The sequence below is a fragment of the Entelurus aequoreus genome, linkage group LG11, assembly GCF_033978785.1.
Source record: "Entelurus aequoreus isolate RoL-2023_Sb linkage group LG11, RoL_Eaeq_v1.1, whole genome shotgun sequence".
Lineage (NCBI taxonomy): Eukaryota > Metazoa > Chordata > Actinopteri > Syngnathiformes > Syngnathidae > Entelurus > Entelurus aequoreus.
The window spans coordinates 63,001,212-63,289,569 of record NC_084741.1 but is presented as its reverse complement, the minus strand read 5'-3'; the positions used below and the strand labels follow the sequence as shown (position 1 = coordinate 63,289,569).

Sequence of the window (288,358 nt, the reverse complement as noted above, 5' to 3'; positions counted from 1 at the left end):
AACATGTTTTTTGATACTTTTCAAAATAAAGGGGATCACAAAAAAAAAAAAAAAAAAAAAAGGCTTTATTTTAACAAAAAATCTTACGGTACATTAAACATATGGTTCTTATTGCACATTTTTAGAAGTTTAAAATAAAAATGAATAGATACATCAGGCTTTTCTTATTGCACTCAAAGAATAATTTCCAATTTTATACATCACATAAAGCCTGCCATAATATAAGATTAGGTTAGAATAAAATAGAAATTGTTACTGACATTATGCTTCATTATTTATGGTTGCCACTCTTGGTCTGTGCTTTCAGAAACATACAATAATTTGTAAATACTAAAAACAATACTATGGCTGAAAGTACACAGATAAGACGTGTCACATTGTTGAAGATAAAACACAAATTGTTACAAAAAAGACTGAGAAAGTTGAGGAATGCTCATCAAACACCTATTTGGAACATCCCACAGGTAAACAGGCTAATTGGGAACAGGTGGGTGCCATGATTGGGTATAAAAGCAGCTTCCATGAAATGCTCAGTCATTCACAAACAAGGATGGGGCGAGGGTCAACACTTTGTAAACAAATGCGGGAGCAAATTGTCCAACAGTTTAAGAACAACATTTCTCAACGAGCTATTGCAAGGAATTTAGGGATTTCACCATCTACGGTCCGTGATATCATCAAAACATTCAGAGAATCTGGAGAAATCACTGCACGTAAGCAGCAATGCCCATGACATTTGATCCCAAAGGCGGTACTGCATCAAAAAGCGACATCAGTGTGTAAAAGATATCACCAAATGGGCTCAGGAACACTTCAGAAAACCACTGTCAGTAACTACAGTTCGTCGCCACATCTGTAAGTACAAGTTAAAACTCTACTATGCAAAACGAAAGCCATTTATCAACAACACCCAGAAACGCCGCCGGCTTCGTTGGGCCCGAGCTCATCTAAGATGGACTGATGCAAAGTGGAAAAGTGTTCTGTGGTTTGACGAGTCCACATTTCAGATTGTTTTTTGGAAACTGTGGACGTCGTGTCCTCCGGACCAAAGAGGAAAATAACTATCCGGACTGTTATAGGCGCAAAGTTCAAAAGCCAGCATCTGTGATGGTATGGGGGTGTATTAGTGTCCAAGGCATGGGTAACTTACACATTTGTGAAGGCACCATTAATGATGAAAGGTACATACAGGTTTTGGAGCAACATATGTTGCCATCCAAGCAACGTCTTTTCATGGACGCCCCTGCTTATTTAAGTAAGACAATGCCAAGCCACATGCTGCACATGTTACAACAGCGTGGCTTCGTAGTAAAATAATGCGGGTACAGACCTACTTGTAGTCCAGACATGTCTACCATTGAAAATGTGTGGCGCATTATGAAGCCTAAAATATGACAACAGAGATTCCGGACTGTTGAACAATTTAAGCTTAAGCAAGAATGAGAAAAAATTCCACCTGGAAAGCTTCAAAAAACCGTCTGCGTAATCACCACGTTGTCGCTTCTGACACTGTTGTGAAACTTTTAAAGTTATATGTCGCGGTTGAATGGGCGCCATGCAATTTTTTTTACCAAACTCAGGATAGTGTTTTATAGTGAGTCAACTCAATCAACCCAGATGATCAAATAAAGACACAGTTGAAACCAGCATAGAGCGTGTTTGACTTTTGGGTCGGACTAACACAAATAGTAATCCATAAATGTAGCGTCATTTATTGGATTTTGGACGTGTAAGGTCAGTGTAGTTTTTTTTTGCATAGTTGTTGTATTACTTTCTTGCTCATGTCTGTTTACTCTCTGCTGTAACGCAGTTTCATCTAGACTTCTGCTGAAGTGTCCAAAGCACGTATTCCTCCTTTAATCTGTGTATCATTTGGTCAGTCATTCAAATATTTATTTTTTTATAAAATAGAAAACGAAATAACTCCTTTTTTCTTTTTTCTGACCCAAACAGAAAAACAGGATAACAAAACGTTTTTCCAATTTGGTGCACAATAGAGCTTGAAAGGGTGACGTAGTAAAAACATGCGTTGTGGGTTTTTATGGGCATCTTAATCGACTGAATGAAATATTATGTCCTTAAGATTTGTTCTTTTCTTTAAAAACTCAAAACATGACGTAGACGCGCTTCTTCATTACTTGCCACAAGCGATCACATGAGCGCTTCAGGAAAAAAACTACAAACTTTTTTTTTCTTTTCCAGGGTGGAAGCATAGCCAAGGAACTCGGATTAGCGACCTAATGTAACAAAGCGGACCAAACATCCGCCCGGCACATGTTGGTGTGTTCACTGCATTTTCAGATTGGTAAGTTTGAATGAAAGCAAGTATCTGTTAGCCAAGCTGGCTGCGGGCTACAACAAACGTACATTATTTTGGGAAAAAGCCTGTTGTCTGATTACTTTTAGTCTTGGGTAAACACAAACTTGATTGAATAATATTTTCAGAGAAGAAGCACCTTCATCAAAGTTGTTTTAAAAGTAATGAAGCGTGTTGTTTTTTCAAGGAAAACCTGCTAATGAAATTAATTAATTAATTAGCGTTGACTATGGTGACCGTAATGCTTCGCGTTCAATCAGGTTCGTAGCTTACCAAAGTCATACTAAAACCTTTTAACAGATTTTTGTGTGAAGTTCTATATTCTCAATGAAGCATAAGATTTTTGGTGTTCCTTGCTAGTGTCATTTATTGAACAGGCGTCAACTTGCAGTCCACAAGTAGCCCTTTTGTGTGACTGCCATCTATTGGTCACACCATGTACCAAATAAAATGACTCTGTGGTCTCTAAGCACAACTAGAATCAATACACACATTAGGCGCCTTGGGTTATAAGGCGCACTGTCGATTTTTGAGAAAATGAAAAGATCTTAAGTGCGTATTGTAGTCCGAAAAATACGGTACTTTAAATTTACAAAACGGTACCAGTTTTTGACGGTAAAAATCTGCAGACCGAGTTGCCAGTTTTTTGTTTTTTTTTAATCGACTGTCATTTTTCCCCGTGTACAATTGGACGGGAGCTGTGAAATCATAAGTCTGGCAGATATTTAATATTTATTTTTATTTTAACAAAACAATGCTTGAATTGTATGGTTGTATAATATTTTGGGATTATTAGAGAATGTTAATGTTTGAAAGATATGCAAGTGAATGCAGTGCATGCATTTTTTTCTGTCAAAATGGAAAGAACAAATACATTTTGTTCAAATACAAATACGACCGGCTCAGTGCCCCTGTGGTTAGAGTGTCCGCCCTGAGACTGGAAGGTCGTGAGTTCAAACCCCGGGCCGAGTCATACCAAAGACTATAAAAATGGGACCTATTGCCTCCCTGCTTGGCACTCAGCATCAAGGGTTGAAATTGGGGGTTAAATCTGCAGAATGATTCTCGAGCGTGGCCACCGCTGCTGCTCACTGCTCCCCTCACCTCCCAGGGGGTGGAACAAGGGAATGGGTCAAATGCAGAGGGTAATTTCACCACACCCAGTCGTTGGGACTTTTAACTTAATTGTGTAAGAAAAGATGAAATACTTTAGAGGCATACTATTTGAAGGCGTTTAAGGGCCACATAAACTCATGTGGCTGGCCAGATCTGGCCCTGGGCCTTGAGTTTGACACCTGTGGTTTAGACTCTGTAATAAAACAACTGGCAATTCCAAGCCAAAATCGATCATGTCATTTATACATTGTCTTGGTAAAGACAAATTTTATCATTGGCTGTTTGTTTATTTTACTCCTCTTATGTATTTTGTTGGTATTTAGTTTACATTTAAAAACATACTGACCTTGCTGTCATCAACACAAGTGTCCCATTCTAATCTTTTGTGACGGTGAAATAAAGTCTAAATTATCGTTGCATTTTCTTTTCCAGTGAATCAAGGAAATTATATAATTGCCAGTGTTAGGAAACACTTTAATGTTTCTCATCTGGCAGCCAGAGCAGGTCTTACTCACGGACATGAAATGAAGATAAACACACGGAGAAATTCGCAGACGGACGGACAGATCAACACTGGGAGAGAAAGCAGAGAATGCTGCGCATATGCGGCCAACATGTTGCTTCTATCATGACTGTGTGGTTTTAGCAGATGTTAATAGTGTGCGCGCTCTTGTTGTGGGGATGGAAATCTGCTTACACCACCAATTTTTGTGGATACTTTCTTTTCCAGGGTGCAGAAAGCATGGTCTCATGATGTGTAAATCATTAGATTTTTGAGTGAAGACATTTAATAAGGTCAGGACTCGTCAACGGGAAATCAAAATCTGAATAGGAATGTATTGTTTCTGTGTGTGTAGAGAGAAAGAGAGCGAGAGGACCACCAGAGTCCTTCCCTTAACCAAATGAAACATAAACACACAATAAAATGAACTATACTTTGTTTAATTCCGCACATGCACATTGATCTGACTGTATTTTCAATTTTAAGAACTAATATAAATTGCCCTTGTTGCCATTCCCCACTTTCTAAAAATAAGTTTTATCATAATTTAAATCTTTCATAAATATTTATTTTACATATTTTTGTAACACCCAATCACAGCTATTACATATTTTCCGGACTATAAGGCGCACTTAATTTTTATTTTTTTCTCAAAACTCGACAGTGCGCCTTATAACCCGGTGCGCCTAATGTAAGGAATAATTCTGGTTTTGCTTACCGACCTTGAAGCTATTTTATTTGGTACATGGTGTAATGATAAGTGTGACCAGTAGATGGCAGTCACACATAAGAGATACATGTAGACTGCAATATGACTCAAGTAAACAACACCAACATTTGGTAAGCTATGAAGCCGCACCGCTTGATGTGCTTCAACATACAAGTATTACTATGGTGTGTGTATAAGGTAAGACATATTATCTGGCATTTTGTTTCGCAACATTAAGCAAAATCAACTTTTCTTATCTTCTGGTACCTGCTGATCTGTATTTGGGATCTGCATAAATCTTGAAAAATTGTGCGCATCCACCTTTGTAGTTGGTGCCGACACCGTAGTCGATAAGCTTCTTCTTTTTCTCGATCTTCTTGTTATAGGACATTCATCCTCCGCTGTTGCCATTTCTAATATAAAGTAGTGTAAAGTTCTTACTTATATCTGTCAGTAAACTCGCCATGAAAATGCTAAAACATACCGGTGTGGTGAGTTTACATTATTCACCCAAGAAACTTTAGTTATAAAAGAGTTCCGGTCGGACGTTTTTTCACGGGACACATTTCCGGTGTCGTCGTTTCCGGATGAGGAGATGCTGCTCAGTTATTGATTTAAGTAAAGTCTGAATGTCATTAAAACAGTTAGCTCCATCTTTTGACACTTCTTCCACTCCCGTCCTTGCACGCTACACCGCTACAACAAAGATGACGCGGAGAAGACGCTGCCGAAAGGTGAGCCACGTAAATGAGACCGCCCACAAAACTGCGCAACCGGAAGCAACTGTCAGAAAGTGGCTTGAAGATGATCTGTAAAACATAATCCATGGAACATTCTGAAAATAATAACCACCATTACATGTTATGTAGACCACAAGGAAGTGCTTTCAATTCACAAAAAAATAAATATGAGAAAAAAGATTAAAAAAATAGACCATTCATCGGGAGTGCACTTTATAATCCGGTGCGCCCTGTAGTCCGGAAAATGCGCAGTATAGTTAACATTTATATTTCAAATCATGCCCCTGGGTTTTTACTCAGTCCTGTTACCCTAACACAGCGATTCTCAAACTGTGGTGAATGTACCACTAGTGGAACGTGGGCTCTATTTAGTGGCACACCGAAGAATCACTTGATTAAATATTCAAACAGTGTTACTGTTCAAACTGTGTGTGGCCAAAAATATTAAATATACGTGTAAAATAAAACCTCTGCCTTGTTTTTTATGAATACGTAGGCCTACGACGATACTGTATTTTAATGTTGGTCATTATGGTGGTACTTGGACAGCCAAGTGTTTTGCTGAGGTGGTACTTGGTGAAAAAAGTTTGAGAGCCACTGCCCTGACGCCTTATTTTGTTGTCAACATTTTATAATGCCATGCATGCTTAGGCCGATAAATGAAAATGAACTCAATAACTTTGCTAGCAATAATAAATTGCTACGTCCATGTGTGTTTGCACCAGGCAGTAAGTGGGCCTGTGCCACATTGGGTGAAAAGTGATGGCAACAAAAAAAAGGGACAAACCACAATACAAAACAAAACCATTCGACCCAGTTTTTGAAAATTGCACTTCAAGATGTTCAATACGCGTAAAAAACAAAAACAAACAAAAAAAACAGTTGTGTAAAATAAAACAAACACACACGCGCACACACACACACACATATACGAATGCCAAGCACAAATAATGGTAAGGGGTCAGGTCAAGTCGGAATCCCACTCAAGCAACTTACACGTCCCTTGGGAATTTCCACACATTTGTCAACTTTTCCACACACATACAAAATAAAAAAAGCCCCGATCTGGTTAAAAAATAAATAAATAAAATGTCCTATTCTACCATTTTTTCACCCTGCCGATGGCAGCAATTTTTGTTTACTTATTTAGGATATTTTAAAGTTCTTGACCTTCCAATTACAAAACTTGTAAAAATACTAATGACGAATCAACGTTTTAAAAGTTTACTTGTGTTAATAATACTAATAATGATGATAACAATGAATGATAGTATTATATATCAGGATTACATTAGTCCTCAATTTGGTCTTAAAATAATGTTGACCGTAATATTATTTATTGGCAAGAACCTGTGTGAATTAGCAAATACACGTAACCACATGGGCGGATAAGACATATTGTACCATATGTCTTATCCGCCCATGTGGTTACGTGTATTTGCTAATTCTATGCTAAAATCTCACACTTGTTACCTTTTTAGTCCTGTTATCAGGACAAACAAATACACTCACATACACACAATTATTCAAAGAAATACGCACACACATAGGTACCTAGGCTCCTACATACATACACAAATAAAGTACATACCTACATACTCAAAGTTCCTACATCCACATGCACATTCACTGTACAAACATACATATACACATACTGTACATATACATTCACTGTACAAACATACATATACACATACTGTACATATACATTCACTGTACAAACATACATACACTACCGTTCAAAAGTTTGGGGTCACATTGAAATGTCCCTATTTTTGAAGGAAAAGCACTGCACTTTTCAATGAAGATAACTTTAAACTAGTCTTAACTTTAAAGAAATACACTCTATACATTGCTAATGTGGTAAATGACTATTCTAGCTGCTAATGTCTGGTTTTTGGTGCAATATCTACATAGGTGTATAGAGGCCCATTTCCAGCAACTATCACTCCAGTGTTCTAATGGTACAATGTGTTTGCTCATTGGCTCAGAAGGCTAATTGATGATTAGAAAACTCTTGTGCAATCATGTTCACACATCTGAAAACAGTTGAGCTCGTTACAGAAGCTACAAAACTGACCTTCCTTTGAGCAGATTGAGTTTCTGGAGCATCACATTTGTGGGGTCAATTAAACGCTCAAAATGGCCAGAAAAAGAGAACTTTCATCTGAAACTCGACAGTCTATTCTTGTTCTTAGAAATGAAGGCTATTCCACAAAATTGTTTGGGTGACCCCAAACTTTTGAACGGTAGTGTATACACATACTGTACATATGCAAGCACATATGCATACATACACTTCTGCATATAATCATGTTTCATCAAACATATATTAACATTGTTGCCCTAGGGGAAACTGGGTAACACATGGCACACTGACAAAGCTTAACCTATTGTTACTATAACAATCTACAAGGTTAATACAGTTCGCTTCTCATTCTTCCCCTCCATTTTTCTGCTTTCTTTTGTATTTCAAGTTATCATTACATATATGTATTGTTGCATTTGAAACAATTGTATTGTTGATAATAGGAGGTAATTATTGTTATAATTAATTATCAATAGTGTTATTTCTATTGGTATTTGTATTGCTCCATTTGTTGTGTAATAATGCTCATTGTCATTTATGTGTTATCAATATTTATTTCACTAACTGCTTCTTTGCTATCACTTTTACCATCATATTTGTACATATCCTATTCGCTGATGCTATTCTGTTGTTGTTGTGTTGTTATTGTTGTGTTTGTTGTTGTTGTCTCTTTGTCTTATCCCCCTCTTGTCCCCGCAATTTCCCCCTCGTCCTTCCTTTTTTTTCTCTTTCTATCCCCTCCTGCTCCGGCCCGGCTGCACCAAATATTGATATAAATCTATTTAATAAAGTCAAATACAAATAAGGCAACAAGAGAAGTATCCCGCACTTCTCTTTTGTAAAGTAAATCTGTACAGCCGATATGGGCATCTACAAACGTACATCAACAATATGATTTGCCTGAAAATGCTGGAAAGGATAAAAAAAAAAAAAGGTGCGGGTAAATGAAGCTCTTGCTGCAAACCGACAGCCATGTTTTCGTCAGTCTACCCCAGGGCAGCTGTGGCTACAAATGTAGCTTACCACATTGTGTGAATGTGGAGTAAATACAAAAATGGGTATCACGCGTTTTGAGTCACTGGAAAAAAGTGCTATATAAATCTATTCCATTTTTATTATTATGATTAGCATCACTATTAGGCAGAACATGTGTAGAAGCACGTGAAAATGTCAAATACCGGTAATGAATGACGGGGCACTCTTACCACCGACATAATTCTTGCTGCTTCCTGCACCATCACTTTAATGATGTTAATAATGTTAATTTTAATTATGTAAAAATTTGATTTATTTTTTAGAATAGGTAGAAATAAATGCTTCAATGTCATCAAATATGAAGCATGATGAAAATATAGAAAGCTGTCCTGTTAAGATGCATTTAAAATAGAAAACAAACATTATAAAACAGATCAATATACACCAAGAAATATGAAATCAGTCCACTATATAGAGTAACTACTGTAGATGGAACCAATTATTGCACATTGGGTCTGATTATCCATCCATCCATCCATCCATTTTCTACTGCTTGTCCCTTTTGGGGTCGCGGGCGGTGCTGGAGCCTATCTCAGCTGCATTCGGGCGGAAGGCGGGGTGCACTTTGGACAAGTCGCCACCTCATCACAGGGCCAACACAGATAGACAGACAACATTCACACTCACATTCACACACATCATTGACCATTTAGTGTTGCCAATCAACCTATCCTCAGGTGCATGTCTTTGGAGGTGGGAGGAAGCCGGAGTACCCGGAGGGAACCCACGCAGTCACGGGGAGAACATGCAAACTCCACACAGCCCGGGATTGAACTCAGGACTACTCAGGACCTTTGTATTGTGAGGCACATGCACTAACCCCTGTCCCACCGTGCTGCCTGGGTCTGATTATGTTATGCTAAATAATTAAAGGTACCAGAAAAATAACAAGTTTTTCCAATGAGTTTGTGAAGTACAAAACAAATTTAGATCAAGTTTTATTTAAAAATTATGAAAAATAGTTTCCGAAGGGTAGAAAAGTTTGAAAAAAATTGTAATGGGCTTGGGGGCTCCAACTAAAGTTCTGCTGAGGGCCCCAATTTAGACCTGCCTGTTTTTTTAATGTGTGTGATCAGATTTTAAGATGGAAAAAAGGCAAACGTAATAATTTTGTGAAAGATACTGTCGGTGGTATGGCCCGTCATATTCCAATCATTTGTTTAATGCTATTGTGCAAGATGGCTAATATAATCAATGACTGTGTGGAGGAAAGATGCCGATAACTGACAACAAATGAGTTTGAATGGTAAGGAGCATCAACATGTTGTTGAGTGTTGGAGCTGTTTGTACAGTACATGCACCACGAGGTTGGAGTATGTGGACACACACCCTTCCCTTAGTGGGAAGACTGCCATGGTCTTAAAAAAAAGTGTTATTTTTTTATGAGCTAACTCATTTATCTTGTGAAAACACTTGCATAATACAATTTGAGCCCCTCTCTCACCCCTACAAGACACTTTGGCCCCCCGGGCGTACTCTCAACCACAAGAAAGGGCAAATTGGCTTTTTACAAACGGACGCGCTATCTGGGAAAGTTTCATAAGAGTTACAAATCCAAACACATAATATAATTAGTAAATCAACCCTTTGCATTTGGTTTGAAGTAAGCCTTCCAGCTTGGATTAGCCAACAATAAAAATTTAATTAGACGCCCAAAAACACATTGCTCTTGTCATCAGCCATGTTTTTGACCTCACTCTCGCACTTGCTGAGAGTCTGGTGTGCGTCATAATGTCACTGGTGACACTGATGAGGGACAGAGTGGGTAGTGTACAGGTCAGAGGTCATGGAAGTATCTGGAAAACTGTCTTTTTTTCAGATTAGGATTTACGCAACAGCATTGCAACAAGGACACACGGCGCTTACATAAAACAATCAGCACAATCAGGGCCACCCCGACACAAAATCGGAGACCTAACCAAAATTTTATTTGGAGCCTCATTACACTTTTTTTTCATATTTAAAAAAAATAATAATAATATTCTTAACCAAACCTAACGTATTTTCCGGACTATAAGGCGCACTTAAAATCATTTTTTTCCCTTAAACTCAACAGTGCGCCTAATGGACGGAATAATTCTGGTTTTGCTTACCGACCTCAAAGCTATTTTATTTGGTACATGGTGTAATGATAAGTGTGACCAGTAGATGGCAGTCAAACATAAGAGATATGTGTAGACTGCACCATAATGGCAGTCACACACAAGAGAAACGTGTAGACTGCAATATGACTCAAGTAAACAACACCAACACGTTATATGTTCCATTGAAAATATAGAAAATTACACACGGCGCTCAAAAATCTATCAACATGTTTTAGTACGACTTTGGTAAGCTATGAAGCCACACCGCTTGATGGATTGTACTGTGCTTCAACATACAAGTATCATTATCTGCTGTTTTATTTCGTAATATTATGCAAAAGCAACGTTTCTTACCTTCTGGTACCTGCTGATCTGTATTTGGGATCTGCATAAGTCCTGAAAAATTGCGCGCATCCGCCTTTGTAGTCCGTGCCGACACCGTAGTCGATAAGCTTCTTATTAATGGGACATTCATCCACCGCTGTTGCCATTTCTAATATAAAGTAGTGTAGTTCTTACTTATACCTGCCATGAAAGTGGTAAAACATACCGGTATAGTGAGTTTACATTTTTCACCCAAGAAACTTTAGTTATTATAGAGTTCCGGTCAGACGGTTTTTCTCGGGACACATTTCCGGCGGATGAGGAGATGCTGCTCCGTTATTGATTTAAGTAAAGTCTGAATGTCATTAAAATAGTTAGCTCCATCTTTTGACACTTCTTCCACTCCCGTCCTTGCACGCTACACCGCTACAACAAAGATGACGGGGAGAAGACGCTGCCGAAGGTGAGCCACGTAAATAAGACCGCCCACAAAACGGCGCATCCTGAAGTGACTGTCAGAAAGCGGCTTGAAGATGGTCTGTAAAACATAATCCATGCAACATTTTGACCAAAGAACTACCATTACATGTTATGTAGACCACAAGGAAGTGTTTTCAATCTAGAAAAAAAAAAAAGGACTCCTTTAATGGGCCCTATAATCCGGTGCGCCTTGAAAATGAAAAAAGATCAAAAATAGATCGTTCATCGGCAGTGCGCCTTATAATCCGGTGCGCCCTATGGTCCGGAAAAGACGGTCATTTTGATTTGATGCATGTTTTCTACTAACAAACAAATTCATGGGAAGCATTTGTTCAAAATACATATTTTTTGTTTGTAATATACAACTTTGACATAATTAAAACATCAATTTGCGACCCTTCCTGACACAGCTCCAACCCAGTACTACTGCCTTACAAGACCAGCACTAAGGTGACACTGGCAATGTTGAGGGAAATTTGCCATTATATTCTTAGCAGTAATGGAGCAGGAAGGGGGTAAGAATATATTTGTGGTAAAATCTCATATGAAGTGCCCAGTTTTTTATTAATTTACATTTTACATGCACTTCTTCACACAAAACCGGGACCCCCCACAGATAGCGGGGCCCTACGCACAGTGCGGCCCCATGACGGAAAAGAGCCTATAAACAAGAATTTGTAACGGCATATTTTAGTCGTGCCCTTCAGGAAAACATTGATTTGCACTTTTCTTTATTATTTTCCAATTTATCAGTCTCCCTGGCCTTACAAAAACTGCGAGTGGTGTTACTTTAGGAGTGCGTTATGTTTTTGGGTGGTGGACTGTTGCTTTGATCTCATTTTGACTCAAACTGTGACAATACATTCCAGATCCTCACCAACATTTAAAGGATTCTCGCTACATAATTTGATGGAAATGACGTTTGTACTTTTTGTGTATTCTTGTCCTTGAATTTACACCAGTGCATTAGCCCTAAACAGAATTGTATTTTGGGCACCCCCGTATTGCAAAAAACATTTTATGTGTGAAACAATGTTTAGACCATTTTTAATCAGGCTTGAATTTGTTTTACAATTGTATGTAAATTAAATTGTTCAGTATATTCTTGTGTGCAAAATAACAAATTTAAACAAAATTAAAAGTGTAATGATCTGCATGACAGTTTGGTGTTCCTTTCTAGCGCTCTTATTTTTGTTCCACTTCTTGTTTTGCAATGATTTCATTACAGTTTCTGACCGCTGTTCTCCACACCTGCTCTTAATTGGTGATTAGGGTACTCACCTGCCTCTGATATCTAATCAGAATGTATCTTCCTGTTTTGCCTTCCTTGCAACACAGGTATATTGGTTTATTGTAATATGACTAATGTTCATAGTGTGCCTTTTGGTCTTTTTGCTCAATAAATGTCCTTTTTTACCTGCATGTTGCTTCTTGTCTCTGCATCCTGGGGTCACGCTTACCACCATATAAGTTCCTGACACATTTCGGCCCTAGTACATCTGTTTACCAGGCCAGCACGAACACTGTGTGCCACGGGGGGTCAATCAAAAATAACTGTGGAAATGTGGCATTATATTCTGAACAATGAAGGGGCGGGAAGGGGCTAGGAATACGTTTGCCGTAAAATTCCATCTGAATGCACCCTGTCATTCATTGCCATTTCACATGTGAATATTTAACGGGGGGCCCCACAGATCCGGAGGCTCTATGCACAGCGTGTGATCTGAAAATAGGGACGGCCCTGGATCAGAATCAATGGAGGCCAAACACCTTTGCACGGTACAGCAGTAAACAATACTGATTAATAATGACAGTAACATCTTGAACAGGAAAAGGTATTAAGACTGAGGTTAATAATAGGGATTTATATCGTTAGGATTTTAGCGATACCAATATATTAACAACAATAATAATTCTTTTTATTTATAAAGCACTTACATTTTTTTTTTTTAAATCTCAAAGTTCTTTAATGGCAAGTTAAAAGCACATATAAAACATTCACTATCGGTTCATCATCGGTACTCTTATCAGTTCTATATGTAATTTGAGTAAATACAATTTTGGAAAAATGCATTTTTTTCTCACATTTTTATTAGCATAAGAGGTTGTATACCAACAACATCATAATATAACATCTCACAGCAGGGAAGTAATTTATCAACACCTGCTTTTAAGTTCTTAAACAAATCAACTATGCAAGGTGCAATGCAGTCGTTATGTAAACATCTTGTTAATACCCCACAGATCCATCACTGTGTTTCTATCCATTACAATTACACTCAGTACATCCATCAAGTGTGTATTGCTTATCCCTTAACATTTAAAATATTAATAATCACTTCTAACTCTTATTAGCGTGCGTGACTTTGGGGACTCGGAGGAAATATTGTTGTGTTACAAGCTTTTGTGTGGTGTTGCTTCCTTATTTGTGATTATTTTTAAGCGGACTATCATCTACCCGTGTGTAGTAGCGGCACTTGAACTGAATGTGACAGCGTGTCATAATTACGAAAAAAAAAACGATAGCAGTATCTTTAGTTCAGAATCATAACGGTCTTCCTGGACCGACTCAATTAGGAACCAGTACACTGTATACATCCCTATTTATGACAGCAGTGAAACATTAACGAGCTCTTCCTATTCCCAACATGTGCAGTACGTTTTACAGATTTTAAATTGTGAGCGGATGATTACATGTCTGTAATTATTGACCGTCTACAAAGTATCCTGTCTCACGTCCAAATTCAACTGAAGTGAGAAGATGGCTGGATATTTGTCTGCGAGAGCGCTCTAAACAGGTGCAGATGTTACGACCTCCCCCACAACCCGGTCGGCTTTTCCACCTGTTTACATATGTCACCATTGTCCCAGGTCATGAGGACACCTGAATCAACTTCAGCACAAAAAACAGTCACTTTTCACCAGTGGTGTGGAATGGAGTCAGACTCAAGTTGCAATTTTGAGGACTTTTGACTCGACAATCGAAAATATCAAAGGCCTGAGACTTGGACTTTGACATCAGTGACTCGGGACTTGACTCGGACTTTATCAAGATGATTTGAGATTTTTGGTGAAATGGGTCCTCGTCTGTGTTAGGCAAGTTTATTTTGATTAGAAGGTAAGAAAAGATACTTAATTCTTGCTTAAGAATTTGTAGTAATGTTGTTACGATAGAATATACATTCAAATGATAGCTAACGTTAGCTAACAACCGACTTCTGTGTTTGCCATGCAGTTTGCTATTAACTAAGCCTGTCAAAGTTAATGTGTTAACGAATGTGAATAATCACAAAATATTGCCGTAATTAATCGCACAATTTATTTTGCATGCCCATTACCTTAACCGCGAATGGCTACCTAAAAAAGAAAATCTGATTGTTATATGTAGTGGTCCGGTCAATGCATACGTCTGCGCAACAATGAGTGTGGAGACATTTTTTAAATGCAAAAGTGTGATTAATCTAACAAAAATGTAATTGTTTTGGTCACTACTTATGAATATATGAAATATACAAGTTTACTTTTATCAGTTCATCTCCAGTTGCAAGCCAAATATTTTGCTTTCATCTATAATTCGGCGTCTGCGTTTGTTTCAATGGTGTGGAGGTTAATATTTTGTCTCAATGTTGCGATGGAATAAGCAGCCATGAAGGGAATTAATATTATAGTTTTTATTATCGTTTGGCTATGTTTTCTTGATGCTAAACACCGCACACATCACAATGTTTAACAACTTGTTTCCCTTTATACTGGGGTCACCTTCTTGAAATAATTTCCACAGGCAAGAACAGCACATGCTTGTGTCCTTCTCCCTCTGCTTTCAATTGGCTTCTTGCTGCAAATAAGCTGTGTTTGCCCTCCATGTGCACATGGCCTAACGACTTGACGTCACGTGCAACCCATCAATAAAATTATAGTTTTCAGTGTGTTTTTAAATGTTCCTGTTAAAACATTCATTTAGCAATAAATCTGTTTTAGGTTTCTAAACAACAAATACATCTAATAATTAAAAATAAATATGCAATCGGTTCAAATCAAACTAAATGTATTGATTTTCACCAACTTTAGATGGACCATATCTTTTTTTCCAAATGTCATGTGTCCTGCCGAGCAGACACAAGACATTAATACAACGTTGTTTATACATATGTTTTTTAAAAGTGACTAGTGTTGTCCCGATACCAATATGTTGGTACCGGTACCAAAATGTATTTCGATACTTTTTCATACTTTTCTAAATAAAGGGGACCACAAAAAATTGCATTATTGACTTTATTTTAACAAAAAAAATCTTACGGTACATTAAACATATGTTTCTTATTACAAGTTTGTCCTTAAATAAAATAGTGAACATACAAGACAACTTGTCTGTTAGTAGTAAGTAAGCAAACAAAGGCTCCTAATTTAGCTGCTGACATATGCAGTAACTCTCTTTAAAAAGGGGAACCGGAGGGTGTGTTCTAACTATCGTGGGATCCACTCCTCAGCCTTCCCGGTAAGGTCTATTCAGGTGTACTGGAGAGGAGGCTACCCCGGATAGTCGAACCTCGGATTCAGGAGGAACAGTGTGGTTTTCGTCCTGGTCGTGGAACTGTGGACCAGCTCTATACTCTCGGCAGGGTCCTTGAGGGTGCATGGGAGTTTGCCCAACCAGTCTACATGTTCTTTGTGGACTTGGAGAAGGCATTCGACCGTGTCCTGTGGGGAGTGCTCAGAGAGTATGGGGCATCGGACTGTCTGATTGTGGCGGTCCGCTCCTTGTATGATCAGTGTCAGACCTTGGTCCGCATTGCCGGCAGTAAGTCGGACACGTTTCCAGTGAGGGTTGGACTCCGCCAAGGCTGCCCTTTGTCACCGATTCTGTTCATAACTTTTATGGACAGAATTTCTAGGCGCAATCAAGGCGTTGAGGGGATCCAGTTTGGTGGCTGCAGGATTAGGTCTCTGCTTTTTGCAGATGATGTGGTCCTGATGGCTTCATCTGGCCAGGATCTTCAGCTCTCACTGGATCGGTTCGCAGCTGAGTGTGAAGCGACTGGGATGAGAATCAGCACCTCCAAGTCCGAGTCCATGGTTCTCGCCCGGAAAAGGGTGGAGTGCCATCTCCGGGTTGCGGAGGAGACCCTGGCCCAAGTGGAGGAGTTCAAGTACCTCAGAGTCTTGTTCACGAGTGAGGGAAGAGTGGATCGTGAGATCGACAGGCGGATCGGTGCGGCGTCTTCAGTAATGCAGACGCTATATCGATCCGTTGTAGTGAAGAAGGAGCTGAGCCGGAAGGCAAAGCTCTCAATTTACCGGTTGATCTACGTTCCCATCCTCACCTATGGTCATGAGCTTTGGGTTATGACGGAAAGGACAAGATCACGGGTACAAGCGGCCGAAATGAGCTTCCTCCGCTGGGTGGCAGGGCTCTCCCTTAGAGATAGGGTGAGAAGCTCTGCCATCCGGGGGGAGCTCAAAGTAAAGCCGTTGCTCCTCCACATCGAGAGGAGCCAGATGAGGTGGTTTGGGCATCTGGTCAGGATGCCACCCGAACGCCTCCCTAGGTAGGTGTTTAGGGCACGTCCGACCGGTAGGAGGCCACGGGGAAGACGCAGGACACGTTGGGAAGACTATGTCTCCCGGCTGGCCTGGGAACGCCTCGGGATCCCCCGGGAAGAGCTGGACGAAGTGACTGGGGAGAGGGAAGTCTGGGCTTCCCTGCTTAGGCTGCTTCCCCCGCGACCCGACCTCGGATAAGCGGAAGAAGATGGATGGATGGATATGCAGTAACATATTGTGTCATTTTCCATTCTATTATTTTGTCAAAATTATAAAGGACAAGCTATAAAAATGGATTATTAATCTACTTGTTAATTTACTGTTAATATCTGCTTACTTTCTCTTTTAACTTTCTATCTACACTTCTGTTAAAATGTAATAATCACTTATTCTTCTGTTGTTTGGATGATTTATATTACTTTTGGATGATACCACAAATGTAGGTATCAATCCGATACCAAGTCGTTATAGGATCATACATTGGTCATATTCAAAGTCCACATGTGTCTAGGGACATATTTCATGAGTTTATAAACATAATATCCATCCATCCATCCATTTTCTACCGCTTGTCCCTTTCAGGGTCGCGGGGGGTGCTGGAGCCTCTCATAATATAATTTTTATTTTAGAAGAAAAAAAATTGTGATGCTAAAAAAAAAATCGATGTAATCATAGTAGTATTGAGTAGATACGCTCCTGCACTTGGTATCATTACAGTAGATGTTAGGTGTAGATCCACCAATGACGTTTGTTTACATTGTGACACCGGTGAGCTATGGTGTGTAGTGAAGCATGTTTAGCTATTCCTCGTCCTGCAGGGATGATACTTCTAAGAAACTTACTTTATTTGTCACCATGGAGGCGAGGATTAGTGATTTAGAAGTAACTAAAACACTGCCGACTGCGGCTGGACTTTAGCTGCTAGATGTTGTAGAATATTGGTTGGAAAATGACCAAAATTCAATGGTCAAATCAACTTCAGAACCCAACATTGATTAAACGTCGTCAAAAAGCATGTTGTTCCAACGTTAAGTTTGAGTTGCTCAACGTCAAGACCTAATTCAACAAGTTTTCAACGTTGTTTTAATGTCTTGTGCTTGCTGGGTTTGAGTCTTAATCCTAGCACCGCCCTCATGTATGACAGATGAAACATGATAGACTGCAAAAAAAAAACAATAAGCAAATCAATTAGGTAAAGGAGGAATTTGAAAAAAAAAGCAGCTTGGAAGTTTGTTTGCAGTTGACTTTGGGCTCAATGTGTGTTTAGTTCTCAGCTGCATTAGCTTCCTGCTCAGCTTTGTCCCTTAAGCCACTTTAAACCCAGCCATCATCAAGTCCCAGAACAGACTATCTGGATTATTTTATTTTGTTAACGTGATCTGTTTTTTTTTTCTGTGCGGTGCTGAAAGCTAAAGGGGCCTTTTTACATTTCAAGTGCAATACTTGAAGGGATGGCACAAGAAAACATGCTGAAACATGGATGATTGCAGATCCGTGTGATCAGGTGACATCTTTTATTGTATTTCATGTGTTTGTCAGCATAAATTACATTTTTGTTTTGAATTATTATTTATGCTGACATTAAATTACAACGGTCTTTCCACTTAATGCTTTCCTAATTGTATTTAAGGTCTTAGGCAAGGATGTTCAGTCAGGTGAGACAGGAATTGTGTCAGTAACTGACTGAGTTGCTTGCAGCGTGAACCCAAGATGCAGAAATGGCCGGCGGAATGCAAATTAAATGAAAAATAGTTCAGCTACAGAGTGCACAAATAAATCTACACTTGTGGTAGAGGAAATGTGATCTACACCAATAACAGCTAAACGAGTGGAAATGTTGTTCACAGGAGTGAGCAAAGCATCAACACAAAACACAACACAATGATCCAGCCCTATTTAAAGAACTCTGATTTGCAACCAGGGACAGGTGTGTCCTGATTGCCAAATAGGGACAGGCGTGTAATCCAGCGCTCAGTGGCAGACAATGGAAACACACAGGAATTGGAAACTAAAAATAAGTGTGCTGGAACAGAAATAACACCAAAACAGGAAAATAATAAACCTCATTCCTAGGAGTCATGACAAACTGAATAATAAAAACTTAAATTTTATAAAACTATTATGCATGGATTTATTGTATGATTACAATAGTTTACATTTACTTGAGTAAAAATCCCTAAATGTACACACAAACCAAACAGGAGGATTCTGTGTCTCGAGCCGCCCCTTGTTATTGCCTGTGCCACATCTGAAGAGGTTGACGATGTGGCTTACTGGCTGGTCTGCTTGTCACAATGTCGTCAAAATATTGTTTGCAGAAACATTTTTCATCATGAATTTCTAGTTTGCACGCTGGAGAATTTGTTTGATGTTTTTTAAGTGTGACAAAACTAAGCTTACCGCTAAGCTATCATTAAGCAACACCAATAAATAAGTGCTAAGTAACATTTAAGAAGTACAAATATAAAAGCGTTGGAGCAGTTATTAACAGGAAATTAACAAGAAGATTAGTAAGAGTATAAAGAGAGGATAATATAACAACAACTGTTGGTGTGTCAGCATTGTCACAGTCAGTAAGAAGAGGGCTGATCAATCCGTAAATGGGTGTTGTCGATACAAAGGGTAGTATCGGTATGTGATCTATACTGGAGTGATTAGGCCGATATTTTTATTTTCTCTATCCATCCATCCCTTTTCTACCGCTTTTCCCTTTCCAGTTGGCGGGGGCCCTGGAGCCTATCCCAGCTGCACTCGGACTTAGGGTAGTGTACACCCTAGAAAGGGGCCACCTCATTTTTCGTTTTTGGCAACGTTTACAAATTTAGGGAATAATTCTCTGGACACAGGAGGACTGTGAGGGCAGAAACATCGATTTAAATGAATAGTTAAGTAGTTTTTTTCTTTGTTTAGCTATGATATACTATTGACTTTGTTTTGCTTAAACAATTGTATGTAATTTAAAAGAATAAGGAACTAGTCTAGACATTGCATTGATATTGTTAAATTGCCAATAGCAGTCACCATAGATAAGTTGATCCATGTGATTGGTATTGGTATCGGCCGATCTCACTCATGTATGATTGGTATAGGAATCAGCAGCATAAAACCTTGATCGGAATATACTTAGATTTTTATGTTTTCAAATAACTTCATAAACATGAACACCAAATTGCTCCTAGCAAATACAGTACACAACATTCAAATTGCCACATACATTTACACACACACACACACACACACACATACACACACACACACACACACACACACACACACACACACACACACACAAACACACGCACACACACAGTCTTGTTTCCTCCAGGGTACCTCACAAGATGTGCCTATGTGTAATTGGGTTGTTAACTGATCTGGTGAGTTGTGTGTGCTCAAGCCTGATGAGGTGAATAGGATGTGGTTTTAGAACTTGGTCCTTTTAAACTCAAAACATACCGAGACTTTATTCAGGGGGACTTTATGTGAGAACAACAATACAGGAATCAGTTGGATCGGACATCAAACAGATGTAACGTTGCCAGCTCCCAATTGTCTCTGCGAGTCTCTGTACTGCTTAATTGAGGCCATATGTGAGAAAGCCCGGATATTATGAATGAGTCTGCTGTGGATGTTTTGAGTATGGGACTGGCTCAAGAAACGGACACGAGCAGAACTGGAATTCCTACAACAAAGGGTACTCAAAGACGTGTTATTGTACAGCCGCTTGTCACTCCCACAATTAAAGTTGTTGTGAGAAGTTTACATACGCTCATCATTGGAATGAATGACATATTCATTTTGGGCCCTTGGGGATTAAGCTGCACCATATTTTTTTCATTATTTGTTGTCAAATTATGGCATAATTCTGGCTGGATGTTTGACCAAGCTTCTTTAGTTTCCAAGCATTGACCCTGTTTTGCTCTCTGTATTGTGCATGCTAGAGTGATATTATTAATTACATGACTCTATATGACTTTATTACGTACATGAAGGAATGACTCAGCTGCGGGGTTTCACTTGGAGGATTATGTATTTTTACTGGGTTCTATTATGCAATCACATTACCGTCATCTCCTCTCTGAGCTGCCACCTTACCGTGGTAGAGGAGTTTGCGTGTCCCAATGATCCTAGGAGCTATGTTGTCCGGGGGCTTTATGCCCCCTGGTAGGGTCTCCCAAGACAAACTGGTCCTAGGTGAGGGATCAGACAAAGAGCAGCTCGAAGACCTCCATGAAAAATAAAAACAAAGGACCCAGATTTCCCTCGCCCGGACGCGGGTCACCGGGGCCCACCTCTGGAGCCAGGCCCGGAGGTGGGGCACGATGGCAAGCGCCTGGTGGCCGGGCCTGTCCCCATGGGGCCCGGCCGGGCACAGCCCGAAGAGGCAACGTGGGTCCCCCCTCCAATGGGCTCACCACCCATAGCAGGGGTCATAGAGTTCGGGTGCGATGTGAGCTGGGCGGCAACCGAAGGCAGGGCACTTGGCGGTCCGATCCTCGGCTACAGAAGCTAGTTCTTGGGATGTGGAACGTCACCTCGCTGGGGGGGAAGGAGCCTGAGCTAGTGCGCGAGGTGGAGAAGTTCCGGCTAGATATAGTCGGACTCACTTCGACGCACAGCAAGGGCTCTGGAACCAGTTCTCTCGAGAGGGGCTGGACTCTCTTCCACTCTGGCGTTGCCGGCAGTGAGAGGCGACGGGCTGGGGTGGCAATTCTTTTTGCCCCCCGGCTCAGAGCCTGCACGTTGGAGTTCAACCCAGTGGACGAGAGGGTAGCTTCCCTCCGCCTTCGGGTGGGGGAACGGGTCCTGACTGCGGTTTGCGCTTACGCGCCAAACCGCAGGTCAGAGTACCCACCCTTTTTGGATTCACTCGAGGGAGTACTTGAGAGTGCTCCCCCGGGTGATTCCCTCGTTCAACTGGGAGACTTCAATGCTCATGTTAGCAGCGACAGTGAAACCTGGAGAGGCGTGATTGGGAAGAATGGCCTCCCGGATCTGAACCCGAGCGGTGTTTTGTTATTGGACTTTTGTGCCCATCACGGATTGTCCATAACAAACACCATGTTCAAACATAAGGGTGTCCATATGTGCGCTTGGCACCAGGACACCCTAGGCCGCAGTTCCATGATCGACTTTGTATTTGTGTCATCGGATTTGCGGCCTCATGTTTTGGACACTCGGGTGAAGAGAGGGGCGGAGCTTTCTACCGATCACCACCTGGTGGTGAGTTGGCTGCGATGGTGGGGGAGGATGCCGGACAGACCTGGCAGGCCCAAACGCATTGTGAGGGTTTAGTGGGAACGTCTGGCAGAGTCTCCTGTCAGAGAGAGTTTCAATTCCCACCTCCGGAAGAACTTTGAACATGTCACGAGGGAGGTGTTGGGCATTGAGTCCGAATGGACCATGTTCCGCGCCTCTATTGTCGAGGCGGCTGATTGGAGCTGTGGCCGCAAGGTAGTTGGTGCCTGTCGTGGCGGTAATCCTAGAACCCGTTGGTGGACACCGGTGGTGAGGGATGCCGTCAAGCTGAAGAAGGAGTCCTACCGGGTTCTTTTGGCTCATAGGACTCCGGAGGCAGCGGACAGGTACCGACAGGCCAAGCGGTGTGCGGCTTCAGCAGTCGCGGAGGCAAAAACTCGGACATGGGAGGAGTTCGGGGAGTTCATGGAAAACGACTTCCGGAAGGCTTCGAAGCGATTCTGGACCACCATCCGCCGCCTCAGGAGGGGGAAGCAGTGCACTATCAACACCGTGTATGGTGAGGATGGTGTTCTGCTGACCTCGACTGCGGATGTTGTGGATCGGTGGAGGGAATACTTTGAGGACCTCCTCAATCCCACCAACACATCTTCCTATGAGGAAGCAGTGCCTAGGGAATCTGTGGTGGGCTCTCCTATTTCTGGGGCTGAGGTTGCTGAGGTAGTTTAAAAGCTCCTCGGTGGCAAGGCCCCGGGGGTAGATGAGATCTACCCCCGAGGCCTTTAGGCTCTGGATGCTGTGGGGCTGTCTTGGTTGTCAAGACTCTGCAGCATCGCGTGGACATCGGGGGCGGTACCTCTGGATTGGCAGACCGGGGTGGTGGTTCCTCTCTTTAAGAAGGGGAACCGGAGGGTGTGTTCTAACTATCGTGGGATCCACTCCTCAGCCTTCCCGGTAAGGTCTATTCAGGTGTACTGGAGAGGAGGCTACGCCGGATAGTCGAACCTCTGATTCAGGAGGAACAGTGTGGTTTTCGTCCTGGTCGTGGAACTGTGGACCAGCTCTATACTCTCGGCAGGGTCCTTGAGGGTGCATGGGAGTTTGCCCAACCAGTCTACATGTGTTTTGTGGACTTGGAGAAGGCATTCGACCGTGTCCCTCGGGAAGTCCTGTGGGGAGTGCTCAGAGAGTATGGGGTATCGGACTGTCTGATTGTGGCGGTCCGCTCCCTGTATGATCAGTGCCAGAGCTTGGTCCGCATTGCCGGCAGTAAGTCGGACACGTTTCCAGTGAGGGTTGGACTCCGCCAAGGCTGCCCTTTGTCACAGATTCTGTTTATAACTTTTATGGACAGAATTTCTCGGCGCAGTCAGGGCGTTGAGGGCATCTGGTTTGGTGGCTGCAGGATTAGGTCTCTGCTTTTTGCAGATGATGTGGTCCTGATGGCTTCATCTGGCCAGGATCTTCAGCTCTCACTGGATCGGTTCGCAGCTGAGTGTGAAGCGACTGGGATGAGAATCAGCACCTCCAAGTCCGAGTCCATGGTTCTCGCCCGGAAAAGGGTGGAGTGCCATCTCCGGGTTGCGGAGGAGACCCTGCCCCAGGTGGAGGAGTTCAAGTACCTCGGGAGTCTTGTTCACGAGTGAGGGAAGAGTGGATCCTGAGATCGACAGTTGGATCGGTGCGGCGTCTTCAGTAATGCGGACGCTGTATCGATCCGTTGTGGTGAAGAAGGAGCTGAGCCGGAAGGCAAAGCTCTCAATTTACCGGTCGATCTACGTTCCCATCCTCACCTATGGTCATGAGCTTTGGGTTATGACCGAAAGGACAAGATCACGGGTACAAGCGGCCGAAATTAGTTTCCTCCGCCGGGTGGCGGGGCTCTCCCTTAGGGATAGGGTGAGAAGCTCTGCCGTCCGGGAGGAGCTCAAAGTAAAGCCGCTGCTCCTCCACATGGAGAGGAGCCAGATGAGGTGGTTCGGGCATCTGGTCAGGATGCCACCCGAACGCCTCCCTAGGGAGGTGTTTAGGGCACATCCAACCGGTAGGAGGCCACGGGGTAGACCCAGGACACATTGGGAAGACTATGTCTCCCGGCTGGCCTGGGAACGCTTCGGGATCCCCCGGGAACAGCTGGACGCAGTGACTGGAGAGAGGGAACTCTGGGCTTCCCTGCTTAGGCTGCTGCCTCCGCGACCCGACCTCGGATAAGCGGAAGAAAATGGATGGATGGCATTACCGTCATTTTATGACTAGAGGGACTACGTCTCACAGCTGTCCTCTGTATCTTTCCGGGGTAACTTGAGCAAGGTGGCTGGAGACAAGTAAAACTGTGCAGAAGAAAGTGAATGGCTCGTTGGATAAACCACCTATAGATAATGTAGGGATGTATACCGTGTACCGGTTCCTAAAGAAGACTGTTAAATGATACGGCTATCAGTATTTTTTAAATCCAGCTGATTGTCATAATAATGACACACTGTCACATTTAGTTCAAGTGCCGCTACTACGCATTAAAGAATACACGGGTAGATTTTAATCAGCTTGGCAAAAATCACAAATAATGAGGCAATACAACACAAAACTTTGTAACACAACAATATTTCTTCCTCGTCCCTCAAAGTCACGCACGCCAATAAGACTTAGTTAGTGACAAGTGAACATGCAACTCACAACTGCCGCTACCGTCCGTCAACCATCGTCTAAGCCAGGGGTGTCAAACTCATTTTAGATCAGGGGCCACCTGGAGAAAAATCTACTCCCAAGTGGGCCGGAATGGTAAAATCACGGCACGATAACTTAAAAATAAAGACAACTTCAGATTGTTTTCTTTGTTTAAAAAAAAAAACAAGCACATTCTGAAATTGTACAAATCATAATGTTGTTGGGTTGTTTTTTTTTACACTTACATGTTGCGGTTAGCAGTATTCTATCTTTATTTGTCGTTATTTATATTTTCTGAAGAAATGATGTGATAATGTTCATCAGTCAACTCATAGGTGTTAATTTTCAATCTATCAAGATAAAAAAACAATATCAAAATCAAATTACAGGATGTTATTTATGTAGTTTGCTCATATTCCTCGACTGGTGCACTAACATCATGTGGTTTATTTTGAACATATGTAGCATAATCTACAAAGATACAAATAATTGCTATTGCGACATCTAGTGGACACATTTAGAACAACAGTTTCTTTCATTTAAAAATTCCGGCTCATTTTTATACTTAGCAAACTCACCCCGCGGGCCGGATAAAACCTGTTCGCGGGCCTGATCCGGCCCCCGGGCCGTATGTTTGACACCACTGGTCTAAGCATTTCCAGTAATCCACAAGCCTATATTAATTCACTCAAAACAGTGAAACATTGATATATCCACTGGATATTTATATTTAGGTAAAAAGATACACGACACAGATATATTCATCGGTGGCTGTCAACATTCAATACAGTTTCCTGTACGTCATACAAATATGCCTGTGTGCAACATTAACATGAATAACAATTCCTATAGTTACTGTACACACACCCACCTAACATGCTAACTGATTGTATTGATTTATATATTTGATATGATATAGTATGTAAAAGGTCTGTTCTCTGCACATGAAAGCCACAAATTCATATTATTTTACTTTATTACTATTATTTTAAATATTATTATAGGGACAAGCAGTAGAAAATGGATGCATGTATATACTAAGTGTAATTGTAATGAATAGAAACAGTGATAAAGCTGCTTGGTCTTTAACAAATGACTATTACATTCTTCATAAGGTTCTTTTTATTTGTTCCTTTAATTAGGTTTTAATTCTTAAAGCAATGTGGTTTGTAGATTATCTCTACATATACAGTAAACTATCACAAGCTTTTATATTACTATTTATTCTAATCTCCATGTGGTTGTCTGATGTGTCTTGTATTGACTATTTATTTATTGTGGGCCATGTAGGCTATATGAACCACAACAACCTGCTTCTCGAAATGAATTGCCCATTGAGGGATTAATAAAATTGTTTGAATTTAATTGAATTTGAATCGCATGATAACATAACAACTGAATTGCACCTTGCACTGCACACATATTTGAATTCTAAGACTTAAAATACAGGTGTTATGCTTGCCTTATGTGAGATGGTACATGATTTTGCTGGGGTACAACCTCTTGTGCTAATAGTAATGCAAATACAAATACATTTTTTCACATCTTTATTCATAAAAATGACATATAGTACAGATAAAATCCTAACGATATACATCCCTAGCAATTAGTGTCTGATTTTAAAAACACAGGTCAAGGTGTTAATATATTTTGTGCAAGCACTTACAAAAGTTCATTGGTGAATGGTTGACAAAAAGATTTCTGGGAAGGTTGATTTGGGAACTGACTCATTGTCAGTAGTGTTTCCCCGGCTCATTGGGTGTTTCGGCCTTATACATCCTCACCGGAGGCTGCATCGTGATCAGTCCTGAGCCTGCGTCCTACACCCAGTTGTTCATGACTTGCATTTACATTAAGTAGTGTCTCTCATGAACTGCATGATGGGGGCATCCTGTTCCCTAAGTCAAGCCTAAGCTTACCGCAGAGTAATTTTACAATTATCAGAGACTAGTAACATGGGAAAATGCATGCAACGTATGCGTAAAATATTCCGTAGGAGGATTAAACATTTTAAGTTCCTGTCACTGGGCATGTTACAAAATACAGAAAAGAAGTTTTGACATAATTCACTGTTTCGTATATTAATTCAGTGATAAAGTTTTCAGTTTTACTTTTACATTGAAGATCAAAAATTCCCATGACATGGTGTGCGTGCTAAAATGTAAACAGATAAAAATGTTTCAAAGGAGTCAGCGTGAGCACTGTAATTACCTGTGACTCAGTTGTTCATCACGTGTTTGTCTCTGCGCTTGGAGTTTTCCATCACCTCCCTGTATGTGGTACGACTGTAAAGAAAAAGAATGTGTCGATATTTATTTCATTGCTTCAGCTCTTAGCTAAATCCTAAAATTGCTTCTCAACAGTAATAATGTGCTGTTTAGTCGACCTAGGGTATATTTTAATTTAATGCGTTTAAGACAAATAAACCATTGTATCCACACACTGGCTGTGTTCACGCCGACATTAGGATTAGTACTAACCACATGACAGAACAGGGCTAGGTTTAAATAAACTATGTTTCTTTCTGCTCCTTCTCAGACAGTTTAAATTGTGTGTAAAAATATATATCTTCTTGTTGAGCACGTTTAAAACAAACAGAACCATTACCAAACCCAAAAACCTGTGATAGGGAGTTTCTTATAAACTGTACTTCCCAGCAGGCAGAAGACATTAAAACAGCTTTGAGAACTTGTAGAATTAGGTCCTGACATTGAGCAACTCAAATCTAATGTTGGAACAACATGCTTTTGACGACGTCTAATCAATGTTGGGTTCTGACGTTAATTTGACCATTGAATTTTGGTCATTTCCCAACCAATATTCCACAACACAAACACAACGTTGAAACAACATGCTTTTTGACAACGTTCATTCAAATGCCGGGTTGTGAACTTGGTTTGATTTTAATTTTTCCAACCAACATTGTGGTTGGACATCAACTTTTCAATTTACAAATAAAACAATTTTACAATGTAGTTTCAAAGTCAGTTTTAAAGGATATGTGTGTATAATCAACATTGTATCAATGTCTTGTGCCTACTGGGATTTCATTTCATGGAAAGTCATGTGTGACTTGGGTGCTGTTGTGTTAAAAGTTATAAAAACAAATTCAGCATTATGATAGTATAGTATAGGGCCAACATTTACACTTGTAATTGTAATTGCCCATAAGTGTGAATGTGACTTTGAATGGTTGTTTCAGTTCCTCCAATTGTGTGTGGTCTCGCATCTTTGTCTAATGCCCGCAACCTCCTTGCATAATTTGGCTAATATGCGTCATTTTGGTCAATCGAATTCGTCTCTAGACAGCGCTTAAATGCGCACGTGAACTGTCTAATGATAACGTAAGTTTGTTTCTTGTGTAGACTTAGACCTACTTCCACTTCGTGTCAATAGCTCAAAGCTTTCTGGGGAATGTAGTATATAAACATGTATCAACACACTGGCGTCCTCACTTGCTAGTGTACATTTACTGTATTTATAAATGTATTTAACCTTTATTTATCCAGATAAGGAAATTAAAAACATTCTCATTTTCAATGCTGACCTAGCAAAGACGAAGCATTTATGTTGAAGATATTGAAGTGTGATGATGATCTCTCATCTCTCATTTACCAACCAAAAATCGATCTCAACAGTTCGCAAATGTTAAAGATGGTCAAACACGTTTCAAGCGTAAAAAAACATTTCAAGGATTCAGTGAACTTTGTTGTCATACCATCACACATGAGACATGTGAGATAGCATGAAATTTAGTACCCGAGGTTGCAGATTTAGTCCAATGAGCACCACAACAACAATAGTATGTGCATAATAATTTAAATAGAATAGGAGAATGTCTTGTGGAGGACATAGCTGCCTGCATCGAGTGATCACTTTTAATTATGTGTGGTATAAAATGAGTAAAACATCAGTATAGTATTATTGTCCAATGTTTGTGCTTTTTAATGTTAAGGAACACCTAAAACACTGATAACAAATTTATAAAATCACAAGTTGATTTAATGTTTAATGTGTATTTTTTTAAACGCCTGAAAACATTGCTACTTTTTCCGCAACTTTTTTAAAAAAACTGCCGCCGATTGAGGCCAGCAAAATCCTGGAGGGACTGTTGTGAAGTGAAGTGAAGTGAAGTGAATTACATTTATATAGCGCTTTTTCTCAAGTGACTCAAAGCGCTTTACATAGTGAAACCCAATATCTAAGTTACATTCAAACCAGTGTGGGTGGCACTGGGAGCAGGTGGGTAAAGTGTCTTGCCCAAGGACACAACGGCAGTGACTAGGATGGCGGAAGCGGGGATCGAACCTGCAACCCTCAAGTTGCTGGCACGGCCGCTCTACCAACCGAGCTATACCGCCCCAATGTCTGTCAATGTGTGTTTGGTTCAAGTCTTTGGCAAAACAAGAAAATAAGTTCTTGGGAAATGCTAGTTGAGTTACATTTGATTTTAAGGTACCCTTGAGCAAGGTACTGAATGATACAGTGCCTTCTTGACTTTCCTTAATTTTTTCACATAGGTAATACAACTCAAATCAAACCTATTAATTACATAGATCAGTAGATTTGAAAAAAATATGTTTTTCTTTATTTTTCTCAAACTGCTTTGCGTCACCTGAAATCTTCGAATGCCCGCCTTACACTTTAATCAGACATTTTTACTCTTTTGGTCTATAATCCCCAAGTCTGTTAACCAATGTTTGCAACCAAATGAATTCACAGAAGTTGTATGTAAAAATGGCATTCAGGAGTGTCAGGGCCTAAGGACTTTTTCTAAGTGAACCTTTATTTAGAATATTCAACAATTTGGGTGCAGCCAACGATGAGATTACAGGTGTGGAGAAAAGAAATGCCTTGTCAGTCAAAGCAGTACAAGTGTGTGTATGCGTGTGTGTGATTGACCAAGAGACAGAGGTCTAGGGGTGGAAGGTTGGGGTGGGGGTTGCCCATGGACAGTCCCTGCATTCCCCTGGGTAGACCCATGGAGCCGGACACCAGGAAGCTAACATCCCTGTCTGTCTGGGCCTTGGTGGGACACTGGACCACCCAGATGGATCCCACCAAACAAATTGCCTCCAAGCAGATACAGAAGATTCACAAATAAGAATCATGGGAAAAATGTCATTTGGGAATGCAATATTTTTAGCTACAAATATCCGTGATAGTTTGAATTTAGTGGAGAATTATTCAATACATCAAGGAATGTATTGGTCAGAGTTCATGCAACCACAATATCAGCAGAAGAGCTGATGCTCCTTTTGCACCGATAATACAATTCACGTTCATTCGTTGACGGCAAAGTAAGACTGTTTGTCAGTTATAGCACTGACTGTATACAGTGACACCTCATAATGTGATAATCCTCATAATTCCTATCTTGACTTACAAGCATCTGAAATGATATTTGACCTCAGCCCACAGCCAGAGATCGACACAATCGTGCCCTCCAACCACTAGAAATGACAAATTTAGTGCAAAGAACAAAAAGCGGACGGCCGAATAGAGAAACAAACCATTAAAAAGATGTCACACCATTTAGCAGTTGACCCAGCAGGTCGGTCTGCATCAATCAAGCTTAAGCCAGCGTCCGACATGCAGCCACAAACATCCAAACGACGAACGTTTATCCATGAAAATATTGAGAACGTGAAGGTGATGTGTGAGACGTTTTTCAGTGTGTTCTATGTGCTGACTCAGCAAACTGAACAGTCAAGCATTACCTTTGGTATACAAACAAAGCTTGCTGTCAACTCTGACCTCTCAGGTCCGTCACTCTAGTAGGTCTGTGTGCAACATGAAAAACTATTTCCTAGTTCCTATTGCTACACCACGGAGAAGCAGGCCACAGGATATATCTACACAAGTCTGCTCCTCAGTGCTGAACATTTTTATTACATTATTTCATAGTATTATTGTAATTGTTTGTAACACATCATATACTTATTTTTTGATATATCTTTACATGTTGTTATCCAAAATGTGTGGTTTCTTTATAAAAAAAAATGTTAAATGTTAAAATGTTGTTGTTTTTGGAAGGGACAAGAACATATTAAATTGATTTCAAATACTTCAATGGACAGGGCTGATTTGAGATATGAGTGTTATGAGTTTAGAGCTTGGTCGTGAAATTAAATGTACTCGTAAGTTGAGGTACCGATGTATTTATTTTTTTTAATACAGTATTTATACTGTATAAACTGGTTATTACACTCGCTTGTGGGATCTCTGTTTTACTGCAACAATGATGCTTCTATTTTGAGTATGATTGATATCAATCCTACTTGCATTTTTTCATGCTAAAGAACATAAAAATAAAAAGGAATACCAATTTGGGATTTGTCCAGTAGCATCACCACCTATGCTGGTAATGAGTATTGCTCTCAGATAAAAACCATGTGGGTTGAGAAATGTGAAAGTTGTAAGAATTTTCATGATCAAAAGTAATCTGTGTTTTGGAAAATGTGAAATTTTGGGAAAAACTGGGAATTTTGTGGCCTAGTGGTTAGAGTGTCCGCTCTGAGATCGGTAGGTTGTGAGTTCAACCGAGTCATACCAAAGACTATAAAAATGGGACCCATTACCTCCCTGCTTGACACTCAGCATCAAGGGTTGGAATTGTGGGTTAAATCACCGAAAAAATGATTCCTGGGGGAGGCCACCACTGCTGCTCACTGCTCCCTTCACCTCCCAGGGGGTGATCAAGGGTGATGGGTCAAATGCAGAGAATAATTTCGCCACACCTAGTGTGTGTGTGACAATTATTGGTACTTTAATATGCAAAATATATGTTCTTAATATCCTGAAAGGTTTGAATCAGATTTAAGAGAAATGTGTACTACATGTAACACTTATCAATAGTTCCATGTTAAACTCTGTTTATGGACAGATTAATGTTCCATTATTGACTGTGGGAAACTTAAAACCTATCAAATAAATAAAGGTCAACCAGGCTACTGTAGATATAATTGAGTATTTCACAATCTTACAACTCATGCTGCTTGGAAAATGAATTTGTAGTGACTGGTGTATGTGATGTAGAGTATGTGTGGAATATTTCTCTGCATCAGGCTTTACTCATCAAACACTGACCACAAGTTTCTTTGAATGGAAGAGTCATCCGAGACATGACACAATGTTTATCCAGATTGAATTTTATTCCAAACGTGTAATATGAAAACTAATTTCATGATGACTCTGCTGAATATGTTAAACCTACCGATTGACCCAGATTTGTATTTTTTTTCCCTTCTAGAAATATTCTTAATTTATTTATATTACTCTTTAAGTTTATATATATATAGTCATATATATATATATATATATATATATATATATATATATATATATATATATATATATATATATAAATATATATATATATTTATTTATTTTTTTATTTTATTTTATTTTTTTTTACCATCTTTTTTACTTTTTTTTTTTTTTACTTTTTTTTGCTCAAATTTGAGTCCTAAAAATATCAAATATGTAATGTTTTGTTGAATTTGGACCCTTTAGATCATATTATGAAACACTTTTGAATTAGTAAAATGGGGACATCATTTGTTTAAAAAGGCCTTCAAAGGTTTAAAATACATTACATGTTTGTTATTTGAATGAGAGATTTGAGCAAAAAAGTAAAAAAATGAATCGAATATGTTTTTATGCATTTGAAAAAATCCAGGACTGTCCTGTTTTGCTTTGGGTTATTGTCGAATAACTACCATTGTACACTTAGAAAAGAATTGGACTTTGAAAATGTTAAAACTTAACATGAAAAAAGAACCTTTTTAGAAAAAAAATTGTATTTTTAGTAACACAAAAAAATGTTGGCCAAAATACAGCAAAAAAATGACTGAAAGTACGAAATATTTGGCCTTTGTCCCCTGGAGTTAACCTGGCAACATTTGAATATATGCAGTTAACTGTCAGGGATATTAACATGGCTCAGTAATTGACAACTTATGTCTACACTGAAATATTTTCAGTTTCAGTTTCAGTTTATTTCGAACATGCATACAATGCAATGTAATGCATTCTAGTTGTTTCATAACAACTACTAATTTCTTCTGTTATTATTTGTATTAGCTTCTGTGTGTTCTCTCCTGAACAAAATGCAGTTGTATTATTTGCAAATAATACTAACTGTAAGTCCTTTGTAACTTTACATATGTTGTTTGTATAAAGATTGAACACTTTTGGTCCCAGTATCAATCCCTGAGGTACGCCACAAGATATTTTCAGCTCTGTCGACGTGTGTTCGCCTATCTTCACGTATTGCTTCCTGTTGGTTAAGTAGCTTCTTACCCAGTTCAAGACCAACCCTCTGATTCCGTACCTTTCTAATTTGTTTATTAAGATATTATGATTGATTGTGTCAAATGATTTTGATAAATCCATAAACACTGCAGCAGCACATTTTTTGCTATCTATTTTATTGGTGATCTCTTCCGTTATTTTGATTAATTCCATTGATGTTGAAGTGTTGGCTCTGCATCCGTATTGGTTGTCTGTGAGTGTTTCATTTTTATTCATGAATTTGTCCAACCTTGTAAACAGTTTTTCAATACTTTTAGAATATTGTGGAAGTACAGAAACAGGTCTGTAGTTTGTAAACTGGTGTTTGTCTCCAGTCTTATAAATTGGTAAGACTTTTGCTATTTTCATTGTGTTAAGATTCCCTTGAAAAAAAGCATTGATATCAATGTTCATAACATTTAGTTTAATAGTAAATTGCAGTTTTGCATACAGTTGTTCGACTGTTTGAAAACGTTTTCACCTCCATCATACAGAAAAAAGCAACAGTTCCATTTTCTACCTCCATTTTCAGAATATTATGCATTTTGTTAATTAAACAAACAGCTAAAAGTTGTTCTTTATACATACAAATGTGGGCTATGATCTTGAACGTGTCAGCAAACTTTCATGCAATTCAGTTCCCTGTCAGTGACTGTGAAAGTGGGTTTAAATGGTCTTTTGTCCAAATTGTACTTAACTGATGTATCTCATTGTGACTTTATAATATAGAGCAACAAAATATCAACAAAAAATACAGATAAAATAAAAGTTATACATCGTTTCCTTTTTGATTGAGTAATAGTAATAATAGTTTATATAATAATAGTTTGTGCAGTATTTGATCACCCACATATTGCCACATTTGTCATCATTATTGTTGTATTGTAGTCGGACTGCATTGTTTTTGTGTTGTTTCTATCATGTTCCTTGTTGTCAAGATGATATAATCTCCAGTAGCTCTCCAGATTCTCAATGTTTTTGACAAGAAGTACTTTGGCTTGATGTAGATTCTGCAGTTGGTGTAAACGTCTGATACTTTGCGTCTCTGTTTTAGCAATGCTATCCTGTTTGTATTGTTGGTGAACTTTGTGATGATGAAAGGCGTGGTGTCGTTATTTCTAACATACTTTGGAATGCACACATGGATGTTGACGTTGATACATGAGAAATGTGGAAATTGCCCTTCCTTAAGGGGGAACTGCACTTTTATTCTAAATCATAAATAATGCCTCTCACCTGGATAGTAGAAGGTTGTGGCCATAAACCGAGAAGTTGGTCAACTTTGACATCCCATTTATACCCGGAGATGGCGAAAAAGACACGAAAAGACGCTCGTTTGCGGCACTTTTTTAAAACAGTGTTTTACCTGCGAGAGAATTGTGATTAATTGTTCATCTAAACGGGAAGATATAAACATCCCATCAGTTGGCATCACAGTGAGAGCAGACAATGTACAGTGAGTGATTGTTTTATTATGTTCGCAGTTTGCATTTCTTTAGCACTTAGAATACTGTTGCATGATGCTTCGTGTTTCACTATAGAATAATGTATTTAGCACACAGCTTCTAAAACTTGTAGCTCCTTTTGCTTATATTTAGGCTCCAAAAGATAAGGCTCTGGATCTTAATTTGTCCCTAACTAACTCCCTTATGTAGTATGCCATGAGTTATAGTTGTTGAAGGGAAACGTAAACGTTGTGATGCGTCTGTAAAATTAATACGCCGCTGTATGCTTAAAACTTACACTTAGACAAACTTTATTGATCCACAAGGGACATTTTTTGTTTGACACACAGTAGCTGAATTGTAAAATTATTAAAATCTACACTCTTGCACCATGTGGTAGCAGTGCAGGCTCAAAAAGTCCACTATGAACTGTCACGTCGGGGTCGCATGTCATTGCGCGGATCGTTTTTTCCAGGATGCAGACGGAACTCCAGAGGCAATGCAGGTAAGACAAATAAATCAGTCAAAATCCAAAAATACAGGAAAATGCAAACAAACACGAGAAAAGCATCCCGATTGCACGGGAAGCTAAGGAAATAGCTAACAGGAAGACTTAGCATTGAATCAGGAATCAAATAGTATACCCACGCAACTTGTTGCATAGCGCAAACAGGACAGCCAGACTGAGTGTGGGGAAAAGCAGAAATACGCAGCTCTCTGATTAGTGCCCGGGAGTAGGTGAGCGTAACGAACCCGAATCAGAGGCAGGTGAAAATAACCAGCTCCCATTGCAACTAAAACACAAACCCAGGGGTGCTGAAAACAGAACTAAGGGAGTCAAACTAAAATAAAACATGATCCGGCCAACGGATAATGACAACAACAAAACAAAAACATATAAAAGCTAGTATGTGGCATTTTCAACGTGACTCATTTGGTCAAAGTCCCTAGGAGCAGTTTGTTAAAGTATGACCCCTGTTTTTTAACGAAAAATGGCTGACAGAAACCAAGATGGCCGACTTCCTGTTTCAAGTATGGGTTCTTGAGACTTTTACTTGCCAGCCATCATGATAGACGTCTCCAGCGGTTTTCGTGTCGATACGTAAAACTGGTGGCAATTTATTTACAAACTTTCAAAGTTGCACTAAAAAGCTATTTGTTAAAAGTAATTTTCGGGAGCCACAAAATAAATAAAAAATGTTCGCCAAACGTGACGCACCTGTAAAATTTGTGGACTTTTCGTGTATGTTAATGGCCTTAAAAACCTGTCCAAATTGGCGGAAAATCGATCCGTCCATTTATCAATCCATCCCTTTTCTTCCGCTTATCCGAATTTGGGATCGCAGGGGCAGCAGCCTAAGTAGAGAAGCCCATATTTCCCTCTCCCGAGCTACTTTTTTTTTTTTTTTATTGTTTTATTTATTGAGACAAAGATTATTTGTGTATTTATTTTTGTTTACTTACTACGGTATATTATTTGTTTATTATTTATTTGTTCCCTATTATGTTACAGAGATCAAGGAAATAGGATAAAATTGCTATGGTATGAAAAGGGGTAGGATTAAATAAGCTCAACTTCTTCCTTCTCCTTTTCGGACGTGCTGTAATGAAACAACTGGACATATGTGATTAATTACATTGTATTGCATGCATGTTCGAAATAAACTGAAACTGAACTGAACTGAACTGAACTGAACTGAACTTCTTCCAGCTCTTTCCGGTGTAATAATAATAATAACAATAATATTAATAATACTAATAATTGAATTGAATTGAATTATTTATTTCAAACCTGCACTGTACAACAACACACTTTTTTTTTTTTTTTTTTTTACATTTTGGCAGAGACATTTATGCAAGGCTTGAAATAATACTAATAATAATACTAATAATAATAATATCAATCAATCAATCAATCAATGTTTATTTATATAGCCCTAAATCACAAGTGTCTCAAAGGGCTGTACAAGCCACAACGACATCCTCGGTACAGAGCCCACATACGGGCAAGGAAAACTCACCCCAGTGGGACGTCAATGTGAATGACTATGAGAAACCTTGGAGAGGACCACATATGTGGGTAACCCCCCCCCCCTCTAGGGGGAGACCGAAAGCAATGGATGTCGAGTGGGTCTGACATAATATTGTGAAAGTCCAACACATCAGCGAAAGTCCAGTCCATGGTGGGGCCAGCAGGAACCATCCCGAGCGGAGACGGGTCAGCAGCGTAGAGATGTCCCCATCCGATGAACAGGCTAGCGGTCCACCCCGGAGCAGAGTAGAAAAGAAAAGAAAAGAAACGGCAGATCAACTGGTCTAAAAAGGGAGTCTATTTAAAGGCTAGAGTATACAAATTAGTTTTAAGATGAGACTTAAATGCTTCTACTGAGGTAGCATCTCTAACTTTTACCGGGAGGGCATTCCATAGTATTGGAGCCCGAATAGAAAACGCTCTATAGCCCGCAGACTGTTTTTGGGCTCTGGGAATCACTAATAAGCCGGAGTTCTTTGAACGCAGATTTCTTGCCGGGACATATGGTACAATACAATCGGCAAGATAGGCAGGAGCTTGACCGTGTAGTATTTTATACGTAAGTAGTAAAACCTTAAAGTCGCATCTTAGGTGCACAGGAAGCCAGTGCAAGTGAGCCAGTATAGGCGTAATATGATCAAACTTTCTTGTTTTTGTCAAAAGTCTAGCAGCCGCATTTTGTACCATCTGTAATCTATTAATGCTAGACATAGGGAGGCCCGAAAATAAAACGTTACAGTAATCGAGACGAGATGTAACGAACGCATGAATAATGATTTCAGCATCGCTTGTGGACAAAATGGAACGAATTTTAGCGATATTACGGAGATGAAAGAAGGCCGTTTTAGTAACACTCTTAATGTGTGACTCAAACGAGAGAGTCGGGTCGAAGATAATACCCAGATTCTTTACCGAGTCGCCTTGTTTAATTGTTTGGTTGTCAAATGTTAAGGTGGTATTATTAAATAGATGTCGGTGTTGAGCAGGACCGATAATCAGCATTTCCGTTTTCTTAGCGTTGAGTTGCAAAAAGTTAGCGGACATCCATTGTTTAATTTCATTAAGACACGCCTCCAGCTGACTACAATCCGGCGTGTTGGTCAGCTTTAGGGGCATGTAGAGTTGGGTGTCATCAGCATAACAGTGAAAGCTAACACCGTATTTGCGTATGATGTCACCTAGCGGCAGCATGTAAATACTAAAGAGTGCAGGGCCAAGAACCGAACCCTGGGGAACTCCGCACGTTACCTTAACATAGTCCGAGGTCACATTCTTATGGGAGACACACTGCATCCTGTCAGTAAGATAAGAGTTAAACCAAGACAAGGCTAAGTCTGACATCCCAATACGCGTTTTGATACGCTCTAATAAAATATTATGATCAACAGTATCGAAAGCGGCGCTAAGATCAAGAAGCAGCAACATAGATGACGCATCAGAATCCATCGTTAGCAATAGATCATTAGTCATTTTTGCGAGGGCTGTCTCCGTAGAGTGATTTGCCCTGAAACCGGATTGAAAAGGTTCACAGAGATTGTTAGACGCTAAGTGTTCATTTAGCTGCTGTGCGACAATTTTTTCGAGAATTTTCGAGATAAACGGAAGGTGGGACACCGGCCGGTAGTTCACCATGAGGTCAGGATCGAGGTTAGGTCTTTTGAGTAGAGGATGAATAACCGCTTTTTTGAATGCTAGAGGAACAGTACCAGAGGAAAGTGATAAGTTTATAATATTTAACACTGATGGACCTAATAAAACAAAAAGCTCCTTGATAAGTTTCCCAGGAATTGGGTCAAGTAAACATGTTGTTTGTTTTGTCCCATTTACACATTTTAACAATTCCTCCAATGTTATTTCATCAAAGAGAATAGTAATAGTAATAATAATAATAATAAACCGAGCTCTGCATCACACCTACGGCGCTTGCTCGCTGCTCAGGCCTTAACAAGAGACATTTTCAAAAATAACAGTACAGAACTGATGCAACCTGCTGCTACCTCAGCGGGGCGATTTCTACATACAGCCACAAAAGTCAAACCATAAACGAGAAAAACAGAACATGGGCAAAAAAACTATTGTACATATTGTTTACATACAATTCCATCATGCATAGACAAACGACAAAACAAAACCACCATTCTAACACCCACTTACACCACGGCGGCCTGCGCGTAGCACCGTCTCATTGTCTAAAATGACGGTTATCATAATGGCTTTGATTGATCCTGCACAAAGTGACACAAATTATTCTGCTTGTATTCTGTAAATTTTGGATCACATGCCTGTGTTTATTTTAAACCCCGTGATTTGAACTGCAATTGTTAATTTTTTGTGTTGTGTTGTATGGCATGTTTTATATTAGGGGTGTCAAACTAATTTTAGATCGGGGGCCACATGGAGAATAATCTACTCCCAAGTGGGCCGGACTGGTAAAATCACGGCTCAATAACTTAAAAATAAAGACAACGTCAGATTGATTTCTTGGTTTAAAAATAGAACAAACACATTCTGAAATTGTACAAATCAGGGGTGCCAAACGTACGGCCCGAGGGCCGGATCGCGCCCGGGAACAGGTTTTATCTGGCCCGCGGGATGAGTTGGCTAAATATGAAAATATACCTGAAATGTTTGAATGAAAGAAACAGCTGTTCTGAATGTGTCCACTGGATGTCGCAATCAGTCGAGGAAAAAGATCAAACTACATAAATAACATACTGCAATTTGATTTTGATATATTTTCTTTATCTTGATAGATTGAAAATGAACACCAATGAGTTGACTGATGAACATTATCACATGATTTATTCAGAAAATATAAATAGCGACAAATAAAGTATATATACTATTAACCACAACAGGTAACTGTAAAAAAAATCCCAACAACATTATGATTTGTAAATTTTCAGAATGTGCTTGTTCTGCTTTTGAACAAAAGAAAGCAATCTGAAGTTGTTCTTATTTTTAAGTTATCGTGCTGTGATTTTACCAGTCCGGCCCACTCGGGAGTAGATTTTTCTCCATTTGGCCCCCAATCTAAAATGAGTGTGACACCCCTGTTACAAATCATAATGTTGTTGTTTTTTTGTTTGTTTTTTACAATTACCTGTTGCGGTTAATAGTATACATACTTTATTTGTCAATTATTTATATTTTCTGAACAAATTATGTGATAATGTTCATCAGTCAACTCATTGGTGTTCATTTTCAATCTATCAAGATAAAAACATATCAAAATCAAATTACAGTACGTTATTTGTGCAGTTTGATCACTTTCCTCGACTGATGTACTAACATGATGTACTAACATCACGTGGTTTATTTTGCACATATGTAGCATCATCTACAAAAATGCAAATAATTGCTATTGCGACATCCAGTGGACACATTTAAAACAGCTGTTTTTCATTCAAAAATTTCAGGTTAATGTTTATAGACTTAGACTTCCTTTTATTGTCATTCAAATTTGAACTTTAAAGTACAGATAAGAACGAAATTTTGTTGCATTAGCTCGTTGTAGTGCAGGATAAAAGAGCAATAAGGTGCAGATATAAATAAATCGATTACTGTACAGATAAATATATTGCACTTATGCATCCACGTTTATGGATGTATGTTATATTGTCTTTATAGTCCAGCGAGTTAATCCATTTTTCGGGGGAAATTGAGGGGATTATTATGATGCTTTCAAGAGTCTTATGGCCTGAGGAAAGAAGCTGTTACAGAACTTGGAGGTTCTGCTACGGAGGCTGCGGAACCTCTTTCTAGAGTCCAGCAGTGAAAACAGTCCTTGGTGGGGTTGGGAGGAGTCTCTGCAGATTTTCTGAGCCCTGGTCAGGCAGCGGCTTTTTACGATCTCCTGGATAATAGATTCTGGATGTTATATATTGTATATATGATATAGACATAATATAATATAATATATCAGTATATATAAAATACTGTACATATATTATGTGAATATTACGTATATATGTTATATTTTATATCGCTATTTTTAGTCTATTTATACCTGCATTGTCCTTTCCATCCTCACACTTTCCATCATTGTAACTGAGCTACTGTGTGGAACAATTTCCCTTGTGGATCATTAAGTTTGTTTAAGTCAGTGGTTCTTAACCTGGGTTCGATCGAACCCTAAGGGTTCGGTGAGTCGGCCTCAGGGGTTCAGCGGAGGTCAAAACACACCCGACTCATCGTGTAAATACAAACTTCTCCCTATCAGCGTATTATGGATATGGCAACAGCTGACTGATTTGCAGGTGTGTAATTTGTTGTGAGTTTATGCACTATGTTGGTTTTGTTGTTTGAACAAGGTGATGTTCATGCACGGTTCTTTTTGTGCACCAGTAAAAAAAACATGGTAACACTTTAGTATGGGGAACATATTCACCATTAATTAGTTGCTTATTAACATGCAAATTAGTAACATATTGGCTCTTAACTAGTCATTATTGAGTACTTATTAATGCCTTATTCGCCATGGCCTTATTATAACCCTAACCTTCTAACCCTGACCCTAACCCTAACCAAATAACTCTAAATTAAGTCTTTATTACTTAGAATATGTTCCCCTAGTGTCCAAATAACTCTAAATTAAGTATTTGTTACTTATAATATGTTCCCGATACTAAAGTGGTACCAAAAACATATAACTTTGTCTTGAATTTAAAACATTTTTATTTTTATTTTTCACTAAAGAAGGGTTCGGTGAATGCGCATATGAAACTGGTGGGGTTCGGTACCTTTGACAAGGTTAAGAACCACTGGTCTAAGTCTATGTCTAAGTCTACGTCTAATAAGGAGGAAGAGGAGTCCTTATGTAACAGGGTTAATTATGTCTTGTAAATAATGTATTTTATAATGCTTTATTATTGTTATAATTACACAAAATGTGTAAGTTACATGTAAATACCTGGATATTGTTCAATGTTTTGTCAATGTGGAACCATTGTCTCGTTGTCCCTCCTACTGCAATAATTACTGTGACACCTGTCTTTTTATATGCGTTGGACACGCCTTCCAACTTCCCTTTTGTCCACGATAACGGGAGAGGTAGGCGTGCATGCGACGACAGAAACATTGTCATGTTAAGAATTTAAGTTCACTATCTTTTTCTGTATTATATTTGTGTAGGGACTTGACGGTGGAAACAAAGTTATTGACGACAATTGTATGTTCTGTATTGTCAGGTATGTTTATTTCACTGTTGTACGCCTTTTGTCCACGATAACGGGAGAGGGACTTGACGATGGAAACAAAGTTATTGACGACAATTGTATGTTCTGTATTGTCAGTAAAGTGCAGCTGAGCAATGCCATGGTGTCGGTCGTGTTCCATTAACACTAGAAGTCCCAGCATTTTTCTGTCTACCTAGAAGACCCAGAGAGGGGTCATTTGGCCCGACGCTTTTCCCGAATACACTAATCACTCATTTTGTTATGGTAATGAGGCTGTTAGGGGCAGTTTGTCTAGGTAGACAGAAAAATTATACATGTGGGAAATGCCGAAAGGAGCAATGGCAGTGCCAGGATTGTGAGTGACTGCTCAAATGTATGTCAGTCACGTTTACATGGACATGGTTTTTCATTCTTTGTAAATATGCTTTTTTCTTTGTAAATTTTTTTTTTTAAACTATTTTTGGCACACAAAAATAACAATTGCTTCTGCAACAACCCTCCACACCAAAACTGGGAAAACAGTTGCTTTTTCATTCTTTGTAAATATGTTTTGTTTTGTATTTTTTTTAACAATAAATGTCAGAGTGTTGATCCCTTCATTCTGTTGATCCTTGCAAAAACACACACAACCTACCTCAGAACTAAAGCTTGAGCTGTAAGGTCCCCTCCCCCACACAGGCTCAAGTGGCCCCCTGCCGTGTGCCACTAACAGCCACATTTTCATAACAAAAGGAGTGTCCACAGGGGGGACTAGGGGTCAAATGACCCTCTTGTGTGTTTTCTAGGTAAAAATGTCAATTGACCCTTCTCTGGGACTTCACGTGTTAAAGACACACAACGCAGAGGAAAAGACCACCGGTTACACTTATACTTAGCAAACTCATCACGCTGGGCCGGATAAAACCTGTCCGCGGGCCCGATCCGGCCCTCGGGCCGTACGTTTGATACCCCTGTTTAATATTGATACGGACCTCTGTGTCTGCAATAACGTTTATTATACGTTTACTATAGATAGATAGATAGATAGATGGATAGATGGATAGATCGATAGATAGATAGATAGATAGATAGATAGATAGATAGATAGATAGATAGATAGATAGATAGATAGATAGATAGATAGATAGATAGATAGATGGATGGATGGATAAATAGGCAATACTCATTCATTTTGCTGAGATGGAATGAATGTCCTTCTGCAATTGGCTGCTTGTTGTGTGTTGCCCCTCCTCCACAGTTGCGGAGGCACCTTTATTAAGGCATGAACACGCAGCTCCGACGGCCAAGAGCAGACAGAGCTTTAGACGAGCTGGTACAGCTGAGCTCAACCGGTGACAACCCGCCGTCTGTGTACTCTCCGAAACAACCCTAGACAAGAAGAGTAGACAAGAGGTGGCGACTGAATAAGAAACAGCGAGAAGGGCGCGAAGACAAAAGGGACAAATTGGATCACATTTTCCTGGCTAACGTTGCTCTTATCCCCGCCACAGACACACACACGCACATTTCACACCTTTTTTCAAGACAGCCGGCAGCGGGTAAAGTTGGTCCCCAGTCTCGCTTGTGAACATTTCTAGTAGAACGTCTTGTTGAGGATCGACTTGTTACAGTGCGGATTTTTCAGACCTGGTCCCCAGCGGATGAACGATGCCTGTTGGATGCTAACATTTCCGGAGGAAGGCTGTCCTTGAACGTGCCACATGCGCGTGGAAGATATGGATCCGCTTTCACTATAGCCAAGATTTGCCGCGTTTTTTAAAAAAAAATTTCAGTCCTCGTTCTTTTTTTTTCAAATTTACTTTCATCCTCATTTTAAAGGACCTTTGGGATTACTAGACTCTTCTGGGGTTACAATCATGAACTTTGTTGTTAGTTTGGTACAAATTCTCTTGGCAGCGGTTCTTCACCTATCCACAGTAAAGGTGAGTTCCTGATGATGTAACCCACTGATTAATAACTACATTTTCCCACCCGCACTCCAAACAACACATCAACTGTGTACATAAAAGTTGCTAAACAAATCCAATGTAGGTCAATATTAAGTTAAGTTAAAGTACCACTGATAGTCACACACACACTAGGTGTGGTGAAATTACCCTCTGCATTTGACCCATACCCCTTGTTGCACCCCCTGGGAGGTGAGGGGAGCAGGGAGCAGCAGCGGTGGCCGCGCTCGGGAATCATTTTGGTGATTCAACCCCCAATTCCAACCCTTGATGCTGCTAATGTAAATAATTCAATGTGATTCTCTTGTGTGATGACTGTATTATGATGATATTATATATCTGATAGTACAGTATATATCTGTATCATGAATCAATTTAAGTGGACCCCGACTTAAACAAGTTGAAAAACTTATTCAGGTGTTACCATTTAGTGGTCAATTGTACGGAATATGTACTTCACTGTGCAACCTACTAATAAAAGTCTCAATCAATCAATCAATCAAAAAGACTGCCATATATTAAGCTATGGGAACAAAATAGCTTATAGTTGACACAACAAATAGTTACTAATGTACTATCTAATAATACATCTAATCAATAATAATGTGCTGTCATATTATGTCAAGGGGCCAATAAAAAAAAGAGCTGCCAGCCAAAAATTGCCAATGGTCTGCACTTTGGACACCACTGAACTACTTAATAACCAATTAGTAACTTGTATTAAATATTGTGAAAGCTCTCAAAAACATATATTGCCAATAAAAATGATAATAAAGGACAATTATTGATTTGTATCCTAAATAGACACCATGCAATAACTAGTGTCCTCATCATGTCAATGTATTTATAAGATAGGCTCCATTAAAAAAAAAACATGTCAGTGTGCTTCCAAAGCAAAAAAAAAAAAAAAAAGGAATTTTTAAACAAAACACAACTTTTTACATGTGCAACTTGACAACAGCTGGAATTACTTGAAACAAGCCCCGAAACAGATTATTATTGTTATTATTGCAATGTGTAAGATTGTGTATTAAGTCCCCTTAGCCACTCAAAAGTTCAGCCCTGGTGTATTTTTTTCTCACGGTGATCATGAATATGGGGAGATGGGGGCTCGGTTTCTCCCTGCATGATGCCCACCTCCTCCCCGCCACATTTCCCACACACAGGCGGAGCTGCTTTCTCACGCAATATCTCGGCCAATTGCAGCAGCCACATGAGGTCAAATGATGATACCGCCTTGTCACTCTGCACATGTGAACACACACAGTTGAATGGAGACCACACGCGCACCATCGTGGGTACGCCTTTTGCACGTTAATGTGACACATCTCAGTTTAAATACAAAAAAAAAAAGTTATTGTTAAAATGATCGTCTTGTTGCAATATTACACAAGCACCGCCAGATCATCGGAATGGTGACTCACTTGCTTCCTGCATTATTCTCTCAGTTTTTGTCATTTGTCATTTTAAATATGTTTTCATATGACTAAGTAAGTGATTAAGTATTCTGTTGGTATTGGATCAATTATGCATGTATCTTAGAAATAAACATGCTGATGTGTTTTTCTTGCAGACTGCCAGCATTAACAAGGGAGTGGATAAGCGTAAAAATGAGGGTAAGTGCTGTATTAAATATCTTTGTTATGGGTGCCAAAATGAGTCATTTTGCACTTTGATGGATGTTATTTTGTTAACTTGAAATCCTTTTAAAACCTTCTGCACCCTGTACTAAGAGTAGCTGGGTTGTGTCTGTTGCTATGGTAACTGCTATGCGACACTTGTATCCAATGGATTCTGTTGTTTTGATTAATCGTTTAAAGAGTGTAACTAATGCACATTTATAAAATCCAGACCTGGAACTTTAAATACGTGGACATAATAGAACGCACATGAGCGCGGTGGTGTGTAGTTGCCGTGATCTGTGTGACGGCGGACAGCCGAGAGGTTTTTATTTTTCATTATTATTAATGCACACATAAGTGCAATATCAATGTTGACAATGTGCATTTATTAGAAAAAAAGAATGAAGGTTATGGCAAGCAGAAAAAATGGTTGTTTATTTCAACTATTATCCTTAAAATACACATTGAGGCTATTGAGTGTGTATCCGATTACTTGATTACTTGAACAAACTAATTGACTTACTCGATTACTAAATTAATAAATAGCTACAGCCATAGTATCGACATAGACCTATCATTTACTCATGTAGCAAAAAGAACATAATTTAAAAGATGAACAAAAACCTTTTTGTGAAAACAGGAGACGATTCAAACTACAAGCACAGACATTGGCAGATGTCAAACTTAAGTAAACAGTCCAAGAATAATGTGTTGAACAAAAGACTAATGTGCTAAAAATGGCACCGTTTGATAGATAGAACTTAGCCGTTACATTAGTACAAGTGTCCCTGTTAAGTATGTAAATAAAACATTGACAGGAGCCACCAAAGTATTTTTACATTCTAAGAGGTTGAAGAATCAAGTCCAATTCTAAAGTTCGTCCAAATCATTATGGTGGGATTTAACAACGAGAGAAACAATTGTTTTGTTGCGAACACATTTAAAGTAGGGGGAATGTAAACGTTAGAAATCCACAGATCAAACTACTAACACATCTTGAAGTGGGGTTGGTAGAGTTGTAACGACTCCCAGATGCATTTATACCATCGTGGTAAAAGTTCGCTCAATAGTAAAAGTGTAGAATGTTTCCCTGTTTTTCCATTCCAGCCGAGAATAATCCATCCAGCACTCACCCAGACTAAATTCTCAGTGATCCTTAGTAACTCCTGACCTGTGGTTGGTTAGAACTGCCTCACCTCAGGCGCTGTGGCGCCAGGGGTCATCACTGACATGTGACCTTTTAAGCCCACCTATGTGGTGGCTGAGATCCTGGACTAATGCCAGAGACTTAAATGGGTGCCAATGAGTTTTTCATTAATATTTGGGGTTTTGCATGATCCTACTCATAGAAGTCAAAATCATAACATCAAAGGCAGACCCCAATAAAAACACCGAATGAAAATCAGCTTTATTGGCAAAGTATGTTTAACACGCATTGACTTGGTAGACTGAGCTTTCTATGTTCAATGCAAGAAACAAAAATAAACGCAACAACTACGAGAGAGCACGGTACCATAGCGTCCATCCACGGCACATTATCGACTCATTGTTGACAAAAATCAACAACAAAATTTGAGGCCGACAAAGGAATTTGTCGATAATAGTCGGTGACGTCATCGCTCGAGTTTTTGGAGACGGACAGCAGCAAGAAGAGAAAAATGGCTCTGGCCACTCGTGGTGAAAACATGGAAAGTATGGCAACATTTTGATTGATTGATTGAGATTTCACCCTAAACGCGTGATGCGAGAGCATATAAAGATAGATAGATAGATAGATAGTAATTTATTGATTCCTTCAGGAGAGTTCCCTCAGGAAAATTTATAGTGGAGGCTTGTCGGATATCTGGGGGTGCGGTGTCCAACTCTCCTCTGTAAATATAGTTAGCTTGGGAGCTAGCTAGCTAACATAAAATACCTTTAAAATGTTTACCCAAAGTCCACCAGCCAAAATGTCTTTGTGTATCTTCCTAAAAACACCATTATCACAAAATGCTCTTTTCTTTTTGAGGAAATTTGGTGTTGTTTGTTTGTTTAGTATTTGCAGTTATTTCGACTGTCCTTTGTTTGCATATCAATCGAGACTTTCTTTTTATCAGCAGTTTGCCTGTCCTTGCTTTAAAATCAACAGAGGTTTGATATCTGTATTACTTTTGTAACAGCCTAATGAGCAGCACAGTTACAGTAAATACTTTTTTTTAAAATTAAGTAGTCATTTGTATTGTTAGTTGGCACACACCTATACGTATCTCAAGCTGCCGGAAGGGACAAGCGGTAGAAAGTGGATGGATGGATGATTTTAAAAGCCGAAATTAGAGCGACTGATTAAATGTAGACATCATAATCCTATTAGTCGACTAATCGTTTAAGATTGATTGATTGTCGATTGATTGATTGTCGATTGATTAAAGGCGGTCATTAGTTGCAGCCCGAGCCAATAGTAGTGTGGTGTGGTTGCCTTTTGTGAAAATGGCACAGGTTCAGATCTCAACACCCATCTATTAAAGGTCTGCACTGCTGGTTCCAAGCTCAGGAAAGATGTCTGGTCTGACAAATTACGATACAATTCGATTATGATTCTTGGGGTGGCAATTTGACACAGAATCAATTTTAACAATTATAACAAAACCTTTACAAAACAGGTTACAGGTTCCAAAAGCTAAATTTTTGGTTGCCTTATGATGTACGCAAACAACAATTAAGCACCTATTTTAAAACATCGATTCTTGAACATTTTAAATCAGTTCAGAATCGCGATTGGGATGTGAATCAATTTTTTCCCGCGTCAAATGTGAACCACCACCTCCAATTAGCGCTTTGCATGTTCTCCGACCTTACAATGGCTGCAGCACCAAAGCCAAGCCGCTAAAACCTAATTGCTGATCTTATCTCGGTCTGACAGGTGTGGTGATAGCAGCATGAAGTCTGCCACCTGTGTGCTCTTGAACATCCCTAACTTCCACTATCACCCCAGTAACAATCACGCGACCCTGTGCATGTGTTAAAAAATCATGTCTGGATGTTTACATCCATCACCACCCAAAGGGTCCAACCTTGGCCTCAACACAACAGTGCCACTGTCAAACAAACAAGCATGTGGCATTGAACCAAGGCTGACTGCTAATGTGTTGACTAAGCCCTGCCGCAGACTCGCACAATCTTGCTCCAAATATGAATTATTATTACAGACATCTCTGCGATTTCTGTCTTCTTTTCCGCCGCATGTTTTGAAAGCAGCACTGCTTTTTTATGGTGACTCCAAAGTCCCAAGACAGACCTTTAACCAACCGGGGAACTTTGTTTTTCTTCCGAGCAAAGACATGAATCAATCTTCAAACTCGGCTGAGGAAACAGTAACCACCCTTGGAACAAAATTGTCATTTATTCTTATTAGGAAAAGATTTATGTATTTTTACTTAGTAACTGCTGTACATTTGAGTTATGCTTTTTATGTGTCTTGCACCTATTCTGGTCTTGTAAACATTTTTGCCAGACCCCACTATTTGGATATAAAACTTTTTCAACATATTTTCTCAATTCTGACAAATGAGGAAATAACCAGTTAACTGTGGCCTTGTTGAATTAGCATTTGATGCTATTATCTCAGCTATGGTCTAAGTATAAATACTGTATATTAAATAACATGATCAAAAAATTTGAGAATATTGAAGATCTATTTATTCTTCTTTACAGTCATCCAACTCACAGAAGTCATCAATAAGAGTCGGTGCCAGCCAAGAGAGGTGCTTGTGGATATCTCCACGGAGTATCCAGAAGACACGGAGCACACCTATATACCTTCCTGCGTGGTCCTCAGTCGGTGTGGAGGCTGCTGCAGTGACGAGGCGATGGAGTGCGTACCGACTGAAACCCGCAACGTTACACTGCAGGTATTTTTACAACTTACAGTAGTAGGAAAGGGATTCATATTGTCCCATCCGTCGCGGTTTACCTGACACACACAACGTGGCGTATTGGGGCGGGGGAGTGTTGAATAACTTCAATCGTGTTTTGTGGTAATTCCAACATTGACCGCAGCAACAGTTGTCATGTAGAGTGGCGCTTTCCATCATTTTTTTAGCAGACTGCTTTTCCTCTCACGCGAGAGCCACCCAGGAATGGGGCCATACGAATCCGTCCCCTACTGTATATGGAATATCACAGATCTATGTGTAGTATTAGTGAACCATATCAAGAATAAAAATGTTTATTACCACCACCAGGAGTTTTGTAGTTGCTGCCATTGGTTTGCCAGTTAGTTAGTTAGCAATATAACTCAAAAACTTACAGGCGGATTTTCATGGAGCTCTTAGGAAATGTCCAAAACGGGACAAGGAACAGCGGAGTAGATTTTGTAATTTTTTATGTTACGAGCTTCAAGTTATGTTTCTGTGTTAATTCTACTACGTTCCGCCTCCACCCACAGACACAAAGACAGTGGATGACTGACAGGAGGCTTCACTTTCATTCTGCTATAGATAGGTCAAAAAGTTATAGGCAAATTTGAATTCCACTTTTACAATAGTCAGAAATGGAATAAGAAATGAGTGATTACATTTAGGGGGCGATCCGGATAACTATTAGGAGGTAGGGCCTGGTGGATATCTGCCTTCTGAGTGTTTTTCTAGTTAAAAGTATGTTGAAGGTGTTACTCTATGGATATGTACTGTTTATTATCAACAAAGTCACGTAATTTTGCTGGCAACTAAACCCAGCATTAATCCATTTAAAGAGACTTTAATATGACACCTTAATTGTCAGTTTAATATAAAGGTATGATTCTTTTCTGAGAAACTTTTCTGGAAAACGGGAATCTCAGAAATGCTGTGTACTTGGCCACAATGTACACGTGGTCAAAGCCTCTCCTGGCCTTTAAACATGCCTGCACTGTTGGCGTGCAGGGCTGTTGAAGAAGCACAGGAATGTATTATTGCACAAACATTTGTGTGTTTTGAATAGTGAGTAAAGAGGGGGGTCTTTGGTTTCACCTTTGCACCACGACAAGTGAGCGACAAAGTTTCATCATTGTTATATAATGTAACCTTGTTTGTCACATTTTCTGTTTCCCATCAAGGTAATGCAGCTGAGAACAATGGTAATACAACATAAAATCCAGTTAAGCTTCACGGAGCATCAAAAGTGTGATTGCAGGTGAGAAATGTTTCTTCAGTTTTACATTGATTTGATTTATGCAAAATCTAAATCAAATGTATTGTTACTTTCAGATTAAAGCCAGAAGTTCAAGCAAATAATGAATAGTAAGTACGTCTTATACGTTTTTCTTGTCGGTATTATGAGGGTGTTAGGGCATCATTTGTTAGTTCAAAGTTCTTCTTGATTTTGCTTGCTTGTTGTACTTGCTGGAGGAAATTTAGACAGCTAGGCATTGTGCAGCCAGCAGATGCACATACCTTCCCCAATGTGTCATGTACTTTGGCTATAGATTGCATTCTTGCATTTTCATATTGTTACACAACTACCGAAATATTTCATATATAAATCTGCCCGATTTAATTCGGGGGGTTTTCACTTTTGTTTTGCCAACACACCCAGACACATTTGGGACAGACAGTGTTTTGGGTTTACCAAAAGGGGCATGTCCATTCTTGTTGTGACTTCCATTTGGGAATTCCACAAACAATCCAGGCCAAGTTCACGAGTATACGCCTAATTTGTGTTCACGCTTAAGTTAGGTTAAAACAAACTGTGACTGTTCTAGTGTAGTTCATGTGGTTGCGTTTCATCCAAACCCTGGTGCGCGGCAGGCAAGTGTACCAAAGCTGCTTGAGTAGGTGGTCTCAGTCCACTTGCATGTGAAGTCTGGTGTGATTCCCATATATTGTTTCCTGCAGGACTTCAGTCTATTTGTTGCGGTGGGGGGGTTGCATAATTGGCCATGCCAAGTCTGCAAAAAGTGAGTAAAATCAAAACAAATAGGTTTACAAACTACCAATTAATTTTCTTTTCTCATTTTTTATGGATTTATTGGTTTATGTGACAGGGACTGTGTGCATCAATCCACATTGCCTCAAAAAGGCTATTTGTCATCTGTGTCTGGACAGATTTTAAAATTGACTACATAAAAATAATAAGATTATACAGTGAACAAAGCAACTCAATTACAACAGCAGTAAAATACACATCACTCTAATGATACTGGTAAAAACAATGTACGTACAAAATAAGCTCTACTACAGGCATGTACAATTATCACAATTTAAACACGTAATTCCCCAAGACAGCAGAGATACAGTTGAGAACATATACCTTAATGCCAGAAACAAACCCAAGCACTTTTTTTGAGCACTTTTAAAATGGGGAGAAGCCCACAGAGAAGAGCAACATATAGCCTTTTTTTTTTTTAAAGATAATTTTTACTAGATTTGTTTCTCGCTGCTTTAAATAAAACAAGTATCTAGACAGATCCAATTACTCACTAATTGTAGCAACAAGGTCTCTAAGTTGGCAACAGCAATCCATCCTGCTGTGTCTTCTTATTCTTTGGCAGACCAGTTGAGTTATATGTTTATGAGTGGGGGCGAACAGGTTCCGCAAAAACTATAAAACATGAATGAATGCATGGGAAACACTGCAGTTGTTTGAATCCTGCAAAGATCAAACATACAGGCAATTCCCATTTGGTTCTTTGATATGCCACAAACATTTTCTAAACCGGTCAGGGCATTGTGCAATGTTTATTTTTACTAGTTAGTAAAGTAAAGTTTCTTATGGTCCAGGCCACAGTACAGCCCGCCAAATGTGAACACAGCCTTGGATACTGTATTCCACCAGTCTATATCGGACTCTTTTTATGGCTTAACGGTGTGGCTGTAACAGTGGGAGTGACCCAGGCATAGTCTGCAGCCCACCCGCTGCTGTCTGCGCTACGACTGCAGTTGCACAAATGTAACCCCCCGGCCCGGCTACCTCCCGAGTCTAATCATAGCAACAGGTGCCATGCACTTAACGTATGTTTATTTTTAGTGGTGCAAACAGAAGGCGAAAAGAGCAATGAGCGGCGACTCTCTCGGGCAAATTACATGACACAAAGCACTGTGTCCTTTAGGATAGCGCTTCTATCATCACTTCATTTATAATTGCTTTACAGCAGCAGTGCTCACATTAAAGCCAATGCCATTTGTGTTGCGTGCCCTCGCTGGTGTTTTGTCATAGCTTGTGCATTTGAAAATATTGCCAACAAAGCAAGGAAGTTCCCCATGCAGACGCATGAAATAATACATTGACATCTCGATGTAGCCATCCTTCACACCTACAAGTAGGTCAGGTCGCTCAAGTAGAGAAGAGCAATGTGGCAACTTGAACGTGGATGTGTTGGCAGCAGTGGGAAGATGAGATCATATTACCAAAGTCAAAATCCTTTTGTTGTGGGCCTAAAAAATGACCTGGAGTGTTGAAAGTGAACCTGTCACCGTGCACTTAGGCACCGCTTTAGGGTGGAGTGGCTATGCTGGAAGAGGCTGTGGTGTGCATTAATCAGTCATAGGGACATGTATCCTGATACACCTTCCTTATTTGGATCAATAGCACCAGCTTGCTAATGAGGAGGCGAAATGGGAAGGCACATGCACCTTCCTGGTTGATTAGTTTCTGCCTGATTTTATTGATTTAGCTCAGCCAACGTTGTTTGCGTTTCCACCAAGGTTCTTTGCTTTCTTCGTCTTCTTCTCCACGTCAGAGAAGGTTTATGTGTCCAAACTTTGTGACAATTATGGAAATGTCTGATTGTAAAAAATCAGAATGTGGAGAGATCTGTTTTGTCCTACGCTGATAAGTGCTGCTGTCTAAAGGCAATTTTATCTTCTGTCGTGTCTTCTTTTGCCCCCAATGATAGTTGTCTTTTAGATAAATAGGAGTTCAAACAATGTGGTGGACAGTTGCAGCCTTGACAGCCTCACAGATAAGGTCTGCTTTGGGTTATTTAGCATTTGTTTGCAAACCCACAGACCTTCGAGATACAGAATTGATCAGGATGTGTGCAAAGTAAAGATGTAACGATTTGAACATTTCCTCTCACAATCCTCACGATATTGTTGAATATGCTCAAAAAGTACTTATACACACATTGAAATAATTAAACCAAGGTGTATTGCCATTTAAACTAGGGCTGTCAAAGTTAATGCTTTAACTCATTAGATGAATCAAAACAAACAATTATCACATTGATCATGTACTGAATGACATGGATTTCACCTGAAAGGCAGTGTGGGTTGTAATGCGGTCAGTGATCAGGTCAATGCATACGTCAGTCCAAATATGAGTGATACATTTCACTTCAAAATAAACCCAGACGGGACCTTGGATAAAATTGTTACCAAATTTTGTGCAAATGAATGGCGTGCATTCACATAACCCATTTAAGAAATGTTCCCGTATGACATTCTGGCAATAAAATTGTATTTGTATCCAAAATACTGAGCTCTTTTTTTTAAGTTAATTTTAATTATGCAGTAAACATTTCTGATTAATCGTGATTATTCCAACTTCAAAACTGTAGTCGGATTAGTTTTAATTATTGTTTGACAGCACTAATTAAAAACAATAAAGTAAAGAATAATATTAATTCAATAAAGAGACATGATTTTGTTATTTGAGTGTTTAAATATGATTATGTTCTTTCGTTTTATACAAGTTTAATGTGTCATATACTGTATTTTCGGAGTATAAGTCGCTCCGGAGTATAAGTCCCACCGGCCGAAAATGCACAATAAAGAAGGAAAAAAACATATATAAGTCGCACTGGAGTGAGTATAAGTCGCATTTTTTGGGGAAATTTATTTGATAAAACCCAACACCAAGAATAGACATTTTAAAGGCAATTTAAAATAAATAAAGAATAGTGGACAACAGGCTGAATAAGTGTATGTTATATGACGCATAAATAACCAACTGAGAACGTGCCTGGTATGTTAACGTAACATAATATGGTAAGAGTCATTCAAATAACTATTAACATATAGAACATGCTATACGTTTACCAAACAATCTGTCACTCCTAATCGCTAAATCCCATGAAATCGTATACATCTAGTCTCTTACGTGAATGAGCTAAATAATATTATTTGATATTTTACGGTAATGTGTTAATAATTTCACACATAAGTCGCTCCTGAGTATAAGTCGCACCCCCGGCCAAACTATGAAAAAAAACTGTGACTTATAGTCCGAAAAATACGGTATTCATGTTAGCATTTAAGCTAGCTAGCGGTTAGCCCGATAGCTCTCATCTCCATTCAATGAGCAATGTCACCAATCTGTGACTTTATCAAAGTGGGATTATCAATCAATCAGGGTTTTTAACGATCATTTTAATTTGAAACAGTAATACTAACCGTCCTGAGTTTACAGCAATGGTTACATTCCTCGTAAAAGCCCGTCAGATGTGTGTAGTTGTATCCTTTTTCCTGATTGGGATCTTCCTCTTGTAAGAGCAGTGTCACAGATGCAGTGGTAGTTCAAATGTCTAGTTTAGCTTCAAAGACTGGTGCAAGTGTTGGTTATATCCTATTGTCTGCATCATATGTTTGTTATTATCGCATATTGTGTGAGGAGACTTTGCCAATTTGCATTGATTTAAATCAACGGATTATATCACGTATAACACATATTGAGCACAGATTTATTTTCACTCAACATTATTGGTGATGACACAACAAGGGGTGGGTGGGGATGAGAGAAGACAGAGGGATTACGTATTTTGCATGAGTGTCTGTCTGCCCTTTTCTGCACAAATCGCTCTATAGCTTAGATCTCTCTCTCTCTTGTCTCTCCCCTTTTTGCTTCTCTTGCAGCCACTGTGCGCCTTGTTCAGAGAGAAGGAAGCGCTTGTTTGTGCAGGACCCTCTCACCTGTAAATGCTCCTGCAAATTCACACAATTAGACTGCAAGTCCAGGGAGCTTGAGTTAAACGAAAGAACTTGCAGGTTTGTTTACCATACGCATTACGATAAACAAAGTGCCTTGAAACCTTTATTTTCTTCCTCCCGGCTAGCCATCTCTTCTTTGCTTCCAGCACTGATAGCTTCGCACTTAGGAAACGCATGCATTTCCCTTTGCTTTTTAGTGTTGTGTTTGTGAATGTTGCAGTTGTTGTTCTTCCAATCACATGCGTTGCAGCTTTTCAAACGCTTGTGTGACTTTACCCACAGCCATATTGGCTTTTTTTATAATCACTTGTGACATTTGTGTCCAACCTAATTGACAGTTTTTAATGTTTCAAATGATCAAATATTGTACCAATTGGTTTGATAGTTTGCTTTTTGTTCATGCCAAGTAACAGCAAGCCGTTGTGATGACTGGACATGTTTAATAGTCTGTAATCTGCATGGACTTTTCCATTTGCACACTTTCCATTAAAATCACCAACATATCAAACACATTTAAAAGGGTTTGAAAACCAACATGTTCAGTGCTACCAGACGGATATATAGCCAACAAGATTATGTTTCTACAAAAACGATCTTCTTCTGTCCTTCTTTAGATGGCAAAGCTCTTAAAACCAACCCCACTCATTATGTGATGCATACCGGTAATTGTAACTGGAACACTAGAAGTGGGAATCTTTGGGCACCTCGTGATTCGAATCCGATTCTTAGGGTGACGATTTGTCTCACAATTGCTTTTCGATTCAACACGATTCTCGCAATATATTATTTGGGATAAGAATTATAATGAAAGCTTTTCAAAGCAGGGTCCTAAAGGCTCTTCTTGGCTGCTGGAGTAAGCGCGGAGATGGCTTAAAAACATTCTTTCTTTTAATCGAGTCCTGAAAATTCTGATTCGATTCGGATGTCAATCAGTTTTTTTGAGCACCCCTAATAAACACTGCACAACAAGTGTACATATGTCCTGTATTACTCTACTCAGCATATATTTAGGTTGAGGAGAAACTCAATATTTTCAGGCAACAAATACACAAAACCAGCTCTTAATTCCCTAATCTTTAAATCTGACTATTTCCTAAAACTTCCATTGTTAGGCCCTGTTTTGTTTAATGTTTGTTTAAGTCAATCTCCACAAAGTCAATCTCCACAATGAGTTTAGTAAACAATGGACCTGTGTAAACTAGAAGGGGTGCTCAAAAAATCGATTCACATCTGAATCAAAATTCCTACTTATCCAATTCTAAATCGATTCATTATTTTTTTTAAATATATTTTTATTTTTATAATCAATTAAATTACTATGCGCGTATATGTCAGCAGCCAAGAGGAACTATTGTAACCTGTTTTGAAGAGGTTTTATCATTTTTATACCCAAAATATATTGCCAAAAAATGTTTGAATTGACTAATTAACTAATTAATTTCTGAATCCAATCGAATCGTGAGTTGTTGTTTGATTCCCTTCCTTATAAAATAGCCCTTAAAATCCCCAAATAAACAGTTAGTTAAAATGTCAATCTAGGTAAATAATCACAAGCAAATTAGCATTTACTTACTAAATAATAATTGTTATTATGATATAATAATTATAATACATAATAATTTAGCCTGAGAAGCAGCAGTGTTTTTTTACCTTAAATATTTACCTCCACTGTTAAATATTGTTAAATATGAGGACGTTGGTTCTCAGGAGGATATAGTTAAGAATACTATTGGATTATCTCTTCTTTTATAACAAACATGCGCGTATGCTTCAAAAATGTCAACAATGATTCACGGTGAGAATATTTGCACATTGCTGAATGCAATGAATGTGTCCATGTGTACTCATGTCTCTTACTCATTACTGAATCAATATGAAGTCCAGTTAAATTCATCCCAGTTGCCGCTGTGAAGCACACACCCCTAAAAAAGAGAAGTGACACGACCGTTGCCTCGAGTTAACAAGGCTACATGACCTCCCGTGACCCAGTCACTTCCATGACCCCCGGGCCCCCCACACTGCTCTGGATTTAGAGAGCCACACACGTCTGGGTGGGACGACTGGTGAAATTATTTTTTAACAGTAGTCACAATAAAATGAATAGGAGGCTTAAATTGAATATACAGTGGAAGCTCGATTTACAAACTTGATTGGTTCTTGGACACAGTTTGTAAACAGTTTGTAGAGCAAAGAATCAATGTAACCATGAATAATTGGTTTTAGCCTTGTCAAAAGTCCCTATTTTAGTAAAAATACACTTTGAAAGCTAATATATATATATATATATATATATATATATATATATATATATATATATATATATATATATATATATATATATATATATATATATATAACATATATATAACATATATATACGGTATATATATATATATATATATATATATATATATATATATATATATATATATATATACATAACATATATATACGGTATATATATATATATATATGCATATACAGTATATATATATATGTATATGTATATATATATATGTATATACTGTATATATATATATATATACATATACATATATATATATATATATATATATATATATATATATATATATATATATACATATATATATATATATATATATATATATATATATATATATATATATATATATATACATATATATATATGTATGTATATATATATCATCCCTACAAGCCTGTATATCCTCCCTACAAACCTGTTTCGCAGGTTTCCCTGCTCTTCAGGGGATTCAGGGAACAGCAGGGAAACCTGCTAAACAGGCTTGCAGGGATTAAATAGCCTGTGTTTGTTCCAGATCTAACGTATATTAAAGTTAATGTTAAAGTTAAATATTAAATTAATATTAAATATTACGCTCTACCCTGGTATTGAGCACTGTACAACGGATAAACCACAGAAACCTCGACTATGTATATATATATATATATATATATGTATATATATATGTATATATATATATATATATATATATATATATATATATATATATATATATATATATATATATATATGTAGTATATATAGTGTATATATAAATAGTGTATGTATATACAATATATATATACATACACTATATATATTTATAATTTTTATATATATATATGTATATATGTATATATATATATATATATATATATATATATATATATATATATATATATATATATATATATATATATATATATATATATATATATATATATATATATATATATATATCAAACATAACATAACAATGGGGTAATGGCTCAACAATGTCAACACGCACAAAAGTCTTGTTGGTGTGCTCCAAAACGTGAACCGCCATTATGCTACCATATAAAAACAAAAAAGGAAAATCATTGTTCCTTAATTTGACAATTATTGTGGCGTTGTTGAAAACTCTGGGAGTTTGGGAGCGATAAACGAGCAGTGGCCTCATGTAGTCACAGCTAGCGTTGGCACAAACTAGCAGTGTGAGGCGATCCTTCATTGGCTTGTGTCCCGGTAGTGCCTTCTCCTTCGCTATAATAAAGGCCCATTGTGGCATCTTTTTACGTCTCGTCCCAGTTAAAGACTTACTGCGGAACGAAAAAACCCTTTGCTGATAAAATCCTCGAAATTAAGGTGCCGCAAGCCTCAGGCTAACTAGCTAAAACGCTAGCTCAAAGCAGTTGTCTAGCAACCCGAAGCTATACAGCAAGACTGTGAGGGTTTTGAGACATTTAAAGCGTTTCTGATCACTCAGAGATGTGTAAGACGGGCTGACACAGCTCTGACCGGCGACAAGGTACGACAATTGTAGAAATAAACACGTCAGAAGTGTCGCTCGCCGATGAAGCCCTTCGAAATGTAAACAGGATGTGCCGGTGATGTCATCAAAATTTCAGCCCCTGGTCGCTTCAAGCTGCATGCAAAATAAAAGTAGGAAGGGATGAAGCCTTCGTACACCGAGACATGGTTCACACACAGAGGCCTATGTGGCGTGATGTAAACGCCCGTAATCCGAAAAGGTCGCAAATCGAGGTTCCACCGTACTTAGAACGCCATCAAAGTTACACCCACTGCCACTCGTCATTTTGTCTTTTTGTCTCTGCCTCTGTCTCCACATGTGTTTTTGCATGGAGTATGTCCTGGTTCCACCGTGTGTTCATTTGTTCCTCTGAGAAAAAAATGCATAACACCCAATACTTAACCAGATTTCCTTCCATCTTATTTTCCGCAGATGTGACAAACCGAGGAGGTGAGACGGGGTGATGCAGACTACACTGTTATGAAGGAATTCTCTTTGGCACAGCACTTTGAAACCTGAGGATGCATTCCCTGCAAGACGCTCCACGACAACGCCAGACTGGACATTCTGGATGCTGATCCCACCTAACGCTATACAATATATTAATGTACATATTCTCTCCAAGTACATCAACAATGTGTATTGCTGCTACTATTTAAGACTAAAACGACTTACGCTGCCGCGTGTGAACGGGAAGAGCGATGATGAAGCGAAAATCAGCGCAAGGATTTATAGATTTTATTCGATGTAACACTTCACTGGATGCTTGTCTGCTGTGGATATGAACATTGACATACGCCTCACGTTAAGGAAAGAAACGATTGAATCCTTGAATGCAGCGAAAAGACAAACTAAAGGGGGACTGGTGGACGATTAAGGACCTGCAGCACTTGAACTGTATGGCAGGTTGAAGAAGTTAAGAAGTAGTTTCTCCAGGGTAGGAAGAGACTACACTTAAAAGGACAATCCGACACAACTGCTGACACAGGTAGTGACGAATAATGTGACCTTCTTCCCCCCGGACGGAAGTTCAGTGACGATGGCAAGAACCAAGCGAACATTTTGCCAAGGAGTTTTGCGAAAGATTGGGGGCGTGTATCCAAGTAACGGTTTGAAAGTCAGGGTTAAAGGTAACGGACCACGACCCGTCTGGTCCGGCCTTCGACACACAACTTCTCCTGAGTTGGAAAGTATATTTTCTGTGCACAGAGTTTATTTGTATTTTTTTAAATATTGTGTTACTTTCACAAAATGTCTTGAGACCAGGCTAAAGGGATGTTGTTGTAGGTGTGTAAGACAATGTGTAATGACTAGATGACCTGAGAACAGGTCTGTCCGTAACTAAAAAAAAAACGCTAAGCCGTTTTAGATCCTCCTGAGAGCTAGTGTCCTCTGAAGTGGACGTATGTGTTTTGCATAAAAGGGCAATTATTTTTCCTCAAAATATAAAGACCAGAACCACTAATGTCCACTGCAGTTTTTAAATAAGAAGTCATTTTTTCCCCCCGAAATGTTACTCTGACAACAGAAATTGACATTTGTGTTTTGCATAACAAGACGTTTGTTTTAAATGTGTAAATCTGACACAATTTGTTTTTGAATCAGACGGCAATTTTTCCCCCCGAAATGTAACTCTGACAAAAGAAATTGACACATTACAAATGTCCACTGCAGTGGACATATTGTATGTGTTTTGCAGAACGGGGTTTTTTTTTTTTTTTTCCCTAAACGTGTAATTTCTGTCTTTGGTCTATCACTGCAGTGGACATTTGTGTTTAGCATAACAGGACTATTTTTTCCCATTTTTGTAATGCATAAGAAGACTTATTTTCCCCGTAATATGTAACTCAGACAAAAAAAATAGACCAAAGGCATATGTCCACTATAGTGGACGTATGTGTTTTGCATAACAAGACTATTTAGATTTTTTTTTTACGAAACATGTACCTCTCAAATGCCGATTTGACGCAGCGGGACTTTTTTTTTTTTCCTGAAATGTGTACATTTGACAAAGGAAAGACGCCAAATGTCCACCGTGTTCAACATAACGGGGCTATTTGTTTTGTTTTTTAAAACAAATAGCCCTGTTATGTTAAACACTAATGTCCACTGTGGTGGACATTAGTGTTTAGCATAACAGGACTATTTTTTCCTCATTATTGTTATGCATAAAAATACTTTTTTTCCCCTTAATATAATCTGGGGAAAAAAATAGACCAAAGACGTTTGTCCACTATAGTGGACATATGTGTTTTGCATAACAAGGCTATTTTTTTTTCTTTTTTTTTTCTGATACGTGTACCTCTCAAATGCCGATTTACGCAACGGGACATTTTTTTTTTCCTGAAGTGTGTACATTTGACAAAGGAAAGACGGCAAATGTCCACCGTGTTCAACATAACGGAGCTATTTGGTTTTTTTTTTAAATGTGTAAATCTGACCAAACAAATAGCCCTATGTTAAACACTAATGTCCACTGCAGTGGATATTTGTTTTTGGTCTATTTTTTTCCCCGCCCGAAATGAAAATAAATAGACAATGTCCACTGTAGTGGACGCTGGTTCTCAGGAGGATTAGAAAATGGCTCTGTCTGTGTTCCAAAGAAAACAAGTCATGCTTCCACAACACAGCAATTCATCGTCAATGGCTCGTACGTACTTACTTGATATCCCTTCCGTCAAATAGATTACATTTTAATTTATAGAACGCGTTCAGTATTCTGTATTATAATATTTATATGCAGTGTTACAGTGATTTTGTTGTTTGTCCTCACTCTCAATCTGCTTTGAGATTGAACACGTTCGACAAGTGGATGCCTTTTTTTTTTCTGGTTTTTTTTTTGCGAGGGACTGAAAACAATGCTTTGACATTCCTGAGTTGAACTCGAGCTGTGTCGTTAAACCGGCCGGAGAGGGGTAGGGGGGTGGGAGGGGGGGGGGGGTCATGTTGACCAATAGAAACCCCAAGTCATCGTGACGCACCGGCACAGGTGCTTTTCATTTTTGGACCCGGGCTTGTGGTTTTGCACCGGTTTGCCCGCAGACACGTCATAAGCAGGACAGAAGGAGTCTCGGCTCAGCTCGGACCTAATCTAGCGAGGACTCTAGTCTGAGGGTGGCCAACTGGCACTGTACTTACTGTGGCTTCTTCGGCGAGGTGCATTGTTGTTGGATTAGGAGGAAACAATGGCGCCGGTGTACGTCAGAAGTGTTAGCACACGCCACACGACGTGATAACGAGGAGACGTAATAGACTACACTGACTCGATACAGAAAATGTATTATCATATATATTATTATTATCTATTTGCCTGACAACTGGGTGCCTCTGCAGTGGACTTTTTGGTTGGTGTCTCAAATTTCGAAGGGGGGGGGGAAAAAAAGAAAAAAAAATCCCGGTTCTCATGAGGATTGATCTCAAAAGACGTGTTCTTAAAGAGCGAGGAGCAAAAGTTTCCAGGACTCCGTGCCAGTTGCGACACTGTTCTTTATCAGTCATGTGAGCCAGCAGTAAACCCTGACGTTGCCACCCTCAAACTAAAGTCCCGAGAGTGACTCGGACTGAGAGACTTGACAGCTGGGTCGCCTCTAACGCCTCTTAAAAGTCCTCATTTGATGAGAACATTCTCTTTGTATTTAAATGACAATTTGTATTTTATTTTATTTTTTTTGAGTTTGTACAACCACAAAATTTTTTTTAGTATATTTTCACATTAATATATTTATTTCTGCTGTAAATTCTTTTACAATATTAATAGTTATTTTTTGTTGTTTCTAGTGTATTAAACATATTTATTTTTAAAATAAATGGTTTCCCTTTTCTCATCTTTCGACGCTGAGTGATTGCATGTGACATATTAATCTCTTGTTACAACACGATAAGAGAAGCATGTACTGTACATTCTGATTGCACTGTTGGCATGCTTCACATTTCACTTTTTTCAAAATGTGGGAGGAATTACTGTAAGGATGCAGCTTTCTAGTCAATAATTGCACTTACTACGGTCCCAGTGCATCACAAATGGTAAAATTGTAAGTAAGTATTTTTATGCACGTGTATTTGCACATTATTGGCTGGGCGGACCAATCACAGAGCACTGTGTTCTCTGTCCTGGCAGCTGATAGGCTCAGCCACACCAAGCCTCCTGTTTGCTTAAGCCGACCTCCATTTTGGGTCTACTGCTTGTTTTTGAAACATTGTGACACAGGTGTCAAACTCAAAGCCCGGGGGGCCACATCAGGCCTGCCATGTCATTTTATTGTGGACCGCCACTTCATTTCAATGTGGCTTGTGCCATTATGTCAATGTGGCACACATCATCATTCAGATGGAGACAGCCCTGTCATTTTAAAATTGCCCACCACAGTATGTGGTCTGCCACAACATTTAACTGGCCACCCGCATTTTTTGAAAAATGGCTCACCAAATCATTCAAATGTGGCCTGCCATATTATTTTATCTGGCCCGCCACATTATTATATTGTGCACTGCCATTTAATTTAATGTGGCTTGTCCCATTATTTTAACGGGGAACCCGACATAATTTAACTCAACTTAACTTTATTTAATTGACCAGCCACATCTTTTTAAAGTGAATCGCCAAATCATTCTAATGTGGCTTGCCACATCATTTTATGTGGTCCGCCACATCATTTTATTGTGGACCGCCATTTCATTTCAATGTGGCTTGTGCCATTATGTCAATGTGGCACACAACATCATTCAGATGGAGACAGCCCTGTCATTTTAAAATTGCCCACCACAGTATGTGGTCTGCCACAACATTTAACTGGCCACCCACATTTTTTGAAAAATGGCCCACCAAATCATTCAAACGTGGCCTGCCATATTATTTTACCTGGCCCGCCACATTATTTTATTGTGCACTGCCATTTAATTTAATGTGGCTTGTCCCATTATTTTAACGGGGAACCCGACATAATTTAACTCAACTTAACTTTATTTAATTGACCAGCCACATCTTTTTAAAGTGAATCGCCAAATCATTCTAATGTGGCTTGCCACATCATTTTATGTGGTCCGCCACATCATTTTATTGTGGACCGCCATTTCATTTCAATGTGGCTTGTGCCATTATGTCAATGTGGCACACAACATCATTCAGATGGAGACAGCCCTGTCATTTTAAAATTGCCCACCACAGTATGTGGTCTGCCACAACATTTAACTGGCCACCCACATTTTTTGAAAAATGGCTCACCAAATCATTCAAATGTGGCCTGCCATATTATTTTATCTGGCCCGCCACATTACTTTATTGTGCACTGCCATTTAATTTATTGTGGCTTGTCCCATTATTTTAACAGGGAACCCGACATCATTTAACTCAACTTAACTTGATTTAATTGACCAGCCACATCTTTTAAAAGTGAATCACCAAAAAATTGTATTGTGGACCGCCGTTTCATTTTTAGTGGGCTTGTCCCATTATTTTATTGTGGCACACAACGTAATTCTAATGTGGCCAGTCATATCATTTTAACATGGACCACCACGTAATTGTATGTGGTCTGCCACCGCATTTAATTGACTAGCCTGGCCCGCAAAATAATTCCGATGTGGCCCGCCTCTTCATTTTATTCTGGCCCGTCAGTTCATTTTAATGTGGTTTGTCCCATTATATCAATGTGGCACATGACATGATTGTAGTGTGGTCCGCCACATAATTTTATGTGGCCCACCAAATCATATATGTGGCCTGCAAAATGCAATTGCATATGTTCTACAACAGGGGTCCCCAAACTTTTTGACTCGGGGGCCTTATATATATATATATATTCATTGCGCACTAATTGACTGAAAGAGCACACACTTGCCGCTGATGATGTCACGTCATGGATTTGAAATTGCATTTTTAGACAATATAATTTGCCTGAGCGGCTAGGAGACCTCGAGAGTAACAAGTGGTAAAAAATTGATTAGAAAGGACAGATTTTTTTAAATAATAATAAATAAATTAAAAAATGTATATATTTTTTTTATCTAGGGACTTTTGGATGCTGGCGGGCCGTAGTTTGGGGACCCCTGTTCTACACTTTAATATTATCTGATGTTCCAAGATTTTTGGGGGGGAAAGTGGGGGGTTATCAAAAATAAATACTTAAATATCTGCTTGTCATTTTGACTTACAATTCCATACGCAATTTCACCGAATTGGTCTAAAAAAAAGTCATTACATGGAAATAATTTGCCGTTGTTGAGCGTCTGTGCTGTCGAGAGATCGGCAGGGTAAACATGTAATACTCTTCCATATCAGTAGGTGGCAGCAGGGAGCTAATTGCTCTGTGGGCCTACTTTGAGACAAGAGGATACGTGAATTTACATTCATATGGAACATTTGTGTCAGGTATTTGATGAGAACGACTTTAGGCTCCAGCACCCCCCGCGACCCCAAAAAAGGGACAAGCAGTAGAAAATGGATGGACTTTATATTGTCAAGATAGGCTACTAAGTTTAATTTTTTAACACTTTCCGCTGGTGGTGTGCCTCTGGATTTTATCAACGAGAAAAATGTGCCTTGGCTCATAAAATGTTGAGAGACACTGCTCTCGAGCACAGATGTCAAACAGATCTGTCCCGCTACATCATTTTACGACGCCCGTAAAAGAAATATGCGTAAATGAATCTTTTTCGACAGAAACATTTTTTATCTCTTAAAGGCCTACTGAAAGCGACTACTACCGACCACGCAGTCTGATAGTTTATATATCAATGATGAAATCTTAACATTGCAACACATGCCAATACGGCTGGGTTAACTTATAAAGTGACATTTAAAATTTCCCGGGAAATATCCGGCTGAAACGTCGCGGTATGATGACGTATGCGCGTGACGAAGTCAGCGTAACGGAAGTTATGGTACCCCGTAGAATCCTATACAAAAAGCTCTGTTTTCATTTCATAATTCCACAGTATTCTGGACATCTTTTGCAGTTTGTTTAATGAACAATGAAGGCTGCAAAGAAGACAGTTGTAGGTGGGATCGGTGTATTAGCAGCGGACTAAAGCAACACAACCAGGAGGACTTTGTTGGAGAGCAGACGCGCTAGCCGCCGACCTCACCTTGACTTCCTACGTCTCCGGGCCGCCAAACGCATCGGGTGAAGTCCTTCGTCCTTCTGCCGATCGCTGGAACGCAGGTGAGCACGGGTGTTGATGAGCAGATGAGGGCTGTCTGGCGTAGGTGGAGAGCTAATGTTTTTAGCATAGCTCTGTGCGGTCCGGTTGCTAAGTTGCTAAGTTAGCTTCAATGGCGTCGTTAGCACAGCATTGTTAACCTTCGGCAGCCTGGAAAGCATTAACCATGTATTTACATGTCCACGGTTTAATAGTATTGTTGATTTTCTGTCTATCCTTCCAGTCAGGGGTTTATTTTTTTTGTTTCTATATGCAGTTAAAGCACGATGCTATCACGTTAGCTCGTAGCTAAAGCATTTCGCCGATGTATTGTCGTGGAGATAAAAGGCACTGAATGTCCATTTCGCGTTCTCGACTCTCATTTTCAAGAGGGTATAGTATCCGAGGTGGTTTAAAATAGAAATCCGTGATCCACAATAGAAAAAGGAGAGTGTGGAATCCAATGAGCCAGCTTGTACCTAAGTTACGGTCAGAGCGAAAAAAGATACGTCCATCACTGTCTCTCAAGTCCTTCACTGTAACGTTCCTCATCTACGAATCTTTCATCCTTGCTCAAATTAATGGGGTAATCGTCACTTTCTCGGTCCGAATCTCTCTCGCTCCATTGTAAACAATGGGGAATTGTGAGGAATACTAGCTCCTGTGACGTCACGCTACTTCCGGTACAGGCAAGGCTTTTTTTTATCAGCGAGCAAAAGTTGCGAACTTTATCGTCGATTTTCTCTACTAAATCCTTTCAGCAAAAATATGGCAATATCGCGAAATGATCAAGTATGACACATAGAATGGATCTGCTATTCCCGTTTAAATTAAAAAAAAATCATTTCAGTAGGCCTTTAAATGAAATTGCACATCTTTTGATTTTAATATTATCTGATCGTGCAACAAATACTGTATTATCATATACTTTATGAGAATGAATTTAGCAAAAAACAAAATGGCTCCCTCGCCTGTCCCTGATTTGCAATCAGGACACACCTGTTCTTGGTTGCTGATCATTTTTTGCCTCCATGTTGCATGGCTGCCCCCTGCGGCACTAGTTTAAACGTTTTTAAATACATTTTACCTGCACTCTCTGCATCCCGGGGTCACGACCAACCGAACCGTGACAGGAAATGTAACAGGAGTGGTTAGCATGTTTGTTTCACGGTCAAGTCAAGAGATCGAAGGGTCAAATCTCCATTCTTAGATCTCTATGCGGAGTTTGCGTGTTCTCCCTGCGCGTGCCCGAGTTTTCTCTGGGTGCTCCAGCTAAAAAAAACTTGCATGTTAGGCTTATTGCAGACTCTGAATTGGCCAAAGGTGTGAGTGTTTGTTTGTCTGTATGCACCCCATGCAACCAGTCCAGAGTGTACTCCACATCTGGGCTGCAGTCAGCTGGGATAGGCTCCAGCTTACCCATGGCCTTAGTGCTATAAAAAATGGAGCAAGTGCCTGACCGGTCTTGATGTGTATGACAAACAACTCGAAGGTGGCAACTTGGAGTTGATGACAAACTCAAGTGTTTCACAAGTACTTAGCAGTTTAGTAAGAGTGCTGAGTGCTTGTGCGGCTAAATACCTGAAAGAATGCTGCAAGTGATTTGATCTGCGATTACAAAGGATTTTTTATTTTTTTTGTTAACGTGGGCAATTTTGCAACAGAGTGTGAGCGGCTGAACTTTAAACAGCGAACGCATTATAACCGCTAAAACTGAGGAGACGTGACACGCTAAACGTTCAGCAAGGGTACTCCAGGGTACAGGCGGTCCTCGTTTTACAACGTTCCGAGTTGAGTTCCGCGGTTATAGCACAACGTTGCGTGTTACGACGTTTCACGCTTATGTTGCCCACCCATAAACTAACACTGTACAAAAAGCGGGATCAAATGTAGTCACAAATGGCTACACTAAAGAAGAAGAAAGCCACGTTTGTTCTTTTTAGTGAGCTTGTTCCATTGTGTCTGCCGAGCATGAGGCAGACTATTCTGATGGCGGTGTTGGATTGTGCAATATAGACGATATTAAAAAAAAATCCCCTTGTTCCACCCCTTGGGGGGTGAGGGGAGCAGTGAGCAGCAGCGGTGGCCGCGCTCGGGAATCATTTTGGTGATTTAACCCCCAATTCCAACCCTTGATGCTGAGTGCCAAGAAGGGAGGTAATGGGTCCCATTTTTATAGTCTTTGGTATGACTTTCAACTCACAACCCATCGATCTCAGGGCGGACACTCTAACCACAAGTGTGTGTGTGTGACTATCAGTGGTACTTTAAAGGCCTACTGAAATGATTTTTTTTTTATTTAAACGGGGATAGCAGATCTATTCTATGTGTCATACTTGATCATTTCGCGATATTGCCATATTTTTGCTGAAAGGATTTAGTATAGAACAACGACGATAAAGATTGCAACTTTTGTTATCTGATAAAAAAAAGGCTTGCCCCTACCGGAAGTAGCGTGAAGTAGTCAATTGAACATATACGCAAAGTTCCCTATTGTTTACAATGATGGCCGTATGAAGTGAGAGAGATTCGGACCGAGAAAGCGACAATTTCCCCATTAATTTGAGCGAGGATGAAAGATTTGTGGATGAGTAAAGTGCAAGTGAAGGACTAGTGGGGAGTTGAAGCTATTCAGATAGGGAAGATGCTGTGAGAGCCGGGGGTGACCTGATATTCAGCTGGGAATGACTACAACAGTAAATAAACACAAGACATATATATACTCTATTAGCCACAACACAACCAGGCTTATATTTAATATGCCACAAATTAATCCTGCATAAAAACACCTGCGTGTTTGTTACGCTAGCTCCTAGCTCCTCTGCTAGCTCCTAGCTCCATAGAACACGCCAATACAATTCAAACACCTGATCAACACACACAATCACTCAGCCCAAAAGACCGTTCACCTAACCCAAGGTTCATAAAGCTTATATATTTTAAAAAAGTTACGTACATACGCAAAAAAAAGTTGCGCACATACGGTCAAGCGATCAAATGTTTAGAAGCCAAAGCTGCATACTCACAGTAGCACGTCTGCGTCTTTGTCATCCAAATCAAAGTAATCCTGCTAAGAGTCTGTGTTGTCCCAGTTCTCTACAGGCGTCTGTGTATCGAAGTCAAAAGTCCTCCTGGTTAGAGTCTCTGTTATCCGAGTTCTTCCATCTTGACTGCATCTTCCGGGAATGTAAACAAAGAAGCGCCGGCTGTGTACTGTTGTCGCTGACTACGTTCGAAAAATACGTCCATTTCGCACCGACAACTTTTTTCTTTGCTTGCTCAGCTTCCTTCTCCATAATGCAATGAACATGATTGCAACAGATTCACGAACACAGATGTCCAGAATACTGTGGAATTATGAAATGAAAACAGAGCTTTTTCGTATTGGCTTCAATGTGGAAGGCATACCCGTGTTCCCCGGTCTACGTCACGCGCATACGTCATCCTCAGAGGCGTTTCGAACCGGAAGTTTAGCTGCAAATTTAAAATGTCACTTTATAAGTTAACCCGGCCGTATTGGCATGTGTTATAATGTTAAGATTTCATCATTGATATATAAACTATCAGACTGCGTGGTCGGTAGTAGTGGGTTTCAGTAGGCCTTTAACTTTAACTTTAAGAAAACCAGACTGTGAGTGGCGAAAAACAGGAATAAGTAGCTCTCTGATTAGTGCCCGGCAGCAGGTGAGCGTGCCGAACACTAATCAGAGGCAGGTGAAACCAATCTGCACCCTTGGCAAACACAAACATAGGGGTACTCAAAACAGAAACTGAGGGAGTCAAAAACAAAATAAAACATGATCCGGGCAACGGATCATGACAATAACATCATTTATTCAGAAATTAAGAATAACGACAAATGAAGATGGAATACTATCATCAACCGCAACATGTCGGTGTAAAAAAAAAAAACATTATGATATGTACATTTTCAGAATGTGCTCGGTCTATTATTAAACAAACAAACAAACAAAAAACAATCTAAGATGTCTTTATTTCTAAGTTATCATGCCATGATTTTACCAGTCCAGCCCACTTGGGAATAGGTTTTTCCTCCATTACTGAGACGTCTACCAACAGGCCTGTCTCTCCCCTTCCCTGTGCAAGCCAACCACAGGAATAAAAGTATAAATTGTTGGATTTTCTTTCCTAATATTTTTATTCATGTATTTCAAATGTCCTTTGTATGTTTTGTGTTCAGAGTCACTGGCGTCAATTTAGTTAAAAATTAGGTATGCATTCCCAACTTAGACTCGACCTACATAACAGTCACAGGTCTGAGGACCTCCTTGATATAAATGATAACTTAAACAAACACACAGTACAGGACAAACGTTTGGACATACCTTCTCATTCAATGGGTTTTCTTTATTTTCATGACTATTTACATTGTAGATTGTCACTGAAGGCATCAAAACTATGAATAAACACATGTGGAGTTATGTACTTAACAAAAAAAAAGGTGAAATAACTGAAAACATGTTTTATATACTAATTTCTTCAAAATAGCCACCCTTTGCTCCGATTACTGTTTTGCACACTCTTGGCATTCTCTCGATGAGCTTCAAGAGGTAGTCACTTAAAATGGTTATTACTTCACCGTTGTGCTGGAAGCTCATCGAGAGAATGCCAAGAGTGTGCAAAAAAAGTAACCTGAATATAAAACATGTTTTCAGTTATTTCACTTTTTTTTTTTGTTATTCATAGTTTTGATGCCTTCAGTGACAATCTACAATGTAAATTGTCATGAAAATAAAGAAAACGAAATGAGAAAGTGTGTCCAAACTTTTGGCCTGTACTGTACATAGTAACTAAAAAAAACAACATTTATAAAAATCTCTAAATAACATTAATAATTCCACAAAAGTTGCTCCATCAATAATCAGGTGTTAAGTGTTGCCCTTGTTTGTTTGTGTCGTTGCCTCTATGCCAATAAACACCAGGTTGGTATTTGTCTGAAATAAAAATAAATATGTGACCGATTACAAAGCAAAACAGCAGCAGCAGGACAGTTTCCCAGCCATTTACTTTCCAGTTGAATAATTATTCAGGGAAATCACAGGCAGGTTCAGCCACACAGAAGGGAGGGAGTGGAAAAAGCTCTCGTAATCTCTTTCTCCTTGTGACTATGAACGTGCTTCCCGAACGCACACACATGTGCACACACACACACACACACACACACACACACACACACACACACACACACACACACACACACACACACACACACACGTTCACCTCTATTACAAAAGTGTACTTGAAGTCAGCAGGTAGACTGTTTTTGTTGAGTCATTTAAGTAAACTGTATATACAATAATGTTTTTATCACATATATTGTTTGTTTTAGACTTAGACTTAGACTTAGACAAACTTTAACGATCCACAAGGGAAATTGTTCCACACGGTAGCTCAGTTACAATGATTGAAAGAGTAAGGATGGAAAGGACAATGCAGGTATAAATAGACTAATATAGTGATAAAAAAAATCTAACATACACTACCGTTCAAAAGTTTGGGGTCACATTGAAATGTCCTTATTTTTGAAGGAAAAGCACTGTACTTTTCAATGAAGATAACTTTAAACTAGTCTTAACTTTAAAGAAATACACTCTATACATTGCGAATGTGGTAAATGACTATTCTAGCTGCAAATGTCTGGTTTTTGGTGCAATATCTACATAGGTGTAAAGAGGCCCATTTCCAGCAACTATCACTCCAGTGTTCTAATGGTACAATGTGTTTGCTCATTGGCTCAGAAGGCTAATTGATGATTAGAAAACCCTTGTGCAATCATGTTCACACATCTGAAAACACTTTAGCTCGTTACGGCAGCTACAAAACTGACCTTCCTTTGAGCAGATTGAGTTTCTGGAGCATCACATTTGTGGGGTCAATGAAACGCTCAAAATGGCCAGAAAAAGAGAACTTTCATCTGAAACTCGACAGTCTATTCTTGTTCTTAGAAATGAAGGCTATTCCACAAAATTGCTTGGGTGACCCCAAACTTTTGAACGGTAGTGTATATATATATATTCTGCTGCGAGTCAACGTCCTCTGCAGTGGACATAAGTGGACGTCCATAACAGAGCGTTTTTCTTTCTTTCAAAAACTTCACAAAAGAAATAGACCACAAGCAACAAGCACATTCCTGCTTGTTCACTTTACACCACAAATCATCAACTATGAAAGTATGAAGTAAACCAAAGGTTGATTTATTAAGAGCATGCAGCTGTTTTGTTTTTTTGTATGTTGTCCGCCTTGATTTTTGTCTTCAGTCACCACTTCGGACAAATAGGGATCCAATCAAATTGGCAGAAAGTGTGTTTATTCATTTAAAGCAATGTAAACATCAAAATACTATGTAGTCTAATCTATGTACTTGGTTACACAAATTGATTTTTCCACTGTAAATGTATTTGTTGCTTTCACCATCTTCATCATTTTAAATGAAAACAAATATTCTACAAAACACCAAAACCAGTGAAGTTGGCACGTTGTGTAAATCGTAAATAAAAACAGAATACAATGATTTGCAAATCCTTTTCAACCTATATTCAATTGGAACTTATAAATATATAAACAAAACAACAACAACAACAACAAAATATATACACACTACCGTTCAAAAGTTTGGGGTCACTTGAAATGTCCTTATTTTTGAAGGAAAAGCACTGTACTTTTCAATGAAGATAACATTAAACTAGTCTTAACTTTAAAGAAATACACTCTATACATTGCTAATGTGGTAAATGACTATTCTAGCTGCAAATGTCTGGTTTTTGGTGCAATATCTACATAGGTGTATAGAGGCCCATTTCCAGCAACTATCACTCCAGTGTTCTAATGGTACAATGTGTTTGCTCATTGGCTCAGAAGGCTAATTGATGATTAGAAAACCCTTGTGCAATCATGTTCACACATCTGAAAACAGTTTAGCTCGTTACAGAAGCTACAAAACTGACCTTCCTTTGAGCAGATTGAGTTTCTGGAGCATCACATTTGTGGGGTGAATCAAACGCTCAAAATGGCCAGAAAAAGAGAACTTTCATCTGAATTTCAACAGTCTATTCTTGTTCTTAGAAATGAAGGCTATTCCACAAAATTGTTTGGGTGACCCCAAACTTTTGAACGGTAGTGTACATATATATATTGTGGAGGTTGCCCTCCTGTGGGTTCTTCTGACACAAAGATCCTTCGTGAGCCCGGTAGTCTGAGGTAACAAGTCTTTTTATTTTCATAAGCAGTTTGGTTTTGCTTTCCAGCAAAATGTCTCTCGCTCTCATGTCTCGGCTCACCCGGCTGCTCCTAATAAGGGTGACATGTGATCAGATAACAAGGCCCAGCTGGGCAATCTACTCACCTGCCGCTGTCTTCGAGGCCGGTCCTTGCACACCCCGCTCCGCGGCAGGCCTGCAGGTCACGCCCGCTTGTCCCTTTTGGGGTAACGGGGGGTACTGGAGCCTATCTCAGCTGTATTCGGGCAGAAGGCGGGGTACACCCTGGACAAGTCGCCACCTCATCGCAGGGCCAACACAGATAGACAGACAACATTCACACTCACATTCTCACACTAGGGCCAATTTAGTGTTGCCAATCAACCTATCCCCAGGTGCATGTCTTTGGAGGTGGTGTTCTGAAAAACTTTTAAAAAAGTGATTTAATATAGTTACTTGTTACTTTACCAAAAAAGTAATTGAATTGCTAACATAATTACTCTTCAATAAATGTAATTACTGGGGAAAATAATGTATACGTTGCTTAAGAAAAACTTGAAATATCTGGCAAATGCTTTTGAGAGATGTTTAATATAAGCGCACAGTGTACGCTTATATTAAAAGGCGGGGCCTGTTGCCTAGTGACGTGTGACATCATCGAGGGTTAAATGGAGCTGTTTTTTTTTAGGTTTAGCAGTTAGCAGCATACTTTGTCCGCTTTGACACCAGCTCTTTTGAATATTTTCCCCGGATTGTTTTACCTCTGCTTAATAAAGAGATTGAATGGTCTGCGATGGCTGTCATATCTTCTTGTCAACAAACGGGGTATTGTTTGGATGGCAAGTTTGTCACTTCAGTTATTGATTCGTTGTTCAATAGTCCCATTGTGTGTGTGTGCGTATGTTGTCTGCTGTGTGACAGTGTGATGGCGCCTCTTCCTATTTGATATCAAGTTCATTTCTGTGCGGTGCTGCTTGTTGCTTTCACGTGTTAAAGTTATTTCCTGCATTGAATTTGCTGCACTGTCTTGTTGTTGCCACGTTACATCAAGCCATCGCTAACGGTACAGTATATATATATATATATATATATATATATATATATATATATATATATATATATATATATATATATATATATATATATATACAGCGTTCTTAAACCTTTACTAATATAGAGTAATCTATTGTTTTTTTTTAGGTCCATTACAGTACCGTTAGCGATGGCTTGATGTAACGTGGCAACAACAAGACAGTGCAGCAAATTCAATGCAGGAAATAACTTTTACAATGTAAACATCAAACATCAAACATATATATATATATATATATATATATATATATATATATATATATATATATATATATATATGTCTTAATTAGATTATCCAAAAAATAGTGCTCGATACCGTGGTAGAGCGTAATATGTATGTGTGGGAAAAAAATCACAAGACTATTTCATCTCTACAGGCCTGTTTCATGAGGGATTTCCTCAATCCTCAGGAGATTTTAATGGAAGCATTCACATACCATGGTTTATATAGGGCACAGAGCGGGTGGGTACAGGCAGGCGTGGGGGCGTGGTGATTGACTCATGTGTTACCTAGGAGGTGTTTCCTTCTGTGACGGCATGCTGATACAATTTCGCTGCGCTTGTTGAGGGATGACAACTCTGGGCGGTATATGATAAACAGTTTCTCTTTTAAGCATATGCTTAAAAGAGAAACTGTTTATCATATACCGCCCAGAGATATATGATAAACAGTTTCTCTTTTAAGCATATGCTTAAAAGAGAAACTGTTTATCATATACCGCCCAGAGTTGTCATCCCTCAACAAGCGCAGCGAAATTGTATCAGCATGCCGTCACAGAAGGAAACACCTCCTAGGTAACACATGAGTCAATCACCACGCCCCCACGCCTGCCTGTACCCACCCGCTCTGTGCCCTATATAAACCATGGTATGTGAATGCTTCCATTAAAATCTCCTGAGGATTGAGGAAATCCCTCATGAAACAGGCCTGTAGAGATGAAATAGTCTTGTGATTTTTTTCCCACACATACATATATATATATATATATATATATATATATATATATATATAGTGTGTGTAAATAATCGAGGTTACTGTGGTTTATCACAGTAAAATAGCCTCTGTGTTTTTTCCTGACCTAAGGTATATATATATATATATATATATATATATATATATATATATATATATATATATATATATATATATATATATATATATATATATATATATATATATATATATATATATATATACATACATACATACATACATACACACACATATATATATATATATATATATATATATATATATATATATATATATATATATATATATATATATATATATATATATATATATATAGTCATAGTCATTCACATCGACGTCCCTTGTGTGAGCTCTGTGCCGAGGATGTTGTTGTGGCTTGTGCAGCCCTTTGAGACTTTTGTGATTTAGGGCTATATAAATAAACATTGATTGATTGATTGATTGATTGATTTATATATATATATATATATATATATATATATATATATATATATATATATATATATATATATATATATATATATATATATATATATATATATATATATATATATATATATATATATATATACTAGGGATGTCAGATAATGGCTTTTTGCCGATATCCGATATTCCGATATTGTCCAACTCTTAATTGCCAATACTGATATCAACCGATACCGATATCAACCGATACCGATATATACAGTCTTGGAATTAACACATTATTATGCCTAATTTGGACAACCAGGTATGGTGAAGATAAGGTCCTTTTTAAAAAAATAAAATAAAATAAAATAAGATAAATAAATTAAAAACATTTTCTTGAATAAAAAAGAAAGTAAAACAATATTAAAACAGTTACATAGAAACTAGTTATTAATGAAAATGAGTAAAATTAACTGTTAAAGGTTAGTACTATTAGTGGACCAGCAGCACGCACAATCATGTGTGCTTACGGACTGTGTCCCTTGCAGACTGTATTGATATATATTGATATATAATGTAGGAACCAGAATATTAATAACAGAAAGAAACAACCCTTTTGTGTGAATGAGTGTGAATGAGTGTAAATGGGGGAGGAACGTTTTTTGGGTTGGTGTACTAATTGTGAGTGTATCTTGTGTTTTTTATGTTGATTTAATAAATACAAAAAAAAAAACCGATACCGATAATAAAAAAAACGATACCGATAATTTCATATATTACATTTTAAAGCATTTATCGGCCGATAATATCGACAGGCCGATATTATCGGACATCTCTAATATATACATAAAGTATATACACAATTACATTAATGTGCAAGGAAATGAGTGTCTCCATGGTGACAGCCACATAGTACATGCAAAAAAATCATTTAAATAAGGTGGTCTGCGCCACTTTTGCACCTGCAACACACCCACTAATTGTACACACTATTTTATAGTTTGCACACGCTATTTAGTGCCTGTTATTTGGATCCTAGTAGATGAGCCAGGGTAGAATTAACCACAAAACAGGAGGTGGTTGGTTCCAAAGAAACTGGGAATGGTTTCTTTTGAGGCGGGTTCAAAGCTGCCCGCCTTTGGTCTGATCCAACTGGCAAATCCACTAATCAGATGGCTGATATAACTACAGGTTACTTTGGTTTACTGTAGGCTGCCATTTCCCAAAACAATACAAGCTTCAAAAAGTGCTGCACAATAGTTAAACACACACATTTAGAAGCAGGATAAAACTAAGGGCAGTCAGTTGTAAAAAACATTTAACCCCCAAAAAATAAAATACATAAAAGAAAAAACAAAACCCAAAACCAGTGAAGTTGGCATGTTGTGTAAATCATAAATAAAGACTAAATACAATGAATTGTTTATCCTTTTCAACTTATATTCAATTGAATAGACTGCAAAGACAAGATACTTAACGTTCAAACTGGAAAACGTTATGTTTTGCAAATATTAGCTCATTTGGAATTTGATGCCTGCATCATGTTTCAAAAAGCTGGCACAAGTGGCAAAAAAGACTGAAAAAGTTGAGGAATGCTCATCAAACACTTATTTGGTACATCCCACAGGTGAACAGGCTAATTGGGAACAGGTGTGTGACATGATTGGGTATAAAAGCTGCTTCCATGAAATGCTCAGTCATTCACAAACAAAGGTGGGGCGAGGGTCACCACTTTGTGAACAAATGCCTGAGCAAATTGTTTAAGAACAACATTTCCCAACCAGCTGCAAGTAATTTAGGGATTTCACCATCTACGGTCCGTAATATCATCAAAAAGTTCAGAGAATCTGGAGAAATCACTGCATGTAAGCAGCAAAGTTGAAAACCAATATTGAATGCCGGTGACCTTCGGTCCCTCAGGCGGTACTGCATCAAAAAGCGACATCAGTGTGTAAAGGATATCACCACATGGGCTCAGGAACACTTCAGAAAACCAATGTCAGTAACTACAGTTGGTCGCTACATTTGTAAGTGCAAGTTAAAACTCTACTATGCAAAGTGAAAGCCTTTTATCAACAACACCCAGAAACGCCGCCGGCTTCGCTGGGCCCGAGCTCATCTAAGATGGACTGATGCAAAGTGGAAAAGTGTTCTGTGGTCTGACGAGTCCACATTTCGAAATGTTTTTAGAAACTGTGGACGTCGTGTCCTCCGGAACAAAGATGAAAAGAACCATCCGGACTGTTATAGGCACAAAGCTCAAAAGCCAGCATCTGTGATGGTATGGGGGTGTATTAGTGCCCAAGACATGGGTAACTTACACATCTGTGTAGGCACCATTAATGCTGAGAGGTACATACAGGTTTTGGAGCAACATAAGTTGCCATCCAAGCAACGTTATCATGGACGCCCCTGCTTATTTCAGCAAAACATTGCCAATGATTATGATTATTTGCAAAAAAAAATTAAGTTTCTTAGTTCAAACATTAAATATCTTGTCTTTGCAGTCGATTCAACTGAATATAAGTTGAAAAGGATTTGCAAATCATTGTACTCTGTTTTTATTTACGAATTACACAACGTGCCAACTTCCCTGGTTTTGGGTTTTGTACAATAGACTAAGACTGAGATCACATAACTCTTATGCTGGTTTAAAAACCAAGGAGTAAAAATGTGCCTTAAGACGCGATTTAAAATTCATTAAAGAGAAAGACATCCGAATGACCAGAAGGATATCGTTCCAAAGCGGAAAACATATAATCCCCTCTGGATTTTAACCCGGTTTTTGGGACGACAATTAGATATTGAACAGCCGACCTCAGAGACCTTATGGGGGTGTAGATTTTTAAAAGGTCTTAAATATATTGTGGCGCTAATCCGTTAACAATACCATTTTAAAATGTATTTGGGGAAGGGATGTAAATATATTGTGGCGCTAATCTGTTAAGAGATTTAAGAACAAACAATACCATTTTAAAATGTATTTGGGGAAGGGATGCTAAAATGGGAGTAATGTGCTCAAGTTTTTTTGTGCCAGTTAAAAGGGGAGCAGCAGCATTTTGAACTAACTGCAGTCGAGCGAGCGAGGCCTGGTTCATTCCAACATAGAGTAAGATGCAGCAGTCCAAACGAGATTTAAAAAAAAAGCATGGATTACCCTCTCAAAGTCGGTAAAAGATAAAACTGATTGAAGTTTTGCTAAAAGTCTTAGATGATAAAAACTGCATCGAACGACAGAGTTAAATCTGCTGTTCCCATTTAAAATAAATGACATTTGTAAAGTTACAAAGGACTTAAAGTTAGTATTATTCGCGCATGATACAACAGCGTTTTGTTCAGGAGAGAACCCACAGAAGATAATACAAATAACAGAAGGAATTAAGAAATTAAAAAGATGGTTTGACAAAAACAGACTTTAAACCTCAGTAAAACTAAAATAATGTTATTTGCTAACAATAGAAGGGAAAGTCAAACACAAACACATATAGACGGAATACAAATTGAAAGAGTAAATTAAACCAAATGTCTAGGTATAATGATTGATGATAAAATGAATTGGAAATCTCATGTAAAAAATATACAACATAAAGTAGCAAGAAACACGTCAATAATGAATGAAGCAAAACATGTTCTACACCAAAAATCACTTCATATTCTCTACTGCTCGCTAGTGTTACCATATCTGAGTTACTGTGTAGAAATATGGGGAAATAACTACAAAAGGGTTACAAAAGACATCAATTAGAATAATACATCATGTTGGATATAGAGAACATTCAAACCCTTTATTTATTGAATCGAAAATACTGAAATTCCACGACATAGTGAATTTGCAAACAGCTAAAATTATGCACAAAGCAAACTATAATCTGCTACCTAAGAATGTACAACAATTCTCAACAAAAGAGGAGAAATATAACCTTAGAGTAAAATGTAATTTAAACATTTGTACGCATGTACAACACTTAAGACCTTCAGTATATCAGTATGTGGACTTAAATCATGGAATGAATTAAACAAATAAATCAAACAATGTACTAATATGATGCGCTTCATGAAACTCTTCAAACTTAAAGTGTTTACAAAGTACAAAGAAGAAGAACCATGATAAACATTCTTGAATTTATTTTCCTCCATCCATTCATTTTCTAGATAATCTTATTTATCTTACCATATGAAATTACTTCACTAATTATTATTTATTGATTTTCAATGTCATTACTTATGGAGTATATTGTGAATAAATTGAGAACAGGAAGTGAACAAAAGTTTTAGCAACTGCTGCGTAAAGGAAAAGGGGTAGGATTGAATTAAGCTCTGCTTCTTCCTACTCCTATTCGAACATGTTGAATAGAGGAACTGGAAATTGTGATGTATCATGTTGTAATTGTATGCATGTTCCAAATAAACACAAACTCAACTCAACTGTTGGACTTAAAGGCCTACTGAAACCCACTACTACCGACCACGCAGTCTGATAGTTTATATATCAATGATGAAATCTTAACATTGCAACACATGCCAATACGGCCGGGTTAACCTATAAAGTGCAATTTTAAATTTCCCAGGAAACTTCCGGCTGAAAACGTCTAGGTATGATGACGTTTGCGCGTGACGTCAAGGGTTGAAGCGGAAGTATTAGGACACCATTGTATCCCAATACAAACAGCTCTGTTTTCATCGCAAAATTCCGCAGTATTCTGGACATCTGTGTTGGTGAATCTTTTAACAATGGAGACTGCAAAGAAGAAAGCTGTAGGTGGGATCGGTGTATTAGCGGCTGGCTACAGCAACACAACCAGGAGGTCTTTGAGTTGGATAGCAGACGCGCTACCGTGAGTACAGCTTTCCTCACCTTGACTTCCTCCGTCTCCGGGCCGCCGAACGCATCGATGATCGGGTGAAGTCCTGTCGATCGCTGGAACGCAGGTGAGCACGAGTCGTGATGAGCAGATGCGAGCTGGCGTAGGTGGAGAGCTAATGTTTTTAGCATAGCTCTGTCGAGGTCCCGGAGCTAAGTTAGCTTCAATGGCGTCGTTAGCAACAGCATTGCTAGGCTTCGCCAGGCGGTACAGCATTAACCGTGTGGTTACAGGTCTAGTGTTTGGTAGTATTGTTGATCTTCTGTCTATTCATCCAGTCAGGGGCTTATTTCTTTTGTTTCTATCTGCATTCAAGCACGATGCTATCACGTTAGCTCCATAGCTAAAGTGCTTCGCCGATGTATTGTCGTGGAGATAAAAGTCACTGTGAATGTCCATTTCGCGTTCTCGACTCTCATTTTCAAGAGGATATAGTATCCGAGGTGGTTTAAAATACAAATCCGTGATCCACAATAGAAAAAGGAGAGAGTGTGGAATCCAATGAGCCAGCTTGTACCTAAGTTACGGTCAGAGCGAAAAAAGATACGTCCTGCACTGCACTCTAGTCCTTCACTCTCACGTTCCTCATCCACGAATCTTTCATCCTGGCTCAAATTAATGGGGAAATCGTCGCTTTCTCAGTCCGAATCGCTCTCGCTGCTGGCGGCCATCATTGAAAACAATAGGGAAATGTGAGGAGCCCTTCAACCTGTGACGTCACGCTACATCCGGTACAGGCAAGGCTTTTTTTTATCAGCGACCAAAAGTTGCGAACTTTATCGTCGATGTTCTCTACTAAATCCTTTCAGCAAAAATATGGCAATATCGCGAAATGATCAAGTATGACACGTAAAATGGATCTGCTATCCCCGTTTAAATAAAAACATTTCATTTCAGTAGGCCTTTAAAACCAAGATTTGTGACGGTGGGTTTAAAATAAGCCATCAGGGGTCCGGGTCACTTTTGTTCCGTGTTTGGTTGTTTAGCATTCTTTCACACGTTACTCCCACCTTCCGGGTGTCATTTTCTACACCACTCGGAGAAGAGAGTGCCGTCACATGGCTTGTAATGACGCATTTTGGTACCGCGTGAACTGACGTACAAACACACCAATCAATTAGGACCAGAGACACAAACTGTAAGTGTGAAAGTCCTGTTCATTACCAGTCATTGTTTTACTTTGTGTTGCATCGTTAAGTTCATTCATAAACTCCGGTTTATGTGACGGATGCACAGTAAATGTCACTGTCTATTTCCATATTCAATTTGAACATTCCAACCCCTTCTAATAGAGAAGTCACGTCCTATGAACTGAATGAACTGCTGAAGCCAACAGATTATTCACACACATTGTGCTAATATTTATATGAATGAAGTATATTATTTTTGTGTTGGTAGGGAAAATAATCAATTACCGCGAAGCAACATACAAGCCTACTGTGTATAAAGTATTGTGCCGGGCATATAAGACTGAATGACAGTTTTAAGCCACAATGTGCTCATGGGAGATAAAGTGGAGCCAATGAGATAATGCCGGCAAGGTCAGGGCTCAATTCAAACTGCATCTTGTATACCCGTGTAAAAACAGTATAAATGATAAATAAATGGGTTATACTTGTATAGCGCTTTTCTACCTTCAAGGTACTCAAAGCGCTTTGACAGTATTTCCACATTCACCCATTCACACACACATTCACACACTGATGGCGGGAGCTGCCATGCAAGGCGCTAACCAGCAGCCATCAGGAGCAAGGGTGAAGTGTCTTGCCCAAGGACACAACGGACGTGACTAGGATGGTAGAAGGTGGGGATTGAACCCCAGTAACCAGCAACCCTCCGATTGCTGGCCCGGCCACTCTACCAACTTCGCCACGCCGCCCCTATAACTGAGTGTACGTTCATATTTATTACAGCCTTTGTTTTCCTGCCTAGACTTGGCAGGATGTGGAGTCTTGGAGTAATACTAACGAGGGGTTTGGGGGTATAATTGGGCCTGCGTTGTGGTAGATAAGCCACATTAGTCCCAGTTGGGTGAACACGCACACATTCTCTTTACGGCCAATAAATGCACACAAAGACGTGGCAGCACACTTCTATACGGCAGAAGTAAACCCAAGTATACTCTGTTGGCATCGTCCAACCTGAGGGGTTTCATTTTTGACATGCAGCACTCTTATAATATAATATGTACCACCTATTCTGGCTTGTATTAAAACGTGATATATACCGATATCATAACTTACACTACAGGTGCGCTATGGAGGCCGCTGTGTATATATACACATACATACAGTCAACATTCAAGCGTCCTCTGCGCACGGCAAATCTATGCCGCGCACAAAATCAAATAAAAAAAATAAGCGCATAACAATTTTCGACACACGGACACAACAGAGAAAACAGTTTTCGTCATCATTGTTCAAATATTGTATGAATTCCATCCATCACTTTACTGAGCAAAACTCTTTATTGTCGGCCATAAACACGTCACCAAAACATTAGTAAAAAAAATGATATGTAGCAAAAGTGGTCATTTTCTGCAGTACAAACCAGACCAAAAGCAACTTTGTTATATCAACAGCAGCCGCTCGCTCTATCTCACTTGCGCCAACACATGCACATATGGTACTTAGCCAGTGATGCGTTTACAGCCACACAAAAAGTCGGACAACTCCAATACCACACACAAAGTGTCATTCCCGGTCGTTACACTATGACAGGGGTCGGCAACCCGCGGCTCCGGAGCCGCATGCGGCTCCTTGACCACTCTGATGCGGCTCCTTGACCACTCTGATGCGGCTCAGCTACATACATGCCGACCCCCCCCGATTTTCCCAGGAGATTTATGGATCTCAGTGTCTCTCATAGATTACTCCCAGGGAAAAAATAATCCTATTTACACTCTAATTACTAAATAAAGGGCGTGCCCTAATTGCACTGCAGTAATTGTCCTCTATAGCATTTACATACAGCGTGCCAGTCCAGCCACATGTTGCATGTTGTTATTACTTGCACACACAGGAGACAGCAAAGCATACTTACTCATCAGCCACACAGCTTACACTGACGGCACACAGCTTACACTGACGGTAGCCGTATCAAACAGCTTTAACATTGTTATGTTACAAATATGCGCCACACTGTGAACCCACACCAAAAAAGAATGAAAAACACATTTCTGGAGAACATCCCACCGTAACACAACATAAACACAACACAACCATTACCCAGAATCCCATGCAGCCCTAACTCTTCCGGTCTACATTATACACCCCCGCTACCACCAAATCCCCCCACACATCAACCCCCCCCCCCCCCCTCTCCGTGCGTTGGTTGAGCGGAAGAGTTAGGGCTGCATGGGATTCTGGGTATTGGTACCGTCAGTGTAAGATGTGTGGCTGCTGAGTTAGTACGCCTTGCTGTCTCTTACGTGAGCAAGCTAAAGCTGCATTCTACTTGTGGTCGAGCAGGTACACTGTTAGGGCAGACTGTAGAGGGCGCCAAATGCAGTATCATCACGCTCTGATATGCGGGAGTCTCCTGGGTAAAATGAGAGGGTTGGCAAGTATGACGCTATCAAGCGACATTCATTCAAACCTCGCGGGCTGCACTAACATCAAATTTCCACATTAAAGTGCGTGCCGGTGCGTGTGTCGGAGACCCCTGGTTAACATAGCACAAAGCATTTAAGCTTTGTATGCGGTGTTTTTCATTTTAAATTAAAAAATTTTTTTTGTGGCTCCCATTACTTTCTTTAATTTGTGAAACTTGCCAAAATGGCTCTTTGAGTGGTAAAGGTTGCCGACCCCTGCACTATGATTTACCAATCAAATGTGTGCTTATTCTAGTGTCATTTATTAGGAATCTTAATTGATAAATATTAATCATGAAATGCTGTTAGTATATTAAATAAATACTAATAAAAATATATTTTTTTACAAACCGGAAGTTGCAGGAATGTACACATGATCCCCTGCTTACATCTCATTGTGCAACATGTGAATGTTTTAATGGGAACTAAATGCAATGTCTGAAAGGGGTACACATTATTTCCAAAGCAGCACCTCCACCCAGACAAACAATACAAGTACACAGTTCATGAAAAACAATATTTTTTGTTATTGTCATTGTAAGTGGGCCTAAACACTTGTATTAGAAATGGAAATGACTGCTGTCATTTGATTATAATAATAAGAGAATGTTGTCTGTCTATCTGTGTTAGCCCTGCGATGAGGTGGGGACTTGTCCAGGGTGTACCCCGCCTTCCGCCCGAATGCAGCTGAGATAGGCTCCAGCGACCCCGAAAGGGACAAGCAGTAGAAAATGGATGGATGGATGGAGATTGAACTTGTTATTTAGTCAGGTTTGGGACAGGTGTGCTGGTGGTGTAGCCACAGTGTGCACGTCTGATGTTGCTCACATGGGCTCCACTGAATGCTCAGGGAGTTTTTGTGTTTGCTCACACACATGAAAAATTAGAGGGTACATTGCATACAGTACAGTATATAGTCCTGGGCATGACGTTAAAGTGCATCCGGCAGTGGAGGCTCCCCTATGGAGTCTTGGGGCACTAGGAGGTTAACCCCTTTACTACTGTTACCCCAGGTGGCCCCTGGCAAAGGCCTAGTACCTGACTGCCCCCTTGCCAGGGATACGGTGAAGACCTCAACGGCGGAGCAGGCGGAAGACGGTAGATGTATGAACCACCACAACGGCTGCGATGGCGGAAGAAGGCACCCCACAACCATGTGGGCCCAGTTATGGGGAAATAACCCCAGGTGGAACAGGCGGAGGATGATTGCCAACCCTATGGAGCGTCACAACGGCTGGGATGGCGGAAGAAGGCTGCAGCAGAAAAGGGTCCCCAGTCGTCTTGGACTCCATGCCACTGGACCCTGACCCGATTCTGTCAAGGATCGTGTGGTGACTGTCTGTGCACCAGTCTCCCCACGTTAAACAAAGTCATGCACAGGCATCCTCCATAAAGGGATACCCCCCTACCAGGAGGACATCATACTCAGTATACAGTACAGGCCAAAAGTTTGGACACCTTCTCCTCATTCAATGCGTTGTCTTTATTTTCATGACTATTTACATTGTAGATTGTCACTTAAGGCATCAAAACTATGAATGAACACATGTGGAGTTATGTACTTAACAAAAAAAAGGTAAAATAACTGAAAACATGTTTAATATTTTAGTTTCTTCAAAATAACCACCCTTTGCTGTGATTACTGATTTGAACACTCTTGGCATTCTCTTGATGAGCTTCAAGCACACCTGTGAAGTGAAAACCATTTCAGGTGACTACCTCTTGAAGCTCTGAAAGCGGCTTCTGTAAAACATCATCTATGCAATATTTTGACCAAAGAACCACCATTACATGTTATGTGGACCACAAGGAAGTGTTTTATATTTAGAAAAAAATAATAATGATATGACTCCTTTAATGTGCCCTATAATCCGGTGCACCTTATATATGAAAATATCAAAAATAGACCATTCATCGGCAGTGCGCCTTATAATACGGTGCGCCCTATGGTCCGGAAAATACGGTAATAATTTTACACGCCTTTATCCATACTGTTTATGTGGAGAAATGGGCTCCAGGGCCCGTATTCCTAAAGATTCTGAGGATCCTCTCTGAGAGATCCTAAACTTTGCTTGTCTGTTGCTGGTGTGAAAGCATGGAGTTCTTTACAGAAAGACTTAAAAAGTTGCAAGAATATTTTTGTATTTAAAAAGAGTTACAAAGAGAGACAACTGGAATTATATCAAACTGATTTTTGATTTTGATTGGACGTGTCATTGTGAAAATGCTTAAACGAAAATTTTAAAAGTATGTTGGAGTTCTGGTGTTGGTGGAGGGAACAGTGATAAAGTCATCTAATATAATTTGTGTCAAAAAGGGGGCAGATAAATATAAGAATATTATTCTTCCATCTGGTCCTTTCTGATCATGAAAACGTATAAAAAACAAAAAACAATGAAAATGTCAACTGTACGTGGCTTGTATATATGCATTTTCATGAAAGGAATACAAATAAATGTTGAATATGATGAACTTAACCTAAAAATTCCTAGCAAGGTGTTTTAGCTTAGGAGTGATTCCAGAACATTCTCAGAGGACTCCGAGCAAGGAATGGACAGAAGTGAGGAGGTGTGGTTGACCCCGTTGCTTGGTCTGACTCATCATTTCAAAAGCTGCAATTGGTTCCTAAAAGCTAGATGAAAAATATACTTTTGGTAACAATGGCCAAAGGATGGACCTTCAAATTGATCAACTTAATCATATAATCTAATCTTGTGAAGACTGTGTAATTGTAAACAATACTTCACATTGAAGAAAATATCTGCAAAATGATTAGTAAACTATACTTTAAAATGATCCTACCAAATGTGAGAAAACTTGGGACCACATGCACAGTATTCACATAGTGATAGTTTTACTTATTTGCTCATATTAATTGCCGTGCTGGTAATTTTTGTACTTTCAACATTTCAACTCAATTTGGTATTTACGAGGGTAAACGGCTCAGCTGTCATCAATGTCTGTGATTGCTGACCGGCATAAAGGAAGCAGTGTTGGTCGGCTTTCATTTCCGGTGGTATTGAATTGTGGCGTTGGGTTGGAGAAGTATGTGCATCTCTAATAAGATCAACCACAAACATGGTTCCTGCACCATCTGATCGGTAGCGCTTCATTAATTCACTGCCATCCAGTGTTTGGACAATATAAATGCTGTCACATAAACAACAGAATTTTTTTTTCTCTCACACACTACTGAAACACTCTCACACACACTACTGAAACCCTCTTATACACACTACTGAAACCCTCTTATACACACTTCTGAAACACTCTCATACACACTACTGAAACACTCTCATACACACTACTGAAACACTCTCACACACACTACTGAAACCCTCTTATACACACTACTGAAACCCTCTTATACACACTTCTGAAACACTCTCATACACACTACTGAAACACTCTCATACACACTACTGAAACACTCCCATACACACTACTGAAACACTCTTATACACACTACTGAAATGCTCTTATACACACTACTGAAATGCTCTTATACACACTACTGAAACACTCTTATACACACTTCTGAAACACTCTCATACACACTACTGAAACACTCTCATACACACTACTGAAACACTCCCATACACACTACTGAAACACTCTTATACACACTACTGAAATGCTCTTATACACACTACTGAAATGCTTTCACGTAAACAATTCCATCCCCATTTTGCCTACCAAGAAGGTAATAGTGTCAGCCTGTAGCAACAAATGGCACTAAACATTACAGTTGCCAGTGGCAAACAGAGAACGTAACTGTCGTCAAGGACAAACAAATATAGCAAGAAAAAGCAAACCGTAGCATATAACTAGCACCAAAAACGCAAACAGTCGCATGAGGCGGGACAATGGACCTGTGCCGAGTGAACGGCAAGACGGGTATATAACAGCTAGGGTGTGATTAGTGGCAGCAGCAGGTGGGGAAAATAATCAAGAAACACAAACTGGTGTGTGTGATCAAGCGCTGAAACAAAAGTACTTTAAATTTCAGATAATCCTTCTTTAAATCATCTTGTTTTATATCCTACTGTTTGACTTTCTTGGACTTCAGCAGAAAATGTGTTCATTTTACCACAAGTGTATTCCTAACCCCTTCAGCATTACACGCAAAGGAAAACACAAGTAAACAAAACACTTTTAGCGAGTAAAAACACATCCTTGGTTAGTCATTTCAGTTGAAATGTCACACAACAGCATTACTTTATACCGAGAAAGTGAAACAGTAATCCAAGACTTGTAAGCAATAAAATGAAACTTCTAACCCACAGCCAAAAAATACAATTTCACACAGACCAAAACCAAGGATGTTGGGATTAGAGTATATAGCAAACCCAAATTATGTACAAACCTACAAATGTAAGTTAATACAGCGTCTATACGCTCTGGCATGAAATTGAACATAATTCTTGCAAACAACCATGTCGTGTAGCGGTAAATGCCGTTTCCTGTAAGTAGTTATTAGTCTTCCCACATAACTGCCTGGCATGTTCAATCATGGCATAAGTGAGGCTCCACAGTCTGGTTTAAAAGGAAAATCTTAATGGCATGATACTCCACCCACAAACAGTCAAGGGTAAATCGCTATTGTAATCCAGGCCAAACACGTGTACATGGTGCGGGCACTCTTCCAGGACATTTACTTCTGCTAGATAATGCATTTTAAAAGCTGCCATTAGATGTTTACACTGGGATTAGGTCGGAAGAGAGAGGGAGGTGAAATACAGCAACGGGGTGCCCATTTCATTGCCTGTTTGCAATTAAATTATGTGCATGCATGATATAGAATTGGACATTACATTTTCAATAACAATGTTAGTAAATTATTTACTAAAAATACCTAAAAATGTTGTGGTACATTACACGGGACATGCAAGTGTCAACAAAACAGCCGATATACATTTGGTAGATGAGAATAAATCGAAAGATAAAATATAGTTTGGAAATTATATTCAGAATATCAAAACTTTGTGCCGAGAGAAGTTTTCCTCTTTTTTTCCCTCAAAGGGCGCTCACAACCCTGTATCTTTAAATATAATTTTTCGGTCCAGAACTATAATGAAAGTGCCAATGTTGTCAACATTAGAGGGTCCTTCCAGTACACGTACAAAGCGTGCTTATGATTAAGTGAAAGTACCGTATTTTTCGGACTATAAGGCGCACTTAAAATCCTTTCATTTTTTCAAAAATCGACAGTGCGCCTTATAACCCGGCGCGCCTAATGTACGGAATAATTCTGGTTGTGCTTACTGACCTCGAATCAACTTTATTTGGTACATGGTGTAATGATAAGGGTGACAAGTAGATAGCAGTCACACATAAGAGATACGTGTAGACTGCACTATGACACCAATTTTATATATATATATTTTTTTGTCATAAAAAAATACAATCATGTGTGCTTACGGACTGTATCCCTGCAGACTGTATTGATCTATATTGATATATAATGTAGGAACCAGAAATATGAATAACAGAAAGAAACAACCCTTTTGTGCGAATGAGTGTGAATGAGTGTAAATGGGGGAGGGAGGTTTTTTGGGTTGGTGCACTAATTGTAAGTGTATCTTGTGTTTTTTATGTTGATTTAATATAAAAAAACAAAATAAAAAAAACATTTAATTTTTTTAATTTCTTGTGCGGCCCGGTACCAATCGATCCACGGACCGGTACCGGGCCGTGGCCCGGTGGTTGGGGACCACTGGTGTAGAGAAGGAAGTATTTTCCATTTAGAAAAAATAATAATAATATGACTCTTTTAATGCGCCTTTTGTACGAAAAGAGACCTGACTAGACCCGCTCATCGGCAGTGCGCCTTAAAATCCGGTGCGCCCTATGGTCCAGAAAATACGGTAGACAAACACATGCTATGCTTTCTTCCACATGTCACAATGTTCTATATTCTTATATATATATTATTATTATTATATATATATGCTTCTTGATCTTAGCGCCGCTTTCGATACTGTTGATCATAATATTTTATTAGAGCATATCAAAACACGTATTGGGATGTCAGACTTAGCCTTGTCTTGGTTTAACTCTTATCTTACTGACAGGATGCAGTGTGTCTCCCATAACAATGTGACCTCGGACTATGTTAAGGTAACGTGCGGAGTTCCCCAGGGTTTGGTTCTTGGCCCTGCACTCTTTAGTATTTACATGCTGCCGCTAGGTGACATCATACGCAAATACGGTGTTAGCTTTCACTGTTATGCTGATGACACCCACATATGCGGTCCTCTCCAAGGTTTCTCATAGTCATTCACATTGACGTCCCACTGGGGTGAGTTTTCCTTGCCCGTATGTGGGCTCTGTACCGAGGATGTCGTTGTGGCTTGTACAGCCCTTTGAGACACTTGTGATTTAGGGCTATGTAAATAAACATTGATTGATTGATTGATTGATTATGTTTGCATTTTCCACAAACATTTTCCATTCAAGTAATTTCTTATGAGAAATAGTTGTGTTTGTTTAGAGTTGCTGGAGAGTGAATGATAACATCTGCCTTGGAAAAGACCTCCAAAAAAGATTTCATTTTCACTTATTGTGTGAATTCACCAAAACATTCACACATATGGTTTTCTACACCAAAATTCATCTATTTATTATTCAACTTCTTATTCTTCTCCAGATTTTGGCGCGCTCTACCTTTCACATTTTTCATCCGATTCAAACAGTTCCAACTTCAAACTGTTCAGCCTGTTCGGGAATCGCGGGCTTTCCCTTGACAAATTCCAAAAATTCCCAGATTTCTCAGAATTCCAGGTTTTCCGGGACATTTTTCCCATTCAAAATGAATTGGCCATTTTTAAAATTTCCACCAATACCACATTTTTCAAACGATTCAAACCATTCCACCTTTGACACATTCCACCATCCTGGAAATTCAAACTACCTTTTTTCCAAGTTCAAAAAAATTCCAGGATTTTCCAGAATTCTTGATTTTCTAAAGCCCTATTTCCACCCTTTTTTCTGGCAACTACTCCTCCCACATTTTTCCACCCACTTCAACCGTGCCACCGTCAAAACATTCCTCTTAATTAGGACAAAAAAACAAAGCTGTTTTTTGAACTGGGAAAATTCCCGTTTTTCCCTAAATTCCAGGAATTCCGTAATGCCATTTCTCAATTCAACATGTTACTACGTCAACATTTCTCAACCGATTTGAAAAAATTCCAACACCAACCATTTGACCATTCAAGTTTTTTACCATTTTTTTCCCCGAAATTCCCAAATTTGGGGGAAATATTCCATTTAAATCAATGGGACATTCTTCAAAGTTCCACAATTCCCACATTTTTCATCTGATTCCCACATTTTTCAAACTTTTCCAACTTCAAAATAGTCAGCCTGTTCAGGAATTGTGTGCTCTACTGCAGTCATTAAACCTCTTCTAAAAAAGCAGAGCCTAGATGCCTCTGTTATCAACAACTACAGACCAATTTCAAATCTACCATTCATAAGTAAAATAATTGAGAAAGTTGTCCTCCAACAACTAAATCACTTCTTGGCTTCTACTGGCTGCCACAACAACTTCCAGTCAGGATTTCGACCTCTTCATAGCACAGAGACGGCCCTTCTTAAAGTTATAAATGACATCCGTCTAAACACAGACTCTGGCAAAACTTCAGTATTAATGCTTTTGGACCTCAGTGCTGCATTTGACACTGTCGACCACTCAATACTTTTGGACAGGTTGGAAAACTGGGTGGGGATCTCAGGCACAGTTTTAAGCTGGTTCAAGTCATATCTACAAGATAGGAACTATTTTGTTTCCATTGGTGACTTTGTATCAGAACCAACCAACGTAACGTGTGGAGTCCCCCAAGGTTCAATCTTGGGGCCGACTTTATTTAACATCTATATGCTCCCACTAGGGCAAATCATGCAAAATAATAACATTGACCATCATTGCTATGCCGATGACACCCAAATCTATGTAGCGCTATCACCAAATGACTATCGCCCCATAGATCTTCTGTGCCAGTGCATTGAGCAAGTCAAACACTGGATGTGCCAAAATTTCCTACAACTAAATGAAGATAAAACTGAGATAATTGTTTTTGGTGCTAAAAAAGAAAGGTTTAAAGTCATCCAACACCTTCAATCACTGTCCCTGAAAACCTCAAATAAAGCCAGAAATCTTGGGGTTATTTTAGATTCTGATTTACATTTCGACAGTCACATCAAATCAGTAACAAAATCGGCCTACTATCACCTCAAAAATGTAAAAAGACTTAGAGGGCTCATGTCAGCTCAAGACTTAGAAAAACTTGTACATGCCTTTATTACCAGTAGGCTAGACTATTGTAATGGTCTCCTTGCAGGTCTTCCCAAAAAAACTGTCAGGCAGCTACAGCTTGTTCAGAACGCTGCTGCTAGAGTTCTAACAAAGACCAAAAAATGTGAGCACATTACACCAATTCTTAAATCCTTACATTGGCTCCCTGTACATCAGAGAATAGATTTCAAAATCCTCCTGCTCACATATAAATCACTACATGGTCTAGGGCCCAAGTATATCACTGATATGCTCCCACTATATACGCCCTCTAGATCACTAAGATCTTCTGAGACCAATCTGTTAGCGGTTCCAAGAGTAAACTCAAATCAAGGGAGAGCATCATTCAGTCACTATGCAACACATAGCTGGAATAAACTTCCTGAAGATGTCAGACTCTCCCCAACTCTCACTACTTTTAAAACTAGACTGAAGACTTTTATGTTCACCTTAGCTTTCAGCTAAATCTTTTAATCTTTTAACTTTTAACGTCTGCACTGTTTTTATTTTTATTGTCTGCATTTTAATTTTGCTTTTATTTTCTTTCATTTCACTTTGTTGTCTGTGAAGCACTTTGAGTCTGCCTTGTGTATGAAAAGCGCTATACAAATAAAGTTGCCTTGCCTTGCCTTGCCTACTTCAACAATTCTAAAAAAAAATTCCAGGATTTCAGTTTAACTTCAGCATTGGAGCATTTACCCGCAATTCCTTCAGGAATTGCCTCATCTAGTTGGTAATTAAAGTTAAAGTTAAAGTACCAATGATTGTCACACACACACTAGGTGTGTTGAAATTTGTCCTCTGCATTTGACCCATCCCCTTGTTCACCCTCTGGGAGGTGAGGGGAGCGGTGGGGAGCAGTGGGCAGCAGCAGTGGCCGCGCCCGGGAATCATTTTTGGTGATTTAAGCAAGAAGGTAATGGGTCCCATTTTTACAGTCTTTGGTATGACTCGGCCGCAGTGTTGGGACTAACGCGGTAAATAGTAATTAACGCGTTATTTTTTATATTCAGTAACTCAGTTAACGTTACTATATGATGCGTTACTGCGTTATTTTACGTTATTTTTTATGTAGTATCGGCTAAAAACTGTGAAACGTGTCTGTGTTTACTAATATGACGTTATGGCGAAGCCCGAAGCCGAGTTTCTTAACATGGAGATATTCTCACTACTTTTCTTTTGTCGACCACAAAGAAAATAACATTTTAGTTAAATGTAAGTTGTGTCTTGGATCAAAGATCCTATCCTAGCAATTAAAATCTGCTGAAACAGCTACAAAAGCAACATGCTTTGACGAAGCTAGTAAAGAGAGACACACTTCACCTCCTAAGCAACAGCGGCTGGATTTTAACGAGGCACTGTTAGCCAGGACAACATTGATAGAGCCATTGCGGGTGTGCTGGAAGACATGCAGGCTATTTCTACAGTGGAGTCACCCGCTTTCAGGCAGCTAATTAGCATGATACCGGGCGTCAAATGGCATCTGGACAGTGAGTACATCAAAATGGAAAGGGAGCTAAACAAGACACTCCAAACTCTGCCCCTGCTCATCATTCAGCACTGAAGGTACACACTCTGTCAATTCTCTTATACTCTGTTGCTCTTTCATTCTAGACTTCTAGAGTGTTTTATTATCACATAACTCTAAATGTATAGACTATAAAGTTCACAAACATAAAGAGGGATGCTAGTGGGCCAGGACAATCTTTCCTTATCTCTAAACTAAAACTGGGAAAATGTATAGTGTTCTGGCCTTCAGACATGATTTTATTTCAGAATTCCTTGAGAGAAAAAAACGCCTGGTTAGTCTTTGTGTATGTAGTGTGTGCCTTCCTTGGTTTACAGCTATGTTGTTATTTTTGCTGTTTGTTACTTATGTATGTTATGTTGCAGCTATTTAAAATAGTTTTGTCAATTTGTTCTGGCCTGAAAACAAATTGGCCCTTTGTAACATATCTTTGTCTTTGTTTGTTGTATGTAGACCACATTGCTTAGCAAAGTTCAGTGGTGCAAATGCATGTCAAGTTGATCAACAGATTGTATTATTCTCCAGTCCAATAACAGTTCTGAAATGAAGGCTAAAAGGGCATTAAAGGGGGCCTTAAAAAAAAATAAAAAAAATAAAAAATATATATATATATATATATATATATATATATATATATATATATATATATATATATATATATATATATATATATATATATATATATATATATATAAGTAACTAAATAGTTACTTTTCACAGTAACGCATTATTTTTTGTTGTACGTAACTGAGTTAGTAACTGAGTTACTTTGGAAATAAAGTAACTAGTAACTGTAACTAGTTACTGGTTTTCAGTAACTAACCCAACACTACCTAACCTACCGATCTCAGGGCGGACACTCTAACCACTAAGCCACTGATTTGTTATTAATTTGTCTCTTAGGTATGATTCCACGTGCTGTTAAGTCAAATATCAAGACGGTAAGTATAATGGCTGATTTGTATGAGTCCACCCCAAAGGGATAATAGTTGCCGCCTCCTGGTGCCCCATTAGTGGACACTTGTTAAAATTTGGGACAAATGCGGTTTTATTCGACTTTTTAGCAGAATGACGTTAATGATTACCTAAATATAAACACTGCCATGGAAACGCCACTTGTCTGGCATTGAGGAGCTTCACCTGCCTGTGAAAAGGACAATTAACATAACCACCACTGATATGATTCCACACCTAACCGAGCACTCCTCTTTGTTGTAAATGGAATGTAAAGAACGGGACTTCTCTGGTATTACATTTACACCTACACATACTGAATATAACATTCCTTGTTATAGGCCGGCCAGCGCTGGCATGTATAGATAGCTGCAGTTGAAGGACCTGCAGAATGTTGTAGTAACAACCAGGTCTGACTCTGGGGGTAGGTGTGCCTGCTGAGTCACTGCACTTGGAACATACACCCTTGCCAACAAACGGAAATTCCTGCAGAAGATTCCCACCAGACAGTAGCACGCTACACCTCAAACGTGAGACACTTTTGTTTTTTTCCTTCTTTCAGCTGAAGGGCATTTGGGCATCAAACTATACGAGTTTAGGATATAAGCTATTAAGTTCAGAAATCCGCTCAATTGTATTGGTTGACTTGGGGCTGGTTACATTTTTTCCTTTTGTAATTAAGGGTTAACGGGCAAGTGTCACTCAGGTGATGAAGTGTTTGAACATTACCTCTATTTGGGTCTATATGTGCGATTTTTCATGGAAATGAGAATATATATATATATATATATATATATATATATATATATATATATATATATATATATATATATATATATATATATATATATATGTATATATATATATATATATATATATATATATATATATATATATATATATATGTGTATATATATATATATATATATATATATATATATATATATATATATATATATATATATATATATATATATATATATATATATGTATATGTACAGTACAAGCCAAACATTTGGACACACCTTCTCATTCGATGCATTTTCTTTATTTTCATGACCATTGAAGGCATCAAAACTATGAATGTGGAGTTATGTACTTAACCAAAAAAAAGTTGAAATAACTGAAAACATGATATATATTCTAGTTTCTTCAAAATAGCCACCCTTTGCTCTGATTACTGCTTTGCACACTCTTGGTATTCTCTCGATGAGCTTCAAGAGGTAGCCACCTGAAATGGTTTTCACTTCCCAGGTGTGTTTGAAGCTCATCGAGAAAATGCCAAGAGTGTGCAAAGTAGCAATCAGAGCAAAGGGTGGCTATTTTGAAGAAACTAGAATATAAAACATGTTTTCAGTTATTTCCTCTTTTTTTTTGTGAAGTACATAACTCCACATGTGTTCATTCATAGTTGTGATTCCTTCAGTGACAATCTACAATGTAAATAGTATAAATAAATAAATAAATAAATAAATAAATAAATAAATACATAAGTAAAGAAAATGCATTGATTGAGAAGGTGTGTCCAAACTTTTGGCCTGTACCATATATTGGTACAATAAAGGCCATTTATCAAAATGTGATCTTGAAATTGATTTATATCCTGCCTTCTTGTCTTTTTTTATTAAGTAGAAAGAGTAGATTTACTTTCTGCCAGATGCAATTTTTTTTATATTTTCTGGTTTATCTAGTTTTACTTCATTGTATTATTATATTTTTAGGTGTAAACATTTAATAGAAGGACTTATTTTTTTGTTTTTGTTTATTATTGTAATGCATTTTGTGCAGCGGCTGTCTCCTTTTTCAAAGGTCATGTCGCCTTCGGTTTTGGGGCTGTGTCTTGTGCATTTTGTTGCGTCTTCCCAATGACGAAGGTGAGTCCATAACGCACTAAATGGCCGACTGACTGATTGTGTGAGTATGTTTGATTTCATTTGAACAAATTCATTGGTCCACTATGACCCGCTCGACAATTTTTTCGGTCTGATGTGACGAAGCAAAACTTGTTGTCGGCATGGGAAGCTCGTGAACCTGGAAAAATCCTTAAATTAGTCGCAGCATTGTGTGAACCACAGAGTTCCAAGCGTTGGAAAAATTGTGCGGATTATAGTCCTGGTATTACGTTAAATAGTTAAGTTGTGTCAGGGAGATCACCTGACAAAGCCAAACTTAAATAAATCAAGTGACTCTTGGTGGGAGACACTGAAGACAGCTGCAATATGTACTGTACAGTATCAATAAATAAGTTGTTTCATTTTGTGTAAAATTTCCAAATATCAAGTAGAAATGGAAGTTTATGAGATAAGTTTTGTTTCACTTATTAGATTGCCCATTATTTCAGTTTCATTTATTATATTTTTGTTGTAACTTGCGATGTAATAAAAAATACAAAAAAATCAGAATAATCACACCCTTGAATTTAGATTAATCATGATTAATCACAGGTTATTACTCACTTGTATAATTTAAATGAAGTAAAAAAGACCCCTATATTTGCATACAAATGCAATTTTGTTGTCAAAATGTAATACAGTAACAGTGACATAAATGGGTTTGTTTTGTATGTTGTCAAGGTCTTGTGTTTGGACCTCGAGATGCAAAGACAGGTGCAGAAAAGAACCTCTCTTCATTAAGGTAAAAGCTGGTAACAAAAAAACCCAAAAACATCCAGCTGGGAAGTGTATGTGGAAAGCAAACAAAGCAAATGACCAGGGGACAGGGCTGGCATAAGAAACATACTGATTGGCAACCAGGGACAGGTGTGTCCTGATTGCCAATCAGGATAGGTGTGCCCTGATTGCCAATCAGGGACAGATGAGGAAGCCAGTGCCCAGACTAGAGGAATGGAGGCAAACAGGAAATGGAACGAAAAATAAGAGTGCTTTTCAGGAAATACCAAATACAAGAAACTAATATTAACTGTCATGTGAGATCATGACAGGGCTCACTTGAATGCACGTCATTTGCTCAAATTGTGCCAACAGATTTATCTAAAAGTTCAGTCAGGGTTTGTTTTAGAATGAAATTTGTCAGCGACAATAAGTTAAAGTCTCCTCACTCATTATTTGCACTGACGTATGCGTTGGTTGACCTGATCACTGACTGTACACCAAGCCATACCGCCTTGTAGGTAACCATTCACGGTTAAGGTAAAGGAGCATGTATGGTCAAAATAAATGACGTGATTAATCTGCGTACATACTTTATTAATGCGATAGTTTTTCTGATTAATCACATTAATCATTGCATAAATTGTATTTATAACCCGTGTTTGATTCACATATTCCCTCAAGGATCTCTGTTTTGTTTTGTTTGGCGCTGTTTACCATGCCCATATATGGTGTACCTGGGGGGCGGCGCCACCTGAGTGCACCTGATTGGCATTGTTGTCATCCTGCAACTCTGTTCCGGGAACTAGATCCTTGTTCCTCATTCATTTATTGTTGTTTACCGACTGTCATGAGTATGATCACGTGGCAGTCCGTTTATAGTCTGCTGGTCACTGTCTTAGCCCAGACTTTTGTCCCAGAGTGACTCCATCCATTTTTCTAATTCAACCAATCAAAGGTTACACTGCAAAAAGTCAGTGTTCAAAAACGAGAAAAAAACAAACAAAAATGAGGGGTATTTTATTTGAACTAAGCAAAATTATCTGCCAATAGAACAAGAAAATTTGGCTTGTCAAGACTTTCCAAAGCAAGTAAAATTAGCTAACCTCAATGAACCCAAAAAATACCTTAAAATAAGTATATTCTCACTAATAACAAGTGCACTTTTCTTGGTAGAAAAAAAAAGAGACCTTTTTGGTCAATATGTTGAAAAATATTCTTAAATTAAGTAAATGCTAGTGCCATTATCTTGACATAATGATATTTGAAACCAGCAAACTTATAATAAAAACTAGTTTATTTTTCTTAATGGAAAGGCAACAAGGCAACCGTTTGTTACTCTCAGGGTCTACTAGCCGCTCAGGCAAATCATAATGTCTAAAAATGCATTTTTCCATCGATAACATGACATCATCGCACCAAGTGCGGTGCTCTTTCAGTCAATTAGTGTGCATATATACAGCCCGGTCCCCGGCCAAATTTTTTTTAATTGTAATTTTGAAGAATTTATCTGAATGTGCATGAACTATTTCTGTTCATAATTGTTTGAAATATCACATGTTGAATGTTTAAATATTAACTGTCAGTTTACTGTACTGTGCCAACTGTACTACTATAAGAGTACATATTTTCTATTGTTTCTATTGCTATTGGAAAACTCTAAAGTGAAGATTTTCAGAAACTCCTGCATTAAAATGGACAAGGCAGCTTAACACATACTTGCCAACCTTGAGACCTCCGATATCGGGAGGTGGTGGGGGGCGTGGTTGGGGCGGGGGGCGTGGTTAAGGGCGTGGTTAAGAGGAGAGTATATTTACAGCTAGAATTCACAAACTCAAGTATTTCATATATATATATATATATATATATATATATATATATATATATATATATATATATATATATATATATATATATATATATATATGTATGAAATACTTGACTTTCAGTGAATTTTAGCTATATATATATATATATATGTATATATATATATATATACATATATATATATATATATATTTTATTATACATATAAATTAAATAAATACTTGAATTTCAGTGTTCCGGAGGCTATCCAGTAGATGGCAGCATTGTCCTGTTTAACTTCTCCGTTCATGATTGAGTATATCATTTCGGCCACCGTGTTCAATGGAGAAGTCTGTTCTACAAAATGTACAGGCAACATACCCCTTCCCCTTCGAACTGTCCTGGATGAACGGAAATTCTTGTTTCCATTCGTTTTGGAACTTGCAAGCGTATTTCTTCATCTTGCTCGTCGACGGCGTCGCCATGTCTGTAACTTCCTCGTTCTTCTGCTTCGTCTCCTTGTTGTGTGCGCAGTTGTGCACTCTACTCTCTAAAAGCCGTAGATGTTATGACGTCATTGCTCAAGCTGTTTATATTGTGGAAAAGCGGACGTGAGAACAGGCTGTCCCCACTCAGGTCCGCATTGAGCTTGAGGGGGCGTGGCCTCCAGCTCCAGCTGAATACCGGTAGTTTGTCGGGAGAAAATTTCTGCCAGGAGGTTATCGGGAGAGGCGCTGAATACCGGGAGTCTCCCGCTAAAAACGGGAGGGTTTGCAAGTATGGCTTAACATGAATGTTTTCTTTAACTCTCCATTTTTGCCAGTTGTTGTTTTGTTGTTGCTAATATTTTTTGGGTTTTGTTTCCTGCAGTAAGTGTAAATATATTGCCCAGTTGTTATATTTTGTTTACTTGCACTTCTGAGTCTAATTTGCAAGTACCGTATTTTTCGGAGTATAAGTCGCATTTTTTGGGGAAATGTATTTGATAAAACCCAACACCAAGAATAGACATTTGAAAGGCAATTTAAAATAAATAAAGAATAGTGAACAACAGGCTGAATAAGTGTACGTTATATGACGCATAAATAACCAACTGAGAACGTGCCTGGTATGTTAACGTAACATATTATGGTAAGAGTCATTCAAATAACTATAACATATAGAACATGCTATACGTTTACCAAACAATCTGTCACTCCTAATCGCTAAATCCCATGAAATCTTATACGTCTAGTCTCTTACGTGAATGAGCTAAATAATATTATTTGATATTTTACGGTAATGTGTTAATAAATTGACACATAAGTCGCTCCTGAGTATAAGTCGGCCAAACTATGAAAAAAACTGCGACTTATAGTCCGAAAAATGCGGTATGCATTTTGTCCTAAAGATGTTGCCGTAGTCAGAGTTGTATACTACCAATGACTAAATTTGCCAGTCTTGTTCTTTATTGAGCCCTTCCTGTAAATATTGTACTTAATACACACCAGCTGATTAATTGTAACATGTATCTTAGTTGTGTATTTAAATATGTACTTTACTAGTGTTTTAATTGCCCTATAACATCGTCAATGATAACAAGTTGCATCTCTAGGATGAATTCAATTACCGTATTTTTCGGACTATAAGGCGCACTTAAAATACTTTAATTTTCTCAATAATCGACAGTGCGCCTTAAAACCCGGTGCGCCAAATGTACTGATTAATTCTGGTTGTGCTTACCAACCTCGACGCAGTTTTATTTGGTACATGGTGTAATGATAAGTGTGACCAAAAGATGGGAGTCACACATAAGAGATACGTGTAGACTACAATATGACGACACCAACACCGAAACGTTAAATGTTCCATTGAGAATATAGAACGATACAAACGGCGCTCAAAAATCGGTCAAAATGTTTTATTACGTTTTTGGTAAGCTATGAAGCCAGACACCTTGATGGATTTTCGCCGCATAAGGACCGCAAAATGGAACCCATTAGCAGACATATTATCTGGTGTTTTGCAAAATTATGCAAAATCAACTTTTCTTACCTTCTGTTACCTGCTGATGTGTATTTGGGATCTGCATAAATCCTAAAAATGTGTGCGCGTCCACCTCTGTAGTCCGTGTTGACCCTGTAGTCGATAAGCTTCTTCTTCTCTATCTTCTTGTTATGGGACATTTACTTATATCTGTCAGTAAACTCGCCATGAAAGCGCTAAAACATACCGGTGTAGTGAGTTTACATTATTCACCCAAGGAATTTTAGTTATTAGAGTTCTGGTCGGACGGTTTTTCACGGGACACATTTCCGGCGTTGTTGTTGCACTAGTGAGCCACGGATGTTAAGACGCTGCTCCGTTGTTGATTGAAGTAAAGTCTGAATGTCATTAAAACAGTTAGCTCCGTCTTTTGACACGTCTTCCACTCCCGTCCTTGCACGCTACACCGCTACAACAAAGATGACGGGGAGAAGACGCTGTCGAAGGTGAGCCACGTAAATAAGACCACCCACAAAACGGCGCATCCGGAAGCGACTGTCAGAAAGCGGCCCTTAAGATGATCTGTAAAACATAATTGATTGATTGATTGATTGAGACTTTTATTAGTAGGTTGCACCGTGAAGTACATATTCCGTACAATTGACCACTAAATGGTAACACCCGAATACGTTTTTCAACTTGTTTAAGTCGGGGTCCACTTAAATTGATTCATGATACAGATATATACTATCATATATACTATCATCATAATACAGTCATCACACAAGATAATCACATTGAATTATTTACATTATTTACAATCAGGGGTGTGGAGGGAGGGGTGGGGTGGGGAGGGGGGATATGGACATCAAGTAGTGGACATAGAGAGAGAGAGAGAGAGAGAGAGAGAGAGAGAGAGAGAGAGAGAGAGAGAGAGAGATCAGAAGGCATAAGAAAAAGAAAAAGTATCTGCATTTGATTGTTTACATTTGATTTTTAGCAATCCGGGGAGGGTGTTAGTTTAGGGTTGTAGCTGTCTGGAGGTGAACTTTTATTGCGGTTTTGAAGGAGGATAGAGATGCCCTTTCTTTTATACCTGTTGGGAGCGCATTCCACATTGATGTGGCATAGAAAGAGAATGAGTTAAGACCTTTGTTAGTTCGGAATCTGGGTATAACGTGGTTAGTGGAGCACCCCTTGGTGTTGTGGTTATGGCGGTCATTTACGTTAAGGAAGTAGTTTGACATGTACTTCGGTATCAGGGAGGTGTAGCGGATTTTATAGACTAGGCTCAGTGCAAGTTGTTTAACTCTGTCCTCCACCTTGAGCCAGCCCACTTTAGAGAAGTGGGTAGGAGTGAGGTGGGATCTGGGGTGGAGGTCTAGAAGTAACCTGACTAGCTTGTTCTGAGATGTTTGGAGTTTAGATTTGAGGGTTTTGGAGGTGCTAGGGTACCAGGAGGTGCATGCGTAATCGAAAAAGGGTTGAACGAGAGTTCCCGCCAGAATCCTCAAGGTGCTTTTGTTGACCAGAGAGGAAATTCTGTAGAGAAATCTCGTTCGTTGGTTAACCTTTTTGATTACCTTGGTTGCCATTTTATCACAGGAAAGGTTAGCCTCTAGAATGGAACCTAGGTAGGTGACCTCATCTTTCCTGGTGATGACACTGTCACCTACTTTTATGGTAATCTATGCAACATTTTGACCAAAAAACCACCATTACATGTTATGTAGACCACAAGGAAGTGTTTTACATTTAGAAGAAAATTATAATAATATGATTCCTTTAATGCACCTTATGGTCCGAAAAATACGGTAAATTATCATCGAGCTAGCGCATTTGTTTCAATGCATTACTTTTATGTTGAAATGTCACAGAGAAGTTATTTTTTTTTATCTCATGTACGTCCTATTAACATACAGTACTCTTTCTGTATGGCTAGTTTGACAGTCTTTCAAGTAAAAACTCATTAAAAAGGACCTCAACTGGAGTATTTATTGACAACCTTTTATCTGTCTGCTTAGCTAGCATGAAGAGACATTAGCAGGAGTACAACATATTTATATAGTATAAATATGCAGTAGACATTTGTGTTTTGCATATTTTTTTTTACAAAATGTGTAACTCTGACAGAAGAGTAGAACAGAAACTAATGTCCACTGTAGAGGACGCTGGTCCCCAGGAGATACATAGGTATATTGTACTTTATTTTAGAATGATGCAACCACAGATACTTCATTTCCTAGTAAGTTTCCGTCTTCCAACGATGCTGACAGGAAAACGACGATGACTCACGAGTACTTTTCCATTTAAACGAGTAGGACAATAAACGAGTCATAAGCTTTCGCAGAGGAAGCAAATATCTGCATTTGTTACACTGGTTTATGACAACTGCACATTCAGGTTCTGTCTTTCTTAAAACAGGATGCCATGACCAGTAAAGGTGTGGATTTTATTTTCAGGATTTTTTGAATTTCCCTTCAGGACCAAAAGATTAAGTACTTGAGTAAAAATATCTGGGTTGATATCAAACTATAGATATCGCATTAATAGCGGAAACAACAGTGATTGGCAATATGAAATGAAATAAGTTTATTTCGGTCATATAACCAACCATTTGGTGTGATCAATTTAACAGCACAGATTATTTAACAATCATACACACACAAAAAGAAAAAGAATGACCGAAAAAAGAATAGGCTGAATCCAAGGCTTATATTTGCCTATCCTATACATTCACTGAAAATTAGATTGCCTGAAACATCAACGTTCAAAAAAATCAATGGGATGAAAGTAATCGTTGCTACATTTTATAATTTTCCATTATTTCACCTTTCAAGGCTTTCTTAAACCTTAACAAAGAACTACATGTCTTCAACTTATCACTGAGCTTAATATCCCCCGTAAATGATAGTTTCCTCCTCTTAATTGAAATAACCTGAGAATACAAGCTTGGAGGCTGTTGTTCTTTACTCGAAACACAATTTCCATTGTTTTTAAAAACACAATATTTCAAAATTTTAACACATTCGAATAATGGATTGGTAGGTTCATAGTAGCACGCTTTGTGTATTGTTCTAATTACCCTTTTTTGAAGTTGAATTCTTGGGTCTATGTTTGTTTTATAAACATTTCCCCAAAACTTCAACACAATATGTTAGATATGGAAAAATAAAAGATTAATATAACATACAGTCGTGGTCAAAAGTTTACATACACCTGTAAAGAACATAATGTCATGGCTGTGTTGAATTTCCAATAATTTCTACAACTCTTATTTTTTGTGATAGAGTGATTGGAGCACATATTTGTTGGTCACAAAAAACATTCATGAAGTTTGGTTCTTTTATGAATTTATTATGGGTCTATTGAAAATGTGACCAAATCTGCTGGGTCAAAAGTATACATACAGCAATGTTAATATTTGGTTACATGTCCCTTGGCAAGTTTCACTGCAATAAGGCACTTTTGGTAGCCTTCCACAAGCTTCTGGCAAGCTTCTGGTTGATTTTTTTGACCACTCCTCTTGACAAAATTGGTGCAGTTCAGCTAAATTTGTTGGTTTTCGGACATGGACTTGTTTCTTCAGCATTGTCCTCACGTTTAAGTCAGGACTTAGGGAAAGCCATTCTAAAACCTTAATTCTAGCCTGATTTAGCCATTCCTTTACCACTTTTGACATGTGTTTGGGGTCATTGTCCTGTTGGAACACCCAACTGCGCCCAAGACCCAACCTCTGGGCTGATGATTTTAGGTTGTCCTGAAGAATTTGGAGGTAATCCTTCTTTTTCATTGTCCCATTTAAATCACCAGTTCCATTGGCAGAGAAAACAGGCCCAGAGTATAATACTACCACCACCATGCTTGACGGTAGGATGGGTGTTCCTTTTTTCCTCCAAACATATTGCTGGGTATTGTGGCTAAACAGCTCAATTTTTGTTTCATCTGACATCACATGGACAAAGATAAGACCCTCTGGAGGAAATAAGAGTTGTAGAAAGTATTGGAAACCCAAGACAGCCATACACTTTACAAGTGTATGTAAACTTTTGATCCCGACTCTATGCAGACATTTCTTATTCAGCATGTGTCTTACTTTATAAAGAATAGCAATGGCTTTGGATATTTTTCCCTTTATATATTCAATCTGCGGTTTCCAACATAATTTATGATCAATTATTATTCCCAAGAATTTAGTTTCATATACTCTATCAATTTCCACTTGATTTAATTTGAATTTTGCTTCACCATTTGTCCCTGCACCACTAAACACCATAAATGCAGTTTTCTTCTCTTTTAATGATCATTTATTAATATCAAACCATTTTTTTAACTGTTTATCCTCAACACTTCCTTCAAGTCTTCTCCTGAACAATATACATTTGTATCATCTGCAAACATAACACATTTCAATTTATAAGATACTGAAGAAATATCATTTAAATAAAGTATGAATAACTTAGGTCCCAATACCGAGCCTTGTGGATCCCCACAAGTTACTCTTCTTGGCTGTGATTTAGTCGTATTAATTTCCACATATTGAGATCTATTACGTAAATAACTACTTAACCACAATATCAGTTGTAAAAAATAAAAAAATAAAAAAAATGATAGGTATGATGGATTAAGAACAGATAGTTCCGTTTGTGATATGAGGCCACAGTTGGGAGGACCCTGGGAGAAAAAGAATGTAAATAATGATAAGAAAGCTGAAGAAGAGATGGTCGAAATAAACACACTGCCGCCGTTTTTCTTCATTTGTAATCTTTTAATGGGCAGTGTGGATGACCCCGCCTTCACCTCCTGGCCTTTAACCCCCAAAAAAATCCAGCATCTCTCCGACCAGCCATGGTCATGGATGGCCTGGTCCTTCTCGACCAACTGACCAACCAATGCATCAACCGGTTGACACCCTAAGTCCACATGTATCGCTGCCAAAAACCCAACAGGCACTAAAAGCTTGACCCGGGCAGCCTGTAAGAAACATCCAATGACATTGAGGGAACTTTAACGACGCCCTTATCGTAGAGAGGCGCCCGGATCTGGGACCCAAAAAGAAAAAAGGTTGGACTCGGTAATCACAACCACTTCCTGTGGAAGGCAACTTCCGAGTGATTAAAGCTGCTGGACCACACCACAAAAACGTTCACACTATGGAAGCTTTCCTAATTGCTTAATGATGAAGAGAAAACTGTGGAAACTAACATCACATGACCAGTTGGGAACTGTTCTTGTTTAGGGGATTTTACCCATCTTTCACAATCCGTGTGTGAGACAAGAACTCACATATTTCTCTTTAATGTGCATGCTCAATAGTGGAAAAACTGCTAGTATGTAACAATTGATCGATATAGCGATAGATCAATATACAAAACCCAAAACCAGTGACATTGGCACGTTGTGTAAATGGTAAATTAAAACAGAATACAATGATTTTCAAATCCTTTTCAACCTATATTCAATTGAATAGACTGCAAAGACAAGATATTGTAGCGTCCCGGAAGAGTTAGTACTGCAAGGGATTCTGGGTATTTGTTCTGTTGTGTTTATGTTGTTTTACGGTGCGGATGTTCTCCCGAAATGTGTTTGTCATTCTTGTTTGGTGGGGGTTCACAGTGTGGCGCATATTTGTAACAGTGTTAAAGTTGTTTATACGGACACCCTCAGTGTGACCTGTATGGCTGTTGACCAAGTATGCATGGCATTCATTCATGATGAGAACAGCCGGTAGATAGTATGTGACTCGGACGGCACGCGCGCCTTTAAGGTTTATTGGCACGCTGTACCTCTCCCTACGTCCGTGTACACAGCGGCGTTTTAAAACGTCATACATTTTACTTTTAGAAACCAATACCGATAATTATGAAACCGATACCGATAATTTCCGATATTACATTTTAAAGCATTTAACGGCTGATAATATCGGCAGCCCGATATTATCGGACATCCCTAGTATTTATCTATTCCGCCGATAAAGCCCGCTAAAATACATTGAAAAAAAAAAAAAAACACTAAATTTTCATGTCGTGAACACAGATTAAGCAAGCTGTAGCGACATTGTTATGGTAAGAGCTAACACGGAGGAATTACGTGAACTACACATTGCCAGCTACTAGCTAGCTTGAGCTGCTAATAACGTTGTTTGCAACCCGCCAAAAAATATAGAGCTTGGACTGCTTCTGCTGCATTGCCTTTGATTTGAGAAAAGTTAAGGCTCTGTTATAAATCATGCATCTCACCTGTATCGTAAATGGCAAATGGGTTATACTTGTATAGCGCTTTTCTGCCTTCAAGGTACTCAAAGCGCTTTGACGCTTGTGGAGGGAGGTGTGGCCAGCGCGCTTGCAGGAGCAAAGGTCACCGCCGCTGTCTATGGTGCTGAGGGCGGGGCATGTGCTGACGGCGAGACACAGCTGGCTGGTGATTAGATTTCACAGGTGGTACGTGTTAATCTAATCATCTGTTGTCTTTAACAGGGAACAGCCGAGTGCAGGAGGAGGAGGAGTATTGGAGAGACTGAAAAGTCCGGAAAGAACGTGTTATCTGATGAGTTTGTGGAAACAACCATTAAAACCTTTGTCAACTCTGCACACTTGGCGTATCTGGCGTATGTATGAGTGAGACCGCGACTACGCGACTTCTACAACACTAGTTCCACACTCACCCATTCACACACACATTCACACACTGATGGCGGGAGCTGCCATGCAAGGCCCTAACCACGACCCATCAGGAGCAAGGGTGAAGTGTCTTGCTCAAGGACACAACGGACGTGACGAGGTTGGTAGAAGGTGGAGATCGAACCAAGAACCCTCAGGTTGCTGGCACGGCCACTCTCCCAACCGCGCCTGTGGACGGTGTAATAGTGAATTTACTTAATATTCAGAAGGTTCTGGTACCATGCTGAGAATTTTGTCCATTTTGAAAATCCACATGCTACCAAATTCACACTACATGGCTCTTAGCTTGGCTTTCAACAATTAAATGTAGCATAAGACCTTTGCAACATCGCTAGAAGGCTTTTCTTTTTCATCCAAGGAGTGAAGATTATTCTGAATTTAGCAGCTCAAGGAGAGCACAAGTGCTGAAAGATACAACCATCCATCAGTTGACATGCCAGTGAGAGTGGATTTTATAAGTCGCTGTTTTATGTTCTTGTTTCAGAATCAGTATCAGAATCAGAATAGTTGTATTGCCATTGTTTGAGAACGGGTTCACAAACTAGGAATTTTTCTTGGTGCAATCGTGCAACATAAAACACATATAACACAGATTTGGTAATAGAAAGAGCTGTAACTGAGCTAGCAGATCTTGTTATTGTTCATGTGCCTGATGGCCGAGGGGAAAAAACTGTTCAGGTGGCGGGAGGTGTGGGTCTGGATGGACCTTAGTCTCCTGCCTGAGGGGAGAGGGGAGAATAGTTTGTGTCCAGGGTGAGAAGAGTGAGCTGTGATCCGACCCACACGCCTCCTGTTCCTGGAGAAGAACAGGTCCTGGAGGGATGGGAGCTTGCAGCCAATCACCTTCTCAGCAGCACGTACGATGCGCTGCAGTCGATGCTTTTCCTGGACTGTGGTGCCGGGGAACCACACGGTGATGGAGGAGGTGAGGATGGACTCGATGATGGTTGAGTAAAACTGCACCAGCATCTCGGTCGGCACCTTAAGTTTCCTCAGCTGCCGCAGGAAGTACATCCTCTGCTGGGCCTTCTTGGTGAGGGAGCTGATGGTCGGCTCCCACTTGAGGTCCTGGGTGATGGTGGTGCCCAAGAAACGGAAGGAGTCCACAATGGAGACGGGGGTGGGAGAGTCAATCAGGTTGAGGGGGGATGGTGGGGCTTTGACTTTCCTGAAGTCCATGATCATCTCCACTGTTTTCTGGGCGTTCAGCTCCAGGTTGTTGAGGCTGCACCAGGACGCCAGCCGGTCCACCTCTCTCATGTAGGCGGACTCGTCGCCATCCGAGATGAGCCCGATGAGGGTGGTGTCATCTGCAAACTTGAGCAGCTTTACGGATTGGTGACTGGAGGTGCAGCAGTTTGTATACAGGGAGAAGAGCCGGGGGGAAAGTACACAGCCCTGAGGAGTACCAGTGTTTGTGGTTCGATTGTCCGAGACAATCTTCCCCAGCCGCACGTGCTGTCTTCTTTGCATGTTCTCCGGGGTCCTCCGGCTTCCTCCCACCTCCAAAGACATGCACCTGGGGATAGGTTGATTGGCAACACTAAATTGGCCCTAGTGTGTGAATGTGAGTGTGAATGTTGGCCCTGAGATGAGGTCGCGACTTGTCCAGGGTGTATCCCGCCTTCCGCCCGAGTGCAGCTGGGATAGGCATGTTTTAAGTTCTCATTTGAAACCTTGGCAGTAGTGCAACATGATAACTCTCAAAGGTTCTCACAAAGTCTGCCATTAGCCATTGCAAACACAACAAGTGCGAGACTATGCGCTCTGTGAAATCAATGCGCCCAGGAAGTGAGTTCCAGTAATGCTTAAAACGACCAAAAATACTGTAAATATTGTCATCATGACATACACTACCGTTCAAAAGTTTGGGGTCACATTGAAATGTCCTTATTTTTGAAGGAAAAGCACTGTACTTTTCAATGAAGATAACTTTAAACTCGTCTTAACTTTAAAGGAATACACTCTATACATTGCTAATGTGGTAAATGACTATTCTAGCTGCAAATGTCTGGTTTTTGGTGCAATATCTACATAGGTGTATAGAGGCCCATTTCCAGCAACTATCACTCCAGTGTTCTAATGGTACAATGTGTTTGCTCATTGGCTCAGAAGGCTAATTGATGATTAGAAAACCCTTGTGCGATCATGTTCACACATCTGAAAACAGTCTAGCTCGTTACAGAAGCTACAAAACTGACCTTCCTTTGAGCAGATTGAGTTTCTGGAGCATCACATTTGTGGGGTCAATTAAACGCTCAAAATGGCCAGAAAAAGAGAACTTTCATCTGAAACTCCACAGTCTATTCTTGTTCTTAGAAATTAAGGCTATTCCACAAAATTGTTTGGGTGACCCTAAACTTTTGAACGGTAGTGTATATTAACGTTGTTCCCCCATGGGAAACTGGGTAAAACACGGCACACTGATTAAGCTTAATCTATTTTTACTATAACAATCTACAGGGTCAATATAGTTTATTCCTTTTCCTCCCCTCCTTTTGTCTGCTTTCTTTTGTAATTCAAGTTTTAAAGATATATTTGTATTGTTGCATTTGAAACAACTGTATTGTTGATAATTGAGGTAATAATTATAATTATTCATTATTAATAGTGTTATTAGGGCCCGCACGGCCCATGTAATTTCTATTGATATTTGTATTGTTCCATTCATAGTGCAATAATGTTCATTGTCATTTCTGTGTTATTACTATCTACTTTCATTAACTGGCTCTTTGTTATTACTTTTCGTATCATATTTGTACATATCGTATTTGTTCATGCTATTCTGTTGTTGTTGTTGTTGTTGTCTCTCTGTCTTATCCCCACAATTTCCTCGTTACAGAAGCTACAAAACTGACCTTCCTTTGAGCAGATTGAGTTTCTGGAGCATCACATTTGTGGGGTCAATTAAACGCTCAAAATGGCCAGAAAAAGAGAACTTTCATCTGAAACTCCACAGTCTATTCTTGTTCTTGGAAATGAAGGCTATTCCACAAAATTGTTTGGGTGACCCCAAACTTTTGAACGGTAGTGTACATACTTACAGCATGTACTGTCCATATTAAAAAGTATTGGAGTATTGTGGATATGTTCAGTGGGCCTTACAGATTATATAGATCATACACCCTTTACCTGCATTGTTAGCTGCCTCTTGCAAGCTGTTTTTTGCTATTCAGAATGCACAGAAAAGGAAAATACATGCATGTTCTTGTCTTACTTTGGATGATGGGTAAAATTTAAACAATGGCAGTCTTAGACAGGGTGCCAATGATCCAGTATACGAGATGTAGGAATTCCAAACGACACAAGCAGACAATATCAGAGGACCAAATAGGGCATTCGCTTAAAACCTTTTCTTCACCGTATTGTTGGTTTGGATTGGAAAATAATGATGCAAGTTATTCAAGCACTTTTACTCGACTTCCAACAAGCCCCACCTGGATAAACTGATTGGTATGAACCAATTCAAGTCGGGGTTTATCACAAAAGAACAACAACGCCGTGTTTAAATTGTCTGATGTACTTGCATAGGGTCCATGGGACATTTAAGAGGTGGGATTTGCTGCCTTTTCACTGACTACTGAGATGTGAAGAAATCAAGAGGTGTTCTTTTTGCCACATTTTTTTTCACTCTGAGAACTTGACTTGTCAAACTTTGCCTAACTATGTGTCTTGTCATCCTTTGGATCAGTCTGGTTTAGACTAAGGCTGCACACTACCCTTACATGAGGCAGGAGTCATTTGTTGCACATTCAAAGAAACTATTTGACTAATAGTATTTTGGTTTTGCAAAGATTTACCGGATCTTTTTCTCTTTTCACTTCCTTCCATGCAGGTAACTCAGCCCTCATGCCACGTGCTTCTGGTCACATAACAAGTGCTGGGTTGCAGGCATGATAAGAACTAGAGATGAACAGGAATTTCGGCCACCAAAAAGTTGCATTTTCAACTTTCGGATGAAAAACTTGTATCACTGATACAACACTGCAGAAACAGAATGTTGTGATGACGTAAGCAGTAAGGGTGCGACAATTGATCGATATAGCGATAGATCAATTTATATTCCTACATTTCAAGTGTTTTGATCTGTGCTCGGCAAATTGGCCTTCCAGAAAATAGGTATTGATCCAAAGTTGCTTTAAAAGGCAAAATATCGATGTTATCAATAATAGAAAAAAGAAAAGATTGGATCTAAGAACAGCAGACTTTATTTGAAGTTTTGCACTTCAAATGAAGTGAAGTGAAGTGAATTACATTTATATAGCGCTTTTTCTCAAGTGACTCAAAGCGCTTTACATAGTGAAACCCAATATCTAAGTTACATTCAAACCAGTGTGGGTGGCACTGGGAGCAGGTGGGTAAAGTGTCTTGCCCAAGGACACAACGGCAGTGACTAGGATGGCGGAAGCGGGGATCGAACCTGCAACCCTCAAGTTGCTGGCACGGCCGCTCTACCAACCGAGCTATACCGCCCCAAATGAAAAGGATGTCTGTCTGCGGCGCCATCAAAACAAAAATGGCGGACATCTACGGTTATCGATAAAATGCAAATGCCACAAGACAACATCATGAATTACAACACAAAAAGAGAATAATTGAGAAGCACTGCTCTTGATAATGTTACAATGTTCCACGCCAACAAAGCAAGCATGCCTGATAGAAAGCGCTCAAAAGTAAGGCTCCATTTATTAAAATGCACTAGCCCGATGCTAATTTACATTGGCTATGCCATATAAATGCTACTGAATAGCATTGGCAACTTTACATGGCAATTTCATATGTAGGTTTAACTGGGACATTTTTTTTCCTGTTCAGCAACTCAGGCAAATCATATTGTTGATGCAGATGCCCATACCTGCTGTACAGATTTACTTTACAAAATAAAAGGGTGGATGCTTTTCTTGTTGCCTTATTTGTATTGGACTTTATTAAATTATTTTTTTTTAATGCAGGAGGGGATAGAAAGAAGAAATAAAGGAAGACAGACGTGGAAATTGTGGGGATAAGACAGAGAGACAACAACAACAACAGAATAGCATCAGCAAATACGATATGTACAAATATGATACGAAAAGTAATAACAAAGAGCCAGTTAATGAAAGTAGATAGTAATAACACAGAAATGACAATGAACATTATTGCACTATGAATGGAACAATACAAATATCAATAGAAATTACATGGGCCGTGCGGGCCCTAACAACACTATTAATAATGAATAATTATAATTATTACCTCAATTATCAACAATACAGTTGTTTCAAATGCAACAATACAAATATGTCTTTAAAACTTGAATTACAAAAGAAAGCAGACAAAAGGAGGGGAGGAAAAGGAATAAACTATATTGACCCTGTAGATTGTTATTGTAAAAATAGATTAAGCTTAATCAGTGTGCCGTGTTTTACCCAGTTTCCCATGGGGGAACAACGTTAATATACACTACCGTTCAAAAGTTTGGGGTCACCCAAACAATTTCGTGGAATAGCCTTCATTTCTAAGAACAAGAATAGACTGTGGAGTTTCAGATGAAGGTTCTCTTTTTCTGGCCATTTTGAGCGTTTAATTGACCCCACAAATGTGATGCTCCAGAAACTCAATCTGCTCAAAGGAAGGTCAGTTTTGTAGCTTCTGTAACGAGCTAAACTGTTTTCAGATGTGTGAACATGATCGCACAAGGGTTTTCTAATCATCAATTAGCCTTCTGAGCCAATGAGCAAACACATTGTACCATTAGAACACTAGAGTGATAGTTGCTGGAAATGGGCCTCTATACACCTATGTAGATATTGCACCAAAAACCAGACATTTGCAGCTAGAATAGTCATTTACCACATTAGCAATGTATAGAGTGTATTTCTTTAAAGTTAAGACGAGTTTAAAGTTATCTTCATTGAAAAGTACAGTGCTTTTCCTTCAAAAATAAGGACATTTCAATGTGACCCCAAACTTTTGAACGGTAGTGTATGTTTGATGAAACGTGATTATATGCATGAGTGTATGTCTGCATATGTGCTTGTATATGTACAGTATGTGTATATGTATGTTTGTACAGTGAATGTGCGTGTTGATGTATATACTGTATTTGTGTATGTATGTGCGAGTGTTTGTACCTAATGTGTGTGTGAGTATGTATGTGTGTTGGTATATACAATATATTTGTGTTCCAGTATGTGCAGGAGACAAAGTACAGCCCAAGCCACCCAGAGAGCCCAACCCAAGACAGCAGGTGTGCTACACAGGGAACAAAGGACCAACATGCAGGCAGGCCAGCCAGCGACAGGACCCACTGAACCGGGCCCAACGTGCCGCCCGGTAGGCTAGCGGTAGGCCAGCGGTAGGCCGTAGACCAGGGGTGTCAAAGTCAAATGGACGGAGGGCCAAATAAAAAATTTAGCTACAAGCCGAGGGCCGGACTGTTCGAATGTTCATTGAAAAATTTTTAAATGACGCATATAGTCTAGTGAACCTAATTGAACCTACTGAAAACCTAACAAATATATTCCAATATGATCAGATAAATAAAGCAATATTTTCTTATGGCTCTGTCAGTAATCTTTAATTTTCAACAGACACAAAAGACAAATTTCCTTTATATAAAAATCCCCATAACATGAACATTAAATGAAAGAAACCGGTATTCAAGGCACCATCAGTAGCCTATATTTTCTATTTTAGCAAAAGTGGGCTAAATTTACTTCAAAGAAAAAAACAATAATAGCAATTTTCTATCATCCACTCAACTGAAATATTTTTAAAATATAATTAAATTGAAATACAATAAAATAAAGTGCAAAAATCTATAAATCAAAAACAACACTTTGTTTAAGGAGAAGTAACATGCAGTGAAAACAAATATTAAACTTTAACTTTTAAACTTGAATTGAGTAAAAACTCTAAATATGTGATTGCACAGTAATTTTCACATTAAACCCCCCTCCTCCCTCCGTGGGAGGGAGGCGAGTTGGGTGCCCGAAACCCCCCGCTGGTTTCGGCCCGCCCCTTGGCGCGCGTGGCACGGCGGGCTCCGCGACCCGACGGCTGGCCCTCGTGGCTTGACGGCGGGCGCGTCCCGACGGGCCGCGCGTAGGGGTCAAACGCAGAAGTCTCAGGGCCTCGTGGTGAGGGGGTGGCCTGCGGGTTTCGGCCCGCTTGACCCCCCCCGCTCCGCTTGGCGCGCGCGGCACATGACGGGTTCCGCCACCGACGCTCGGGCTGCAGCCCGACGGTGGTGCGGGCCCGGCGGTGACGCGCGGTTTGGGGAAACAAAGCAGAAGTCTCAGGGCCTCGGGGCCGGGTTTCGGCCCGCCCCCTTGGCGCGCGTGGCACGGCGGGCTCCGCGACTGACGGCCGGGCTGCAGCCCTTCGGCCGGCAGGCGCGTCCCGGCGGGCCGCTCGCCCCCTTTCGGAACCTTGGACCGGCATCCGCTTGGTGCGTGTAAAAGATCTGCGGTCTAAAAAAAAAAAAAAAAAAAAAAAAAAAAAAAAAAAAAAAAAAAAAAAAAAAAGATCTGCGGTCTGCGGGCCGGTTCTAATAATAAATCAAGATCATCCCAAGGGCCGTAAAAAACCTTCTCGCGGGCCGGATATGGCCCGCGGGCCTTGACTCTGACATATGTGCCGTAGACAGACTTGCCAGGCAGAGGACAAGGCACGGGAGAAGCGGGAGACAGCCAGGCCCCAAGCCAGCAAGAGACCATACCCCATGCGGGCAGAGAGACGGGGCGCCCCGCCCCAGGAGGCCCAGAGACTCCCCGCAACCGGACGGGAAGACCACTGCATGCCCCACAAGCAACCAGGCCCCCACGAGCCCAACCCACCCCAGGCCACGGGAACCATTCGCCCCAACGATGGAGATGGAACAACCAGCAACTGCCCTGGCAGATCCTCCCCCTGAGGAAAAAAAAAAACAATAGGGAACACAGGAGATCACAGACATGCCGACACACAATGTCACTACCCCAGCAGCTGGCCGCCATGCAACACCGCAGAATGACATGTAGCACACCAAGCAGGCCCCAATCAATACGGCCATCTGGAAGGGGTGGGCAGCGGGACCCAGGGGCCGCAGATACGCAGTCCAGCATTCAGCAGCCCGATATGTCGACCCCCGTGGGGCAAGCAGGCCCCGAGTCCCTCCCCCCCAAAAAAACAACTTATATAAATACTGAAGTTGATGGGTGAGTTTGACAGATTAATTCATGAAGGTTCATGAACTGATTAAATGATTACAGCATGAAATTAATAACTAAACAAATTAATAATAAAACATAAAATACTTATTTAAATCATTAAATAATCAAATCCATAATTAACTCAATGAATGATTAATTATTGAAATAATTGTTTGAATTATTAAATAATTAAATATACTTTTACATGACGTGTATGTATTTAATTAAAGTTATAATTAATGACACATTTACCTAAATATTAAAAGATGTATTTGATTTTGTCCCCACCCTCTACAATTTTAACACCTCCAAATGTGGTAATGAAAACTACAACTAAGATGCATGCTACTGTATAATTAAACAGCAGGTGTGTAATTAGCACATTACCTACAGTATAAACACTTTGTAAGAGTCAATTAAAGAATGAGTGGCACATTCAACTTAATGGCAAAGATGAACAACTTTAGATATTATTATTAAACCAATTTACATTTTTTACCACAGGAACACACAAAAGTACTGGAAATTGGTACCGTTGAGTACTGGTATTGATGCTCAGGTCCTGGGAATTGCTACAGTATTCAATCAAATGTGAAGGTAACCATCCTTAAACATGGACTGCTGCTATTTTAGTTTGTCTACTATATGTAAATGCGTTTGTGTCCCTATCAAATCAACTAAAAGAAAGAATGACTGTGATCGGAATTTTAAAAAAATGATCCAAGAGGTGAGTCAGACTCATTTTTAGGACTGTTGATATTGATTAACGTCGTTGGGGGTATCTTTCATTGTAAGTTCTTGCCATAGCGACAATGTAATAAGTACATCTCTGTGGCTTCATGCGTAAGGAGCAGCGGAACAAAATGTTAAAACAAACCTAAGACTAAGTCATCCATTCCAGGTAGACTTTGGTAATGATGCACTTTTGGCTCAGGATGTGCTGGGTCAGAATGAACAGAACACTGCACTATGAGTTTTTAATAATGACACACAAATAATGCTGTGACTTTGAGCTAGGCAAGCGTGGAAAGTTTCATGTGGCAACCAGTAGTAGTCGTCTTTCAGATTCTGTCATCAGGGGTTGCCCATGGTGAGTCACTCACACCATTTTATTGGCTTAGGTTCCCTCCCCCTTCTTGACGCAACCCTTGCACTGTTTAGCTCCAATGAATGGATGTTGAAGCATTGTCTTGGAAAATCACATGCACTGCCTGTTTGAAATTTAATTTAGAAAAATAGAAATATACCAGTAAAAAAACATTACTTCCAACAATTAGCATAGACCTACCAACCTTGCAGACCTTGTTTGACCCTCAGCTACTTGAAGCATCTTTGATCTGAAGCAGCTGTAATTTTTGGACTGTGTGTATGTTGGATATTAGTGACGCACTTGTTGTACCCTTTGATTAAATCTAATTTACAGTGCTGTCCTCCCTGGGCTATTTGTTTTTTCAAGCTGCCAAGAGAAGCACGTTACTTCAGGATCAGATTCCGATCCTGGCTGTGGTTCCAAGTCGTCACGTCGCGCTGCTGGTTTAAAAAGGACGTCTGTTGCAGCAACGGACCGGTCAGATATAGACCATGCTGTCATGGCAACATTTACTACAGTAAAGAGATAGTAGTTTATGTTCAAAAACATGCATTATTGTAACCAGCTGTCAGCTGAGAAAGACCAGCATTGGAGATTTCAACAAACAACCCCCCTCCAAAAATCTGTGAAAGCTCGAACTTGTGTACGACTTACGGATCACGGGCCAGATCTGGTTCGAGCCAACACACCATGGAAAACATCTCCGCTGCAGCAGGTGATCACAGGGAGCCTGTGAGCTCTCAGTACTGAGAAAATGACCCTCGGCCCTCAGTCCATAAATATCCTCAGCAAGTCACCGCAGCTTGGCACCGGGCACTTGACGTTTGGGATTCAGTAGGGAAAAAAAACGTACCCAATAGTCAGTCAGCTGGACCGTACAGTGCAGTGGCGCCTTGAAATTTTGAACTTCCCAAAAGAGTTTACATTTGTTGTTTGATGCCCCAAAGTAATACCCAAATGGATTCACTATATATGGCGTTTGGCTACACTTTTTTACCGACAAAAATAACAGTATTACGAGGAAACTATTCAACAGAGAGTATCAACAGAGTGTACAACCGGACAGAACTGGGAATGACACCACACCGGCCCCCAAGTTCAGTTCAAAACTTGAGACTCAAACATTTTTGCAGGAAATTCCTAAAAACCCTAAGTTGCTCCTTAACATTTTGACCTTAGGACCCAACTTTTGCATTAAAGGGGCCAGGGGCCCACTCAAATATTAACACTGAATTGGTCATCTTACTCTCGATTGTATCAAATAATTATGTCTAACCTACTTAGAGTTTAACAGGTCAACAACCTTGTCAAATGATATCAAACTATGAGTTTGAGAATCTGCTCAGTGGCCTAATGTTTAGAGCGTCCGCCCTGAGATCGGTAGGTTGTGAGTTCAAACCCCGGCCGAGTCATACTAAAGACTATAAAAATGGGACCCATTAACTTCCTGCTTGGCACTCAGCATCAAGTGTTGAAATTGGGGGTTAAATCACCAAAATGATTCCCGAGCGCAGCCACTGCTGCTGCTCACTGCTGCTGCTCACTGCTCCCCTCACCTCCCAGGGGGTGGAACAACGGGATGGGTCAAATGCAGAGGTTAATTTCACCACACCTAGTGTGTGTAAGACTGTAAGTGGTACTTTAACTTTTTAACTTTTTTTTATCACAAACATTATTATCAAGTCTTAGGTCAGGCCAGTTTCCAAAAATAAAGGCCAATCAAACATACTGCAATAGAAGGGACTCATAAATTGATGAAAAGTAAATGTACATATATTTACGCAGTGCTAAAATTGATAAATTCTAACTAAATCAATAATAATATATATATATACACTACCGTTCAAAAGTTTGGGGTCACCCAAACAATTTTGTGGAATAGCCTTCATTTCTAAGAACAAGAATAGACTGTGGAGTTTCAGATGAAAGTTCTCTTTTTCTGGCCATTTTGAGCGTTTAATTGACCCCACAAATGTGATGCTCCAGAAACTCAATCTGCTCAAAGGAAGGTCAGTTGTGTAGCTTCTGTAACGAGCTAAACTGTTTTCAGATGTGTGAACATGATTGCACAAGGGTTTTCTAATCATCAATTAGCCTTCTGAGCCAATGAGCAAACACATTGTACCATTAGAACACTGGAGTGATAGTTGCTGGAAATGGGCCTCTATACACCTATGTAGATATTGCACCAAAAACCAGACATTTGCAGCTAGAATAGTCATTTACCACATTAGCAATGTATAGAGTGTATTTCTTTAAAGTTAAGACGAGTTTAAAGTTATCTTCATTGAAAAGTACAGTGCTTTTCCTTCAAAAATAAGGACATTTCAATGTGACCCCAAACTTTTGAACGGTAGTGTATATTTTTTTAAATATACTGTCAATAAAATCAAACCACTTTAGTCATAATTTTTGTGCTTAAGAAAGTTTTTTATGACTAAAGACTACAAACATGGGACCCATTACCTCCCTGCTTGGCACTCAGCATCAAGGGTTGGAATTGGGGGGTGAAACCACCAAAATGATTCCTGAGCGCGGCCACCGCTGCTGCTCACTGCTCCCCTCACCTCCTAGGGAGTGGAACAAGGGGATGGGTCAAATGCAGAGGGTAATTTCACCACACCTAGTGGGTGTGTGACTATCAGTGGTACGTTAACTTAAACTTTAGCGCCAGGCTTCTTCTGTTGTTTGATATTTTCATCACTGCCACAAGTGGTGGAAAAGTGTATTACACACTGTATTAACGTTTTATAGTCTGTAACAGAAAAGACTTAAAGTGCATCAAGTTGCCTGAAATAAAAATTAAAAAATGAATAATATATTTATTTTTTTATTGTAATACTTTTTTGACCGACTTGAACCATTTAATGATGAAACAAAAACAACAAATAAATAAATAAACTCAATAAATAATGACACATTCAAATTGATCAGCAATAATATCTCAGGAGCACAGTATATAAAACACTTTACCTACGAAACAAAAATGAACAAAACTCTTTGTGCCGATTGTTTTATTTGTATCTTCTTATCAAAATGAGGAAGTCAGTGTTAATGGCTACAATGACCACGTTTTGTAGGGCACGGCTTTTCAAAGGGGGACTTCAAGATACTGATAAAGCATGTTCACTGGGGTCACACTGGCCCCCAGCCCCCTACTGTTTGCGAAGGACTGATCTCGAGGCAGTATTTGACGTGACCTTACATGCAAAAATTGCATTAAAATATGGTACCATTTGGTTGTACCCGGGAGTACTGGCAGACTTCGGTCGGTACCTATAAAAGTTCTGAATTCGGTACCCGTTCCTAATCATGGTGCTTCATAGCGTAAGCCAGGGGTGTCAAAAGTACAGCCCGCAAACAGGTTTTATCCGGCCCGCGGGATGAGTCTGTTAAGTATAAAAATTAACCTGATATTTTTGAATGAAATAAACAGCTGTTCTAAATGTGTCCACTGGATGTCGCAATAGCAATTCTTTGTATCTTTGTAGATGATGCTACGTATGTACAAAATAAACCACATGATGTTGTTAGTACATCAGTCGAGGAAAATGATCAAACTACACAAATGACATGCTGTAAATTGAGTTTGATATTTGATTTTTTTATCTTGATAGATTGAAAATGAACACCAATGAGTTGACTGATGAACATTATCACATAATGTATTCAGAAAATATAAATAACGACAAATAAAGTATATATACTATTAACCACAACAGGTAATTGTAAAAAAAAAACAACAAAAACAATATGATTTGTACAATTTCAGAATGTGATTGTTCTTTTTTTTTTTTTTTAAACTATCTGAAGTTGTGCCGAGATTTTACCAGTCCGGCCCACTTGGGAGTAGATTGTTCTCCATGTGGCCCCCGATCTAAAATGAGTTTGACACCCCTGGCGTAAGCTAAGTTGTTTTTTTTTTTACTGTTAACATATTTAGATACAGACAAATACAACAGAAGGACTGACGGATCAAAAAAACAATAAACATGATTGCATTGTGCAAAGGTTCCCCATGCAGTTTTTAATAACATCTTTCTTGGCATCCGCCCACCTGACCACCGAATGACACCCCCCCTCACTGCAACTCTGAAAGTCAGGCCTCCCAAGGAAACCTGGGACTAGATATATCGAAGAGGTTTTATCTTTTAATTGTCTGCAGGACCCAACTGACCACTCTGCAGCTGTGGATTATTTGAAACATGAGTCACGGCAGATCGGAGCCAGATGGCGGGGAAGAAGGGCGAGTGCGCCTCTTGAAAGGACCAAGGGAACACCTTCTCCCTCCCACCGAGTTCTAACGTAAATTACGTAAGACTTGTGTTTTTCCATAACAAGTCAAGTGTTGAATTATTAGCGATGTTAAAACTCTGTAAGAATCATGACACACCTCTCAGAAAGTTTTTATCTGTTTCAAAGAATTGTGCTTGGTCCAAAACCGCTAGCAACCCAAATCTCAACAGCAGTGGTCAATAAATACAAAAGTGCATGGGAAGAGCATTATTTTTCAGACATGCAAACTTCTTTGTCTAAACTCTGATTTGATCAGCAAAGCAACATATTACTTGTCTGTAAGCATGAGACCAGATCGTTTTCCCTGAGGGCCACATCGCAGTTATGGCTGAGGGCCGCTTCTAACTGTGGGTAAAAAAATGAATACAAAAGTAGGAAGATTCACCTCATGATCTTAAGTACCAATGAGAGTCACACACACACTAGGTGTGGTGAGATTATTCTCTGCATTTGACCCATCACCTTCACCCCCTCGGAGGTGAAGGGAGCAGTGAGCAGCAGCGGTGGCCGCGCCCGGGAATCATTTTGGTGATTTAACCCCCAATTCCAACCCTTGATGCTGAGTGCCAAGCAGGGAGGTATAATTGGTCCCATTTTTATAGTCTTTGGTATGACTCGGCCCGGGGTTCGAACTCACGACCTACCGATCTCAGGGCGGACACTCTAACCACAAGACCACTGAATTATTATACAATTGCATGCCCTTTGATCATTATATATATTTTTTCTTGTTCTCTCAGTTGCCAGAATTCTACCCTAGAATTGTTTTATTCTGCCGACTGAGCCGCCATTTTTTACACTGAAATATAAGGTTGTTGTTTTATGGTGTATTACTGTAAATGGAAAAATAATACCACAATTTTTTACGGTAAAAGTGTACAATAATATGACAGGTTTTTTTTTTCTTACCGTAATAAATAACATTTAATATTTACGTATTTTGATCATTTAAAGCACATATGTCAGAGTCAAGGCCCGCGGGCCATATCCGGCCCGCGAGAAGGTTTTTTACGGCCCTTGGGATGATCTTGATTTATTATTAGAACCGGCCCGCAGACCGCAGATCTTTTTTTTTTTTTTTTTTTTTTTTTTTTTTTTAGACCGCAGATCTTTTACACGCACCAAGCGGATGCCGGTCCAAGGTTCCGAAAGGGGGCGAGCGGCCCGCCGGGACGCGCCTGCCGGCCGAAGGGCTGCAGCCCGGCCGTCAGTCGCGGAGCCCGCCGTGCCACGCGCGCCAAGGGGGCGGGCCGAAACCCGGCCCCGAGGCCCTGAGACTTCTGCTTTGTTTCCCCAAACCGCGCGTCACCGCCGGGCCCGCACCACCGTCGGGCTGCAGCCCGAGCGTCGGTGGCGGAACCGTCATGTGCCGCGCGCGCCAAGCGGAGCGGGGGGGTCAAGCGGGCCGAAACCCGCAGGCCACCCCCTCACCACGAGGCCCTGAGACTTCTGCGTTTGACCCCTACGCGCGGCCCGTCGGGACGTGCCCGCCGTCAAGCCACGAGGGCCAGCCGTCGGGTCGCGGAGCCCGCCGTGCCACGCGCGCCAAGGGGCGGGCCGAAACCAGCGGGGGGTTTCGGGCACCCAACTCGCCTCCCTCCCACGGAGGGAGGAGGGGGGTTTAATGTGAACATTACTGTGCAATCACATATTTAGAGTTTTTACTCAATTCAAGTTTAAAAGTTAAAGTTTAATATTTGTTTTCACTGCATGTTACTTCTCCTTAAACAAAGTGTTGTTTTTGATTTATAGATTTTTGCACTTTATTTTATTGTATTTCAATTTAATTATATTTTAAAAATATTTCAGTTGAGTGGATGATAGAAAATTGCTATTATTGTTTTTTTCTTTGAAGTAAATTTAGCCCACTTTTGCTAAAATAGAAAATATAGGCTACTGATGGTGCCTTGAATACCGGTTTCTTTCATTTAATGTTCATGTTATGGGGATTTTTATATAAAGGAAATTTGTCTTTTGTGTCTGTTGAAAATTAAAGATTACTGACAGAGCCATAAGAAAATATTGCTTTATTTATCTGATCATATTGGAATATATTTGTTAGGTTTTCAGTAGGTTCAATTAGGTTCACTAGACTATATGCGTCATTTAAAAAATTTTCAATGAACATTCGAACAGTCCGGCCCTCGGCTTGTAGCTAAATTTTTTATTTGGCCCTCCGTCCATTTGACTTTGACACCCCTGATTTAAAGCATACGCGGTGCATTTATTTCATAAACGCATCACGACGTCATGAGAGCCAACAAATATAATAACACATTATTTACTGTACAATAGTGTTGTAACGATACCAATATTTTGGTACTGGTACCGGTACTAAAATTATTTAGATACTTTTGTATTTCTCTAAATAAAGAGGACCACAAAAAAATTGCATTATTGGCTTTATTTTAGCAACAAATCTTAGGGTACATTAAACATATGTTTCTTATTGCAAGTTTGTCCTTAAATAAAATAGTAAACATACAAGACAACTTGTCTTTTAATAGTAAGTAAACAAACAAAGGCTCCTAATTTAGTCTGCTGACATTAAATAGTCATTTATCATTCTATTATTTTGTCAACATTTTTAAGGACAAGTGGTAGAAAATGTATTATTAATCTACTTGTTCATTTACTGTTAATATCTGCTTACTTTTTCTTATACCATGTTCTATCTACACTTCTGCTAAAATGTAATAATCACTTATTCTTCTGTTGTTTGGTACTTTACATTAGTTTTGGATGATACCACAAATTTGGGTATCAATCCGATACCAAGTAGTAGGGGTTGGCGCACCGGTACGTTTCAGAGACGGTATCGTACCGAAAATGATTCATTAGTATTGCGGCACTATACTCATACTGGTATACTGTACAACCCTACTGTACAATGTCTGCTGTCATTGGGATGCCGATTGATAGAATCTTGTTATAGTCAGGTTTAGATGAAGACTGACTGTGTTTTATTGTCTTTTTCGCCATTCCTGGGTCTAAATTGGCTGTCAAAGTTGACCAACAATATGTTCTCATCCTTCTACTATCCAGGTGAGAGGCATGATTTATGATCTACACTAAACTTCCAAGAGCAAGGAAGTGAGGAAGCAGCTTACTTGTCAATAATGTCAACATTGGCACACAAGCTTCTGATCACACCGCCGCTATAAATAGTTTAGCGCTTATAATGACAATATCACTAACATGTAGTTAATATTCAAGTAACGAAATGTAAATGGTGTATTGTTGGTGCTATTTGTAGGGTTATTTATTGGGTTTTTTGGGCGAAATAGAGGATCTCCCATTGACTCCGTCGCAAGCAAGCAGACTTTTATTTACGTGTATTTACGAGTTAGAATGCATTAAAAATAAATATACATCTTTCATAATGATTGCGAAAGCAAAGTTCCCCTTTAAAGTTTAAAACATATGCAATTGAATGCAGTACATTCAATTGGACATATTTATTTTCTGTCAAAACAGAAAGAAGGAATTAATTTAGTAAGAAAAGATGAAGTACTTAAATGATGCATATTATATATCCTGGCTTTGGCGGGCCACATAAGATAATGTGGCGGGCCAGATGTGGCCCCCGGGCCTTGAGTTTGACACCTGTACATTGGACCAATGCTTACATTAAGACAATAAACCTTTTCAAAACATACAGTAGTCAGTATATATGTAATTCTTCAGCACTATAATCTCCATAAACTTGAGTAAACTCCTACTACTTCTACTTATTCTTATACTGTACCCGTTTAGGTGGAGAAGTGGTTGTTTGAAGTGTGCTGCGGGGAACACGTGCATACAGGATTCTGCAGCCAAAACCGGCAGGCTTGGGGGACGAGCCAAAGATTAATTTAAAACGGCCGTGGCCTCCATTGGCCTTAGCTGGTTCCACATCACAACAGTACTGTATGAATGCAGTTGATAGCCCAAAACACTTTATCATTGCTATTATCATGACATTATTTCATTCAGTTATCTCTTTCAGTACCATCACATTGTGGATAATTACTTTTGAAATCAGAGGTCAAGTAAGATGGGGGTAAGCAGTTTGTCACGTATTTGGTAACAAAAGCATTTGCTTGCAGTATCGTGTTGCATCAGATAATATCGAGTGAAAACGGTTGTGTGTTAATACTGCATGAATGTCTTTAATGAGCCTGTTCTGCACATTTCAAAACTAGATTATGATTTTGGTATGCCACGCTCAGGTGAAAGGTAAACTGGGATTTTCATTTACGTTTACATTTTTGTTTTTATTTAATTCAGTCAAGGTCAAAACAAACAAACAAAAAACATCATAACTTTTAAAATAAATCATGAATGAAAAGGAGCAGAAATAAGCAAGCATTCATAATAGCTGCTCCCTATTTACTCAGTTACATTTGTTGTTCAATTCAGAAAACGTATTATAGCAATATTTCTATTTCATAACACACAACATAATAAACAAACATGGAAACAATAATTTACTCCAAATCATATATTTTTTATCATCATGATTTTATTGTTTTTTAATACAGAAAGAGATGCACATTGTCCAGTGTGTTCCAGAAACTAACACCTTTGACTGAAATGCTTATTTCCGTTGCCGCTGTTCTAAATTCGGATGTATTAAATATCTGACTTCCCTTTAGATTATAATTACTTTCTCTTTTAACAAATCTTTTGTGAATGTTGTGTGATGGAATTTTTGTATGTACTATGTACATGATTTTTGAAATGATCATACTCAATTCATTGTAACGCTCTGGGCGCATTGTGATGCGGGGGTCGTTTTCCCAAGATGCAGACGGACTTCGGACACAGCGTGCGGGTAGGAAAAGGATTTATTATAACAATAAATCAGGCAGGAAAAAAAACAAAGTGTGCACACAGCACTGGAAGACAGAGCCAAGTTGAGTCTAGCGTGAAAGCTAGTATACAAGACAGGAATCAAAAAAACTATAGAGCCTAGCGTGGAAACTAGCATATCAAGAGGAATCAGAAAACTAACCGTCGTTACCTGTCGCGAGCAGCAAACTAGGAAGCCAGACTGAGTGTGGAAAGAAACGGGAATAAGTAGCACTCTGATTAGTGCGGGGGTGTCCAAAGTGCGACCCGGGGGCCATTTGCGAGCCGCAGCTAATTGTTTACCGGCCCGCCACACATTCTGGAAATGCTATTGCAAAAATTAAAAAAACATTTAAAAAAGTGGAATGAAGTGAAATCTAACTAGAAAAAGTTGCAATGTTGACACAAAGCTACCATGCAGGCTGTTTTTTTTCTTCTTTTGTCTATCTTTCTTTTTTCTTTTTTTTGCCATTGCTCCAAAAAAAATAAAAATCAATGTTATAATGAAATATTGACCTATTCAAGGCTCCAATTATTTCAAATATTTCACTTTAAAATGTTTTATGTGGGAAATATTGCATATATTGTGTGGTTGCCATACAAAAACATCAACATTTTATTTTACAAAAGAGCATGAAACAAACAAAATAATAGTTCAAACGTAAAATCGACAGATACTGTATATCTGAAGTTGAGCTCGTAACTTAATCAATGTTTATTTATTTTTTCAATCAATGTTTATTTATATAGCCCTAAATCACAAGTGTCTCAAAGGGCTGTACAAGCCACAACGACATCCTCGGTACAGAGCCCACATACGGGCAAGGAAAAACTCACCCCAGTGGGACTTCGGTGAATGACTATGAGAAACCTTGGAGAGGACCGCATATGTGGGTAACCCCCCCCCCCCCTCCCCTCTAGGGGAGACCGAAAGCAATGGATGTCGAGTGGGTCTGACATAACATTGTGAAAGTCCAGTCCACAGTGGATCCAACACATCAGCGGGAGTCCAGTCCACAGCGGGGCCAACAGGAAACCATCCCGAGCGGAGACGGGTCAGCAGCGCAGAGATGTCCCCAACCGATGCACAGGCTAGTGGTCCACCCGGGGTCCCGACTCTGGACAGCCAGCACTTCATCCATGGCCTCGCAAGGGACAGGGGAGAAGAGGAGAGAAGAAAAGAAACGGCAGATCAACTTGTCTAAAAAAGGGGGGTCTATTTAAAGGCTAGATTATACAAATGAGTTTTAAGATGAGACTTAAATGCTTCTACTGAGGTAGCATCTCTAACTGTTACCGGGAGGGCATTCCAGAGTACTGGAGCCCGAATAGAAAACGCTCTATAGCCCGCAGACTTTTTTTTGGCTCTGGGAATCACTAATAAGCCGGAGTTCTTTGAACGCAGATTTCTTGTCAGGACATATGGTACAATACAATTGGCGAGATAGGCTGGAGCTAAACCGTGTAGTATTTTATACGAAAGTAGTAAAACCTTAAAGTCGCATCTTAAGTGCACAGGAAGCCAGTGCAGGTGAGCCAGTATAGGCGTAATATGATCAAACTTTCTTGTTTTTGTCAAAAGCCTTGCAGCCGCATTTTGTACCAACTGTAATCTTTTAATGCTAGACATAGGGAGACCCGAAAATAATACGTTACAGTAATCGAGACGAGATGTAACGAACGCATGAATAATGATCTCAGCGTCGCTAGTGGACAAGATGGAACGAATTTTAGCGATATTACGGAGATGAAAGAAGGCCGTTTTAGTAACACTCTTAATGTGTGACTCAAACGAGAGAGTTGGGTCGAAGATAATACCCAGATTCTTTACCGAGTCTCCTTGTTTAATTGTTTGGTTGTCAAATGTTAAGGTGGTATTATTAAATAGATGTTGGTGTCTAGCAGGACCGATAATCAGCATTTCCGTTTTCTTAGCGTTGAGTTGCAAAAAGTTAGCGGACATCCATTGTTTAATTTCATTAAGACACGCCTCCAGCTGACTACAATCCGGCGTGTTGGTCAGCTTTAGGGGCATGTAGAGTTGGGTGTCATCCGCATAACAGTGAAAGCTAACACCGTATTTGCGTATGATGTCACCCAGCGGCAGCATGTAAATACTAATGAGTGCAGGGCCAAGAACCGAACCCTGGGGAACTCCGCACGTTACCTTGACATAGTCCGAGGTCACATTGTTATGGGAGACACACTGCATCCTGTCAGTAAGATAAGAGTTAAACCAAGACAAGGCTAAGTCTGACATACCAATACGTGTTTTGATACGCTCTAATAAAATATTATGATCGACGGTATCAAAAGCGGCGCTAAGATCAAGAAGCAGCAACATAGATGACGCATCAGAATCCATCGTTAGCAATAGATCATTAGTCATTTTTGCGAGGGCTGTCTCCGTAGAGTGATTTGCCCTGAAACCGGATTGAAAAGGTTCACAGAGATTGTTAGTCACTAAGTGTTCATTTAGCTGCTGTGCAACAATTTTTTCGAGAATTTTGGAAATAAACGGAAGGTGGGAGACCGGTCGGTAGTTTACCATGAGGTCAGGATCGAGGTTAGGTCTTTTGAGCAGAGGATGAATAACCGCTTTTTTGAATGCTAGGGGAACAGTGCCGGAGGAAAGTGATAAGTTTATAATATTTAACACTGATAGACCTAATAATACAAACAGTTCCTTGATAAGTTTCCCAGGAAGTGGGTCAAGTAAACATGTTGTTTGTTTTATCCCACTTACACGCTGTAATAATTCCTCTAATGTTATTTCATCAACTTAAGTGTTGAAAGGAAAAAAAAAAAAACTAATAAAAATGTATCACTTTCTGAGTGGGGCACCTTTTGGATCACAAATATATTTAACAGGATTTTATTTATCTTTTCACTGTGATTACTCAAAAATAATAATGAATTAAAATCAATGGTGTCCTGCATTATTGATATTTTTAAGGCTCTAATTACTTCAGATCAAACATTGCTTTCTGAGTGTTTTGGGCAGTGGGGGAAATACTGCATATTTCAGTTTTATTATAAAAAACTAAGTTGTCTTTGACAGAAAAGGCATAAAACGTGTTTGTTTTTTTAAACTTTATATCAACCTGAAGTTGATATGCTGTACAGATTTACTGTAAGCGTTATATAAATTAAAAAATTATTATTTGACTTGTTTTTAACATTTTAATGACTTAGACCCTTTATGGTCCCCGGGAGCCCTAAAGGTAAAAAAAACAAACAAAATCCATATATTTTGTTATGGTTTGAAAATTAAAAATATCAAAATGGCCCCCGCATGCTTTAATTTTGCCGTGTGCGGCCCTCAGTGGAAAAAGTTTGGAAACCCCTGGATTAGTGCCTGGCAGCAGGTGAGTATCCTAGACACTAATAAGAGGTAGCTGAAACCAATTAGCACCCATGGTAACCAAGGGGACACAAAACAGGGGTGCTGAAACAGAACTAAGGGAGTCCAAAAACCAAACAGCGGATCATAAATTTAATTACATTTCAATAAGTTTAACTGTTTGAATTTTGGGGTTTGTGGGTTCCCTGTATGCAATTCCAGTAATTATTATTACAGTTATTTCCTGCAAAAGGAAGATTTTACATGTTATACAGGCACTAACCCACACTTCAACGCAGTAGTCAACTATAGAACAATCAGTAAATTATACTAAATAAACAATGTTTTTAAATTCAGCAATTCCTCCACTTTGAATAAAATAGCAATAGTTTTAGATACTTTCACTTTTTGTATAATTTATATGTGATTCCATTTTTATGGAATCCATTTTTATTTCTATGCATATCATATGGCACACTGCAATTTCTTGAGTTCAGATGAATGCAAAATGTTCTATAATATTGTATATAGTGTTTGTTTTCATCAATCAGTTAATATCTTTGACATTAAATATGCTATCAAACGTAATAGCGCATAAAATAACGATATGGCAAATAATGTCTCAGTTACTTTACTGAGTAACTAATTACTCTTACAATGACTAACTCAGTTACTTTTAGTGAGAAGTGGTTTGTAACTATTACTAATTTAGTTTTTAAGGTAAGATGACCAACACTGTTTATTTTGTGGCCTTTAATCAAATCTGTTTGGCCAAGATGTATTATGTGAGCTAGCGCTTAACAGATAATCTTTTAAGTCAGCATTTATTTAAAAAATATATACAAGTAAAAGCTGCAGTAGATGGTGGTATGTGGTCCTCAGTTTTATTAAAATTACTTTAAAAGAGTATTTAGATATAGTTACTTTTCTAAAAATGTATTGTAATACGAACATAACTACTCTTTAACGAATATAACCAATTGTTACTGTGACGATGCCGCGTGTCGGCTGTTGCTGTGATCCCAGGATGCAGAGAAGGTCAACAACTAGCAGGTAGAAGGTCGCTTAATCAGGTGACAGGCAGAAGAAATGTACAAAGAAATAACAAAGAAAGCCACATAAAACTTAAAGCATATGGAAAATAATGAACCAACAATGAAAGAGAGAAAAGGATTTAAATAAATAGAACTAATTAACAATGAGGAACAGGTGACAATGAGGAACAGGTGTGCTGGCAGGAAAAGGAGCACTGAGACCAAACAAGAGCCAAACTACCAAAACAAGAGCCCCAGGACAGAAAATTACATCAAAGTCTGAACTATAATGTACAAAACCAGTGAAGTTGGCGCGTTGTGTAAATCGTAAATCAAAACAGTGATTTGCAAATCTTTTTCAACCTATATTTAGATGAATAGACTGCAAAGACAAGATACTTAAATTTTGAACGGAGAAACTTTATTTTCTTGCAAATATTAGCTCATTTGGAATTTGATGCCTGCAACATGTTTAAAAAAAGCTGCCACGAGTGGCACAAAAGACTGAGAAAGTTGAGTATTGCTCATCAAACACTTATTTGGAAAACCCCACAGGTGAACAGGCTAATTGGGAACAGGTGGGTGCCATGATTGGGTATAAAAGCAAGGATGGGGAAAGGGTCACCATTTTGTGAACAAATGCGTGAGCAAATTGTCGAACAGTTTAAGACCAACATTTCTCAACGAGCTGTTGCAAGGAATTTAGGGATTTCACCATCTACGGTCCGTAATATCATCAAAAGGTTCAGAGAATCTGGAGAAATCACTGCACGTAACATTGAATGCCCGTGACCTTCGATCCCGCAGGCGGTACTGCATCAAAAAGCGACATCAGTGTGTGAAGGATATCACCACATGGGCTCAGGAACGCTTCAGAAAACCACTGTCAGTAACTACAGTTAGTCGCTACATCTGTAAGTGCAAGTTAAACTCTACTATGCAAAGCCAAAGCCATTTATCAACAACACCCAGAAACGCCGCCGGCTTCGCTGGGCCAGAGCTCATTTAAGATGGACTGATGCAAAGTGAAAAAGTGTTCTGTGGTCTGACGAGTCCACATTTCAAATTGTTTTTGGAAACTGTGGACGTTGTGTCCTCCGGACCAAAAAGGAAAAGAACCATCCAGACTGTTATAAGCACAAAGTTCAAAAGTCAGCATCTGTGTTGGTATGAGGGTGTATTAGTGTCATTAAAAATTGCCATTAAATCAATCTTATAAATTAGATAAATAATTCATGGCCTACACGGGACTCGGAACCCACGACCCTTTTTAGGTTGTTGACATACAACAACCTTGAAATTAACTCTCCCTGTTTCACCAAAGTATCAGCAATGACGTCGGAACATACAAACAGTAATTAGATTACTTGTTTACTCGAAAAAGTAACTGTTCGTATCACCGGTGCCCTATGTCAGATTTGAGTAGTTGTGTAATATTTCTCCGACTAATGGGGAAGTTTCTTTCTGTGACTTTTGTGCAAAACAGAGGTGTGAGAAAAATGGCCAGAAAAGCCATCTGGGCCTGAAGCTTTAAGGGTTTGTTTGCTGTCAAACATGCTCTTTTTTCAAGGAAATTTATGAACGTGTCGTTTTCTTTTGTTTTTTTTCTGTGATTGTTGTTAATCTCCCATTGGAGTCTTTGGCTTGTGAGATAATTGCTTTATGGTGGTTTTGCTAAAAAGTATGCTGGATTTATTGTTACAGCCTGAGAACCAGTGTCCTCTGGTTGTTTTTGGTCTATTTATTTTGTCACAGTTGCACATTTGGGTGGGGAAATATAGTAGTGAAGTGAAGTGAAGTGAATTACATTTATATAGCGCTTTTTCTCAAGTGACTCAAAGCGCTTTACATAGTGAAACCCAATATCTAAGTTACATTCAAACCAGTGTGGGTGGCACTGGGAGCAGGTGGGTAAAGTGTCTTGCCCAAGGACACAACGGCAGTGACTAGGATGGCGGAAGCGGGGATCGAACCTGCAACCCTCAAGTTGCTGGCACGGCCGCTCTACCAACCGAGCTATACCGCCCCACGGTATAGTAATGTTATGAAAAACACAAATGTCCACTGCCAATGATGTTGGTCCTCAGGATATCTAATATACAGTAGAATACATAATTTTCCAGAATATTAAGGGTGGCGCTTCAGAAACAAAGGGTCCAACATCTAGTCCAGCGATTCTCAAAATGCAGTATGTGTGCCATGTGTACACGGCTCCATCTAGTGGCACGCCAAAAAGTCACTTGATGAAAGTACAGTGTTTTATTTTGCTATATTCAAACACAGTGTTACCGTTCAAACTGTGTGCAATGTTACAGTTGCCAAAAATATTAACTATACTGTATTTTCCAGAATATAGAGCACACTGGTATATAAGCCACACCCACTGAATTTTAGAAGAAAACAATAGTTTCCATAGAATAGCCGCACCGAACTATAAGTCACAGATATATACGTTGTAAAATGAGGTATTTACACAGAAAGATTTTCTACATGTTTATTTACATACCATGATTGTTTACAAACGTCAAAAATGTCATGGACCCACTAGCTGCGGAAACGAGCGCTCCAATCAGCTAAAGAGACTCACTAACTTTACGGTGGCGTTTTGGTGAAATTACTAAAGATTTTGGGAAACTGAAACAATGCAAAAATAAGTAAAACGGCTGATCAAACAAAACAGAAGTCATCATCATGGCTGCGGAAGCTAACTCTCCAATGAGCTAAATGGACTTAATAACTCCACTGTGATGTTTTGGTGATATTGTGAAATTGAAACAATACAAAAAGAATGCCATCGTAAGTTAATAATACTAACACAGACACTCATAAACATGTTAGCATGGAGCTTGCTAACAACGCAAGTTCCATTACATTACAATAATATGTACAAATACACAAAAAACACTCCTACAGACATCACACATGGGATGGTTGAGTAAGTATGAATATTTTTAGTTATATTGTAACACCTTAAAAAAAACGTTGCTTGGGGTGATGAATGAATAATCCATTTGAGTAGAAACACCGTAGACAAAACGGCACTTGTACTTAAGGGTTAAAGCACCAAACGGAAGGAAATAATGTAGACGCTCACCTCGCAGCACCTGCAGTGAGAAAACTCGTCCAAAAGATGGCGCCATAGCACAGACAATAACACATCTTAACAGTGTTTCTGATTCTGTTTGATGAAAACAATTTGTTAACACAAAACATTATGGCCGTTAGGGAAAAAAAAGTTTTCAAAGCGTAGGAAAAAAGTAGAGGCTAGTCTGGAATTTATAGTACTTGTTATACTTGTAAATAAAACCCATGTCTTGTTTTTAAGGATCACTTAGGCCCACTACGCTACTGCATTTTTACATTAGTCATTATGGTGGAACCAAGTTATTTCTGAGGCGGTACTTGGTGAAAACGGTTTGGGAAACCCCTGATCTGGTCTAAAAGAAAACGTCCACTTGTTGTCGGAGAAATGGCGCCCTTGATTAAGCCATCAATCTCAATCCTCAGCCCAGGTGCGCGGTCACTGTTTGCAGTCTGACATCTCTCTTTGCATGTGTGGGGTCTGGATCTGTGAGCTCTGCAACACATTACATGCAGCCGAGTGTGCACTAACGGAGTATAATCGAAATAAAACAAAACATCTAATAGACAATGTTGATGATTTAATTGATATATTGGAATAGGTATTTCGTTCAATATTGTCATGTCATAGTCTCCTGCTCATGGACAGTGATAAATGTTACTAATCTGGGATTGCTGCAAGTCCAGTTAAGCATGCAACTAGGTTGTGCAACCTAATTACTTATATAACAGGCTATTTGAAACGGTTAATTGGTTTGGTCGTACGTGCTGACTGTCAAGTCCTGACTGTTGGTTGATGCCAGTGGGGTTTCTAGGTTGAAGCCCCACTTCCTGCCTTGAGCAAAGGTTGAATATGAGCTGATGTGATTTAACCGACAGATTTTATTGCGAAAAGGAAGAAAAGAAACAAACATGCTTGACGAGAAGTGAAGAAGTGGTAAGTAAATTGTCTCCTCCAGAAATAGCTACCAAATTAAAGCATAATCAGTTTTTTTCTCCAACGGAAGAGTCTTACATCCCCGGCAGCTGCTTCACTTCCAGTCCCTCAGGCTGTGACAAGTTTAAGGTCTGCCGTAAGGTCAGCACCCAGCATTTCATCATGTCACGTCCGCAGCAGGAGGTCCTGCCTTTCATCCTGGATGGTGCACTCTCTCACGGTGAAAACCTGAAGTCTCACCGTCGCTGCGCCACGGCTTCAGACAGCAGGGTGCAGGGGGTCACAGGGCAGAGTTTGGAGGGGAGGGATGTCGTATTATTGGCGGTAAATCAAACCGACGACAAGAACCTCAGCCGATCTCCTGCGGGGCAGTTGGAGATCGGGTATCGGCAATCCGGTTTACAAAATTTGTTTGAGCAAAGCCATAATGTGCATTATGGGGCTTCATGCAAAGGAAAATACCTTTCACATGCAGGACATACTGTGGTTAGCACGTGTACCTCGCAGTCAGGGGATCCGGATTTGAATCTCTGGTGGGACTCTCTTGGTTTTCTCTGGGTACTGCGGCTTCTTCCCACATTCCAAAAACATGCATGTTAGAGGGGACCCATTACAGTTGTCCCTAGTCACATTGCACTTCAAATATCGCAGCTTCACAGATTATTTTAGACAATAAATTAATTATACTATTATGTAGAGGCCGATTCTGTTCATAACTTTTATGGACAGAATTTCTAGGCGCATTCAGGGCATTGAAGGGATCCGGTTTGGTGCCTGCAGGATTAGGTCTCTGCTTTTTGCAGATGATGTGGTCCTGATGGCTTCATCTGGCCAGGATCTTCAGCTCTCACTGGATCGGTTCGCAGTGATAAGACACTCCATGCCTCTTAAAAATCTCTCCAAGAGGGAGGAGATACAGAGCAAAAAGGATGGGGACTAGAATAGATCCCTGGGGGACACCACAGTAAAGCGGAGCAGAAGAAGAGGTGGCGTCCCCCAGCCTGACAGAGAATGACCTCTCTGACAGGTAGGATCTGAACCACTCTAATGCAGTCCCCCTGACACCCACACAGTCTCTCAGGCGGTCTAAAAGAATTGTGTGGTCGACTGTGTCAAAGGCAGCTGTAAGATCTAAAAGCACTAAAATGGCAGAGCAGCCAGAATCAGACATTGAAAGCAAGTCATTAAAAACCTTTAAAAGTGCAGATTCAGTACTGTGCAAAGCTTTGTATCCAGACTGAAATGGATGTAAAGTGCTATTTTCATCTAAAAAAGGCTGCAGTTGCGCCAAAACACATTTCTCCAAAAATGTGTACACATAAGGTAATTTATAAATGGGCCGATAATTTGACAAATTTGTAGGATCAAGACCTGTTTTTTTTTTTTTTATCAAAGGCTCAACAACAGCTCCTTTACAAAAAGAGGGCACACTGCCAGAAATCAAGCTGCTGTTGATGATGTCCCTAACAGACAAGTCAATAGTGTCCCAGTCTTCTTTAAAAAAGCGAGGGGGGCACTGGGTCTGTGGGACAGGACGAGGGTTTTAGTTTGTCAACTATTCCTGTAAGCTCAGGCATGGACACAGGCTCAAACTGACAAAACACAGCCGAGCACTGAGCGCCCACATTGAAACTCAATGGAGAAGGAGAAAGATTTGCCCGAATAGAAGCAACCTTGTCGTTAAAAAAGGAGATCAATTTTTCACAAGTTTCACTTGTCATCTCCAGTGAAGTGGCTGGATTCGGATTAAGAACAGAATTAATAGATTCAAAAAGAACACGTGGCTTGCTGACACTATTTGAAATGAAGTCTGACAGATTTTTTAATGACAAAATGGTTCTCAGATTGAAATAGTTTTCTCAGCTTTAACCACACTTTGATAATTCCGACAGCTTTCTTTTAGAATTTGATAAGAGACCTCCAAGTGATCCCCTTTCCACTTATGCTCCGCCCTCAGCCACTCACGCCGAGCTTTGCGCGTGGTGTCATTCAATTAAGAAATAAATAAAAAATTAAATTAAGAAATTAAAAATAAATGATCTTCTACTGCGCTACGAACATGACGCTACTCCCAAGAATGTACCGGGGCGAATGCAGTTTGTTCGAAGGAATACTTGGACGAAACTCATGGAAACAAAACTTTTGAATGTCTCGAAGTCTGTGGATTGATGGAAGGAAGGAAAATACAGTTCGTGCCTTGACTAAATTCCAGTTGAAGGTTGCTATTGTTCTGGACTATCTTGCCAGTTGTGCAGAATACAGAGTTATTGCTAATAAGTTTGTGCACAAAAGAAGCATGAAGAGGTTTGTGTATGCTTTATTATTCGCCTTTAATACAACTGCTTCATTTTCTTTTATCCATTTCCTATTTCATTCGGGAGTCTGATTTTTACATTTCCTTAGCTACCTTCTTAAATAAATCCGTTTTTTTTGTTGTTCTACCATCGATGCAGTTCAAAATGCATTGCAAAAAGTCAGTGTGCAAAAACAAGGAAAAAAAACTAAAATTAGGGGTACTTTATTTGAACTAAGCAAAATGATCTGCCAATAAAACAAGACAATTTGGTTTGTCAAGACTTTCCAAAACAAGTAAAATTAGCTAACCTCAATGAACCCAAAAATACCTTAAAAAAAAGTATATTCTCACTAACAAGTGCACTTTTTCTTGGTAGAAAAACAAATGAGACCTTTTTGCTCAATATGTTGAAAAATATTCTTAAATTAAGTAAATGCTAGTGCCATTATCTTGACATAATGATATGCGCTCGGCATCATGATTTTTTTTCATCCTTGAAGTAAGAAATTATTACTTTAAAAAAGTAGTTTTATACTTGAGAGTGTTAATGACACAGCTTTGCATCAGTTTTACTCAATGTAGGTCATAAAATCTTAGCTACAAGCTGTAATATCTTACTGAAATCATTTAGGACCAAAACCCTTAAAACAAGTAAAACACTCTATTATAAAATCTGCTTAGTGAGAAGAATTGTCTTATCAGACAGAAAATAAACAAATATAACCCTTATTTGAGATATTTAATCTTAGATTTCTGTTTTTGCAGTGTGTTCTGTTCTTCTGATTTGTGAAGCAAATTAAAAGTGTCCTTTTTATGACAATTATTGCTACGTTTTTAATCGTATTTAATGGTATCTGCCTTGAGACTGGCGTAGGTGTGTTAGTCTGACTTTTCAAAAACCGAACCCGATTGGATTAAGGTGTCTCCATGGGTTGTAGGAGGCTTATTTAGAGCCAAAATATTTGAGAAATGTAGTCCTTGGACACGTACTGACTGTGTAATCGTTGTAGACAGTAGAGCAGCACACAGTGGTATAACTACTGAAGAGGCAGGTCTCAGAGCACTTACATGGGCATGCCCATATAAGTATGTATTGACATCAATTACCAACAATTATTTGTCCTGTCTCGCGCCCTCACTTTTGTTCCACTTCTTGTTTTGGTCAGTTTTGAACTGACTTTACCCGGGCTTCTGAGAGCTATTCTCCTAACCTGTTAACCTAAATGCCAATCAGGAGGGTTTATCTACCTTTTGAGGCTGGCTCACTGTCTTGTCTTTTGTTAATGTGTACATTAAACATACATTTCTTATTGTCATCAATCAATCAATAAATGTTTACTTATAAAGCCCTTAACCACCAATGTCTCAAAGGACTGAAATGGCTATTTCAATCTAAGAACCACTTGTGTGGTGTTCAGGTCTGTGGGACCCGTTTTCATTTTTTATTAAAATAAAAATGATACATTTAATTAATTTTTCAAACTGAGACTCACTGACTTTGGCTCATTTTCTGTGAAGAACATATATCAGAATACATATTTAATGACCACACCCCCTACACCCCCTCCTCCCCCCCTACACATTTCTATTACATATAAGATGTCCGGATCCACTTGACCCGGGGCTAATAGAAGTGTGGAAATTGATGTTGTGTGTACCACACACACACACACACACACACACACACAGCAGGCCTAGACAGGAGGAGGACAAAGTGTAGGTACACAGAACATCAGAGGGTCAAATGTGCGAGAAAATGAGAGCAGACAGTGTTGACAAACAATGTTGCAACCTTGTGTGGGAACCGCAGGTGCAGAAACACAAAAGAAGAATCCCTGTGGGATGCAGAAACAGGCAGAGAAATTTTCTGTACAACGTTCAACTTGTTGTTACTCAGCCAGTGTTTGTGGGTCTGATGGACCCGTTGCATTTTGTGGCTTTTAATGCCTTTTAATGCCTCACAATCAAACACTTTTATGTTAAAATACTGAACAGATGTTTATTGGGATAAGGTAAACATTTGTTCAGTATTTAAACATAAAAGTGTTTGATTGTGAGGCAACAACAATATGAACATGTGAACATACTAGACAACTTCTCTTTTAGTAGTATGTTTGCTAACAAGTTACAAAGGCTCCTTTTTTGTGCGGCTGACATATGCAGTAACATATTGTGTCATTTCTAATTCTATCAGTTTGTCAAAATTATGAGGGACAAGCTGTAGAAAATGGATTATGAATGTACTTGTTCATTTACTGTTATTTTCTGTTTCAACGTGCTCTATCTACACTTCTGTTAATATGTAACAAGCACTTATTCTTCTGTTGTTGTATACTTTACATAAGTTTCGGGTGATACTACAAATGTTGGTATCAATCCAATACCAAGTCGTTATAGGATCATACATTGGTCATATTTGAAGTCCCTGATGTGGCCAGGAAGGCATTTCCTGAGTTTATGAACAATAAAAAAAAACATTTTGTAATAATAAAAAATATCGATGGAATCATTGTAGTATCGACTATTTATACGGCCGTTGTACTTGGTGTCGTTGTCGTCAATGTCTGTGTAGAGCCACCCATTTGTTAACATTCAGGAGCGCTAGCTTGCTATTAGTGGTTAGCTATGGTTCCCTCCTCGGGTGTGTAGCAGCTATTCCTCGTCCTACAGGGATGATATTTGTAAGAAATGTAGTTTATTTGTCGCAATGGAGGCGAGTATTAGTGATTTAGAAGTAGCTAAAGTACTGTGAATGGACGTCAGTTGCTAGCTGGCTATGAGAGTGGTACTTCAGTATTTAAAGCTTGACCTTTATCGATAGTTTTTAAGCTAAAATATGTCCATTCTCCCTCTTCTTTCTTAACACTGTTTCCGCTTATAAGTACTGCGTGCGTGTGTTGACTTGCGACATGCACCCCGGCTCATATTACCAGCATCGTCAAGACAGTGCGCCATTATGGCATGAAAAAAAAGTACCGGTATTTTTCAAAGGCAGTATAGTACCTTTTTTTTTAATCCATTAGTATCGCAGTACTTTATTAACACCTGTACATCGTACAACCCTAGTCTCACAATGTTGTTTGCACAGAATATATTATTTTCTCCTGCCTGGTACCTAATTAAATTAACTTCTCTTTCTGTCTCTGTATCCTGGGGTCACGCCACTATGTGCAAATAGGTCCCATTTAATCTCTAAATTTTTTATATGTGTAGAAAAAATATCAATAAACACGTATAAAAACGTAGAATCGACGAATAGATTTGAAGTTAATTTTGAGATTTAAGCGTTGGAAAAAAAAAAAAAAAGTATAATTTTATGAGTGGGACACTTTTGGATCCATGAGAATTTTAGTGGGATTTTTTTTAACTGTCATTGCTCAAAAAATATGAATTAAAATCAATGTTCACTTCACTTTAAATATTCCACTTTGAAAAAAAATTCTGAGGAAAAATTGCAACCAAGATTTTTTTTTAAAAAGAGAAAAAAAATAATACATAAAAATAAAAATAACCTTTATATTGACTTCTAGATCTGAAGTTGATCTCGAGATTTAAGCGTTGAGATAAAATCCCTTTTGGATCCCTGATAAATTTAGTGGGATTTTTTGATTGTCATTGCTCAAAAATTATGAATTAAAATCAATGTTCACTTCACTTTAAATATTCCACTTTGAAACATTTTCGGAGGAAAAATTGCATATTTTGTGTTTTTGCTACAAAAAAACAAGGTTTTCTTAAAAAAGTAAAGAGAAAAAACATGAACCAAAAAAAATTATAAAAACTCTTTAATGACTTCTAGATCTGAAGTTGATCTCGATATTTAAGCATTGGGAAGAAAAAAAAATGCATAACTTATGTTTAGCAATTTTATGAGTGGGACCCTTTTGGATCCATGAGAATTTTAGTGGGATTTTTTTTAAACTGCAATTGCTCAAACATTATGAATTAAAATCAATGTTCACTTACTTCACTTTAAATAATCTACTTTTTTTTTTAATTCGGGGGGAAATTTGCATATATTGTGTTTTTGCTAAAAAAAATAAAAAAGAAAAGAAAAAGAAAAAAACACCAACAAAATGTATATTGACTTCTAGATCTGAAGTTGATCTAGAGATTTAAGCCTTGAAAAAAATATATATATCTAATTATTTTTATAATTTTTATAACTGAGACCCTCATGGGGTCTCAACTTGAGGGGAGCCTGAAAAATAAAAACAAATATATATATATTTTGTTGTATTGGTTTTGAAAATGAAAAATATCAAAGGGCCCTCGCATGCTTTGATTTTTTCAGTGTGCGGTCCTCAGTTAAAAAAGTTTGGACACCCCTGTAATAAATACATATATGAGGCATGTGTGCTGATGATGCATCCATCAGCCTGAATCTGTGGTGATGGCTTTCAGGTGGGTTCTCTCCTTCATTGATTTTTCCATGACAGGCCCACGCCGCCTGCAGATCAGCTACACCTGCCGTCCCAGGTGATACCAACACTTGTGTTGTTTTGTTGAACATATCCTTGAGGTGTCTCGCCTTTTGGTGCCATGTGATGCAAGGCGTCAAAACTAATACCTGGGCAGTGTTTACGATTAGTAATCAAACAGGAGTCTTGTCACAATGATTTGACAGTCGAGAGTGACGCACTCCCCTGGCAGCAATCCTGGCAGGAACTGAAAAAATATTTATTTTCAAACACACCTAAAAGCAATCCCACATAAAAATGCAGAAAACAGCATGAGGAACAAACGACCACAAAAGACGATGACCTGAAACAAAGACGTGATGTACTGCAGTGACACATCAGAGTTCACCTTAGTCAACTCGAGCTTTGTAAGGTTTCGACACCATTCTCGGGCTGCGTTCATTGGCGCACGTATGGTTTCTCTTTTTTGTGCTACTGCCCTTTGAAACTATAACCAAACTGCAAAAATGGCAACCTATTGAGCACAGGCTCTCATCCAAATGATTGTAGTGAGGACATGCAGGGTGTATTTAGTGTCATACTCGTACTTTATTTATCACCGTCTAATTAATTACCCCATTTTCCTTCAAGCCCTCTTTGAAGCGTGCCATTCTGAAGCCGTGGTGTTGTTAGGCGGCTGTAGTGTGTTGATATTTTGCCAAAGCTCCCCCCGGCTGTCTTTAGAGACAAGCCACCCCTTTATATGATCAGATCAGGCAAGGGACTTTTCACATAAGTTGCCAAAGCCAATTTATCTGCTGTCTTCTTTTGCAACATCAGCAGAAGTTGATTTATGTTCAAAGTCATTTGCCAAATGTGTCTGAAGACACTGTTTCTCTTTGTATGTTCCTGTCAGAACTAATCTCTCTCTGGCTTGTTTTATTGCTTGAAGGGGAACTGCACTTTTTTTCATTCTCAATCCCTATTTGAGACGAGAACATGTATGTTTTTCTCTTGTTCATGCATTGTAATTAGTAATATTCTGCTTGTAATACACATCTAACAATGTAGCTAATTGGAGTAATCCATGAAGCCATCTAAAAAAACCATCCACAAACCGCCAACAATTAATATTGTATTAACGACATTGTTATTATATGAGCTTATGCAGAGTGTTCCTATTACACAGACAGAGACACTGACATCTTAAGTTGATCTAGAGATTTAAAGGCCTACTGAAATGAAATGTTCTTATTTAAACGGGGATAGCAGATCCATTCTATGTGTCATACTTGATCATTTCGCGATATTGCCATATTTTTGCTGAAAGGATTGAGTAGAGAACATCGACGATAAAGTTCGCAACTTTTGGTCGCTGATATAAAAAGCCTTGCCTGTACCGGAAGTAGCGTGACGTCACAGGTTGAAGGGCTCCTCACATTTCCCCATTGTTTACACCAGCAGCGAGAGCGATTCGGACCGAGAAAGCGCCGATTACCCCATTAATTTGAGCCAGGATGAAAGATTCGTGGATGAGTAACGGTAGAGTGAAGGACTAGAGTGCAGTGCAGGACGTATCTTTTTTCGCTCTGACCATAACTTAGGTACAAGGGCTCATTGGATTCCACACTTTCTCCTTTTTCTATTGTGGATCACGGATTTGTATTTTAAACCACCTCGGATACTATATCCTCTTGAAAATGAGAGTCGAGAACGCGAAATGGACATTCACAGTGACTTTTATCTCCACGACAATACATCGGCGAAGCACTTTAGCTACGGAGCTAATGTGATAGCATCGTGCTTAAATGCAGATAGAAACAAAAGAAATAAGCCCCTGACTGGAAGGATGGACAGAAGATCCACAATACTACCAAACACTAGACCTGTAACCACACGGTTAATGCTGTACCGCCTGGCGAAGCCTAGCAATGCTATTGCTAAGGATGCCATTGAAGCTAACTTAGCTACCGGACCTCTACAGAGCTATGCTAAAAACATTAGCTCTCCACCTACGCCAGCCCTCATCTGCTCATCAACACCCGAGCTCACCTGCGTTCCAGCGATCGACGGCGCGACGAAGGACTTCACCCAATCATCGATGCGGTCGGCGGCTAGCGTCAGATAGCGCGTCTGCTATCCAACTCAAAGTCCTCCTGGTTGTGTTGCTGCAGCCGGCCGCTAATACACCGATCCCACCTACAGCTTTCTTCTTTGCAGTCTCCATTGTTAATTGAACAAATTGCAAAAGATTCACCAACACAGATGTCCAGAAAACTGTGGAATTTTGCGATGAAAACAGAGCTTTTTGTATTGGGATACAATGTGTCCCAATACTTCCGCTTCAACCATTTACGTCACGCGCAAACGTCATCATACATAGACATTTTCAACCGGAATTTTCGCGGGAATTTTAAAATTGCACTTTATAAGTTAACCCGGCCGTATTGGCATGTGTTGCAATGTTAAGATTTCATCATTGATATATAAACTATCAGACAGCGTGGTCGGTAGTAGTGGCTTTCAGTAGGCCTTTAAGCGTTGGGGGAAAAAAAGTATAACTTATGTTTAGCAATTTTATGAGTGGGGACCCTTTTGGATCCATGAGAATTTTAGTGGGATTTTTTTTTAACTGCGATTGCTCAAAAAGTATTAATTAAAATCAATGTTCACTTCACTTGAAATATTCCACTTAGAAAAATAATTCTGAAGAAAAATGGCATATTTTTTGTTTTTGCTACAAAAAATAAGGTTTTCTTCAACAACAACAAAAAAAGACAAAAAAACATAAACCAAAAAAAACCACTAAATAACTTTATATTGACTTCTCGATTTGAAGTTGATCTCGAGATTTAAACTTTGGGAAAAAATATAGTTTATATAAAATATTTTTAGCAATTTTGTGGATCCATGAGCATTTTAGTGGGATTTTTTTAACTGTCATTGCTCAAAAAGTATGAATTAAAGTGAATGTTCACTTCACCTTGAATATTCTACTTTAAAAAATATTTTGGGGAAAAATTGCATATTTGGTGTTTTTGCTACAAAAAAAAGAAAGAAAAAAAGCACCAAAAAACTTTATATTGACATCTAGATCTGAAGTTGATATAGAGTATTAAGCGTTTAAAAAAAAACTGTATCTGAATTATTTTTAACATTTTTATAACTGAGACCCTCATGGGGTCTCAACTTGATGGGCGCTCGAAAAGTTAAAAAATATATATATATTTGTTGTATTGGTTTTGAAAATGAAACATATCAAAGTGTCCCATGAAAAATCGTACGACCGGAACTCTCTAATGACTAAAGTTCCTTGGGTAAATAATGGAAACTCACTACACCGGTATGTTTTAGCACTTCCATGGCGAGTTTACTGACAGATATAAGTAAGAACTTTACACTACTTTATATTAGAAATGGCAACAGCGGAAGATGAATGTCTCATAATAAGAAAAAAAAAAAGCTCATCGACAACGGTGTCGGCACGGACTACAAAGGCGGACTCGCGCAATTTTTCAGGACTTATGCAGATCCCAAATACGGATCAGTAGGTACCAGAAGGTAAGAAAAGTTGCTTTTGCATAAAATTGCGAAACAAAATGCCGGATAATATGTCTTACCTTATACACACACCATAATAATACTTGTATGTTGAAGTACAGTACAATCCATCAAGCGGTGTGGCTTCATAGCTTACCAAAGTCGTACTAAAACATTTTGATAGATTTTTGAGCGCCGTGTGTAATGTTCTATATTTTCAATAGAACATATAAAATGTTTGACCCTGCGATGAGGTGGCGACTTGTCCAGGGTGTACCCCGCCTTCCGCCCGAATGCAGCTGAGATAGGCTCCAGCACCCCCCGCGACCCCGAAAGGGACAAGCGGTAGAAAATGGATGGATGGGGCATATAAAATGTTGGTGTTGTTTACTTGAGTCATATTGCAGTCTACATGTATCGCTTATGTGTGACTGCCATCTACTGGTCACACTTATCATTTCACCATGTACCAAATAAAATAGCTTTGAGGTCAGTAAGCAAAACCAGATACATTAGGCGCACCGGGTTAAAAGGCGCACTGTCAAGTTTTGAGAAAACATTTTTTTAAGTGCGTCTAATAGTCCGGAAAATACGGTAGCTCCGGAGATTGCTAGAAAGACGCGAAAAAAAACACTTGTTTTGTAAACCATAAGGATCGATGAGTATATAGAGCTAAAACAAACTTTACTTACACTACCGTTCAAAAGTTTGGGGTCACATTGAAATGTACTTATTTTCAATGAAGATAACTTTAAACTAGTCTTAACTTTAAACAAATACACTCTATACATTGCTAATGTGGTAAATGACTATTCTAGCTGCAAATGTCTGGTTTTTGGTGCAATACCTACATAGGTGTGTAGAGGCCCATTTCCAGCAACTATCACTCCAGTGTTCTAATGGTACAATGTGTTTGCTCATTGGCTCAGAAGGCTAATTGATGATTAGAAAACCCTTGTGCAATCATGTTCACACATCTGAAAACAGTTTAACTCGTTACAGAAGCTACAAAACTGACCTTCCTTTGAGCAGATTGAGTTTCTGGAGCATCACATTTGTGGGGTCAATTAAACGCTCAAAATAGCCAGAAAAAGAGAACTTTCATCTGAAACTCGACAGTCTATTCTTGTTCTTAGAAATGAAGGCTATTCCACAAAATTGTTTGGGTGACCCCAAACTTTTGAACGGTAGTGTATATAGCACTTTTCATACACAGGCAAGTGGCAAACACAAAGTACTGTACATAAACATTAAAAAAAAAAAGAAGAGAAGAAAAAATACACACGTACACACACTCACAGCACTGACAATAAAAAAACAAAAACAAAACATGGCATGGCGTTGAGGATTTGAGGAAAAACGCCACCTTTGAGGCCTTCACACTGGAGTATAACTACAATTAACGCCACCTAAAAAGTAGTTTGATAAAATATATGTACAAATAAAATGGAAATAATATAAAAAATAAGTTAATAAAAACCTAACATTGAGAGAATAGTAGGTGCAATATTAATGATTAAGATAGATTAAGGAAATTAAATATATATGGAAGTCTGAATAGAAATGAGAAACTTTTATATATACTGTAAATAAGAAAGACTTAGAGTCCGTCTGCTGATCTGAAAAAGAGCCAAAGCTGTCAAAGAGCTGAGGGACCATCTTCAAAGTGCGATGCTGAAACAAATAATGCAAACAATAAAATGTAATTTCCATGGTTTGGGATTAATGTAGTCCTGTCATCCCGGGGACAGTAAAAAAAAATGCACGGGATGAAATTAAATGCTCCCCGGGAAGATGGCTTTTAACCAATTTTTTCCTTTTTCTTTTTATGTATTTATTCATTTTACATTTTATATTAAATGTCTTGGTTTTTCCACCCTCTGAAAATCCTATGAAATGTTTAACAAGCATCCTATAATAATACAACAGCTATTAATGTAACAATACAATAAAACAAATATATTTAATGATATTTTTTTCATTATTTTAACAATAGGCTAATGTATATTACTTTATATAGATTCTACAAGAAACACAAAACTTAAAAACTAAATTATTTACAATTGCAGACACGAGGTTCTTGTTCTGCAGTGCTGTGTGCTAATGTGCTTCGTACACCTGCAGGACCGCAAGCAAGGTCGCAGAGAAAATGCGAACTGGATTTTGAGTGATGTGGGCATTTTCTATATGAACAAGTCCAAGGACTGCAAGCAAGGTCACAGAGAAAATGCGGACTGGATTTTGAGTGATGTGGGCATTTTCTATATGAACAAGTGGAATGGATTGGATACCGACGCACTAAAGGGGCTCTCTACCTTACACTATGAAGTGAGGGGAAACTGAGTGAATAATGACAGGTTATATGATTATTTATTCAAACTCATATTCGGGCCTCTTTATAATGAATATGTCGGCATGTATTTGTAAAAAAAAAAAAAAAAAATAGATTTTATTTTTATTTTTTTAACACCAAATTATTTAGGGGGGCTTCAGAACATTTTAGGGGGGCTTGAGCCCCCCTAAAATAGGCCTAACAACGCCAATGTTTGAGGCGCAGTGGAAACACAAACCACCTGGGTTAAATGGCGATACAAGTTCTTGGAAAGACATGGCGCGGACCACAAGCTGTTTTCTGTCATACACTCTTCAGTGCCCCGCGGCAAACTTCGGATATCCAGTCCTGCTGTGAGACATCTGCTACTTGACCCGCAATTGTCACTTCCTGCCAAGTTCAGGGGGATATCTGCTGTGATATATGGAGGGATGTCTGAGGTTCCCTTGTCTGATCCAAGCAAACTTGTCTTACATGAGGATCATCAAAGTGATTTACCTGATTTTGTCCATGCAATAAAATAATGTAAAAAAAAAAAAAAAAAGGTGTCATTTGAGTAGAAGACGACAGCACACACCCAGCAAACGTGCCAGTGCAGTCACATACTGCAGGGCACGAAGGGCAACACTCATTCATTCTGCAAAGACCCCTTGTGGGTTCATTTGTAGACATCATGTATTCACATGCGGGTATGTCTGATGAATATTCACACGTTCATGTTGTGTTGTTTCACTGTAAATTGTCGGAAATTTTACACAATCTGATCTTTTTGTGTGATTTAGACAATAATGTAGCAATCAGTTGCATTTTAACCTGATAAACAAAGCCATATGATAAACATTTGATACATATATATATATATATATATATATATATATATATATATATATATATATATATATATATATATATATATATATATATATATATATACCTGTACATATATATATATATATATATATATATATATATATATATACGAACCCCGTTTCCATATGAGTTGGGAAATTGCGTTAGATGTAAATATAAACGGAATACAATGATTTGCAAATCCTTTTCAACCCATATTCAGTTGAATGCACTACAAGGACAAGATCTTTGATGTTCAGACTCAAAAACTTTATTTTTTTTTGCAAATAATAATTAACTTAGAATTTCATGGCTGCAACACGTGCCAAAGTAGTTGGGAAAGGGCATGTTCACCACTGTGTTACATGGCCTTTCCTTTTAACAACACTCAGTAAACATTTGGGAACTGAGGAGACACATTTTTTAAGTTTTTCAGGTGGAATTCTTTCCCATTCTTGCTTGATGTACAGCTTAAGTTGTTCAACAGTCCGGGGGTCTCCGTTGTGGTATTTTAGGCTTCATAATGCGCCACACATTTTCAATGGGAGACAGGTCTGGACTACAGGCAGGCCAGTCTAGTACCCGCACTCTTTCGCTATGAAGCCACGTTGATGCAACACGTGGCTTGGCATTGTCTTGCTGAAATAAGCAGGGGCGTCCATGGTAACGTTGCTTGGATGGCAACATATGTTGCTCCAAAACCTGTATGTACCTTTCAGCATTAATGGTGCCTTCACAGATGTGTAAGTTACCCATGTCTTGGGCACTAATACACCCCCATACCATCACAGATGCTGGCTTTTCAACTTTGCGCCTATAACAATCCGGATGGTTCTTTTCCTTTTTGGTCCGGAGGACACGACGTCCACAGTTTCCAAAAACAATTTGAAATGTGTAATCGTCAGACCACAGAACACTTATCCACTTTGTATCAGTCCATCTTAGATGAGCTCAGGCCCAGCGAAGCCGACGGCGTTTCTGGGTGTTGTTGATAAACGGTTTTCGCCTTGCATAGGAGAGTTTTAACTTGCACTTACAGATGTAGCGACCAACTGTAGTTACTGACAGTGGGTTTCTGAAGTGTTCCTGAGCCCATGTGGTGATATTCTTTACACACTGATGTCGCTTGTTGATGCAGTACAGCCTGAGGGATCGAAGGTCACGGGCTTAGCTGCTTACGTGCAGTGATTTCTCCACATTCTCTGAACCCTTTGATGATATTACGGACCGTAGATGGTGAAATCCCTAAATTCCTTGCAACAGCTGGTTGAGAAAGTTTTTTTTTTAACTGTTCAACAATTTGCTCACGCATTAGTTGACAAAGTGGTGACCCTCACCCCATCCTTGTTTGTGAATGACTGAGCATTTCATGGAATCTACTTTTATACCCAATCATGGCACCCACCTGTTCCCAATTTGCCTGTTCACCTGTGGGATGTTCCAAATAAGTGTTTGATGAGCATTCCTCAACTTTATCAGTATTTATTGCCACCTTTCCCAACTTCTTTGTCACGTGTTACTGGCATCAAATTCTAAAGTTAATGATTATTTGCACAGAAAAAAAAAAGTATCAGTTTAAACATCAAATATGTTGTCTTTGTAGCATATTCAACTGAATATGGGTTGACAATGATTTGCAAATCATTGTATTCCGTTTATGTTTACAGCTAACACAATTTCCCAACTCATATGGAAACGGGGTTTGTATATATATACATACACACATATATATACACACATATGTATATACACACACACATATATGCACACACATATATACATACATAAATACATATGCAAACATACATATATAGATATATATATATATATATATATATATATATATATATATATATATATATATATATATATATATATATACACACACATACCTTCTCATTCAATGGGTTTTCTTTATTTTCATGACTATTTACATTGTAGATTTTTTACTGAAGGCATCAAAGCTATGAATGAACACATGTGGAGTTATGTACTTAACAAAAAAAGGTGAAATAACTGAAAACATGTTGTATATTCTAGTTTCTTCAAAATAGCCACCCTTTGCTCTGATTACTGTTTTGCACACTCATGGCATTCTCTCAATAAGCTTCAAGAGGTAGTCACCTGAAAGGGTTTTCACTTCACAGGTGTCATAGTTTTGATGCCTTCAGTGACAATCTACAATGTAAATAGTCATGAAAATAAAGAAAACGCATTGAAATGAGAAGGTGTGTCCAAACTTTTTGCCTGAACTGTATAATATATATATATATATATATATATATATATATATATATATATATATATATATATATATATATATATATATATATATATATATACCATACAGTAATTACCTCACCAAATGATAATGAAACATTCAGGAAATGTCAAAGATGGGATAACCCGGCCTTCACCCACAGAGACAAGGAGAGTAGATTACTGACAAGAGGGTTCACTCCATTAATTTCATTTTGCAATAGAATAACAGTATCATAGTTCAAAAAGTTATGGACGGATTTTCATAAAACTTTCAGGAAATGTCAGAATTGGGGTAAGGAAAAAATGATTACATTTTGGGGGTGATTCGGATCACTGTCTGAATTGAGAATCTTTTTTAATTTTTTAAAACATTTTTAAGAACTGTTTCCCTTATAAAAAGCCAACATTATTATCACTCAAGTAAGTGACTTGGTCATATTTTTATCGTGAACTCAGATGAACAAATTATGATGAATAAGTCATTGATATTACATTAACCTGCCAAAACAGGGCTGGTTTTAAAAGGTAATAAATAACAATATAAGATGATTTGTTGCTCCGTGACTGCATGGTTGAGGTCCCCCACTGCGCTGCACACTTATTGCTTCAAAAGGCCGTGAAGGTTCGGTTCTAAGGCCTCCGTTGTAAACATTTTTCCGTGCACGAGCACACACATCTAAAGGACACGTGTATGACTCCCAGCATGTTAAACGTCTTCCTTTGTGGATTCATCTGTGAGTGATGGCAACTGGCAGAGGGGCGCTGACCCACACTGACCCCAGGCGGACCAAAAGAGGGCTGCGTGGGAAAGCCGGGGGTGGATATGGACCATTTCCCTTCTAGCGTTTGCAGAACGGGAAATAGAAAAGTTTGAGTGACATTGCAACTAAGCATTCAAAGCTAGTGAGAGCGTAAAGCAATATTTACATAACACAACATACAACTTTTTCATTTTGATTGAGTAAAAGTCCATTCACAAGGCCGTTCCAGTATGTGTTTCTTCTTGAGCCACTCCTTTGTTGTCTTTGGATGTTTTGGGTCAGTGTCACGCTGCAAGACCATGCACCATCTTTTAGACTTCTGGTCAAGGCCAGGGGGTTGCGTGCACGGCAAGGTCCCTCCATTATGTTGTGGTGGTCTTGTGGTATGCTCATCTTTCCCCTTCTCAATCAATCAATCAATCAATGTTTATTTATATAGCCCTAAATCCCAAGTGTCTCAAAGGGCTGTACAAGCCACAACGACATCCTCGGTACAGAGCCCACATACGGGCAAGGAAAAACTCACCCAGTGGGACGTCGATGTGAATGACTATGAGAAACCTTGGAGAGGACCGCATATGTGGGTAACCCCCCCCCCCCCCCCCCCCCCCTCTAGGGGAGACCGAAAGCAATGGATGTCGAGTGGGTCTGACATAATATTGTGAAAGTCCAGTCCACAGTGGATCCAACACATCAGCGAAAGTCCAGTCCATAGTGGGGCCAGCAGGAAACCGTCCCGAGCGGGGACGGGTCAGCAGCGCAGAGATGTCCCCAACCGATGCACAGGCTAGCGGTCCACCCCGGGTCCCGACTCTGGACAGCCAGCACTTCATCCATGGCCACCGGACCTGTGCAACTCCCCCTCCACAAGGGAGAGGGGAGCAGAGGAGAAAAGAAAAGAAACGGCAGATCAACTGGTCTAAAAAGGGGGTCTATTTAAAGGCTAGAGTATACAAATGAGTTTTAAGATGGGACTTAAATGCTTCTACACTCAATTCTCAGAATTGTCTTAAGGGGTAAAAATCTTGCATGGATGTCCAGAGCAAGGTCGATAGACTGTAAGGATGTCCCGGTACCAATATTTTGGTACCGGTACCAAAATGTATTTCGATGCTTTTCCTATACTTTTATTTATTCATGTCTTTGCTGCCCTATTGGACAGGTCACTCTTACAAAAGAGGTTTTAATCTCAACTAGTTGTTTACATGGTTAAAACATTAAAGTAAGCACATCCAAAAAAAGTAATCATGTAGAAAATACATCCATACAGTGTAATGGAAAAATATTCAAATGGGATGGCGTGGTGCGGTTGGGAGAGTGGCCGTGCCAGCAACCTGAGGGTTCCTGGTTCAATCCCCACCTATTACCAACCTCGTCCCGTCCGTTCTGTCCTTGAGCAAGACACTTCACCCTTGCTCCTGAAGGGTCGTGGTTAGGGCCTTGCATGGCAGCTCCCGCCATCAGTGTGTGAATGTGTGTGTGAATGGGTGAATGTGGAAATAGTGTCAAAGCGCCTTGAAGGTAGAAAAGCGCTATACAAGTGTAACACATTTACCATTTAATGTTTTTGTGTCAGGGACTGGCATGGCTGTGGTAGTTGTGACCCCGAGATGCAGGAGACAGGAGGACGACATGCAGGTAAGACAGGCTGCAATATAAGACTTTTAATTATATTTAACATAAGGAGGAGCAGATATGCACACAGCGTGCAGCTGAAAGTCAGTAACAGATAATCATCAAGCCCTGATGAAAGGGTGAGGCAGGCATTTTTAAAGACTGATTGGCAACTGCAACAAGGTGTGCCAGGCTGCCAATCAGATACAGGTGAGGGAACGAGCGCTCAAGGCGACATGCAGGCAAAGGAACTGAGAATAAGAGTGCTATACAGCAGGGGTCCCCAACCTTTTTGCTCCAGGGACCGGTTTAATGTGGGCATTATTTTCACGGACCGGCCTTCCACGCGTGGCAGATAAATACAGAAAATAAGTGCATGAAAAATGAATGCATGAAAAACCTCACCATAACGTTCAATTGGTGGGAGCCCCTGGCTTTTTCCTTCTGCAAAAAAAAACTCTCCATAGACTTTTGTTTTGTACTCACTATCTAATGGGTTAAAAGTGATACATCACATTCAAGGATATATCATGGATATATAATAAAGCTCAAAATTAGGGATGTCCGATAAAGGCTTTTTGCCGATATCCGATATTTCGATGTTGTCCAACTCATAATTACCGATACCGATATCAACCGATACCGCTATATATACAGTCGTGGAATTAACACATTATTATGCCTAATTAGGACAACCAGGTATGGTGAAGATAAGGTCCTTTTTTTAAAAAATGATAAAATAAAATAAGATAAATAAATTAAAAACATTTTCTTGAATAAAAAAGAAAGTAAAACAATATAAAAACAGTTACATAGAAACTAGTAATTAATGAAAATGAGTAAAATGAACTGTTAAAGGTTAGTACTATTAGTGGACCAGCAGCACGCACAATCATGTGTGCTTACGGACTGTATCCCTGCAGACTGTATTGATATATATTGATATATAATGTAGGAACCAGAATATTAATAACAAAAAGAAACAACACTTTTGTGTGAACGGGGGAGGGAGGTTTTTTGGGTTGGTGTACTAATTGTAAGTGTATCTTGTGTTTATGTTGATTTAATAAAAAAATAAATAAAATAAAATAATAAAAAAACGATACAGATAATAAAAAAAACGATACCGATAATTTCCGATATTACATTTTAAAGCATTTATCGGCCGATAATATCTACATCTCTACTCAAAATACTTGCTATTAGCTCAATATATTTCTATGGATTTCTATTTCCATTGTCAAAGTTATGTATTCATATTTTGTGCAATATTTCATACGTAGCTACATTGTTAGCTTTTTTTCGTCCAATTTTCCATGCTTAAGTATATTTGTTATTGCTAACTACTTGTGTAGTAGGACTATGTGCACTTTAACTCACTAGGCCGGGGGTCGGCAACCCGCGGCTCTAGAGCCGCATGCGGCTCTTTAGCGCCGCCCTAGTGGCTCTCTGGAGATTTTTCAAAAATGTATGAAGAATGGAAAAAGATGAGGGGAAAAAAAATCAATTTTTTTGTTTTAGTATGGTTTCTGTAGGAGGACAAACATGACACAAACCTCCGTAATTGTTATAAATCACACTGTTTATATTAAATATGCTTCACTGATTCAAGTATTTGGCGAGCGCCGTTTTGTCCTACTTATTTTGGCGGTCCTTGAACTCACCGTATAGTCTGTTTACATGCATAACTTTCTCCGACTTTCTAGGACGTGTTTTATGCCACTTCTTTTTCTGTCTAATTTTGTCCACCACACTTTTAACGTTGTACATGAGTGCACAAAGGTGAGTTTTGTTGATGTTATTGACTTGTGTGAAGTGCTAATCAGACATATTTGGTCACTGCATGACTGCAAGCTAATCGATGCTAACATGCTATTTAGGCTAGCTATATGTACATATTGCATCATTATGCCTAATTTGTAGCTATATTTGAGCTAATTTAGTTTCCTTTAAGTCCTCTTAATTAAATGTATATCTCATGACACATGTAATATGGCTTTTAATTTTTTGCGGCTCCAGACAGATTTGTTTTTGTTTTTTTGGTCCAATATGGCTCTTTCAACATTTTGGGTTGCCGACCCCTGCACTAGGCCAAAGGAGATGTGTATCTTCTTCATTCAGCACAATTATTATATGCAACACTTTAGCACTTCTCCATCTGCATTATGCACTGTAACTACTATGGTCACTTTGTTCCTGATCTGCCCTGATCTTAGGTCATCAACCTGCCGCGAACTGCAGATGGAACCTTTCTTTTAGCTACGATTTGGCACCTTTATATTTATTTTGTTTATTAATGTGCATTGTCCCATGTAACAAAGATGTAACAAATATAGCAAATGGCAACTACCTATCAGGAGTTTTATAATACATTTTCTAAGTACAAAAATGAGAGAGGGTAAAAAGCATGAACAAGCTTATTGGTGTGTCTGGTGGGACTGGCGAAAGTTAAGTAGGAGGAAAAAAAAAATGTAATGTCTCTGTGCAACCCCGGGAGCAAATGCGTCATTGACTGGTGGTTGGGGACCACTGCTATACAGGAAATAAACCAACTGAGGAAGCATAACAAACCATGAATATGACCGATAGTCACAATCAGTTTTTTTTATTTTTAATCATGACGAGTGAGGCATGGCCTCACCTGCCTACGCTGACCGCACATCCTTGGACCAAAGCTACCTTCAAGTCTGTTGAGATTGTTTTGCCCTTTGTAACGTGTATCTGATTTTTTTTATGTTTGTGTGAGCAGTGGAATTCAATTTTGTTTCTAATCTAACCAGGGCCTCTTTTGTATGTGGTTACATATCCAATGCGAGTTTAAACAATCAGGTCATCCGACCTATACGTAATTACAGTGGCGGGCCGTGCGTTTCCCACGTAGGCCTTTGGTGATGTCCGACTTCAAGGATTACCTCTCAAAATACCATAATTGATGTCACCACATGACCATAGCTGGAGAAATACTGTACAGCAGGGGTCACCAACCTTTTTGAAACCAAGGGCTACTTCTTGGGTACTGATTAATGCGAAGGGCTACCAGTTAGATACACACTTAAATAAATTGCCAGAAGTAGCCAATTTGCTCAATTTACCTTTAACTCTGTTATTATTAATAATTAATGATATTTATCTTTGTGGTAACACTGATCATCTTAATGATTTCTCACAATAAATATATATAGAAACAGATAAATATCAATATGCAACACTTTATTTTTATATTTTCTCTAAGTGCACATTTTTCAAATTGAACATTTTCAAATGATCACTTCTAAGACAGTCTTGTGAAATCACAATATCCCATTTTAACTAGCTAGCCACTAACATTTTTTAACAAATCATGAATTACTTTGCACCATGTTTGTACAAATAATAACTCATGTAAAATACAAAAGTAAACTCTCAAATTTTTAAATCATGTCACACTTTGAACTGGACACCAAATCTGTTATCTGTTTCTTTGTCAGTTAGTGGGAAGCCTGGCATTGCATGCTGTTAACTAGTGTGTTGTACTCTGGTGTGTAACTTGACACTGCAACTCTGAGTGAGTCTTGCAGATGTGCATCAGTGAGGCGTGTTCTGTGTTTGTTCTTGATTAAGTTCATGTCAGAAAAGGCTGATTCACAAAGATAAGATTTTTCTTCATTGTTTGCGGAACCTTCTTAATCTTTTGGACATATTTTCACAGCAATCTGGCCTTAAGCTTAATTATGATAAATGTAAAATGTTAAGGATCGGAAATCTAAAGGGAAAGTCCTTTCGAATGGAATGCAAAGTGTTTTGTTTATAAATTATATGCAATCTGTTGTGTTCCCTAATTTTTTTCTGTGTACATGAATGAAGGTGTGTGTTGCTGAGTCCGACTTGGACATTATCTGGACTGGGCCTGGTTTAAAAAACCCTTTAAACAAATCTAATTTCATTGACAACCTGGTCTGTTGAAGATAAGGCCCTTTTTAAAAAAATAATAATAATAATAAGATAAATAAATAAAAAACATTTTCTTGGATAAAAAAGAAAGTAAAACAATATAAAAATAATTACATAAAAAATAGTAATTAATGAAAATGTTAGTGGACCAGCAGCCTATACAATCATGTGTGCTTCAGGGACTGTGTCCCTTGCAGATGTGTTGTCTATGTTGTGGGAACCAGAATATTGGTAGCAGAAAGAAATAACCCCTTTTGTGTGGATGAGTGTGCATGGGGGAGGTTGTTTGGGTTGATGCACTGATTGAAAGTGTATCTTGTGTTTTTTCTATGTAGATTTAATTTAAAAAAAAAATAATTATATAATAATTTTTTTTTTTTTTTTTTTTAGAACAGGCCCGCGGGCGACTCATCTGGTCCTTACGGGCGACCTGGTGCCCGCGGGCACCGTGTTGGTGACCCCTGTACAGGAACACATTTACGCACTACTGGCCATTCAATCACATTAACAGTGTACAAAATGGGTTATTTTCCTGCGCATTTAAAAATCAATTAAAACGCATCAGCAATTAAAAAATATATTATGTGGTACTGTCAAAATTAAAATGGAAAAAAACATGTTAAAAGTGAAAAAAATATATATTTAAACTCACAATTTGTAGGACCTATTCGACGCCGTATAAGCCAGTGGTACCCCTCGGCGGCGGCTTATTCGAGTGAAAATGGCGAGCATTTCCCTATTTCATCGCCAGAACAGCTGAGCTAGCTTCCGGTTTTGGCTGACGTCGTCTCACAAGATGTAGTTTCTCTTTAAATATCCTTCTTGAAAATGGCCTTGCAAATATATATCTGCCACCTAATTAACGTTTTGTTCTCCTTCTCTGCTATCCCGGTCTGGCTACGGCGTAACACTTCCTGCTTCCTGCTAAATTGAAACTTGTGAATGGATACTCACTTTGGAGTGACAGGTGAGTATCCAATCACAGTCTCGTTAACATCAGGCTGCCTAGATAGGCTACTGTCAACAACTTGTGATCTGATTGGCTATCGCAACTGTCTCTCAACTCTTTGTGTTCTCAATGTCATCCGCGAATGGTCCTGGTGAGTATCCAATCACAGGACGCATAAATGTCACGTTCAACGTGAGGCCAGCTAGAAGGCCTTACTGACCACAACTCGTGATCTGATTGGCTATCGCAGCTGTCTATCAACTGTATGTCCCCGTTCACTTACAGTGCACAGACACCCGCATTGTTGATTCTGAAGGCCTCAGGCAGATTTGGTACAGCATGGCAACATAAGCTAGCTGAATTCTGATTGGATACAAACTAAAACTAAAAACAACAGCACTGAAACGAGCATAATATGACATGAAGAGAATATGAATACTTTTAGATATTTAGGGAAAGTAAATAAAAAAATAATTGTATCTTTAATTCTGATCATGATTTCTGATTATGTTAGGCCAGCAGATAAGGCCTTGCTGGCCCTGACGGCACACCCCTGCGTAATCAAAAGCAGTTGAAACACGATCAAATGTCCCAACTTCCTGACTCTGACTCCTCACTCACATGGTTTTTAGAACAGACATTGCAGCAAGTGCCCCACAAACTGCCATAGCCAAAATGGTTGCCCTCTTCTTCCTTCTTAATAACCAACACAAAATTATTCAGAAATAGGAAAATGTCGAGTCCAGTTGCACAAAATCCTGCAATCCCGCAAATGCGCGAGGACTGAGACCTACACAAAGTGTGACATTAGCTGTGTCCCAATTCGGGGGCTACATCCTTCCAAGGATCCGGCACAGGCGGTTGACAAAGTGTGGGTCCTCCTGGCGAGAGTTCTCCGGCAGCGGCTGAAGGAAAATGAATTGTGACGTCTAGCCTTCGGGACACTTTCTTGTTATAGACTTAGACTTAGACTTCCTTTTTATTGTCATTCAAGTTTGAACTTTACAGTACAGATAAGAACGACATTTCATTACATAAGCTCATGGTAGTGCAGGATAAAAAAGCAATAAGGTGCATATATAAATAAATAAATAGGTTTCTGTACAGATAAATATATTGCACTTTTTCACATGCATCCACGTTTATGGATGTATGTTATATTGAGTTTTTTTATTCCAGCGAGATAATCCAGTTTGGGGGGAGTTGAGGGGATAATTATGATGCGTTCAAGAGCCTTACGGCCTGAGAGAAGAAGCTGTTACAGAACCTGGAGGTTCTGCTTCGGAGGCTGCGGAACCTCTTTCTAGAGTCCAGCAGTGAAAACAGTCCTTGGTGGGGGTGGGAGGAGTCTTTGCAGATTTTCTGAGCCCTGGTCAGGCAGCGGCTTTTTGCGATCTTCTGGATAGGAGGAAGAGAGGAGTCCTGATGATTTTTTCCGCCGTCCTCGGATTGCAGTTCTTTATGTCAGTTGTCCTCGCCCGTATACCGTAACTTCCGGACCATAGGGAGCACTGCCAATGAGCGGGTCTAGTAAGGTCTATTTTCATACAAGAGACACACCAGATCATAGGGCGCATTAAAGGGGTCTTTTTTTTTTTTTTTTTCTAAATGGAAAACACTTCCTTGTGGTCTACATAACATGTAATGGTGGTTATTTGGTCAAAATGTTGCATAGATTATGTTTTACAGATAATCTTCAGGCCGCTTTCTGACAGTCGCTTGCAGATGCGCCGTTTTGTGGGTGGTCTTATTTACGTGGCTCACCTTCGGCAGCGTCTCCTCCCCGTCATCTTTGTTGTCGCGGTGTAGCGTGCAAGGACGGGAGTGGAAGAAGTGTCAAAAGATGGAGCTAACTGTTTAAATGACATTCAGACTTTACTTAAATCAATAACGGAGCAGCATCTCTTCATCCGGAAACAACAACATAGGAAATGTGTCCCATGAAAAACCGTCCGACCGGAACTCTAATACCTAAAGTTCCTTGGGTGAATAATGTAAACTCACTACACCGGTATGTTTTAGCACTTTCATGGCGAGTTTACTGACAGATATAAGTAAGAACTTTACACTACTTTATATTAGAAATGGCAACAGCGGAGGATGAATGTCACATAACAAGAAGATAGAGAAAAAGAAGAAGCTTATCGACTATGGTGTCGCCACCGACTACGAAGGCGGAGGCGCACAATTTTTCAGGATTTATGCAGATCCCAAATACAGAAGGTGAGAAAAGTTGCTTTTGCATAATATTGCAAAACAAAATGCCAGATAATTTATTATCTAATACACACACCATAGTAATACTCGTATGTTTAATGCGTCAACAATCCTTCAAGCGGTGCGGCTTCATAGCTTACCAAAGTCGTACTAAAACATTTTGATAGATTTTTGAGCGCCGTGTCTAATGTTCTGTATTTTCAATGAAACATTTAAAATGTTAGTGTTGTTTACTTGAGACCCATCATAGTGCAGTCTACACTTATCTCTTATGTTTGACTGCCATCTACTGGTCACACTTATCATTACACCATGTACCAAATAAAATAGCTTCGAGGTGAGTAAGCTCAACCAAACGTAGTCCTTACATTAGGCGCACCGGGTTATAAGGCGCACTGTCGAGTTTGGAGAAAAAAAATGTTTTTTAAGTGTGCCTTGTAGTGCTTTCAGCACATCATGTTAATGCAAAGTGGGGCTGTTCTTTATTTTAGATTATTATTTACTAACAAAATGTTTCACTTGAAATGATCCGAACAAATACGAAGTCCTCAGCACATCACATCTCGGTTGATTGTAGCGATCCAAGCTCGCCTTCGTCGTTAACTCTTCTTTTTAGCTGCTTCCATTTGTCCAGAAATACGCTTAGGAATGCGATACAAGCTAGGAATATCTCTCCCACCTCAATTGGGGACAATGGCACACAACATCGGCATTATGAATATTACTGGATAATTATCTGCGACAATTAGCAATTCACGAACGCACCCTTGGTCAAGTCACTTTTGGAATGTAACTTCGCCCTTCAATGCATTGTGGGAAATGTAAAAAAAATGGAACTCCTCTATAGCAGGAGTGTCAAACTCATTTTAGCTCAGGGGCCGCATGGAGGAAAATCTGTGCACACGCGGGCCGGACTATTAAAATTATGGCATTAAAACTAAAAAAAAAAGACAACTTCAGATTGTTTTTTTGTCGTACTTTGGCCAAAAATAGAACAAACCCATTTTGAAAATATTACAATAAAAATATAGAAAAAAATACCGGCCACGGTAAAGTTTAGTTCCATGAAGGAAAGAAGAAAGTGAATAATTGTTTATAACTGAATACATTTACATATGCATAAAAATGTGTTTTCTTTTGTATCATATTTTTTTTATGAATTAAGTAACGTTTATGACAACCTTTTTCCAAAACACAATATAGAATGTGAGGTATAACATGATAATGCATAAATTTATCATTTCTTTTCAAAACGGTTACAAAAAAGTGGAACACCAACAATTTACTGTGGGACCCCATTTTTATGACTTGATGGGGTCCCTGGGACCCCATTTTGAAAATTCCTAGCGCCAACACTGATGGATTATTGGTGCGTACAAAACAGCAGCAGGCGACTGTGGCCTGCGGGCTGATCCTAATACTAATCAAATATCCTGCTCTATAGTATTTACTATTAATAAAAACTATAAAATGATTTTATTTTTTTTTCTGATTTACGTGTCAATAACATCTCAAATGTTGTATATGGATGTTTAATTCTTATATCACTAAAAGTATGAACAATTATGTTGTAAATCAGGGGTGTCGAACACGGTTACACCGACGGCCACATTGCAGTTATGACTGCCCTAAGAGGGCCACTTGTAACCATATATAATTTATGAATATAAACGTGTAAGAATTCACCTCATGATATTATAAAATTAATTTGTGTGCATTTGATTATTATATTTGTATTACATACACTGTAAAAAAAATATATATTTTTCAGTAAAAAAAACAACAAAAAACTGGCAGCTGAGTCGCCACAACTTCACCGTAAAATGTACAATGTTTTTTTTACAGCATATTACTGTAAATGGAAAAACGGTACTATAGTTTTTTTTTTACTGTAAAATCCAGGCAACTGAGCTGCTAGTTTTTTTTTACTGTGAAATCTATTGACATTTCTACAGTGTACAATTTGATGATTAATTTGCTTTGATATATCTCAAGCAGATATTTATTTTGTTTTCATTTTAAAAAGTTTCAAACTAATTGATAAGTATTATATTTGTTGCATTATTAGATAACAAAGTTTAAACTATACTCAATAGCATGCAATACATGTATTTCTGTCTGTCACAATGAAAAGATTACATTTAGTGAATTGATGCTGTTTTGAAGTCATGCAATCTGCTGCTATTTATTATTGTTGTCGACTGACTATCTAAACATACACATACTATTTTTACTCTATCATTTATATTGTGTATACAAATAAGTTTTTGCATCAAAATACGGCTGTTTGGAGGTTTTTCTCCACCTGGGATGTGCTGGCGTCATGTCACATAATTAAACTGTATCCTCTGAAAACATCCTAAAAATTATTAAATGAGTAGGTTTTTATATCCATCCATCCATGCATCCATCCATCCATATACCGCTTATCCCTGTCGGGGTCGCATATATTAAAACACGTTGATTTATTTCAGATGCTACAGTTTATCCTTACTTTGTGTGCTTGTTAGTGTAAACAGTTCCCCGCTTGTTCTTCTTCGCTTGTGAATAATGTTGTAAAGAGCAGAGTGTTTGTCCTCCACAGAGATTAGTGCACTGATAATGACTACATGCCATAAAAAAACTGGTTTCCGATCGCATAATCTCGGTGTGTTAAACCGATTTTTCTAAAACCAAACACAATCAGATTGAGGTGTTTTCATGTGTTTAGGAAAAAAATATTTTAAGCCGAATTATTTGAGAAATCAGACTAATTTAGTGCATGGAAACAGTATGAATTGGGCCGGCATACCTGAGCTAACAGGCGCTTGTTGCTGCCATACCATCGTCTTTCATGACTGTTTGAAAAAAAACTTTATTTACACAAACAAAATATAAGAAAAAATATGTTAATGCTCTCCTGAAAAAATTAATGAATGAATGAAAGTGACGACCAAGATGGGGGATTATATATACAAACTCAAAAACCTCTCCAAACTGGACATCTAGGCAAAAATGTGGCTTTTATAATCAAAGTACAAAACCCAAAACCAGTGAAGTTGGCACATTGCATAATTCGTAAATAAAAACAGAATACAATAATTTGCAAATCCTTTCAACTTATATTCAATTGAATAGACTGCAAAGACAAGATATTTTAATGTTCGAACTGAGAAACGTTTTTTTTTTTTTATAAATAATCATTAACTTAGAATTTAATGACAGCAACACGTTGCAAAAAAGTTGGCATAGGGGCATTTTTATTACTGTGTTACATGGCCTTTCCTTTTCACAACACTCAGTCAACGTTTGGGAACTCTGTTTGTTTCTGGGCGTTGTTGATAAACGGCTTTCGCTTTGCATAGTAGAGTTTTAACTTGCACTTACTGACGTAGCGACGAACTGTAGTTGCTGACAGTGGTTTTCTGAAGTGTTCCTGAGCCCATGTGGTGATATCCTTTACACACTGATGTCGCTTTTTGATGCAGTACCGCCTGAGGGATCGAAGGTCACAGGCATTCGTTGTTGGTTTTCAGCCTTGCGGCTTACGTCCAGTGATTTCTCTGAACCTTTTAATGATATTACGGACCGTAGATGTTGAAATCCCAAAATTCCTTGCAATAGCTGGTTGAGAAATATTGTTCTTAAACAATTTGCTCACGCATTTGTTCACAAAGTTGTGACCCTCGCCCCATTCTTGTTTGTGAATGACTGAGCATTTCATGGAAGCTGCTTTTGTACCCAATCATGGCACCCACCTGTTCACTTGTGGGATATCCCAAATAAGTGTTTGAGGAGCATTCCTCAACTTTCTCCGTCTTTTTTGCCACTTGTGCCAACTTTTTTTAAACATGTTGCAGGCATCAAATTCCAAATGAGCAAATATTTGCAAAAAATAACAAAGTTTTCCAGTTCGAATGTTAAGTATCTTGTCTTTGCAGTCTATTCAATTGATAATAAGTTGAAAATTATTTGCAAATCATTGTATTCTGTTTTTATTTATGATTTACACAACGTGCCAACTTCACTGGTTTTGGGTTTCGTACATCTCTCCCTGGAAGAGGGTAGGTGCAAGTACTTCACATACACAAAAAAGGTAAGACCCCATATAGTGAATTTTATAAAAGTAAAACAATATGACTAAAAAGTGTTTAATAACATTTTTATGAAAATTAAGTTGCAGCCTGTAATAACATTGATAAGAGCATATGAAATAGAAGTTGAACATTTACAGCTAAATAAGATCATCCATCCATCCATCCATTTTCTACCGCTTGTCTCTTTCGGGGCATATTCTAACATAAAATCCAAATTGTGGTGTGAACATTAAATAGCCTAAGAAGGAAAAGCACACAAAATGAGCTTACCCAACACAATCTAAATGCATTTATCTCTGCCCTGACCTTGCATAGCTTGGAAGTGAAGGTAAAGTCAAGTCAGCCTCATCAAGTAAATGATTGTGTCTCAGAGAGAGATAAGCAAGCCCAATGCTGTATGGCTATCATTGTTTCAGTCTGCACTGCCCTTCAGTGGTGAAAACCTGAACCACACTTTTGGAGCCTATATGATCAATCTAGAACAGTAAAAAAAAACAGATGGGAAGAGTCTTTGGTGTAAATAAATGTTGGTCTTCTTTTTTGCATAAATATTTATTGACCAGGATGTCAAAAAAAGTTTAAACAGTTGTTTGAAAGCTTCATTTTTCATATGCATACAATGTTTAATTGTGTACAAAACTATTTTGAAATATATTGTACTAATTGGTTATGGTTATGTTTATGGGCCCCTGTATTTCCTTCCTATAGGTCAGGGCTCGGCAACCCAAAACGTCGAAAGAGCCGTATTGGACCAAAAATAAAAAAATACAAATCTGTCCGGAGCCGCAAAAAATTAAAAGCCTTACATAAGAGATATAATGAAGTCAACACATGATATAAGTGTCTATATTAGCTATAATAGCCTACTATCAAAATGACTATGTGCCGCAGGCTGACACAAATCTTCATTGAGAGAAATGTTGAAATTTAATATTTATTCTAGACAATTTCACAATAATGAAAAACATTAGTAAAATTGAGGCTTCTCAGAGGGTGAGATAACTCCTGGAAATGACTGGCTTAGAATGGCCAAAGGTAAAGATGTGTGTGTCCATGTTAAAGGAAAAAACAGGCTGTCTTCTTCTAATGGATTTATGGCAATCTTTGGCAAACTGGGTAACGTTTGCTGTGGTCTGGAACAAAATGGCACACAAACAATTATCAGAAATGCAGGCAATATTACAAACAGATAATGTGTCATGAGACATGCAAATATAAGTCATATACAAAGAGGACATGGGAAATTAAGTGAGCTAAAATATTTGTTTTACAAATGAGGCATAATGATGCAATATGTACATACAGCTAGCCTAAATAGCATGTTAGCATCGATTAGCTTGTAGTCATGCACTGACCAAATATGCCTGATTAGCACTCCAACAAGTCAATAACATCAACAAAGCTCACCTTTGTGCGTTCGCACACAGTATAAAAAGTTTGGTGGACAAAAAAATGACACAAAGGAGTGGCATAAAATAGGTCTTTCTATGGCATCGTTGAAGAAAATTATACATGTATACAAACTACGGTGAGATCAACGACCGCCAAAATTAGTAGGACAAAACGCCAAATGCTCTCATTAGAGAATCATGTTTAATATAACCAGTGGGATTTCTAACAATTAGGGAGGTGTGTGTCATGTTGTTCTCCTACAGAAACCATGTTAAAACAAAAACATGTTTTTTCCCCCCATCTTTTTCTATTTTCATACATTTTTGAAAAAGGTCCAGGGACCCACTAGGGCGGCACTAAAGATGCGGCTCTAGAAACGCAGGTTGCAGACCCCCGCTATAGGTCAACCCTTACTCTTACGTGTCTCACAATGAAAATGAGTGACTCTGATGTATCACTATTACTTATGGTTTGTTCATTTTCACCATGACATAGATTTACCTTACTTTCTGAGACCAAATAGTCTCATGGTATTAGTGGAATGTTGCTAAGGAACACATTTTCATTTACCGTAATTTCCGGATCATAAGCCGCTACTTTTTCCCCTCGTTCTGGTCCCTGCGGCTTATACAACGGTGCGGCTTATTTGCGGCCTGTTTTTCTCCGACACCGACGAAGAGGATTTCGGTGGTTTTAGTACGCAGGAGGAAGACGATGACACAATGATTAAAGACTGACTTTTCATATACCGGTAGTAGGCTGGTTATTTTGATAACGCACAGGCGAGCACTTTGTATTAATTTGCACCGTTGTATTATTTGTACTCTGCATGAATGCTGTTCGCCATGTCAAAGATGTGAAAGTTTGATTGAATGATTGAAAGATTTATTTTTAATAAATGGGACGCTTTGCGTTCCCAAACAGTCATCTCTGTCCCGACAATCCCCTCCGTGGTAGCAGGAACCCCTATATACTACGGTAATTACACATCAAAACCCTGCGGCTTATAGTCGGGTGCGGCTTATATATGGAGCAATCTGTATTTTCCCCTAAATTTAGCTGGTGCGGCTTATAGTCAGGTGCGGCTTATAGTCCGGAAATTACGGTACTTTACACCGATTCATTTGCCCAAAACGTTCCAACATGAACAATAAAAGCCAACATTTTAAAGCAATGATATTTAACTAAATTGATTTGGGGGCCACATTTCCAGACATCTCAGGACTGTGGGCCAGACTTCTCCCTCCACTATTAGTCTTGTTTTGTATATGCGGGAGAACCAACATCCTCTACACTGGACATTTTATTTTCGTCTCTTTGTTTTTTTTCTCACAGTTACAGAAGTGTTCATCTGTTTTTAGGGTCTCCCGCAAAAATGTGAGTCTCTCACAAGTTTTTTTAACTGCACTCACAGGCCACCAGTTGAACAGCCCGAATGACGAAAAAGAGAGGACCTAAAATAGAACCTTGAGCAACACCGCTAGTATAACTAAAGAAGTTGAACTACTGACTGCATCTGAAGTAAATAAGATAGTGCAACACTTAAGTTACATATAGTAAATTCACATTAAAAAAAGTTTGCAACTGCCAAAAAGGAGAGGATTTAAAGGTGCGCCTTGAGGAACACCTCAGTTATGCAAATCAGTTGGTTTTTTTTTACTCTTTTGACCTAGGGGCCTAACTTTTCTACTACAGGGGGCCCATTCAAATATTTACATTCAACTAGAAATCTTACTAAAAATTGTAGTATCAATTATTAGTATTGTCCAACCTACTTACAGTTTAACACAGTGGTATCAAAGTCAAGGCAGATCCGGCCCACAAATGAATTATCTATGGACCCAGAGATTATATTTGATTAGTATTAAACCCGGCCCGCAGGCCACAGCCGCCTGCTGCTGTTTTGCACGCACCAATACTACATCAGTGGGGGTTCCACAGTCAATTTGGGGGGTCCCACTTTTTTGTTACATCTTACATTCTATATTTTGTTTTGGAAAAATGTTTTGATAAACATTACTTAATTCATTAAAAAAATATACTACAAAAGAGAACACATTTTTATGCATGTGTAAATGTATTCAGTTATAAACATTCATTCACTTTCTTCTTTCCGTCATGGATCAAAACTTTATTGCTGCCGGTATTTTTTTAAATATTTTTATTGTAAAATTTTTAGAATTTGTTTTAATTTATTTTTGGCCAAAGTAAGTCAAAGAAAACTATCTGAAGTTGTCTTTATTTTTCAGTTTTAATGCCATGATTTTAATAGTGTGCACAGATTTTCCTCCATGCGGCACCTGAGCTAAAATGGGTTTGACACCCCTGGTATAACAGGATAGACCTTGTCAAATGATATGGAATCATGAAACCAAAAGAAGGGACTCATGCAAACTGATGAAGAATAAATGTACATATCACGCAAGCAGGGCTAAAATAAATTCTAACTAAATTAATAATGAAAAAAAATAATATTATGGGTTTTTCTTTACTAAAATTTTCAATAAAATTTAAGTGCAAATGAAAATACAGTTTCACAACTTTAGTCATAATTTTGCACTTAATAAAATTCCCTATGCTAGACTTCTTCTGTTTGTTTGATATTGTCATTACTCCTACAAGTGGTGGGAAAGTGTATTACCACTGAGTACCGCTGCGGCCTATAGGGACCACAGCTGAGAAACAGATATTTTTGGGGCATGTGGCCCAACATGTGGTTAAGAAACACTGATGTAAATCATAAGTTTAGACCCCAGTGTTCTATGTTTGGTTGCAGGGTTAAAATGTCAATGCGAGGATCTGCCAATGTGTTTGAACTTGAAGTGGTTCAAGTTCCACTATACACTCTAGTGTTTTTAGGAATTTGCTTCAAAAATGTTTGTCTCCCATGTTTTCAACTGAACTCGGTATGGTGTCATTCCAGGGCCAAAATTGAAATGGCCCAGCTTTAAAGCATCTATTTTTTATTTTTTTTAGAATAAAACATCATTGACTGTTATCTTGAGAACGTAAATATTGATTTAAAATTTTATCGTACAGGTTTTTTGAGGAGAACAAGTTGTCACTTATCCCTTATTTTAAAAATAAACCTAATGCAATTATCTCAAATTTTACAAATATTCTCTAATGGCAAATAAATACTTGGATTGTTGGAGGCTCATTATTTCCCCTGCCATTCAAGTTCTGTTTTTCATCACCACAACAATGTTTGGTATATTACACCAGGGGTCCCCAAACTACTATGAGCTTCAAGAGGTAGTCACCTGAAATGGTTTTCACTTCACAGGTGTGCTTGAAGCTCATTGAGAGAATGCCAAGAGTGTGCGAAGCAGTAATGAGAGCAAACGGTGGCTATTTTGAAGAAACTAGAATATAAAACATGTTTTCAGTTATTTCACCTTTTTTTGTTGAGTACATAACACCACATGTGTTCATTCATAGCTTTGATGCCTTCAGTGCATACTTGCCAACCTTGAGACCTCCGAATTCAGGAGATTGGGGGTTGAGGTGGGCGGGGCCGGGCCGGGCGGCGGGGTTAAGAGGGGAGGAGTATTTTTACAGCTAGAATTCACCGAAATTCAAGTATTTCTTATATATATATATATATATATATATACACACTACCGTTCAAAAGTTTGGGGTCACCCAAACAATTTTGTGGAATAGCCTTCATTTCTAAGAACAAGAATAGAATGTCGAGTTTAAGATGAAAGTTCTCTTTTTCTGGCCATTTTGAGCGTTTAACTGACCCTACAAATGTGATGCTCCAGAAACTCAATCTGCTCAAAGGAAGGTCAGTTTTGTAGCTTCTGTAACGAGCTAAACTGTTTTCAGATGTGTGAACATGATTGCACAAGGGTTTTCTAATCATCAATTAGCCTTTTGAGCTAATGAGCAAACACATTGTACCATTAGAACACTGGAGTGATAGTTGCTGGAAATGGGCCTCTATACACCTATGTAGATATTGCACCAAAAACCAGACATTTGCAGCTTGAATAGTCATTCACCACATTAGCAATGTATAGAGTGTATTTCTTTAAAGTTAAGACTAGTTTAAAGTTATCGTCATTGAAAAGTACAGTGCTTTTCCTTCAAAAATAAGGACATTTCAATGTGACCCCAAACTTTTGAACGGTAGTGTATATATATGTATATATATATATATATATATATATATATATATATATATATATATATATATATATATATATATATATATATATATATATATATATATATATATATATATATATATATATATATGAATAAAAGAAATACTTGAATTTCAGTGTTCATTTATTTACACATATACACACACATAACACTGCTCTACTCATTGTTTTATTTGAAAGTGCACAGCCTTTGAAGGAGCATAGGTATGGGCAGCATCTGTGAAATGTAATTTGCAGGAGAGGAGTGAGTTTAGGGTTGAATTGTCCATCCTCGTTCTATTCTCTGTCACTCGTCATCGCCATGACTGTCTCTTCTTCGTTCTTCTGCTTCGTCTCCCTCTTGTTGTGTGCGCAGTTGTGCACTCTCCAAAAGCCGTAGATGTTATGACATGACTGGGCAGGCACGCTGTTTATATGGAGAAAAAGCGGACGTGACGACAGGCTGTCCTCACTTAGGTGACATGGACCTGGAGGGGGCGTGCCTGTTGTCCGGCTGGAAATCGGGAGAAATTCGGGAGAATGGTTGTCCCGGGAGATTTTCGGGAGAGGCACTGAAATTCGTCAGTCTCCCGGAAAATTCGGGAGGGTTGGCAAGTATGCTTCAGTGACAATCTACAATGTAAATAGTCATGAAAATGAAGAAAACGCATTGAATGAGGAGAAGGTGTGTCCAAACTTTTGACCTGTACTGGAAATATATATATATATGTATATATATATATATATATATATATATATATATATATATATATATATATATATATATATATATATATATATATATATATATATATATACATATATATATATATATACACAGCCCAGCCCCCGGCCAGTTTTTTTTAACCCAATGCGGCCCCCAAGTCAAAAAGTTTGGGGACCCCTGTACTACGCACACAAAAAAGATATATTAAAAAAATATTTCCAATTAACTATAAATGGAAGGTAGATTGAGTGCTCTGCCAAATGGTGCATGGTTCTTAATGACAAAATTGAAGCATTTAGAAGTTGTGTATTATTTTTATTTTATTTATTTTTTGCTCCACTAGTAAGTATGTCTCCGAGCAGCACAGTAACATGACACCTGAGTTAAAAATGTAAAATGCAAGCTCACAACTTCAAATATCCATCATATGTCTTAAAAAGCATTAGTCATAGCAAAGACATAGGCAATGGTTAGTTGCAGTCCGGTCTTGACAATATGCCAATCGCCCATGACCAATGCTCCAATAAACATACCTGCCACGGCCCCCAAAGTACGTAGCCATGAGGAACACCGCCTAGCCATGGCTGCTGCTGCACCCACAGACACCCCAGAAGCACCTACCACCCCGAGCAATGCCCCGGCTTTCCCCCCAATTCCAAGTATTGGGGACAAAATCTCCACTCCGACAAGCAAAGCCCCCGCCACTGCCGCTGCCCCTACGATGACTTTGTATCCCCCAGCTGCGTGCCTCATGAGGGGTCCCCCGATTGTGGCCCCCAAACCCAGCTGGCAAAGTTTTGCGGCAAAAATCGCTGTGGTCAAAGCTTCGAGTGCGGAACTCCTATTCATTTGCGCCTCGATATCTGAACGTTTTCCAGCGATCCCCTTCTTGTGCATCACACGTTGCACAACCTCCTGTCCAGCATGTAGCGTGAGCATGGCAATTATGAATGTTGCGAGTAACCCCATGCAGCCGACCAACATCCAGAACTTCAAATCGGATGACTTCAGAAGCGAATAGCCCATGATCGCTACTAAAGCGAGAAGCGCTATGAAGACAGACTCATGGCCTCCGTAGCCAAATAAACCAAACAGTGACGTTACAACAGCAACTAAAGTCATTGGAATCCCCGAAAACGCCAAAAAGTCCACATATTTGATCATAACAGTGCTAATCCATTCTTGGAGGGTCCGTTGTTCAATTTCCTTCTCCTCATTCAGCATCTTCCTCCTCTCTATCCCTTCTCTCAGCTTTCGCTCAGCTGCCCATGTCATCATGTCCTCTGTGTCACTGGCGTTCGTTCCGTTCTTTATTGTCAGGATCTTCTCTTCCATCTGAACGGCCACCCTTTCGCGCTGCTGCATCTCTGCGATCTCCAGCTGGTGTTTCTCCACTTCCCAAATGCTTTGATTGCAACAGGCCTCCCCTTGCTCCCAGAGGATCCTGAATACCAAGCGAAGAGGTGGTTTAAGGATGCTGAAAATGACCAGCGCACATAGAAGACCCGTCATGCCGTAGTTATTCACAATCACTTCAATGGAAAACGCCAGCGTGGCGCCGCTGAGTGTGGTTCCAATGATGCCGGCAAGTCCCGCCGACGCCCACAGGCTCGCGTAGTCTGTGTGAGGGATCCCGCAGCTCTTGGTGGTGACAAACACGGAAGCAATCACCGCCGCCATGACTACACCGGCAACGACTGAGGTCATGGCGATGGTCAGCGCCGTAGCTCCCATGAGAGCGCCAAGTCCAAGCGCACCCACTGACTTGATATCGTCAAGCAGTGGAATCAGTTGTGCGGATGAGGTCATCGCTCTCATGGTCCTGTAAACAGGGTCCTCTGTGGCTCCCATTATCGAGCCTCCTATTGCTCCCAGTGCAAACCCTATGGCCGCTTCATCTGAAAGGGACAAGAACACGGTTGTGAAACACTCAGATGGCAAATCAGGTGAAATCAGGTCATACGAGACTAAAATTAGGTCTTGTGGATAGTGGGTACAAAAACTTAATATGCACAATATGAATAGAATCAAAGTAGAAGCATTTAAGTCCCATCTTAAAACTCATTTGTATACTCTAGCCCAGGGGTCACCAACGCGGTGCCCGCGGGCACCAGGTAGCCCGTAAGGACCAGATGAGTAGCCCGCTGGCCTGTTCTAAAAATAGCTCAAATAGCAGCACTTACCAGTGAGCTGCCTCTATTTTTTAAAATTGTATTTATTTACTAGCAAGCTGGTCTCGCTTTGCTCGACATTTTTAATTCTAAGAGAGACAAAACTCAAATAGAATTTGAAAATCCAAGAAAATATTTTAAAGACTTGGTCTTCACTTGTTTAAATAAATTCATACATTTTTTTACTTTGCTTCTTATAACTTTCAGAAAGACAATTTTAGAGAAAAAATACAACCTTAAAAATGATTTTAGGATTTTTAAACTCATATACCTTTTTACCTTTTAAATTCCTTCCTCTTCTTTCCTGACAATTTAAACCAATGTTCAAGTAAATTTATTTTTTTTATGGTAAAGAATAATAAATACATTTTAATTTAATTCTTCATTTTAGCTTCTGTTTTTTCGACGAAGAATATTTGTGAAATATTTCTTCAAACTTATTATGATTAAAATTCTAAAAAATATTCTGGCAAATCTAGAAAATCTCTAGAATCAAACTTAAATGTTATTTCAAAGTCTTTTGAATTTCTTTTAAAATTTTTGTTCTGGAAAATCTAGAAGAAATAATGATTTGTCTTTGTTAGAAATATAGCTTGGTCCAATTTGTTATATATTCTAACAAAGTGTATATCGGATTTTAACCTATTTAAAACATGTCATCAAAATTCTAAAATTAATCTTAATCAGGAAAAATTACTAATGATGTTCCATAAATTATTTTTTTAATTTTTTCAAAAAGATTCGAATTAGCTAGTTTTTCTCTTTTTTTCGGTTGAATTTTGAATTTTAAAGAGTCGAAATTGAAGATAAACTATGTTTCAAAATTTAATTGTCTTTTTTTTGTGTTTTCTCCTCTTTTAAACTGTTCAATTAAGTGTAAATATCATTAATTATTAATAATAACATAGAGTTAAAGGTAAATTGAGCAAATAGGCTATTTCTGGCAATTTATTGAAGTGTGTATCAAACTGGTAGCCCTTCGCATTAATCAGTACCCAAGAAGTAGCTCTTGCTTTCAAAAAGGTTGGTGACCCCTGCTCTAGCCTCTAAATAGACCACCCTTTTAGACCAGTTGATGGTTTCTGCACTACCGACTTGTCTCCAGTCAAGATGATCCCCTGCTGGCCCAACTATGGACTGGACTCTCACACTATTGACAAAATCCACTCGACGTCCATTGCACCGGTCGTCCACGGGGGTCCCCACATCTGCGGTCCCCTTCAATGTTTCTCATTGTATCCCATTGGGTTGAGTTTTTTCCTGCCCTGATGTGGGATCTGAGCCGAGGATGTCGTTGTGGCTTGTGCAGCCCTTTGAGACACTTGTGATTAAGGGCTATATAAATAAACTTTGATTTATTGATTGATTGATTGATTGATTGATTGATTGATTGATTGATTGATTGAAAACGATTGAAATTCAATGATTTGGTCCATTTGTAAACAGCTAAAATTGTGCACCAAGCAAACAATAAGCTTCTACCCAGGAATGTACAATAATTATTCTCAAAAAAATAGGAGAAATAATGCCTGAGGGAAAAAAAAATATATTAAAAACATTTGTGTGCAACCTTTAGCATATCAGTATGTGGAATTGATTAAGCAAATATGTCTCAAAATGTACTAATACCATCCAGTTCAAGAAACAGTTTAAGAAAGTGTTTACAAAGTGCAAGGAAGAAGAATCCTGATAAACAACTGGAACCTTATTAAAAAATTTGATAATCTTATTCATCTCATTTTGTGAACAACGACTTACTTAACTATTTTTAATGTGAATCTTAGTCATTATTTATTTATTTACTCACTGGACCACCACAATGTACAAGGTAAATGGGGACACATTAATCCTTATGAAAATGAACCAGGAATGTCAGAATTTTAGCATTAGTGCACAAATCTTACTTTAAGGCAGGGGTATAAAAACGTGTTATCACTGGGGGCAAAATTGCAGTTTTGGCTAACTTCCGAGGGTCGCTTGTGAAGTTGGCACGTTGTGTAAATCATAAATAAAAACAAAATACAATGATTTGCAAATCCTTTTCAACCTATATTCAATTGAACAGACTGCAAAGACAAGATACTCAACGTTCGAACTGGAAAACTTTGTTATTTTTTGCAAATATTAGCTCATTTGGAATTTGATGCAACATGTTTCAAAAAAGCTGGCACAAGTGGCAAAAAAGACTGAGGAAGTTGAGGAATGCTCATCAAACACTCATTTGGAACATCCCACAGATGAACAGGCTAATTGGGAACAGGTGGGTGTCATGATTGGGTATAAAAGCAGCTTCCATGAAATGCTCAGTCATTCACAAAAAAGGATGGGGCGAGGGTCACCACTTTGTGAACAAATGCGTAAGCAAATTGTCGAACAGTTTAAGAACAACATTTGTCAACGAGCTATTGCAAGGAATTTAGGGATTTCACCATCTGCGGTCGGTAATATCATCAAAAGGTTCAGAGAATCTGGTGAAATCACTGTACGTAAGCGATGATATTACGGACCTTTGATCCCTCAGGCAGTACTGCATCAAAAACCGACATCAGTGTGTAAAGGATATCACCACATGGGCTCGGGAAGACTTCAGAAAACCACTGTCCGTAACTACAGTTCATCGCTACATCTTTAAGTGCAAGTTAAAACTCTACTATGCAAAGTGAAAGCCATTTATCAACAACCCCCAGAAACGCCGCCGGCTTCGCTGGGCCCGAGCTCATTTAAGATGGACTGATGCAAAGTGTAAAAGTGTTCTGTGATCTGACGAGTCCACATTTCAAATTGTTTTTGATATTTTGTTTTCTGCAAAAATGGAAATACATGTAGTAAGAAAGATGAAGTACTTTACTGACACATCATTTCCAGGTTTTCACAGACCACATAAAATTGAGCCTTGAGATTGATTGACACATGTGCTTTAAGGGGAGAAGCTGCATACTTCAGTTGTAAATGTGCATTTTTGTTTATTTTTCTAAATCAAAGCATTTATTTGTTTATTTGTTTCTGTTTTTTATCATTCTGCCTCTCTCTGTTACAATAAAGCTACAATAGACATTCTGAACCGTTCATATATTTGGAAAGGGAATCAGCAGGAGATCAGGGGCCGTACTTATCAAGCTTCTTAGAATTACTCCTAAGAAGTCTGCTAAGAGTTGACTTAGGAGTAAATAACTTCTTCGCTGAAAGCTGCACTTAAAAGTTAGTTATCAAGCGTCTTACTCACACTTTCAGCGAAGTGTAGGACTGAATCTTAAGTGTCACACTCAGAGCTGAATTACGACATTACTATGTGCCGTAAACGGAATTTTAGGTGACGTAATTTCTGTGTCCATAGAAATGACCAATCACGGAAGGGAATCCCTTGTCTAAGAATAAAGAAATATCTTGGAAATATTTAAGTGGACAATGGGAGTGTATATTTTGACAATAAACTACAAAATAATACAAAACAAACTAGTCCCCGCCGGCACTCACGCTACCGCTCCCTCTCTTCTCTCGCCCACACACTCACTGACGTCACTCACCTCACGGCCACACACATACGCTACTCTCATAACATTTTCTTTCCAATTCATTAATTAGGCAACTAATTTGAAACTGGTGTGGGTGGCTCTATATATACTAGCCCACTGCAGCCACATGCAGAAATCAACAAGGAATCGAAAAGTATTAAATCTGTGACAAAAATAATACACGCTCTGTCTAAACGATACCGTTTGATCAGCTGCTCGTCATCAAACAAATCCAGGACATTGTTCCGTTCCCTGAACGTTCGGCCACGTCCCTCTCGCCTCAGTGCCATCCCCTGCTGGCAACTCCTAACCACTTAAGACACCTCTGAAGGTCTCTTAAATATCGTGGAGAGCAGGAGTGATTCTTAGACTTAAGAACGTTGATAAAAAAACTTTTATTCTTAAGTTTGAGAGTAGGACTAAATTTAGCAAATTCTCAGGACTTAACTGTGAAATGGCACTCTAAGAAGCTTGATAAGTACGGCCCCAGATTATTATTATCCATCCATCCATCCATTTTCTACCGCTTATTCCCTTCCGGGTTGCGGGGGGCGCTGGAGCCTATCTCAGCTACAATCGGGCGGAAGGCGGTGTACACCCTGGACAAGTCGCCACCTCATCACAGATTATTATTATTATTATCATCATTACAGATTATATATAAAATTGTTCCACTAATGTACAGTTAATAAGTTAAATGCCAGTTTAATCATAACGGTGTTAAAGCATGCCAACCATGGTTACCTTCAAGTAATGTTTAAAAAGCAGTCAACATTAATGTCAAGCAGTCCAACTTCTAAACAGACTGGATGATCAGGTTTTACCAGTTTATTCATGCACCTGGAGATGTTTTCAGATTATTCAAAGGAAAACTACAACTTTAAAGCATTTGTTTTTATGTACAGTGTACACGTTTTGGTTTCTAGAATAGAACAGAATGAACATCAGCTTTGCATCATATTCAATAACAGAGATATATTCTGAGCATGTACTGTAATCATTTACAACATTGCACTTACTCTGCAAACAGTAAATAACAAGACATCCTTTAGTATGTATACATGTATATGTACATGTACATGTATACATATGTGTAGATGTACTTACATATTTTTTGCCTTGCCATTTTGTTCCCAGGAGTGCAGTAAGAATCCTTAAGCCTTTTCCGTAACTCCTTTAGTCACTCTAGACCTGCAGTACAGAAAGAATCCCCTTTGACCTGTTTCTCGCACAACTTTAGCACACACCCACTACAGGTGAGCACTACAGGTGAGCACTTTCTCCATTATGAAGATATGTGCTCCTTTCTGTAATCGCTAAAATCTTCACACGCTATAGAAATACTTGTTTCGTGTCACATGTGCACAAGTGTAGCAGCATTCCTGTTGGGTCACGTGACAGTCTCGTTTTTAAACCTCATTCTTACTGTCTTGCTTTGGATTACGGAGACGGACTATTTCCGCTTTCGATAGTTGCATCCGCAACTATTTCTTTGGTACTCCACTATGGCCGCCGTGATGAAGACACGTGTAAACTTTCTGGCAGATAAGGCTCCTGTTGTAATCGCCGGGGGTCTCTTTAGCGCTACACTAGTGGCTCCCTGGAGAGTTTTAAAAAATTTATGAAAATGGAAAAAGGTGGGGGGAAAATATATTTTTTGTTTTAATATGGTTTCTGTTAGAAGACAAACATGACACAAACCTTCCTAATATTTTAGACATCCCGCTGTTTAACTCAATCAATTGGCGAGCATGTTTTATTCTACTAAATACGGTAGTCCTTGAACTCACAATAGTTTGTTTACATGTATAACTTTCTCCGACGCTGCCACAGAAAGACGTGTTTTATGCCACTCCTTCTTTGTCTCATTTTGTCCACCAAAAGTTGTATGCTTTGTGTGAATCCACAACGGTGCGCTTTGTTGATATAAGTGACTTGTTGGAGTGCTAATCAGGCATATTTGTTCAGTGCATGACTGCAAGCTAATCGATGCTAACATGCTATTTCGGTTAGCTGTATTTACATATTACATCATTTTCCCTTCTTGTAGGTATGTTTGAGCTCATTTAATTTCCTTTACTTATGTCCTTTGTGTATATAATGTATATTTGCATGTCTCATAACACATTATCTGTATGTAATATTGGCTGCATTTCTCGTAGTTGTTTGTGTGCCATGTTGTTCCAGACCACAGCAAACGTTACAGCTTGCAAAGATTATAAGAAAATCAACGAGAAAAAGACAGCCTGCGGAGTCCTTTAACTTGGACACACACATCTATACCTTTGGCCATTCTAAGCCAGTAATTTCCAGGCATTATCTCACACTCTGAGAAGCCTCTGCTTTACTAATGTTTTTCAATGTTGTTAAAATGTGATGAATAAATATGACATTTCAACATTTCTGTCAACAAAGATTTGGGTCAGCATGCGACACATATAGAATATAATAGAAGAGTAGAATAGAATGGACTTTATTGTCATTATATGTGCATATAACGAGATTAAGGACTCCAATTTAAGGTGCGGTAGTGGGAACAAATATGAGATAAAAAATAAATTACACAAGAGGTAATAAAGATAAAACTAAGAATTTAAATAAATAGACTGCTATCCAATAAAAACAATAAGAAATTCTGTACAATATTGTAGCTACGGGGTGTTAGCCAATGGCTTTGGCTGGGGGGCGGGACTTCCGGGGAAGTTAGGGAAGTGACATCTTTGATAGGAAGTGGGGGTTCGAGTTTTGCCGGGAAAGGGAACAGTCGCACATTGGAGCTGTTGTGTGGTTAAATGGCATCTTTTACAATAAAGACAAGACAAATAAAGAAGACGTATGAGCCTACATTCCTGGTATTATTACAATATACAAAACACTATACAAAATACTGTACAATATACAGAACAAGACAAGAGTACCGGAGTAATAAACAACAATCGATGTCGGAGGTATTGCACTCGAAGACGTAACAATATAATAGACACTTACATCATGTGTTGCCTTCATTATGACTAATATAAGGCTTTTAATTGTTTGCGGCTCCAGAGAGCTTTTTATTTTTTATTTTTGGTCCAATGTGGCTCTTTCAACATTTTGGACAAAGTATAGCAGCATTCCTGTTAGGTCACGTAACATTCTTGTTTTTAAACTTCATTTTTAATATCTCGCTTTATGAGAATAACTGGAAGTAACAAGGTAAATTAAATACATTTCTTATCTCTAATATACTGTTCTCCTCGGATTAAAAAAAGTAACCGGCTTAACCTAATCGGTGCCTTTGTGCCTAATGTCCTCTCCTTAATAAAAAAAGTAACATTTATTGGAATGTAATGTGTGTGCTTTTTATTTTATTATTAAGTCTGTGCCACAAAATGATTTATTTCAAACATTTGAATTACGGAAGCGGAACATTTTTGCTTTCGATAGTTGCACCCGGAACTATTTCTCTGGTACTCCACCATGGCCGCCGTGATGAAGGCACATGTTGACGTCCTGGTAGATAATGGTAACTATTGAACTATTTACGTGTCTACAACACAGTTCTAAAATACATTTATTTGTATCATTTCGTATAACCTGGGCACGACGCGAAATTAGTCAAAGTAATTTTAGCGATAATTTCCTCCGTAAATAAATGTGCGTTTAAGTAATGTGACTGTTAATATCGTTGAATACTTATATGTAGCTGACCCCAATACCTTTATGTTAGCATCATATTACTTTTTAAAGTGGGTGAAACGTTGATCGTGACAAATGAAGAACGTTTTTAATTTAAGTAGCGGTACATTTGATGCCATTAATAAGGTACGTTGTGTTGTCATCTTATCATATAACATTGCATTCACGCGTAAGCGTTAAATGTGCTGTTATCCAAATAAAAGAAAATTAAAACATCTTGAACTTTTTTTAATCTCATTATCTGAATCACAAATGACTTAACTGCTAAGAGAACTGTTGTATGTAGAATGTATTGATGCACATGGTGTTACAAGATGAGAACAGGAAGTGAACAAACGCAGGAGGGGTAGGATTAAAGAAGCTTTGCTTCTTCCTACTCCTTTTCGAACATGTAAAGAGAAATGAGAACTTGTAGATTATATCAGTGTTTTTCAACCACTGTGAGATACAGTCTGGTGTGCCGTGGGAGATTATCTAATTTCACCTATTTGGGTTAAAAAATATTTAATTATAGTCTGCAAATTATGTGTTGTTGAGTGTCGGTGCTGTCTAGAGCTCGGCAGAGTAACCGTGTAATACTCTTCCATATCAGTAGGTGGCAGCCGGTAGCTAATTGCTTTGTAGATGTCGGGAACAGCGGGAGGCAGTGTGAAGGTAAAAAGGTGTTTAATGCTTTAACCAAGAATAAACAAAAGGTGAGTGCCCCTAAGAAAAGGCATTGAAGCTTAGGGAAGGCTATGCAGAACGAAACTAAAACTGAACTGGCTACAAAGTAAACAAAAACAGAATGCTGGACGACAGCAAAGACTTACCGTGGAGCAAAGACGGCGTCCACAATGTGCATCCGAACATGACATGACAATCAACAATGTCTCCACAAACAAGGATAAAAACAACTGAAATATTCTTGATTGCTAAAACAAAGTGTCGCTCAAAGGAAGACATGAAACTGCTACGGGAAAATACCAAAAAGAGAGGGAAAAAAACTCCAAAATAGGACCTCAAGACAAGAAATAAAACACTACACACAGGAAAACAGCAAAAAACTCAAAATAAGTCACAGCGTGATGTTATAGATCGTGACAGTACACCTACTTATGATTTAAAGTAATATCCAACAATTGCGATGAAGACATTTTACTATCAACTGAGTTTTGTTCTTTAATGATTTCTGCTGGTGGTGTGCCTCTGGATTTTTTCAACGCAAAAAATGTGCCCTGTCTCAAAAAAGGTTGAAACACACTGGATTATATGATGTATCATATTGTATCTGTATAAATGTTCAAAACAAACTCAAAGCAGATAACCATAACTAAAATATTTGTTAATCTGTAGATGATACAGGCTCTGCTTTGGAGGACACAAATGAGCTGAGGAACTCAGAAGGAGAAAGTGATGAACAAATGTCAGCTAATGAAGAATCTGACGAAGGGAGTAACGTGGAGAATGAAGATGGAGGCCTGGGTGATGATGATGACGACGACGATGATGGTGGTGGTGAAGATCAAGGCAATGCTAACGCTGGCTGGGCACAGGCCATGGCCCAAATTTTGGGTAAAAAACCCAAGAATAAAACCACCATTTTGGCAAATAACAGTCAACTAAAAAAAGCGAAGGCAAAAGAAAAATTGGAACAGCAGGAGAGAAGAAAGCAGGTAATTCACGCACTCAACTCAACTGAAGTCAACTATATTATATGTGTTATATTTGTTTTATGTTGCACGATTGCACCAAGAAAAATTCCTAGTTTGTGAACCCGTTCTCAAACAATGGCAATAAAACTATTCTGATTATGATTCTGATATTAGTTATATTATTCGGTGGATAAGTATCGAAGTGACATTTGTTGTAGTGGTGCGAAATGCAAAAATCTAAAAAATAAATAAGACCAGCAGAATTTGGTGATGAAAATAGCCCCTCAAATAGCCATCATACACTAAGTTCAAAAGTCTAACAAAAATAAACATTTCCCTGCATCCCATTCCTACGTCCTGACATTGTTATTTACATTAGTTAAGATGCTGACATGTTAGTGTCGAATCTTCGTCTTTGTTCTCTATGAAAGCGGGGCTAGTCCAATATGTTTAGATTAATCCCAATTTTATTGCTTAGAATTGAGATTGTGAGTTTACGGGAGGATTTTTACACACGCACGCACACATACACATTATGCTGCGTTTCATGTACTTTTCTATTGTAAGTAGTTTTATCAAATGCATTTCATTGGGGATGTTTCTTAGTCATTCTTGTTGTGTTTCATGGGTATACTTTGCAGTGAATATCAAAAAATACATTTAAACTTTCTCCTACAAATTTTAGGTGTACACCCCACTAAAACATTGCAACTTTTTAGAGAAGCTGCTACAACACTCCATCAAATTCTGGGGGTACTGATTTACGGTGTGTACTAAAATCAGAGAAAGCATCAGAATTTGTAAAATGTGTGTGTATGGCAGGTATCATTCCATGTATAAGTATTGCCCTGATTGTAATATTTTGTAAAATAACTTTGATTGTAGCCATTTTTAGTAAGGTATACAGGGTACTCATATAGTGAGAAATTGTTTTACCTGTTAAGTTGTATTTTGCAAGTTTTTGTGAGATGAACGATACTGTGCTCATTGTTGTCCACCAGATTGACAAAAAGCGAGCGTGGGAGATGATGTGCAGAGTGAAACCGGACATTGTACTGGACCGTGAGGCTGAAAGGGCTCTGCAGAGAACTGCCACCAGGTGTGTGGGTCATTGTCCTTGTGATGTTAAACGTGTGTAAATGATGATTCCCGAATCCACGCCTTTGAACAGAGAGCACAGTCTACCAAGTAAAATTCCTAGTGTGTTAAACCAATAAAGCTGATTCTGATTCCGCGTGATTTTACCCAGAGGAGTCGTGCAGCTATTCAACGCTGTGAGGAGTCACCAGAAGAATATTGATGACAAAGTGAAGAAAGAGGCTGGTGGCTCTGAGAGGAAGAAGGCCAAAATACTTTCCTCTGTTTCCAAAAAAGACTTCATCGATGTACTGAGGCGAACAGACGGTGGCAGCAGCGTCAAAGTCAAGGAAGAAAAGAGCGTAAGTGGAGTTTCACTTTCTCACACACACAAAACTCAAAAAAAATGTCAACGCGTTCTATTTTCATCTACAACTAATTCCAATGAAGATGTTTGCTTGAACCTATGTCATGAATAAATTGATTTACTTTACAGTATTTACTCTATTGTGGTATTAATACTTTTGTATTGGGGGTGTTTGATTCAAATGTTAACATAACTCTGGCCAAATACTTTTTAACTTGTTACCATTATTTTACTTGTTGGTTTGTTACTAATTCATAACCAGCTTTTCTTTTCAATTATATTTAAGGTTGAGTTTTGCTGGTACAATAAATACTTGTTTTCAAATTAATTATTAATCGTGTTATTAATCTTGATTTCAATATCAATCAAAAATAATCGTGATTAATAATGTTGCCATTATTTTCCATTAAAGATTGTGATTGTTCAAACTCCCTCTTATGACATGTATGTGTGTATCCATAGGCTACTCAGGCGGATGAGAAACCTGCATGGAGCGTCCTCAGAGACGACTACATGATGGGGGCCACTATGAAAGACTGGGACAAACAGAGCGATCAAGAGGAAACTGGAGGGAAAGGTTCAGATGAAAATGATTCAGACTGACACCATGCATGGAGACTTCAGTGACTTTTTTCGCAACATTGTTGACTGAAAACACAAATGACACAACACATCCAGAGGACTGTAAAGTCACTGGCCTGCAGGGGGCAGACTTGGTTCTGTTGAGGAAAAAAATTAGACGATATCATCAGACTAAGGCCTATTCTAAAAAGATGAACCAATAAAAACGAAATCATGAAAAACATAGATAAAATGTGAAAAATGATAAGGTTTTTAAAAAAGGTAACATTTTTGTACCAGTTAAGAACTATAGTTTCCAAGTACACCATTCTGTCAGTGCTTCAGTTTGTGACCAGGTTGTGTACAAAATGTTATGTAAATATCACTGTTTTGTACAGTACGGATTTAATAAAAAGCTGTGTTTTGCTGGCTTGTACTCTCACAGTAGTGTTTAATTGATGTGGAACACACCTTTACTTCTAAAATCTAGTCCAAGCAACAGGCCTAAAGTAGGATGTGTTCTATTTGCATAGTCAAACTAGTGCGTACATATATGGCATCCTATGAATGGAAGCATTAATAACGTCACGACCGACTCCAGCAGCAATCCAAACAATCCAATGTGGTGACGCGGCCTCAACATTTTTGCTGACTCTTCTTTAACTTGCTTCACTCCAGAATTTCCTGTGTCTGGCCTTTGTTGTTGTCACAACCTGGGTAAATATTTGCACATGGTGTTATCAACAGAGAAGGAGGAAAGTGGCCAGTCAGGCTGTCTGCATCGCGCTGGATGCAATGTCTGTCATGGCAACACCAAGGCCTGCCATTATGGTATGCCACCTTTTCATCCTGGCACTGTTGACATGCATACTTGACCTCATCCCAGCTTGGCCAACTGTGTCTCAGTAGGAAAGTAGAAAGTCCGTTTTGAATCATTTTAACTATATATATATATATATTATATATATATATATATATATATATATATATATATATATAAAGTGACACATTTAAAACAATGTAACTAAACAACCAAATGAACAAATCAACAGAGAACTAAAAAAATACTGATCTCAAAATGCATGCAAGTATTGACCCAATTTTCCACAATCCTATTTGTGAATAATTTAACAATACATAAATATAACAAATAGTAAACAATGTAACAATTCTAACAAACAAATATTTACCCTTTAAATATTGGAACACGATAAGTCGAAAGTGCATAATTTTATTTTTTATTTTTTTTATATTTTAGCTCTATAGCAGTGGTCCCCAACCTTTTTGTAACTGCGGACTGGTCAACGCTTGAAAATTTGTCCCACGGACCGGGGGGGGGGTTATATTTTTTAAATTGTTTTTTTATTTTTATTTTTGTCATAAAAAAATACAATCATGTGTGCTTACGGACTGTATCCCTGCAGACTGTATATTGATCTATATTGATATATAATATAGGAGCCACAAATATTAATAACAGAAAGAAACATCCCTTTTGTGCGAATGAGTGTTAATGGGGGAGGGAGGTTTTTTGTGTTGGTGCACTAATTGTAAGTGTATCTTGTGTTTTTTATGTCGATTTAATTTAAAAAAAAAAAAAAGTTTTTTTATTTTTTCTTGTGCGGTACCAATCGATCCATGGACCGGTACCGGGCTGCGGCCCGTGGTTGGGGACCACTGCTCTATAGTACACAAACGGAATTTCTACAACATGAAAAATATAGATCTCATCATGCAAATCTTGATTCAATACTGATACTACCTTTCACAATCTTATTTTCTGAATATATATATATATGTATACGTATGTGTGTATATATATATATATGTATACATAAAAAACAAACAAACAAACATGTATATTTATGTAAATATGTGTATATGTATACATAAATACATATATGTACATACACGTGTGTATATGTATATATATATATATATATATATATATATATATATATACACACACACACACACATATCATATATATATATGATATATGTGTTCATGTATTTAAATTTGATTTATAAACAACGAACAACGTAACAATATCAACAAACTAATACAATTATTTCCCTCAAATATTTGAACAATATAAGGTCAATTGTACAATATAAATAAATATAAAGTAAACACAATTGACTTGTATTCAAATAATTAAGTGCATAAACGGAATATGTATGGGTCAAATGCAGAGGACAAATTTCACCACACCTAGTGTATGTGTGACAATCATTGGTACTTTAACTTTAACTTAACTTAAAATAAACATATATAGAAAAGAACAGACAGACATGTCGATCTCATAATGCAATTATACTGCTACCCTCCTATTTGTGAATACTTTAGCAATATATGAATACAACAAATACAAAACAATGTAACAATATCAACAAACTAATACAATTATTCCCCTCAAATATTTGAGCAAAAAAGTCAACTGTGCAAAATAACTACGGTAATTATAAAGTAAACACAACTACTAGCTTTCATTCAAATTATATGGATTTTATAACTTAAGTACAGAAATATACCAAAAAGGATATATACAACAAAATAAAAACAAATAAACTGAAATCGATATCATCATGCAAGGACTCAAAATTTATCCCGCTCCTGGTATCGATAGTACCGTATCGACCATCGAACCATCCCGGTGGAAGCATCGAACACTGATTGAAAATAAACCTGGTGGGATTAAAATGATCCACCGGTCCGTCTGAAGCGGGCGGGGATAAACACGTGGTGTCGGTCTCTCTCTCGCTCTCTTTTTTTTTTTTTTTTTTGTATTGAAGTGGCCGCCGTGGTCCATCAGATGCGGCGAGGAAGGACGCGGGAGGACCATCACTTAAAGTCGCTCCCACATTGAAACGTGGAGATGTTTTCATCGCGAAATGTGTGGATTTTCTATCTGCGGAACGTCTCACTTTATACAGTCTGAATAAACACGGGACGCGAGGTTTTTATTTTGTTTTGTTTTCATGTTGATTATCAGCGCATGGAGTTGGGATCATTAAGCCTCCTTTCGTCTAACGTGGAAGTTTCTAGAAGCTGCGATGTGATGCCGTGAACAGAACAACCAACGTTTATTCCTCTTGGTTTTAGTGACACTTTACGACGAGTTAATGGCGGCAAATTAAACTGTGAAATCACCACGACTATAGAATCGCGTCACCTCCGTGAAATGTGGTGACTTTTTTTTTTTTTTACGCGGATGTTGTTGTTTCTCACTAACACTCTGTGGCGTGAACTGGCGGGGAAGATGAACCTGCGCTTCGTCAGCCTTCTTCTCCTCACTTTGGATTTAGTCACGGTGGCGCTGGGCTTGTCCACATGCAGCGTGTTGGACACGGAGCAGTTCGAGAAGAGGCGCATCGAAGCCATCCGTGGGCAGATCCTCAGCAAGCTCAAGCTCCGGCATCCGCCGGTGGACTTCCCCGAGCCGGAGGACGTTTCCCGCGACATCGTGGCCATCTACAACAGCACCCGGGACCTGCTGCAGGAGAAGGCCAACAAGCGGGCGGCGACGTGCGAGCGGCAGCGGAGCGAGGAGGAGTATTACGCCAAAGAGGTGCACAAGGTGGAGATGCAGCCCATCTACCCTTCTGAGAGTAAGTGCACGTCTAATACCTTTTATGCGTTCATGCGACTGTAGGAGTCGACACAAGTGCACTTGCAAACCATGCAGAAAACTTTCACAAACAAAATTTAAAAAAAAACAACCTACATTGCATTCCATGTTAATACTTTTTTTTTTTAAGGAAAACAGTGCAGTTGTTCATCAACTTACAAATTCGTTCTGTGACAAGGCTCTTAACTCAAAACACGTGTATCTCAAATCAGCATGTAGCCAGGTATGGGGGCGATTTGGCCTAAAAATAAGATACAGTACAGGCCAAAAGTTTGGACACACCTTCTCCTCATTCAATGTGTTTTCTTTATTTCCATAACTATTTACATTGTAGTTTTGCTCACTCTTGGCATTCTCTCGATGAGCTTCAAGCACACCTGTGAAGTGAAAACCATTTCAGGTGACTACCCCTCGAAGCTCACAGAGAGAATGCCAAGTGCGTGCGAAAAAGTAATCGGAGCAAAGGGTGGCTATTTTGAAGAAACTAGAATATAAAACATGTTTTCGGTTATTTATTTCATCTTTTTTTGTTAAGTACATAACTCCACATGTGTTCATTCATAGTTTTGATGCCTTCACTGACAATCTACAATGTAAATAGTCATGAAAATAAAGAAAACGCATTGAATGAGGAGAAAGTCTGTCCAAACTTTTGTCCTGTACAGTGTATGTATTTATGTACATGTATATACATTTTTACGTTAGATCAGGAAAAAACCCAGAGGCTATTTCATCCCTACAAGCCTGTTTCGCAGATTTCCCTGCTCATCAGAGGGATCTACAAGGGATCCCCTTAAGAGCAGGGAAACAGACTTGTAGGGATGAAATAGCCTCTGTGTTTTTTCCTGACCTAACATATATTCCGCTCTACCCCGGTATTGAGCACTGTATAACGGATAAGCCACAGAAACCATTTTTATGACGCAACGTGCGTTAATGCGACTGTAGGAGTCGACACAAGTGCACGCGCAAATCATGCAGGGTTGGCTGGTAGGCACTGCAGGGGTCCTCAATTAGTGGAAAACTTTCACAAACAAAATTAAAAACAACAACAACCACATTGCATTCCATGTTAATACCTATGTTTTAGGAAAACAGTGCAGTTGTTCATCAACTTACAAATTTGTTCTGTGACGAGGCTCTTAACTCAAAACACTTGTATCTCAAATCAGCATCTAGCTAGGGATGTGGGCGATTTGGCCTAAAAATAAGATACAGTACAGGCAAAAAGTTTGGACACACCTCCTCATTCAATGTGTTTTCTTTATTTCCATAACTATTTACATTGTAGTTTTGCTCACTCTTGGCATTCTCTCGATGAGCTTCAAGCACACCTGTGAAGTGAAAACCATTTCAGGTGACTACCTCTCGAAGCTCACCGAGAGAATGCCAAGAGTGTGCAAAAAAGTAATCAGAGCAGAGTGTGGCTATTTTGAAGAACATGTTTTCGGTTATTTCATCTTTTTTTGTCAAGTACATAACTCCACGTGTTCATTCATAGTTTTGACGCCTTCAGTGACAATCTACAATGTAAATAGTCATGAAAATAAAGAAAATGCACTGAATGAGAAGGTGTGTCCAGACTTTTGGCCTGTACTGTATATATATATATATATATATATATATATATATATATATATATATATATATATATATATATATATATATATATATATATGTATATATATTATTACGTTAAAACACAGAGGCTATGTCATCCCTACAAGCCTGTTTCGCAGGTTTACGTGCTCTTCAGGGGGATCTTAAGGGAATCTGCTCTACCCCGGTATTGAGCACAGTATAACGGATAAGCCACAGAAACCACTTTTATGACGCAATGTGCGTTAATGCGACTGTAGGAGTCGACACAAGTGCACGCGCAAATCATGCAGGGTTGGCTGGGGTCCTCAATTAGTGGAAAACTTTCACAAACAAAATTAAAAACAACAACAACCACCTTGCATTCCATGTTAATACCTATGTTTTAGGAAAACAGTGCAGTTGTTCATCAACTTACAAATTTGTTCTGTGACGAGGCTCTTAACTCAAAACACTTGTATCTCAAATCAGCATCTAGCTAGGGATGTGGGCGATTTGGCCTAAAAATAAGATACAGTACAGGCAAAAAGTTTGGACACACCTCCTCATTCAATGTGTTTTCTTTATTTCCATAACTATTTACATTGTAGTTTTGCACACCCTTGGCATTCTCTCGATGAGCTTCAAGCACCTCAAGCATGGCGTGGCGAAGTTGGTAGAGTGGCCGTGTCAGCAATCGGAGTGTTGCTGGTTGCTGGTGTTCAATCCCCACCTTCTACCACCCTAGTCACATCCGTTGTGTCCTTGGGCAAGACACTTCACCCTTGCTCCTGATGGCTGCTGATTAGCGCCTTGCAATGCAGCTCCCGCCATCAGTGTGTGAATGGGTGAATGTGGAAATACTGTCAAAGCGCTTTGAGTACCTTGAAGGTAGAAAAGCGCTATACAAGTATAACCCATTTATCATTATTTACCTGTGAAGTGAAAACCATTTCAGGTGACTACCTCTCGAAGCTCACCGAGAGAATGCCAAGAGTGTGCGAAAAAGTAATCAGAGCAAAGGGTGGCTATTTTGAAGAAACTAGAATATAAAACATGTTTTCAGTTATTTCATCTTTTCTTTTTAAGTACAGTACATAACTCCACATGTGTTCATTCATAGTTTTGATGCCTTCAGCTACAATCTACAATGTAAATAGTCATGGAAATAAAGAAAACACATTGAATGAGGAGAAAAAACACAGAGGCTATTTCATCTCTACAAGCCTGTTTCGCAGATTTCCCTGCTCTTCAGTGGGATCTTCAAGGGATCCCCTGAAGTGCAGGGAAACCTGAGAAACAGACTAGTAGGGATGAAATAGGTCAGGAAATAAACACAGAGGCTAACGTATATTCCGCTCTACCCCGGTATTGAGCACTGTATAACGGATAAACCACAGAAACCACTTTTATGATGCAATGTGCGTTAATGCGACTATAGGAGTCGACACAAGTGCACGCGCAAATCATGCAGGGTTGGCTGGTAGGCACTGCAGGGGTCCTCGATTAGTGGAAAACTTTCACAAACAAAATAAAAAAAATAACAACCACATTGCATTCCATGTTAATACCTTTTTTTTTTTTTTTTAGGAAAACAGTGCAGTTGTTCATCAACTTACAAATTCGTTCTGTGACGAGGCTCTTAACTCAAAACACTTGTACCTCAAATCAACATCTAGCCAGGTATGGGGCGATTTAGCCTAAAAATAACATACAGTACAGGCCAAAGGTTTGGACACACCTTCTCCTCATTCAATGTGTTTTCTTTATTTTCATAACTATTTACATTGTAGTTTTGCACCATTTCAGGTGACTACCTCTCGAAGCTCATCGAGAGAATGCGAAGAGTGTGCGAAAAAGTAATCAGAGCAAAGGGTGGCTATTTTGAAGAACATGTTTTCGGTTATTTCATCTTTTTTTGTTAAGTACATAACTCCACATGTGTTCATTCATAGTTTTCATAGTTCATTCACTGACAATCTACAATTTAAATAGTCATGAAAATAAAGAAAACGCATTGAATGAGGAGAAAGTCTGTCCAAACTTTTGGCCTGTACTGTGTATATATATATATATGTGTATGTATATATATATATATATATATATATATATATATATATATATATATATATATATATATATATATATATATATATATATATATATATATATATATATATATATATATATATATATATATATATATATATATATATATTACGTTAGTTCAGGAAAAAACACAGAGGCTATTTCTTGTAAGGATGAAATAGCCTCTGTGTTTTTTCCTGACCTAACGTATATTCCGCTCCACCCCGGTATTGAGCACTGTATAACGGATAAACCACAGAAACCACTTTTATGACGCAAGGTGCGTTAATGCGACTATAGGAGTCGACACAAGTGCACACAAATCATGCAGGGTTGGCTGGTAGGCACTGCAGGGGTCCTCAATTACTGGAAAACTTTCACCACCAATATTAAAAAAGAAAAAACAACAACAACCATGTTGCATTCAATGTTAATACCTAAAAATGTTTGGAAAACAGTGCAGTTGTTCATCAACTTACAAATTCATTCTGTGACGAGGCTCTTAACTCAAAACACTTGTATCTCAAATCAACATCTCCTAGCTAGGTATGGGGCGATTTGGCCTATAAATAACATACAATACAGGCCAAAAGTTTTGACACACCTTCTCCTCATTCAATGCGTTTTCTTTATTTTCATGGCTATTTACATTGTAGATTGTACCTGAAGGCATCAAAACTATGAATGAACACATGTGGAGTTATGTACTTAACAAAAAAAGGTTAAACATTTGCACACTCTTGGCATTCTCTCGATGAGCTTCAAGCACACCTGTGAAGTGAATACCATTTCAGGTGACTACCTCTTGAAGCTCATCGAGAGAATGCCGAGAGTGTGCGAAAAAGTAATCAGAGTAAAGCGTGGCTATTTTGAAGAAACTAGAATATGTGAATGTGAGTGTGAATGTTGTCTGTCTATCTGTGTTGGCCCTGCGATGAGGTGGCGACTTGTCCAGAGTGTACCCCGCCTACCGCCCGATTGTAGCTGAGATAGGCTCCAGCGCCCCCCGCCACTCCAAAGGGAATAAGCGGTAGAAAATGGATGGATGGATAGAATATAAAACATGTTTTCAGTTATTTCATCTTTTTTTCTTAAGTACAAGACTCCACATGTGTTATTTCATAGTTTTGATGCCTTCAGTGACAATCTATGATGTAAATAGTCATGAAAATAATCTGATCATCGTGATCAAACTGAAATTATAACCGCCCAGCCCTGCTATGTACAGTATATCCATTAATACAATGCATTGCCGTAAACTCCGGACTATAAGCCGCTACTTCTTTCTTACACTTTGAACCCTGCAGGTTATACAATAGTGTGGCTAATTTAAGGATTTTTCTTCGCTGACGGCCATAAACCAAATCATTTTCATTAAACACATGCAAAGACACTTAAATTATGTGTTATTGTTTGTGCTATCGCACCATCTTATGAACGAGTTTGTGCACTGAAAGTGCTGCAGTATGCTTCCATTTAGTGCTTTGAACCGGAATTAGAAGTGCCGTTTTGTCTTTAAAGGCCTACTGAAATGATTTTTTTTATTTAAACAGGAATAGCAGATCCATTCTATGTGTCATACTTGATCATTTTGCGATATTGCCATATTTTTGCTGAAAGGATTTAGTAGAGAAAATCGACGATAAAGTTCGCAACTTTTGCTCGCTGATAAAAAAAAGCCTTGCCTGTACCGGAAGTAGCGTGACGTCACAGGAGCTAGGATTCCCCACAATTCCCCATTGTTTACAATGGAGCGAGAGAGATTCGGACCGAGAAAGTGATGATTACCCCATTAATTTGAGCGAGGATGAAAGATTCGTAGATGAGGAACGTTACAGTGAAGGACTTGAGAGGCAGCGATGGACGTATCTTTTTTCGCTCTGACCGTAACTTAGGTACAAGCTGGCTCATTGGATTCCACACTCTCCTTTTTCTATTGTAGATCACGGATTTGTATTTTAAACCACCTCGGATACTATATCCTCTTGAAAATGAGAGTCGAGAACGCGAAATGGACATACAGTGCCTTTTATCTCCACGACAATACATCGGCGAAATGCTTTAGCTACGAGCTAACGTGATAGCATCTTGCTTTAACTGCATATAGAAACAAAATAAATAAACCCCTGACTGGAAGTATAGATAGAAAATCAACAATACTATTAAACCGTGGACATGTAAATACACGGTTAATGCTTTCCAGGCTGGCGAAGGTTAACAATGCTGTGCTAACGACGCCATTGAAGCTAACTTAGCAACCGGACTGCACAGAGCTATGCTAAAAACATTAGCTCTCCACCTACGCCAGCCAGCCCTCATTTGCTCATCAACACCCGTGCTCACCTGCGTTCCAGCGATCGGCAGAAGGACGAAGAACTTCACCCGATGCGTTTGGCGGCCCGGAGACGTAGGAAGTCAAGGTGAAGTCGGCGGCTAGCGCGGCTAGCGCTCCAACAAAGTCCTCCTGGTTGTGTTGCTGTAGTCCGCTGCTAATACACCGATCCCACCTACAACTGTCTTCTTTGCAGCCTTCATTGTTCATTAAAAAAATTGCAAAAGATGTCCAGAATACTGTGGAATTATGAAATGAAAACAGAGCTTTTTGTATAGGATTCTACGGGGTACCATAACTTCCGTTACTCGGACTTTTGATTGATTGATTGAGACTTTTATTAGTAGGTTGCACAGTGAAGTACATATTCCGTACAATTGACCACTAAATGGTAACACCCGAATAAGTTTTTCAACTTGTTTAAGTCGGGGTCCACTTAAATTGATTCATGATACAGATATATACTATCATATATACTATCATCATAATACAGTCATCACACAAGATAATCACATTGAATTATTTACATTATTTACAATCAGGAGTGTGGAGGGGGGGTGGGGTGGGGGGGGGTAGTGGACATAGAGAGAGAGAGAGAGAGAGAGAGAGATCAGAAGGCATAAGAAAAAGAATCTGCATTTGATTGTTTACATTTGATTATTAGCAATCCGGGTAGGGTGTTAGTTTAGGGTTGTAGCTGCCTGGAGGTGAACTTTTATAGCGGTTTTGAAGGAGGATAGAGATGCCCTTTCTTTTATACCTGTTGGGAGCGCATTCCACATTGATGTGGCATAGAAAGAGAATGAGTTAAGACCTTTGTTAGTTCGGAATCTGGGTTTAACGTGGTTAGTGGAGCACCCCCTGGTGTTGTGGTTATGGCGGTCATTTACGTTAAGGAAGTAGTTTGACATGTACTTCGGTATCAGGGAGGTGTAGCGGATTTTATAGACTAGGCTCAGTGCAAGTTGTTTAACTCTGTCCTCCACCTTGAGCCAGCCCACTTTAGAGAAGTGGGTAGGAGTGAGGTGGGATCTGGGGTGGAGGTCTAGAAGTAACCTGACTAGCTTGTTCTGAGATGTTTGGAGTTTAGATTTGAGGGTTTTGGAGGTGCTAGGGTACCAGGAGGTACCAGGACTTTGTCACGCGCATACGTCATCATACCGCGATGTTTCAGCCGGATATTTCCCGGGAATTTTAAAATGTCACTTTATAAGTTAACCCGGCCGTATTGGCATGTGTTGCAATGTTAAGATTTCATCATTGATATATAAACTATCAGACTGCGTGGTCGGTAGTAGTGGCTTTCAGTAGGCCTTTAATATTCTAAGGATTCTTCATTCTCCACGCCAAGCAACATTTTATAGTATAATTACAAAAGTCTTACTAAACCGTCCCGTGTGTGATGTCTGTAGGAGTGTTTTCATTCATATTTGTACGTGTTATCGTAATGTAATGAAGCTAGTGTCTGTGTTAGTATTATTAACTTATTGTGGAGGGGGGCGTGGCCTGCAGCGGAACGGGGTATGCCAGGACCGGCCTCAAAGTCAGCGACAGGTGCGTAGATGGCCCAGACGGGCCTTGTTATCTAATCACCTGTCGCCCTGTATAAGCAGCAGCCGGGAGGAGAGAAGTTGTTGGAGCTGGAGTGAGAGCGAGAGCGAGTCTGCCACAGAGACAGAGACAATTGCTGGAAAGCAACCTGCAGACATTGACCAATTAAAACTGTATTGTAACCCTGAACCAGGCTCTCATGTCGGTGCTTGGTGGTCTCGAGCAGTGGTCCCCAACCTTTTTGTAGCTGGGGACTGGTCAACGCTTGAAAATTTGTCCCACGGGAGAGGGGGGGGATATATATATATTTTTTTTTCATAAAGAAATACAATCATGTGTGCTTACGGACTGTATCCCTGCAGACTGTATTGATCTATATTGATATATAATGTATATATTGTGTTTTTTATGTTGATTTAATTTAAAAAAAAAAATATATATATATATATATATATATATATATTTTTTTTTTTTTTTTTTTAATATATTTTATATATATATATATATATATATATATATATATATATATATATATATATATATATATATATATATATATATATATATTTTTTTTTTTTTTAATCTCTTGCGCGGCCCGGTACCAATCGGACCGGGCCGCGGACCGGTGGTTGGGGACCACTGGTCTAGAGAACCCACAGGAGGGCAACGTCCACAATTTGGCGCCCAACGTGGGGCGTCTAAACCACCAAGCACCGACATGAGAGCCCGGTTCAGGGTTACAATACAGTTTTATTTGGTCAATGTCTGCAGGTTGTTTTCCAGCAATTGTCTCTGTCTCTGTGGCAGACTCGCTCTCGCTCTCACTCCAGCTCCAACAACCTGTCTCCTCCCGGCTGCTGCTTATACAGGGCGACAGGTGATTAGATAACAAGACCCACCTGGGCCATCTACGCACCTGTCGCTGACTTCGAGGTCGGTCCTGGCACACCCCGTTCCGCTGCAGACCCGCAGGCCACGCCCCCCTCCACACTTATATAGTTATATAGCGGTGTGGCTCAGTTGGTGGAGTGGCCATGCCAGCAACTTGAGAGTTCCAGGTTTGATACCCGCTTCCACCATCCTAGTCACTGCTGTTGTGTCCTTGGGCAATACACTTTACCCACCTGCTCCCAGTGCCAGCCACACTGGTTTAAATGTAACTTAGATAATGGGGTTCACTATGTAAAGCGCTTTGAGTCACTGGAGAAAAGCGCTATATAAATATACTTCACTTCACTTTAACTTACAATGGCATCCTGTTTGTATTGTTCCAGTTTGGAAAATTCCCCACAAATTCCGTTTAGCTGAATGAGTGAGCTTCCGCACTAGTGGGTTCATAACAATGACGTCTGTTTTGTTTGATCACCTATTTTAATGCCGTGTTACAGACACCGTTTGGAAACAATTAAGGCATGCAAATAAACATTTACAAAATCTTTCTGTGTATATAACTCATTTCACAACGTATATACTGTATTTGCGACTTATAATCCGGTGTGGCTAAAATATGTAAAAAAAAATAAAAAAAATCTAAAATATAGTGGGTGCGGCCTATATACCAGTGTGCCCGTGTTTATATACCACTATAGTCCGGAAAATACGGTAGTTAAATTTGATTTAATGTAAAAAAAACCCACATTATTAAAGTGTGGCGGCTTTTGTTTTGCCGTGGCGGTGTGCCATGTTTAATTGCACGTAGGGGAAACCCTGGGATATCTCTATATATGGTGGGGCTGCACAATTAATTTGATTTTAATCGTGATCACAATTTTGGCAGGTCCGATTACATGAGTGTGATCGTCTGCGATACTAACATTTAAAAAGCAGGCTGCGCTGCACATCAAGTCAAGCACTTTCACAACTAGACAGTCAGCCAACCACCAGAGTGTGACTGAAAGACAGTGGATTCATGTGAGAGTGAGTAAGCGTGATTGACGCTGGAGGTTGCCAGCAGCTCCCGAAAATATTAGGAAAAATAGATGCATTATTACACCACAGAGCTGGCCGCCCACCGCAATGCAAAGCCCAGACGAACAGCTACAAGAAAGGGGGGTGCCCAAAATTCAGACTACCGTAACAACAACCGTGCACCCAGGGACCCCTTATTCATCCACCTCTCAAGGACACACAAAAATACCGGATGTAAAGTTTTATTTGGCCATAAACATGTCCTATTTATACCGTGAGCATTACACTGTTTCTTTGTATGTGCATGATTGCATTTTTTGGCAATGTGCTAAGAAATATTTTTTTAGTTAGCCCTTTGTCTTTTGTGTATTTTGTTTTATTATTGATACATTATTTTTGTTTTTTTAATACATTTTTTTATGAAAAACGAAAGCCAAATTCACAGACTTTTAATATGATTTTAATATTAAAGCAAATAATTATGATTATTATTTTGACCATAATCGTGCAGCACTTGTAGACTTAGACTTAGACTTCCTTTTATATTATATGTATATTATATTTGTATATGGTAGAGGTTTACCCCAAGAGCTTTGTATGAGTCCGGGCAACGGACCATGACAAAAAATATATTGTAAAACTAATTAATAATACATATGTTTTTAAATGTATGTATATATATTTTTTATCGTTTTTATCCAATCCAATTTACTTTATTTATATAGCACATTTAAAAAAACTATTTCACAAAGTGCTGCACAGGAGTTAAAACACACATTTAGAAACATGATACAACTACAGAGAGTCAATTGTAAAAAAAACACTTTTGAAAAAACATTTTTTTAAAGAAAATCACAGCAGATTAGACAATTTATTCAATGATGTCATGTGACCGCGCCTCTGACCACGCCCTCACCGCCACAGTCGAGGGAAAACCCTGTAAATTGCAATAAAACATCATTAAAATGATTGTCTTATTATTGCATCTTCCAGATGTTACGCCTCACCTTGTCTTTAAAAAACTATTTACACCTTTGTTTTTAACTTTAACCGAGGGTCTTTGAACACACCACAGTTTTCCAATCTCTTTTGTGGGATCTGTGTGGAGTTTGTATGTTCTCACCTGGCTTCCTCCCACATTCCAAAAAACTTAGACATTAATTGGAGAGTCCAAATTGTCCATGTGCCCTGCAATTAAATGGCGACCAGTTCAGGGAGTAGAGTACCATTCCTCCACTAGATCTCAGCTTATATAGGCTATATCTCACTAGGAGTGCAACGATTAGTCGACATTGTTGACAAATGTCAACAATAAAATTTGTCGCCGACAATTATATTTGTCGATTAAAAGTCGTGACGACATCACTCGTGTTTTTCCGTGTTTTTGTTACGCGAGCGTTTAAAGCGAAGGCATGATGTCAGACGTCTGGAGGGAGGATGAGGTCCTTGGTTGCTAGCTAACAAATGTGAGACGAAGTTGTGTGAAAAATAACTTTAACTATCATTTTAGCCAAAGTCAGCCAGCTAAAACTTTGTCTAAATAATTTCAAGTACTTTTTAAAGCAGCGTCAATTTGCAATGCAATTATACACTAATCGCATGCACACTTGTGTGTGCACACAGGTGTGCACACAGACAGACATTAGGCACCAATGTGGAGGTATCATTATATTTCACATACGATCTGTTAGGTAGTAAACACGTTAAGAATTAATCAATGTTATACATTAAGCCTATTAGAGCGCTAAAACTACCAAGGGTTAAATCACCAAAATGATTCCCGGGCGCGGCGCCGCTGCTGCCCACTGCTCCCCAAGGGGATGGGACAAATGCAGAGGACAAATTTCACCACATCTAGTGTGTGTGTGACGATCATTGGTACTTTAATCTTAATCTTTAAAAAGAGTTAATGAATAGTCAATATATCAGTGTGCAACTTTTTAAACACAGCATCACAAAATGTTTTTTTTTTCTTTTTGAGGAAGTTAGATTCGGTGTTTTGTTTTTGTTTTTTATTGCTGCTTTTTAAATGTTTTTTTTTTGTTTTTTTTATACATAAACAAGGTCAATTGTTTAGTTTTTTTTCTAGCACATTACCTTTTCTTTCTTTTAAATTGACAACATTTTATGAGTCATTTTAATTTTTGTCACAGCTGAATGAGCAGCACAGTTACAGTATAAATACATATTTATGAATAAATTTGTCATCTTTGTTGTTAGTCAGCACATGCCTAAAATAACTTAGGCTGCATTTAAAAGTCGATGGAAAAATTACAACCATTAAATATGTGTACGCTTTATTAGTCGACTAATTGTTAAGATAGTTGATGACTAGTCGGAAGAGATGGGGGAAATAATACATTTTTAGATGACAATCATAAAATTGATTAATAGTTGTCAATAATCGATTTATTTATTGTAAATAAAGTAATGCAGACAGTTATAAAACAATGGCTGACTGCAGTGAGCCACCTCACCGAGAGATCCGACCAGCTACTTTAATTTAGGGCACTTATGTTACAGTTTTGCAAACGTTTCCATAATTTAATACATGTGATGGGAATTAATTCAACTGTTTCTTATTACAAATAAACTTGTTTTTAAAAGTCGCAAGTGATAAACGCTTATTTAGTGAAAGAAAGAAATGTAAAACTGCAGCAATATACATGAATTAAAGATGCATCAATAATACATTTTTCATCTAATCGTAGCTCCTGAATCGTAATCGACTTGTGAGGTGCCCAAAGATTCCCACCTCTACAAGTCGGTTATCAAAATAGTCATTAGTTGCAGCCCAAAGCTCACTTGTGACCCCAACAAGGACAAGCGGTATTGAAAATGTATGAATGGAATTTGTTCTACTCTTGAAGTCCCATCTGGATCAAAGTTGGCTGTACACTATTACTACCAACAGACAAATCACGTTAACAAGCTTACTGTGGATGCTAAGCTTTTTTTTTTTTTTTTAAACTTCCCGGACCAATGAAGATCTTGAAGAGACAAGAAGATTCAACCCAAATTATGATTTCAGTTACTGTATTTTCCGTACTATAAGGCGCACTTAAAATCCTTTTTTTCCCTCAAAACTCGACAGTGCGCCTTATAACCCGGTGCGCCTAATGTAAGGAATAAGTTTGGTTGAGCTTACTCACCTCGAAGCTATTTTATTTGGTACATGGTGTAATGATACGTGTGACCAGTAGATGGCAGTCAAACATAAGAGATAAGTGTAGACAGCAGTATAATTGAAATATGTCTCACGTAAACAACACCAACATTTTATATGTTCCATGGAAAATATAGAACATTACACACTGCGCTTAAAAATCGATCAAAATGTTTTACTACAACTTTGGTAAGCTATGAAGCCGCATCGCTTGAATAATTGTCTGCGCATTAAATATACAAGTATTATTATGGTGTGTGTATAAGGTAAGGCATATTATCTGGCATTTTGTTTCGCAATATTATGCAAAAGCAACTTTTCTTACCTTCTGGTACCTGCTGATCTGTATTTGGGATCTGTAGAAGCCTTGAAAAATTGCGCATGTCCGCGAGTCGATAAGCCTCTTCTTTTTCCTCTATCTTCTTGTTATGTGACATTGATCCTCCGCTGTTGCCATTTCTAATATAAAGTAGTGTAAAGTTCTTACATTTATTTGTCAGTAAACTCGCCATGAAAGCGCTAAAACATACCGGTGTAGTGAGTTCACATTATTCACCCAAGGAACTTTAGTTATTAGAGTTCCGGTCGGACGGTTTTTCATGGGACACATTTCCTGTGTTGTTGTTTCCGGATGAGGAGATGCTGCTTTGTTATTGTTTTAAGTAAAGTCTGAATGTCATTAAAACAGTTAGCTCCATCTTTTGACACTTCTTCCACTCCCGGCCTTGCACGCTACACCGCTACAACAAAGATGACGGGGAGAAGACGCTGCCGAAGGTGACACACGTAAATAAGACCGCCCACAAAATCTGGAATCAACTGTCAGAAAGCGGCTTGAAGATGATCTGTAAAACATAATCCATGCAACATTTTGACCAAAGACCACCATTGCATGTTATGTAGACCACAAGGAAGTGTTTTCAATTTAGAAAAAAAATTAAATAATATGACTTCTTTAATGCGCCCTATATTCCGGTGTGCTTAATATATGAAAAAGATCAAAAATAGACTATTCATTGGCAGTGCGCCTTATAATCCGGTGCGCCCTATGTTCCAGAAAATACGGTACTTAAAATATGCTTTTGTCGTTGTTATTGTATGCGGGAATAATTTGGTCGTTTCGTCACTTTGGATTAAAGTTAAAAGGAACTATCCAGAGCGTCCCATAAACATTTAAAAGACACACCGCCCGGTCACTGGCACACATCAAACCACACAATTATCATCTTCTTTCTGGCAAACAAACATTAGGCTCTTACCAATAATGAGTCAATATTCATTTTGTGATTTTCATTGTTTTGTACATCGATAAGTAACATCATTGTCAGAGGTTGGCTGGTTGGTTTAAATTTATTTTGAACATGTATGCAATTACAAGTGATATATCATATAGTTTAGAAACGAGCCGGCCGGCCGGCTCAGACAGGTTGGGGACTGCTGCTCTAGTGGTTGACTTCCATGCAAGCAGTGTGTGTGAATAGTTTGTCTGTCTATTTGTCTTTCTATTTTTATACTGTGTGATTGAGTGGGCCAGTCAAGGGTGTAGTTTACCTTTCGCCTAAAGTCAACTGTGATAGTTTACCTGTGACCCTGAACAGGATCTTGTATCTCTGCAACATAGAAAAACCTTCTGTAGTTATATTGTTCACACTATGAAGAAGCAGTTTGGAGAAGGTACGTTTCACTTGCAGTATGCAGTATCCCAGTGCACAGAGTAAGGTCCATAAAACTGATCTCAACCACTGACCTCAGACCTAACAAAAGTCCCTCTTAAATGTGACTAGTTTTGTAGAAATCATTGCCGTTTCATATCCTCTTTTAGTGCTTGAAGACACCATGTGTTAAAATACGTTTGTCTACATAGTGGACATTGCCTATAAAGCTGAAAATATTGATACTGTAGCTTACATGCATTGGTGGTTGTTACAAAAGTCCATCAGCTGTTGGATGCTGCCAGAAATAGAAGTGTAAACTGAGCAGTAGGCATCCTTGGCGTACTTTGTTGTGCAATCAACAGTGTCACATACAGTTAAAAGTTCTGCAGGTGTACAATTACTTAACCTCTTGAGCCCTACGCCCTATATCAAATAGATTATGTTTTTTCATGTCATCTCATGTCTACATAGATGTTCTTGGTATCACAAGATGGATATTTTGAAGGATTGATTTTGGCCTTTTTTTTTGGTTTGCTGCTGCAGATTTTATTCTCTTCTAATGAAAAAAATCTGAATGTAGGCTTAAAATGCTGCTGCTTAGAAATTATAAAAACAACTTTAGATGATCACCTTTGCAAAGCCTGTTGTTAATCAAATAAACCAGGGGCCGTACTTATCAAGCTTCTTAGAATTACTCCTAAGAAGTCTGCTAAGAGTTGACTTAAGAGTAAATAAATTCTTCGCTAAAAGCTGCACTTAAAAGTTAGTTATCAAGCGTCTTACTCACACTTTCAGCGAAGTGTAGGACTGAATCTTAAGTGTCACACTCAGAGCTGAATTACGACATTACTATGTGCCGTAAACGGAATTTTAGGTGACGTCATTTCTGTGTCCATAGAAATGACCAATCACGGAAGGGAATCCGTTGTCTAAGAATAAAGAAATATCTTGGAAATATTTAAGTGGACAATGGGAGTGTATATTTTGACAATAAACTACAAAATAATACAAAACAAACTAGTCCCCGCCGGCACTCACGCTACCGCTCCCTCTCTTCTATCGCCCACACACTCACTGACGTCACTCACCTCACGGCCACACACATACGCTACTGTCATAACATTTTCTTTCCAATTCATTAATCAGGCAACTAATTTGAAACTGGTGTGGGTGGCTCTATATATACTAGCCCACTGCAGACACATGCAGAAATCAACAAGGAATCGAAAAGTATTAAATCTGTGACAAAAATAATATCCGCTCTGTCTAAACGACACCGTTTGATCAGCTGCTCGTCATCAAAAAAAAACAAAACATTGTTCCGTTCCCTGAACGTTCGCGCACGTCTCTCTCGCCTCAGTGCCATCCCCTGCTGGCAACTCCTAACCACTTAAGACACCTCTGAAGGTCTCTTAAATATTGTGGAGAGTAGGAGTGATTCTTAGACTTAAGAACGTTGATAAAAAGCTGTTATTCTTAAGTTTGAGAGTAGGACTAAATTTCGCAAATTCTCAGGACTTAAGTGTAAAATGGCACTCTAAGAAGCTTGATAAGTACGGCCCCAGAGCAACATTAAAACACTTTTACTCTAAGCTGTGGCCAGTACCGTATTTTTCAGACTATAAGGCGCACTTAAAATCCTTGAATTTTCTCAAAAATCGACAGTGCGCCTAATGTATGGCATAATTCTGGTTGTGCTTACTGACTTCAAAGCAATTTTATTTGGTATATGGTTTAAAGATAAGTGTGACCAGTAGATGGCAGTCATACGTAAGAGATACGTGTAGACTGCAATATGATGGCAGTAAACAACACCACAACTTTAAATATTCCATTGAGAATATAGAACATTACACACGGCGCTCAAAAATCTGTCAAAATGTTTTTAGTACGACTTTGGTAAGCTATGATGCCGCACCGCTTGATAGATTGTCGGAGCATTAAACATACAAGTATTATTATGGTGTGTGTATAAGGACTGCAAAATGGCACCTATTAGCAAACATAGTACTTTTGTTTCGCAATATTATGCAAAACCAACTTCTCTTACCTTCTGGTACCTGCTGATGTGTATTTGGGATCTGCATAAATCGCATCTCATTAAAGGTCTTAAATATGATTTTGAAAGGTCTTAAAAATCTATTAACGTTACTTTTACTGACAACATGCATAAACTTCAGGCTGGCTTTTAAGTTATTTGATTTTTGAGGACTCTAGAATGAAACTATCAAACGGAAATAAAGTAGGCCACCTGTGCTGCCCGGTCAGAAATAATCGCGAACCACCAGCTAGTGTGCAGTGTGCGCTCAGCGGTGTGTTGTTACAGCTTAGCATAGCGGCGGAGAAATCTTTAAAAAAAAGGCCACAGCAAAGCCAAATGACTTGCAGAAGATGGGTAAGTGCAAGTTCCACCATTTGCGGCTCCAGAACGATCAATTTAATGCATGCTTGAAGCCGGTGGATGGAAACGTATGAAGCGTTAGGACCCGGGTGTGGAGCCATCGAGTAGGGAAGCGTTTGTAAACATGGCGGTGAAAGTGAATGGAATGATTATGTAAAAGTCAAAAATCGGGGATAAGTTCGTGGCAAAAGCTGCTGAAACACCACAAACATTTGCACAACTATACAAGGATCAATTTAACCCCCCAAAGGAGTGTTATGTGGGTAAAGTGCTGCCAATTGCCTAAGAAGATCAATATGAGATGTTTAGTAGTGAAATCATACAGTAAGCACACGCTCATTTCTCTGTGGTAGTAGTGTATTCAAACTATATCAGTGTTTCCCATAAACTGCCAAGATACCTGTGGCGGTGGGGGCGTGTCTATGGGCGTGGTCACCATGACATCATCGAGTAATTTGCATAATGTACTACAATGATATGATTTTCTCTAAAAAGGCTCAAAAAATGTATACTTACTAATTAATAATAACAGTTTTGTTTTAAACGTCCATCCATCCATCCATCCATCCATCCATTTTACAATATAATTACAACACTTTATGTACATATTTATACACAGATTTGAACAATAAGTTATTCACTGAAATATATTTATTAATTGTGGTTCTTACAAAAAATATATCTTATAAAATATAAAAGCTAAAATGTCTCTTAAAGCTCTGCCCCTTTAACTAGTGCATACTAAATAATTTAACTTTAGCCTACTACTACAACCATATTATTTACCAGCAACATAAAGTGAAACAGAGGCAGATGTGTCCTGCCACAGTCAGTAACGAATAAACAGAAAACAGTAGTGGTCAAATACAAATAAGGCAACAAGAGTAGTATCCTACACTTCTCTTTTGTTAAGTAAATCTGAACACAGCCTATATGGACATCTACATCAACTATATGATTTTCCTGAGAAGCTGAACAGGACAAAAAAAAAGTATTTATTTTTTTTATTTTTTATTTGTGGCGGACGTAATTCTTTCGTGACGGGCCGCCACAAATAAATGAATGTGTGGGAAACACTGTATATATAAAAAAAACATGATTCTCTTATATTATTTCTATGATTTATTGTAACAATTTCCGGTCAGCTTCTCATGCCTAATCTTTTCTCCAAGTTTATACAGCAACTGACATTAAAATCTATAAAGCTTGTCTGTTTAGTGTTTTCAGTTTATGATGAGGTGAGGAAAGCAAGGAAGATTTACGAATGTCATTTTGTCATGCTTAAATAAAAACTAGTCTTTGCTCATCAGAAAATATATTTTCAAAAAAGTCACAAAAACAGGAAAAATATTATTTTAGACCAGAGACAAAACGACCTGAGCAAATTTGAATGTTTTCCACATTATTCACATCCAAATTCTGTTTGAGGCTGGCAAGCCATAATCACCTTATTTCTTTTTAGACAACCGCTCTGTCTGCACTCTCTGTTTTTCACTATTTTGTGCAGATACAGTAGTACTGTATATGTTTTTATCCCTTTGCTCAATTCTGACAGCCGCAAAAAGCTTCTGCAAAGGTTAACCATTTAGCTTCAGCAGAGATGCTAACAGTCCCTTTCACAGACAATATATTGTTGTGCTTTCCTTTACCACTGCTGACGATCTGGGGCCGTACTTATCAAGCTTCTTAGAGGGCCATTTTACACTTAAGTCCTGAGAATTTGCGAAATTTAGTCCTACTCTCAAACTTAAGAATAAAAGCTTTTTATCAACGTTCTTAAGTCTAAAAATCACTCCTACTCTCCACGATATTTAAGAGACATTCAGAGGTGTCTTAAGTGGTTAGGAGTTGCCAGCAGGGGATGGCACTGAGGCGAGAGAGACGTGCGCGAACGTTCAGGGAACGGAACAATGTTTTTTTTTTTTTTGATGACGAGCAGCTGATCAAACGGTATCGTTTAGACAGAGCGGATATTATTTTTTGTCACAGATTTAATACTTTTCGATTCCTTGTTGATTTCTGCATGTGTCTGCAGTGGGCTAGTATATATAGAGCCACCCACACCAGTTTCAAATTAGTTGCCTAATTAATGAATTGGAAAGAAAATGTTATGACAGTAGCGTATGTGTGTGGCCGTGAGGTGAGTGACGTCAGTGAGTGTGTGGGTGATAGAAGAGAGGGAGCTGTAGCGTGAGTGCCGGCGGGGACTAGTTTGTTTTGTATTATTTTGTAGTTTATTGTCAAAATATACACTCCCATTGTCCATTTAAATATTTCCAACATATTTCTTTATTCTTAGACAACGGATTCCATTCTGTGATTGGTCATTTCTATGGACACAGAAATGACGTCACCTAAAATTCCGTTTACGGCACATAGTAATGTTGTAATTCAGCTCTGAGTGTGACACTTAAGATTCAGTCCTACACTTCGCTGAAAGTGTGAGTAAGACGCTTGATAACTAACTTTTAAGTGCAGCTTTCAGCGAAGAATTTATTTACTCTTAAGTCAACTCTTAGCAGACTTCTTAGGAGTAATTCTAAGAAGCTTGATAAGTACAGCCCCTGGTTGTTGTTACATGAAAACACTTGATATGAAGCACACTGCACCTTTTGCAGGAAAACACTTCTATGGCGAATCTGAAAAATGACTGTTATGAGGTTTACCGATTTAAAAAAAAAATTAGTTTACAATAGAGAGTTTTCTGGTGTATTTAGTTAGTTAACCATTTTGTTTTCCAATGTAAAATAGCAGTGAATTCATTCATATATTTAAAATTCATCCTGGCACTCTGATTTTCCTTTATGCCTTTGTACTTTTTTGCCCGAATGGATGTGAAATGGTCTAAAATTATGTTCATTATTGTCTTGAAAAAGTCTTACATTTGACGTGTTGAAACCTGCAGAGACCCTGCAATCAGGCAAATCATATTGTTGATGTAGATGCCCATATCTGCTGGACAGATTTGCTTTTCAAAATAAAAGAGAGGTTTAGGATATTTCTCCTGTTGCCTTATTTGACTTTATTAAATGGATTTATATTAATGTTTGGCGCAGCCGGACCGAAGCAGGATGGGATAGAAAGAAGAAAAAACAAGACAGAGGTGGAAGTTGCGGGGACAAGAGGAGTACAAGACAGAGAGAGATAACAACAATGAAAAACAACAACAGAACAACATCAGCAAATATATAAAAATATGATACCAAAAATTAAAACAAAGAACCAATTTATGAAGTAGATAATAATAACACAAACATGACAATGAACATTATTGCACTTCAAATGTAGCAATAAAAATACCAATTGAAAGAACACTATTGATAATGAATAATAATAATTACCTCTGTTGTATGGAATACCTGAATTACAAAAGAAGGCATATGGGGCGAGGGGCAGACTATATTTTAACCTTGTACATTGTTATGGTAAAAATAGGTTAAGCTTTAGCAGTGTGCCGTGCTTCAACCGATTAATCCCTGAGTTCCCTGAATGTGAACAAAAACGACAAATAGTAATTTTGTTCAAACAAAATATTGATCTAATCTAATCTATAGTAATACACCTGGCATCGACACCACTGATTTATGGATGGATCTGTCTTCCCTTACGTGTGCTCCTTGCTGCGACAGTGTCGACACATCAAGAGCACAACCGTTTATGTAATGTTATCCCCTCTCTAGACCAAGGGTGTCAAACTCATTTTAGCCCAATGGCCGCAATATCTATTCCCGCGCGGGCCGGACTGGTAAAAATAATGGCATAATAGTTTAGAAAGAAAGACAACTTCAAATTGTTTTCTTTGTCTTACTTCGGCCAAAATAGAACAAGCACATTCTGAAAACACATTACATATAATCCTCTTGGCAAAACACTTAAAGGCCTACTGAAACCCACTACTACCGACCACGCAGTCTGATAGTTTATATATCAATGATGAAATCTTAACATTATAACACATGCCAATACGGCCGGGTTAACTTATAAAGTGACATTTTAAATTTGCCGCTAAACTTCCGGTTCGAAACGCCTCTGAGGATGACGTATGCGTGTGACGTAGCCCGACGAACACGGGTATGCCTTCCACATTGAAGCCGATACGAAAAAGCTCTGTTTTCATTTCATAATTCCACAGTATTCTGGACATCTGTGTTCGTGAATCTGTTTCAATCATGTTCATTGCATTATGGAGAAGGAAGCCGAGCAAGCAAAGAAGAAAGTTGTCGGTGCGAAATGGACGTATTTTTCGAACGTAGTCAGCCACAACAGTACACAGCCGGCGCTTCTTTGTTTACATTCCCGAAAGATGCAGTCAAGATGGAAGAACTCGGATAACAGAGACTCTAACCAGGAGGACTTTTGATTTGGATACACAGACGCCTGTAGAGAACTGGGACAACACAGACTCTTACCAGGATTACTTTGATTTGGATGACAAAGACGCAGACGTGCTACTGTGAGTATGCAGCTTTGGCTTTTTTTTGCGTATGTACGTAACTTTTTTTAAATATATAAGCTTTATGAACCTTGGGTTAGGTGAACGGTCTTTTGGGCTGAGTGATTGTGTGTGTTGATCATGTGTTTGAATTGTATTGGCGTGTTCTATGGAGCTAGGAGCTAGCAGAGGAGCTAGGAGCTAGCATAACACGTACCGTACCGTACGTGCGCGTCACGTACGTAACTTTTTAAAAATATATAAGCTTTATGAACCTTGGGTTAGGTGAACGGTCTTTTGGGCTGAGTGATTGTGTGTGTTGATCGGGTGTTTGAATTGTATTGGCGTGTTCTATGGAGCTAGGAGCTAGCAGAGGAGCTAGGAGCTAGCATAACAAACACGCAGGTGTTATTATGCAGGATTAATTTGTGGCATATTAAATATAAGCCTGGTTGTGTTGTGGCTAATAGAGTATATATATGTCTTGTGTTTATTTACTGTTGTAGTCATTCCCAGCTGAATATCAGGTACCGTGAGTATGCAGCCTTGGCTGCTAAACATTCGATAACTTGACCGTATGTGCGCGTCACGTACGTAACTTTTAAAAAATATATAAGCTTTATGAACCTTGGGTTAGGTAAACGGTCTTTTGGGCTGAGTGATTGTGTGTGTTGATCAGGTGTTTGAATTGTATTGGCGTGTTCTATGGAGCTAGGAGCTAGCAGAGGAGCTAGGAGCTAGCATAACAAACACGCAGGTGTTTTTATGCAGGATTAATTTGTGGCATATTAAATATAAGCCTGGTTGTGTTGTGGCTAATAGAGTATATATATGTCTTGTGTTTATTTACTGTTGTAGTCATTCCCAGCTGAATATCAGGTCACCCCCGGCTCTCACAGCATCTTCCCTATCTGAATAGCTTCAACTCCCCACTAGTCCTTCACTTGCACTTTACTCATCCACAAATCTTTCATCCTCGCTCAAATTAATGGGGAAATTGTCGCTTTCTCGGTCCGAATCTCTCTCACTTCATGCGGCCATCATTGTAAACAATAGGGAACTTTGCGTATATGTTCAACTGACTACGTCACGCTACTTCCGGTAGGTGCAAGCCTTTTTTTTTATCAGATACCAAAAGTTGCAATCTTTATCGTCGTTGTTCTATACTAAATCCTTTCAGCAAAAATATGGCAATATCGCGAAATGATCAAGTATGACACATAGAATAGATCTGCTATCCCCGTTTAAATAAAAAAAATTCATTTCAGTAGGCCTTTAAAGTTAGTTGAACATTCTGAGAAGAAAATTGGTACCGTATTTTCCGCACTATAAGGCGCACCTAAAAACCTCCAATTTTGTCAAAAGCTGACAGTGCGCCTTATAATCCGGTGCCTCCAATTTTGTCAAAAACTGACAGTGCGCCTTATAATCTGGTGCGCCTTATATATGGACCAATATTGAGCCTCCAACAGGTAAAAGTTTCAATCAATCAATCATTCGCAACTACGGTAAGCAGCCGCCGACTTCATTTTCCCCCGTAGAAGAAGAAGAAGCGCGCGGTGCATGCTGGGATATATGACTGCGCGAGGCGTGCCGTTTCATTTCCATTTGTTTGTTTATGTAAAGACCCCAAAATGGCTCCTATTAAGAGACACGCTTACGACGCAGAGTTTAAACTTAAGACGATCAGTCACGCACAACAAAATAAACATGTAAAGCTCACTTTATGAAGTTATTCTTCTTCTTCAGTGTCCGAATTAAACAGTTGGGCGAATACGGCATCCAACATGCCCGGCTCCGTCTCGTCGAAGTGGTCAATTAATAAAGTCAGTGTCACTGCTGCTCTATTCCCGTGTTCTACTGCGTGACTGATCGTCTTAAGTTTAAACTCTGCGTCATAAGCGTGTCTCTTAATAGGAGCCAGACTGCCTTTTCAATAAAAGGACCACAACTATGGAACTCTTTACCGGACACTTTGAAAAGTATACCTGCACTTGTCACTTTCAAAAAACAAACAAAATTATGGCTAGTTGAGCAACAATCGTGTTCCCATGTTTAGTTTTTACTCATTTTTACTAATTGTTTTTTATCTAGTCTGCACTTTGTCTGTGTTATTATTATTATTATTGGCTTTTATCTAGTTTGCACTTTGTCTGCGTTATTACTATTATCATTATTATCAACTCATTCTATTTTTTATTTTCCTATTTTAATGATGTTGGATCTGTGTTGTTGTTGTTGTTGGGGACAAGTGTTGTAAATTAGCTTTGGCTACAAACACTGTGATGCATGCATCGGATAATTGTTTCAGATGTCTATGTTTTTGTATCTGTCCCTATTTCTAATAAACCTCTATAATAATAATAATAATAATATATGAACAAAGTTTTAAAATATGCCATTCATTGAAGGTGCGCCTTATAATCCGGTGCGCCTTATAGTGCGGAAAATACGGTACATATACATATATTAGGGGTGTGGGAAAAAATCGATTCGAATTCGAATCGCGATTCTCACGTTGTGCGATTCAGAATCGATTCTCATTTTTAAAAAATCGATTTTTTTATTTTTTTATTATTATTTTTAATTTTTAATTTTTATTTATTTATTTGTTTTTAAATTAATCAATCCAACAAAACAATACACAGCAATACCATAACAATGCAATCAAATTCCAAAACCAAACCCGACCCAGCAACACCCTGAACTGCAATAAACAGAGCAATTGAGAGGAGACACAAATACGGCACAGAACAAACCAAAAGTAGTGAAACAAAAATGAATATTATCATCAACAGTATCAATATTAGTTACAATTTCAACATAGCAGTGATTAAAAATCCCTCATTAACATTATCATTAGACATTTAGTTTACGAGATGCGATGCAAGTGTAAGCCACTGTGACACTATTGTTAATTTTAATTTTTTTTATTTTTTTATTAATGTTTGTAATGATAATATCAATGAGGGATTTTTAATCACTGCTATGTTGAAATTGTTACTAATATTGATACTGTTGTTGATAATATTCATTTTTGTCTCACTACTTTTAGATTGTTCCGTGTCATGTTTGTGTGTCCTCAATTGTTCTCAATTGCTCTGTTTATTGCTATTCTGAATGTTGCTGGGTCGGGTTTGGTTTTGAAATTGCATTGCATTATTATGGTATTGTTGTGTATTGTTTTCATAAAAATAAAAAAATAAATAAAAAAATTGTTTTTGAATCGAGAATCGTGTTGAATTGGAAAAAAAATCGATTTTGAATCGAATCGTGAACCCAAGAATCGATTTTGAATCGAATCGTGGGACACCCAAAGATTCACAGCCCTAATATATATATATATATATATATATATATATATATATATAGAGAGAGAGAGAGAGAGAGCGATGAAACCCTTAGCTGTGTTAGATTTGTCAACCACTCTTTAAGCTGTGGTATTATAGCGTCATTACTGTCAAGGCCATGTATGTTAGTCATCAGGAAGCCTTGAAACAAAAAAGCATTTGACAATGAACTTCTCCTCCCACACATACAAACGCACACAATGAGCATTGGATCTTGTGGCAATTGCATAATGCACCTCTCAGTAATCAATCTTTGATTCAGTCAGGGGAAATGCATTGTTTTATAAGCAACAGGCTGTAGTTTATGGAATGTACTGTATTGACAATTACTGTAAGTTCTTCAACTTTTGCGAGAAAAAAAAACCTAGATGAATGCCAGAAAACTTTGTATTTGCCTATGGGCTATGATTATGATATTAACATTGTAAGAATGATTAGAAATAATATTTAAAGTAACTTCTATGTTTGCTATTGGATGCGGACCAGTTTAAGGTGTACCCCGCCTCTCGTCCAGAGTCAGCTGTGATAGGCTCTGGCTAACCCGCAACTCTAGTGAGGATCGACGGTATAGAAAATAGATGGATAGATTGACTTGTATGTGCCTCATTGTTATGACAACACAAGGGGCCCCTAATTTCTGGACTCGTACGTGTTATTGCATATTTTCAATAAATGACCATTTCAGCAGCATTTCTATTCAATTGGAATAATAACAAATAACATCCTTAATGTGATTTTCAACTTTTTGGATGCAAAGGTTGATGCACTTTGCAAAAGTCATGTGAAGTGGATGCATAAAACTTCACATTTCTTTTTTTGTCCAAACTTCAGGCACACCCTGTTCAAGTGTTAAGTTGTGTCGCATCATAAAAATATGCATTTAACATACCCGAGAGAAGCGTAAAATGAAGCCACCATTAATAGTAAAATATGAAAACAATGCAACATTCTTGTCAGGACCTGTTACGTCAGACATGACCCTATTTTGTATTTTGTCTTTCTGAGTTTACTGTTATTTCTGGTTTAGCGCTCTTATTTTCATTCCGTTTCCTGTTCTGGTTCCACTACTGTTACTGCCTCCCTCACCTGCTTCTGACTGGCAATCTGGGCACACTTGCTCTGCGTTGCCAATTAAGCGTCTTTATATGCCGGCCCTGCCCTTCAGACAGTGCTGGATTATTTCTTTGTCAACCATTCATGTTTTGTAATTGTGTTGCTAATCAATTAGCTTTCCCTGTGCTTTCTTTTGTGTTTTTGAGAATAAAAAATATTCATACCCGCATGTCGTCTCCTGTCTCCGCATCTTGGGGTCACAACTATCGCAGTAATGCGAACTCGTGACAATTCTGTCATGATTTGTTTGGTATTTCTTAGTTCTTTATTTCTGTGGGTTCGTTGGGTTTCCCAGTTGCCATGGGTGCTGAGATTCGTCACCTGCCTCTGATTAGTGGTCGGGACGCTCACCTGCTCCTGGTCACTAATCAGAGAGCTATTTATTCCTGCCTCGCGCCATGCTCTGTCTGGCAGTGTCTTTCGCTTTTTGCGACAGCTTACGTTTTTGGTTTCTCCTACTTGCCACCAGCCTTTGATTGTTCCTGAGTTTAGTTAGCTTTGCCAAAGTTTGCCGTCGCCCTTTGTTGTGTATTTTATCCCTGGCTTATTAACAATAAATACGCATCTCACCTGCACGCTGCTTTCCTGCCGTCCTTTCTGCATCTTGGGGACACGACCAACCCAACCATGCGGCCAAGACGCAACAAATTCTACCCAAACTCACTCACACATTTACCAAAACATGACTATGGTGACTCTGGTGTCTTACTTGACTTCTTAAAATAGGATTAGAGTTGACCAATGAGTACATATTTTTAAATCAGATGAGTCACAGATTTGTAATGAATTAATCACGATTAATCACCATTTACATCCGTGTCTAAGATATTTGCCCATTTTTACTGTATTGTATACTAACAGAAAAATATATGACAGGGGACAATTCTATTTATTTAATTTACTGCAGTGGCGAGCCATGCATTTCCCACCTTAGCCTTCAGTAGGGTTGGGTATCGAGTATCGAGTATCGATTGGAACCGGGACTAACTTTCCGATTCTCCCGGAATCGTTCAAAAGTTTAAATTTCGATTCCTATTTTCGATACCCAGTCAGCCGACCGATAAAAAATATGTCCGCCGAACCGGAAGAAGAAGCCGCTGAACACCAACGAAGAAGCGCCCACCGCCGGAAGTGTTAGCATAGCCGAGCGAGTCAGTCAAGCTCAAGCATGGATAGCGGGCGTCGGCGGTCGGAAGTGTGGCTTTATTTTACAAAAAAAATGAAATAACCGCGAAATAACAAAGCTCCATGTCCATCAAGAAACGAGTGGAGAGAGAGCTGCAGATGTACCAGAACGTTCCACCGATACTTATGTCTGACGACCTTGCTACATGGTGGTGGAACCAACAAAAGACTTATCCTTTGCTGTCAGATCTCGCTTTCTCATATTTATGCGCTCAAGCTTCTTCCACACCCAGCGAACGTGTATTTTCCACAGCAGGAGACACTATCTGTCCAGAACGCTCACGCATCCTGCCTGAGAAGGCGGATATGGTCATTTTCCTAAACAAGAACTGTCTCTGATTTTATACTGTACCTGCTGCTAATCTGGACTGGGTTTTGCAAGTTGTTTTTATTGTTTATTTGCTTTTCTGCACCAGGTTAGCCCATAAGTGGGAGCACGGTAACATTTTTAAGTACCTGCAGCATCATACACTTGTGTGTGTAAATGTGTTTTCATGAGGTTTCCTGCAGCATCATACACTTATGTGTAAATGTGTTTTCATGAGGTTTTCAAAAATAAAGCTCTCTTGAGGAAAGTGTACCCCTGGGAAAATGTATTCATAATTTATAATATGTATATTCAAGTTCATAGAGTTGATATTTATATTCTAGTTGAAAACAGATCTGTGAGGAATTTATAGTAAAGTTCATAAAAAGTTAATAGGATTAAAATTGATGGAGAATGTCAGACTATTTCATTCAGAAAGACTGTAGGTTAGCTAGCTCATTTAAAATATCCTAAACTTTTTTTTGACCCTGCCTCTTAAAAGAATCGGAATCGAGAATCGCCAGGAATCGGAATCGAAACAAAGAATCGGAATCGGAATCGTTCACATTCAAACGATACCCAACCCTAGCCTTCAGTGATGTCTTAATTAGTCCATCCACCCAACCATCTATTTTCTACCGCTTGTCCCTTTTGGGGTCGCAGGGGCTCCAGGAGCCTATCTCAGCTGCATTCGGGCGGAAGGTGGGGTACACCCTGGACAAGTCGCCACCTCATCGCAGGGCCAACACAGTCCATCTTCAATAAATACCTCTCAAAAGACAATCATTTATGTCGCCACATGACCATGGCCTGAAAAATACTATACAGAAACACACGTGCGCATTGCTGGGCTTCGAATCACCTCAATTTGTCACTAGTGTACAAAACGGGCTATTTTTTGGCACAGTTAAAAATCAATAAACCAGCATCAGACGTGATACTGTCAAAACTAAAATGATTGTAAAAACATATTGAATGTGAAAAATATATATTTGAACTCACAATTTGTAAAGCCATTGGTACAACCCGTGGTTGGTTGATTTGAATGGAAGTGGCAGGCAAACCATTTCACCGCCAGGACAGCTTAACTCGTTTCCGGGGTCGGCCGACCTCGTCTCACACGATCTAGTTTCTCTTTAAATATCCTTCTTGAAAATGCCCTTGCTAATATATATCTGCCACCTAATCAACGTTTTGCTCTGCTTCTTTGTTGGTTAAAAAAAGTGAGTACCGCTGATTTCTCCGCTGGCCGGGTATGGCTCCGGTGCCACTTTCTGCTTTCGTAAATCACAACGTGTGAGTGGATACTTGGGAGTGACAAGTGAGTATCAATGTAAGGCTACTGTCAACAACTTGTGATCTGATCGGCTATCGCAACTGTCTGTTAACTGAATGACCTCTGTTTGTTTACACCGCACAACTGCCGCTAATGTTGATTCAGAAGGCCTCCGGCAGATTTCATACAGCACTGGCAACAAGCTAGCTGAATTCTGATTGGATAAAAGCTCTAACTTAAAAACAGCAACACTGGAGCCTAATATGACACACACAAAATATGGTGAATAATTTTTTATATTTATGGAATGTAAACTAAAAATATTAATAACTTTTATTAATTTAAGATCATGATTTTTGGTAGGCAGAGAAGGCCTTGCTGGTCCTGATGGCACACCACTGATTTACTGTATATTTTTCTAAAACATTCTACTTCTATTGATATATAAAATAATACATATGTTATTTGGTTGTTAATATTTTTAACTGTACGATTTTACCCGAAATACTGTATGTGTTGTAATGGAGATGTATGTCATTGTGTGGTGGAAAAGACAGTATGTGTTGGAAATGACGCGACGCAGTGAATGAAGTTTACTCCTATTTTCCTTGACAAGGGTACTTATGACACATTATGTTATTTCAACTTAAAAGTAAATGCACATTTAAGCAGATGGTAGAAAATGAATCCCTTTCTCCTCTCTATGTGCCAAAACCTACAAACAAGTTGCAATAATGGATCTTGCTTGTTGGAAGCATGGCGATTCAACACATTATACAACATGTAGTTTAGTTTATTCTTTATTTGAAGGGACAATGCACAGAAACATAAAGCTCAAAGACAGATATGTTCTGCACCAGATTATAGCTAAGTAGCTAATTTTCTTCTGCAGTCCGTGGCTACCTAAATTAAAGAGATACAAAAAAACATGCAATACAATTATAACAATACAATTATACTATAGCATGTAATCAAATTAAGAAAAGTCATAAAATGCCCTTTCATTGACACATACTTATACATTACAACCACACCTCATTTACATCGTAACACATAGACAATACATGCTCTCATTCACATCTGTCATCATTTGTAAAAAAAGAACCATCATTTTAACGGACACACCTCACAGCTTACAACAAAATGTTCTAATTTTCTCATCTTATATTTCGCATATTATGTATGTTAGCGTACAGCAGGATCCTCAAACTACAGCACAAAATAAAGGCCTTTCTTGTCATTATTTGCACATTTAAAGGGAACATTAGCTGCTTAGAAACAACAACCGATAGTGTTGCAAGGACTTACCTAGATTTTCTTTTCTCTTTTTTCTCTCTCTTCCATGAAGCTAACTTTGTTCTCTTGCCATGTGCTCCTTGTGTTATGCAGGGGTCAGCAACCCAAAATGTTGAAAGAGCCATATTGGACCAAAAATAAAAAATAAAAATCTGTCGGGAGCCGCAAAAAATTAAAAGCCTTATATAAGTGTTATAATGAAGGCAACACTTGCTGTAAGTGTCTATATTAGCCTACTATCAAAGGCTGACGCAAATATTCGTTGACAGAAATGTTGTATTTTAATATTTATTCTACACATTTTGCAACATTGGAAATCATTAGTAAAATGGAGGCTTCTCACAGGATGAGATAACTTCTGGAAATTACTGGCTTAGAATGGCCAAAGGTATAGATGTGTGTGTCCAAGTTTAAGGAAACGGCAGGCTGTCTTCTTCTAATGGATTTATTACAATCTTTGCAAGCTGGGTAACGTTTGCTGTGGTCTGGAACAACATGGCACACTAACAACTATCTGAAATGCAGCCAATATTACATACAGATAATGTGTCATGAGACATGCACATACCAATTAAATACACAGAGGACATTAAGGAAATTAAATGAGCTCAAATATACCTACAAACAATGCATAATGATGCAATATGTACATACAGTTAGTGTAAATAACCTGTTAGCATCGATTAGCTTGCAGCCATGCACTGACCAAACATGCCTGATTAGCACTCCAACAATTTAATAACATCAACAAAGCTCACATTTGTGCATTCACGCACAGCATAAAAAGTTTGGTGGACAAAATTAGACAAAAAAGGAATGGCATAAAACACGTCTTTCTGTGGCAGCATCGGAGAAACTTATACATGTAAACAAACTACGGTGAGTTCAAGGATCGCTGAAATTAGTAGGACAAAACGGTGCTTGCCAAATACTCTGATCAGTGAAGCATGTTTAATATAAACAGTGGGATTTCTAACAATTAGGAAGGTTTTTGTCATGTTTGTTCTCCTACAGAAAATATATTAAAAACATTTTTTTTTTTCTTCATCTTTTTCCATTTTCACACATCTCTGAAAGAGGTCCAGGGAGCCACTAGGGCGGCGCTAAAGAGCGTGGGTTGCTGACCCCCGTGGTTGCAGTCATAAATAAAACATTTAAGATAAATCTCTAACAGTGATAATGACCCAAGAGTCTTTCATTTTCTGAAAATATACAAAATAGTAATATGTTTTAGTAACTCATAATACCTTTGATTAATGATAAATAAATGATAGATGATAAATGGGTTGTACTTGTATAGCGCTTTTCTACCTTCAAGGTACTCAAAGTGCTTTGACAGTATTTCCACATTTACCCATTCACACACACATTCACACACTGATGGCGGGAGCTGCCATGCAAGGCGCTAACCAGCAGCCATCAGAGGCAAAGGGTGAAGTGTCTTGCCCAAGGACACAACGGACGTGACTAGGAAGGTAGAAGGTGGGAATATTAAAATAAGGAATTCATTTATTATTTGTACACAAATTACTATCAGCTCAAAACTGAACTCAAGAGTGAGGGATTTAATTTCCAAAACCTGGCCCAAGGATATTACAGGAGACAAACCTTATTTTATATCAGGAAAAAAAAAATCATCTATCATTTAATGTTTTTATATTGGTGTCAAGTAAGCATGGAAAAAATGAGATTTTTATTTTTCTTACTTTTTCCTCGATAGTTGACCCTAAATGGTTCACCACACCACCTTGGAAATGTGAGCACATGGACTGAAGCAAAAATAAACTAGCATGACATTCTGAATGCCCTGAAGTGTCTTTTTCTTTTAATGTTATCCTTAGCTCTTCCTGCTGTGTAAATACCTTAAATATGAAGCGAATGGGCCTCTGTCCAAGTGCAGTTGGGAAAGTATTAACCGGTATAAATAATCCTGAAGGAAGGGTGGGAGCCAAAATGGATTGCCATTCGAATGAACCGGTGACACTGGCCAGGACTTCACGGCAAGAGACAGATACTGACCGGAGAGCGCTCGTGTAGCTCCTCTTTTCTTTCAACGGACTGTTTATTTGGTCTGCTTTATTTGATGTATGTGTCTGTTGTTGTGAAAGTGAATAGCTCACGCTCACAGGGGCATCAGATGGGCGCCAGATAGTCGTCGGAGGCCATAATGTGGGTTATTCAACAGCAGCCTTCTAGGACTGCTGCACAGGAGGGTGAGTAGGCTTAGGGCAGTGTGAGGCGTTGTATCAGGTGTCCGTGTCTAGTATTCAAACCCAGTCAGCTACACTATAGTGCCAAAAGTATTTGGCCACCCATCCAAATGATCAGAATCAAGTGAAGGAGGAATTATGGTGTGGGGTTGTTTTTCAAGAGTTGGGCTTGGCCCCTTAGTTCCAGTGAAAGGAACTTTGAATGCTCCAGGATACCAAAACATTTTGAACAATTCCATGCTCTTCCAACATGACTGTGCACCAGTGCACAGAGCAAGGTCCATAAAGACATAAATGACAGAGTTTTGTGTAGATGAACTTGACTGGCCTGCACAGAGTCCTGACCTGAACCCGATAGAACACATTTGGGATGAATTAGAACGGAGACTGAGAGCCAGGTCTTCTCGATCAACATCAGTGTGTGACTTCACCAATGCGCTTTTGGAAGAATGGTGGAAAATTATTTTAAACACACCTTGTAGACAACCTTCTCAGAAGACTTGAAGCTGTATTAGCTGCAAATGGTCATATTGAACCCTATGGGTTAGGAATGGGATGGCACTTCAAGTTCATATGTGAGTCAAGGCAGGTGGCCAAATACTTTTGGCAATATAGTATGTTAGCCCTGTTGGCCAACAACTTACTCTATGGAAAATTCCAGTAGATAACCCCCACCCACTCTACCCTAAAAAAAACAACAAAAAAACCCACACATACTGTATACACACATTTTCTTAGTCTTTGTCTGTGTTGGCAATCGCATCCACAGGAGCCCAGAGTCTTCATGGTAACTAATATTCCTCAAGGTCTGTGATACTGGAATCACAACCCAAAGGGGAATTCCAACAATTTTACACTCAAATGTTGGTAACTTGTCAGTGGGAATTGTACCAGTTACACAAAGTCTGTGTGGCACTGGAGTAGCCATGTTGACTGTGACAAAATAAATACTATGATGTCATAGCTTTGATTTATCATTAAAACAAGAGACATGCAGTTTGGGGGGGGAAATGCATTGCCCGGACAGAGTCTCATTGTTTATGTTAGTCTTTAGCATTGGCCGCATTATGGGGAATGTTAATGTCTTGTGTTTTTTTTCAACATATCTAATTAAAGTCAGAATACCGTAAGGCTCAAGTGAGTTCTCTTAACTTTTTTGAAGCAAAACACCTAATTGTGGAGTTTTACTTCATGTATTTAATCATTGGCATAAGGTGTAGAAAGGCAAAACATAATTAGGTAGTGTGCTCCTGCACTCACGCTGGGTTTGTTTCCTGATTTAATTACTTGTGCTTCCTTACAGAATGGGGTGCTTCACGGTTTCTTTCTACTAACGCGAAATGTCTTAATTTATTATGCACTATTCAGACTACTCTCTCTGTAATCATATTTAACATTTGCTGCATTGCAAGAAGTGTCTGTAGAAATATATGAAAGAACCTGAATAAAGATGAGACTAGGGTTGTACGGTATACCGGTATTAGTATAGTACCGCGATACTAATGAATCATATTCGGTACCATTCCGCCTCTAAAAAGTACCAACTATCGTGTCATTGCTGGTTTACGAGCAGAGGAGCATGTTCGGCAGCGCACAATCACAGAGTACTTACAAGCAGACACGGTGTGTAGACAAAAAAGGGAGAACGGACACATTTTGGCTTAAAAACTAAAGATAAAGGTGAAGCTATAACACTGAAATGCCCTCAGGAAGAGGTGCTTTAATGCATGACTAAAGTCCAGCCGCAGTCGGCAGTGTTTTAGCTACTTCTAAATCACTAATCCTCGCCTCTATGGCGACAAATAAAGTGAGTTTCTTAAAAGTATCCCTGCAGGACGAGGAATAGCTAAACATGCTTCACTACAGACTGTAGCTCACCGGCATCACCGCTAATGACATCGTTCCTGAATGTAAACAAATGCCATTGGTGGATCTACACCTGACTTCCACCGTAATGATACCAAGTAAAGGAGTGTGTCTACTACTATGATTACAGCAATATTTTTTCGTTTTTTTATTTATTCATATAATGTTCATAAACTCAGGAAATATGTCCCTGGACACATGAGGACTTTGAATATGATCCTGTAACGACTTGGTATCAGATTGATACCTAAAATCTGGCTTGAAACCACTGTTTTTGCTTTCCACTTTTTACAGAACGTCATGTTTGTATATATTATTCTGTTGTTTTCAGTCGCTGTCTTTTCTCTCCATCCGTCCACTGCGGCCTGTGATCATGGCGAGGGAGGGCAGAAGTGGACAAGCGGGGACATGTCGTTGTTTCCTTTTTATTTAAAGGAAGATCACTCTTTCTTCCGTGTCACTCGCTTCGCTTATTTCTCTCAATGCTGGTCAAAACTTCAAATACTTCAATAATTAGTTGACCATAGGTCCAGGTCCGTATGGGATGGCATCTGGGTACGGACTGGGACTCTGGTGTAAAGTTTACTTACTCATCATAATCTTAGACCCATTTGATCTGTTCCTTTTCTTAAATGGAATGACTATACAACATGCATCTTTAGTGACAAAAATTGGGTGAAAAATTTAAGATTTACATTATCTACAAAGATTTTACTCTTGTTCAAATACAAAACCCAAAACCAGTGAAGTTGGCACGTTGTCTAATTCGTAAATAAAAACATAATACAATGATTTGCAAATACTTTTCAACTTATATTCAATAGAATAGACTGCAAAGACAAGATATTTAATGTTCGAACTGAGAAACTGATTTTTTTTTTGCATGTGATCATTAACTTTGAATTTAATGGCAGCAACACATTGCAAAAAAGTTGGCACAGGGGCATTGTTTTATTATAGAGGTTTATTGAAATAGGGGCAGATACAAAAACATAGACATCTGAAACAGTTATCCAATGTATGCATCATAGTGTTTGTAGCCAAAGCTAATTTACAACACTTGTCCCCAACCACTGTGTTACATGGCCTTTCCTTTTAACAACACTCAGTTAACGTTTGGGAACTGAGGAGACCATTTTTTGAAGCTTTTCAGGTCGAATTATTTCCCAGTCTTGCTTGATGTACAGCTTAAGTTGTTCAACAGTCCGGGGTCTTCGTTGTCGTATTTTACGCTTCATAATGCGCCACACATTTTCAATGGTCTGGACTACAGACAGGCCATTCTAGTACCCGCACTCTTTTACTCTTGTTTGTGAATGACTGAGCATTTAATGGAAGCTGCTTTTATACCCAATCATGGCACCCACCTGTTACCAATTAGCCTGTTCACCTGTGGGATTTTCCAAATAAGTGTTTGATGAGCATTCCTCAACTTTCTCAGTCTTTTTTGCCACTTGTGCCAGGTTTTTTTGAAACATGTGCCAGGCATCAAATTTCAAATGAGCTAATATTTGCAAAAAATAACAACGTTTTCCAGTTCGAACGTTAAAGTATCTTGTCTTTGCAGTCTATTCAATTTAATATAGGTTGAAAAGGATTAGCAAATCATTGTATTCTGTTTTTATTTACGATTTACACTATGTGCCAACTTCCCTGGTTTTGGGGTTTGTATATACATAGTGTACACCCGCATTAATACTTGGCTAAATGCCCCTTGGTACGTTTGAATCCGACCAGAGACTTGTGTAGCCATCGGTCAACAAGTTTCTGGCAAAATTATTGCTATTTGACTACTTCTTGGCAGAAATAGTGACGTTGGTATGAGTTGGTAAGTTCCCAAGCACGGACACAGCTTTTAAACATAGTTCACAGATGTTCTATAGGCTTGAGGTTAGCTTAATTTGAGTCTGCTTTAGCCATTTACAAAACCAGTTTAATGTGTGTTTGGTATCACTGTCATGTTGTATCCAAGTTTCAGCTTTGTACTGCTGATTTGAGCTAAAGTTGAGGAATTCAGAGGTGGTCCTCCTTCATGATTCCATCTGCTTTGTGCAATGCACCAGTATCACTGGCAGCAAAACAGCCCAAGAGCATGATACTACCACAACCATGCTTGACAGTTGCTACAGTGTTCTTAAGTTTCAAAGCCTCCCTCTGACGCCAAACCTCTTGCCACTATGTCCAAGAATCAATCTTTGTCTCATTTGACCATAACTTGTTTGTCTAGAATTTAAGTCAAGTCCACTTTATTTATGTAGTGCCAATTCACAGCGGAATTTTTCTCAAGGCACTTCACACACACAGACACAGACTCATGCTTCTCATACATTAAAACAACAAGAACTGAACCGCCACATGAGCAAGCACTTGGGGAAAGCAAAGAAAAAAAAGTCCCTCTGGAGAAGAAACCTTGAACAGAACCTAGACTCTTTGGGGTCTTAACCAGTTGGCTTAACCATGGTCTGCCTTGTCCATGTGGGCAATAACACATTTTAGTAAAGCCTCACCCTTCAGTTCCACCGGGTGCTTGTTCGGTAGCCGTTTTTTTTCCAATTCCAGTCAATGTTTAAACTTGTGTTACGTCTACTTGGTCCTAGCTCCAACGCTACGGAGCTTTTCGAAGCAAATACACAAGGCTTCTATTTTACAGGATTTTAAAGCAAAGCCACAGCAATTACACACAGATAAGAGTAAAGCAAGAGAGAAAGTAGAACACATAAACAAAATAAAGCCGGTTGATTTTCAGATTAATGCTCTCTGTGTTTAAGTAATAGGTGTTAAAAGCACTGAAATCAGTCTATGGTGGTGCAAAATGCTCTTCAGGGCCACTGGTACATTCATTGTATGTATTAGGGTTGTTCCGATGACAATATTTTGCTGCCAGTACCAAAATGTATTTCGATACGTTCCGAAATACATTATATACAAAATAGAAGGACAACAATAAAATGTCACTATTGGCTTTATTTTAACAGAACATATTATGATACATTAACATATGTGAATTCTTATTGCAATAAAATAAACTTTTGGCATTAAATAAGATAGTAAACATACCAGACAACTTATCTTTTACTATTAACTAAGCCAGGGGTGTCAAACTAATTTTAGATCGGGGGCCACATAAAGAAAGATCTGCTCCCAAATGGGCCGGACTGGTGACATCACGGCACGATAACTTAAAAACAAAGACACGTTTTCTTTGTTTTAAAAATAGAACAAGCAGATTCTGAAAATGTACAAATCATAATGTTGTTGTTTTTTTTTTACACTTACATGTTGCGGTTAATAATTTATTTGTCGTTATTTATATTTTCTGAATAAATTATGTGATAATGTTCATCAGTTAACTCCTTGGTGTTAATTTTCAATCAAGATAAAAAAATTATATCAAAATCAAATTACAGGATGTTATTTATGTAGTTTGATCATTTTCCTCGACTGTTGTACTAAGATCGTGTGGTTTATTTTGCACATATGTAGCATCTACAAAGATACAAAAAATGTATATTGCGACATCCAGTAGACACATTTAGAAAAGCTGCTTCTTTCATTCAAAAATGTCAGGTTCATTTTTATACTTAGCAAACTCATCCCGCGGGCCGGCCAATACCTGTTCGCGGGCCTGATCCGGCCCTCGGGCCGTACGTTTGACACCACTGCACTAAGCAAACAAATGCTCCTAATTTGGCCGCTGACGTCTGCATTAACATATCGTGGCAATTCTCATTCTATTATTTGGTCAAAATTATGAGGGACAAGTTGTAAAAAATGGATTACTAATATTTTTGTTCATTTACTGGTAATATCTGCTTATTTTCTTTTAACATGTTCTATCTACACTTACTAATCACTTATTAGTCTGTTGTTCGGATACTTTACATTAGTTTTAGGTGATACTACCTAATTTTGGTATCAATCAAATACCAAGTATTTACAAGGTCATACATTGGTCATACTTTAAGTCCTCCTGTGTCCATGATATATTTCCTGAGTTTATAAACAATAAAAAAATTACAAAAGATTTTGTAATAATAAAAATATCGATGTAATCATTTTAGTTTCGACTATATACGGCTCTTGTACTTGGTATCATTACAGTCTATTTGTATAGATCTATTCATCTGTTAACATTCAGGAGGGCTAGCTTGCTGTTAGCGGTTAGCTATTGTATCCTCCTACGGTGTGTAGGAAAGCATGTTTAGCCATACCTCGTCCTGCAGAGAAGATACTTGTAAGAAACTTACTTCAGTGTTTCCCACACATTCATTTATTTGTGGCGGCCTGCCACGAAAGAATTACGTCCGCCACAAATTTAAAAAACATTTTTTTATTTTTTTTTATCCTGTCCAGCTTCTCAGGCAAATCATATAGTTGATGTAGATGCCCATATAGGCTGTTCAGATTTACTTTACAAAAGAGAAGTGTAGGATACTTCTCTTGTTGCCTTATTTGTGGGGGGGGGGGGGGGGGGGGGGGGGGGGGGATGGGATGGGTGCGGCGGGGGGAGGAGGGTGAAATTTAAAAAAAAAATTTTTTTTTTTTTTTTTCCATTAAGAAATACAATCATGTGTGCTTACGGACTGTATCCCTGCAGACTGCATTGATCTATATTCATATATAATGTATATATTGTGTTTTTTATGTTGATTTAATAAAAAAAATAAAAAATATTTTTTTATTTTTTTTTATTTCCTGGTGGTTGGGGACCACTGATGTAGACCACTAGGAATTGTTTTCAATTTAAAAAAAATAATAATAATATGACTCCTTTAATGCGCCCTATAATCGGTGCGCCTTATATATGAAAAAAGATAAATAGAAAAAATAGACCATTCATCGGCGGTGCGCCTTATAATCCGGTGCGCCCTATGGTCCGGAAAATATGGTATATATATATATATATATATATATATATATATATATATATATATATATATATATATATATATAATATATATATATATATATATATATATATATATATATATATATATATATATATATATATATCTCCATCCATTTCTACCGTTTGTCCCTTTCGGGGTCGCGTGGGGTGCTGGAGCCTATCTCAGCTGCATTCGGGCGGAAGGCGGGGTACACCCTGGACAAGTCGCCACCTCATCACAGGGCCAACACAGATAGACAGACAACATTCACACTCACATTCACACACTAGGGCCAATTTTAGTGTTGTCAATCAACCTATCCCCAGGTGCATGTCTTTGGAGGTGGGAGCAAGCCGGAGTACCCGGAGGGAACCCACGCAGTCACGGGGAGAACATGCAAACTCCACACAGAAAGATCCTGAGCCCGGGATTGAACTCATAGGACCTTTGTATTGTGAGGCACATGCACTAACCCCTGTTCCACCGTGTTGCAGACTCTATTTTTTGTGTCTTACTCCTATTATTTTTTACTTTTTCTGGGTACAGCACAATTCGCCGGCACAAAATATGAACACTTGGTATTTTTTCCCAGCCTTTTTTTGCTTAAGAGTGTATTTCTGTGCAACACTGTGATAAAAACAGATTTGTCCTTTCCGGCCAACAGACCTTCATCCAGGATGAACTATACTGATGATAGCTGAACTCTATTAAACCAAATTTTCCGCTCTTAGTAACGATACTAGCCGTCTGATTTATTCTTTGGAAGTAGCTTGAAATCGAGTTTTAAAAGCATACACATCATTGCTTCAGTCATAGACACAGAGTGCCCACAACTGTAAATCTTCTTTTAAACTCCAAAAATTGTACGGACATTTCAAACAAACCTAAAGTTTACAGTGGAAACAAAGAGCCAAAGCTTTAATGGTTGATTACGAAAAAATATAGACCACATTTTGCTGTTTGTTGTTATTTAGTGAGCTTGATCCAACGGCAATAATCATCTCCCTATTAGTTGGTTATTCACTACTTTAGACCCGTTCAAAACAGCTTTACTTTGTTTTAGGCTAGCGCACACTGCAAAAAGTCAGTATTCAAAAATAAGAAAAACAAAAACCAAAATGAGGGCTATTTTACTTGAACTAAGCAAAATTATCTGCCAATAGAACAAGAACATTTGGCTTGTCAAGACTTTCCAAAACAAGTGAAATTAGTTAACCTCAATATTCTCATATTCTCACTAATAACAAATGCACTTTTCTTGGTAGAAAAAAAAGAGACCTTTTTGCTCAATATGTTGAAAAATATTCTTCAATTAAGTAAAAGCTAGTGCCATTATCTTGACATAATGATATGCGCTCGGTATTACATTTCTTGTAACCAGCAAATTTATGCTAAAAACTAGTTTATTGTTCTTAATGGTAAGGCAACAAGGCAACCGCTTGTTACTCTCGGGGTCTACTAGCTGCTCAGGCAAATCATATGGTCTAAAAATGCATTTTCCCATCGATAACATGACATCATAGCGCCAAGTGCGTGCTCTTTCAGTCAATTAGTGCGCATATATACAGCCCGGCCCCTGACCAAAAATGTTTTAATTGTAATTTTGAAGAATTTATCTGAATGTGCATGAACTATTTTTGTTAAAAATTGTTTGAAATGTCACATGTTAAATGTTTAAATATTAACTGTCAGTTTGCTGTACTGTGCCAACTGTACTACAATATGAGTATGGGTTTTCTATTGTTTCATTGAAAATAAAACAGCAAAGTCTAATTGGCTGTCATCTGTTTTAATTATGAGACACAATTTTGTCAAAATCATGATTTTTTTTTTTCATGCTTGAAATAAGAAATTATTACTTTGAAAAAGCAGTTTTATACTTCTGAGTGTTGATGACACAGCTTTGCAACAGTTGATATTCTAGTTTCAAGCATGTTTTACTCAATATAGGTCATAAAATCTCAGCAACAAGCTGTAATATCTTACTGAGATCATTTAGGACCAAAACCCTTAAAACAAGTAAAATACTCTAACATGAAATCTGCTTAGTGAGAAGAATTATCTTATTAGACAGAAAATAAGCAAATATCACCCTTATTTTAGATATTTAATCTTACTTAGATTTCAGTTTTTGCAGTGCAAAATGGACAATATAAAATATTTCAACACTATCATTGTATCGTGATAATGCATTTTGATTACATATTTTAGTTGTCTCTCAAATTTGACAGCGACAAGCAAACAATCAAACGTCCTCAATGTACTGTAGCATTCTGGCCAGCGGCTAATGTCCCTCCACAGTGCAAAGCCTCTTCTAAGTTCCCAATCCTTGCCTCCATGGTGGCCAGTAAACTATGTTTCTTACGAGTACCCTCCCTGGAGGACGAGGAATAGCTAAACGTGCTACACTACACACCATAGGAAGATAACCTAACCGCAAGCTCGAGTGCCTGAATATAAACAAAGGTGGAGGTGGATTGTTACAAATATCAACACTAACGATACAAAGTCGTATAGTATCAGCTGGACACCACAGTGGTTAGATCGATATGTTTTACTATCCAAAAAAAATACTTTGTTTTTTTGTTATTGCTTACAAACCTCAGGAAATAAATCCCTGCATGTTGAAAAGTTTTTAAGGGAAAACACCAAATAATTTAAATCAGAGCCAGAAGGTCATTATTTAAAAATGTAGTTGGCATTCTTACACAGCCATCCTGTGTTTTTGTTTCTTTAGAATTGTGATCAAAAATTGAATTAGAATTAAAAAAATGTAATCATCAATTGCAGTATTTCATATACTTGGTATTGGATCAATACCCATATTTGTAGTGTCACCCAAAACTAATGTAAAGTATCCAAACAACAGAAGAGTAATTGCTTGTTACATTTTAGTATAACTTACTTGATTTTCGTGTCTTTTTTCTGAATTGCACATGGACTTTTCAGAGTTCTAGCTGAGAACCCAGCTGCAAGAAGAGGTGGGCGTAGGGTTGTACGGTATACAGGTATATTAGTATAGTCCCGCGATACTAATGAATCATATTTGGTACTATAACACCTCTAAAAAGTACCGGTCCCCCATCCCCCTGCATCCCCGTCGTCGTCACGTCATGTCATTGCTGGTTTACTAGCAGAGGAGCATGTTCGGCAGCGCACAATCATGGAGTACTTACAAGCAGACACAGTGTGTAGACAGAAAAGGGACAACGGACGCATTTTGGCTTAAAAACTAATGATAAAGGTGAAGTTATAACACTGAAACGCCCTCAGGAAGAGGTGCTTTAAGACATGGCTATCTAGCTAGCAGCTAAAGTCCATCGGCAGTCAGCAGTGTTTTAGCTACTTCTAAATCACTAATCCTCGCCTCCATGGCAACAAATAAAGTAAGTTTCGTTCAAGTATCATCCCTGTAGGACGAGGAATAGCTAAACATGCTTCACTACACACCGTAGCTCACCGGTGTCACAATGTAAACAAATGCCATTGGTGGATCTACACCTAACATCCACTGTAATGATACCAAGTACAAGACTGTATCCCATCAACACTACTATGATTTAATCTAGGGGTGTGGGAAAAAATCGATTCGGATTCAAATCGCGATTCTCACGTTGTGCGATTCAGAATCGATTCTCATTTTTAAAAAATAGATTTTTTTAATTTTTTTATAAATTTTTATTTATTTATTTATTTTTATTTTTTAAATTAATCAATCCAACAAAACAATACACAGCAATACCATAACAATGCAATCCAATTCCAAAACCAAACCCAGCAACTCTCAGAACTGCAATAAACAGAGCAATTGAGGAGACACAAACACAACACAGAACAAACCAAAAGTAGTGAAACAAAAATGAATATTATCATCAACAGTATCAATATTAGTTACAATTTCAACATAGCAGTGATTAAAAATCCCTCATTGACATTATCATTAGACATTTATAAAAATTTAAAAAATGAACAATAGTGTCACAGTGGCTTACAGTTGCATCACATCTCATTAGCTTGACAACACACTGTGTCCAATATTTTCACAAAGATAAAATAAGTCATATTTTTGGTTCATTTAATAGTTAAAACAAATGTACATTATTGCAATCAGTTGATAAAACATTGTCCTTTACAATTATAAAAGCTTTTTACAAAAATCTACTACTCTGCTTGCATGTCAGCAGACTGGGGTAGATCCTACTGAAATCCTATGTATTGAATGAATAGAGAATCCTTTTGAATCGGGAAAAAATCGTTTTTGAATCGAGAATCGTGTTGAATGGGAAAACAAATTGATTTTGAATCGAATCGTGACCCCAAGAATCGATATTGAATCGAATCGTGGGACACCCAAAGATTCACAGCCCTAATTTCATCTATATTTTTTGGCATAACATCTTCTTTCGTTTAAAAAAAAATTATAATATGTTTATGAACTCAGTAAATACGTCCCTGGACACATGAGGACTTTGAATATGACCAACGTAATATCCTGTCACTACTTGGTATCGGATTGATGCCCAAATTTGTGGTATCATCCAAAACTAATGTTAAGTATCCAAACAGTAGAAGAATAAATGATTATTACATTTTAACATAAGTGTCGATAGAACATGTTAAAAGAGAAAGTAATGAGATATTAACAGTAAATGAACAAGTAGATTAATAATTAATTTTCTACCACTTGTCCTCAATAATTTTGACAAAATAATAGAATGAGAAATGACACAATATGTTACTGCATATGTCAGCAGACTCAATTAGGAGCCTTTGTTTGCTTACTTACTACTAAAAGACAAGTTGCCTTGTATGTTTACTATTTTATTTAAGGACAAACTTGCAATAAGAAACATATGTTTAATGTACTTTAAGATTTGTTTGTTCAAATTAAAGCCAATAATGTCATTTTCCGGGGCCCCATTTATTTAGAAAAGTATGAAAGTACCGAAAACTATCGAAATACATTTTAGTACTTGTACCGGTACCAAAATATTGGGATCGGGACAACACTAGGTAGGCGTGTTAGGAAGGACTATAGGGTTGTAGTTGTTTCCTTATGCAAGACCTGGACACTGCTGCCATTTGAACTACTCAGACACTGTGGCCAAGTACGGTTGCATAATATAACATGGGAAAGTGAGCAAGTGAATGAGTAAAGAAAAACAAGGTCTCCTCCAGAACTTTCCTTTTAATATTTAGAGCAGTGGCAACGTCCTACTAGGAATGACAGTGTTAACAGGAGGGAAAGTGTGAGAGGGTGCATGGTGCCCGTCTTTTGTTGTGGTAAGGCTCAATTCACGGACAGAAAAGTAGGTACTAATGCCGATTATTATGCAACAGTCTGGTTGAAAGAGACTGCTGGATCTGTGGCCATGACGGTTTGTGTCATTCACAATGTATTGAACTGCAATGTTAGTCTGCATGCATGCACACAGTGCTAGTGAGTGAGTGACAGTGTGTTTCTGCTAGAAAAGGGACAGTGGAAGTGTGCCATCACACACTTAATGGCACTCTTCTGATGAAGTGGCAAAGTTTAAAATTAGCCTAATGAAATCCAAATGTTCACACTGAATCATGGTTGGATGTAACGACCACTTAGCATTTTTGTATGTGTGTCAAACAAGTTATTTCGTAATAAACACACACAGTAGACAGTTTGTCAGTGTAGTATCCATGGTAATAGTTTCCGTGTGATGATTTTTGTACGGGGTTGTCAAAAATGTTGTTACAGTAGGAAAGAATCCTCATACCTCATCTTACAAAGACATGTTTTACATATTTGGTTCAGACTTTGAGGAAACATTGTGAGAAAGGCCATTTTCTGTCCAAGCATGACTCTACCACAGTGGACAAAGCACGTCACATACAAGTATTATTGGATTAGGTTGGTGTGGAAGTACCTGACTGGCTCACACAGAGATTTGATGGTTATACTTGTTGTTTTGAAATTTGAGGTAATACGTGTGTGTGTGTGTGTGTGTGTGTGTGTGTGTGTGTGTGTGTGTGTGTGTGTGTGTGTGTGTGTGTGTGTGTGTGTGTGTGTGTGTGTGTGTGTGTGTGTGTGTGTGTGTGTGTGTGTGTGTGTGTGTGTGTGTGTGTGTGCGTGTGTGTGCATGTACTTGCAAGGATCGACGAATACTTTTTTTCACACAATGCAATTCATACAATTCAATCTCAGTCTAAAGAAAAGAAACGACAGATTGATTGCATATTTCCTTACTCAATAACCGTTTACCTGTTCAAGGTTTGCATTAACTGGGACTTACTGCCTGCTAGTGTTGTCCCAATACCAATATTTTGTACCGGTACCAAAATTATTTGGATACTTTTTGGTACTTTTCTAACTAAAGGGCACCACGAAAAATTGCATTATTGGCTTTATTTTAACAAAATATCTTACGGTACATTAAACATATGTTTCTTCTTGCAAGTTTTTCCTTAAATAAAAATAGTGAACATACAAGACAACTTGCTTTTATTAGTAAGTAAGCAAACACAGGCTCCTAATTTAGCTGCTGACATATGCAGTAACATATTGTGTCATTTTCCATTCTATTATTTTGTCAACATTATTAAGGACAAGCGATAGAACCTTACTTATTAATCTACTTGTTCATTCACTGTTAAAATCTGCTTACTTTCTCTTTTAACATGTTCTATCTACACTTCTCTTAAAATGTAATAATCACTTATTCTTCTGTTGTTTGATACTTTTAGTTAGTTTAGTCTTTATTTGAAGGGACAATGTACAGAAACATTAAGCTCAAAGACAGATATGTTCTGTACCAGATTATAGCTAAATAGCTAATTTCCATCTGCAGTCCCTGGCTACCTAAATTAAAGGGATACAAAAATCATGCAATAAAATTATGACAATAAAATCATACACAAGTATTAAGAAAAAAGTCATAAAATGCCCTTTCATGGACACATACTTAATATACAATACAACCACACCTCATTTACATCACCACACAGACAATACATGCTTTTGTTCACATCTGTCATCATTTGTAAAAACAACCTTGATTTTAACACACACACCTCACAATTTACAATGAAAAAAAAAAAACAGTACATTAGTTTTGGATGATACCACAAATGTAGGTATCAATCCGATACCAAGTAGTTACAGGATCATACATTGGTCATATTCAAAGTCCTCATGTGTCCAGGGACATATTTCCTGAGTTTATAAACAAAATATATAAATGTTTAAAAAATTAAGGAAGATGTTGTGATGCCAAAAAAATACGTAATCATTGTAGTATCGACTAGATACGCTACTGTACTTGATATCATTACAGTGGATGTAAGTTGTAGATCCATCAATGGCGTTTGTTTACATTTAGACGCCGGTGAGCTACGGTGTGTAGTGAAGCATGTTTAGCTATTCCTCGTCTTGCAGGGATGATACTTGTAAGAAACTTACTTTATTTGTCGCCATGGAGGCGAGGATTAGTGATTTAGAAGTAGCTAAAACACTGCAGACTGGGGCTGGACTTTAGCCGCTAGCTACCTAGCCATGCCTTAAAGCACCTCTTCATGAGGGCGTTTCAGTGTTATAACTTCATCTTTATCTTTAGTTTTTAAGCCAAAATGCGTCCGTTCTCCCTTTTCTGTCTACACACATTGTCTGCTTGTAAGTACTCTGTGATTGTGCGCTACCGAACATGTGGGGGCTGGCGGAACGGTACTTTTCAGAAGCGGTATAGTACAGAATATGATTCATTAGTATCGCGGTACTATACTAATACCGGTATACCGTACAACCCTACCGCCTTCATCAAATATTCACATCTTCAAGCTTGCTTACTTTGCATGACGAAAATGTAAAATAATGACACCAAAATGTAAGAATTATTTAGATTTTTGCTGATTTATGTCTGCCTTATATAAGGTCACAAAGGTAAACTATGTATATCTAACCATACTATTCTCAATTTTTAGAGCACTTTGTTTAATGTTGTTGTTCTTAAAATGAGCTTTATATATAGAGTTGAGCATTCAGGTGTCATTTGTATACCAACACATTATAAGGTCATTGACATATTATGATGTGTTATTTATTCATATCTTACCCTGAAGGGTCATGACAACAGAAATGTGTGACAGTACTTTACTGGCTTTACATGTGAGGGAAAATTGTATACTTATATTTCTCTTCGCGTTTTACCACCATGTTGAAATATTGTTTCAGAGCCCAAGTAGGCTTGGGCCGATAATTAACAAGTCAATTAATCAAAACTCAATACGTTTTCCGGCATCGATAAAACGCCATGGCTGTGTGTGTTTTGTTCACCTCTCGCTTTCAAACAGGGCACCGAAGGTTTCACTCTGTGCATCGCTCTCAGTACCTGTGTTCGATTGTTCAGGGAGAGAATCTTTTGTCAGTCATCCACAATCTTTGTCACTGAGTAGAGAGTGGACTGCTAGTGAGAAGCTAGTGAGAAGCTCAGCAAGGTAACACATTTTTGGAAGAAAAAAGATAACTGCAAAAGCCAAATATCGCATTGTGGGAATATTTCAGCTTCAAATTGAATGAGCAAAATTACACTATCTCACTGCAGCCTTCAAATACCATTTCACAACCTGTCCTCCACCATAGATTGCACAGTATTGGCATCACAAGCACACCCCTTCACTGGTTTAGATTAGGGCTGCAACAACTATTCGATTAAATCGATTAAAATCGATTATTAAAATCGATTATTAAAATAGTTGCCGATTAATTTAGTCATCGATTCATTGGATCTATGCTATGCGCATGCGTAGAGGTTTTGTTTTTGTTTTTGTTTTTTTAATAAAAAAAAAAAATATATATATATATATATATTTTTTTTTTTACTAAACCTTTGTTTATAAACTGCAACATTTACAAACAGCTGAGAAACAATAATCAAAATAAGTATGGTGCCAGTATGCTGTTTTTTTTTTTCTTCAATAAAATACTGGATAGGATAGAAATATAGTTTGTCTCTTTTATCCGATTATTAATCGATTAATCGAAGTAATAATCGACAGATTAATCGATTATCAAATTAATCGTTAGTTGCAGCCCTAGTTTAGATCATATCTCTCCCACCGCACTCAGTTTGTTCAACTCCGTTCATTCAACTCCCCTCCGTCTCCCGTATCCTCTGGTGTGCCCCAGGGCTCAGTTCTTGGGCCCCTGCTTTTTATCGTCTACATTTTTACCCTTGGCAATATTTTCCGTAAATTTAAAATACATTTTCACTGTTATGCAGATGACACCCAGCTCTACGTCTCAACCACACCAACTGCTTCTCTTCCTCCTTCCTCCCTTACAGACTGCCTCAGTGAACTCAAACTGTGGTTCTCATCCAATTTCCTCCAACTCCATAGTTATAAAACCGAAATCTTACTTGTAGGTACAAAATCCATTCTAGCCAAAACCAACAGCTTGTCTGTCTTACCCTCCTCCCAAGTTAAGAATCTGGGTGTCATCCTAGACAGCACACTCTCTTTTCAAGCTCACATAAACAACATTACCTGGTGTGCTTACTTTCATCTAGGAAACATTAATCGACTTCGCCCATCCCTTACCCCACATACTGCTGCCATACTAATCCATAGCCTTGTCACCTCTCGCCTGGACTACTGCAACTCACTCCTGTTTGGTCTCCCTCACAAGTCACTTCACAAACTTTAGCTTCTCCAGAACTCTGCAGCCCGGATAATCACCAGAACCCCTTCAATCCAGCACATCACCCCTGTTCTGCAAGAACTCCATTGGCTACCCATCAAACACCGTATCCAATTTAAAATAATTCTCCTCACTTTCAAAGCTATCCATAACCTTTCTCCGTCATATCTCACTGACCTGCTCCCTGTCACCACGCCCTCACGTTCCCTAAAATCCTCTTCATCCATCCATCTCACTGTCCCCTTATTTAAATTGTCCACTGTAGGGGTCTTAGCTTTTAGCCGCTCAGCCCCACGTCTTTGGAACTCATTACCACCAGACCTTCGTAACATAGACTCAATATCCCTCTTCAAATCAAGACTCAAAACACACCTATTCCTGACTGCTTATTCTTTGTAAATCTTATCGATATTTGTTGTTGTTGTTGTTTTTATCCAATTGATTTTATTGTTTTAATTGTGTACAGTGTCCTTAAAATGTATTATTATTATTATTAACACGGACGAACGATCCAGTGTGCCAAATTTGTTGGAAAGAGAGAACCAAAAAAAATACTCAACCCAGTTTTTCAAGATGTTCAATATTTTTGGAAGTGTAATTTTTCCTAAGAGAGATTGAGAGTCCATTTTATTGTCATTGTTGGCCCTAGTGTGTGAATGTGAGTGTGAGTGTGGTCCGTCTCTCTGTGTTGGCCCTGCGATGAGGTGGCGACTTGTCCAGGGTGTACCCCGCTTTCCCCCCGAATGCAGCTAAGTTAGGCTCCAGGACAAGTGGTAGAAAATGGAAGGATGGATGGATGTTTGTTTACTTACTTAGAATAATTACAAGTTATTGACCTTCTTATTACAAAGGTAAAAATACTAATTAGAAAAAAAAGTTAACTGTTTTTGTAGGGGTTACTTGTATTATGAATATTAATATGTATTATGATTACATAAGTGCTTAATTGCTGACAATCACATTTTTATCGGCAATAATTTGTAGGACACTACATTGTCCAGCAATGTCAGTTATTGGCTCGGCAAGAATGCGCAAAGATTATTGGGATATTGAAGGACATGAAGGTTAGTTCCAATGCACTCTTCGCACCCCCAGGTATTGGGGGCCCATGAAAAAACATCACAGCAATCGTACTTTTTGACAGGGGTCTCTTGGGATTGTCCTAACTTTTCCTCTTTATACCTCACTTCTGATCGCAGTCAAAGGAGCCTTAATGCTTTAACAAATTGGGAGGGCTTTTGAGCACTGCGATGGCGTCAGCAACCGACTTCAATCCACACTACGGAGGATGCAGACCCTGATTTGGGACACAGCCAATGTATCAGGAAGCTATCAATGTGCCATTCAAGTGAAGGTGTGACATCCTCTGCTCGCCCCTTCTCATTCCTGCAACAGCCAGCATTTAACCGTCTGCTGTTATTACTGTCTGGAATGAATTGCCAGAATCCATGGTGGATTGCTTGATGCAATACAGACTAGTGTATGACAACTTGCCGTCATTCACTGTGGTATTATAGAAAAATATATATATATTTGGAATGTATATGAACATTTCTAGCTATCAAAGCTTAGTGTGGTTCATGTTTATTCCCTGTTAGTGAATCTCTAGAACTAACTCTTCTTAACCTTTAGTCCGGTGGGTCCAAGGGATCCACGGGTCAGATCTGATGAGGTGATGTGTGATTTATTTTGCGACATAGCTCTTGTCCCAATTAGCATTTTCTTATTTAAATCAGGAAGAATACTGTTCATCTCACTCACCTAGAGCAATATCAAAAAAACAACCATTTCATTGAAATGAAGAAGATAACAAAAATGAGTAGTAGTAGTGGTAGATCTGTTTTAATATACACATTTTTGTATGGTTCCCTAGTGGTTTATGTATGTCATAAATAGGGATGATGTTTGATAAGGAATTATCAAGTTCGAGCCTATTATCGAATCCTCTTATCGAACCGATTCCTTATCGATTCTCTTATCGAGTCCAGATAGGTTGTTGTATATGGAAAAAAACACACAATATTTGGTTTAACAAAAGCTCACTTTTATTATATAATAAAAAAATAAAATCTAATAAATAAATAAATATTGACTGTTGTTACCCAAAGTATATTAAGTGGGATTTTTCAGAGAAACAAATATATACAGTAACACAAAAACAACCTGTCTCTGTGATCACTTTAGGTGTATAAATAATAATATAGTGTTAAATAAAATCAGTCCCTTGGGCACAAAACTGAAAATAATACAGCTCTTTAAAAAGTGCACTTCTGCGGCTATTTGACATAACTGTTTGTTATGATGCTTTGACATTTTTGCACTTTATTTCTTTATTGAAAGAAAATTCTATGAAGAGAAAAGTTCTTTGCAAATGTGGTTACAATGCTAAAAAATGAAAAGTTAAAGCTAAAAAAGAAATACACTTTATTGAGTTAACATTATTTCTTTATAGTGGGAAAAATGTTATGAGCTAGAGAATATAACAACTACACTACCCAGCATGCAACGGGAGTTACGAGCATGCGCGGTAGCCCCGAAAAGTGCTGCATGTTGCCACGCTGTGAAAGTAAACGTCAAGAACTCAGCCAACACGCCTCATCTGCATTATTTATAATTAGACCGACAACACATCTACAGTGTGATTTTGTTTTGTTTACAAGGAAAGAAAAACAAAAGTTAAAAAAGGGAGATATGTTGTATATATATGTATGTGCTGCGGTTGTTTTAAGAACGTTGCGACAGCTGCCGTAAAGGAGGTGCGTTGCTAGCCTGGTTGCTATGTTTCCGGTTGGTCGTAAAAGTGTTCGTCATGTGTTTTACCCTGATAAAATCTCTCAGTAAAGTTATTCGATGGATTATAGCTTTTGTTTTGAACTTCATTACACCTTGGAGCGCTTTTTCCCGTCCATTGTTTTCCTGCTTTCGCTATCTGCGCCTAATGACTGAGCTACGTGACGTCAATTCTTGTGATATCCCACGGAGCATTTCTGGTCGGGACGGGATTCGAATAAAGAATCAACTCTTTTCCTTTACTATAGTGGTCTCGATAACGGGTACCGGTTCTCAAAAAGGGTTTCGAGTCCGAGGACTCGGTTCTTTTCTTATCAAACAACCGGGAAAACCGGTTTCGAGTATCATCCCTAGTCATAAAATACAATAACATAAAATAAAGATTATTATTCATATTAGATATTTTTGGCGAAGGTGGTCCACTGCTTTCATTGATTTGAGGCCCATTATTTAAAACCCCTAAAACTTAACCGTAATATGGTCTATATTCCTTTACCATATCTGTACCAACTCTTTATTTTTCTTTCCCCATAGTTCAGCACGCCTGGTGTTCCTTTAATGTGGGATACAAGTCTTATTAGGATTCCATGGCTCGTTTCCACTCGTGGTAGCCTTTAGTGCTGAAGCCTGACTGTAAATGGCTCCCATGACCCAAATGAAACATTCAGCTGCTAAATCTATAGCAAGAGTAGCAGACTGCAAATTATATTTGCATTCATGGTCCTTTAGACAGTCCTTCCTCCTGCACCGGGCAACAAAAAAATATGTCTTCCTGACTTGTCGGGTAGGTGTGAAAACTTTGCTGTTGAGGCCCATGTTGCTGAAATAGGCACTTTAGTGTCAGCAGTCAGTATGTTTATATGCCATAAATCAAAGGTACCCACACTTTTTCAGCAAGCAAGCTACTTATCAAATGATGTGTGTGTGTGTATATATATATATATATATATATATATATATATATATATATATATATATATATATATATATATATATATATATATATATATATATATATATATATATATATATATATATATATGTGTGTGTGTGTTATGTATGTATGTATCCATATATATATATATATATATATGTGTTTTTTGTTAACATGTTAAAGGTGTTTAATATAAATACCAGCATGTTTAACACAAATAGATTGCCTTCTTTCTTGAAGCCAATAATATATATTGGTATGTTACCTTATTCTAATGACTTGCATTGATTAAGTGTTCCAGGTTCGCTTTCCACTTCCGCTATCGAACCCGCCTGCTCCCATTGCCACCCACAGTGGTTTAAAATGTAGCGCAAAGGTGTAGAATAGATAGTATGTTGAGAGTTTATTGTCTTCTTATGCTTCCTCAAATTTATCAAACTGTCTTACCTTAGCATAGCTCATCCAACTTCTTTATTCAGTGCACTGGGCTGTGAGGAGTCGTAGACGTTCGTACATCCGCATTACAGTACAGGCTGCTACGTGTGTTGGGTTTCACTGCTGTTTAGCCCAGTTTCCAATGTTCCCTCTAATCTTTCAGGTTTCTGAGCAAACGCAAAAACTCCCTGAGCATTCAGTGAAGCACATGTGAGCAAGATCAGACGTGCACACTGCGGCCCTACCAGCCTCACACCTGTCTCAAACTTGACTTAATAACAAGTTAAATGTTTTATTATAATAATCAAATGACAACAGTCACTTTCCAGAGAATGTTTTCTGATATAAGGGATTTAGCCAACTTACAATGAACATAACGGAAAAAAAATCTTGGTTTTCATGAGCTATGTACTGGTTTGGTATGTCTTGGTGGGGGTCCTACTTTGGATAGAATGTGTACCCCTTTCAGAGATCACATTTAGTTCCCCTTAAAACATTATCATGTTGCACAATGAGATGTAAGCATGGGATAAAGTGTACATTCCTTTCTGTATGTAAAATATATATTTTTATTAGGATTTATGTAACAGCATTTCATGAGTAATATCCATATATGAACATTCTTAATAAATGACAGTGGAATAAGCACACATCTGATTAAGGAGTCATGTATACCAACCTAGCATTTACACTTTGTGTGGTGTTGGAGTTGTCTGATTTTTTATGTGACCATAAACGCATTAGTAGCTAAGTTCATGAGTGTGTGTGTTGGTGCAGGTGAGACAAAGGCCCCGTTTGTACTGCACACCAAATCAGATTTTTTTGCTCTCAAGTGACACAGGTCAGATGTTTTTTTGCCAGTCTAAACGCTCTTAAGTACTTCAAATCTGATCTTTTCGCATCAGATTCAGGCCATATCAGGAGGTAGTCGGGAATCCGATTGGAATCTGATCTTTTCAAATGTGACTTCAGTCCAAACGCAATGCGACCTGAATGTGACTTTTTGGTCAGCTTTGGGCGAGCTTCTTCACTCGTGTGCGCAGGTAAAGACGCAGTCACCAGCGGAAGTGGATATTTAAGACGGCGTGGCGAAGTTGGTAGAGTGGCTGTGCCAGCAATCGGAGTGTTGCTGGTTACTGGGGTTCAATCCCCACCTTCTACCTTCCTAGTCACGTCCGTTGTGTCCTTGGGCAAGACACTTCACCCTTTCCTCTGATGGCTGCTGGTTAGCGCCTTGCATGGCAGCTCTCGCCATCAGTGTGTGAATGTGTGTGTGAATGGGTAAATGTGGAAATACTGTCAAAGCGTTTTGAGTACCTTGAAGGTAGAAAAGCGCTATACAAGTATAACCCATTTATTATTTATTTATAAGACAAAGTCTATTTAAGACATACTTGCCAACCCTCCCGTTTTTAGCGTGAGAATCCCGATATTCAGCGCCTCTCCCGACAACCTCCCGACAGAGATTTTCTCCCAACAAACTCCCGGTATTCAGCCGGAGCTGGAGGCCACGCCCCCCCCAAAAAAAAGTCTGCCGCAGCTGCGATTGGACCTGACCAGCCTCCGGGTACAAGTACTGGAGTACCAATTGCTTGCCAGGGAAGATCTTCCCCAGGAAGCAAGGATTGACTGGTTTTGGGCCATGCTAGGGAGAGATGGAAGATTCCACACTCTTGTGCATTTGATGAAAGCACTTTTGTGCCACACAGCAATGCATCATCAGAGAGGGTGTTCAGCATGGTTAGAAAAATAGTGACAGAGAATAGAAAGAGGATGGACAATTCAACCCTTAACAAAGCATTGTACTTTCAAGTACAACAATGAGTAGATGTGTTGTGTGTGTGTGTGTGTGTGTGTGTATATATGTGTAAATAAATGAACACTAAAATTCAAGTATTTATTTTATATATATATGTAATAAAATATATATATATATATATATATATATATATATATATATATATATATATATATATATATATATATATATATATAGCTAGAATTCACTGAAAGTCAAGTATTTATATATATATATATATATATATATATATATATATATATATATATATATATATATATATATATATATATATATATATATATATATATATATATATATATATATATGAAATACTTGAGTTGGTGAATTCTAGCTGTAAATATACTCTCCTCTTAACCACGCCCCCCGCCCCAACCACGCCCCCACCCCCGACCAAGGGCCCCCCCCCCACCTCCCGATATTGGAGGTCTCAATGTTGGCAAGTATGATTTAAGACGACCGAATTTTCAGTGCATCACTTGTCAATAGTGTCCAAATAATTGGCTATATGTAATATATGAATATATATTTTGATACCGAAGAAATAGCGATTGTCGAACTGCCGTAATTGATGCTGTGCCGCATTTGCTTGCATGTGACTTGAAAAATAAAGCTCCCGTAGATCCACGCTGATGTCTGTGTTTCCTCTACTTTAACAGCCATTAAAAGATTAGAACCTTCCCAAGTATATTACACTATATACACCCATTCGTAAATTATATTACTTTAATTAATTTTCACGTCAAAAAAACACAGATTTTTAAGGTGTGGCGACTCTTAATTTATTTTGTAGTAGCGACTTCCTCCCGGTCAACTTCCTTTGTTTTCACTATATTGTACTGCGCATGCAAGTGATGTTAAAGCCATATTGGGTGCTGTGCGCGTTTACACTGGAGTCTGATAAAAATCACATTTTACTTGCAGTGTAAACAGACTGCTGGAAAAAAATCTGATTTCGAAAAAATCTAATTTGAGCCACTTTGACCTGCAGTGTAAACGTAGTCAAAGCGAGCAGATGCTGTTGATACGACAAATGACAAAGAGTTGGTTTTGGCCTGGTTTGTACGGCAGAAAATGTCAGTAAGGCCTTCTAGCTGGCCTAAGGCAGATATATATTGTGATTTTATGAGCTAGGTAACATAAGAACTCCATTACCCAGCATGCCACTGAAGAGCATGTGCAGTAGCCCTGTTTAGGTTGTTGAATGTAGTCATGCCGGCAGCGGGATGTTTTTGATGAGCACGCTGTGGAGTAAACTTTAAGAACAGAGCCAACACGCCTCTTCTGCATCTTTTATGATTAGTCAAGACAACACATATATTTGCAAGGCCATTTTCAAGAAGGATATTCAAAGAGAAACTACATCTTGTGAGACAATGTCGGCCAACCCGGAAGCTCGAATGGGTTCTACAAATTGTGCGTTCAGATATTTTATTTCTTTATTTTTTTCACAATTGTTTTTTGACAGTACTACATAAGATATGTTTTAATTGCTGATGCAGGTTTATTGATTTTTAAATGCACCAGAAAATAACCCGTTTTGTACACTGTTGGTGGCGATTCTATGCCCAGTAGTGCGTAAATGTGTTCCTGTATAGTATTTCTCCAGCAATGGTCATGTGGTGACATCAATGATGGTATTTTGAAAGGTAATCATTGGACACAGGACAGGACATCACTGAAGAACTAGGCGGGTAACGCACGGCCCGCCAGTGGTTGCCAGTGATGCTTTGTGTTAAGGCTGCAGCTAACGATTATTTTTCCATCGATTAATCTATAGATTATTTTTTTTCGATTAATCAGTTAATCTATAGATTATTTTTCCTTTTACCGATTATTTTTTTATTCAAAAAGAAGATGAAAAAATAAATGTAGGCCAGTTTTTTCAAAAGGCATGGCTTTTATTTACAAAAAAAAAGAAGTATGGCCACTCAGTCAACATTGACAACAACATGACTAAATATTCTGTAACAATGTAAACATTTAAAACTTTTAACCTTTAACAAAATTAAAAGTAGCTTATTTGCTTTTTAATGTGCAAATATAAAAGTCAGCATCCAGTGCAAATCTTAATATTCTGCAATAGCATAAGCATTTCAAAAGTAAAAGTATTGCTTATTTTGCTTTAAAATGTGCAAAAATAAAGATAAACATCCAATACAAAAAAGTGCAAAACGAAATATTCTGTAACAACAGTGTAAACATTTCAACAAAAGTGAAAGTATTGCTTATTTGCTAAAATGTGCAAAAATAAAGATAAACATCCAATACAAAAAAGTGCCAATGTAAATATTCTGGAGCACTGTAAACATTAAGTATTGCTTTTAAAATGTGCAAAATAAACATCCAGTCCAACACAGTACACAATAACCAATTCTACTCATTCCAGTGAGTGACTAACAGTTGTAATGAAGAAAGGTTAGCATGTCTACATGCTCTGCTTCTTTTCATGTTTACAATATTCCCAGCAGCTGAAAATAGGCGCTCATAAGGGGTCGATGTGGCTGGAACTGAGAGGTAATTAGCCTTCACCTCAAGCCAGGACTGCGAGTGAGCTGAGCTGCAATTGAAGTTTCTAGAAGGTCAACGGGCTCATAGTGATGTTACTAGTAGTTGACTGGGAGGTGTTTATTATCATTTGGGGAGAGTCCGCTGCCTGATGCTCACCTGCTAAACACATATCTGCTCGACGCTGAAGCGCTGACTACATGCACTCTGAATACGCACTGCTGATTGGCTGGTAACGCTCGAATACGCACTGCTGATTGGCTGATAATGCTTTGTGTGTACCAATCAGATGGTTGTGTGGGTGGGACAATGCTGCGTGCTGAGACAGAGGCAGAATGAGCAAAGCAGCTTGTTAAGACTTTAGCAGCTAAAATTAGCTTTAGCTTAGAAACTCGTTCGGTACACCCTTGTACCGAACCGAAAGCCCCGTACCGAAACGGTTCAATACAAAACACGTACCGTTACACCCCTAGCAGATACAAATGACACATTCATGTTTTTGTGTAATGATGACAACGTATGCTCACGCGGACGATTGACTAGTTGATGATTTCTTTTCAAATGTTCGTTCATAGCCGCTGTGCTGCTATTATAGGCCATTTACGCTCGACACAGTGTGCATACAACAGCATTATTAGGCCGTTTATTGAAATACTTTCACACTTTTGACGACTTTTGGCGTGATTTTTCCCCCTCGCTCGCACCGCTCGCATCGTCTGCTTTGATCGTCTGCTTTGCGCTTCGCCATGACGGTAGCGTGACGTAAATATGCGACGCGTCGACGCACAAAAACGGCGTCGACGTATTTACGTAACCGATGACGTCGACTACGTCGACGCGTCGTTTCAGCCTTACTTTGTGTTGTATAGCACTGTGCTGTGTGTGAGATTCCGGCAGTTCATACGAGGCAGAATTAAATTATGAAATTATTAAATTAAACCCACCACTGGTCAAAGAGGAAAAGAGATGCGTCCATCGGGGCATCACTGTCAATGTGGCCGTGGCGCATATCATTTGTTGAGGGGCAAGGAGAACCATGGCCGCCGTGAAATTCCAGCCCTGGCCGTGATTGTCAATCAAGTGAAGAAAGTGTCGTCATAGTGAAGATTTATGATCGGTAATTTAAATGTTTTATTTTTTCTTAAATGCATCGCGATAGACAGGCACACCCTCTGCGATCAACCAGTTGCTCGTGATCGACCTAATGGGCATCCCTGCCCTTAAAGACAACTGAACTATTGCAGGAAATCTATTGAAAGTTTAAAATGTGCCTGAAAAACACCTTCATCTGACTGTACTCTACCAACTCTTAATGTCCCATCAAATGTGGTATGTCCACACTTTGACTTGAATCAAAACACTACCCATGTGCATGGCGCTCAATGTTATCACCTGTATGTGCTAAATATGCGACATGATTTACAAATCCATCCATCCATCTTCTTCCGCTTATCCGAGGTCGGGTCGTGGGGGCAGCAGCCTAAGCAGAAAGTCCCAGACTTCCCTCTCCCCAGCCGCTTCATCCAGGTCCTCCTGGGGGATCCCGAGGCGTTCCCAGGCCAGCCGGGAGACATAGTCTTCCCAACGTGTCCTGGGTCTTCCCCGTGGCCTTCTACCGGTCGGACGTGCCCTAAACACCTCCCTAGGGAGGCATTCGGGTGGCATCCAGACCAAATGCCCGAACCACCTCATCTGGCTCCTCTCGATGTGGAGGAGCAGCAGCTTTACTCTGACCTCCTCCCGGATGGCAGAGCTTCTCACCCTATCTCTAAAGGAGAGCCCCGCCACCCGGCGGAGGAAACTCATTTCGGCCGCTTGTACCCGTGATCTTGTCCTTTCGGTCATAACCCAAAGTTAATGACCATGGGTGAGAATGGGAATGTAGATCGACCGGTAAATTGAGAGCTTTGCCTTCTGGCTCAGCTCCTTCTTCACCACAACGGATCGATACAGCGTCCGCATCACTGAAGACGCCGCACCAGTCCAACTGTCGATTTCACGATCCACTCTTCACTTACTCTTAAACAAGACTCCGAGATACTTGAACTCCTCCACTTGGGGCAAGATCTCCTACAAATCGGATTTAATTTTGATCAGGATTCAGTAGTTTTTGCTGCTGTCTGGCTTGTGTGCATCACTCATTACGTCTTGCTGTGTGACACGTTTGTTGGTAATACCAGTACAAAAAATGTGCATTGCCACATGTACTTTGAGTGTTTCTGTTGCTGTGTCTGTGGAGAGTGACACTTCATAGTGGACAAGCCGTCAAGGCACTGGGTATTTTTAGTTCTCAGGGATTATGTGTGGAGTTGTTTTCAGTGCGCCTTTGGCAGGTGAGTGACTGGGTGGAGATATCCGAGCTAGTCCCGCACCCCCCTGTCATCTCGTTCTCATTTTCATGTATTCTCTCACTCTGAACACATTCCTCCCCTCCTTCTGTTATCCCATCCTTTGCTTCTTCCTCTTTCATTTCCTCTTGGCTGCTATGTGCTTCAAGCTGTCTGCTCCTGTCATTTCCACTCTGCTTCTTTCATTCCTTGCCCCGTTGTTCATCAAAATCACTTTTACCGTGTCTGCTGAGGACTAATCTTTGATGTCTCATGTCTGGTTTCAGCGTTTTGTATTTGCTCAAATGGTAATTATTCACTTATTTGAGCTGCATTGCCCGAGGCTTAGGGTTTTTTTCTGATTCTTGTTCCACTTGACTTAATATTTTTTTTTACAAATGTCACAGATTATGGTATTATATTTTCTCAATGTTTGCCCTACTATTATATGCGAGGCGCCTCATCCCCTCAACAAGAATGATATGTAGCCTACAGTGCCATATTCTATAAGTCGCTACTTTCTTCCTCCGCTTTGAACCCTGCAGCTTATAAAAAAAAAACGGTATGGATTTTTCTTCGCTGATGGCCATAATTAGACAGTCACCAAAAAAATGTGACAGTGCTTGTTATTCTTCTTTTGTATGAGACAGCTAGGCGATGTCGCTCAGCCGCTGCAGCCAGCTCACTGTGTCAGGGCTCAGACTATCGAGGTCCAGGTCATTGGGTGGGGGAAAGGTGGGGCACTCGTGGATGATGTGGTGGGCGGTCTGTTCCTCGGCGCCGCATGGGAAGGCTGCTGTTGGGCGCAGACCCCAGCGGTGCATGTTGGCATGGAATCAGCCAATACCCGTCCGTATCCGGTTTAGTGTTGACCAGTTCTTGCGAGGAAGGTCAGCGCCCGGTGGTAGGCTTGAAATTCGGTTGACAGAGTTGAGGGGGTCGGGGGTCTCCTGCCAGCTGGTTCTCCATGCTTCAAGTGTGTTGAATTTGGGTCCACCAAGAGTTGCTGGGTGGCGGGAGAACTGGCGCCTGGAGGGTAGGCATTGGCGACCAAGGTCTTGGGAGTCTGCTACAAGTTTGTGCAGGAGATGGTTTGGAACCTGCAAGGCCTTAGTCACAAGTCTGAGTGTGTGTGTGGTTTTCCCTGCGCAGGGCGGCTAATCCGATGCCTGATAGTACCGGGAGGAACTCCGTTGGGGTGGGTTTCAGGCAGCCGGTGACAATCCTCATGGTCTCGTTGAGGGTGATGTCGACTCTCTTGGCCTGTGCGCTGCGGCACCATGCAGGGGAGGCATATTCTGCCGCGCTGTACACCAGGGGAAGGGCGCCGGTTCTTAAGGTGGAGGCGCTTGCTTACCAAGACGAGCCTGCTGGTCGGCGTCAGAGTTTATTCCTGGAGGAGACTTCGCCACGCAACGATTCAAGGTGTTGTTTGTACGTCAGCTGCCAATCCAGTTTCACTCGGAAGTATGTGGGAGTTGGGTTGTGCAGCAGGGGTGTCCCGTTGACGTTAACTGTGAGTTGGCGGCGAGCCTCCTTGGTGTTGAGGTGGAAAGCTGTGGAGGATGTTTTTGCAACACTCAGTTTAAGTCTCCACCTTTTCAGGTACCCTGCTATTTGTGACATGTCTGAGGTTAGGGTCTCCTCTACTGTTGACCAATTTCTGTCAGAATGTAAGAGGTCGAGGTCATCCGCGTATCCGTACTTGATGTTGTGGAGGGCAGATCGCTGGTAATACGGTAATTAATTTAGCGTCAATAGCATTAGCGAATATGCTAACACGTTTACAAGTGTCTGTTAGTAATATTAACTTATTCTTTTTGTATTGTTTCAGTTTCACAAATCCCTCAGTAAATTAACCAAAACGTCACTGTGAAGTTATTGAGACTGATAAGCTGACTGGAAAGACAGCTTCCACAGCTCGTGGGTTCATGACGAGTACTTCTGTTTTGTTTGATCAGCCGTTTTACTGCCGGGTTACAGGCACCGTTTGGAAACAATAAAAGCACGTAAAAAACATTTACAAAATATTTCTGTGTAAATAAGTCATTTCACAACGTATATAGATGCGGCTCATAGTCTGGTGTGGCTACTAGAGGGAAAAATATTGAGTAAAAAATATTGAGTATAAAATATGATACTTAATTCCGCACACATCCTCTGTATAGATGTTAAACGTTTTTGTATCAAAAGCTACTGAAGCTCCTGTGGAAAAAAGTTGCGCTATAGCAAGAGGTGAAAAAACTATAATTCCGTACAGTGGTACCTACATTTACCAGTGCCTCAATAAACCACATAAGATCCGCCCCAAAATTTCCGGTCTTACTCGCTAGCAATAACTTATAGTTAGAGATTGACATAACATTGGCGCTGCTCAGCTTCCTGACCACACCTGAAGCTGCTCCGGGATGTGGTGCTCAGGCGGTCTATCTCCGAACCCAAGATGTGCTCCTTGTCCGGTCCCCCTGTTGCCCAGCCAAGGCCAAGCCAGTCTGAAGGGAAGTCGGTGTCTCCAAGGGGTAGTGACCCTCCCGGCATATCACCTGAAAAGCTTCCACTGTTCTCCCCCTCTAGTCTGATTGATTGTGGGAAATGGCATACCGAGGAATAACAGATTTTTCAATGCCATTACTCACTGCTATCCGGGAGCCAAAGTTATGGACATTGTTAACGCTATCCCAGCCTTATTGACCAGCCTGTCCTCTTTGGTAATTTAGCTCATTGTCCACGTTGGATTTAATGAGATGGCAAGATCAGACCAAAAAGGATTTTGGAGTCCTCTTTAGTCTGCTGGAAGAGGTAAATCCTTTACATTATTATTGCATTACTTGTTACTACTAACTACAGTAGTTGTGCATTCCATGGTATTGTTCTTAGTAGTACATTATTTTTAAATGGCATGTTATACGTAAAAATTGTGGCGTATTTTTTTGAATAGGGGCTGGGGGGAGTAAGTACAAAATAAATTGATTTCAATGGGTGGCGCTGATTTGAAGTACAAGTGTTTTGAGTTATGAGCTATGCCATTTTTCTATATTGTTTCCCAATTACCCTGAGTTGTAGTCTGGGAAGTTTGTTCAACATCCCCGGTGAGAGAGCTTGTTTTCGCAACTGCCGGTCGTGATCGCCCACCTTGACCCTAATGTTACGTCAGAGTAAAATGAATGCTATTCTATGTTATTTTTCAAATAAAATAATCTTGCTTATTTTCAAATTTGATATGCTTTTACATTAAATTAGACATATTAATTAATTAGATTTCTTAATTTATTTTTATATTACATTAAATTAGACTGCGTGGGCTCCCTCTGGGTACTCCGGCTTCCTCCCACCTCCAAAGACATGCACCTGGGGATAGGTTGATTGGCAACACTAAATTGGAGTGAGAATGTTGTCCTTCTATTTGTGTTGGCCCTGCGATGAGCTGGTGACTTGTCCAGGGTGTACCCCGCCTTCCGCCCGAATGCAGCTGAGATAGGCTCCAGCACCCCCCACGACCCCGAAAGGGACAAGCGGTAGAATATGGATGGATGGATAAATTAGATTAGACAGAACTTTATTGATCTCTTGAACGTATGCCCTCAGGAAAATTAAAGTTTAGATGAGAATGACTCATAATCCTCGTGAAGAAAAAGGGGGTCAAACCAAGCGACTTTTTGTGTCGTTTTTGCCATTACCGGGTCTTAATTGGCTGTCAAAGTGTACCAACTTGTCGGAATACATCCTCAGCCTTCTACTATCCAGGTGAGAGGCACAACCTATGATCTAGAATAAAGTTTGTTGAGCAAGGAAACGAGGAAGCCGCTGATCAGTCGATCATGTCAACATTGGCAGACAAGCTCGTAATCACGGCGCCGCTATAAATAGTTTGTCTGCGTTAGCGCTTATAATAACAATATCACTAATACTTTGATGAACGAGATGTAAATGGTGTGTTGGTGCAGCTTTTTGGATGTTTTTTTATTGAGTTTTTTGGGCGGAAAAGAGGACCTCCCATTGGCTCTGCTGTAAGCAGACTTGTATCCTTGTTTATTTACGACTTAGAATGCATTAAAAAAAATGTCTTTCATAATGCTTGTGAACGACAAAATTCCCAAAAATGTGCAGTTCCCCTTCAAGGCAGAATGTCACATTATATTGCTCATTCCTCACCATCTTTCCTCCATCTACTGCACTCCCACCTCTCCCAGCCTTAATATAAAAAAGTTAGACAGTTTGGTGGCACAGGTAACAAAGGAGTTTATAAGTCTGTTAGTTTTGCTTTTGGGGAAGAGCAGCCTGTTACTGAGCATGCCTTGATGCCTTCAGAGGGTTGGCTGGCGTCAGCTGGCACACAGTTTGTTTGTTCTTCTCTTTGCAATCATCACCAGGGAGTACAGCTTCATGCCAATCACAAATACAGCCTTCCTTATTAACTTGGAGACCTTTCTAAAGGTGCTGCCCAACATCAGTTCTGAAAGTTCGGCCCCATTCCCGAGACTTGATGCTGGGCCGTGGTGCGGTGGTTGAGGACACATTTCACTCTGAATAAACTCATGCATGTCATGAGAAATATTCAGAAGTAGGTGAAATATTTTAACTCAAGTCATTCCCAAAACTTAAGTCTTGCAGACAAGTATGCAGTCTGTGTTTCCATTTTTCCAAAATTCTGAGGTTGGAGTTGCATCCTGTAGTAAATCTAAAAGCCATACACTTTGTCAAGTGCGAGGGGGAAAAACAGCTGATTTAACATACAATTAAGCTATGTGTGTTTTATTAAAATAATCTCCACAATAAACACAATCTTAAACAAAAAGACACGCAATAAAACTACCGCGTGTGAGAGTAGAGAAAGATGATAACGATCGTGATGTCGAGGCCAGAAGCCACTAACAGCGTTAAGGAGTCACAGAGCACATGTGCATTTCTTCATGCCAGTACTTCTGAAACATCTGCAAAAGCAGTCACAGCTGAATTCCAAACAGCTTGGGATCACAGTGTAATTATTTCACTGCAAATGTTTTCATTTATCTATTCCCACACTTTGGGCTTCTGTTTTTGTTCGGCCCATGATTTGAACTGAATATTATGGCTGTCACCTGTTCAGGTCATTGAGGGGAGCTGAGGTTTGGAAAATAAAACTGGAAATGGTACAAAAATGCTCCCATGGCCTGATGTCAGTAAAAGGAGCTAAAGGGGAGTATCGAGGCTGCCTAAATCCTCAGAAAAAGACTCCAAATTAAACAGTTTTAACTCAAATTGTTCTTCCTGTCCTCTAGAGCACATATTTGCCCACTGCAGGTGTCCTGCTCAAACCAGCCAAGACAATAATGACCCTTTCATGTTGAAACTCCAAGCTTCTTGTGCTTAAAGTAGCCTGTAAAGTTGGGGCCAGCTGAACCATTACATCTATTCCACAGAAACCATGAAATCGTGAAAAGATCAGAGACTCTAGTCAGCTACAAAATGTAACACTTGAACAGCTAGGAAGCGTGACTCTGGCCAGCAGAAGTTAGAGGACTGCTGTGTTAACACACCCTTGCTTATAAGCAAAATTGATGTGTTTGACATGAAAAAACATTTGAATCTTGAGAAAAATGTATTTATATTATATTATGTAGCCCTAAATCACAAGTGTCTCAAAGGGCTGTACAAGCCACAACGACATCCTCGGTACAGAGCCCACATACACTGTATGAATACAGTGTATGTGAATACACTGCAAAGAGAAGATATTTAATGTTCGAACTGAGAAACCTTTTTTTTTTTTTGCAAATAATCACGGTTAGCGCCGTGCATGGCAGCTCCCGCCATCAGTGTGTGAATGTGAATGTGTGTGTGTGAATGGGTGAATGTGGAAATAGTGTCAAAGCGCTTTGAGTTCCTTAAAAAAAATAAGGTAGAAAAGCGCTATACAAGTACAACCCATTTACCATTTACCATTTAACATAGAATTTAATGGCAGCAACACATTGCAAAATATTTAGCATGGGGGCATTTTTATCACTGTGTTACATGGCCTTTCCTTTTAACAACACTCAGTAAATGTTTGGGAACTGAGGAGACCAATTTTTGAAGTTTTAATGGTGGAATTCTTTCCCATTCTTGCTTGATGTACAGCTTAAGTTGTTCTCCGTTGTCGTATTTTAGGCTTCATATTGCGCCACACATTTTTAATGGAAGACAGGTCTGGACCACAGGCAGTCTAGTACCCGCACTCTTTTACTATGAAGCCACGCTGTTGTAAGACATGCAGAATGTGGCTTTGCATTGTCTTGCTGAAATAATAAGGGGCGTCCATGAAAATGATGTTGCTTGGATGGCAACATATGTTGCTCCAAAACCTGTATGTACCTTTCAGCATTAATGGTGCCTTCACAGACGTGTATGTTACCCATGCCTTGGGCAGTAATACACCCCCATACCATCACAGATGCCTATAACAGTCTGGATGGTTCTTTTCCTTTTTGGTATATATATATATATATATATATATATATATATATATATATATATATATATATATATATATATATATATATATATATATATATATATAGATAAAGAGAGAGAGAGAGAGAGAGAGAGAGAGAGAGAGAGAGCAATATATATATAGATAAAGAGAGAGAGAGAGAGAGAGAGAGAGAGAGAGAGAGAGAGAGAGAGAGAGAGAGAGAGAGAGAGAGAGAGCAAAGTGACTCCAACAGATCCAAGAAACAACATCTGAAGCCTCAGTCCAGAAGAGCGCAGTCCTAGGAACAGCCAAAATGCTGCGCAGAACCCTCAAACTCCCAGGCCTCTGGTAGAGGACCCGAGCTTGAGGATGATACAGATACCACCCCACCGGGGTGAGAAGGAGATGTTTTTTATTTTTTTATATAAAGTTTGTGGACCCTTGCTCCAAAACATGCATATGCGCAATGAAGCCATGTCATAGGATGACTAATGCGACCGATCCTTGCCAGTTCTTAATGATAACCAACAATACATAACAGAAATAAGTAAGTGGGGATAGTGACCAAATTTGTACTTTTATAGGCACCGACCAAATTCCGTCAGTATTACCGGGTATTGATCCTTGTAAAATGAAATGGTGCCATATTTCGATACCTTTGATCCATGTGATGTTACGTCCGGTTGTACCCACTTCCTGGCTCAAACATGGGCAAAACAAGCACTCAAGGAGCACTGAGAGCAGACTTTGCCAAACTGCCTCCAGTTTTCAGTTTTCTTTTGCCAACAAAGAAAATATGCCTGATAGAAACAACTTGAATGTACGGTACGGACATACTTTTAAAAATGCGCTAGCTCAATGCCAATTTATTGGGATTTACCATAAACATGCTGCTGATAAGCATTAGCAATTTTACATGGCTATTTCAACACCTCCAAATTTGATATTGCAAACTATTTCTGGTGTGTTTAGTACAATATTTACAGTGTAAACACTTTGTGTGGTACAACAGAAGACTAGATTAAGCTTAATAAGAAAGACTACTGCCTGAATAGGCAACACACTGTACTGTTGGAATTGCAACTGCATGCAAAGTCTACTATATAATACTTGCAAATGAGACTTAAAAAGGCAAGAAAAGAGATAACAACCGGGCAGCACATTTATTAGCTTACTGGAAGATGCTAGATAAAATAATGAGATTTTATTATTAATTTACCATGAGTATAACATGTATGAACACACAAATTGGTACCTTTGAGTACAGGTTTTGATTCCCGCGTACCGTATCGATTAAAATGTAAAAGAAGGTATGCTTAAAATAATCAATCAATGTTTAATGTTTATTTTATATTATATATAATATATGTATATAATATATATGCATATATATGATATATATATATACAAAAGTAAAAACAAACAGAACTTTAACTTACCCGCAATTTTTTACCAATTGTGTGCGTAACAAAGTTGTGTCATTTAGTTAATGCAAGCGCTCCTCTCGCAAGTAATTTATTGTCAACTGCCACTTTCAACAAAATAAATATTTAGAATGACTCTAAATACGATTGTAAATAATTCACAAAATCAGAACATCAGCAGTATAAAAATGTTAGCATAAGCAAGTACAGTACAAATGCTTACTGCGAGCACAGGCCAGCAGGGGCCTAAGAGGGAGGGGGACTCATGTCCCAGCCCAACACAGTATGAATAGCCTAGTGTCAGTAACACCCTCAAACTGCTTGCTTTGAATCCAAATGCAAAGGTTGAAAACTCCATCCATCCATCCATCTATTTTCTCAGTTTTTGATATGTATCAAGAGAATTTTGCTTTGCTTGCCTTGAATTGGCAATAGTTGCCCACTCGTCCTTGCTAAAGTGACTCAAATGTGCCTGTTAATGTTTTATATCAAGATGTATTTTTTTTAAACTTACAATAATTAACTTTCCCCTGTCAAAAGACAGCTGATGGAAGCCCAAAGCACAGGTATGCTTTACGATATGGAATGCTGAACTGTTGGCCATTAGTTGGCTATTCAGCCAGTATGACTGGGCCATATGTGCGTTGGTAAACCTCACTGCCTGACAGCCTCAAGAGCAGTGCTGGCTCTCAGGTTAATAGCCACGGCTTTTAACTTGGTGGTCAGCACACTCACCTCGCATGCGGACAACCCAGGTTTTAGTCTCCTTGCGGAATGGGAATAAAAGCAGGGGGCCGAACCAGCTGGGTTACAGTAGTGCCGTGAGCCAGATGAGAGTGAGGTTTAAAGAGTTGGGTGTAACCATGTGTACGTTGGTAAACCTCACTCTTTGACAACCTCAAGAGCAGTGTTGGCGATCGGGTTGATAGATCAGGCTTTTAACTTAGTAGCAAGCATGCATGTCTCTCATGCCGGAAGACCCAGGTTCCAGTCTCGGGTGAAACAGAAAAAATAGCAGGGACTGAACCAGCTGGGTTGCACAACATTCCCCAAGTCATATGAAGCACAAAATACATTTGTAATTACTGTACTACACAACCCGCAGCTGCCAAAGCTGTAATTGAAACAAGAATTTTCAATTACAACAGAATAATCTTATTTCAATGATAAATTACTGGCTGTTATAAAGACACGCTATTATAATGACACGCTACTCCAAAATCTTAGTTGTTACTTTTTATGCACAACTAATGTGATTTCACAAACACGTGAACTTTCTGTGCTTCTTTAGCTTTTGTGCACATAGCACATGCTGTAGTACTTTACCATCGGTATGTGAGGTAATGGGAGTGATGAGTAATGAAGTGACGGATTACAAGAGTCAGGGGTATGAAAAAAGTTGTAGCCATGCCATCTGTCATGTGATGTCACCTGCATCACTTTTTCACACGTAGGAAGACGATAATGAGACCATTAGCTTTGGATCATTTCCACGTCAAGTTCAAATATCATCGGTAATATACATTCTGCTAAAGCACTGCAATGAGCAATGAGCCCCAAAAGCTTCAAACAATTTTCATCGTCTTCTGATTGACAGTCTTCAGATTTTTACAGACGACATGTAATTTATGAACAATAGAGCAACGTTTCCATCTGTGACTCATCCACAATTAGTGTAGTCTAAGCAAAAATACATGGTTAAGTCGTGGAAATAGCGTAGCGTTGTTGTCATGGACACTACAATAACAGAACATGGAAATGAAGAGCAGTATCCACCAAAAGCTGGATGAGGTCTCCTAGATACCACTACAGGACTTTCTGTCAGTTATACTGTTTACTTAAACACGTAAACATGTTTGTCACATGAAATTAGTCAAATAAATATAATCTGCGAAGTGCCTCTGCTATCCAAAGTGTGTAACAGTGTGACTGAAACCTTCCAATGAACCTCTGCTCAATGCAGCCAGTGTTGTGTCAAAACAGCACACTCATTCACAAGGGTCTGAAGCCGTTTGTGTAAACGGTTCTCATTCAACTCCCCTGGGAGCTGGGAGTTTGACTTTCTCTCTGTTGACAGCTGGGAAGGAAACGAACAAGAGCTTCATTAGTCTTGGCTTATCTTGCTACTGCTGCTTACATTATACTGGCTAATCATGTAAAGTGACCAGTAACAATACAGTCTGTTCAAAATCCCTCCTGAACAAGTCACGTCAGAATTTTATTTGTATTTTTTTTAGTTACAAGACCCAAGCAGATGCCTGCATCTTAGTTATTCTGCATCTCGTTCTAGCTTTGATGAAACACAACAATCAGCGCCATACGGCTGCACAGGATTGTAGATGTTTACCGTTACGGTTTATATGACCTCTTCTCCTGGTTCAGTTTAAAGAAGTGCATTCAGTTGCAACCAACTAGTATCAAAAATAACTATGAACTTTCAATCATTCCGTACGTTTCCATGCACTAAATTAGTCTGATTTCTTAAATAGTTCGGCTCTAAATAAGCCTCTTACAGCTCATGGAAACACCTTTATCCGATTGTGTTCGGTTATTGAAAAATCGGACTAACACACCTGGATTGTACGATTGGAAACCAGATTTCTCGTGTGAGAGAGGACCCTTCGTATTGCGCATGGGCCAGTGTCAACAAAAATAAAAACGTAGCAACAATTGTCATGAAGAGGATACTGTTTGTTTGCTTTACAAATTAAAAAAACAGAACATTTTGAAGTGCATTGATGGTAGAAAAAAAGAAACAGAGATTTTATTTAAAAAGATAGCTAAGGAAATGTAAAATGTTGGTTTAATTCGGACTCCCGAAAAAAATACGAATGAGAAAAAAGATAATGAAGCAGGTATATTAAAGGTGAATAATAAAGCGTACACAAACCTCCTCATGCTTAATTTGTGCTCTCCAAACTGATTAGAAAAACCTCTGTATTCTGCACAACTGGCAAGATAGTCCAGAGCATTGCAAACTTCATCTGGAACAGTATCAACCGTGCCACGAACAGTCTTTTCCTTCAGGTTCAAAACTCCCACCATCAATCAACGGTGCTTTATCACATGAAATTAGTCGAGGTATTCAAAAGTGATTATTTGTCCGTAAATTCCTCAGAAAAAACTCTTTCTCCGGTCTGTCTTTGCTTCGGACCTGCATCATGTTCTTAGCGCAATCTAAGATAATTTCTTGATACTGTCTGCTAATTAACATCAGCATAGCCATTACAGACGTAATATTTGTAATCTGTGCCAATATTGCCATTGTCACCTAAAACAAGTTGCATGGATCCGCAGATGGCTAGTGTGACATCATAGGTCAACCGGAAACAGAGTTAATTTAAGTGCGCTAAAATGAAATAAGCGCCCCCCCAGTGTACGGGAGGCACATGGCGTATGATCAATAGTCGCATTAGAGAAAGTGCATGGACACTTGGACTTCACACGAAAGTGTGAAAATATAAAAAATCTAACTATTTGAGAAATCAGACTAATTTAGTAGATGTAAACCTAGTGACTGATAGAACAATTATTTACTCATGCAGATGAAGAGACTTAAATGTTTGCTGCCTTTAATATCAAATGTTCATGTCATGAGAATCATTTGGGAAATGTATTCTTTCAGGGCAAGAATGTTCCAAGCTCCACCTTTAAGTCCTTCTTTTGGGTGCATAACCCATACAATCCACCCCAAATAAAGAGTTTCAACCCTGATTATAACTCGGTCACTCACATAAATAATCCTTCATTTTTTCTTTTGGCCAGTTCTTGTCAGTCTGTCTTTTTGCTGACTGAGATTGTCTCCTCTCTCAAAGCAAACCACCGTGTTTTACTAATCCAGGCCTGCGCCTCATGTTGCAGGCATCTATTCAAGACCTCATAGGCTTCCATTTCACTGGGTTGTGGGCTGCTGTCAAGCACTTCTCCAACTCACACATGGTTTCCAGTACTATGGTGCGTAGTTAATGACAAATTGTGTGTGTTCTGCAGCATCTGTCAGACATGGCAACAAATATTGTGTGTCTGTCAGTGCTGCACGTGTCACCATGGTCATGAGGAAGCATCTGTCAAAGCCTTGCACGCACATGTTTCTAAGTAGTGTTTGTGGGGAGTTGTAAGGTTGCTACTGTGCATAGCTGCTGTCGTTTGTGAGAGCGCTGGGGTTCTGTTACAGTTCTTTAGAGTGATGTTGGCACATTAAACTTAAACTCGAACTGACATTTCATTATGCTCATCTTGGTAACATGTGGCAAATGAAAAAATGGTGACTTACTATTCATACATGTGTCTTTGTATTATTAATATTCTATTTAGCCTTCTCTCGGTCATGGGTGATCTGTAGCATAACCCAGCTGACTTTGGGTGAGAAATTAGGTACATTCTGGACTATAATTGCCAGTCAATCATAGTGAACATATAGACAAACCACCATTCACAGTCACTTTTGTGTGCATGGGCAATTTACTGTCTTGGCAATAAATGAGACAACTACAATATATTTCAGTTTACATAATTTTCCATCCTATTGACACCTTTCCACTACAATATTTCCATACCTTTGCCCCTGAGGTTTCAAGTATGCCAATGTGATTCCAAATGTGTGCTGATTGCTCATTGGTCAAGCAGAAACATGGTAACCTCAGCCATTTTTGTATTCCTAATAATTGCCACACCACAACCTTAACAGGAGATCCTGCATTTGACCGTCATGTGTCATGGAACCTTTTTATTGCTAAACCCAGGGATTTTTTTTTTACACCAATTGTCAAAAGTGACAAAAGTATAAGAAAGCAAATCTGTTTTAATTTTCCAGTTGGAAAGTCACATTACATTACAAGTTCAGTTGCACATTTTAGTGCATGTTGCTATTATCCTATATAGTGTTAAAATATTATATTATCAACACAGGTTATGTTTATTTGGCAATAAACTGTATTCCCTCCCATCGTTGTGCTGTGCTCTATATTTGTGTCCATCTTACTGATACTGTCCAAATCCCAGATTTAACCTGCCTGTTCTCTTTGTTTCAGATGTTATCTCCCCCACTCTCTTCAACCCTTACTTCAGACGCCTAATGTTTGATGTGTCCTCAATGGAGAAGAATGCTTCCAACTTGGTGAAAGCTGAGTTAAGGATCTTTCGTCTTCAAAACCCTAGTGCCAGAGTCCCAGAGCAACGCATTGAGCTATACCAGGTACAGCTGCTAAAGTCTTAAGTAAATAATGTTATTTGTGGATTATTTATGGCATTACAGTGAAGAAAAAGGCTTGAGGGGCTCTAAAAGTTGTTTTATTCAATACTTAATTCACTGGTGGATTGCATCCAATACTTGGATACGCATGGGAGTAGTGTGGTTAAGTCATCTACCTACTCAGTGGCCTAGTGGTTAGAGTGTCCGCCCTGAGATTGGTAGGTTGTGAGTTCAAACCCCGGCCGAGTCATACCAAAGACTATAAAAATGGGACCCATTACCTCCCTGTTTGACACTCAGCATCAAGGGTTGGAATTGGCGGTTTAACCACCAAAAATGATTCCCGGGCGCGGCCACCGCTGTTGCTCACTGCTCCCCTCACCTCCCAGGGGGTGATCAAGGGTGATGGGTCAAATGCAGAGAATAATTGTTACCTACTTAGTGGCCCAGTGGTTAGAGTGTCCGCCCTGAGATCGGTAGGTCGTGATTTCAAACCCCGGCCGAGTCATGCCAAAGACTATAAAAATGGGACCCATTACCTCCCTGTTTGCCACTCAGCATCAAGGGTTGGAATTGGGGGTTAAATCACCAAAAATGATTCCCGGGCATGACCACTGCTGCTGCTCACTGCTCCCCTCACCTCCCAGGGGGTGATCAAGGGTAATGGGTCAAATGCAGATAAATAATTTCGCCACACCTAGTGTGTGTGTGACAATCATTGTTACTTTAACTTTATCTGTCCAATAGGTTAATGTTGTTAATGCCTACACACTGTTCATAAGTTATTCCCTCACAATGGACCAAGAAATCCCTCAATGTAATAGTCCATACCAGTGGTTCTTAACCTGGGTTCGATCAAACCCTAGGGGTTCGGTGAGTCAGCCTCAGGGGTTCGGCGGAGCCTCCACCGTGGAGGTCAAGACACACCCGACTCATCGTGTAAATAAAAACTTCTCCCTAATGGCGTATTATGGATACCCCCAAACAATGTTCCTTCTAATTTTCCATCTGATTTGCAGGTGTGTAATTTGTTGTGAGTTCATGCACTGTGTTGGTTTTGCTCTTTGAACAAGGTGATGTTCATGCATGGTTCATTTTTTCCACCAGTAAAAAAAAACATAACTTTGTCTTGAATTTTAAAACTTTTTTTTTTTTTTTTTCCACTAAAGAAGGGTTCGGTGAATGCGCATATGAAACTGGTGGGGTTCGGTACCTCCAACAAGGTTAAGAACCACTGGTCTATACCAAATCGTAAACTGCTGTACATATATATTTAGAATGTCACAGTAGCCTATATTACATTAGTGAATGTACTGTATGATTCATCCTTAATACTTGTTTCAGAATAGTGTCATGATCCATGGTCCGGATCATGTTTTGTTTAGTTTTGCTGTTAGTTTTGGACTTCCTTAGTTCCTGGTTTCACTTCCTGGTTTTGTTTTGTTTCCATGGTTACTCATTAGTTTCACCTGTTCCATGTTTGGACTCACACACACCTGTCTCACGTTTTCACATTTTGAGTCACGCACCTGCTGTCACTATTATTTAAGCTCCCAGTTGCCAGGCTGTCTTCCTGGCAACATCACCTTCTCCGCACATTTATGCTCTGCCCACTTTCTGATCACGCGTCTTCATGCCATGTTCTATGCCAAGTAAGTTTTTGTTTATTGTTCATAGTTTTGTGCCCACATGCATGTCTTTTGTTTCATAGTCTAGTTTTGTACTTCCGCCTTTGTGCGCGCCTTTTGTTTCATAGCCAAGTTTGTTACCTCCTCTGTGAGCGCCTTTTGTTTATACCTTTTTTTGAGCTTTGTTAGTGTAGAATAAAATCATGTCCTTACCTCCACGCCATGTCCGCTTCAGCTCGTTTGCATCTTGGGAAAGCAACACACGCAGGAAACTGCATCATAGTCCATGCCCTGACAAATAGATTTTTGATTTGTTATATTTTTGCACAGTATAATGTTCTGTTTTACAAAAACCTCCCAACCCTGGGTTATACATGAGAGTTAGTCGTTCATCCCACTTGATGCAGACATCCTTGATGGCCAATATAGTACAAAACATTTCTAGCGACATAATACAGAGAGCAAAATACATGTTTGATCCACTGCTGATTTTGTAAATGTAACTTGTAAGTGATTTAGTTACTTTCATGCCAGGTTTATGGTAACTGAGAGACACAAAATGAAAATAACAGACTGCGATGCAAAACATGACTTGGTAATTGGTGGTGAAACGCTTGTTGGCATCCCAAGGACATAGTTGGTCGCTAAGGTTGCACACATCTCAAGAGGGATTTTGGTGGTAGAAACGGCCTCAAAACATTAATTATCCACCTTTTTATTTGACATTAAGGATTGTGTTTTTAGGGTCATATTAAGCATTTCTCTGCCTGCAAACACAGAGTTGAGTTGATTTAAAGCCAAAGAGCTCAATGTTGGTCCCATTTTGACCACACGACATTCTCCCAAGCCCTGCCTGAATCATTTCAGTGTTCATTGGCAAAGTTCAGATGAGCCTGGGAACAGGACCACTGCTGTCAAGCCACTGACATAGTAAGGTTTTTTTTTAACTTCCATGCTCCTTTCATACAGTACTTAAGTACTACTTTATTATATAAGTGTTTCCAACACTTTGACTTTGCAGTCACCCTGGGTCTGGGTGTGGGTCAGCCTGTCTGCACCAGCCGGTCTCCATGCTTTGTTTACATCCAGACAAGGGGATGACAGCTGGGCTAAACACAGCTCCAAACCGAGAGACTTTCTCATGCAAACATGCCTGTAAATGTGTTAGGGAGGAAGGGACAGACCGGTACAACGAGCGAGACTTGATAAAATCCACTCTGCAGACATCCATCACAAACACACTAATCTAGACATGTTTGAAAGATATGAGCCGCTGAAATAGTGTTAAAGACTTGCTGTGATGAATATGTTGGAGGCACTTACATACATCGTTAAAGCCACTGAGTCAACTATAGACAAAATTAGACACCCAAACTAATTGGCTAGTGTCTCTCATTTAAATTACCTTGATAGACGTCAAAGTCACACTGCAAGTTTACAACTATCTTTTTCAGTGCAGTGAAAGATCATGGGAAATTAGGTTCCAACAATAGCTTGAGTGACAAAAACAACTAAAAAAAACTCCAATCCTAAAGACAAGTGAATTAATGTAATTTTGTGTTACTCCAGAAAAGTTCTATGGTTGCATAGAAAGTACTGGCGTTTGAACAAGCCAAGATCATTCACCCTCTTTTAGATTAACCATGCATGGAGAAAAATGATGACACGTTGCAAGGGCAGTGTTTGGAGGGCTGTATGGTCTCGCTCGCCGGTTCAACAGCGGTCATGGTATTCGTTTTGAAATTATTTCATTTGCGAAGATCTTTCCTGTGGGTGAGAACATGCAATGGGTGTGTGCGTTTGTGCAGAGCATCCATAATTAATAGCCATTAAAGCCAATCTTTTTATCCGAAAAAGGTATTGGGTACTGGACTTTTGGGCGGGTGCGGCCAAGGTTTTTTGGGGGAGTTGGGCTGGGTTCATCGGTGGAGGCTTCAGTGCGTTCGCGTACTGTGCCGAGGGATTTGCTTTGGCACCCAATATGTAAAACTTTAAGGGGTGTATACGGAACACAAGGAGTGAAGAACATTTTTGTACAAAAATATATTGTTTTGAAGGATTATTGTGATGAGGAGAAGGAGTGGTATTTAATAAGCTCTGCTTCTTCCTACTCCTTTTTGGACATGTTGAAATGAAAACTGTTAATCTTAGTTTGTGCGCTAATGTAATCTGGTTTGCATGTCCGAAATTAAATAAGATGAACTGAACTGAAATGGAGTGTTGGATTTGATCGGCTTTCAAGGCTGTCACGTACATGCCACCATTCAGTCATGCCCATGGTATTTGTCCACCCAAAAGGGAGATTTTCGCAAAATGAAAGGATTAAAAAACGGATGCAATGACCACCGTGCTGCCGTTAAACAGTAAAGCGAGACCATAAACCATACCAAACACCGCTTTTGAGACTTAGGTCGTCTGTTTTCTCCATGCGTGTGCTTAGTTGTGGCAAGTTTTTGGATGGTTTGAATTAGAAAGAGGGCCAGTCACAATGACCGTGTCTCTTCCGAACACGAGTGCCCTAGAAGCATCCACTTAACTGTGATATACAGCAGCTAATGGTTGCCTAAAGCTCAATGTGTCATTTATCCCAATTCTCAGTAAAAAGGAGATCTGAATTAAAACAGCAGGAATTGTGTTTTACACATTAGATAAAGATGAGCCAAAATAAGCATGGTTCTGAAGGACAGGACAGCAGAATAATAGAGGTCAGTCCGCCATCTGGTTCCGCTCTCGCTCCTCCTCACAGACCTGGCCAATCAATCAAAGAAGAGGGAGGATGCTGGTTTGACCTCAGTTATTCGATGTGATTGTTGTTTCTTGTTTAGATAAATAAGAGTATTGAATGTCTTAATACTAGTTCCCCTCTATTGTATATGCTTCTGCACACCTGAGCTAAGTTAGGGGGTCGGGAGTCCATGCATTGTTCAAATCCTCCGGCCCTCTGTTCAAACCGCAACTACTGTTATTCTTCCTGTGTTCATTTTGACGAGATTTAATTTTTAGTCTTAGTCTTTTGACTGAATTTATTTTTATTTTAGTCATACTTTAGTCTTCTAAATTGATTTAGTTTGTCTAGTTTCACTTAAGTAAATTTCATAAAATTTCAATCAACTAAAGTTACAGTAAATTAAGTAAAAATTATGAGGTATCTTTAAAGTTTCTTTGAAACCACCTTTTAATTTAGGCCGTCTTTAGGTGTCTAAAACAGGGACACTTAACCTTTCTAACCTCAGGGCCCAACTTTTTAATTACATAGGGGCCCGGGGCCCACTCAAATATTAAAACTGAATTAGTAATCTTACTCCTTATTTTAATCATATTTAATAATTATTTCAAACTTAGTTATAGTTTAAAGCTGGGGTACTTGAATCTTGTTTCACCAGGCAGAATTCAAACTGTAAATCCCGCCCCCCTCTCTGCGCACCTTGCTGATTGCCCCGCCCAGTCTTCTCCACTCTGGAAGTTCACGAAATCGCGCACAAGAGCTGTACGGGCACACGCATAAGTTGTTGACAGCCTGAAGTTGCATTGAAAGATCCCCAAGTTCGTATTTTGTTACAGAAAATAAATGTCGTCGTCACAGTTACATGTTTTTGTTTACTCAAATTATGAAATACCCATTTAGGTGCTGTAATATCACCATGCATTATACAAAGATTTAGCAAAAATCTAAATGCAAAAACCACAAACTATGTCTCTGCTTACAAAACATGAAACAGTAATTGGTATCACATGTCACCACGCAAAAGGATACACGCAAAATATAGGAAGATGGAACATCAGATTACCTGTCTAGAAGGAAAACAGCCAATTGAACTTCCAAAGTTAGTCCAAGACTGGCCCGCAATGCCCTCCATCTTGAATAGGCCGGACCGATATTTATTCGAATTTTGGCTCTTTTTGTTTTTGTTCAAAGTACAGCGTCTTTCTTTTCTTCCTCAGATTTCCTCATATTGGAATTTTTAGCAGTAAATGCTTTAACAGCAAGCGCATGTATTGCAATGGTTCCAGGTAGGTGTTCGCCAGCCGTGCTTTACTGAAATATTGCACCATGCACGCTCTTCACTATGTATCACGTCAGCCAATTAAGTGAGTACCGGCGAGTTTTCTGTGGCTTTCTTTGGCTCATATGACTCCTGTGCCACTTCCTGTTTTCCCAACTTGTGATTGGATACTCACTTGGGACTCTCAAGTGAGTATCCAATCACAGCGTAAGACCAGCTAGAAGGCCTTACTGACAACTCAGGATCTGATTGGCTATCGCAGTTGTCTATCAACTTTATGTGTACGTTCACTTACAGTGCACAGACGCCTGCATTGTTGATTCTGAAGGCACCAGGCAGATTTCGTACAGCATGGCAACATAAGATAGCTGAATTCTGATTGGATACAAACTCTAACCTAAAAGTAACAGCACTGGAAAGAGCATAATATGACATGAAGAAAAAATTAATACTTTTAGATATTTAGGGAGAGTAAATAAAAAAATTAATTTTATCTTTAATTATGATCATGATTTCTGGTTATGTTAGGCCAGCAGAGAAAGCCTTGTTGGCCCTGACGGCACACCACTGGGTTGGATCTGGAGGAGTTGACCACCACAAAGACAAATTATTTTGTGCTTCTGGCATTGTATTTAATAATATATTTGTTATAAGGCACAGACAGCACGCAGATGTGTGACTTTTTTCAGAAATGATAATTGTTACAATGTACTGTATGATGTTAATATGTTTTTTGTTTTTTTTAGTTAGCGGTCCATACGAACCACAGCTTAGAAACAGATCGACAATGGGCTCTATGGTTAAGAAACACTGTAGTAGTGTATACTGACTGGTAACAAGGTGTCAGTAACGCCACATAAATGTAGTTATTGCTCGTATACTTGAATATTCCAAGTTAATTCAACTTGATTCATTATTCATTTTTAAAAGGAATATAAAAGGGAAAATATGGAAACACTAGGCTTGGAGGATTTTCATTCAGTTGTTTCATTTTGTAGAAAAAACAACAGATAACAGATAAGACCTTTAACTATGGTAAATTCAAATGGCCACTTCCTCAATATGTCTTGAAAACAGAAAATGTGCAGCAAAACAAATGAAGAACAAACGGGCAGAAACTGGAGTCAACTGTAAGAAACCGCCTAAGGAAATTGGATTTGAAGATAGAGAAACTAACTGAAAGCCATCATTAATGCCTAAACAAGGGGTGTCAGACGTACGGCGCGCGGGCCGGATCAGTTTCGCAAACAGGTTTTATCCGCCCCGTGAGATGACTTTGCTAACTATAAAAATCAGCTGTAATTTCCGAATGAAAGAAACTGCTGTTCTAAATGTGTCCACTAGATGTCGCAATAGCAAGAGCGCGCATGACTCCAAAGGGGGCGAAGCTATGTGCCGTGTGTCAACACTTGCGTGTTTGGACACTACGTAGTTAGGCTTAGGGTTATTTTTAAGTTATCATGCCATGATTTTACCAGTATAACCCACTTGGGAATATATTTTCTTTCATGTGGCCCCTGAGCTAAATCGAGTTTGACCTAAAGTTTAGGTCAAACTCGATTTAACGGAAAAAAACAAGGATCCAATGGGATAAGGAAAAGCACTCGTGGACTATGGATGACTGAATAAAAGTCATATTCAGTGATGAATCGCGGTTATTGTAATGTTTCGGATTTCAAGTGTTAGTTTTGATGTTTCATACCTCTGTACTGTGGACAGATTTTAACCCACAAAGACTTGGCATCCCCAACACAACGATATATCGACAGCAGAGTGGTACGAACACAAACAGAAGGCGAATGGCTGACCTTCGATGTGACGCAGGCTGTGAATGAATGGATGAACCACAGAGGTGACTGCATGCATTTCCTTTAAGTTCCTTGACGTTTTATGATTGGTTGTAGAACATTGTAACGTGGATGTGTCTCTCCTTAGACAGAAACAGTGGATTCAAGCTGAGCCTACACTGTCCATGTTGTACCTTCGTGCCATCGAATAACTACATCATTCCCAACAAGAGCGAGGAGCTGGAGGCACGGTTTGCAGGTTATTTGATCTGAAAGCTTGTTAATCAATGTTAGGTTACACTGTGTGCACTACCATAACCAAACATGTCTCTGTAGCTAATTAGTATCTATGTCCTGTTACAAACCCTGTTTCCATATGAGTTGGGAAATTGTGTTAGATGTAAATATAAACGGAATACAATGATTTGCAAATCATTTTCAACCCATATTCAGTTGAATATGCTACAAAGACAACATAGTTGATGTTCAAACTGGTAAACATTTTCACCATCTACGGTCCGTAATATCATCAAAGGGTTCAGAGAATCTGGAGAAATCACTGCACATAAGCAGCTAAGCCCGTGACCTTGGATCCCTCAGGCTGTACTGCATCAACAAGCGACATCAGTGTGTAAAGGATATCACCACATGGGCTCAGGAACACTTCAGAAACCCACTGTCAGTAACTACAGTTGGTCGCTACATCTGTAAGTGCAAGTTAAAACTCTCCTATGTAAGGCGAAAACCGTTTATCAACAACACCCGGAAACGCCTGAGCTCATCTAAGATGGACTGATACATAGTGGAAAAGTGTTCTGTGGTCTGACGAGTCCACATTTGAAATTGTTTTTGGAAACTGTGGACGTTGTGTCCTCCGGACCAAAGAGGAAAAGAACCATCCGGATTGTTATAGGCGCAAAGTTGAAAAGCCAGCATGTGTGATGGTATGGGGGTGTATTAGTGCCCAAGGCATGGGTAACTTACACATCTGTGAAGACGCCATTAATGCTGAAAGGTACATACAGGTTTTGGAGCAACATATGTTGCCATCCAAGCAACGTTACCATGGACGCCCCTGCTTATTTCAGCAAGACAATGCCAAGCCACGTGTTACATCAACGTGGCTTCATAGTAAAAGAGTGCGGGTACTAGACTGGCCTGCCTGTAGTCCAGACCTGTCTCCCGTTGAAAATGTGTGGCGCATTATGAAGCCTAAAATACCACAAGGGAGGCCCCCGGACTGTTGAACAACTTAAGCTGTACATCAAGCAAGAATGGGAAAGAATTCCACCTGAGAAGCTTAAAAAATGTTTCTCCTCAGTTCCCAGACGTTTACTGAGTGTTGTTAAAAGGAAAGGCCATGTAACACAGTGGTGAACATGCCCTTTCCCAACTACTTTGGCACGTGTTGCAGCCATGAAATTCTAAGTTAATTATTATTTGCAAAAAATAAATAAAGTTTGTGAGTTTGAACATCAAATATCTTGTCTTTGTAGTGCATTCAATTGAGTATGGGTTGAAAAGGATTTGCAAATCATTGTATTCCGTTTATATTTACATCTAATACAATTCCCCAACTCATATGGAAACGGGGTTTGTATGTTGTAGTCTGCTGCAGCTGATTGATCCGTTTTTACCATCTGTAGGTATTGATGACAGTTTCATCCACGGTGGTGACCTGAAAGTATTCAAGAGGCGGCGCCACAGTGTTAGAGCTCCTCACCTTCTAGTTATGCTGCTGCCCTCTTACCGGTTGGAGTCGCCATTTCACCACAAAGCCCATCGGACCAAGAGAGCCCTGGATGCAGCTTACTGTTCCAAGTACTGAGCCCCATAACCATTTTATAAATAAACTAGCTCTTTTGACGTACAGTAGGGAATTCATATGGCCCCATTCCTGGGGCGAGAGGAAGAGGGGGTTGTTAATCATTTTGCAATGCTGTCTGCTGAAAATGATGGAAAGCGCCTCTCTACGTAGCAAATGATGCTTTGGTCACAGTTGGAATTGCCACAAAACAGATTTTATGATATTCAACACTCTACTGCCATCTGGCGACTGAAGTTTATAGGGCACCCTCCAACCCCAATTCATCACATTTCATGTGTCAGGTAAACTGTGACACGAATAGGGCCATATGGATCCCCTTCCTACTGTACAAAGTGCAAGATATACTGTATATCAATACAAATTTACTTACCCATGAACAGTTTTACGTTTGTATACAGGAGTGCTTTTGAACGATTGAATGCACCATCATTGTAGTTCCAAAGGCAGTGAACGTCAACTGGCAGTCCGTGGGCCACTTTTGTCCTGCTAGGGCTTTCCATCGCAGATTAAAATGGTTGAGGATAGGACTGATGTCCTTTGACTTCACTCGCTGTGCCTTGCTTTAGCGCAGATCAAGCAATGCATGTCGACATGATGGACAAAACAAAATACATGTATGAATGATACAGTCTTTTAAAACACTCACTGTCACCATGGTGACAATCGACTGTCAATCCAGACTTACCGTATACGGAAATCCGAACGCATCCCATTTGGTCGGTAGCGTTTAAGTTCAACAAATGATTAAGTTAAGTCATCAATCTTTTTTTACTACCCTATTTTCTGGGCTATAGACCTCACTGGTATTAAAGCCGCGGCCACTAAATTTTAGAAGAAAAAAATGGTTTTACATATATTATCTGCACCGCACTATTAGCCACAGATATATACCGGTACAAAAGATGTTGTAAATGTTTATTTACATACCCTAATTGTTTCCAAACAGTGCCTGTAACACAGCAGTAAAAAGGCTGATCAAACAAAACATAAGTCACCCACTAGCTGCGGAAGCTAGCTTTCCAATCAGCTAAACAGACTCAATAATGTCACGGTGACGTCTTGGTGAATTTACAAAACTGTGTTAATATTATTGCCTTACAATGGCATTGTTTTTGTATTGTTTCAGACAGTTGTAAACGTGTTGGCATATCCGCTAATGCTAACGATGCTAGCTGGGTTACATGACAATAGCCCTTAGAAATATGCATGAAAACATACTTGGGACGGTTTAGTAAGTATGAATTGTTTTAGTTATATTGTAAAACTTAAAAACGTTGCTTGGAATAATGAATAAAGAATCCTTTCGAGCAGAACCGCTATGGACGAATATACTTCCGGTTCAAGGCGCAAAACAGGAAGTACATTTTGCAGTTAGCGAACTGACTAGTGATGTTTAAAAAAAGCATAATGTTTCAAACACATTTCATTAAAGCAAACTACTTGTCCAGTCATCGTATTAAAAACCTGAAAATTATCTGTCCAGTGAAAAACTTCTAATGATGAAAAAATATCTATCTGCGATTAATCGTGATTCATTTTGAGTTAACTATGTACAATGCGATTGATCGCAATTAAATATTTGTATCGTTTGACAGCCTTATGGAGAATATATAACAACAATGTCACTTATATTTGGTTAATATTCAGGCCAATACATGTAAACAAAGTATTGTTGGCGGTTCTTGGATGTTTTTAGAGGGCTTTATGGTCGCAATAAAGTACTCTCATTAACTACATTGTTAGCCGCCTTGTACAAGCCGTATAATAAATTGGAATGCATAAAAAAGAAAAACATATTTGTTTTTGGTTCACATAGAGATTGTGAATGATAGGCGCAGTTCCTTTACAATATAATAACATTTTTACATTCTGCCTCCCTCTGTTAAAATTAACCTACTTATTCTCTACACTCAATAAGCAGCAGCAAAGGAAATACAGTCTTACCAGTGAATTACAGAACAAAAAAACAATATTCAAAACAATATTTGAATACCCTTTTTCCATCAAAGTCTGATACTTTGAAATGGTGTTTTTTGTTGTTTTCTAACCAAAAAAATACCCACTGAGCTTTATCCGTCTAAATTAATTAGCACGACCGGTCACTTTGTAACGTGACTGTCAGCCAACAAAGGGGTTAGTGAAAATGTGGGATATTTTTGACGTAATAATGCTTACTATATCGATTGAACCACTTGCTTTACGTGGGGCTAGAAATGTATATCGTTAGGATTTTATCGATACCGATACCAATATTGATATTCCTTATCAATACCGGTATTCATCGGTACTATATGTAATTTGTGTAAATAAAGATGTGAAAAATTATAGCATTTCTATTAGCACCAGCAACATTATGATATAACGTCTAACAGCACGGAAGTCTTTTATCAACATTTGCTTTTTAGGTTAAACAAGTCAACTATGTGTGCATGTGCAAAAGTGCAATGCAGTTATGTCATCATCTTGTAAAGACCACACACATCCATCGCTGTGTTTCTATTCACTACAATTACACTCAGTATATCCATTCATCCATTTTCTACCGCTTGTCCCTGTAACATTTAAAATATTACTAATACAATAATATTAATGTATGGCATTCGTGTTAATTCGTCAGACCTTTCCCATGATATCTCATATCAAATATATGTTATAAATCCATACAATCAATCATCATGTTGAATCAATAGGAATTTTCATTGGTGTTTATGTTGCAAAAGGACCTATTTGAGTGACAGGTTGTCAGCTACCGATGTATATGTGTCTGTGTTGTGTGTGTATTATATAAAGACCCACTTATTATTTTAAATGTCACTTTTTAAGTGGATTAATATAGGCCTGTGGATTACTGGATGGTTTAGAGCAGTGGTTCTCAAATGGGGGTACGCGTACCCCTGGGGGTACTTGAAGGTATGCCAAGGGGTACGTGAGATTTTTTTTTTAAATGTCTTGTCAAAAAGAACTGTGAAAAGAAATGCAACAATGCAATTTTCAGTGTTGACAGCTAGATTTTTTGTGGACATGTTCCATAAATATTGATGTTAAAGATTTCTTTTTTTTTGTGAAGAAATGTTTAGAATTAAGTTCATGATCTCTATTACAATCCCCAAAGAGGGCACTTTAAGTTGATGATTACTTCTATGTGTAGAAATCTTTATTTATAATTGAATCACTTGTTTATTTTTCAACAAGTTTTTAGTTATTTTTATATCTTTTTTTCCAAATAGTTCAAGAAAGACCACAACAAATGAGCAATATTTTGCACTGTTATACAATATAATAAATCAGAAACTGATGACATAGTGCTGTATTTTACTTCTTTATCTCTTTTTTTCAACCAAAAATGCTTTGCTCTGATTAGGGGGTACTTGAATTTAAAAAAATGTTCACAGGGGGTACATCACTGAAAAAAGGTTGAGAACCACTGGTTTAGAGAACGGTCAGGTCAGACTTTGGGGACTAGGAGGAAATATTGTTTTGTGTGGTGTTGCTTCCTTATTTGTGGTTATTGCAAGTTGATTCCTGTCTACTCGTGCGTAGTAGCGGCACTTGAACTGAATGTGACAGAGTCATAATTGCGACGGTCAGCTGGATAAAAAAATACCAATAGCAGTATAATTGGTCCAGAATCTCAACGGTCTTCCTGGACCGGTACCAAAAAATACCGGTACACGGTATACATCCCTACAGATCACTTTGTAAAAATGTGTCTCACATTGCAGTTCACCCATCATTTTCTTTTCCTTTTGTGCATAACAGAAACGTTCAGGACAACTGTTGCTTAAGGTCCCTCTACATTGACTTTAAGAAAGACCTCGGCTGGAGGTGGATTCACGAGCCAAAAGGCTACGAGGCCAACTTCTGTGCCGGAGCCTGTCCTTATCTATGGAGTGCTGACACTCAGCATTCCAAGGTACTATGAGCTTAACAGAAAATCATTGTCTGGATTATGCAATTGTTTGATTGTGATTGTCTTTCTAGGTGTTAGGCCTGTACAACACCATCAACCCAGATGCATCAGCGTCGCCCTGCTGTGTGTCCCAGGACCTGGAACCCCTCACTATCCTCTACTATATAGGCAAGACTCCCAAAATAGAACAGCTCTCCAATATGAAGGTCAAGTCTTGCAAGTGCAGCTAGAAACTCTTGAAAAGCCAGCACAACCCACTACACACCTTTCTTCACACAATAACGCACCCCACACCATTTGCAGCCGTATCATCTCTTCTATTTCCACAAGATGAGACATACAGAACAAATAAACCTCATTCCAAAAGGGGCACGGCGAGGCTTTCAAACACACAGCACACCATTGGCATGATGTGATACTCGAAAGACTTTGACACCAATGCGAAGTGCCAATCAAGCAAATCCGGGCTTGTGGGTTGATATTTGCATGAGTAACATGAATTGCGATGTGCCGTCAGTTTGTGGCGCCCTACTTGGCTCCAGGCACTAGCGTCTGTTGGCTATCAGATGTCAACATTCAGCCTTTTAGACCCAATAAACCCTTTTCTCTTGGAAGAGAAACAGTTCAGTTATGTTGGTGCTAAATACAGGGCATTGTTCCCATGCTGGAAGATAAGGACATCCCTAATATTTTTTTTCTAAACCCGACAACCATGAAATGATGGACATTTCTACACGACATGGGCATAGACATGTGTGCAGTATGTTTGACCACACCGCGGTTCTATAGTTAGTAGACGACGATCAAGTGTTAGTAAGTTTGACAGTCTTAATCAGTATTGGCTACAGATAACAGTTCCGTGTCTCATTCCATCTCTCAAGTTTAGCTTAGGAACACTCCTCTATTATTTTAATTATGTTCATTTTTTCGACCAAATTTGCTTGTCAGAGACTTGACTGATGGCTTCACCTTAGAAATCATACAAAACATGTCAAATGGCAACCGGTGTTACCCGTGCCATGACAAAATGTCAATTGTCATAATGATCGAGTGGCTTTGCAAGTCCATGCCCTTTGTTTGTCTTCTGAAGGCCAAGTCCACACGAATCACCTCACGCACTTGTCACACGAGACATGAGAGTCAAGGCAAACACTGGAGGTTTACGTGATAAGTGTCTGTTATGTGAAATGATACGAATGACATAGCTCCACCCTCAACATCCAGCCACCTTTTTGAGGGCTTTTTTTTTATATATACTTTGTGCTTTAATGTATTCTCGGTTTTGCTATTTAAGATGTTCGTGCTTATGTGCCTCAGCACCTAAGGCATTTTGAATATGGTAGAAAAAGTGGGCAGGTGTCAACCTTGCATTGATGAAATGCAACCTCTTCAACCTTTTGTATCTTACAGGTGCTGGACATATTTATTAATACATTTTCAGGATTGTCTGAAAAGGTTACCAGAAGAGATATTATGCCATGTTAGAAACGTGTTTAATTTTTTTGTAGTTTTGAACATCAGTCCTGTTAGTTTGTACAAAGGGGAAACAGATCTTGCTTTGTTGCAACCCAATTCCTGCAGCATATACAGTGGAACCTCAATTTATGAACCTACTTGGTTCTGGAAAATAGGAATGTTCGTATATTGAAGCAAATCTCTCAATAAGAAACAATGTAAACATGAATAATAGGTTTCAGCCTCGAAAAAAGTCCATATTTTACTAAAAGTTTGTACACTTTGAACACAATATAAAGCGCTATACAGTATAGTATAGCAAACAAACATAACAAGGGGGAGACTTTCTACAAAACCCAAAACCAGTGAAGTTGGCACGTTGTGTAAATGGTAAAAAAAAAAACAGAATACCATGATTTGCAAGTCCTTTTCAACTTATATTCAATTGTATAGACTGCAAAGACAATATATTTAATGTTCGAACTGAGAAACGTAATTTTTGTTTTGCAAATATTAGCTCATTTGGAATTTGATGCCTGCAATATGTTTCAAAAAAGTTGGCACAAGTGGCAAAAAAAAGTTTGATGAGGAATGCTCATCAAACACTTATTTGGAATAGCCCACAGGTGAACAGGCTAATTGGGAACAGGTGGGTGCCATGGTTGAGTATAAAAGCAGCTTCCATGAAATGCTCAGTCATTCACAAACAAGGATGGGGCGAGAGTCCCCGCTTTGTGAACAAATGCGTGAGCAAATTGTCCAACAGTTTAAGAACAACATTTCTCAACCAGCTGTTGCAAGGAATTTAGGGATTTCAACATCTACGGTCCGTAATATCATCAGAGAATCTGGAGAAATCACTGCACGTAACATTGAATGCCCGTAACTTTCCATCCCTCAGGCTGTACTGCATCAAAAAGCGACATCAGTGTGTGAAGGATATCACCACCTGGGCTCAGGAAAACCTCATAAAACCACTGTCAGTAACGACAGTTTGTCACTACATCTGTAAGTGCTAGTTAAAACTCTACTCTGCAAAGCGAAAGCCATTTATCAGCAACACCCACAAACACCACCGGCTTTGCTGAGCCTGAGATCATCTAAGATAGACTGATGCAAAGTGGAAAAGTGTTCTGTGGTCTGACGAGTCCACATTTCAAATTGTTTTTGGAAACTGTGCCAACTTCACTGGTTTTGGGTTTTGTATTTAATAAAGTCAAAACAACAACAAACTGAACAGTCCTCATTTGCAATCGCCCTGCCGACGCACACACACTGTCACAATGCTTCCTGAATGGTTCAAAACACACTCCACTTGTCCATTACTTTCTTTGGTTTCATATTTAGCTAAAAAAAACAAGAAACATGTTGTCAAAAGGCTAAAAACATACACTAAAGTATTAAATCAGCACAACGATGCTGTGCTGAATGAATGAACACCGGAGATTGATCATTGATCAATGGGTGGATGAAACGTCCGTACACTGAGACAAGGTTTATACACCAAAGCATTTTTTTTTTCGGTCTGTGATTGGTAAATTGAAAAGTTCGGACAATGAGGGATTCGTAAATCAAGGTTCCACTGTAGAATATTATTGTGTTGAATTAACGAGCTATAAGGACGAGAAACATTTAATATACTCAAATTTGACCACACCCAAAGACCTTTCATATTGTTAAGATTGATTTTTTCAGACCCATTAATATTGCAAGTATATTGATATCATTGAAACGGAAGCAACTTTTATGATGCACGTCAACATGTTACATTAATAACAGTATTTATTACTGGGAATGAAAAATATGTTTATTCTTTATCCTCAAACACGATCTCCCAGTAACAGATTAAGATTTTTACCCTGTAGTTCATTTTAAAGTGAAATAATCTGAAGTTAGTATGAAATTTATAAAACAGTTCTTCTCCCGAGAAAGTTTAACTCTGTTTTTGTTATTTTCACATGTACTGTTAAGCTTCAACGAGACAAGTGTAATAAACAGCGTTGTTGCAATGGGAATTTATAGGAATCAATGGGAATAAACTAGAAATGTGCATAATTCTTATTCAGTTAATTTGTTTAGGAATATTTTATTTTATTTTTTTTTTAATGAAGGCTCTCAAATTACCATAAATCTAAATAAATAATTAAAGGGGCTGTTTGCTACTTCCTCATAGTAACATTTTTCAAACATATAACAAGAACACCACCGGATGGCTTGTGTTACCCATAGTGGTTTAACGGAACACATTTGTTTGACAATTGTCTATACTTTTCACAATTACACATTTGTTTTACCAGCCCGAATAAAATGATTGGTGTTTACGGCGGTCACTCACCCGTACTCGTCAACACGTACGCGAAGGGAGCGTGTGCACACAATATTTTGACTCGGGGGGCTAAATTTCGAGAAAAATATGTGTCTGGGGGCCGGTATGTATTTTTAGGAACACTAATATATAAAAACCTCACAATAATGTATGATTGAATGCTAAAACGTTATGACAGACCGCCTTAAAAGCGGAATGGAATTTTGAATTTTTTTACTGAATGAGACACCCAAAATGTACATGAAAATATAGAATGTGGGATTTACAATATTACCTATGAACGATAAAACACTGAATATTGACAACATAAGAACGTCACACCCCCTCTCGATCGACATATTTTACAATCAAGCGAAACGCAACAAAAATGCAACAAACACAGCAAAATATAAATGCAACGGGTAAAAAAAAACACCTACAATCTGATATCTCACTAAACTTTAGAACTTTGTTGTAAAAATCTCCTTCAGCGTCTGTCCTGACACCCGCATTTCAGGCTGGTCGCTCTGAAAACACTCTGTGGAAACGCTCCCCACCCACACTGCCTGGTGCCTCGTCTGAGCTGCTGTGACTTAGATTACCATAGTAACTAATTAGATGACCATAGTAACTAGTATATCATGCAAAAGCGCAGATTCCAACCATTGAAATACTTTGTATAGTTCAAGACTTCCGGTCATTTGAAAACATCACTGCACATCATAATGGCAGCTACAGTTTCCATATTAAAGGTTAAAAAAAATTATTTGAGTGTCCGGTGGGCCAGATTGAAAAGATTAACGGGCCGCATGCGGCCCCCGAGCCTTAATTTGCCGAGGTCTGAGCTAACAACACCTATAGTTAACGTGTATGTACTTAATTATGCTATTACATACTACGGTTGTATGGTATAGTACCGCAATATTAATGAATCATATTTGGTATTATACTGCCTCTAAAAAGTACCGGTTCGCCATGGGTGGATCTACACCTAACATCCACTGTAATGATACCAAGTACAGTAGCGTATCTAGTCGATACTACTATGATTACGTCAATATTTTTTGGCATCACATCTTCTTTGGTTTTTTTAAAATTCATATTGTGTTTTTAAACTCAGGAAATATGTCCCTGAACACATGAGGACTTTGAATATGACCAATGTATGATCCTGTAACTACTTGGTACCCAAATTTGTGGTATCATCCAAAATGTATGTAAAGTATCAAACAACAGAAGAATAAGTAATTAGTACATTTTAACAGAAGTGTAGATAGAACATGTTAAAAGAGAAAGTAACCAGATATTAACAGTAAATGAACAAGTAAATTAATAATTCATTTTCTACCACTTGTCCTTAATAATTTTGAAAAATAATAGAATGATAAATGGTATATGTCAGCAGAGTCAATTAGGAGCCTTTGTTTGCTTACCTACTACTAAAAGACAAGATGTCTTGTATGTTCACTATTTTATTTAAGGACAAACATGCAATAAGAAACATATGTTTAATGTACCCTAAGATTTTTTTGTTAAAATAAAGCCAATAATGCAATTTTTTGTGGTCCCCTTTGTTTAGAAAAGTATCAAAATAATTTTGGTACCGGTATCGGGACAACACTATTACATAGAAGAAGTCGTAAAAGGGCGGCAAATAGGGTGTAAAATACACAGGAAAGTTGGCGCCTTTTAGTCGAAGGCACATTTTTGGGAAATGCAAAAGTGCAAAACGTATACATAACTTTCTCCTACGCTGCCACAAAAAAAGATGTATTATATTGTTACTTTTCTTCCATCACCTCATCCTTGTTCCAAAAATGTTGCAAACAGCCCCTTTAAGTCATGTTTATAATGTATGGGTTTGCATGCATATTGCCTTTGACAAAGCAAAATATTCCTATGCTCATATGTATGCTTTGGGGCTGCGTCATGCGCATTTAGTCGTTTTATCTCCATGACGAGGGTGAGTCCATCAGGGGCTAAATGGTGGACTGAATGATTGTTAGTGAGCATAATATTTCAAACCTTCTGTAACAAAAAGTTGATTTTCTGCAGGTTTAATATGAGTTCATGTCTGTGACTGCCTCGTGTGAAAATGTGCCACACCACTCACTGGACTCTCTTTGACTAAAATTACGCGACATAAATTACTTTCTTTGTTTATTTTTTGTATATATACTTGTGAAATAAGATATGTATGTGTAGAATCTTAGTCATCTAAGTCATGGAAATCAGCAAAAGTTGCATCGAGGCAAATTAACTCTTTCTGTGTGTGGAAGACATTTCAGCTTAAATGCGGAAGACTTCTTTAGTTTTCTATGCAGATGTGTGGTCTCCCTATTATGTCTCCGGTGTGTCACCTGGGACGGTCACGATACGTTTGATGTTGTTGTCCTTGCTGCCCGTGAGCGACGATCCCGCATAACAATAATAAATTTCGCCTGGCTGATGGCAAAACAGCTCGTTGGCGGCCATTTTTCCCATTTGACAATCTTTGGAGGCAAAGTCAGGACATTGTTGTCAGCAAACAAGGAGGTTACAGTTACGGTTGCCCTCAGAGGGCCGATTTTAACAATGAGTAATATATGAATATGCATGTGTATATATATGTTTGTATAATACATGAACAATATATTTTTTACATAAGCTGCAAAAAAATTATTTTACTTTAAAAACTGGCAGCTCCGTCACCAAAATGTTACAGGAAAAGCAGTGGGTTTTTTAAAGTATATAAAAAATCTTATAAATGGAATGGGAAAAAAATACCACTGTTTTTAACGGGAAAATTAATGCAACAGTAAAATGTTGTTGTTTTAATGTTTGTTTGTTTTTTAGTTTTTTAATGTTTTCGTGTCTTACTGTATATGGAAAAAAAACTCAGTCGTCAGAATTTAACCGTAACATCTACGGTCATTTTTACAGTCTACAATTTGAAATCATAAGTCAAGCAGATATTCAAGTACAGTATTTATCTTTATTTGAACAAAAAAAGATTTTTGAAAATACATGATAATAGGATATTTTGATTTTGATAATATTGAATTGGAAAAGATATGCAATTTGCATGCAGCACATCATTTTCTATGTCAAAAGGACAAATATATTTAGTGTGTTATTTCTTGGATTTTCGCGGGCCACGTGAAATAATGTGGCGGGCCAGATTTGGCCTCCGGACCATGAGTTTGACACCAGTGTCCTAGCATGTTTCTCTCATAGATTGTCTCATTCCATAGAAAAAGGAGCGACCGAAGAGCTGTTTTTTTTCCACTAGCAAGGCAAACGACCTATTGTGAGCGCCCCCGGGGCAGGGGTGTACCACAAATTCTGGGCCTGCATACACAAGACTCCTAAAGGCCAACCCCCCCCCCCCCCCCCCCCCCACACACACACACACTTGGTATGTTTACATTTACTAAAAGGTTATTAAAACCGCATGTAAAACAAAAAACTTAATTGGGTTTTAAAATGAGATTAATAAATCGAGATAAACCCCCTAAAAAATTTAATTGACATTTTTTTACAAAAAATTCACAAAAATGTGCCAACAAATCCAATATAAAGTGGCCAGAATATTAATTGAAATAATCTTACAAACATGTCATTATTCACCTAAATATGTCTTTAAATATGTCAAGTTTAAAATAGAGATGATCTGATTCACACAATAACATATCATCATTATTAGTGGACTGTATCTCCCCCTGTCTTTAAAAACTCATAACACCTCTGTTTCTACCTTTCATCTGGGGTCCTTGAATGCACCACAGTTATGGGAAATGCAAAAGTGCAAAACGTATACATAACTTTCTCCTACGCTGCCACAAAAAAAGATGTATTATATTGTTACTTTTCTTCCATCACCTCATCCTTGTTCCAAAAATGCCGGTGCTGTGTGTGAATGTTTAAAGGTGAACTTTAAAGACAAACTTTTTTGTTTCATACACAATATATGTCTTGTCATTTGCTTTTAAAGCAAATTGCACTGATGCTGTTTCATTTTTTAGTAAGTTGAAATACACAACTTGATTTGTAGTTTAGTCGGGTAGTTAAATATTCCTTCCTTGATCACATAAGTCAGGGGTGTCCAAAGTGCGGCCCGGGGGCCATTTGCGGCCCACAGGTCATTTTTTAACGGCCCCACGGCACATTCTAATAGTACGATTAAAAAAAATCAAAACATAAAAAGTGGTATGAAAGAGCAAACAGGTGAAATGTAACAAGAAAATGTTACAATGTTTACTCTAATAACACAAAGCTGCCATGCAGGCTGTTTCTTTCTTTAAAATGTTATAATTAATCAAAATCAATGTTATTATGAATTATTGACTTATTCAAGGCTCCATTTACATCACATTGAATATTCCACTTTGAGATAGTTTTTTGGGAAATGTTGCATATTTTCTGTTTGCCATTTAAAAAACTAAGTTTTTATTTTTTAACGAAGGGCCTAAAACAAACAAACAAAATACATAAACAAAAATTAAAATTATAATTGACGGATAGATCTGAAGTTGATCTTGAGACAATTGTGTTAAAAGTAAAAAAAAAAATGTATGATTTTTTTTTTTTTAACTTCACTGAGCAGGACCTTTTTGGATCCACAATCATTTTAGTGGGACTTTTTTTTTTGAGTGTAATGCTCAAAAAATAATAATTAATTAAAATTTTAAAATGAGTTGTTGACCTTTTTAAGGCTCCAATTATTATATCATCCAAAATATTCCACTTAAAATTTTTATTGGGTGAAAATATTGCATACTTTGTGTTTTTTTCCATAAGAAACAGGATTTTATTTGACAAAAAGGGCATACAACTTAATATTGACCTTGAATAATAATACTGAATAATGTGAAGTCAACTATATTTATATAGCACTTTTCTCTAGTGACTCAAAGCGCTTTACATTGTGAAACCCAATATCTAAGTTACATTTTTAAACCGGTGTGGGTGGCACTGGGAACAGGTGGGTAAAGTGGCGTGCCCAAGGATGGGGCAGAAGCGGGGATCGAACCTGAAACCCTCAAGTTGCTGGCACAGCCACTCTACCAAACAAGCTATACCGTCCCAGTGATGACACATGATAATGACACATTTTTTATATTTATCTGACCAAAACCCTTTGATCAAGCCTAAGTGGAGGCCTCAATGTATATTTTTTTAAACATATATTGTATTGGTTTTTAAAATAAAAAATATCAAAATGGCCCCCGCTTGCTTTGATTTTTCAGTGTGTGGCCCTCAGTGGAAAAAGTTTGGACACCCCTGACATAAGTTTTGTTGACCCCAGCCTAATTCAGGCATTTAAAAAAAATAAAAAAATAAAATATCCAATTTCTCGGCATTTGAGGCATATTCTGTCATGGTAGAGCTGTTTTTGTTGTTGTTTGTGTTTATTTGTTCTTATTTTTGATGTGATGACGTTATTGTAACCCACTATACTGTAATGTAACACAGTATTTATGTGGTGCTCTTGTGGTCAATAAATTATTTAAGTTTCAAGGAATTTACGTGTCGTGTGTTTCAGAACCTTTGCACACATTAATTATTTGTCGCTTGTATAATGTACAAAAAAATGTGTCTCTGCATTTAACCCAAGGGTGCCAAAGGTACGAAATAAACTGCTGTTCTAAATGTGTCCACTAGATGTCGCGATACCAATTCTTTGTATCTTTGTAGATGATGCTACATATGTAAAAAAAAACACATGATGTTAGTGCACCAGTTGAGGAAAATGAGAAAACTACATAAATAACATCCTGTAATTAATGTTGATATTATTTTTTTAGATTGAAAATGAACACCAATGAGTTGACTGATGAATATTATCACATCATTTGTTCAGAAAGTATAAATAACGACAAATAAAGATAGAATACTATTAACTGCCACATGTAAGTGTAAAAAAACAAAACAACAACATTATGATTTGTACATTTTCACAATGTGCTTGTGTTATTCTTAAACAAAGAAAACAATCTGAAGTTGTCTTTATTTTTAAGTTATCGTGTCGTGATTTTACCAGTCCGGCCCACTTGGGAGTAGATTTTTCTCCATGTGGCCCCCGATCTAAAATGAGTTTGACACCCCTGCTTTAACCCGTCCTCTCGGTGAGCAGTGGGCAGCCATTCCATTCTGCAGCATCTTGGTCGGTGAAGCTTCCTTGTTTGGGTGACCCAGAGGGCAAGGTGTCCTGCTCAAGGACACAAGAGCAGCGACTGGGATGGAGTAAGCGGGATTCGAACCAGGTACCCTCTGGTTACTGGACAATGACACTGTTTTTTCTATAGTGGCGTCACAAAAAGGAAGGACATACAGGTAACACACTTTAATAATTATTAAAAATGTTACGACTAAAAATGATCAGTGTTGCTAATAATAATAAAAAATAATTAAAGTAATGGGATAAACACGTTGATGTAAATCTCACTTTTGGCAGCAGGGTGCGCATTTCGCACGCACGTACTGTTCAATGACGGCACAGCTGTTTTCATTAAAGGCCTACTGAAACCCACTACTACCGACCACGCAGTCTGATAGTTTATATATCAATGATGAAATCTTAACATTGCAACACATGCCAATACGGCCGGGTTAACTTATAAAGTGACATTTTAAATTTCCCGCTAAACTTCCGGTTGAAAACGCCTTTGGATGATGACGTATGCGTGTGACGTAGCCAGTGAAACAGGAGTATCGGTAGCCCATTGAATCCAATACAAAATAGCTCTGTTTTTATTTCATAATTCCACAGTATTCTGGACATCTGTGTTGGTGAATATTGACTGCAAAGAAGAAAGTTGTAGGTGGGATCGGTGTATTAGCGGTTGGCTGTAGCAACACAACAAGGAGGACTTACTTGGATAGCAGACGCGCTAGCCGACGCTAGCCGCCAACCGCATCTGTGATCAGGTGAAGTCCTTCGTCGCGCCGTCGATCGCTGGAATGCAGGTGAGCACGGGTGTTGATGAGCAGATGAGGGCTGGCTGGCGTAGGTGGAGCGCTAATGTTTTTATCATAGCTCTGTGAGGTCCGGTTGCTAAGTTGCTAAGTTAGCTTCAGCGTTGTTAGCAACAGCAGGCTGAGAATTATTAACCATGTAGTTACATGTACATGGTTTAATAGTATTGTTGATCTTCTGTCTATCCTTCCAGTCAGGGGTTTATTTATTTAGTTTCTATCTGCATTTGAGCCAGATGCTATCACGTTAGCTCAGTAGCTAAAGAGCTTCGCCGATGCATTGTCGTGGAGATAAAAGTCACTGTGAATGTCCATTTCGTGTTCTCGACTCTCATTTTCAAGAGGATATAGTATCCGAGGTGGTTTAAAATACAAATTTTGATCCACAATAGAAAAAGGAGAGAGTGTGGAATCCAATGAGCCAGCTTGTACCTAAGTTACGGTCAGAGCGAAAAAATATATGTCTTGCACTGCATTCTAGTCCGTCACTCTAACGTTCCTCATCCACAAATCTTTCATCCTCGCTCAAATTAATGGGGTAATCGTCGCTTTCTCGGTCCGAATCGCTCTAGCTGCGTTGAAAACAATAGGAAAATATGAGGAGGCGAACAACTGACTACGTCACGCTACTTCCGGTAGGGGCAAGGCTTTTTTTTTATCAGAGACCAAAAGTTGCGAACTTTATCGTCGTTGTTCTATACTAAATCCTTTCAGCAAAAATATGGCAATATCGCGAAATGATCAAGTATGACACACAGAATGGATCTGCTATTCCCGTTTAAATAAAAACATTTCATTTCAGTAGGCCTTTCAACATCCCACTGCCAACAACAAGCAGGAGTTTTTCTGTGTGGTGATATACACTATATTGCCAAAAGTATTTGCCCCCCCCCCCCATCCAAATGATGAGAATCAGGTGTCCTAATCACTTGGCCCGGCCACAGGTGTATAAGATCAAGCACTTAGGCATGGAGACTGTTTCTACAAACATTTGTGAAAGAATGGGCCGCTCTCAGTGATTTCCAGCGTGGAACTGTCATAGGATGCCACCTGTGCAACAAATCCAGTCGTGAAAAAGTCAACTGTCGGCTTTATTATAAGGAAATGGAAGAGTTTGGGAACAACAGCAACTCAGCCACCAAGTGGTAGGCCAGGTAAACTGACAGAGAGGGGTCAGCGGATGTTGAAGCGCACAGTGCAAAGACTTTCTGCACAGTCAGTTGCTACAGAGCTCCAAACTTCATGTGACCTTCCAATTAGCCCACGTACAGTACGCAGAGAGCTTCATGGAATGAGCAGCTGCATCGAAGCAATACATCACCAAGTCTGATGCACTGGACTCTAGAGCAGTGGAGACGCCTTCTCTGGAGTGATGAATCACGCTTTTCCATCTGGCAATCCGATGGGCCAATCTGGGTTTGGAAGTTGCCAGGAGAACGCTACATTTCGGACTGCATTGTGCCGAGTGTGAAATTTGGTGGAGGAGGAATTATGGTGTGGGGTTGTTTTTCAGGAGTTGGGCTTGGCCCCTTAGTTCCAGTGAAAGGAACATTGAATGCTCCAGGATACCAAAACATTTTGGACAATTCCATGCTCCCAACCTTGTGGGTACAGTTGGGAGCGGGCCCCTTCCTCTTCCAACATGACTGTGCACCAGTGCACAAAGCAAGGTCCATAAAGACATGGATGACAGAGTCTGGTGTGGATTAACTTAACTGGCCTGCACAGAGTCCTGACCTGAACCCGATAGAACACCATTGAGATGAATTAGAACGGAGACTGAGAGCCAGGCCTTCTCGACCAACATCAGTGTGTGACCTCACCAATGCGCTTTTGGAAGAAAATTCCTATAAACACACTTCGCAACCTTGTGGACAGCCTTCCCAGAAGAGTTAAAGCTGTAATAGCTGCAAAAGGTGGGCCGACATCATATTGAACCCTACGGGTTAGGAATGGGATGGCACTTCAAGGTCATATGTGAGTCAAGACATGTGGCCAAATACTTTTGGCAATATAGTGTATGTAACCTCTATGGCAATATAAATACAACTGCAATAACTTTATGTAAACACACATCATTTTAACTGTTTTTTCTGTTAAAATTCCAATTCGAAAGCAGCTATTGCCATGTCAAAGCGTTTGCTAAAAAGCTAGGGAAGCCATTTTGATTAGATTTATTGTCTGGTAAAAGTATTGGGTAGCTGTGCTTTGTCACTGGAGTTATGTTCTGTGCCTGAGGGGGAAAAAAGATTACACAAGTTGATACTTTTATTGCCCACTAAGCTAAAGTTTTATTTGATATGCTGAAGTTGAAACTCTGCTGAATTATGGCGAGTCTTGCATGATATCATGACAGCTTAAGCTTCACTTTTTATGCAAGATTAGAGACATATCTGAAGAATTCTGGTGGGATTGCAAATTCTACATGTGACTGGAAATAACGAGAACCCACATTGTTTTTTTTAAAAATAAATCCTATCTTGAAGGGGCCCCTATAATGCAAAACCAACTTTCCTTTCCTTTCTACCCATGTTTGTGTATTTGGGATCCCCCTTCTTCCAAACTTGCTCTAAACAAGCCGTTTGGAATTATAGTTTGCCGTAGTTACGTCAGCGAATATATATCCGTATATAACCACAGGGCTCAAATTTAACCACGGCAACTACCGCGACTGCCCTCGTCATTTTCCGTAATGCCCTAAAAGATTTACCAACATCGGTGGCAAGAACATGCCAAGACCGCCCTTGACTTTTTAATTGGCCAGGGATGTAACGGTAAACGGTATAATGATAATTTGCGATAACATTCCAGACGGCAATAAATACCGTCTAATTTTTTCAATTACCGAAAACCCGTCATTTATTAATGCATTTTAGGCAACACGAAGTCAGGCGCATGCGCACTAGCGTCGTTTGGCTTGATAATCACGGCGGACTAACTACACAGACTTTGCTCCGGAGATTTTCCCTCAGAGTTAACAAAGCCAAGCGCTTGGTTTAACGTCATTTTTCCCTCGCTTCCCGGCGTGCGCTTAAGAGCGCATTGCTATGTTTAGATGGAGACAGGTGTGCACAATATTGGAGACACTTGTCCCCACACTAAAAGTATACAGCGAAGGAGAAAAGTATTTTATGTTGCTTTTATTTTCTCAATACAGCGTCCATCGGCTGCTGTGACTGAGAGTTAATGAGGTGAGGAAACATGCAGCAGGTGATGTGTCGTGAACGTTGTCACAACTTGTTTATAAAGTCTTTAGTTTGTTCACTCGTCCTTTATTTAACTGCAAAATGTATCAGTGTTCAAATAACATCAATACTAGCTAGAATGTCTTATCATCCCATCGAACTGAACACAGGCTGTGAAGATTGTGTATTCGATGTGAGAGGTTTCACTCCTCTTTTTTTGTTGTTGGCCAAACTGTTGTACTGAACCACAAGGAGGCGTTGGAGAAGAACAAAGCTGGCATGTCTGTGTTGATCATGTTTTTGTTTGGCCATGTGCTGTTTGTTTTTTGGACACTTTTTAGTTCCTGGTTGTTCACTCTCTTGTTTTTGTCACCATAGCAACCCATTAGTTTTCACCTGTCATGTCACGCACCTGTTTCACGTTTTGAGTCACGCACCTGTTTTCATTTAAAGTCTGTCTTTTTCTGTTGGTCGGCCTGGCGACATTCACTCTGTTTACCTCTGCGCACTTCAATGCTATTTCAAGTAAGTTTTTTCTATTCATGCCACAGTTACCGACTTTTGTTCATGTCCTTAGTTTTTTGCCCACGTGCAAGTATTTGTTTCATTAGTCAAGTTTGTACTTCCGCCTTGAGCGCGCTTCTTGTTCCTTTGTTAGTGTAAAATAAAAAATGTACTCACATTTACGTCTTGCCCGAGCCAGCTTTCCGTTGCATTCTGGGAAAACAAACCCCAAGGACCAAGTCTTGACAAAAGCTTGTTTATTAGACTTTATTTTCATTAGCCAAACCGTTGTATGTTTTATTTTAATATAAAAAAGTAAACACCATGTTTTTTTTGTTTTTTTTTACATTATTTGTGTTTTTTTCATGTCATAAAGGTATTACTTCAAAAACCATTCATGTGACACAGCATTTTGGTAATGTTTTATTGTGTATAATTCATTCATATACGACATATTTCTGCTCAATCTCTTAATGGATCTGTCCCGATACAGCATCTACATCTACATATAAATGTACAAAACTTTAAAAAAATAAAATTAAAATAAAAAAACTCCCTCTATCAAAATGTAAAAACAGAGATAAAGGCATCATGTAATGACAAAACGCCAGACAATCTTTTGAGTACATGAGGCTGTAAGTGTGGATACCTGCTCATGTAGGAGTTGTGGGTCACGAACTAGCAGATAAGTATATGCAAGCAATAATTAAAATTGAAATAAGCATGTAAATTAATCAGAGAAAAACAGAAGGTAAGAGAGTAGTCAATACAAAATGGCAGGATCATTGTAATAAAGAAACTTTACATTGCTAAAAATGAACAGTGTCATACAAATGATATGCTGAGAGTTTATTGTCTTATGCTTTCACAAATATATCAAATGAATGAATGAGGCTGCACAGAGTTAGAATAAATAATAAAAACAGGTTTTGACTAGAAATTGTAACTACAACTGAAGCTAGTGTGGTGATTTAGATATCACAGAGATATCATAGATGATTTATCTAATTGAATTACATATGTAATATCCATATCATTATACTAACATCAGAACTGTGCATATATATATATATATATATATATATATATATATATATATATATATATATATATATATATATATATATATATATATATATATATATATATATATATATATAGTCTACATTGTGTGTATATTTGACATATATAATTATTATAAATGTATATAATATTGTATTACTATAATATGTACACATATATCCTGTATATATAGGCTATGTATGTGTGTATATACAGTACAGGCCAAAAGTTTGGACACACCTTCTCATTCAATGTGTTTCTTCAAAATAGCCACCCTTTGCTCTGATTAATTTTTTGCACACTCTTGGCATTCTCTCGATGAGCTTCAAGAGGTAGTCACCTGAAATGGTTTTCACTTCACAGGTGTGCTTGAAGCTCATCGAAAGAATGCCAAGAGTGTGCAAAGCTGTAATCAGAGCAAAGGGTGGCTATTTTGAAGAAACTAGAATACCAAAACATGTTCTCAGTTATTTAACTTTTTTTTTTGTTAAGTACATGACTCCACATGTGTTCATTCATAGTTTTGATGCCTTCAGTGACAATCTACAA

The 288,358-nt window shown here is 38.8% G+C and overlaps 4 protein-coding genes and 1 long non-coding RNA gene across 5 annotated transcripts; 3 read left to right on the top strand and 2 right to left on the bottom strand.

Moving 5' to 3' along the window:
* Positions 1 to 26,778: 26,778 nt before the first annotated feature.
* On the bottom strand, positions 26,779 to 43,408 carry LOC133660337 (uncharacterized). Its single transcript, XR_009827808.1, has 3 exons — positions 43,260 to 43,408; positions 42,909 to 43,114; positions 26,779 to 27,082 (listed from the first exon to the last, which is right to left on the bottom strand). It is a non-coding gene; the product is annotated as an uncharacterized LOC133660337 (long non-coding RNA).
* On the top strand, positions 43,017 to 62,364 carry vegfaa (vascular endothelial growth factor Aa). Its single transcript, XM_062063746.1, has 7 exons — positions 43,017 to 43,668; positions 45,266 to 45,308; positions 49,005 to 49,201; positions 50,386 to 50,462; positions 50,537 to 50,569; positions 55,121 to 55,252; positions 59,425 to 62,364. Exons 1-7 carry the CDS (start codon positions 43,603 to 43,605, stop codon positions 59,444 to 59,446), a joined length of 570 nt encoding a protein of 189 aa, XP_061919730.1. The 5' UTR covers positions 43,017 to 43,602; the 3' UTR covers positions 59,447 to 62,364.
* Positions 62,365 to 170,707: 108,343 nt separating this feature from the next.
* LOC133660755 (uncharacterized) lies at positions 170,708 to 177,400 on the bottom strand. The gene is made up of 2 exons (XM_062064336.1): positions 177,213 to 177,400; positions 170,708 to 172,320 (listed from the first exon to the last, which is right to left on the bottom strand). Exons 1-2 carry the CDS (start codon positions 177,229 to 177,231, stop codon positions 170,855 to 170,857), a joined length of 1,485 nt encoding a protein of 494 aa, XP_061920320.1. The 5' UTR covers positions 177,232 to 177,400; the 3' UTR covers positions 170,708 to 170,854.
* A 2,100-nt stretch (positions 177,401 to 179,500) lies between these two features.
* rrp15 (ribosomal RNA processing 15 homolog) lies at positions 179,501 to 183,852 on the top strand. Its single transcript, XM_062064335.1, has 5 exons — positions 179,501 to 179,610; positions 181,119 to 181,438; positions 182,419 to 182,516; positions 182,667 to 182,856; positions 183,324 to 183,852. The coding sequence occupies exons 1-5, from the start codon at positions 179,565 to 179,567 to the stop codon at positions 183,462 to 183,464; spliced, it is 795 nt and encodes a 264-aa protein (XP_061920319.1). The 5' UTR covers positions 179,501 to 179,564; the 3' UTR covers positions 183,465 to 183,852.
* Positions 183,853 to 186,216: 2,364 nt separating this feature from the next.
* On the top strand, positions 186,217 to 278,009 carry tgfb2 (transforming growth factor, beta 2). Its single transcript, XM_062063745.1, has 7 exons — positions 186,217 to 187,033; positions 259,024 to 259,187; positions 266,536 to 266,668; positions 266,752 to 266,862; positions 268,250 to 268,424; positions 272,191 to 272,344; positions 272,413 to 278,009. The coding sequence occupies exons 1-7, from the start codon at positions 186,637 to 186,639 to the stop codon at positions 272,569 to 272,571; spliced, it is 1,293 nt and encodes a 430-aa protein (XP_061919729.1). The 5' UTR covers positions 186,217 to 186,636; the 3' UTR covers positions 272,572 to 278,009.
* The last annotated feature ends 10,349 nt before the right edge of the window (positions 278,010 to 288,358 follow it).

Coding starts and splice junctions, on each gene's coding strand:
- vegfaa (XM_062063746.1), top strand. CDS start 43,603: ATGAACTTTGTTGTTAGTTTGGTACAAATTCTCTTGGCAGCGGTTCTT. Junction 50,463..50,536: donor CATCAAAAGTGTGATTGCAG/GTGAGAAATGTT, acceptor TGTTACTTTCAG/ATTAAAGCCAGAAGTTCAAG. Junction 50,570..55,120: donor GTTCAAGCAAATAATGAATA/GTAAGTACGTCT, acceptor CTTCTCTTGCAG/CCACTGTGCGCCTTGTTCAG.
- rrp15 (XM_062064335.1), top strand. CDS start 179,565: ATGGCCGCCGTGATGAAGGCACATGTTGACGTCCTGGTAGATAATG. Junction 179,611..181,118: donor TGACGTCCTGGTAGATAATG/GTAACTATTGAA, acceptor GTTAATCTGTAG/ATGATACAGGCTCTGCTTTG. Junction 182,857..183,323: donor AAGTCAAGGAAGAAAAGAGC/GTAAGTGGAGTT, acceptor GTGTATCCATAG/GCTACTCAGGCGGATGAGAA.
- tgfb2 (XM_062063745.1), top strand. CDS start 186,637: ATGTTGTTGTTTCTCACTAACACTCTGTGGCGTGAACTGGCGGGGAAG. Junction 266,669..266,751: donor TGAATGGATGAACCACAGAG/GTGACTGCATGC, acceptor GTCTCTCCTTAG/ACAGAAACAGTGGATTCAAG. Junction 268,425..272,190: donor GATGCAGCTTACTGTTCCAA/GTACTGAGCCCC, acceptor TGTGCATAACAG/AAACGTTCAGGACAACTGTT.